The sequence below is a fragment of the Mercenaria mercenaria genome, chromosome 15 (assembly GCF_021730395.1).
Source record: "Mercenaria mercenaria strain notata chromosome 15, MADL_Memer_1, whole genome shotgun sequence".
NCBI lineage: Eukaryota > Metazoa > Mollusca > Bivalvia > Venerida > Veneridae > Mercenaria > Mercenaria mercenaria.
In genome coordinates this window covers 3,479,344-3,751,003 of record NC_069375.1, presented here as the reverse complement: position 1 = coordinate 3,751,003, position 271,660 = coordinate 3,479,344, and the positions used below count along the sequence as shown (strand labels likewise).

The 271,660-nt window shown below is 35.0% G+C and overlaps 7 protein-coding genes, 1 long non-coding RNA gene and 1 other non-coding gene across 19 annotated transcripts; 4 read left to right on the top strand and 5 right to left on the bottom strand.

Moving 5' to 3' along the window:
* The first annotated feature begins 7,574 nt into the window (after nucleotides 1–7,574).
* Nucleotides 7,575–9,274, top strand: LOC123533370 (uncharacterized). Its single transcript, XM_053525706.1, has 4 exons — nucleotides 7,575–8,019; nucleotides 8,171–8,240; nucleotides 8,398–8,748; nucleotides 8,973–9,274. The coding sequence occupies exons 1-4, from the start codon at nucleotides 7,921–7,923 to the stop codon at nucleotides 9,272–9,274; spliced, it is 822 nt and encodes a 273-aa protein (XP_053381681.1). The 5' UTR covers nucleotides 7,575–7,920.
* A 43,367-nt stretch (nucleotides 9,275–52,641) lies between these two features.
* Nucleotides 52,642–87,410, bottom strand: LOC123543471 (uncharacterized). 8 transcript variants are annotated; one of them, XM_045330044.2, is made up of 8 exons: nucleotides 86,622–87,410; nucleotides 85,348–85,796; nucleotides 79,786–79,803; nucleotides 76,634–76,657; nucleotides 75,560–75,638; nucleotides 74,000–74,149; nucleotides 61,689–61,781; nucleotides 57,607–57,745 (listed from the first exon to the last, which is right to left on the bottom strand). In XM_045330044.2, exons 1-7 carry the CDS (start codon nucleotides 87,093–87,095, stop codon nucleotides 61,710–61,712), a joined length of 1,266 nt encoding a protein of 421 aa, XP_045185979.2. In that variant the 5' UTR covers nucleotides 87,096–87,410; the 3' UTR covers nucleotides 57,607–57,745; nucleotides 61,689–61,709. The 8 variants fall into 8 exon arrangements, with proteins under 8 accessions (XP_045185505.2, XP_045185743.2, XP_045185628.2 ...); XM_045329570.2 differs by lacking the exon at nucleotides 61,689–61,781 and having other exon boundaries at nucleotides 52,642–57,745; XM_045329808.2 differs by lacking the exons at nucleotides 61,689–61,781; nucleotides 74,000–74,149 and having other exon boundaries at nucleotides 52,642–57,745.
* Nucleotides 87,411–87,546: 136 nt separating this feature from the next.
* Nucleotides 87,547–117,582, top strand: LOC123544077 (phosphatidylinositol polyphosphate 5-phosphatase type IV-like). Its single transcript, XM_053524414.1, has 13 exons — nucleotides 87,547–87,638; nucleotides 92,794–92,918; nucleotides 94,682–96,467; nucleotides 96,805–96,919; nucleotides 104,014–104,111; nucleotides 104,869–104,993; nucleotides 105,514–105,633; nucleotides 106,331–106,438; nucleotides 108,790–108,963; nucleotides 109,531–109,646; nucleotides 111,411–111,547; nucleotides 112,272–112,321; nucleotides 112,981–117,582. Exons 2-13 carry the CDS (start codon nucleotides 92,846–92,848, stop codon nucleotides 113,061–113,063), a joined length of 2,985 nt encoding a protein of 994 aa, XP_053380389.1. The 5' UTR covers nucleotides 87,547–87,638; nucleotides 92,794–92,845; the 3' UTR covers nucleotides 113,064–117,582.
* A 3,919-nt stretch (nucleotides 117,583–121,501) lies between these two features.
* Nucleotides 121,502–127,741, bottom strand: LOC123544161 (DNA-directed RNA polymerase I subunit RPA12-like). The gene is made up of 5 exons (XM_053524413.1): nucleotides 127,657–127,741; nucleotides 124,781–124,945; nucleotides 124,243–124,343; nucleotides 123,569–123,678; nucleotides 121,502–122,096 (listed from the first exon to the last, which is right to left on the bottom strand). Exons 2-5 carry the CDS (start codon nucleotides 124,923–124,925, stop codon nucleotides 122,072–122,074), a joined length of 381 nt encoding a protein of 126 aa, XP_053380388.1. The 5' UTR covers nucleotides 124,926–124,945; nucleotides 127,657–127,741; the 3' UTR covers nucleotides 121,502–122,071.
* Nucleotides 127,742–127,892: 151 nt separating this feature from the next.
* LOC123544352 (multifunctional methyltransferase subunit TRM112-like protein) lies at nucleotides 127,893–135,822 on the top strand. Its single transcript, XM_045330459.2, has 4 exons — nucleotides 127,893–128,049; nucleotides 132,651–132,752; nucleotides 133,175–133,267; nucleotides 134,238–135,822. Exons 1-4 carry the CDS (start codon nucleotides 127,972–127,974, stop codon nucleotides 134,337–134,339), a joined length of 375 nt encoding a protein of 124 aa, XP_045186394.2. The 5' UTR covers nucleotides 127,893–127,971; the 3' UTR covers nucleotides 134,340–135,822.
* Nucleotides 135,823–137,915: 2,093 nt separating this feature from the next.
* Nucleotides 137,916–162,486, bottom strand: LOC123544445 (uncharacterized). 3 transcript variants are annotated; one of them, XM_053524410.1, is made up of 11 exons: nucleotides 162,416–162,486; nucleotides 158,850–159,020; nucleotides 152,148–152,233; nucleotides 151,566–151,727; nucleotides 147,655–147,860; nucleotides 146,092–146,212; nucleotides 144,730–144,852; nucleotides 142,576–142,761; nucleotides 141,414–141,596; nucleotides 139,488–139,616; nucleotides 137,916–138,679 (listed from the first exon to the last, which is right to left on the bottom strand). In XM_053524410.1, exons 1-11 carry the CDS (start codon nucleotides 162,482–162,484, stop codon nucleotides 138,505–138,507), a joined length of 1,611 nt encoding a protein of 536 aa, XP_053380385.1. In that variant the 5' UTR covers nucleotides 162,485–162,486; the 3' UTR covers nucleotides 137,916–138,504. The 3 variants fall into 3 exon arrangements, with proteins under 3 accessions (XP_053380385.1, XP_053380387.1, XP_053380386.1); XM_053524412.1 differs by lacking the exon at nucleotides 141,414–141,596; XM_053524411.1 differs by lacking the exon at nucleotides 158,850–159,020.
* Nucleotides 162,487–176,399: 13,913 nt separating this feature from the next.
* Trnar-ucu (transfer RNA arginine (anticodon UCU)) lies at nucleotides 176,400–176,472 on the top strand. Its single transcript has one exon. It is a non-coding gene; the product is annotated as a tRNA-Arg (tRNA).
* A 19,433-nt stretch (nucleotides 176,473–195,905) lies between these two features.
* On the bottom strand, nucleotides 195,906–215,249 carry LOC123544727 (uncharacterized). 2 transcript variants are annotated; one of them, XM_053524408.1, is made up of 3 exons: nucleotides 212,354–215,249; nucleotides 203,452–207,468; nucleotides 195,906–196,552 (listed from the first exon to the last, which is right to left on the bottom strand). In XM_053524408.1, the coding sequence occupies exons 1-3, from the start codon at nucleotides 215,019–215,021 to the stop codon at nucleotides 196,347–196,349; spliced, it is 6,891 nt and encodes a 2,296-aa protein (XP_053380383.1). In that variant the 5' UTR covers nucleotides 215,022–215,249; the 3' UTR covers nucleotides 195,906–196,346. The 2 variants fall into 2 exon arrangements, with proteins under 2 accessions (XP_053380383.1, XP_053380384.1); XM_053524409.1 differs by having other exon boundaries at nucleotides 196,380–196,552; nucleotides 203,445–207,468.
* Nucleotides 215,250–246,901: 31,652 nt separating this feature from the next.
* On the bottom strand, nucleotides 246,902–250,212 carry LOC123559604 (uncharacterized). The gene is made up of 3 exons (XR_006687959.2): nucleotides 250,055–250,212; nucleotides 247,756–247,815; nucleotides 246,902–247,228 (listed from the first exon to the last, which is right to left on the bottom strand). It is a non-coding gene; the product is annotated as an uncharacterized LOC123559604 (long non-coding RNA).
* Between the last annotated feature and the right edge of the window lie 21,448 nt (nucleotides 250,213–271,660).

Sequence of the window (271,660 nt, the reverse complement as noted above, 5' to 3'; positions counted from 1 at the left end):
TCACATGTGTACACATGTGTACGCAACGTTATTTTATGACGTCATCAATATTTGTTTAGTTTTGGCTTAAATATATCAAACAAGAGGGCCATAATGGCCCTATATCGCTCAACTGTCATCATTGCACTTAAGGACAAGAAGGTCAAAAAATCATAATCAAGATCAATCAAAAGAATCATGAGAAAATATAGTTGAAATTTTCTTAAAGGTACAGATATGTCAAAATACACCTATAAATTGGAGGTACCATCCATGTTGTACAACAGGAAAGTGGTCTCAGTTTTTCCCTACAGCCAATAATAACAAGAGCACCGCCTTGCGGGTGCTGACACTCATCTGATTTTTTTGTGTAATAGAAATATTGTCCTACCCATGATTTTCTAAGTCTAAAAAGGGCCATCATTCTTGCAAAAAGCAGGATAGAGTTATGTTTCTTGATGTTCAGTGTCCACTTATGATGGTGAAAAACTGTTGCAAGTTTTAAAGCAAAAGCTTTGATAGTTTATGAGAAAAGTTGACTTAAACATAATACTCAACCAAGAAAATGATTTTCTAAGTCCAAAAGGGGCAATAATTATTGCAAAAAGCAGGATGGAGTTATGTTGCTTGCTGTACAGGGTCAGCTTATGATGGTCAACAATTGTTGCAAGTTTCAAAGCAATAGCTTTGATAGTTTAAGAGAAAAAGTTGACCTAAACATAAAACTTAACCAAAAAATCTGATATTTTCTAAGTCCAAAAGGGGCAATAAATCTTGCAAAAAGCAGGATGGAGTTATGTTTCTTGCTGTACAGGGTCAACTTATGATGGTGAACAAGTGTTGCAAGTTTTAAAGCAATAGCTTTGATAGTTTAGGATAAAAGCTGACCTAAACATAAAACTTAACCAAGAAAACTGATTTTCTAAATCCAAAAGGGGCAATAAATCTTGCAAAAAGCAAGCTGGAGTTATGTTTCTTGATGTACAGTGTCTGCTTATGATGGTGAACAAGTATGCCAAGTTTCAAAGCAATAGCTTTGATAGTTTAGGAGAAAAGTTGACCTAAACATAAAACTTAACCAATAAATCTGATATTTTCTAAGTACAAAAGGGGCCATAAATCTTGCAAAAACCAAGATGGAGTTGTGTTTCTTGCTATACAGGGTCAGCTTATGATGGTTAACAAGTATTCCAAGTTTCAAAGCAATAGCTTTGATAGTTTAGGAGAAAAGTTGACCTAAACATAAAAGTTAACCAGGCAACGCCGACGCCGACAACCGCTCAAGTGATGACAATAACTCATCATTTTTTTTCAAAATATCAGATGAGCTAAAAATGTTACTAAATAAGTTATTTATAGTAACATAAAGGAAAGTAATTAAAACAAAAATAAAGAAGAATCTGCCAAATAAAAACAAGAGCACTGCAATGCAAGGCAAATGCAGAGCAATATACACACAAAACAAAGTCATATGACCTTTGACCCCTAAGTGTGACCTTGACCTTGAAGTGAGCCATCCGAAACATGCGCTCTGCACATCGTTTTGATGAGGTGAACATTTGTGTCAGGTTTCTTTGAAATCCATCAAGGGGTTCTAGAGTCACAGAGTGGAAGGGAAATTGCTAACCAACAGACAGACAGAGAGACAGACGAACACGGAGGCGATAACATAATACATCTCTTAGGGCGTATAAAAAGGAATCCAGATCTTATGGTGATACAAGTTGTGTGCAAGTTTGGTTAAAATCAAATCATAAATAAAGCTGCTATTGTGCAGACAAGGTCAAAATAGCTCATTCTGGCCCTATCAGGGGCCATAACTCTGGAACCCACAATGGAATCTGGCCAGTTCAAAAAAGGAACCAAGATCTTGTGGTGATACAATTTGTGTGCAAATTTGGTTAAAATCAAATTATAAATGAAGCTGCTATTGAGCAGACAAGGTCAAAATAGCTAATTTTGGCCCTTTCAGGGGCCATAACACTGGAACCCATAATGGGATCTGGCCAGTTCAATAAAGGAACCAAGATCTTATGGTGACACAAGTTGTGTGCAAGTTTGGTTAAAACAAGCAAATTCGATGAATTGGAATCCCCCGCCGAAAGGGTCAGAGTTGATGAATGGCAAAAAAATATATCCAGCAAAAAGTTAAGAATGTTACCAAGAAGCAAACAATTTCATTAGTCAAAATCAAATTAAAAGAAAATGAATGGTTTGTTTGGGTGGGGCTGGGGGTGGGGGGGGGGGGGGGTGAGGATACAACAGTTTACATGTTGATTATAAATATTGATAGAAAATGAAAAATGAAAAAAAAAAAAAAAAAAAAAAAAATGGGGGGTGGGGGGGGACCAAGGTAAGGTGGTGACCAGGTGTAGGTACACAACATCACATGTTTATAATAAATGTTCATGGAAAAGAATGAAAGAAGTTTAATGAAATTCTTCCAATTGGTCGGTTTGTTATGTACAGATCTGTAGATTTTTAAACAATTAAAGGGCAATAACTATATGGAAAATTGACCAATCGAAAAAAAACTTGAAGGGCATCGTCGCAGTATCTTGGTTCATGTCTGTTTCAAGTTTGATGAAATTCTACCTGCTAGTTACTTTTTTTTTTTGTTTTTTTTTTGTTTTGGGTTTAACGTCGCACCGACACATTTTTTTGTCATATGGCGACTTTCCAGCTTTGATGGTGGAGGAAGACCCCAGGTGCCCCTCCGTGCACCTGCTAGTTACTGAGAAATGGCTGCAGACGGACATTTTTCATTAAATCAAGGGCAATAACTCTGACGGAAATTGACCTATCAAAAAAAAAACTTGACGGGCATCAGCACAGTATCTTGGTTCATGTCTATTTCAAATTTGATGAAATTCTACCTGTTAGTTACTGAGAAATGGCTGCAGACGGACATTTTTTATTAAATCAAGGGCAATAACTCTGAGGGAAATTGACCAATCAAAAAAAAAACTTGACGGGCATCAGCACAGTATCTTGGTTCATGTCTATTTCAAATTTGATGAAATTCTACCTGTTAGTTACTGAGAAATGGCTGCAGACGGACATTTTTTATTAAATCAAGGGCAATAACTCTGAGGGAAATTGACCAATCAAAAAAAAAACTTGACGGGCATCATCGCAGTATGTTGGTTCATGTTTATTTCAAGTTTCATGAAATTCTACCAAGTAGTTACTGAGAAATGGCTGCGGACGGACGGACTGACTGACGGACTGACGGACGGACAACGCCATTTCAATACCCCCCTCCCGATTTCATCGGCGGGGGATAATAAAATCATAAATGAAACCACTATCGTGCAGACAAGAAATTGTGGACGGACGACGGACGATCACAAAAAGTAACGTTCCTTAGACAACCTAGCTGAAACATTATTATTATGAAATTTATAAAAAGGAAAAATTAAATACTGTGGGTCCATTTTAGAGCATAGATCTAAATGTTCACTAACAGGCAATTGTCTTGTTGATGGGTCTCTTATTTGCTGATCATGAACTGTCCTTCTGTTTCTTAATTTATCACCTGTTTGACCAATATAAAACTCTTTGCATCCATTGCAAATCAAAACATACAGAACATTTTGAATAGTACAATCCATGTTTTCTTTTATATGAACAATTTTATTATTTAATTTTAAAGTAGAACCTTCTACAATGTGTTTACATAACCCGCAACGTGGCTCGTCACATTTTTTAACTGAATGTTATATATATATATGCAAGCTAACAATACTAGTATGTTCTTAAAAGTCTGTGTGAAGTTTCCATCAAAGGTATGGAAAGGCTTTAGAAATATTAAATGTTGATTTTTGGCCATTTTTTTTTAGTGAAAAAGGGACATAATTCTGTCAAAACAAATGCCAGAGTTACAGGGCCCAGTCACAGGACCTGATATGTGACCTTGACTTATGGTCCTTTCAACACCTATTCAAGTTCCAATGCAATACTTCCATTTGTTTCAATTTGAAAGATGTTCAAAGAAAACAATGTCATCATTTATTTCAAAATTTCTCAGTCAAAATGGGGAATAATTTTGTCAAAACTACAGGCACAGTTTTAGATCTTAGTCTGTAAACTAACATTATAATCTCATAGGTTTGTGTGAAATTTCAATCAAATACATGAATAGGTTTCAGAACTGAAATATTGAAAGAAATGTCAATTTTGGGAAACTTCCCACGTCAAAAGGGCAGATAATTTTGTCAAAACAGAAGTCAGAGTTATGGGACCTGGAATGTGAACTTGTCTTCAGATCCTACAAATATACTGTAAGTTTCAACATGAAAACTATACTGGTTCCCTAGAAGGGACAGACATGACAAAGTGATTCCTATATAGCCTACTTTGTACCTCCCAAACAAAGTTATTTGATATACCTTCACATACATCTATGATATACTGATACTTTTCCCAGAATACTGTACTAAATAAATCAATTTACACAAAACTAGATATCAGACCAACTTGAATAAAAATCACTTTTGATCCTGACAACATTTGAAAATGCAAAATAAATAAACAACAGTAACAAGACTCTCAATGGCTGAATGAAAATGTATCTAAATAGATGAGGATCTTATATGACTGCCTGTGTAAGACACGATTTTCCCAAACTCATGGGACACTGGACAGTGTGTGATGGAAAACTGAGCCCTAATGAGGTTTTTTATCTAAGCTGTCCTGAGGGTTGGGAAAACATCTGCCTTACTCAGACAGACATGTTAAGGGCTCTCGTGAGTGGGCGACTTGAGTGAAATAGGCACTTTGGAACTTAGAACTTCGCTCAAATCTAACCTCAAAGCGAAATGCAAGTCGCCCGATTTTCTCTGATATCAGCACTCACTAATTAACGCTATCCGAACTGTTGACAATTTGCATGGTGTCGAAAATGAGTGTTGAATACACGAACACACGCCGACAGCATAATTTAAGCTCCACCTACTTCAGGTACTTGCGAGAATTTCCCAAAAAATGTGAAAACGAGTCAAATCATCCGATACACTAGTACAGTCGTTCAGCCAATTAGCGCCGTGGTTACATCTTTGACACTTTGTGTTTAATTGTCAACATGATCGAGTGCAAATAACAATGTTTTATAAAGAAACTGCTGATTAACCATGTGATTTACTGGAATATTGTACACATTTTTTTTGTTATTTATGGTAAAAAAACAAGTAATGTATTAACTATGTTAAATTGACTTCCATCGATAAATTGTTTTGAATATGTATTTCTAGTTTACACAGTTTACTTTCAGTTTTATTCGAGTGGGATACTGTTCATCGATGTGGTCACTTAGTGTTAATAATAAACACTTTCATCCTGCATTCATACAAAATACTTATAACCAAAAATCGGCGGGTTAGATTTACAGCATCGGCTTGAATTTTTGAAAACAACTTTCAAAATTTTGTTATGAAATAATAACCACTGTATGGGAAATGATGTAACTAAGAAAATGAATGGTCACATCAATGCTTTTTATCTAGAAACAAGAAAATTATAGCCACCTTTCGAATCACTCAACAGCGTTGAGGTAGAAAAAATCTTCCCACTTCTCCCTAAAGTCTCCCCACTTCTCCCTAAATCAGCTTGAGGGAGAAGTGACTTCTCACAAAAAATTGGACCTAGCTAGACCCCTAATGTTAGATCATTTTTCTTGCCTACCATTAATATCACTGCAATACTTAATTAACAGGAGCTGTCACTATTGGTGACAAATGCCCACGGAGCATGCCCAAGATTAGAATGCTACAGTTGTCTGCGTAAAATATGCCAGTCAACCTGTCAAATCCAGCCCCAGCCTCAGTATCTGCGGTTGTCAACATGTAATTGCATCGCTTCTGTCCTATTTTAACTGTAGCATACAGTCTTTTTAGCTTTTATTCTCTTAACATTTTTAACATGGAAGTGGCTATTCCTACGGTCCTGTAGGAATAGCCTCGCAGGCTATTCTTACGGCTCTCCCGTACGAATTATGAAAAGACCGCAGGTGGTCATTCCTACGGCAGTTTAAAATTTGTGTTACACATCGTACTGAATTCATTTCACTGATATAATTTCAAGGAAATCCAGAGAAGACAAAAAAGACGGAAGTGATTTCCGCTAGTATAACGCATTTTATTACATTTCATTACTTCCATCTGTTACATAAACAAACACTTTAATACAACGAATTTTTTGTAAGTGTAAAATACTTATTTATACTAAAATAAATACTAAAATTTGTTTTCTAAATAAATCGGAAAACGATTGTTGGTTGTACAGATGTAGATCTGATGTAAATACCCTCTTTGTTAATACAGAAACACTAAAAATATTGACCAAGAGTTTTCAACTAAACCAGTTACAGAATTATTGATCTATGTTTCATGTATATACATGCAAATGTTTCATCATGTTTGCATCAATTGACATCTGACATTTTGTAACACAATGACCAAAATGTGATTACATGTAATTTCCGAAAACAGTTGAAAATATATCAGTTGACTGACTTCAGTACAATGTACTGTTATAAAAAACTGCCGTAGAAATAGACACCTGCGGGCTTTTCACTATTCTTATTGGAGAGTTGTAAGAATAGCCTGCGAGGCTATTCCTACTGGACCGTAAGCCACTTCCTTTTAACATATTCATTTCTTTAACAACAGTTACTGTGTCTCTGACAGCGCTGCCCAGTGATAGTCAGAAATCGCCGGTTGTGTGAAAGATGAAGACAGGTCTGAGAGATGGCCTATCTGAACCAGGCTGTCAGATGTAGAGTACTTTCACTTTGGAAAATAGTGTATAATTTCCAATCTGCACACTTTCCCGTTTTACAAATTGTAAAGAATTTAAGAAACACTCTATGCAACATAATACGCTAGGTTTAAAAAGCGAATAACTGCGTTTAAATTTTTTTTGTGGTCACATTTTTCGGAAATCCTGAACGAGGTGTTTGCAAGAGTTATCTTGAATTACAGTGGTTTCGTCAAATCACCGGTTCGTCATACTTAATTTATATAGTAAGTGAGAAGTGGTTTCGTCATAAAGACTTTATATAGTTAATAGCATATAATAGGTCAATACAATGGAAGATGATCGCACCTATTTAATGGCAGTTAATATCGATGATTGCGTTAAAGTAATTCGCACATACTTAATCGATAATGTTACTCAAATTGCAAATGAGTTATTAAAAATTATTGTGTATTAAAAACGAGTTCTTGATAAATATTACGTTTCTGAAATAGACGGCCCGATCTATACTTCATTTCATGAAAAAAAAAAAATGATTAGCGAACAATATAAAGCTGATCTTGATCTGCACTGGTCGCGAATGCAGGTACATGTATACTTGCGATTAAGATGTTGATAATTAAAGGATGCTGTAAGAAAAATGTACAATTTTGGTAATATGAATTATCGGACTTGTATTAAATTACATTAAAAATTTGGCAAACAGATATATTTAAATATCTAAAATATGAATGTTATAAATGTACCAATGGAAATAAATTGTGTCTATCTTCACATTTACTCTTATAATTTTATATTTGTAGAGTAAGTATTTGTTTGCCATAATACCTATTTTACACAACTTCAATTACGGCCTTTAATTAACGCAAACTATACGTTGTTTTTAGCTTATGAACATCGTTAGCTTGTATGTTTAATTATCCCCGCGTAAGTTTGTGAACAGATCTTCTTATCAGGGCCGCCAATCTTCATCGGCAGAATCTCCGACCAACGGACCCAACTACGCTGGACTTCGTGATCAATACCAATTTCATCGGGCCAGACTTCGTTGCAGACGACATCCGGGTAGACGACCAGAGGCACATACTTCTTGCCACAACACCTCAGCTACAGCAGCTTAAACAGGCCAGGCGGTGGTTCTTGGATGGCACCTTCAAACTGGTAAAACGCCCGTTTTACCAGTTAATGTCTGTCCACGCGTTCGTCCGAAAGGGTGAAGATGCCAAACAAGTACCACTCGTCTACGTACTGATGTCACGGAGAACAAAGCAGGATTATATTGCGGTACTTAATTCCTTTATATATTTATATATTACTTGCATAACGGATCTTTAATAGTTTAAGTACGTTTTAAAATAAAATGATAAACAGACCAAGCATTTTTGTCTATGTTTCAGTATTTTTTACCAACTAAAATATTCTTTTCTATTTTCAGGTGCTGACCAGTCTACGTAGTATGCTGGAACGCCCGCAGGTTGAATGGTTCATGCTGGACTTTGAAGCTGGTAAGTAGAAAAAATCGATTTTATATCATGTGAAATTCTATAATGGTTAAATAACTTTCATTAGACAACTATTATACAACTTTCATATAACATTTAATACATAATACAATCATTTTTCATGCAGAAATATATTAATTTCTATTTATTATATTTTCAGCTGCCTGGCAGGCATTAAGGGAAGTTTTTCCGGGGTGTGTTCTGAAGGGATGTGTGTTCCATTGGAGTCAGCGGGTTTACCGTAAAATCCAGTCCGAGGGTCTTACCACTGCCTACCTGGAAAAAGAAGATAAGTACAGGTTCTTACGGAAACTGCTGAGTCTGCCATACCTCCCTTCAGAGCAAATTCCAGCGGCTTTCCACCAGTTGAAGCAGCAAGCTTTAGAAGTCGGCGGCCCAATCCTGCACGTGACGCAGTATGTCCAGGGTACGTGGATAGAAGGAAGTATGTGGCAGCCGAACCACTGGAGTGTGTTCAGGGAGACGGTCAGGACAAACAACGACGTTGAAGGTAACCAAACTTTTCAGACTTCTGTAAATTGATGATTCCATGAGATTGACATAAATTAACATAAAGCTGTTTTGTTTTAATAAATTTACTGACACTTACCTTTAGTTGTGTTGTGGTGCTGCCATGTGTTTTGCTTGATCTGTTTGATCATAAATTGTATGCAAGTTTATGTATGCAATGTTATCAACGATAAATGTAACATTAGTATTTCTTTTTACTTTCAGGGTGGCACAGACGAATCAACACCCGGGCTGGTCGGGCTGATTTGGGGTTCTACCTGCTTGTACCTTTGCTTCGCAGAGAGGCCGAGACGGTAGATCTCCAAATCAGGCTTGTATCAGCCCATCTACTGACGAGGCTACACAGAGCAAGATACGCCAGACTCCATGGGGCATTGTTTGACGCTTGGGACAAATACGAAGACGGTGAACTGACGACGACACCACTTCTACGTAGATGCAGCAACATCGCGGGGCTCGGACCTTCCACTGGATTTACCAACAGCGCGGTACAAGAAGATGTATAAATTAAAATCAAAGAAACTGACATTGAAAATGTGTGTTTTGTAGTGTATTGTATTGTACTTTGAATGTGTATGTTCTGTTGCTTCTTTCTCTTTTTCAGGGTTGACATGATATGTGTATTATAATGTATATAATTATATTGTATTGATATTGAATGTGATATTTTATAATGTATAAAATTATATTGTATTAATATTGAATGTGCTATTGTTTCTTTTTCTTTTCAGGGTTGACATGACATGTGTATTATAATGTATATAATTATATTGTATTAATATTGAATGTGCTATTGTTTCTTTTTCTTTCAGGGTTGTCATGATATGTATAAAAATGCATTGTGTATTGACTGTGATATTAATTGCTTCTTTTTCTTTTTCTTTTTCAGAGTTTACATGGCATATGTATTATAATGTATAATATTGTAATGTGTATTGAATGTGCTATTGATTGCTTTTTTTTTCTTTTTCAGAGTTGACATGTGTATTATAATGTATAAAATTGTATTGTGTATTAAATGTGCTTCTTATTTTCATTGTTGAATGAGTGTCTTTTGTGATGATGTAAATAAATGTAAAAATATAAAACGCTTTGTTTTTCTTCTGCAAATACATTTTGATGATAAATTAATTTCTAATTAGAAACATCAATGAAATGTCGGGAATTTAATGAGCAGAATGTGCCACAATTAGCACCTCACTGACATTCTAGAAATGCAAGGAATTTAGCACATTTTAAGTATAATAATCATCGATCATCAGTTAAGCTTTGGGGACAGTTACGCTAACTTCTTAAGATAAGAATTTTAATTCTTTTACTATAAATATACATTTTGTATATCTAAATTTTACTTTTTATAGTATTTGTTTTTTTTCTTATCAAATTCTTTGTATATAATTATATTGTATTAATATTGAATAGATTTAAAATGTTTTAATTCTCAATAGAAATTCTTAATTTTTTATTAATTCAAATTTAACATTTTGAAAAATAAATTGTCTTGCGTCGAACTTAACATTTGTAACCAGTAATATATACATAAGTTTCGTCCATAATAATTAGTTTAACAAGAACTAAATCTCTATATATCTTAATCGATCGGCAATTATATCATTTATTTTTCTTTTCATTTTCTGTATAAATAATTAGCTTTAAAATTATCTTTGCAAAATTAACAACTTGTTTGCCACACGAAGTACATCAACAATAAAACGACCAACAAACAATCATTATTACACTATAACAATAAGTATGACGAAACCACTTCTCACTTACTATATAAATTAAGTATGACGAACCGGTGATTTGACGAAACCACTACCATCCGTTATCTTTCCTGTGGTTATTGCAACTACTACAGAACTAAGAAATATCTTCCCATATATGAATATACAGTTCAGCATGGAAATAAGGAACAACCTGTTGCATTTAATAAATATAAAACTGTGCATATATTCATTACATTGTACGAGAACCCACAGGACTACCTGCTTGCTGACGTAATAACTCTATCCGAAATAATTTTATCCGAAGCACACCCAGACATCAACACGTGCAGTTTCTTAGTTTATGAATTTAGGATATTTTAAAACATACCCTCTGAAAATTTGATGTCTTTTCTTTCTTTTATCGTTGGTATCCCTATCTTTTGTGCGATCAAGAACTTGAAATAATTAAAACTTTCGGATGCGTTGAGTTGAGTTGAGTCACAGCCTAAAACTTGGCCGATTGATCGCTTCGTCGGTATCGTCTACTTCCGGTAGGAGCTCTTAGTCTGTTTCACTGATCTGTCTTATCGAATACAGAGTTAATATGTAGTATCTAACTCGTGGAAGAGTCTGTAGGAGCTCTCAGGTAAAAACACTCAGGTATGTTTATGAATTATGTATATGTCTATGTTTTAAAGTGGTTACGCGAGAAAATTTCTCGGACCACGTGAACTAAACGCTTGGTGGCTTCAATGAAATCATTCAGTTCGTTGTTGAGTGCCCGTCGCCATTCTTTGTTGGGGTCATTTTCATCAATGGTTAGGAAAGGCTTCTCACTGAAGACTGATATACCTGTCAAGAGAAACATCTCTTTCTTTGCCTTTTCTCTTGCACTGTTGTATATTGGACATTCACATAAAAAGTGCTCTACTGTCTCACGATTTCCACATCCGCAGTGTGGACAGTCAGTCAAACCAACTTTATAATTGTAGTCTTTCAAGCAGTAACCACTCTGTAGTGCCATTATGCTTGATGCGGTAGGCCATCAAAGTTTACTTTGTTACGTTTGACTTTCTGTTGATACTGGAAAAGAGTTCGCCCACTTTCTGAAATTTCCCTTCTGCGTTACCACTTGTCACAGGTAGCCAGCGATGCTGCAGCACGTATTTCTGTCTGACTGGTTAGCTGATCAAACTCATCTGCCTCCATGTCTTCAGCCTCATTGGCCGCTTCTTTAGCAAGGGTGTCAGCTTTGTCATTTCCATGTATGTTAGCATGCCCTGGTGTCCACTGGAGGTCTATTTTGCAGTCAGTTTCTTCCACTTGTCTCTGTAGTTGAAAAGGATATGCATTGTTCTCCCAGCCTAGCGATAGGATTCCCACTGCCGACTGACTATCACTCAGGATCTTTTCTTTTTTGATCTGCCACTTTTTTATTTCCTCTGTGACAAGGACCAGCGTAATCTTAATTGCAACCAGTTCACCAACCAGAATTGAAGAGTGTTTGGAAACTGGCTGTTTCAGCTCTACGGTCTCCCCATATGGCAGGAAAACAAGGGCTCCAGAGCCACAGGGTCCAGGATTGCCTCTACATGAGCCATCTGTAAATGCTACCATTGACTTGTCGTCAGTATCTTCTATCACGGCGGTTATCAGTGCCTTTGCCTCGTCTTCCTGTTGTTTGCTTCTTGACTTGGAGGAGCCCATGTTGTTCCAGTACTCTGGTCTAGATCTTGTTGGTTGAAGGTACTCTAAGTATGAGAATTCTGGTTCAATTGATTTGAGGTTTATTTCTGTAAGAGACCCCATGTTATCTATCTGGACTACCATTCTACCAAGAGGGGGTGTAAACTTTTCATGGGTGAAGTTGTCCTTGATTTCCTTTAGTCTGTTGGCTGTAAGATTGTCTCTATTTTTTTGCTAGCAATTTTCCGGCTTCACGGATACTTAACTCTTCTCTACGCAAATCCAGTGGTAATGTACCTGAAAGAACATCAGCAACATCTCTGCTGGAAGTACTTGGTAGGCCCAGACACATTGACAACCCTTTCCTTTGGACTGTTTCTAGTGGTTGACAGTTACCTATTTGCCAAACAGTTGACGGATACTCAAGTTGAGGCAGAACTGTGGATTTGTAGAGTTGCAGCATATTCTTTACACTGATCTTTTCTGTTCTGGATACAATATGAAGAATAGATAAGGCTCTTGATCCTCTTTTTTCTACATCTTTAATGTGTTTCTTAAAACATAGTTCACTGTCTAGAGTGACTCCTAAAGGTTTTGGGGTTTGTGTTCCTTTGATAACTTTGGAATCAATTACTAGTTTTGTGTCTGGCAGAATGTCTTTGTATTTGGAAAAGATACAGTACTCAGACTTGTCAACATTAAGTTTCATTCTCCATCTGTAAGTCCACCTTGCAATAACCTCAAGATCAGCATTTATTGTTTCTGTCAAGTCCTGTAAATCACTTCCAGTCTGCCATAATGTGCCATCATCTGCAAATTTGACCTTGTTGCTCGATATTTTCCGGAAGACATCTACCATGAAGAGGTTGAATAGTAGGGGAGACAGCACTGAACCTTGTGGGAGACCAACCTTAGTTGAGAATTCTTCTCCTAATCTGTTCTCAATGAGACATTTTCCTTTTCTATTGGTCAAAAAATTGTCTATCCATGACTACATCTTTCCTGTTATACCTAGTCTGTGTAATTGGACTCTTAGACCGTCCCTCCACACAGTGTCAAAAGCTTTTTCCATGTCTAAGAATACTGACAGTGTCATTTGTGTCTTGTTGAAGCCATCAATACAGCACTGTACCAGTCTAAGCAAGGCATGTGTTGTGTTTCTAAACTTTCGGAAACCTTCTTGTTCTGTGTCGAAGATATTGTTGTGCTCTGAAAAGGCATATAACCGGGAATGAACAATTCTTTCCATGCATTTCCCAAGCACACTTGTAAGGCTGATTGGCCTGTATGAACTGGGTTGGAAGTATGATTCTCTTCCCTGCTTTTTTAGGAACTTGATGACTGCAGTCCACTGTTCTGGTAAAATTCCATCTTTCCAAGATTTCAGAAATAGGTAATGGATTGAAATATGTAATGTTTCGTTAGCATTGATAAGGAGGTCAGTGTATATTTCATCTGGACCAGGGGCTTTATTTGTTTTAAGAAACTGCAGTGATTCCTCAACTTCCTCATATGTTATGTCTCTGTTTAGGAATGTTTCACTTTCTTCTTCTACAACAGTCTTTTCATTATTTCTAATGTTTTGAAGTTCCCACTCTATTTCAATTCTGAAACTTTCATCAAACTGTGTCTTTTCTACATGCTGACCACTGAAAAAATTCTCCTCCAGAACTTTGGATTTTTCAGCTGTTTTAAAAACAATGTTTCCATTTTCGGTTTCTAGAGGATGAATTACGCTGGTATCATCCACCTGATAACTAGTTAGCTTCTTAAAGGTGTTCCATTCCTCTTTGAATCAGATGTGCTATTTAATTTTTCACAGAGACTTGTTACCCATTTATCTTTTGCAACTTTAATGGTTTTGTCAAAAGCTTCTTCAAATTCTTTAAGTCTCTGAAAGTTTACTGGTGTTCGTCTTTCTTTAAATACTTTCTTTGATTTGTTTAAATCTTTTTTTGGCAGCTTTCACTTCATCATCAATCCATGGTTGAACTGTTCTTCTTTTACTGACTTTAATTCTTTTCTTTGGAATGCATTCTTCCATACAGGTGTGAAATGTTTCAAGAAAGGTCATATATAGTTCATCTACAGTGTTATATTTTTTAGCTTCTTGCCTCCAGATTGAAAATTTGTTTTCTGTCACAGTGTTCCAAGAGGATCTATCAATCTTTCTGATATTGTATTTTGTTATCTCTGCCCCATTTGGTTGGTAATTATCCTCCAAGTTCATTAATACTGCCACATGGTCTGATCTGACATTTTCTTGATGGAGAGTAACACACTGCTTTACCAATCGATTGATATGAGGCTTGATCAGGAACAGGTCAATCACACTTTCACTATTTCTTCTTGTTGGGAGGCCATCATTTATACAGATAAAGTTCTCTCGTATTAAGCAGTCTTTCAGCAGCTCACCAGAACAATTTTCAACATTGTTTCCCCACAGTTTACTCTTCGCGTTAAAATCACCAGTGATTATGATATTTTTGAAACTTTGATTACATTTGCTTATCAGTGTTAGTAATTCTTTCATTTGGTCAGTGTTGCCTAGTAGAATATATGCAGTGATGAGCAGGTACTCTTCTTTCTGACTTGACCTTACTGTGAGACAAAGAGCTTCTAGGACCTCACTCTCAAGATGTGACTGTCTTTTTACATAGATTTTTTCTGAGGGCTTAACAAGTATTGCTACACCACCATGGTTGTCATTTTTTCTTGGTTTGGTGTAAGTCATCCAATTTAAACATTTCAATGGTTCTTTTGAATTTTCCCATGTTTCAGTTAAGCAGATAACGTCAAGATCAAAATTTTCAATAAGTTTATAAATATCTTGTTTTGCTATATTAAAAGACTGACAATTTAATGAAAGTGTTTTCATCTTGAGCGTTTAACATATGTTTTGGAGATTTAGTTTACGGAGTTTATTCTGATAAATTTCACACACTGCTGATGAGGCTTTGTGGTTGCCTTGGCAATTTACACAACAAGACTTGTTATTACAATCTTTCAGAATATGTTCTTTACTACCGCAGTTTTCACAGACTTTGGCAGATGTACAGTCTCATGCAATATGTCCAAATTTCGTGCAACAAAAACAACGAATGATTTTATTTTTTCTCTCCTTTTCTATGAAAGTTTTCTTGTTGTTGAATTTTATCCCAAAGTCAATCCCTATGGCTTCTAAGAGACAACTTTCACTTGTGAATTCAACTTTGGCTAATGGCATAGGCTAATCTTTGAGACTCGATCGGAAACTCTACGGAATATATATATATACAAGTAGGCTTCCTTTAAAAAAGAAACCTAGGAGAGGTCCAGTGTTGTTCCTTTTAAAGTTATATCAGAGACATAGATAACAATTATTATCTAATTGTTATCTGGTTATATGATAGGTTGTGCTATAGACGAAAAACAGTTTCCCTGTTGCAGGTCACTGTGACCTATTAGGGGTCATAGTCACTGCGACCATGACCTAATGACCTCAAAATCCATAAGTCATCTTCAGGTTATGATCAAACTCCGCCAATCCGAGGACTGTAAGCCCAAGCATTTCCTAGTTACTGAATTTCATTTAAAAAGGTTCAAAAGCTACCACCGCAATAATTGTACACTGAACTTGGTCCTGGTGAAAGCTGCCAAATTAGCATCTTACCATATTTGCGAGAACCTCACCTGACAGGCTTGGTTGTCAACGGACCCAAGAGAATAGCTTCCGAGAAGCTTTAGAAAAACTTAGAAGAAAACCCCAATCGAACGGACGTCTGCCGGAAGTAAAAAAATATTATTCTTTTTTTAAATGATTTTTTTTTTCAGATATATTTTTTTTTTTTTTGTTAATGTGCTATTTGAAATTCTAAATATTTTATTTGTTCTAGTTTATTAGTCAGTTTATCGAATTGCCGCCTTGTTTTGATCACGTGATTAACATCTCCGACTATCAGAAGCTCGGAAGAACTCTTCTTATTCCGGTAGATCTTCGAACGGGGCAAACGAACCCGCCAGTTAAACTATAAATTCATTTAATTGAACGAAATACATTTTAACGTGATTCAGTTCATATGCATATCTTTGAATACTGCGAACAAAGAATAGTAAATATATATCTATATATTTCTTGTTAATAACAGTAGTATTAAATATAGCGTTTTTGAAACATCTGACCCCACTTAACCTTTTGACCACTTCTAAAAAACCGACCAATGCCGGACAATTTAAAACCAAAAAATAAACAACTTTTCATAGTACTATATGAAAACCTGTAGTAAAATATGATAAACACTTCCACCAAATATTTGTCAAAATCCTACCACGAAAACATAGTCAGTTTAACCTGACTTAACCTCTTATCCCTATAAATTTTAACGACACCGGTGTCGTTTTCTTTAACAAGTTTATCAATCAATATCGTTTGTAAAGCTTTATTGGTATTTACTTTCATTCATAAAGTTAACCGATATGTTTACATTTGTAGTACAATTCGTTTAAACTTCCTTGTGATCGATTTACGTTTTACAGCTGATTTAATATAAGTGTCAAAGGTAAATTAAGTGCATTTTTTAAAAATGATAATGCGGGAAACCACAAATTCAACCAATCAAAAGCCTGCCATTTTTCTGCCAAGTGGCAGCAATGTGGCAGTGTCTGCCAACTTGGCAAACTTTTGGCAGAAATTTGGCAAAACTTTGGCAGATTATATTTATTAATAAAATGTAAGGTATTTGATCTTATTTTCAATTAGTAAGTATATTATTAGGGTACACATAGTAATTAAAACTTTAATTAAACTTTTAATCCAAAAGTCTGTTTCCATCATAAGATACAGGTTCATCCGATATGTAGAATCTGATGTAACTACCCATCAAAAGCATAAATGTTACTTCTGTAGATGCTGAATCGTTATAAGGATGAATATCAAACATTGTCCCTTGTTTTAGATAAATTTTATTTTTTTTCTTATACATAGATATTAACTGATCAGTGTCAAAAGCCTCAGCTACCTCAGCTGTTATATTTACATTATCAAATATATCAAAAAATAAAACATCATCCTGAGGCCTATAATTCCGCCACCTAAATATAAAATGTGATATTGGGCTTTTAGTCGGTTTATCCGGTTCACCTAAAGAGCTCGCACCCTTTAATAAAATCTTAATATCTGTTATATAAGTTCCGGTTTTTCTGACTATAAACACACCACTCAAAAGCATATCTAGTACATCTATTTTATATTTTTGGTCTATGAGTATAAAATCTTCATAATCTACGATAATTCCAGGTCTTATTTCAGATATATTTAAATAGTTCAGATCGGCCATATTTTTATATGTTGAATATATCCAGGCACCACGACAGTCAAAATACTTTTTCATTTGTATGTAATCAAAAGTATGATTATAATAGTATTCAAAGAGAAACACTTCACGTTTTACTTTTTTTAGTTTTTCTTCTATTTTCCTGTCTTTCTTTTTAAGTTTAAGAATTATTTCAGCTAAATCATCAAGTCGTTTTGTTGTAGCAACTTCAGAAGCAGATAAACTATCAACAGTATTCTTTGTTCTAGCTAATTGTGTTTCTTGTTTTAAGAAAACATTTTTTACTTTTGTAATTTCTTGGGTATTAGTGGTAATTTCTTCGACATTAGCGGTTATTGCTTTAGTATTAGCAGTAATTACTTGGGTATTAGCAGTGATTGATTCTCCTTGTTTAGCTGATATTTCAACTACAGAGTCCAAATCATTTATTATTTTTTTAATTTTATCATTAAATTCATTAATATCTTTTTGTAATAAACCTTTAAGTTTACTTAACTCTTCGTACTTTATATTGTGACGTGCATCAACATTATTAATCAGGTCTACAAGTTGTTTCTTCAAATTTTCTAGCTGATTATTAACTGTGTTAATTGCTTCAGTATTAGCAGTAATTAACTCTCCTTGTTTAACTGATTTTTCAACTACAAAGTCCAGTTCATTTTTATGTTCTTCAACTTTAGCATTAAGCTGCGTCATATCTTCTTGTAATTTTTTTGTAATATTACTTAAGTCTGCATACTTTAAATTATGACGGTTGTCAACAATACTAATCCAATTTCGAATTTGTTTTTTAAAGTCATCTATTTTAGAATTGAGCTCTTTTTTAAAGTCCTCTAATGCTGTGTCATGATCATCACCTCTTTGTGAAGCTGCCTTTTCCAATTCAGATTTATATTCTGCAAGTGTATTTGAAATAAATTCTAATAAATCTTTATGCTTTTTTCAGTTTCAGTATTTAGTTTATTTATTTCTGTTCTAATTTCTAACTGATACATATTTTGTAACTTTTTTTCAGCTTCAATAATCTTGTCTTTTAGTTCTTCATGTTTAATCATACTATCTTTTAATTCTTGAACTTGAGTGTATAACTTTTCAAAATTGGTTCTAAATACTTTTTTTATATTGTCATCTGTCAAATCAGATTTCTCTTCAAGTTCTTTAATAGAATCAGTCACAGCTTTCATTTCTTCTTCAATTTTACCTTGTAATTGATTAATTAATAATGAATTCTTTTTAAAATCTTTTGTTAATTCTTCAATATTCTTTACTTCTGCTTCTAGTGTTTGTTTTATACTTTTAATATCATCAAGATTATAGTCATCTATTACACTTTGAATTTTTTTATACAAAAACCGTCTTGGAACTACATCAGCGGATTTATCAGGATTTCCTAGGTTGATTATTTTATTACCTCCCATATCTAATGCTCTGTTCATTGTGTTATCAAGTTCCTTATTTCTGTGAAGATATGATTCCATGTCCTTTCTAAGCTTTTTATATTGTTTTTTAGTAGCATAATCACTTAAATCAATATCAAATTTAACTTTACTTATACTTTCAGGTTCACTTATTTGTTCTATATTATTAAAAACTCCCATTATATATTACCAGTAAAGTTTTTTCTTAAAAACTTCCTTGGTTTGTCAATATATAAGAAATCATATTTTTGATTTGTTGCATTAGCAAATGAATCACGATCTATATTTTGTTCATTACAAATCATATCATTTTCTCGTTTACCTGGACTTTCAAATAAAATATAATGTGAACAGTTAATTCGAATATCTTTTGGTGTTTTATAGTAAGACTGACTTAAATAAATAACACAACAGTTTTTGTGACGTCCTTGAATAAAGTATTTTGTTATTTCATTTTGAACTTTTTTATCTTCACATACAAAATCATCAAATATTACTATTTTTGGTTTTTCTGATTCAAGATCATTAACGTCAATTATTTCATTATTAGAACATTCAAGTATTTCATTTGGATCTACTTTAATTTTTTTTGCAATTTGGTTTAAGTTGTTAATTAAATCCTGATATTTAGATTGTTCTAAGTTTTTAGCATACAAGTATAATTTATCATAATATATAAGAGGTTTCCGAAGTATATGCATTAATGTATTTGTTTTTCCAGATCCAGAAGATCCACATATTAACATTCTAAAACATGAATCTGGCATAAAAGGATAAAATTGTGTAAAGTTATTAGATTTATCACTTTTTGTATCATAATTTGGAATTTCCATTTATATAATATTACATTATTTTACATTATTTTACAATATCTTACATTATTTTACAATATCTTACATTATCTTACATTATTATATAAATGCAATCAAAACTTAATGAAATAAGAATAAGAAAAAAATTAGTCGGGCAAAAGATGAGAGATCTTAGAGAAGAAATAATGAGAGAAAAAATTAAAAAAGCTACAAATCGGGACATGTATACTGAAATTTATAAACCAATTACTGAAAAAATAGAAAGTCAAAAAGAACAATTATCAAGTCAGTTAAAAGCATTACCTGGAATTAAGGAGCAATTAGCGTTACTTCCAAAAAGTTTTGCTGATAAGATACAAGAAATAGAAAATCTAAAAAGTTTGGAAGAGCTATTCCGAGAACCATCACCAATTACAGAGTCTCCTGAAGATAAAGACCTGTTGAGGGAATTTGACAAATGGGAGAAAACTATACATGAAGTAAACTTGGATGCTGGTTTGGATACTGATGTTTTAAAAGAATATGGATATTCCAAACCGTCTGAAATGTTTGACCTTTTTACTGCAGATGAATCTAATCCTGATAAAATATATGAAGACACAGTCCAAAATACAATAGGTAATGTTACTACGAATATCGTGAAGCTAAACGGTCTGATAACTAGCAAATCAAGATCAAAAGATCCAAATAAGAAAGAAGAAGCAAAAGAATTAAAACATAACCAAGGCGAACTGATAAAGTACAAAAAACGGTTGATAAATACTTTTAATTTAGCTCCTACATATGGACAAGGAATAAAACATCATAACCCATATAAAGTTTCACCAAATGGACAATATGGTAATTTAATTATTAACTTAAATAAACTTTATGGTCAAAACAAATTAATTGCTAAGGATCAAAGAACTGGAAAAGAAGTAATTAATACTGAAGTAGACAATGATTTGATTGATTTGATTAATAAAAGATATAACAATAATAAAAAATATTCAATTCATTCTATAAAAATATTTAAAGAATTAACAGAAAAGTCAGGATTACCTATCAATAAAAGATCTATGAAATTTAAAAAAGTAATTAGAGGACAAGGTTATGACGTTTGTCCGTGTAATCCAAAAGAATTGGTTAATGACTTGGAGTTAATTTGTGGTTCAATTGATGCTGGAAATAATAATGAAGAACTAAAAAATGAAGGTATTAGAATAATTGATGAACTATTAAAAATGAATTCTCTTTTACCAGAACAACATGAAATGTTATATAAAAAATATTTTTCTTGAATTTACACTTTTATTAAAAAGATATGTTTAATAATTATATAAATGGAACAAAAAATAGTATTAAGTTCTGAAACAGTTAAAGATGATAAAAATAAACCGAGTGATTTTACAATCAGATTTAGTCGTTCTTTAATTTTAGATAAAAATAAAACTTATGTTGTTGGTTTGGATAGTATTAACACTATGACCTACTCTTGGCATAATATTAGTGATGAATATGACAATAAAAGAATTCGTTACAATAATGGTAAAGAATGGAAAGATATTATATTTACAAATGGTTCTTACAGTTACACAGATATTAATAATTATATTAGGGAAACATTATTAAGTAATGATGATTTTGAATTTAATAAATCAGAAATTGCTCCAATAAGTTTGGAATTTGATTTAAGTAGTTTTAAGATTTTGATTTCAATTACAGATAATTTTATGTTGGATTTGGGGATATCAAATTTTCACACATTGCTTGGATTTGAGAAAAAAGAATTGAGAAATACTGAATGGGGAACTACAACACCAAATATAACTAACTCTGTGGATACAATTTACATTCATTGTGATCTTATTGATAATTCACTTGTTGATGGTAATTTCAGTGATATTATCTATGCTTTAAGTACTGCAGATTTAACAAGAGCTTATCCATTTACAAAAGAACCACAAAGAGTTGGATATTCTGAAATTAATAAATATATTATAAATTCAATTAGAATATATATTACAGATGTATTTGGTAGAATAATTAATTTTAATGAGGTTGAAACAAGTTTTACACTAATTTTAAAAGAAATATGAAATTATAAATTTTAGTTTTATATAATGTACAAGAAAGTTTATGACAAAAATAAAGGAATATTTATTTATGTTGATGCTCACACAGGAAAAGAAATCATACATGGAACAGGTATCTTTGACACTTTAACGAAATTGTTTTCAAGCGGAGTTGCATCTTCAATTAGCACAGCTGGAAAAAAAGCTTTGGAAACAGCAGGAAAAGCAGCACTTGAAAGTGGAACAAAAAAGGTTGGCACAGAAGTTGGAAATTTAGCTGCTGATAAAATTGTTGAAAAACTTAAAAAGAAACCTGCTCCGGCAGTTGGTAATTTAATTGCTAAGGAATTACAAGAAAATAATAACAGTAAAAATAATAAGGAGGAGGATATTCATATGAGAATAAATAGAATATTGTCAGGATCTGGAACTTCAGCTCAACAAAAACGTATTAACAGATTAATTTATAAAAAATAAAGTTTTAACTTTAATAAAAAAAATAAAATAATATATAATATATACATGTTTAGAACAAAACAATAATGTGAAAGATATGAATTAACTCCTATTCAATTAGATACAGCATTAATATCTGTCTTGGGAAATAATGTTAAGCAACAAAAAAACGGATATCACTTTACAATTAATGATAGAAGTTCATATTTTGATTGGTTTAATGGTTATTTTGAAGTAAGTTTTAAAGTAAATAAGCTTGCTGATGGTGCTAATTATGGTGGTGATGATCAAATTGCTCTAATTAATAATGCAGCTTCATTAATTGATCAGTTAGTGGTTAAACAAAATGGAAAAATTGTTTATGATTGTAATAATTTATACAAAGTAATAAATGTAAAGAATCTGGTTGAACTATCTGAAGATTATGCAAAATCAACTGGAACAAACGAATATATTTATTTAGATACTACTGCTGTTGCTGAAAGTAGGAATGATCAAGATGGATATAATAGTGGTTTTGCTATTAGAAAGAAATTAATCCAAGGTGGTGCTGAGGTAAACACTAAAATTCCATTAAATAATTATTCATTTTTTCAGGGTTTAGAAACTAATATTATACCTCCAAGTCAAATTCAAATAACACTGCAGCTGACAGATGATGATGAATTAATTTTTAGAGCTAATGCTGCTGGTGCTGGTAGAGTAATTGTAACAAAATTAATTCTATGGGTTCCACGTTTAATTTTCAATGAATTTGGGTTTGATCTAATTACTACTGAAAGATTTAAAAAAGCAAGATGGTCATACCTTCGGGAAATGGTGACACAATCAACTGATACACAACAAAATAATATAACCTTTAGAATAACAGCTGGTGTAACAAAACCACAACATGTATTTGTTTATTTACAACGACCTAATAAAAGTAATGCACAAATACATAATCCACATTTATTAGATACATTTAAAGTTAATGCAGCAAATGAAAATTGCACTTTGAGCTCCTGTCGTCTTGAAGTTGGTAATGGTGTTTTTTATCCAGAAACAGAATACACAAGTATATCAAGAATATATGATGATGTAATTAATTATTATTATAAACAAAATAATAAGACTACTGGAAGTCTGCTAAATAGATCAAATTTTTATGAATATTTTGGATTTATTCATTTTAACTTAGAATATAAAAAGGAAGTAACTACTGAAGATCCTAAGCATATTACATTAACAGCTAAATTAAATATTCCACCAGCAGCTAATATTCGTATTTACGCAATTGTATTATATGAGGAAACAGTTGAAATAAATACTATTGGAAATGAACTTGTTATTGTTTAAATGAACTTGTCATTGTTTAAATGAACTTGTCATTGTTTAAATAAAATAAATATAAATTAAATAAAATAAATATAAATTATATATAATGACATCAAATTATATTGAATATAAAGTTAACCTTACAGATGGACAAAAGAAAAATTTAGCCCGAGCCTACAACAACAAAATTCCACATACTTTTAGATTAAAACATGAACAATTACATGGAAACTTCCCTTTACTTTTAACAAAAACACAAATTAATCAAATTAAAAAAGCTGTTGCAAATAATAAGGGATTAGAAATTACAATTTCAAAAAGCCAAATGTCCAGTCAAGGTCAAAATGGTGGATTTTTAGGAGCTTTGGCTGGTTTGTTAGGAAAAACAATTCTTCCAATGGCAGCAAAAATAGCTCCAAAAATATTAGCCCCTCTAGGCATTGGAGCCCTTTCTGGACTGGCCAGTACTGGTGTTAGTAAAATACTTGGAAATGGTATGATTTCAGTAGCTAATGATAAGAGAAATATGATATCACCATATCTTACACCTAATCAAAGAAAGCAACTAGTAGGATCTGGAGTGATTAAATTAACACAAAAACAGAAACAAGACGGTGGGTTTTTAGGTATGTTGGCTGCTAGTCTAGGAATACCTTTGATTACATCTTTGTTAAGTGGTAAGGGACTACAGATTGATTCACAACGGAGACCTTACAGACGAATTCCTATAGTAAAAAAAAAATAAAATTTAGTAAAAAAAAAATAAAATTTATAAACAAACCTATTTCTAACTTTGAAATTGAACAATGGGTAAAACAATTAAAACTTAAAAACTTTAGGGGTGTGTTTAGTAGAAATAATTTATTAAAATTAAAAGTAAAGGACGAGTGTGGAATTATAAATTTAGACGACTCTGTTGGTCCTGGAACACATTGGGTTTGTTACTTTAATAATATGTATTTCGATCCATTTGGACTTCCTCCACCAAAAGAAGTAATTCAGTTCATACCAAATGTAAAATACAACAATGTTCAATATCAAAACAAAACAAGTATGCTTTGCGGATATTATTGTTTATTTTTCATTAAAATGTTACAAGACAAAATACCGTTGTATGATTTATTGTATAAAATACTAAAAATTAATAATGTAAAACAAAATGAACAAACTATTATAAATTATTTTAACCAATAAGAACATGTAAATTAACTGGAATAATTAATATAATGGGAATATTCAATAACATAAATGAAAAAGTAAATAAAATAGAAAGACAATTAATAAGAAAACCTCCATTGTTTTTAACATGTTATACCCAAGATACCGATGGTGGATTATTTCAATGGAAAACTGTAAATGCTAGTCCTGGTTTAGTTCAAAATGGTAATAATGTAAGAATTAATTTTAATTGCATTTTAATTATTCTTGTTGATGCAATTAAATTAGATAAAGGAGAAGCTAAATTACAATTAAAAAATAAAGAAAATGTAATTCTTCAAAGTTATCATGTAAAAAATAACAGAAAAAATGAATCTATTTCTATTAATTATGCAAATGAATTTAAAATAAATGATGTTGTTTATATTAATTCTTTAAATGTTATGAATATTCAGTTAACAATTTATGGTTCTATAATTTAAGTTTTAATTTAAGTTTTAATTTAAGAATTAATTTAAGTTTTAATTTAAGTTTTAATTTAAGAATAAGCTAATGTATCAATACCATTATCAAGAATATATCTTTTATCGTCATAACATGATAAAGATGTTTTATTTATAACATAACTGGAAAGATTGTGTTTATTAGAACGAAAAACTTTAAAGGTGTGATTACTTTGGGTTGAATTAAACAAAGTATCTTTGTAATTTTTATGAACTATTGTTTTCTTAACAACAAGTTTTTTAATTCCTTTACATTTTTTAACATTAACTTCATTTTCTAATAAATATGAATACATTTTACTTCTTAATCCAACAAATTCAACAATGGGAATGCCAGCAGCTTCATCTTTAAATTTTCCAATTACTTTTTTATTATTATCAAAATAAAATTTTGAATTACTATCGTAATCACTATTATCAAATAAATCTTTGTCCTTATAAAAATCCTCATATGCATCTTTGGTTTTTATTTCATAACATAATGAATCAGTGTCAGTGAATAGTAATTTACAATTACCCTCGTACTTTTCCTTAATATAATTATAATGAAAATCATACATTAAATATTTTGATAAATCTAGAATGCACATTCCAACATAACAAGGACTGTTTAATAACAAACTTTCTTTTATTCTATGAATTCCAAACAAATTCTTGTTAAACATCGTTGAACTAACAAATGAAGGTTTGGCTATGTATTTTAATAAAATATTTTTATCATGAGTTAATTTAATATTAACCCTTTTGCGTAAATTCTCCATCGTCTTACCGAATACAGAATTGTTCATTAACTTAAAAAAGTCCTTTTCAAATGAATTTTTTGCTTTAGATCTTTTTTGAGTATTAAAATCAATATATTTTTTTAACCAAGGACTTTCATTAAAAGTTAATATTTTATGTATTTTTGTTACTTTTAACCTTAATTGTGTATATAGTTCAAGATTTTTATAATGAACTACATAATTTTGTTTTTTCATTAAAGTTGGAACTAATTTTTTTACATTACTTTTTCCTATTTCAAATTCTGTTTTAATATTTTTATTATAATCAGAAAGCCATTGATCTGGTATTTTAATTTTTTCAGGAGCTAAAGGATAATCATTGTGGGTTTTATGTAATTCTTTTGGATATTCAAGATCACATTCAACTATAAAGTTAGTTTTACCTTTTGCAATTAATTTCTTAAATTGTTTTTCGGATATAAATTTAAAGTTTCCAGAGGGTAAAGGTTGAAACATAGCCCAACCGTAAAGGTTATTGGCGTCGAGGTACATAATGTATTTAGATTCTAATTCAGGATCATAATCTTTCATATATTTATTGTTTGCTTTACTATATCTGTTTGAAATATAACTTATTCCTCCTCTCAGTCCCTTTTCAATAAAAAGATACATATCAATATCAGTTATTAAATCTAACTTAATTCCAGTCATTTTTAACATTGCATCTCAAGCTAACCCAGGACTACTAAAATAATGACAAGGATCTAATTTGTAGTACTCCAAACATAGTTTTCTAAAATTTTCAAATACATCAGCTAAAAGTAATACGTCAGTTTTTAAATATAGATCATGATATTCTCCCATTGTTTTAATTTTAAATTTATTCCAAACATTTTTAGCATGTTCGTATTCATTATCAGATATGTGTGTTTCATTTAAAATTGAATAAAAATCTTCTTTAGAAGGTAATTTTGTTTTTTTGAATTTTTTAAATGAATCCATATAATCATATGGATAAACACCTTTTGTTTTTAATAATTCTATATTTTTATTTAATTCTTGAGATAAATATTTAAATTCTGGAATATTTTTTACTAGGTTATCCAATGATTGAGACATAAATTGGAATGAATCAATAAAGACCAAGTCGGAAATCATAAATGCCATATATCTTTCCATATTGTTAGGAATAACATTAATTTCTTTTTTTAAATTTCCCTATTTGTTGCATGATAAAATGACCATCATAACCTCTTAAATTATGAAAAATAACAGGAATTTTATGTGTTAGTTTAAAATTAATATTATATTCTGAGTGAGCACTTCCTCTAAATTTTCCTGTTATATGACAGTGATCCCGGACAGGATTTTCATTTTCCTTATATTCTTTTTCACAGATATGACAAAACTTTTGTTTTTTAAATTCACTTTCATCTTTTTTAGACATTCTTAGTTCTTTGTTAAAGTACTCTTTAAATATTTCTTTACAATATTCCTCTTCCTCAAGCATTTTTTCAATAAACTTATAAACTGCATTAGGGCCTCTATAAATCTGGGTTGGTTTAGTATATTTATCGTCATAGCAACAAACAACTTTATAGCCGTAACCACAATCTATATGATTTTGATATGGTTCAGTAAATGAAGATTCAGTTGATGGTAAAGCAGTTAAAACTTTTTTAGTTATTGATTCAAAATCAGCATAAATTACAAAAGGTACTGCTAAACCTTTATGATAATTTTTAAATTGTACTTTACTTCCCTCTTTTGGCATTTTTACGCCTTGGATACCATTAATAGCTAAACAATTTGGAATATGTTCATTTAATATTCTTTCTTGAGTAAAATGTTGTAAGCAACTTTTGCAAAAATATTTTCTATGTTGATATTTTGTTTTTTGAAACATTAATCTATTAAAGTCTTTTATCCAAACATAATGTTGGACTACAGTTCTTGGGGGTTTACAGTCATCATCAGTTATTTTATCATTTATTTTATCATTAGTAATTAGCAACATGTCACAGTGTTCTTTGTATTGATATTTTGATATGTACAATGGATAAATACTATTTTCTTCATAACCAAATATATTAAATGATATTTCATTTAAAACTTCTATTTTAGGTATTTGATTTAATGTAACAGGAAATTTAATTCCAGTATAATCAAGATCGTTTATATGTTTTTTGTATTTTGAAACTCTATGAGGGTTTTCTTTAACAGGAAATTTGTAAGCTAAATGACACCATCTGAAACATTCATTATCATCATTCTTTATATTTATTAATCCTTTCATTGGATGTTGTAATGGTTTTGGTAATTCTAAATAACTTGAAGCAGCCAATGGACTATACTTATATCTATTTATATAATGAGTATCAACTGACTCTATTCTCCAGCCACTTCCTTCAGAAATCCAATTACCAATTCTATTTATTATTTCATCAAAAGCTTGATGTAAAGTTCTTTTTATTTCGTTTGTGTTAATAATTTCTAAAGCCTTTGATTGAAAATAAGCTGATTTATATATTGTATCAGTTTTATCCATTTTTGCAAAAGTTATTTTTAAAACAACGTTTATTTTTATACCTTTTAAAGTTTTAAGTTCAGATTTAAGTATTTCATAAGAGTCGTTTATAGTTAAATATAATTGATTCTTTGGATCTTGTCTATATGTAATTTTAATTTCAAATTTCTTATAATATTGTTTTGTGGATCTCTCGATTTCCATATATATATTATATTTAGAAAATAAAATTCGTTAAGCAAAAAAGGATTAAAAAAATAATTAAAAAAATAATTAAAAAAAAATAATAAAATAAATAAAGTTTTAAATTATCTTTAAGAAGAATTAAAATATTTAAATTTATATCTTTTTCCATTAGTTTTTGATATTCCACTTTTTACTCTGTTTTTCCCTTCGCAGCACATTTTTATTAATCCAGAATTAATATCAAGTGCTTCTATATATTTTTTCTTCATTAGTGTCACAATCGGTTGCAATAACTCTTTTAGGGTTGTTTCGATGATTATTTGGTCTGGGACAATCACATAACCTTTCGGCATTTTCTTCTTCAGTTAATAGACAACCACAGTTCCATTCAAATAAAATATTTTTTAATAGATAAGGATCTATAACATTTTGTAATTTATCAATGACATGATTTTTATATTCATCGCTAACTATTTGATCAAGTTTTGATTTAATAACATTTCTTCTTTTAAGAACTTTCTTATATGAATTTTTGTCTGGATTCATTATTTCTCCTAAAGTGCTAGATAATTTTGGCATAATCATTCTATCTACCTTTCTATTAACCATCTATATATAATATACTTATAGAAAAAAATCTCTAAAAACGCACCTAAAGAACATTTAAAAAATAGGTAATATTATCTATATCTTTTGAATAAGATTTTAAAGTCATTTTTTCTAAATTGTTATCAACTGATAAAATTTTAATACCTTCTTGAGACATTCTGTTTAACCATTCTTCGTGTAATTTGTGTAGTTTTTCTAAATAATCTAAACCAACTTTGTTTTCTTCCGTTCTGTTTCTTTTTTGAAGCCTTTTAAAACATATTTCTGGGTCGGTTTTAACATAAACAATTCCATCAATTGGGTTTTTTCCATATGGTTTTATAATATGATCAGTTAAGAAAAGATTGTATACTGCCCACTCGGGGTCATTTATAACACCATTGTCGTGATGTTGTTTTGTAAAAACGTTACTGTTAGTTAAATAACAACGTTCAAGGACAGAAACACCATCAAACTGTTTAGCAGAAGATAACATTTTTATATGACTGTTTAAAGTTGTTAGCTGAAAAGGAAATAAATATTTGGAAGGTTCTTGAGCAGCAAGTTCAAAAAGGTTATATGAATTATAACTTGCGAAGCTGGAACCTTCGGTTGCACGTGGATCCATAACATTTTGCCATTCGTGAATTGGTTCTGGAATTATATTAAAATTAGGATTATATTCTTTAATAATATCTAAAAACGTACTTTTTCCTGATGCAATATTACCTTCAACTGATATAATTTTTCTCATTTATATAAAATACTTATAGAAAAAATCTTTAATTAAAGTTAATATAACTCTTCTTCTTTTTTACTTTTATATCCGTTAAGTTTAAATTCCTTCATATACGTTTCAAAAGGCATTGAATATTTTTTTCTTTCTGCATTTCTAATAGTATTGTAAAAATATCCTGAATAACTTGTTTCTCTTCTTCTTTATTTACTTTTCCAATCCGTGCTTTTGTTATAAGTTGTTTTATTTTGTGATGATGTGATTTTAAAATAAATTTCTTGTCGTCAAGTTTTAGTCTGTTAGTAAATATGGTAATTACTGATGGAACAGCGCCAGCAACTGCTACAAATATAGGAATAGCTGGAACATGTGCTAATGCAGCTGAACAACCAAAGACACCTGCTGTAATATATAATCCGGTACTTACTCTCCCACAAAATTTATAACTTTTTCTGTAAGCAGCAGCTAGTTTAGTTAAGTGACTGATTAACTGATCTAATGTTTCTATTACATTATTAGAAATTAAATTTTTATGGACCATTTATATAATATATATTTTAAATTAAATTTCTTTCAATTCACTAAATGGTACCCAACTATTAAATTTTTCACTATAACCTTTCCATTTTACTAAAGCTTGTTTTTTCTTATAGTCTCGTCTAATAACTTTTTCTATTCTAAAAACTTCTTGTGTAGTAGGTAAAAGTTCTTGTTCATAAAATGAACCTTGAATTATTTCATCATTTAAATCTTTAATATTGTATGTTCTGTAAGCAGCAGCTAGTTTAGTTAAGTGACTGATTAACTGATCTAATGTTTCTATTCCATTATTAGAAATTAAATTTTTATGGACCATTTATATAATATATATTTTAAATTAAATTTCTTTCAATTCACTAAATGGTACCCAACTATTAAATTTTTCACTATAACCTTTCCATTTTACTAAAGCTTGTTTTTTCTTATAGTCTCGTCTAATAACTTTTTCTATTCTAAAAACTTCTTGTGTAGTAGGTAAAAGTTCTTGTTCATAAAATGAACCTTGAATTATTTCATCATTTAAATCTTTAATAGTGTATGTTCTGGGATTTGTATTATTAATTTTATAAATTATAAATATTTCCTCTGTCCAGTTTGGTGTATATCCTTTTTCAAAATGTCTTTTAAGTTTGCTTAAACGAACTCGATCACCAATTTTAAATTTTGTTTTACTCTTTGGTATTTTTAAACCACCATATAAATTAAAGTAAACTGTACCTTTATTTAAGTTTTTACTAGCTTCGGTTGGTGTCATTTTTATACTAGAATGTTTTGTTTTGTTATATTTATCAACCATATCCTGCAAATTATCTAAATAAGTATAAGTATTATTTGCTGTAAAATATTTCCACATTATTCTTTTTAAACTTCTATTAAATCTTTCTATTACTACAGCCTTTCCTTCTTTAAATGTATGGTACATATTAATCTTATTTTTATTCAAAAATGATTCAAACTTTTTATTATAAAATTCTTTTCCTTCATCTACCCATAAATTTACTGGTAATCGTCCTTCTAAAATTATTTTTTCAAATGCTTCAGTAACAGATTCTCCAGTTTTATTCTTTAATGGAATAACCCAAGCATATTTACTAAATATATCAATAACGGTTAATAAGTACTTTACTCCTTTATTATATTTTGAAAAAGCTTGCATGTCAACTAAATCAGCTGACCAAGTATCATCAATATCATTAACAATCACTCTTCGTTTCCTAAATTTTCTTTTAATTGGTTTGTGTAATTCTTCTGCTAATTCATCGCTCCATGTGATTCCGGGGGTATACTCTACCCCCTTTTCCCGTTTTTTGACTTTTGTTTTTGTCTGGGCGTTAAGCCCATAGGGAACTGTTGTTCCTGTCCCAACCCAAGTGTGTATTTCGTTTTAATTATAGGTTTCACAACTAAATGTTTTGCAATCTTTTCTCCAAATGTTTTTGATTTAGTTTTATTTAAATTGGAAAGCATTTGCTTATCACATTCACTTTTACTTAGTCCTGAGTCGTAGCAAAAATCATGGTCCATACATACTGCATCTAGTTCGTTAACAGGGGGTCCATTTTCTAGGGGGTTCCCCGGCCCACAATAATTATATCCTGGAAGTGTTAAACCTTTCTTAGGTAATAAAGGTAACATTGCTTTGTGAATATCTAAATTACCCCCTGTACTTTTAACAAACTTTGATTTCATTTTTCCACAAGATGAACAAGTAGCCCTTATCATTTTTCTCCCGTTTTTTTTGTTATAACATAATGAGGATTTATATTATCAGTAAATCTTCTTTCTTTCAAACAATATATTTTATTCTGTAAACTCATCTATATCATATGTATTTAAAACTTTTTAGTTGGTTTTTACTGGGTTTAAAGCCTGTGGATTTTAAATTGTCCGGCATTGGTCGGTTTTTTAGAAGTGGTCAAAAGGTTAAGTGGGGTCAGATGTTTCAAAAACGCTATATTTAATACTACTAATAACTGAACCGTTTCCAACATTTGTAACAATAGTATTATACTATATTTCTTTATTTTAAACGAACAAATATTTTCGTCTTAGAAGATTTCAAAACTTACTTGTGCGCATGCGCATTGGGCCATTTTAGACTGGCTTACCGTAATTTGCGCTAGAAAGTGAAATCTGACGCCGTAAAATTAGTAGATTAGTCTAAATTCTCCTTGTTTGAAAGCCAACACTATGGAGAGGTCTTAATAGACCTCTCCAATGAAAGTCACGTGCAAGATTAAGCTTACCAAAAGGTTCCTTCTAGCGCATATAAAATATTCTTTTTAAGAGATATTGTTTTAGCATAATGTTACAAATGTTTAAAAATGCAATGAGAAAAATATGTGCTGTCATTTTTGGTGCAAACTTACTTAAGAATTAATCTTAAGTATTAACAGTTTTATCATAAAATTGTTTTTTTAATATAAGCAAGTGCAGTACATATTCTGCTATTTGGAAGCATCTGTCTTGCAGTCTGTGTTTCACTTCCGGACATTTTCATCACGCGACTACACGAGCGAGTACCTGCACACTTAACACTAAGAAATTTAATACATGCATTTACGATTCGAAAAACAAATCAGGAAGAGTAAAAAAAGTAGGCAAAAGAAAGTACTTGCAAATCTGAAACATTAAAAGCTAAACAAATCACGTGACCAGGGACAATTTCATTACGTAATTTTTTTGGCGGGAGTCTATTTTTTGATGATGCATATTCATTTCATTAATCTCGATTCTTTACTATAATATATTCAATTGTGGAGTTACATGATTTAAACTTTATTATTGTGTCTTGTTGTTCTGTTATTTTAGTAGTTGTATTGCACTATAAAGACTGAAATAAAGATTGATTATGCGTAAACACATATTGGACTAGAGGCTATTTGTATACAATGAATATGCATGAGTCCAAGATGGCGGCGCCCTACGGGAAATCGGATTCCTTTGATGATACCCTTGTATCCATTACATGCTCAGTCAAGTGTGACATGTTCACCATAAGTGTTCCTTCCCTTGAGAAGGAACAATAAAAAGCTGATTTATCAGTGTCATCTTACGGGTGCCTTTAAAGATGGAATTGCTCAGTCTGTCTTTATCGTTTCACATGTCTGGGTTTGTTTGTTTTGTTGGGGTTTTTTTTTCGCGACTAACAATGCTTTTCATTGGATCATGCACCGCTGTATTGACAGACCTGTACCAGTTACAACTTAAGAAGAACAAATGGGACACGGGAGTTGGGTTGCATTACTAACTTAGTAATCACAACAAATGCATTTTGATATGTTTAGGCCTACAGCCTGTGGGTTGCACACTAATCTTGCAAAGACACAACATATTCAAAGGATGAAAAGTGGGTTCATTATCTTCAGCTACATGTTTACATTCAAATGATAAAGAGGGTTCATTATCTTCAGCTACATGTTTGAGGATGAAGTTAAATTTATTTATAGTCACCACCATGGCAGTAATATGGCGACTCCTTCAGAAGATTGTTAGGGCGTAAAAAAATGTTTGTTTCCGGTATCCCGACCTTCCCTAAATTTTTGGCCCGACCCTAAATGTTTTTATGGCCTTGAAGAATATTTTTGCAACTTTTTAACAAAAAGTTGCAAAACTGCACTTGTTATGCTTTAAACATGGTCAATGATGTTAGAAATCAACTTACTGATGCTCTAAAGGCATAACCCCCTTATCTGTATTTATTTTTAGCATAGAAATAATTTCCGAAAAGTCTCACTTAATAAATTTAAAAAAAAACAAAACAGGTCTTGGCGATTTTTTTTCTTCAACTTTTTAACAAAAGGTCGCAAAAGTACATTTTTATGCTTTAAACATGGTCAGTGATGTTAGAAATCAACTTACTGATGCTCTAAAGGCATAATCCCCTTATCTGCGTTCATTCTTTGACACAAAAGTCTCATTTACTAAAAAAAGATCCCAAAAAATGTTTCCGACCTACACCTACCCTAATATTTTAAATAGCATGTTACCGGAAACAAATATTTTTAGGACTTAGTAGTTTTTAGTTGGAGGAGGGGGACTCAAATTCACGATTTTATATCAAGTATAATTGAATTGTGATAGCAATGATATTATACATGGTGTTTAAGGTAATAACAATATTTACAGGCCAGCTTTTAAAATAACATGAGCTTGATAGTCTAATATTTGGTTTGAGTTCCACTAAATAACAACCTTTTAAAACACATTTTCAACTAGCATATACAGATATAGTGCCTCCGTATAGATCTTTAATTACCTCTTAGAGGCTTTGTACTTTCAAAACGATACAGTTATATATCAAGTAAAATTTGGAATGAAACAATCTTACGTGTGTAGTTCGGTCAATAGCTTTAAAACGTATTTTGAGCGGTTACAAAATATGCCTTAATAACAAAAAAAAAGTTTGGTATAAAGAGCAGGAGTACACATGTGTAAAGAATCTTGAGGCACCAAGGGACGGATGAATCGATGCAATACCAGCAGTATTAAAGACACTGACCCACAGATTGTACGAAAACAATATATATATATATAATATATATATATCTAATTATTGCTAAATCTTAAGAAGGCATTGAAACTTAGTTACTGAAATATTATAACTTATGAAAATACATGAGAATTAGTTGTTTTTACTATTTAATTGTTCCATTCAAAATTGAAAATCGTTTGTAACGGGATACCGGAGGTTTAAAAATGCCTAATTATATAATTTTATATTTAACGACCGTATACATTATTCCACAGTAGCCAAGACCGCAGGAAAGTATTTATTACCGCGGCTATCAGGGTTCAATTCCCAATTCGGGAATGACTTTTTTCTTGATTTCGCATTTTAAGATTTTTTGTTTGAAAACAAAAAACACATGTTCTAATGTTCATAATATGACACAATCTGTAGATCGGTGCCTTTAATTCAAAACCAATTTACCATGTTTACAGTCATCTTGACATCACACGCCGAACTTGGCTTCTAGGACTCAGTATGGTAATTGAGCATATGATCGTGATGGAAAATAGAAGAAAAACATCCAATACGTGCGCTGTGCTGTTACAACGCGATAAACTGTGGTTGATGCGTGGACCATTAGACGCATATTACATAAACTATCACGTCAAATAGTCGCATAACGCCCGGCTTATTACTACTCGAACTGCCTTGATGATCGGATCGTGTTAGGAGTGAGCATTTGAGAATGAAAATAAACACGACTTTCATGTATTTTATCATATGAATTATCATGTTTTATCATATTTAACTATTCAAGCCAAGGCCCTCGCAGTCCAATTCCTGCGCATCTGTACTCTGAACTGTACATAGGCGTAGGAGCAGGGGGGGGGCAGCGGGGACCAGGCCCCCCCCAAAGCTAGGAGAGGGGGGGGGGGGGCAAAGTATAGTTTGGCCCCCCGAATATTTTGGAAAAGAGATATAAATTGCAGTCTAATATAACATTTACTTTATAATTCTTTTCATCCTGATTTCTGATTTGCCTTTGGCCTTGTCTTAAATTGTATTCCGACTTGTCTCTTTCCGTAGTGTGAGTACTGAAATCTGTACGCGCCACGCCAAGAATTGTTTACATTTTATAAAAATAATATATCATTGAGTGCAATCAGTACAGTTCCGGTTTGAGCGTCTGCAAAATCAATGTAGGACTAACTATTAAGCCTGTTTACGCATGTAAACGTTATGTATTTTTTTGTTTTTCATTGTCCATTCAAGGGAAATGATATTTCCACAACTTTATACCACAATTAGACAAATGCAGTGCTAATTGATTGTATGTCCAGGGCTTCAACAGAAGAATGTAAAAAATGGTACACTTAATTAGAACAATACATAATATGACTGATTAAGACAGTTCAGTGCCTAGTCGTATGTGTATCATCAGAATAACTCAATGATTGCTAGAACATAAAGGTTTGAGGGGGCCCAAGGCCCAATTAATCCCTGTAAGACTTTGTCACGAATAATGCACCGAGGATACCTTGCCGCTAACCCCCCCCCCCCCCCACCCCACCCCACCCCACACACACAAACCGCCGGTCGAAAAGGTTTGCCCCCCCCCCCCCCCCCCCCCAAAGTTAAACTCGCTCCTACGCCCATGCTGTAGTTAATCAGACGATTAATAGCACGGAAGTTTTTATTTGATAATTAGCAAATTCAAACATACGCCATCTGTAACGTTATTTTATCGATGTTGGATAAACGTGACATATCGTAATTCAAGAAAACTGATAAAAAGCTGAAAGCAATGAAATTCCCTGGCAAATATGCTTGTGTCAAACATGATCTACTTATGATATTTAATAAATGCTGATAGATAATTAATATTTGCTTATAATTATTTCCTCTGTTGAACATTTTAAGACCATATATTTCAAGGTTTACATTACTTATAGTTAACGGCATTTGCGTAAAAAATAGTTAGGATATGTATAATTAACATATTTACAACCAAGAATGGAACATGCGTGCGCCTCAAAAACGTTGCCCTTTTCATGGCACGTGCTTGTATACATAGCCTACTATTGTATATACAATGTAGTACTTAATTGTGAAATGCAGATCACTTTGAAAGCAAATACATGGCTATATTATTCTCATTCTGGTGCCTAACATAAATCGAACAGTGGGAAGGTCTTTATAAATCACCACAGTCTTGGATGATAAAGAAATTCGTCGTAGACATTTATTATCTAGGATGAACATGAAGACTTACTGTTCACATGGCACCAAGCGAAGTACTGTCCTACAGTGTTTTTTTTCAGGACAAAATTATGCTAGCATTTCAATCACTTTTATGGTGATCATTTGGAAGGTGTTTGCAAGAATTTACGGGGCATGTACATACATAAACACAAAGTCAGTAAAAAATATATGAATTGTATCCCGAAATGATCTTAAACATAAGATATAAAACACTGAACTTTACATAAACTTTCAAATAATTTGATCATAAAATATCCTGGTGGCAATTACATAAGCCAAAATTGACAATAGATTTAGACAAATTAATAAGAGTGACAACTTGTTTAAAACGGGTGAACTTTTTGATGCATGGAATATTGAGACGCAGTATGGATTGGTATCTGATCTAACTTGTACCAAAGCTGAAAACCCACTGCCTCAAGGAGAATCTAATAATTCATTGGCCGGAAAATTTGCTGACCTTTTCATGGCAAAAATCTCAAAAATACGTCAATCCCTAAGTGAATACCAAAACTTTGAACCTCAAGTAAGGGATGTACAAAATTTAGCCAAATTTACTGAATTAACTCAAGATGAAGTGAAAAAAAAACTCATCAGTGAATTGAATACTACGTCTTCATAGCTAGATATTTTGCCAACACATATTCTGAAATCACATGTAAATGAACAACTCCCTATTATAACTAAATTGGTTAATCTCTCATTGGAACAATGTGTTTTCCCTGTGAAATACAAACAAGTAGTTGTTAGACCTTTGCTAAAAAAAGCAGGTTTTGAACTAGAGCTTTCCAACTGTCGTCCTGTGAAAACTTATTGAGAAAGCTGTTCTTTACAAGTTAAACAAATACAGTCTTTTATCTAAGATTCACTCACGTGAATCTGCGCTGCTTCGGTTGGTTAGTGGTATAGACTCTTCCACGCGTTCGTATTCGCTAAGACAGATCAGTGTATTAACAGACTGTTAGTGGTATGGAGAAACAGGAAGTCACGGCCCGTATTGCTATTGACTTAAGTGTGGCAGCTGACACTGCTGACCACAACATTCTGCTAGATGTCCTAAAAGCACAGTATGGTGTATGTGAAACAGCTTTTCAATGGGTAGACTTCTACTTAAGGTCTCGTACTTTTAAGGTTAATATCAACAATTCATATACATCAGACCGCCATCTGGAAAGCAGTGTGCCCCAAGGCAGTTGCCTTGGTCCGTGGCTGTATCTCACCTATGCTGGAACTCATTTTTGATGTCATTCCCAAATCCATATAAGTCTACGGTTTTCCTGATATACATATAGAAAATAAAAGCTTTCGTCCCACATCTGCTTCCGCAGAATCACAAGCGGTCGGAGACCTCGAAAGATACGCAGTGACTGGATGAATAAATACTTCAAAAACTGAATTTATTATGTTTGGAAGTAGACCTCAATTGAACAAATGTTTTACAAATTCGATTAACATTGCTGGTGATGATATCAAACGTGAAAGCACAATTAGATATCTTGGTGCATTTTTTTGAAGAAACCTTGTGCAAAGTCACCACCAGCAGTTAAGACGTTTTTTTCAGTTCTAATGACTTGTGCTGGTACACAAACATTGAACAAACTTGGGGGACCGTCCAAGCAATATCTATGTCAAATTTCAATTTCTACTTAAGGTTTTCAGCGATGTTATAACAGCTCACTCAGAGCAAGTAGACCACAGGTGATCTAAACTTTGAAGTATGTTAGCTTTACACAATACCATGTTTTTGTTCAAAGAATCTGAGATGTACCTGAAGACATTACGACGTAATTGTCACTTGCAGAGAAAAGGTATGTTATGTAGAGTTGTTAGTTTCTTGCAGAGAGATTAGTACTTCACATGGAGAAGTTGTCAGTAACCTGTAGAGAACAAGTTAGTGCTTTACATGGAGATGTTGTGAGTTACTCGCAGAGAACAAGTTAGTACATCACATGGAGAAGTTGTCAGTTACTCGCAGAGAACAAGTTAGTACATCACATGGAGAAGTTGTCAGTTACTCGCAGAGAACAAGTTAGTACATCACATGGAGAAGTTGTCAGTTACTCGCAGAGAACAAGTTATTACATCACATGGAGAAGTTGTCAGTTACTCGCAGAGAACAAGTTAGTACTTCACATGGAGAAGTTGCCAGTTACTTGCAGAAGACAGGTTAGTACTTCATATGGAGAATTTGTCCCTTAGGGGAAAAAACTGCTCAATTTTGCAGCCTTTTTGCAGTGAAACTGCAGTTTTTCTGAAAACTGCCTTTTTGCCAGTTATTAAAACTGTTTCCAGCATGAAATGACCAGTAAAAAGCAGGTTTTTTTTAGAAAATGCATATAACTGGAGGATTGAAAACCTGGTGGTGGCCAGTTTTCTGCTTTTGTAAATGTTTTCACAAAACCCCAGTTTTATAGGAAGTTAATGCAGTTATCTTTTGAACAGTAGTATTTAAAAAAAACCCTGCTAAATACTGCTTCCTGATGTTCCATAATGCAGTGAAAAAGATGGCCGCTCACAGTGAAAACTAAAGCATGTGAAAATGTAAAAAAAAAATGGATTATAACTGCTCAAATACAATGTTTTACACAAAATGATGCACAAATAGTTAAATAATTGATAACAACTGGAGTTTACTAATAAGGCAGGATTAAAGCGTAAAACCCATGCAAAGACTGAATGGATTTATAGTCATTTGGTGGAAACTGGTGAAAATGTGCAAATTCAAAGGATTTGTGCAAATTCAAAGGATTTAAATTTTGCAAGATAAAGGACAAAACCAGTTCATAACCTGTATAAATGAATCTGAGGTTTTGTATTTAAATAGAAATTCAGCTCATTGTACATTTTATAGCTGGTTAAATCATCACAGTTTAATATTCAAAAGAAAGTAAAGAATGAATTACTCCCCTTGGACAAGTTGATGCAAGTTCAAACTTTCAAATATTTGAAATGTTTAACAGTTGTTCTGCAGTTTGTTTTTTTGTGAATGGTTAAAACAAGAATTATAGTATTTTTGCAGTATTTTGTGATGTCATTTAACTGCACAAAACTGATCCTGCAGTTTTGTTGCAGTTTTTTTGTGACATCCATGATTATACTTCTAAGCTCATTTACATATTTCGGCCAATTTAACTGCATTTTCACTGCTTTTCTATTAAATATGTAAATGCAGGCATTTGAAGACAAGTATAAAGTTCTGCTAAAAACTGCCTCATTAATCATGTTAGTGCCCTAAAAAATAATGCTGAAAAACTGTAGTTTTAATGCCTTCCTTTTTCCTAAGGGGTCAGTTACCTGCAGAGAACAAGTTAGAACTTCACATGAAGAAGTTGTCAATTACCTGCAGAGAACAAATTAGTGCTTCACATGGAGATGTTGTCAGTTCCTCGCAGAGGACAGGTTAGTATTTCACATGGAGAAGTTGTCAGTTACTTGCTGAGGACAGGTTAGTACTTCACATGGAGAAGTTTTCAGTTACCTGCAGAGAACAAGTTAGTACTTACATGGAGATGTTGTCAGTTATTTTTGTAGTCACTAGGGTCAAATTCACTGTTAGGGCAAGGTCACTGTTACAATGAACAGAAAATGTTTTTAGAAAAACCCTGTTTTGGAAGGGAATTTCCATGTCTGTTGTAGTAATGCTAAATAGTGTTAATTGTTCAGGCCAAGTTGTGGTGTTCCTAATTATCAAGGACAATGGGTACCAGCTGAAGACTTCAGTAATGTTCTCATCAGTCCGTTTGTTATCTGACCATTTTTCTGATGCAGTACAGAGAGCTATAGATTAAGCTCAATGAAAAGATTACACCCCCACATTATTGGAGCCACAATCATCTGTCATTCATGTTTGAATAATCTGTTACCTTTCATTTTATCACTTGCCATAGGCACTGAAAACTTATATATCTTCCAAATAGTGCATCGTTTTTTGAAGAGTTAAAACACTTTTAAGAAAACACTGCATACTTTATTATCATATGAGTATGATGTTTTCTAGAATGTCCACACCAACTGTAAATAATCATTTACTTTCAGTAATTACTGACGACTGTTTTTGTTTAAATCTTACAAATGTATACTTTTGATTTTGTAACTACATGTATTTTCTTGCAGTTGCCATTGTTTTGTTAATTTTCTGGGAGAGGGTTTTAATAATGTTGATATAACTTGTGCCCAATCCCATTGTATATATTAAATGCAATAAAATATTATTAAATCAAACCACTTGTAAGTATAATACTGTGAACATATAAGCTAGTCATGATATTATGCTTCAATAATGTACCCCATGACGTCTTTCACTGAAGCATGAACGAAGGTATTGGAACTTGATGATGTCTTTCACTGAAGCATGAACGAAGATATTGGAACTTGATGACGTCTTTCACTGATTGATGATGTCTTTCACTGAAGCATGAACGAAGGTATTGGAACTTGATGAGGTCTTTCACTGAAGCATGAATGAAGTCATTGGAACTTGATGGTCTTTCACTGAAGCATGAACTAAGGTATTGGACCTTGATGATGTCTTTCACTGAAGCATGAACGAAGGTATCAGATCTGGATGATCTTTCAATGAAGCATGAATGAAGGTATTGGAACTTGATGATGTCTTTCACTGAAGCATGAACGAAGGTATTGGAACTTGACGATGTCTTTCATTGAAGCATGAACGAAGGTACTGGAACTTGATGATGTCTTTCACTGAAGCATGAACGAAGGTACTGGAACTTGATGATGTCTTTCACTGAAGCATGAACGAAGGTACTGGAACTTGATGATGTCTTTCACTGAAGCATGAACGAAGGTACTGGAACTTGATGATGTCTTTCACTGAAGCATGAACGAAGGTACTGGAACTTGATGATGTCTTTCACTGAAGCATGAACAAAGGTATTGGAACTTGATGATGTCTTTCACTTAAGCACGAATGAAGGTATCGGATCTGGATGGTCTTTCACTAAAGCATGAACGAAGGTATTGGAACTTGATGATGTTTTTCACTGAAGCATGGATGAAGGTATTGGAACTTGATGATGTCTTTCACTGAAGCATGGATGAAGGTATTGGAACTTGATGATGTCTTTCACTGAAGCATGAATGTAGGTATTGGAACTTGATGATGTCTTTCACTGAAGCATGAATGAAGGCATTGGAACTTGATGATGTCTTTCACTGAAGCATGAATGAAGGTACTGGAACTTGATGGTCTTTCACTGAAGCATGAACGAAGGTATTGGAACTTGATGATGTCTTTCAATGAAGCATGAACGAAGGTATTGGAACTTGATGTCTTTCACTTAAGCATGAATGTAGGTATTGGAACTTGGTGATGTCTTTCACTGAAGCATAAATGAAGGCATTGAAACTTGATGATGTCTTTCACTGAAGCATGAATGAAGTCATTGGAACTTGATGGTCTTTCACTGAAGCATGTACTAAGGTATTGGACCTTGATGATGTCTTTCACTGAAGCATGAACGAAGGTTTCGGATCTGGATGATCTTTCAATGAAGCATGAATGAAGGTATTGGAACTTGATGATGTCTTTCACTGAAGCATGAACGAAGGTATTGGAACTTGATGATGTCTTTCACTGAAGCATGAACGAAGGAACTGGAACTTGATGATGTCTTTCACTGAAGCATGAATGAAGGTATTGGAACTTGATGATGTCTTTCACTGAAGCATGAACGAAGGTACTGGAACTTGATGATGTCTTTCACTGAAGCATGAACGAAGGTACTAGAACTTGATGATGTCTTTCACTGAAGCATGAACGAAGGTACTGGAAATTGATGATGTCTTTCACTGAAGCATGAACGAAGGTATTGGAACCTGATGATGTCTTTCAATGAAACATGAACAAAGGTATTGGAACTTGATGATGTCTTTCACTGAAGCATAAACAAAGGTATTGGAACTTGATGATGTCTTTCACTGAAGCATGAATGAAGGTATTGGAACTTGATGATGTCTTTCACTGAAGCACGAATGAAGGTATCGAATCTGGATGGTCTTTCACTAAAGCATGAACGACGGTATTGGAACTTGATGATGTTTTTCACTGAAGCATGGATGAAGGTATTGGAACTTGATGATGTCTTTCACTGAAGCATGGATGAAGGTATTGGAACTTGATTATGTCTTTCACTGAAGCATGAATGAAGGTATTGGAACTTGATGATGTCTTTCACTGCAGCATGAACGAAGGTATTGGAACTTGAGGATGTCTTTCACTGAAGCATGAACGAAGGTATTGGAACTTGATAATGTCTTTCACTGAAGCATGAACGAAGGTATTGGAACTTGATGATGTCTTTCACTGAAGCATGAACGAAGGCATTGGAAGTTGATGATGTCTTTCACTGAAGCATGAAGGAAGGTATTGGAACTTGATGATTTCTTTCAATGAAGCATGCATGAAGATATTGGAACTTGATGTTTTTCACTGAAGCATGAATGAAGGCACTGGAACTTGATGCTGTCTTTCACTGAAGCATGAACGAAGGTACTGGAACTTGATGATGTCTTTCACTGGAGCATGAACGAAGGTACTGGAACTTGATGATGTCTTTCACTGAAGCATGAACGAAGGTATTGGAACTTGATGATGTCTTTCACTGGAGCATGAACGAAGGTACTGGAACTTGATGATGTCTTTCACTGAAGCATGAACGAAGGTATTGGAACTTGATGATGTCTTTCACTGGAGCATGAACGAAGGTATTGGAACTTGATGATGTCTTTGAATGAAGCATGAATGAAGGTATTGGAACTCGATGTCTTTCACTGAAGCATGAATGTAGGTATTGGAACTTGATGATGTCTTTCACTGAAGCATGAATGAAGGCATTGGAACTTGATGATGTTTTTCACTGAAGCATGAATGAAGGCATTGGAACTTGATGTCTTTCACTGAAACATGAATGAAGGTACTGGAACTTGATGATGTCTTTCACTGAAGCATGAACGAAGGTATTGGAACTTGATGATGTCTTTCAATGAAGCATGAACGAAGGTATTGGAACTTGATGTCTTTCACTTAAGCATGAATGTAGGTATTGGAACTTGGTGATGTCTTTCACTGAAGCATAAATGAAGGCATTGAAACTTGATGATGTCTTTCACTGAAGCATGAATGAAGTCATTGGAACTTGATGGTCTTTCACTGAAGCATGTACTAAGGTATTGGACCTTGATGATGTCTTTCACTGAAGCATGAACGAAGGTATCGGATCTGGATAATCTTTCAATGAAGCATGAATGAAGGTATTGGAACTTGATGATGTCTTTCACTGAAGCATGAACGAAGGTATTGGAACTTGATGATGTCTTTCACTGAAGCATGAACGAAGGAACTGGAACTTGATGATGTCTTTCACTGAAGCATGAATGAAGGTATTGGAACTTGATGATGTCTTTCACTGAAGCATGAACGAAGATACTGGAACTTGATGATGTCTTTCACTGAAGCATGAACGAAGGTACTAGAACTTGATGATGTCTTTCACTGAAGCATGAACGAAGGTACTAGAACTTGATGATGTCTTTCACTGAAGCATGAACGAAGGTATCTGGAATTGATGATGTCTTTCACTGAAGCATGAACGAAGGTATTGGAACTGATGATGTCTTTCAATGAAACATGAACAAAGGTATTGGAACTTGATGATGTCTTTCACTGAAGCATAGACAAAGGTATTGGAACTTGATGATGTCTTTCACTGAAGCATGAATGAAGGTATTGGAACTTGATGATGTCTTTCACTGAAGCACGAATGTAGGTATGAATTGAGATGGTCTTTCACTAAAGCATGAACGACGGTATTGGAACTTGATGATGTTTTTCACTGAAGCATGGATGAAGGTACTGGAACTTGATGAGTCTTTCACTGAAGCATGATGAAGGTATTGGAACTTGATTATGTCTTTCACTGAAGCATGAATGAAGGTATTGGAACTTGATGATGTCTTTCACTGAGCATGAACGAAGGTATTGGAACTTGAGGATGTCTTTCACTGAAGCATGAACGAAGGTATTGGAACTTGATAAAGTCTTTTCGATCAATGTCTTTACTAAGCATGAACGAAGGTATTGGAACTTGATGATGTCTTTCACTGAAGCATGGAACGAAGGCATTGGAAGTTGATGATGTCTTTCACTGAAGCATGAAGGAAGGTATTGGAACTTGATGATTTCTTTCAATGAAGCATGCATGAAGATATTGGAACTTGATGTTTTTCACTGAAGCATGATGAAGGCACTGGAACTTGATGCTGTCTTTCACTGAAGCATGAACGAAGGTACTGGAACTTGATGATGTCTTTCACTGAAGCATGAACGAAGGTACTGGAACTTGATGATGTCTTTCACTGAAGCATGAACGAAGGTATTGGAACTTGATGATGTCTTTCACTGAGCATGAACGAAGGACTGGAACTTGATGATGTCTTTCACTGAAGCATGAACGAAGGTATTGGAACTTGATGATGTCTTTCACTGAGCATGAACGAAGGTATGGAACTTGATGATGTCTTTGAATGAAGCATGAAGAAGGTATAGAACTCGATGTCTTTCACTGAAGCATGAATGTAGGTATGGAACTTGATGATGTCTTTCACTGAAGCATGAATGAAGGATTGGAACTTGATGATGTCTTTCACTGAAACATGAATGAAGGATTGGAACTTGATGATGTCTTTCACTGAACATAAAGAAGGTATTGGAACTTGATGATGTCTTTCACTGAAGCATGAACGAAGGTATTGGAACTTGATGATGTCTTTCAATGAAGCAGAACGAAGGTATGGAATTGATGTCTTTCACTAAGCATGAATGAGGTATTGGAACTTGATGATGTTTTCACTGAAGCATGATGAAGGCATTGGAACTTGATGATGTCTTTCACTGAAGCATGAATGAAGTATTGGAACTTGATTACTTTCACTGAAATGTACTAAGGTATTGGAACTTGATGATGTCTTTCACTGCAGCATGAACGAAGGTATTGGACTTGAGATGATCTTTCAATGAAGCATGAATGAAGGTATTGGAACTTAATAATGTCTTTCACTGAAGCATGAACGAAGGTATTGGAACTTGATGATGTCTTTCACTGAAGCATGAACGAAGGTCTGGAATTGATGATGTCTTTTACTCGAGCATGAATGAAGGTATTGGAACTTGATGATTCTTTCATGAAGCATGAAGAAGTATGGAACTTGAATGTTTTCACTGAAGCATGAAGAAGGACTAGAACTTGATGTGTCTTTCACTGAAGCATGAACGAAGGTACTGAACTTGATGATGTCTTTCACTGAAGCATGAACGAAGGTACTGAAACTTGATGATGTCTTTATGAAGCATGAACGAAGGTATTGGAACTTGATGATGTCTTTCACTGAGCAAGAACATGAAAGGAGTATGGAACTTGATGATGTCTTTCACTGAAGCATGAACGAAGGTATTGGAACTTGATGATGTCTTTCACTGAAGCATGAACGAAGGTATTGGAACTTGATGATGTCTTTCATGAAGCATGAATGAAGGTATTGGAACTCGATGTCTTTCACTGAAGCATGAATGAAGGTATTGGAACTTGATGATGTCTTTCACTGAAGCATGAATGAAGGATTGGAACTTGATGATGTTTTCACTGAAGCATGAATGAAGGTATTGGAACTTGATGTCTTTCACTGAAGCATGAGTGAAGGCATTGGAACTTGATGATGTCTTTCACTGAAGCATGAGTGAAGGCATTGGAACTTGATGATGTCTTTCACTGAAGCATGAACGAAGGTATTGGAACTTGATGTCTTTCACTGAAGCATGAATGAAGGTATTGGAACTTGATGATGTCTTTCACTGAAGCATAAATGAAGGCATTGAACTTGATGATGTCTTTCACTGAAGCATGAATGAAGTCATTGGAACTTGATGTCTTTCACTGAAGCATGTATAAGGTATTGGAACTTGATGATGTCTTTCACTGAAGCATGAAGAAGGATCGAACTTGATGATAGTCTTTCAATGAAGCATGAATGAAGGTATTGGAACTTGATGATGTCTTTCACTGAAGCATGAACGAAGGTATTGGAACTTGATGATGTCTTTCAACTGAAGCATGAACGAAGGTACTGGAACTTGATGATGTCTTTCACTGAAGCATGAATGAAGGTATTGGAACTTGATGATGTCTTTCACTGAAGCATGAACGAAGGTATGGAACTTGATGATGTCTTTCACTGAAGCATGAATGAAGGTACTGGAACTTGATGATGTCTTTCACTGAAGCAGAACGAAGGTATTGGAACTTGATGATGTCTTTCACTGAAGCATGAATGAAGGTACTGGAACTTGATGATGTCTTTCACTGAAGCAGAACGAAGGTATTGGAACTTGATGATGTCTTTCACTGAAGCATGAATGAAGGTATTGGAACTTGATGATGTCTTTCACTGAAGCATGAACGAAGGTATTGGAACTTGATGATGTCTTTCACTGAAGCATGAATGAAGTCATTGGAACTTGATGTCTTTCACTGAAGCATGATACTAAGGATTGGAACTTGATGATGTCTTTCACTGAAGCATGAAGAAGGTATGGATCTGTGATGATCTTTCATGAAGCATGAATGAAGGTATTGGAACTTGATGATGTCTTTCACTGAAGCATGAACGAAGGTATTGGAACTTGATGATGTCTTTCACTGAAGCATGAACGAAGGTATGGAACTTGATGATGTCTTTTACTGAAGCATGAATGAAGGTATTGGAACTATGATGTCTTTCACTGAAGCATGAACGAAGGTATGGAACTTGATGATGTCTTTCACTGAAGCATGAAGAAGGTCTAGAACTTGATGATGTCTTTCACTGAAGCATGAACGAAGGTACTAGAACTTGATATGTCTTTCACTGAAGCATGAACGAAGGTACTTGAATTGATGATGTCTTTCACTGAAGCATGAACGAAGGTATTGGAACTTGATGATGTCTTTCACTAAAACATGAAATGAAGGTATTGGAACTTGATGATGTCTTTCACTGAAGCATGAACGAAGGTATTGGAACTTGATGATGTCTTTCACTGAAGCATGAACGAAGGTATTGGAACTTGATGATGTCTTTCACTGAAGACTGAATGAAGGTATCGAACTTGATGTCTTTCACTGAAGCATGAACGAAGGTATTGGAACTTGATGATGTTTTCACTGAAGCATGACGAAGGTATTGGAACTTGATGATGTCTTTCACTGAAGCATGACTGAAGGTATGGAACTTGATTATGTCTTTCACTGAAGCATGAAGAAGGTATTGGAACTTGATGATGTCTTTCACTGAAGCATGAACGAAGGTATTGGAACTTGACATATCTGGATGTCTTTCTCTAGAACATATTTAAAAGTCACTTGGAAGACTTGAATAAATTCTTTATGAACATGAACAAGGTATTGGAATTTACGTTTCTTTATCAACTGAAGCAGAAACGAACATTAAGCTTTGATGATGTCTTACAACTAAACTATGAAGGAAGGTATTGAACTTATGAGTTTCTTGGACAATGACACGTCATTTATGAAGTGTATTGGAACTTGGAACTGATGTTTTTCACTGAACTGAATGAAGGCATCGAACATATAGAGCTTTCAGCTGAAGCATAATGAAGGTATTGGAACTTGATGAATGTCTTATCACTAATGCATTGAATGAAGACATTTGAACTTGGACTTCTTTAACTGAAGCATGAACAAGGTACTGGAATATATGTCTATCAACTGGAGCATGAACAAGTATTGTGAACTGATTTGAGGGTTTTAATGAAGCCATAATAAGGTATTGCAACCGATGCTTTCACTAAGCATGAATTAAGTATTGGAAAACAGTGAAGATGTATTTCACTGAAGCATAATGAAGGCTTGAACTTGGATGATCTTTCATGAAGCATGAAGAGGTACATGGAACTTGAGTTGGTTTCAACTGAACGAAAACAGGTATTGAACTGATGATTTCTTCACTGAAGCATGAATGAAGGTATTGGAACTTGATGATATCTTTCACTGAAGCATGAACGAAGGTATTGGAACTTGATGATGTCTTTCACTGAAGCATGAGTGAAGGCATTGGAACTTGATGATGTCTTTCACTGAAGCATGAGTGAAGGCATTGGAACTTGATGATGTCTTTCACTGAAGCATGAATGAATGTATTGGAACTTGATGTCTTTCACTGAAGCATGAACGAAGGTATTGGAACTTGGTGATGTCTTTCACTGAAGCATTAAAGAAGGTACTGGAACTTGTTACTGTCTTTCACTGAAGCATGACGGAAGGTATTGGAACTTGAACCATAACTTCTGAGTATATTCTTGTCTAGTAACATATTTAAAAGAATCCCTCGGACAGTACCAGAAAAAAAATATTTAGTATGTTAAATAGAGGTTTTGGAACTTGATGATGTCTTTCACTGAAGCATGAATGAAGGCATTGGAACTTGATGATGTCTTTCACTGAAGCATGAATGAAGGTACTGGAACTTGATAATGTCTTTCACTGAAGCATGACCGAAGGTATTGGAACTTGATGATGTCTTTCACTGAAGCATGAACGAAGGTATTGGAACTTGATAATGTTTTTCCATGAAACATGAATGAAGGTATTGAAACTTGATGTCTTTCACTGAAGCATGAATGAAGGTATTGGAACTTGATGATGTCTTTCACTGAAGCATGAACGAAGGTATTGGAACTTGATGATGTCTTTCACTGAAGCATGAACGAAGGTACTGGAACTTGATGATGTCTTTCACTGAAGCATGAAAGAAGGTACTGGAACTTGTTAATGTCTTTCACTGAAGCACGACGGAAGGTATTGGAACTTGAACCATAACTTCTGAGTATATTCTTGTCTAGTAACATATTTAAAAGAATCCCTTGGACAGTACCAGAAAAAAATATTTAGTAAGTTAAATAGAGATAATTCCAGCAGCAAGCAAGGCAGTTATTGTTCTTGTACATTTCACTTTCCTTTAATGTCGTTTAACGTCATATAAAGTTTAAATAAATTCTCTTCAGCACTTTTGGAATTGTCTTCAACAACTAAATCTAATAAAGGGAGGTAATTCACAAATTAAGCAAAGGTTGAGTGTAGGGATAATACACGTTTTTTTGTGTATTAACGTCTGCAGAAGCCCGCGGGATTGTTTGTGACCGAGACCGAAGGTCGAGGTCACAAACATATCCCAAGGGCTTCTGCAGGCGTTAATACACAAAACAAACGTGTATTGTCGCTATTCTTGCATAAAAATACATTACACGACGACTAAATGCATTGTTTTCATATGTGATGACTTGACGATTCCGGTACATTTTTTATTGATCATTCTTGTTGTTCTTGGAAACGGTAAACATGTTTTAAATATCCATAACCGGGGCAGACATAACAACAACACTATTAAAAGCGTGATTTGAAGGTTTTTGAGCATCTTATTTTTATTTTTAGTTATTACAAACGTTACATTACACATAATTTTGCATATAACTTAAAAATTTGATAAACAGGAACACAATTATTTTAAGAATAACAACTTTACATTGGAAATATTTTGAGTACAAACAAACAGAGTACGGATGAGTACAAAGCTAGTGACTAGCTTTCGAGGTTTATTATATGAATTCTGCGAAAAATCAGGTAAAAACAAACCGACTGATATTAACAAAAATCATAAATATAATACCTAAAAACGGGCAATAGCACAAGTTACACGCGATACTTATTTATTCACAGTTATTTACAGTAACTGAACAGACGCTTTGTAAAGGGAGTAAACTCTAAGAGAAGCTAGTGCGTACATTGATGGGGGCAGTACGTTTGGGGTTGGAAACTGATACAGCTAAACATAATATGGATTACATTGTATCTATAATGCTACAAGAAGAGGTTATTATGGAAGAAACAAGATGCAGATGCCAAATATCAGTCTGCGCAGAAATACATACATACGTCCCTGGCAAGGCATTTCAAAAATAAAAATCATGTATTAACAGCACGTGAATTGCCTTGTTTGCACACGATTTTTCTCCCGTTTATACATGGGCGGATCCAGTGAAAAAAGTAGTTTTTATGCAAGAATAATGGTTCTTGTACACCACAGTGTCTCTCAGTTTCCTCTGCCACTGTGTGCAAATTTAACAAAATCCGAACAGACAGATCGTGCTTACTATTACTGTACAATTTCTGATGGCACTGACCATCAGATTTACCATAATGTCTGGGTATTCCATTCATACATTGTGTAAAAAATGCTCTATGAACTAATATATAATTTACCTAAATCGTAACTATATATTAACCTTGACATTGGAGGTCTTCTTTTATACATGCTGTCTGGTTCTGATAAAATATCTGATACTTGAGCAAGAGGGCCACTATAGCCTGTATTGCTCCACTGACTCAAATTGGTACATGATCCTCTACACAATGACTTATGTCAAATATCTAAGTTCTCGGACTTGTGAGATTTTAGACAAGAAGATTTTAAGTTTTTCTTATATAAGCCTATGTTAAACAAGCCCTGGGGCACGATTTGAACAAATTTTATACAGGACCACTACACAATGCTACAAACCAAAATATCAGAGCTCTGGGTCTTATAGCTTTTAGAAAGTTTCCCTGTATAAGTCTATATGCATAGTTTATACATAATTTACTTTAGGTTGATTGTGAAGGAAGTTCTACAACTTATATTAATCACTCTCGACACCTCATTCTGATGGAATCCATCGCCATGAGGGTATGAGAGAAGAGGCCTTTTTTTTTAATGCTGAGCGCCAAGCAAGGGAGCTACTGGTACAGGGGCGGGGCCAATTTTGGTCACAGGGGCATGATTTGAACAAAACTGGTAGGGTACCAGTAAAAAATGCTTTTTGAAGAAGATTTTTGAAGTTTTTCTTATACGAGTCTACATAAAACAAGTGAACCCTGAGGTGGACCCAACTTTGACCCCAGGGGCATAACAAGAACAAATTTGGTAGAGGAACACTAAACAATGCCACAAACGAATATCGAAGCTCTAGGCCTTGCAGTTTTTAGAGAAGACTGTTAAAAGTTTTTTCTATTTGTTGCCATGGCAACAAGAGTTTTGCATGGAATGGAATATTTTGAACTATTTTGGTCGAGGACCAAGCAAGGAACATACAGCAAACTTTCATCAACTTCCACCAAACTGTTTCAGAAATGTCCTTTGAAGGAATGTGTGGACAGACAGAAGACGGACAGTGAGTGATCATAATAGCTCACCTGGAGCACTTCATGCTCCTGTGAGCTAAAAAGTCACTGACCCACAAAACAACTACGAATCATAAACATATATGACCTGGAATAAACAGTCTGAAAGGTAGGTAATGGACCTGAAATCATAACGCTAATAAACTATACAAGTTTATCTCCCTTGATACAAGTAGAGTTGTATTTATTTCATAAAATATCATAAAACAATTAGTCCAATGTTAAAAATCCAACAAGAATCAACTGGCAATGATTATACAAAATAAAGTTATGCAAAAATTCAATTATCATGGTCTGGTCTATTCATCTCTCATATCAGGACAGTCTCAGCACTGGGGTTAGATGTGTGGGGTAGGTGGTAAAATGTATAAACACTATCTTATGGAACTTGACTATGAAGCTGTGGAAAAATGTAAAACAGGAAAATATTTTGGGTAACCAGAAGATAGGAATGCTTGTTTATTTGTTTCATAGAAGTAAATTGCAATTTTTTAACAGCATTTGTTTTGGAACATTGCTCAAATAACATGACCAGTGCTCCTGGTTTTGACACAAGCACTACTGTGACTTTTGAAGAATAACTGTCAACTTCACCACAAATCTGAAACAACACAAGGATTGGACAATTGATAAAGTTGTCTTGTGGTCTCCCTACGAAGTGTATAGACCTAGCAAAGTACAAGGATAAGGCAAACATATCAACAGATTTCAATTTTCTACAAACTATAGATAATACGTACATGTCGCTGTTTTATGTCTTTCAAGTTTTATTTTTCAGAAATGTTCAGAACAGCCAAAATTTTAAGTTCAACTTCAAGTAGTAAGTAGTGGTAGACAATAATAAAGGAGATTGCATGAAGGAGCTTAGGTTAACAAAGAGCTAAATAGACCAGACCTGCACTATAGATAATATGAAAAGTCATAACATGACTCCTTACATAAATCGCTGGTTCAATTTGACTGGTCCATATTCAAAACTGAATGAATGGCTTACCAGTCAATAGTCATAATTGTTTTCCATAGGTCCTTGGGACATCAGGTAATAGCTTTGACTACTGATTGGCAAGCCTTTCATTAAATGTATTATATACACTGGTCAATAGAAACGGAGGCTGAAGTATACATTACAGGACCTTCCATAAATAAACTAGGACTCTTTTTTTTAAACCATTCAGCACAGAATTACATAAAAAGAAATAAAATAATAATATTATTTATAATTTCAGTCAAAATTTTGCTGATAAAAACGCATCTTCAAACACTTGTACTTAAACTGATATTAAATAATATTTGATTGTAAATCACGTATTGAATATCACAGTATATCATATCACAAATATTTAAAATCAATGTGAACAACAAATTAAGAGCCTTTTATCATTAAAAATACTACAGTTAAAGTGCAGTTAAAATTCTTCTATTCAAGATGATTATTGTAAATTCATTTAATTTCGTGGGCATGAAATTTAGTGGTTTTGGTCAAAACGACAATTTCGTGGGGATATAAATTTGTGGATTCAACTTTTGAACATAAAATGAATAGGAATTTTACTTGTTCGTTGGGATTAAATTTCGTGGATTGGCTCGACCACGAAAATTAGTCCCCCACAAATATTAATGATTTCACAGTATTTTCCTGCATACCCGACAGGAGTTTCCAATGTGTTCATTGGTGCTGGAAAGACTTGTTCTACACCGTTTGGTCATTTAAGACGTACTTTTTGCTTTACACATTCTTATTCTCAAAAGTGCACTGGCATTCCTTATATTTAAAGTTCTTAATAAAAACTGAGCTTTGAATTTCAAAATCAAACAATCAGTTTATCCTTTTAATTTTCAATTATGTGAATACTGAGCAAGATGAAAAGGTTGTTGAAATGGCTTAAACATAAAAGAAAAATGGCGTTAAAACAGTTCATGTCATCCAACATGTCATACATACATGCATAAACTTAGCCAACCTTGAAAGTCTATTAATAAAGTTTGCTGAATATACTGGTAATGACAGGTTAAGTGGGTACTTTTTTCACTATGAAACTGGCAGTTATAAACATTTATTAGCATGTAATATATGTGTGAGATATTTGAAATATGGTACTGAAATTTTATAAATACAGTAATAAACAAATGCAAAAAAGAACTGTTTAGTGTCCAAATGCATACCTACTGACGAATTGTATTACTATAATACATTTGTAAATTAACTAAATTTGACTTATTAATACAACAAATCAAGGTTTCAGCTATAATTATTAAATGCACATTATCAAGGTGTAATGTATGAATCTGACATTAACCCTTACTTGCTATATTTCTAGAATGAACTTGTCCATCTTCCAATTTGGACAGTACCATTAACTGTTAAATGGGGTGCTTACCAAAAAGATACCGACTGAAAAGCAAACAGTGCAGATCAGCAATTGTGTCCAGCATGATAAGGGCTAATATTCAGTGAAACAGGGCTTGAATCACTCTGGACCCAGGATAACTTTGAGCACTCAACCCATTCCCTTGTGACCTAGCAGCTTGTGTTTACTGTCATAAGTCAAGGGTGCGATGTACATTTTTCACCTATTAAGGATAACATGGTGTAATAGGCTTCAATTTCACCAAAAGCGTACATACAACTTGATAATGTAAGCTTTAACAAGAGCTGTCCGTAAGACAGCCAAGCTCGACTATTCGAAATATTGACCCAGAAGCAGGAAAATATTACCCAAAAAAGTTAAATATCAAAAGAGTTTTAAGTTCAAAAGGGGGAATAATTTGACCAAAATGCATATCAGTTATGGGACTTGCTGCTATCAACTAGTTTTATAACCCCGAAGGCACATGAGAAGTTTCAATTCAATATCTGCATTAGTTTTGGAGATAGTAACTTGCATGTAAAACTTTAACCAGAATTTTCAAAGTCCAAAAGGGGGCATAATTTGCCCAAAATACATGCCAGAGTTTTGGGACTTGATCCAGTGAGGTTAGTAATTGATCTAGAAAAAGAAAAAATAAGTTTCAAATCTATATGCCTTTTAGTAATAGCTGTATGTACTTGCACGCAAAACTTCAACCAGAATTTTCTAAGTCCAAAAGGGGGCATAATTTGGCCAAAATGAAAGTCAGAGTTATGGGACTTGATCCTATCAACTAGTTTTATAACCCCGAAGACACATGTGAAGTTTCAAATCAATATCTGCATTATTTTTGGAGATAATAACTTGCATGTAAAACTTTAACCAAAATTTTCTAAGTCTAAAAGGGGCATAATTTGCTCAAAAAACATGTCAGAGTTATGGGACTTGACCCAGTGAGGTTGGTAATTGATCTAGAAAAAGAAAAAATAAGTTTTAAATCTATATGCCTTTTAGAAATAGTTGTATGTACTTGCACGCAAAACTTTAACCAGAATTTTCTAAGTCCAAAAGGGGGCATAATTTGGCCAAAATGAAAGTCAGAGTTATGGGACTTGCTGCTATCAACTAGTTTTATAACCCCGAAGACACATGTGAAGTTTCAAATCAATATCTGCATTAGTTTTGGAGATAGTAACTTGCATGTAAAACTTTAACCAAAATTTTCTAAGTCTAAAAGGGGGCATAATTTGCTCAAATAACATGTCAGAGTTATGGGACTTGACCCAGTGAGGTTGGTAATTGATCTAGAAAAAGAAAAAATAAGTTTTAAATCTATATGCCTTTTAGAAATAGTTGTATGTACTTGCACGCAAAACTTTAACCAGAATTTTCTAAGTCCAAAAGGGGGCATAATTTGGCCAAAATGAAAGTCAGAGTTATGGGACTTGCTGCTATCAACTAGTTTTATAACCCGAAGACACATGTGAAGTTTCAAATCAATATCTGCATTAGTTTTGGAGATAGTAACTTGCATGTAAAACTTTAACCAAAATTTTCTAAGTCCAAAAGGGGGCATAATTTGCTCAAAATACATGTCAGAGTTATGGGACTTGACCCAGAGAGGTTGGTAATTGACCTAGAAAAAGAAGAAATAAGTTTCAAAGCTATATGCCTTTCACTGATGGCTGTATGTACTTGCATGCAAAAACTTAACCAAGGTGTGACGCCGACGCCGACGCCGACGCCAGGGTGAGTAGAATAGCTAGACTATTCTTCGAATAGTCGAGCTAAAAATGTCAAAGGATAGAAATAAGGTGCATATTGACAAGTTATATAGTGACAGAAGTTCTCAAAAATTTCCTTTAGATTACCTCCCCTGATAATTTTGGTTTTTCATGAGTTATCTCCCCTGAAAACTAGAAGAAAATTATTTTCTCCTTTTCCCTATTGGGAATTTTAGATTTTGTTTGATATTTGTATCAGAATCATATAATGCAGCTTTCTACCGCAAAATTTTCTCGAATCTCAAGTTCAGATTCTCATAATCAAAGAAATTATATATTTCCCATAGGCATCAATGTTAACTTCAATACCGATTATCTACCCCAAAAATGATAAAATTTGAAAAATCTCTTGGTGAAAAGTTTTTAATTTTGAATGTCTTTAAAGTGACCAAATTTCATTTAAATATTACCATCCAGTTACAAGATATGAAATATGGCTATTACACCATGTTATCATGAAAGCAATATAATGAACCTGACACAGCAATACACAGTAAAACCTGTATATAAAGCCCATATATAAAGTGGCCTATATTTGCGGTCTGTATTCACAGGTAAAAAAATCTAACTGCAGATGATAAAGTCCTGTATAAAACTAGTGTTCTTTATATATTAGATGGTCTCAATTCACATGACAGGACTGACTGCACCAGATTAAGGGGCAATATATGTGTTTGACCTATTGACACCATGCATATTAAAAAGTCTCTGTTTAACACCTTTAGGAGGTACACATATACCATATTTTCCCAGGTTTTTATCCCCTGCTGCCCCCTCATCGTCACTAGAATCCCCACTAACTGCAGCTTCTTGCTCTTTATCTTTTCCTGTGTCCCAGTCTATTTCTCTAGAATTGATCTGAGCTTCATAAACCCAGTCAAACTGCTTGCCTCCCTTGATTCGAGCTTGTTCCACCAGGTGCTTGATCCTACGCTGTTCATACAACTGATCATGCTCGAAAGACCACACGTACACTGGGTCCTTTGGATCGGCCTTGACAAATTTCAGTTTTTGCTGTTTGTTCTTGGGTTTATCGCGTGGCTTGTTAACAGAACGTAAAACCTCCAATTTCTCGGCCCAGGTCAGTCCTTCAAGTTCTGGACGACTTCTTAAACATTTCTGTCAAAAGAAGAATACAACTATAAATATATATATGTATACAGACTGAAGCAAGTTTTTGATGTAACATCAAAATAATCCTGAAACTTGAAGACATGAAAAACTATTTAAACTATATAAATGGGATATAATTGCTTTACTTCCCTGCAAAATTTTAATAAAATTTCAAAGTAGCTCAATCTCATGTAGAGGACTGGCAAAAGAAATCAAGTAAGTGTAGAAACTGACTTTTTTAAGGAACATACAAAAGTATAATTATATTATTGTCTATTATTTGAACAGTAACTTCTGTAAATATCTTGATGGGTGATATTTCATCAGTTTCAAAATATACTTGAAATCAGTTCATCAATACACTAAGGCATCAAATGGACAACAAAAAGGATGCTTCTATTAATATTTTCTCTAAAGGAAGAGGTAAGTTTCCTATATATACTCACAATGACTTCCCAGAGGAAACTAGGGTGTGAAATTGTCAGTATGACCACAAACAACCATGCTATCAAGTCTAGTGGCTTCAGTCTTAAGACTTAGGTATTCACCAGCTATTGATCAGGAACAGTTTAGTCTCAATACCACTGTAAACCTTGACCTTTACAAATTGGGTTAATTTTCTAACCACATGCAATCATCATATGAAATTTAGTAGTCCAAAGCCCGAGTCTTCTCCAGTTATTGATCAGAAACAATTTCCAGTCTCAAGGTTACTGTGCCCTTGACCTTGGACAAACTGATCCCTGATGTACTATGCCTTGTGTACTGACCACAACCAATCACCCTACATTGTTCCACCAAAGTAGGCAGGTATTCTCTAGTTATTGACCGTAAGCAAAAATGTCTATTGGTTGAGAGACAGACCAACCAAAAGACATAAACAAAACAGTAAAATCCCTCTTCTTTGAAGTGGGGCATAATAAAATGCAATATGCTAAATTATACTACACTATTAAATTTTAATAGCTTTACAATTTATATGAAAAATGCAGGACCATGCCTGTGCCTGCTAAGTTAAACTTATCAGCAGCTATAAAATGTTGAAATATAAGTCTCAAAGCTCCAGTATTTGACTGGTTAAAGTGATTTTTTAAATAAACCAGTAACTGACCAGTGGCAAGATTGCTATCTCAGACTGGTCTGCTTGAGTTTTGTAGCCTTGTGGCAATGTCATTGGAATGATAAAATAACAGAAAAACCTTATTGCACCTAAAATCTGGTTCCAAGATTATGAAACTGACATTGGAGACAACAGTCACAAAATTCTAGCACCTGATTGGTTGATTTTAAAACCAGTTTCTAGCATCTGATTGGTTAATTTTAAAATAAGTTTCTGGCATCTGATTGGTTGATTTTAAAATCAGTTTTGAAACTGACCAATAGAAAAGCTAAATTCTGAAACTGGTTTCCAAACTCATTTTCATACCTTAGATCTAGGATTTTATGCTACTAAAACTCATTAGCCTTTACAAAATGCTTTTTCTCCTGCAAACAACTGCTTCATTGTAAGTGACACTTACTGGCTAGGTACAAGTAATCGGGTACATGCAATAGAAGAACATGCTGAGGTAAAAAAAGAATGACATACGTGCCTGTTTGTTCTGAGAGATGCAGGCAACAATCCAGGCAAATAACTAATATACATTTCAACATTTATTGCATGTATGCTTTTTATAATTAAACAAACCTAAGTATACACTGTAATTCAAGCAAAATTTCAGGTATAGTCATTACATGTATATATGAAAGTAACTGACACTGATTCAAACTTTACTGAGTAGACTAATATCTCATTAAGAGTCAGCATTTGATATTTTTGAACAATCTTCCTCTTTCATTACATAAGAGACAATTTTAATTCTTATGTCATTTTTAAAAATCCCAAACAGCCTTGGATGACAACAAAAGCTTGCAGTCAATAACATTTCTGTGTTATAATCCTTTTAGCAGTTAAATAAAATATATTGATTTGAATGACATGGGAAAATTTCTACCTATTATGTCATTATTTCAAATGTTAAAATCAATTAATCGGTTTTTTCTGAATTATAAATTATTTATGTCTGGTATTAAGTAAATATCAAAAACTGTTACCAAACATAATGGACTGGAAATGACTTGTTTAAAGTACAAAGTAAATCACATCTTGTACAAAGTCTGATTCTAATATCTAAGAAATGAATTAGGCATAAAAAAAAATTGTTTGTTTCTGGTATACCGACCTACCCTAAATTTTTGGCCCGACCCTAAGTTTTTATGGCCTTGGAGAAAAAAAATTCAAATTTTGACAAAAAGTTGCCAAACTGCACTTTTTATCCTTTAAACATGGTCTGTGGTGTAAGAAATAAACTTCCTGGTGCTAAAGGCATAACCCCCTTATTTGAATTCATTTTTTGACACAAAAATAATTTCAGGAAAGTCTCCCTTAATAAAAAAAAATCCCCCCCAAAAAATTCCAACTTACCTACCCTAATTTTTTTCAGCATGTTACCGGAAACAAAGAATTTTTTTTAGGCCTTAGTATGCACAAACTTGTAATAATGTATATCTTGTTAAAAGAATGAATCTAATATTCTACAAAGTAAACTATATCTAATAATAATGAATTTTTTGTTAGACACATGTCCTTAGGACAGAAATACACTTGCTATTTGATGTCGAGCACAGAAATGTGTGTGTGGAACACACCCTCCCCCTTTCCTGAGTGTATAATTCATGTCGCCCTGGGTTGATGCCCTTGTTGTTGGTTACAATATGGCACTTGGCAATAAAACATTCCGACTGAACCCCAACTTGACTTTGGAACCAGAGGTCTACATTTTACAAGGGATACACATTATAACTCTTGTCATAACCAATGTTTAATTATGCCCAGTTATTTGAATGTCTGCCTATGTTTCAAGAAGTTACAGACAGGCCAAGAAAAATGACCTTAAATCATTGATCTCTAAGTGTGACTTTGATCTTTGACCTAGTAGTCTAAGTCTTATATGCAACACATTATCGGGTTAAGATGAAAGTTTGTGCATTGTGGTAAATGCTTACAAAAGATATAAATGATGTAAAATCTTTGACACATAAAGGGTTGTCTTTGATCTCTGAGTTAGATGTAATTGCCTCCTCACAATCATGGTCTTGTTTTGGTGAATGTTTGTACCAAGTTATTTCAATATCAATTTATGCACGTTGGATAAGAACAATGACCTCGAATCTTTGACTTTGACTTTTAAGATAGGAGTTTTGGTTTTGCATGTGACATGTTATCTTGTTCGAATGGCCATTTATTCCATGTTTTTCTGAACACCAAACATATAAATACACCCACCCACCACCCACACACAATGTAACACAGAATAACTCACAGTTTTAATCCTGTGGGTATAAAATGGTAATCAGAATCTTAAACCAGTGAAAATATAAACTAGATCAGTGAAATCTGAAAGGAGCAAAATAACATTGAAATACCTGTGAAAATAACTGAAGAAAATAGTGCTGAATCTTTGAAACTGCATAAAGAGACAGGAGCAAAATAATACTGAACCTGTCAAACTTCACTGCAGAAAGAGGAGCAAAAATTTTGTGAAATTACACAGTGCTCTCCCCAAAATCTCTGTGACATTCTACCTGTGAAGTAAGAAATCTGATAAAGAAGGAATGCAGTGTATAGAAGCCAGTCTGAAAGACAGTCTTAGATACTGGTTAACATGACGCTGACATGCATGCATGCAGAAACGAGAAAACTACAGTGACTATGTTAGAGCAAGACTTATTGTGTTATTGTAGCGGCATATAAATCATTCTACACTGAGATTAGTAGGCAAGTCATTGAAACAAGAACTAGTTAAGGTGTTAGTAAGTAGTAAAAACACTAATGCGATTAATATGGGATTAGTATTAGATCTGAAGGCTATGTGAATATATCAAACTCCAGCATTCCATGTTCATGTACCTTTCGTAAACATAAAATGTTTCAGTATTTTCTAACAGGGTCGTAGCGCGTTGCGAGGCTCACATATGCACGTCCGCTAGCATCAAACCACATCTGCAAGGTACCCAGGAAATTAAGTTTAAATTAACTATCAATTAGCTCTAAGTACAAGTTCTATATTTAAACCAGACGTATTCAGATTACCAACATTGTTTAATGTATACAAATACAACTGTGAGACATGTTAATATATTTACAACAACAATGACATTTTGTTACAAGAAATGATACAATACAGGAAATCTATAATAATCTAATAATTAACATTTCGTGGAACGGTTCATACTGTAACTGGTAAAAACATAATCATCTTGTATAAAAGTGAGAATGTTAGCAAAAACAGACCAGTGTGAAGAAAGAACAACAAAGTGTGTGGTATTGTGTCACACTCTATAACACCTTTCACTACTGGTGATACTGACAAACACATGTATTGTTGCAACTTATTCAGACTACATGGTCTTTTATAGCAGGAACCTGACGGTTTATTTTAGGAGGGTGGGGCGAAATTAGACAATTATCCTATCATAATGTCTTTTACAATTTAATCTATTTATGCCGTTCCACCACTTGACTACAGAATGTTCATGTCCAGTATCAAGAATGGTTGGGTCAACTAATTCCAATTTTTGAATCCATCCAAGGGCAACAAATAAGACATTGTACATTAGTTTAGCAAAAGTCAAGGAAAAGTTTAATTACAGCCAAAATAAATTGCAACAGAGTGAAGTATGGTGCTGATATTTAACAAGTGTCATGCATGTGTTGCACACTGAAAGATGAATGAAAATTCAAGATCTGAAAAAAGCTACATGTACTACATTCTAGTCAACTTTGAGAAAAATACCCATTTCAAGGTAACCTTCAAGTTTTACGTTAAACTAAACACAATCAAGCTCAATGTTGTCATTTAAAAAGAGATAGTAAAAAAGATGTAAAACACACAAAAATCTTATAAACTAACAGTTTTATAATAAACTGCAATTTATATTAAAAAAAACTAGTTTTGTAATATACTGTGATAAAAACTATGTTATTATTACATTCTTAGTGTCTGATTGAATCTTTTCGTATAGTTTAATTACTTTTAAACTTTCTTACTGTCTAACACAGATGTTTGTACCAATTTCTTCTGTTCCTATTAATTTAAAACTTAACAGCATCATGTTGGCAGCCATATCAAATCTTTTGCTGCAAGTTTGTTTTAAATGTAACAGAAGCAAAAATCCAACTGTCGTGACGTGACTGAAGCATTTCAGCTTGCCATTCTGTTGAAGATTATATGATGAACTTTGACTGATAAAGTATATTTGTTTACCAAAACAATGAACATAATAAAACAAAACTAGAAGATGCTTTTGTAGAAAAGCACATGTCTCCCCAAATGCATAGTCATAATAGGCATGAAGTCGATAGGGAACAGGGGCCAAAGTCAAAAAGACACTGATGGTTGGCTGCAATAGGGATCACCAACTTGGCATGTTCAATCATCCTATTAAGTTTCACCATTCTGGATCAAGTGGTTCTCAAGTTATTGATTGTAAACCGTTTTCCATGTTTAGGCCCTTGTGACCTTGACCTTTGATTGAGTTACCCCAAAAACAATAAGGGTCATCTTTTCTGCATGTCCAATCATGCTATGAAGTTTCAACAGTCTGGGTCAAGTTGTTCTCAAATTATTGATAGGAAACCATTTTCCATGTTCAGTCCTCTGTGACCTTGACCTTAGCTAAAGTGACTCCAAAAACAATAAGGGTCATCTACTCTTGTAAGTCCTATCATCCTATGAAGTTTTAAGGTTTTAGGTTTAATGGCTTTCAAGTTATTGATCGGAAACCGTTTTGCATATTCTGGTCCCTATTACCTTGACCTTTGATCAAGTGACCCTAAAATCAGTAAGGGTCATCCAACCTATATATGTCCAATCATCGTATGAGTTTTCAACATCGTATGGTGGTTCTTAAGTTATTGATCAGAAATGGTTTTCCATGTTCAGGCCCCTGTTACCTTGACCTTTGATCTAGTAACCCAAAAATTTTACAGGTCATTTACTCTGAAAGCCTTATCACCCTATGAAATTTTAAGGTTCTAGGTCAAACGGTTCTCCAGTTATTGATAAAAAATTTAGTGACAGAGAGATGGTCCCTGTGACCTTGACCTTTGACTGAGTGACCCCAAAAACTATAGGGGTCATTTACACTGTAATCCCTATCAACCTATGAAGTTTGAAGGCTCTATCTAGGTCAAATGGTTCTCAAATTACTGACAGGAAATGGATTTCCATACCCTGGCTGCTGTGACCTTGACCTTTAATAAAGTGACCCCAAAATCAATAGGGGTCATCTACTTTGCATGTCCAATCATGCTATGAAATTTCAACATTCTGGGTCAAGTAATACTCAAATTATTGATTGGAAATGGTTTTCCATGTTCAGGCCCCTGTGACTTTGACCTTTAACAGAGTGGCTTCAACATCTGCTATTAAGTTTCAACATTCTGGGTCAAGTGGTTCTCAAGTTATTGATCGGAAATGGTTTTCCATGTACAGGCACCTGTGACTTTGACCTTTGATAAAGTGACCCCAAAAAACAATAGGATTCATCTGCTCTATAAGCCCTACCATCCCATAAAGTTTGAAGGTTCTAGGTCAAATGATTTTCCAGTTATTGGTCGGAAATGAAGTGTGACAGACAGACAGGCAGGGCAAAAACAATATGTGTCTCCAAGAGGGGGGAAACATAATGACTGTTAAACAACCATGTTTGTAATGAAGTGAGAATGAACAGAAAAAAGTATATATCTGTGATCTCTGTGTTTGTTAAGTTTACCTATAGATTTACTCTGAGGAAATTCAAATTATTCTGGGGTTTTCCAGCTAACAACGCAAAAGAATATTTCTACATGTTAAACATGAGTCCAGTATTTCTAAAAATCTTACTTTTCTGACAATACCTGTATATGTACACAGAGTACACTCCTACTGGCAAAATATCAACTGTTGCTTAATTAAAAGTTTTGTAAAGTACATGTACGGATGTACCAATACCTGATATGTCCCAAGGCTAAAGCTGGACAAGATTTGTGTCTCTAATTATAGAGATACCCAGAGAGAAAATTTCCCAGTGAAATCTATTCATTAACAACATTTTGAGAACTTTACAGCATCTGCTGATCTTAAACAGTAGTCAACAGAATGGCTAGCAGAACTGTTCCAAAGTTTCTCTGGTACCAGTCCAACACACTGTAGACTGTCATTTATCTGAAAGTTAGATGGAATAGGACCAGTCAATATCAGATCATTCCTAGACTGACGTGATTTGGCAAAAAAAGTTTAGTCTATGAGCAATCCATTAGTCAAAACAGACAGTCAGAAATTTTTACCATGTTCAGACTAGAACTAGTCCATTAGTTCACACAGACTGGAACCATTCTTATTAGTTCACACAAACTGTAACTGTGTTTTGGGTTATGGAATGCTGGGAAATAACAAAACATCTCTCCTACCCCACTGGCAACAGAAGGTTTCTTTAACAGTTTCTTTGCCGATACTTTTGCAGCACTGTTCTCAAATTTCTCCAATTTTTCAGTTTTCTTATTATCTATATTCATTTTTGTACCCGTCAACCCTTCAATCCCCTCTTTATTAACATTGTTTTCCTTGGAATTGTCTTTTGCTGTCTCTTTGATCTTACTTTCAGCTTCAACAACTTTGTCTTTCACTTTTTCTGAATGAAGCTCATTCACCTTTCCAATTTTATCCGTGTTTATACACTCTCCTTTCAGCTCATTATCTAAAGATGGTTCAGCTACACCTACTGTCTCTTTAGTGAACTGATTTAACTTATTCTGATGATTTCCTTCGTTGGCTGAATTATCTAACTGAGACTGATTATTTGTAGGTGTAGTAGAAATATGAGTAATGGAAGTAGCAGACTGATGGTTGTTTAACATCCCCTGCTTGTGACCTGTAGATGACCTTGGTGAAGATTGTGATGGAACATGGCATGGTGTGCCTACTCCACTACTCTTCAGTATCTTATCTACTGGAATACTTTCTAAAATTTTTACCGGAGGTACGGGCATGTTAAACTTTTGTTCAAATTTTGTCGGCTTTGTCAATTTCCCTACAAATGGATCAAATATTGGAGGCTTCATTTTTAACGAAACTTGCTCACCAATATTCTCTCCCTTGCCATTTTGAGTTGTGGCAGAGTTAGTTGCCCTTGACACAGACCTTTTTACAGTTGAGTCTTTCTTTAGATTTCGTACCTGAGTTCTACAAAAGCTGACAGCATTGTCTAGCCTAGTGATACTTAACTGTACCTTTTTCAAGGGGTTAAAGTAATCTACTTTTTCCTGGTATGATGTTTTCAACTCATTTTCCAAAGAACTATGTGATTTTACACGGTCATCAACCATACGAAATGGTAACTGGGTCATAAGACTCTTATAATGTTGACTTGCTAAATCTCTCCGAGGTCCATTTGGAGCCATTGACAATATTGGATTCCACATATTTACCCTTAACATGGCATCAACATCATTTTTAGGGATTAGGAACGAATCACTATTAAAAAGCTGAGTAGCTGTGCTAAGATTCTGTCTCTCCGAAGTACCTGGTCGCAGTTCTGGTTTCTGATTCAGGGAGCTTAGCATAGGGTCTTCTTTCAGAAACCTCTGCAGATGTTGCGACTGGGAGTTGAGCTTTCTAGATCTTGGATCTGCGCTAAGTGGGCAAGTGGACAGTTGATCGAGACTTATTAAATCATCAGTGTCTGAATCAGTAAACTCTGAACCTTCCCCCTGTTGATGAACATTATCAAAACAAAAAAGTATATTCATTGTACAACTTGTGTATAACTACCTATAACTGCTACACAATGAATGGTTAGCGATAATTATCTGCCCCTGTACCTGTTAAGGAATAGGACTGGTGTTCATTGGATTTATAACTGATTTTCAAAAATTAAAAAAATTATATTATGTGTTTTCTGCAAGAGAGTGACAATAGTCAGACATGGAACTAAAACTGATTTATGAATTAAGTATGAAACATTTCATGGCTTCAGAAACAATTAAATAATTATGTCCAACTTTGTTTTGTCTGTTTAAGCCAATATGTGTAGATTATGTGACAGCTCTTCTAGTTTCACACAGGCAGAACCTATAACCTGATCAATTAACTTGACAATGTTCTAAGTCTATTCACCATAACAAGAGCTGTCGGATGACAGCGTGCTCGACTATTCAAGAATTGATTTAAGAATGGGATCAAAATATTTCCATAGATTTTCAGACAAAACAAAAAAATGTTCCTGTATTAGTGGATTTCGATTAGTCTTGCACTAAATGGCAATGTGTGACCATGATGGCAAATATGTTAAGATATATGTTAGGCAAAATATAGACTTGTATGAAAAATTTAACTAATTTCCAAGTCCAAAAAGGGCCATAATTCAGTCAAAATAGTTGACAGAGTTATGTACTCTTGCCTACAGATGGAAATCATGTTGATAAACTAGTGTTTTTGTTTCAAAGCCACAGTTCAAATAGTTTTGGCAAAAGGCTGACTTGTAAGAATAACTGAACAAATTTCAAAGTCCAAAAAGGGTCATAATTCAGCCAAAATAGTTGTCAGAGCTATGTACTCTTGCCTACTGATGGAAATCATAATGATAAACAAGTGTTTAAAGACTAAAGGCCATATGTCAAATAGTCTTGACAAAACATGGACAGATACAAAACAGAACCAATTTCCAAGTTCAAAAAGGGCCATAATTCAGCCAAAAAAGATGACAGAGTTATGTACTCTTGCCTATTGATAGAGACTATTATACTGAACAAGTTAAAAAAGTTTCAAAGCCATACGTCAAACACTTTACACAAAATATAAACTGGTACGAAAAACTTAACCAAGGTTTCTAAGTCAAAAGGGGTCATAATTCAGCCAAAATGCTTGATGAAGTTATGTACTCTTGCCTACAACTGGACATGGTGATGGTAAACAAGTGTTGAAAGTTTGCAAGCTATTATCTCAAAAGACTTTGTCAAAATGTAGACTGGTACGAAAAACTAACCAAGATTTCTAAGTCAAAAGGGGCCATAATTCAGCCAAAATGCTTGATGGAGTTATGTACTCTTGCCTACAACTGGACATGGTGATGGTAAACAAGTGTTGAAAGTTTCAAAGCTTTATTTCAAAAGACTTTGTCAAAATATGAACTGGTATGAAAAACTTAACCAAGATTTCTAAGTCAAAAGGGGCCATAATTCAGTCAAAATGCTTGACAGAGTTATGTATTCTTGTGTATAACTGGACATGGTGATAGTAAACAAGTGTTGAAAGTTTCAAAGCTTTATCTCAAAAGACTTTGTCAAAATGTGGACTGGTACGAAAAACTTAACCAGGGTGTGACGCTGACGCCGACATCGATGCCGGCGCTGTGGTGAGTAGGATAGCTCTACTTATTTTTCGAATAGTCGAGCTAAAAACTAAAAGATGATCAAAATATATGTTACTACTAAAACCAACAATCACCTTTATTACAAAATGTGAACATAAAAACCCATTTTCCACATAACGTATACTAGTGTGCATTCGCGGCAGAACAGCAATCATAAACCTTATCTTGCCTTTTACATGTTTCCAGCATTTCTACTGGCTGAGAGTTGTCACATGACACAATTTTTTTCCATAGCAGGTTCGTATATTCATATAAGTTATCTGATATTCTTATATGGATTTTGTAAAAGATATTGGTTATATTCAAATTTACCACATATGAAAGCTAGTAAAGGGTAGTCAGCAAGATAAAATCGTTACATGCTTTGTTGGTAGCTGAAAATGGGATACACACTGTCTGTATTAGACTCAAATTTTGCTCTCGCCTGATACGGATTTTCTTGGCAGCGTATATCCAGTTACCAGCGTATATCCAGTTACCAGCATATATCCAGTTACCAGCATATATCCAGTTACCAACAATGTAACTATTAACATTCTACTGTATGTTTACAGTGGTGTATTTTGCTGTATGACAGCAATGTGTGGAATCCACTTACCAAACCTGAATAATATTTTATAGACACGGCCTTGTAACATCTAAAATGTTATCAAAACACCGTCAGTGAAAATGACTTGCATCTTACTCTATATAATATACTATAAACATATCTAATATTAATAATTAACAAGTATTCTATATGTTTACTTACTCCTTTAACTTCATATTTTTGTTAAAAAGTTTAACATTATTTCACACAAAATATGAATCAAATAAGTATTGCAACTATACAAAAAGGGACAAAAGAAATGTTTTATTATCATTGTATAATACTGTCTCCCCACCAATTCTTCCCCAAACATACTCTGGTTCCTAATTATCCCACAAATAATAAAACTATTCATTACACCAAAATATATAGTAACATTCTGAAACTGAAGATTTTAACAATTCAGACTTTTGAATAAACATGCTGGAAGAAAAAGGACATACAACGTATGTTTCAGTGGTGACCAGAAGCGTTGTGAAACAAATGTACTGAAGCCCAACATAAAGTTCCTGTAAAAATGCAGGTTTTCAAAATATTTTTCATGTTTGATGTCTTGTAGAACAAGCACTTGTGTCCTTGTTCACATAAATTAACAAGAGGGCCATGAAGGCCCTGTATCGCTCACCTGACCTATTGACCTAAAGATCATCAAGATTAACATTCTGACCAAGTTTCATAAAGATATGGTCATAAATGTGATCTTAAAGTGTTAACTAGCTTTTCCTTTTATTTGACCCGGTGCCCTAGTTTTTGACCCCACAAGACCCAGAATCAAACTCGACCTAAAGATCATCAAGATTAACATTCTGACCAAGTTTCATGAAGATACAGTCATAAATGTGGCATTTAGAGTGTTAACAAGCTTTTCCTTTGATTTGACCTAGTGACCTAGTTTTTGACCCCACCTGACCCAGATTTAGACTTGACCTATAGATCATCAAGATCAACATTCTGACCAAGTTTCATTAAGATATGTTCATAAATGTGGCCTCTACAGTGTTGACAAGCTTTTCCTTTGATTTGACCTGGTGACCTAGTTTTTGAACCTACATGACCCAGATTCAAACTGGACCTTGAGACAATCAAGATTAACATTCTGACCAAGATTCATGAAGATACAGTCATAAATGTGGCCTCTACAGTGTTAAAAAGCTTTTCCTTTGATTTGACCTGGTGACCTAGTTTTTGATCCCAGATAACCCAATATTGAACTCGTCCAAGATTTTATTGTGAGTAATATTCTGACCAAGTTTCATTAAGATTGGGCCAAAATTGTGACCTCTACTGTTAACAAGCTTTTCCTTTGATTTGACCTGGTGACCTAGTTTTTGACCCCAGATGACCCAATATCGAATTTGTCCAAGATTTTATTGAGAGTAATATTCTGACCAAGTTTCATTAAGATTGGGCCAAAATTATGACCTCTAGAATGTTAACAAGCTTTTCCTTTGATTTGACCTGATGACCTAGTTTTTGATCCCAGATGACCCAATATCGAATTCATCCAAGATTTTATTGAGGATAACATTCTGACCAATTTTCATTAAGATTGGGCCAAAATTGTGACCTCTAGAGTGTAAACAAGCTTTTCCTTTATTTTGACCTGGTGACCTAGTTTTTTACCCCAGATGATCCAATATCAAATTCGTCCAAGATTTTATTGAGATTAACATTCTGACCAAGTTTAATTAAGATTGGGCCAAAATTGTGACCTCTAGAGTATTAACAAGCTTTTCCTTTGATTTGACCTGGTGACCTAGTTTTTGACCCCAGATGACCCAATATCGAACTCATCCAAGATTTTATTGAGAGTAACATTCTGACAAAGTTTCATTACGATTGGATCAAAATTGTGACCTCTAGAGTGTTAACAAGCTTTTTCTTTGATCTGACCTGGTGACCTAGTTATTGACCCCAGATAACCCAATATCAATTTCATCTAGGATTTTATTAAGGGTAACATTCTGACCAAGTTTCATTAAGATTGGGCCAAAATTGTGACCTCTAGAATGTTAACAAGCTTTTCCTTTGATTTGACCTGGTGACCTAGTTTTTGACCCCAGATGATCCAATATCAAATTCGTCCAAGATTTTATTGAGATTAACATTCTGACTAAGTTTCATTAAGATTGGGCCAAAATTGTGACCTCTAGAGTGTTAACAAGCTTTTCCTTTGATTTGACCTGGTGACCTAGTTTTTGACCCCAGATGACCCAATATCAAACTCATCCAAGATTTTATTGAGAGTAACATTCTGACAAAGTTTCATTAAGGTTGGACCAAAATTGTGACCTCTAGAATGTTAACAAGCTTTTCCTTTGATTTGACCTGGTGACCTAGTTTTTGACCCCAGATGACCCAATATCAAACTCATCTAAGATTTTATTAAGGGTAACATTCTGACCAAGTTTCATTAAGATTGGGCCAAAATTGTGACCTCTAGAATGTAAACAAGCTTTTCCTTTGATTTGACCTGGTGGCCTAGTTTTTGACCTCAGATGACCCAATATCGAACTCTTCCAAGATTTTATTGAGGATAACATTCTGACCAAGTTTCATTAAGATTGGGCCAAAATTGTGACCTCTAGAGTGTTAACAGTCAAATTGTTGATGACGGACGGACGGACGAACGACGACGGACACAGGGCGATCACAAAAGCTCACCTTTGAACACTTCGAGCTCAGGTGAGCTAAAAATATTGAGGGTAAGATCTATATTTATACCAGACACAATCAGGTAAAGCTGAACATTCATTAGCAGCCACCTGTATGAAGCAGCCACCTGTTTTAAGGTACCTGATCCACAATTAGGTAACATTTCAATCCCTGGTGACCCCATGTCTTTTTTGGTATCATTTGAAAGTGTTGTGTCTGTTGAACAAGAATTAGTAAGTAAGATGACCATAAATAATATGCAAGAATCTTTACAGTCCAGGATTTTGACTCCTGGGTTTCTATCGAATTATCATTGAAGACATTAAAGTAAAACAAAATAAATTCTTTAACATATTTTTGTCATGTAATTTATATTTTCTTTTTCAATAGGCAATACACTTTCAAATGATACTAAAATTACATGAGCTTACCAGGCATCAATTTTTATATATTTCAAAAACAGTTACATAGAACTTGCTTATTTGTGGATCGGATACATTAAGCAGCCTATCACCTAACCTCCAAAGCTCATTACTTGTTCTATTTTCAACCTGTCTTAAGCAGTCACCTGCCTCAATTAGCCAGATTGTGTTGCTCCTTTGGCAGGTTACTTAACACACGTTTGACTGTATTTTTAGCAACTTTACATTGGGCCTCAGTAAAACAACTGCAGATAGATCTGTCATAATTTTCTTCTTTTACAAGATTCATGAAAATATGACCAAATTGTTGCAGTATAATAATAAAAAATAATAATAATGATAATTCAGCAAAATATTCTCATAATATTACTAGTATAACATTTTTTCCCCCTGAAAAACTAAACTGCTCACCTTAGTATAAAAATCAAAGTCCATGAAACTTCAAAGAGCTGACCACATTTGTTATTTGAAATTCAAACAATGACAAACCATTTAATTCTTTTAGAAAATTTCCTCGTGATTTTTTCACTTAAATATTTTCCTAAACAATTTTTTTGTTTTAGTTATTAAAAAATAAACAGACATTCTGAGGACATACACTGCACATGTATAAAAAGAAAACTATGTTAGTTCCATCTGCTAATCTACTTGCTGCTGAAAGTATAATTTGTGTGAATTAGGCTCAAGCTGTAAATAATTTTGCCATGTTACTATGTTTCTTTAAATTGCCTTTGAAATGACACTGACTGTGCATACTGCACTCAGTAATGAACTAGAAGATGCTTTTGTAGAAAAGCGCATGTCTCCCCCAATGCATAGTCATATAGGCAAGAAGTCGGGGGACAGGAGCAAAAGTCAAAGAGACACTGATAGTTGGCTGCAATAAGGATTATCTTCTTGGCATGCCCAGTCATCCCACTAAGTTTCATTTCAACATCCTGGGCCTAGTGGTTCTAAGGTTATGACCTTGAAACAGTTTTCCATGTTCCGGCCCCTGTGTCATTGACCTTTAACAGAGTGACCCCAAAAACGATAGGGGTCATCTACTCTGCATGACCAAGCATCCTATGAAGATTCAACATTCTGGGTGAAGTGGTTCTCAAGTTACTGACCAGAAACAGTTTTCCATGTTCAGGCTTCTGTGACCTTGACCTTTGGTCAAGTGAACCCAAAATCAATATGGATCATCTACTTTGCATGTCCAATAATCCTATGAAGTTTCAACATTCTGGGTCAAGTGGTTCTCAAGTTACTGACCGGAAAAGATTTTACATGATCAGGCCACTGTTACCTTGACCTTTAATAGAGTGACTCAAAATCAATAGGGGTTATCTACTCTATATGTCCAATCATCCTATGAAACTTCAACATTCTGGGTCAAGTGGTTCTCAAGTTACTGACCAGAAACAGTTTTCCAAGTTCTGGCCCCTCTGACCAGGACCTTTAATAGAGTGACCCCAAAATCAATTGGGGGCATCTACTCTGCATGTCCAATCATCCTATTAAGTTTTAACATTCTGGGTCAAATGATTCTCAAGTTATAGATCGGAAATGGCTTTCAATGTTCAGGCCCCTGTGAACTTGACCTTTAACAGAGTGACCCCAAAATCAATAGGGGTCATCTACTCTGAATGACCAATCCTCCTATGAAGTTCCAACATTCTGGGTCAAGTGGTTCTCAAGTTTTTGATCAAAAATGGTTTTCCATGTTCAGGCCCCTGTGATCTTGACCTTTGATGGAGTGATCCTTAAACAATAAGGGTCGTCTACTCCAGCAGCCCTACCATCCTATAAGGTTTGAAGGTTCTAGGTCAAATGGTTTTCCAGTAACTGATCAGAAATGAAGTGTGACAGACAGAAGGACGGACGGACAGGGTAAAAAACAATGACATAATAAAATATCTCTTAATCCAATAGAAAAGAGTTCTTTTTTTGAAAGGTACCTTTTGCACCAACCGCTTAAATAATTTACGAAAATAATCCATGTTGGTCCTAGTGAATTAATCTGTTTGCATGTACAGCTTCTGGGGAACAACTAAATCATTCAAGCACAGTGCATGAAAAGCAAGATCATTTACAGCTTTACCAGGAGAAACTGGATACATCTACACATGCAATAATCATGAACAATATCTATCTTACGTTATTGGGATTGGGGTTTGGGGGCATACTTTTTGGTAAAGCATAACCCCTGAGCGGAGCCTCATTGGTGGTAAGTAGATCATTCAGGCTGTGTACCCGCAATGCTAGCTCTAAATTCCGATCAACATTCTTTCTATCTACGACTGTCGGCTGTAAGTTTCATATTTGATCAAATCATAGAAATATTTTTCACAAGTTCTAAGGTGGAAATGCAGAAGGAAAATGCAATTTCAACTGCTTAATACTGTAAAAGCAGAAATTTTCACGAGGGTTTAAGTTTTGCAAAATTTGCAAGACGCTAAATTGAGAGAAAATTAATCCTCGCATAAAATAGTCACCATTAGAATAATTCAAATTCAGGTATGATACCATTTTTACAATTATGCGAATACGAAATATCGCGAACATACTCAAAAATAATTTCAATTTCACAAAATTTTGACCCAGCAAAAATATGTGCTTTTACCGTAGAAGACTGTTGTAATTTGGTCCTTAAGTTCTGTGACTAAAATACAGTTTTAAATTCAAACTTCAGTATACCGGTTATATATTTTGTTATATCATAAAAATATACTGATAAAATGGTAAATGATGGAATGCAAGGCATATGCAGCAACTAAATCAGCTAAAAACCCAACCTCCCAGTATCAAAACTGTTCAGTCACTTGGACTGATGTGTGTGGTAAAGACAAGGTTTATATACTTAGCACTGTATCAACAAGTTTTAAGGGGTAGGGTGAAGGTTTTGTAAAAACTGACTGACTGAGAAGTTGAGAATTGAAAATTAGCATTATCATTAAATAATAAATACACATGCTGCATTATGACACTTCCATAAAAAATACTCTTTGTGATACTAAATTACTGAGGTGTGTCTCATTGCACATAACATGTAACCCATTCTTGAAATTTCTGATTTTATGTACCAAGTTTTTCATGCTCTTTTTACATAGAATGTAAACAAAGAAACACTTCAGATTTATAGGTTATTATAGCTTTGTATCGGGAATTATGCACAAGTTTTGTGCTACTTTAGGAGCGCAATATTCTTCTGCTAAAGAACGAGTGCATATTTCCATATGCAAACATAATAACCATTTTATTACATACGTACACGTAAAAAATGTAATGTAAATATAATTAATTTCTTCAATTGCCTGAATAAGATTGACAATACTGAACTAAATAGAAGAATTAATGCAACGACACACATTAAATTACGTCAAGTGCCCGATATGAAATTCAGGCGTATGGAAAAATATTGACGTCTCCAGTACCACTGTAACTTAATGGGGAAAGGAAACGAATATGTAATAAAATTTTATTCCAACAAAAGAAAGCCTCAGCATATTGAATTAGATGATTGTTCAACCTATTACTATGACTGGCCATTCATTAAAAAATAATTCTAACAATGCAAATAAAATATTATAAGCATCAATTTCATTGAAATGTTAACCCAATCAAGTCACACCATTAGCTAGCTCAATTCTAAAATCATACCTCAAATAAATTAATCTTTTCACATGCATATGCATTCAAAATGAAAAGGAGATATACCTGTTTTTCAGGAGCAACACAGTTGAGGTTATCCAGGGGTTTAGGTGAGGGACATACATCTGCTTTACCATTCTGCTGTCTGAAATAAAATTTAATATACTGGTATTTAATAGATATATATACACCTGAATACTGTAAAATCATTAAATGATTTCACAGTGTAATCTGTCATAAGAAGCTTTTGTAAATCAATATATACTATAAAATAATGGCACAAGAATTCACAAAACAACAGACTCACCACTAACAACAAAGAGTACATTAAAAGCAAACTTTAACATCCACTGATGACAAGAAGATTTTCAAATGGCACAGAGTGGCCAAGGTATTTGTTAATTTAAGTATTCTCTTTGCCATAATTTTGATCTTGGGGAAACTCTACAGTTATATATATCTTGCAAGCGGAATTATCATCAGTTCTTCCGGGTACATTAATTTGACCTTGACATCTTTTGTAATTTAGTAAACATTATTGTTAATAGTTCTGTGTAAACTAAATTGTTTGGAAGTATAACTGCAATAAAACTGCTCTATAAAGAGTCAAGAGTCTAGAGAAAGTGAAAATCCAAACAGAGAAAAAGAGACTATATTCTAAATGTAGAATATACGCAGAAAGCAGAATTGAACCATAAATGTTGAATAAGGACTCTAGACAGCAACATAATTTTGTCATGAAAAGAGAATCATTAACTAATTAATTAATTGACTAAATAATTACCAATGTCTAATAGTGTCACTGATATTACTGTTTAAAATGTAGCCTCTGTCAAAGAAAAGGATCTGCAAAAATTATTCATTGTTCTAACATGCAATCTATCCATTTTATTTACTTCAGCTTAAGAAAAGCAAAAACAGAAAAGCTACATTCCACAGAGTTATCAATTATTTTGTACAGGGATTAGGAAAGACAAGAAAAACAAACAGGAGGGCCATGTTAGCCCGAAGTAGCTCACTGTCTACAGGAGGGACTGGCAGGTGTACCTACAAGAAGAGTGAAAGAAGTATAATCTATTCCAATATAAGTAATGGAGCTAAAAAGTGAAAGTAAAGAATTATGGCTAAATGAAATATTACCTCTGGTATCCAGCCTTTAATGCACTGTCATATCAAGGTATAATAGATTATAGTCTAAATATATGCATTCCATAGACGTATCATGATTTAATCCTTAGATACTAAAAGATTTACCTTTTTATTTAAAAGATATCAAATTAATCAATTCAAAAAGACAACCAACTGATCCGGTTATTAATAATTATGTTAGAATTGAGAACATGGTCTTCCGTACGTGAAGACGTGCAAAAATCTTACGTTTTCTAGTTTAACCTTTAGCCTGCTGGCTGATTTTGCCTTTGCAACCAGTGCAGACCAAGATCTTGGTCTGCACTGTTTGCTATTCAATCTGTAAATTTTCAGTGATCACCCCTTCAAATAATGAATGGTACTCCCCACATTGAAAGATAGACCAGTCCATTTAAGAAATTTAGCAGGGTAAAGGTTAAAACAAGAGGACCATGATGGTCCTGAATCGCTCACCTGTCCCCACATGACCCAGTTTTGTACCGAGTATGACGTCGTTTTTTCTATCATTTGACATAGTAACCTAGTTTTTGAGCTCATGTGACCCAGTTTTGAACTTGACCTAGATATCATCAAGATAAAAATTCTGACCAATTTTCATGAAGATCCATTGAAAAATATGGCCTCCAGAGAGGTCACAAGGTTTTTCTATTATTTGAGCTAATGACCTAGTTCTTTAAGGCCGGTGACCCAGTTCTGAACTTGACTAGATATCATCAAGGTGAACATTCTCACCAATTTTCATCAAGATCTTGTGAAAAATATGGCCTCTAGAGAGGTCACAAGGTTTTTCTATTTTTATACCTACTGACCTAGTTTTTGACCGCATGTGACCCAGTTTCGAACTTTATCTAGATATCATCAAGGTGAACATTCAGACCAATTTTCATGAAGATCCATTGAAAAGTATGACCTCTAGAGAGGTCACAAGGTTTTTCTATTTCTAGACCTACTGACCTAGCTTTTGACTGCAGTTGACCCAGTTTCGAACTTGACCTTGATATCATCAAAATGAACATTCAGACTAACTTTCATACAGATCCCATGAAAAATATGGCCTCTAGAGAGGTCACAAGGTTTTCTTTTATTTGACCTACTGACCTAGTTTTTGAAGGCACGTGACGCAGTTTTGAACTTGACCTAGATATCATCAAGGTGAACATTCTGACCAATTTTCATGAAGATCCATTGAAAAGTAAGGCCTCTAAAGAGGTCACAAGGTTTTTCTTTTTTTAGACCTACTGACCTAGTTTTTGACCGCAGTTGATTCAGTTTCGAACTTGACCTAGATATCATCAAGATGAACATTCAAACCAACTTTCATACAGATCGTATAAAAAAGCTGTAATACCCGGTAGTCTATAATTTATAGTATAAAGCATTGCAAACAGAATCTCAAAATTGTCCAGACTACTTAAAGAATAAATTCAAATATGTTAATAATAAACTCAGGTCATCACAGCAACAACTTCTTTATATTCCAAAGCCAAATTTAGAATTTTTCAGGAAATCATTAAATTATTCAGGACCGAAACTGTGGAATGACATTCCTTTACATGTAAGATCTTCTGCATCTAGTACAGAATTCAAAAGAAGATATATCCAATGGAAGTTTCCTGGTTGGACAAACTGACAATTAAAATATATTGTTTTTATTCTGTGCTATTGATTATGTAAAATCTATCTGTTTTGTTCTTTGTTCATGTTGTTAATATGTAAAATATATTATGTTATTATGTTTAGGTCCTTATGGAAATTTTTCTGTACTTCTGGTTTTGTAAAATGTATCTGTTTTGTTCTTTATTTATGTTGTCGTACCATGTTGTAAATATGTAAAATGTATCATGTTATTACGTTGAGGCCCATACGGAAGGTTGTTTCAGCAAGTATGCTGCCTCATTAAATAAAGTCTTTATTATTATTATTATTATTATTATCCCATGAAAAATATGGCCTCTAGAGAGGTCACAAGGTTTTTTAATTATTTGACCTACTGACCTAGTTTTTGAAGACACGTGACCCAGTTTCAAACGACCTAGATATCACCAAGGTGAACATTCTGATTAACTTTCATGAAGATCCATTGAAAAGTATGGCCTCTAGACAGGTCACAAGGTTTTTCTATTTTTAGACCTACTGACCTAGTTTTTGAAGGCACGTGACCCAGTTTCGAACTTGACCTAGATATCATCAAGATGAACATTCAGACCAACTTTCATAAAGATCCCATGAAAAATGTGACCTCTAGAGTGGTCACAAGCAAAAGTTTATGGACGGATGGACGGACGGATGACGGACGCTGCGCGATCACAAAAGCTCACCTTGTCACTTTGTGACATGTGAGCTAAAAAATCATATTAGAAATAAAAGAAGCAAGAGAACAGTCGCCACTGAAAAGTTAAGTGTAGTAACATCAGGAGTCCATGTTTGTGATTGATATTCTAACTAGTTTCATTGCTTGGTGAATACTAATTGGAACTGTTTCTAGCAGTAATAACCTAGACTGGATGTCAGTGAGGTGAATATTACAACTGTCATGAGCTCGGCTGGAAATAAGTTGTTTGGAAAGCATCCATGTCATTTAGGTTATTTTGTCACTTTCTCAGTTCAAATATTTGAGCAGCGCCATGAGAAAACCAACATAGTGGTTTTGCAACCAGCATGGATCCGTACAGTCTGGTCAGGATCCATGCTGTTTGCTTTCAAAGCCTATTACAATTAGAGAAACCATTAGCTAACAGCATGGATCCTGACCACACTGTGCGGATACGCAGGCTTGTCTGGATCCATGCTGGTCGCAAAGCCACTATGTTGGTTTTCATTTGGCGCAGCTCATTTTACAAAATAAGAAGCCTTGAACTTTGCAAATATGATTATACAAGTTGATAAGATATTTAGTTGGCTACAGATGGTAAAATTATTATTCCAATCACATCTAAAATAATTTAGTAAAGTTTGAAAACTTTTAGTATTTAAAAAACTGAAGAAGCTAAGATAAACAGAATCTTTGACAAACATTCCATTTCATTTTTTCTGTTTATATTAAAATATATTTTGATATTGTATTTTATATTAATGAATGTGCACTTGTCTAACTACTAGATATATAAGTACTGTATAAATAAAGTGTTACTTAGGTTTCTTACCGTTGGAGGCGCCATGCACTAGAAAACAATTTTACAATGTGAGAGAAAAATATCAGACTCTACAGTATTTTATCAATTCTAAAAAGCTTCAATTGAATTGAATAAACTGGTAAGCTACCATAATGATTTTGTAGTTAGAGGCACAAATCACATATTTATCACAGATTTTTTATGTATATATATGCAGTTTCACAATATTTTTCTATTTTGGGAAAATGATGGTCCTCAATACATCAAATTTTCTTGCATTTCACTGCTAAATGATACTTTTGGTCAGACTTCTGGCACTTTGTGGTGGAAGTTTATGTGGTAAGCCATTTTGATGTTGCTCATTGCAGAGCTGGAGTGGTCTTCTGCGCATGTCCAGAAGTGATTATCAATTGATGTGCAAATTACTGCGTGTCCACATGCATTTAGAGAATAATATGTATAATAAACTGATTAAAAGTTTGGGTTAGTATTATCATGGTTACAAAACATAAACATTTAAGATACTTTTCATTCAAATTGCTTGAATCTGGTATATACCGGAGTCTGTAATTTATACAGGCGCTCCAGGTCTGCATTGAGTCACAGCCAAGTTGTCTAGATCTTCGCATGGACTAGACATTAAAAAGTCAAGAAGTAGGTAAGAGAAAGAAAACAATGATTATTTAACAAACATAGATCAGTGGAAAGTCTTTAAACAAATAAGAGTGCAAAACATACCTACAACATATCAGATTTAAATACTTTAAGCTACTAAAGTAGAAGGAGCATATATCTCTACAATCAGATTTATGTATCAACATTTATTAACCTTAAGTCAATAATGAAAACATTCTTCAAAACTGGATTTGTTTAATTAACCCCCAACAGGTAGATTGAAAGTAAAACTGTATTTAGAAACGTTTGACAGTTGTATGCCTCAAAGTTATTTACATTTTCCTCTATTGAACTTATTGTAACAAATATCAAATCCAATTTGCTATATTAAACCCTGCAGACAGGGAAAGGTGTCTTTTTAAAGTTAGAAGAGCTCTATAAAGTCAGGCAATTTATGCCTGAAGTTTTAGATCACAGGAGGAAGTTAAACATTTCAAAATTTTTTTTGGGGGGGGGGGGAGTTGGATTCTTGAACTTTACCTCATCATCATCTACCTATATTCCAAGTTTCATGTCAATACTTGATAGCTTTTAAGTTTAATTCTCCAGACATGAAAAATGAAGGACAGATTTGACACATAAGCTCAACCTTTGAGCCTGCCCTTTGACCTACCAACATGATTCATACGCTCTCAAATCAATTTGTCACCATCTGCCTATATGCCAAGCTTGCAGCCAATACCTTGAATAGTTATGAATAATAAAATCTGTAAAAAGATCCTTTGGAAGCAAAGAATGCAACCAAGAAGAATAAAACAGACTTGCTTTGACCATGTTGATTAAGTCTGTTCATGAGAGGTAATGAAATATGCGACATCTCTCAGTTATGCTCAGGACGGGACATATGACCAATGGTTTTGACCAGCTCTTTTTGTAACCTTGATCGCTGACTTATTGACCCAGTTCATGCACTCTGCACATACTCTAATCCTTACCTACCTATATGTCAAGGTTGAATACAATACCTTGAATAGATATAAGGCTGTATTTGAGGGACACATTTGACCTATGAGCTCCATTTGTGACCTTGAACTTTCACATACCAACACAGTTTATGCGCTGTGCATATTGTCTAACACCACCTACCTATATGCCAAGTTTGAAATCAATACCTATATTGATTATTAAGTTACACAAAATATCACAGATGAACAGAATGCATGCCCCTCCATCACATAATAATTCTGTTGTTCTAGGACAGGCATATAAAAAATTCTGTGATTAGCATGTTGGAATATATGAAATTCAAAAAGTATTTTTCAAAAATTCTGAAAGTTACAAAAAATGCATCCCGTACACATAAAGAAAAACAAGCTATTAAACAAACTGCAACAGAATGGAAATTATTTGTGCACAATATACTTGAAGTTTGTACAAATCTAAACGATAAATCAAAATATTTCATGCAAAATGTTCATCACATAATACCTGAATTTTTGACATTAATGTCTATAAAATATCTGATCGTGCAAAAACATTTTTTTTTTACAATTCAATATTATATAGAAGGAGCATATCAATTTCATTTAATGCCTCCACATTATACCAATACTGAAAAAGTTCAATTAAAACTGGTAAATCTAGGATAAAGTTCTACAGCTCCTGTTACTGCATTATTTACACCATCTGGTTTCAAACATATAATTAATTTTTCAATTATTGGGGCTTTCACTTACCATAAAGGCCTGACAGACGTTCTAAAAGGTAAATTATCAAAGACGCTTGAAGTAACTATTGTATCTAACATTTCAGGTACATACGCCTTTACAACATTTTACCACCTGAACCAAGATTTCTATGTCATTATTTAGAAACTGCCATTAAGATAAATTTGATGTCTAACAGGCATTTGAAACGATCAGTTAAGTAGAAAATACCTACGTCAATCAATGCACATTAAAATTCATGATAAAATGCTCCTTATCTAAACCAAAGATTTTCCAATCAACTTCTTTTCTACTGATAGTAGATATACAACACCAAAGTCAATGAAATAAATATGGTAAAAATGTGATTGCAAAAACAGGGACAGTTCAGAAAAAACTACACAAAACAATGTTTAAAAATTTTATTAAATAATTTCTCAAAAAGAGCTTTGACAGAATTTTTAGAAAGAACAGAACAATAGCTTTCAGTATAATAATAACAGAATTTTTAGAAAGAACAGAACAATACTGTAGCTTTCAGTATAATAATAAACTATCAATAATTTTTATTTACAGAGGCTACACATTTGGGTTATTTGTCTTATTTATTATTTAGTATTTGGGTATTTGTCTGTTAACTGGATAAATACACAATGACTATGCACTCTTTGTGGGCAAATTATTACCTCCAACCCCCTACTACATTTCTATACTAAATCCTGTGCAAAGTTAATAGTAATACACACGCTATTTATTCAATTCAACATTTGTATTTGATCCAACAGTTCAAACCCCCTTCAAAGAGATTAATTTCATTCAATGACTTATTTAGTTCAGTTTATAAGATTTGATATTATAGTAAGCTATAATAAACTGTTTATGATTGACCAGATGCAGATCTAAGATAACCCAATTTATACTGCATTCCTTCAGTCTATTGTTTAAGTCTAAATATAAAGACTTACGGAGACAACATAGTCCGATGTTATAACAATTTTATTAAGTTAAAAGATACAATCATGGATGTGTCACATGTAATGGATAAGTGACATATATCCTCCACCCCTACCTTTCCCACCAACTCTTGAACACCCCCACTCCCACGACACACCCACCCAAAGACAGGCATTGTGTATATCATCAAAATGTGTTAAGACAAAGTGCCATGATTTCTAAAGGAAAACATTGACTGTTACAAACACATCTACATTCCATGAATTTCACTTTGATGAACAAACTGTTTCACATTATGGTTGCCACATTAAATATTTCATAGTTGTGTCTGTTTTAAAAAGGAGATATCATACAGCGGGAAATAATAAGAGTATGTAACTTTAATAGTACATTATTTACTGAAGATAGTAAAAATATCACTGCCTCATTGACACTTATTATTAGAATGCTAAGTCTTTTGTTTGAAAAGACAACATTCCACAACCTTTTACACAACATTATTGAGGGAACATTTAACTCTTTGAACTAATCAGACACTCTGGACACTCCCAACATGCATCAGTTGATGACATACTTTCAAAAATAATATTAAAGTGTATAAGGGATATTTCATAAGATCAGAGAGTAGAAAACGTGACAAAACAGAGTATTAATTAGTAGAAGATATCACATTAATTTTGAGAAATCATATCTATGTCATGCTAAGACAGTATCATGGAACATTGGAAAGAAATCTAATATGTATATTAAGCTTGAGGTCAAGAGTGTATAAATTCCATGATTAACCCTGAAATAAACAAAATGCCAGATCATGTTATCTGAAATTACCATTTAAATGCATTGTAAGGTCAACTAAATGCAGACATACAGATGGACAAAATTTTTGTCTTATGTTAATTAAGTCAAACAACATGCTGAAGCTTTCAAAATCCACTTGAACAAATGTAGCAGCTCCATATAAATTTCTCCTCATCTGTTCAATCTGACAAGCAAATCCTGGACAGTAATAAAGTTATTTACAAACTGTCTAAACTTTTATTTTATGTTAGTTTTTCACTTTAAAACATTATCTTATTCAAATACCCGCTATCTTTATATGTGCTTGTCTTTTGTTACCACCGTTTACACTTGTATACTGTTTCGAGGTCTGTGGGGGCCACTTATTGTAGGTAAACAGAAATAAAATGACACGTAGAAAGCTCTTGAAGATTAAAAATGGTTATATACTGTAGCAAAGTTTGATTGTGAAGATGATTATAAACTATTATGATTTTAAGAAAAAAAACTCAATCTTAATCAATGTAAAGCATGATCTAACACAGTTTTTCGTATATAATTTAAAACTTTTTTTTGTTAGGCTTAACATCGCACCAACACAATTATAGGTCGAGCGGGCACCTGGGTAGAACAACCCACCTTCTGTAAGCCATCTGGATGGCTTCTTTCCATGAAGAAAGAACTCTCTTGAAACTATACTATTAAGTTCGCATGTTGTAGTGAACAGTGTCATTTCATTAATATATTTCCTAGTATGTACGTGATGAGCGAAACTATACAAGACGATCTTTTTTTGTCCATAAACAAATAAAATATTGATGACTGCTCTAAGGTTTCCACCTCTCAAAGATAAAGATTGATTTCAGAGAAAAACAGATTATTTATCGCTTCAGTTTAAAATGCCAGGCTAATTGTGATTTGCAGAACCTTGTATTGATGCAGAAGCTATTCCGATACCAATAAACACCACAATGAGCCTTCAATGAACTAAATTGATTATTGGATACACTGGAAGATTGAACAGTCCTAGTGTAATTAACTGTGTGTTAGCAATTCACGGTTAATAAAATGGCCAGTTGATTTGTACAATTAGGTAAAATTAGTTGTGTCTATAGGACCTTTAGTTCAATATTAAATTGGTTGCAGAAATGAGACTTGAAATAATTCCACAAAAACCAAAAGCAGTGCATTGCATTAATGATTGTAAGGAAAAATTCAAAACTTACAAAATGAATGGTAAATTATTTTCAAAGCTTCATTTATTCAATACTTTAATACATGAAGCCTTCCTGTTTGATGAGCTGATTGAATCTGATTGCATTGCAAGTCTTTCTTGTTAATTTATTGCAAATATCTTATTTTTGTTTCTTTCTAACAAGTACAATTACACAGGAAAGCATAATTCATCACCTCAGACAAAAAATGCATATATTTTCTTCTTATATCAATTTTATGCACTGAGGTAATGATACACATACATTTTATGATTTTACATGTTCATACGGCATTAACATTTATAAGCTCCACTGTAAATACTTACATAGTTAGTGCTTGAACTGGATAGGCACGAGTATTAGGGTTGGCAGGCACAGTAATTTTGGTTGGTGTCTTCCCAGTGACAGTTCTACTCCGTGTTGATGAGGCAGAATTAGTTCTTCGGCTAGGAGTTCTGTAACGCAAATCCCCACATTCACTTGAATTATCAGAATCAGTGTGTCTGAGATCATAGCTCGTATGTGTTCGTGTAAATTGTCCTGGAATCACTTTATACTTTTGAGACTGACTAGATGAATCTGTACTATTTGTCTTGGCATTACAAGAACAGTTTGAAGATGGAGCAACTAATGTTCCAAGCTGCTCTTTCCTGTTAGTGTAAGATATGTTGGAATAATGATTACCATTACAGAATGAAGGCGGAGCAGAGTTGGCAAATCCAGACTGATGTAATTGCTGAACTGTCACTGAAGTCTGCTGTGGTGGCGCTGAATTCTGTTGTAAATGAAAATACTGTGTTAGTTAATTATTGTAAAGAGGAGAAGCATACCCCTGTAATTTTGGGGGAAAATAACTTGGGTGTCTGATCAAAGGGGAATGCATGTTCATTTAATAAAGCCAACTTTAAGGGATCTAAGCTGCATTATTCTTCTGTGAGACAAAACTTTCCAAGCTATTGAAGGAAAAAGTCCCTTTGGATATTTGTAATGGTTGGTAAATAGGTTAATCTATGAACCTAAGCAGGGTCTATACATATACTGAAAGCACTTATGTTTACTGTAAAGTACATTTTCATTATTAAATCATAATTATATTAAACTTCTCAATAGTTTTCAAGAAAATTTCATTTTCTTGCTTGTACACTTATACAGAATTAAGTACACTATAACTTTGCCACTTGATTTTTTCTTCAGACTTGTAACCCATGGTTAAATTCTCGAGATCAAATAAAGTGAATGATTTCATGTAAGAATAAATGGAGCCCTGAAATAAGAAACTAAATATACCACAGACCAAGTTATATGGTATTAAGTGCTAAGATTTTACATGTAGTTAACACTGCATTTGCATTTAATGCCAAAATTGTTTAAACTGTAATGTACAAATAACGTGTTTATGCAGAATTTAAGTTTAGCACTTTCACAGAAACATTTATTGCCAGGCAAAATTTTTTAACATCATGTGAAAAGAGCTTGACAATGTGATAGCACTGTCATGGAGTATACAAACCTGGCTGATTTGGAAACAGTTTCTTTAACATCCATAGGCTATATTACACACATTGATTTATATATAATTTCTAGTTTGAAAAATAACTACCTGGAATGCTGTTCTGCGCATTTCACCAAATTGATTTCCTGAAGGAAACCTATTAATATGACAGCCATGCTGATTTCTGTATTGCTCTATATATTTTCTAAATTCTGTATAATGTTTGAATACAAAACTATCATCCTTTTTCATCCGGTAATCCTTCCAAGGATGAATAAAATTATTAACTGGCTTTGGGTCATTCTTTGTTATCTCATTCCTACGTCCAACAAATCTGGCACTAGGAAACCATCCATTTATATCCTCAATTCTTGTGTCAGATTTTGATTTTCCAACTAACTTCATGTTACTCCAGGATTTAGACAATTTACTTTCATACCCCTCATTATCTGATTCTTCATCAACTTGCAATAATTTATTTTGCAATTGCCTGTCAAAATATAAATTAGATTCATGACTAGATTCATTTTTGTGATTATTTTCTTCACTATTCATACCAGTTTCATCTGCTAACACGGCCATTTACGCCCGTGATAAACCGTTATCAAACTGTCAATAATCCATGAATGAAACGTTCTGGTACTTCCATTTGTAAACAATTGGGTAGCGAAGTCTGGCTGTTCCATTCATAAAAAAAAAACTAGTAAAATTGGGTACCACAAAAAACACTACATGAACAATTTTTCTATTACACTAAACAAAGCATAGAAATACACTTTTTCTGAAGTGTATTAACGCGTGTATGGGGTTTGTGTCGGCAGGGTAAACAATGCGTTTTTACGACAATTTATGTGTGGAAAAGAAAAATCATGTACATCATAAATTAAGTTTTTATGAGCACGCAACCGAAAACATTAGCATTGAACATTAAATCTTTATATATAGAGAATTTAGAAAGTTATAATACGTTATTATAACAATAAAACTACGTTGCTTCGTTGTTTACGACATCAACAATTTGCCCGCTTTGTGGCTTCGAGCATGCGCACCTGTCAAAAAATTCCAAAATGGAGTGTAAACAAAAATTCTGACAGAAACATGAACACTTTCTTTGAATTTACCCATGTAAGTTCGGTTTGCAAAACAAACTCAGCCTAAGATTATTGAGTCTTTATTGAGATTAGGTGTTAGATTTAATACAGCCGAAATTTTGATCGTTGAACCCGATTAATTTTTGACAGTTTTGCAATTTCAGACTTGTTGTTGTCAATGTTGTCAAAACAGTTTCACATGATATGATAAAATATATTCAATTTGGTCTAATCAGTTTTTCGTTATTTATTATAGGAACAGGTATGATGCATGCACAATTTCATGTGTGTGTGTGTAGATCGTTTCCGCTTTTGTTGTAGCATTGACCACTATGTGCATTATCGTTGTCATCACAGGTTGCTTACACAATGTGCTTTTTGCACATTGCTTCTTTATTAATATGAAAATATTGTATTAAATTTGAGGGAAGTTGTTTCAATGTCATTTAATAAAATCTGCCTGATGATTCTATAAATGCTGCAAAAGCTTTGACAAGTTCTTCTTTTGCAGTGACTGTCACATCCTCTATTTCTCCTGCCAGTTTAGACATGGAAATGGTGCTGCAGTCTATGCTATTCCTGTACAGTATGTCCTCAACCATCCTTTCAAGTGTATCTCTTTGTGAAGAGAATCTTAAACATTTGAAAATGAAGTGATCAACTGTTTCTGGAATTTGGCATTGTTCACAATACTGGGATAACTCTTATCAATTTTAGACCAATGATTTCTTAATTTACTGTGACTACACAGCAGTTGGTTTATTATTGAAAAGTTCTTTCTGTCTTCTTCTCCTGTACAGATTCTTGATCCTGCCCTGCTGAAAATTTCTTGTATGGTGTCAGTTTTATCTGATAACGAGTATTTGTTGTTCCATTTTTTAACAGCCTTACTTTTCATAGCAGTCACAGCTTCTCTAGCATCTAACATCCCTGTCTCTTCTGTTTCTGCCATGCTCATTTCTGTTGCAGCCAATTTTGCTTGTTTGTCAGCCAGCTCATTACCAGTCGTGTCCAGGAATCCATTGAACCTCTGTATGATTTTGTCTCTCTTCAATTGCAGCTAAATATTTCTTGATGTTAGAGGTGGCCTCAATTTTATTGGTGGGGATTTCCTTGCAAAAAGCAGACATGATTGCAGCTTGGCAGTCTGTAAATATATGGATCCTTCTACCAGTGATTGTATTTATATCAGCCAGAAATTCCAGTGCTATCTCTATTCCCACTTTTTCCCCTGAGTAGTTGTTACTATATTTGCTTACTCCCCTGTTGAGCAGGATGGGTATAGAAGAGTAGCCTTCCAAGTAAACTGCAGCGCACGCTCCAGTGAGACCTGGGTTGCCAAGTGCTGAACCATCTGTAAATACTAAAACCGTGTTGTCATCACAAGAATCTATTATCTCTCTGATATTTTCTACTTGCATATCTTTGTCTACTTTGAAATTATCTGTATGCACATGTTCCCTCCTTCTTGACAAACCATAATGTTTTCTGCTATATTCAAATTCTCTTTCTATATTTTCAAGCTTCAAAGTGCCCCTCAGTTCATTAAATATTGTCATGAGCAGTTGGAAGGTAGTTGGTTTCCCTCTGTAACTATTAGTGTCAGATAGCCAATTGTTAAATTCCTCCTTTAAAGGGTCTGTCTCTCTCTTTTCTGCAATTCTGATGACCTCTTGTGCCTGTATCAATTTTATCTGCAGGTCCAATGGTATACAGTTTGTGAGGATCTCTAGTGCCTCTGTAATTTCATTTCACAGGGATCCTATTCCTTGGTAGATACATATATGGCCGAAAAACAGCACCTCAATCTGCACAAAGCTCTGTATTTGTTACCACACTATGTCTTTGGTAACTTTTGGTAACCCATATCTAGGTAGATATGGCATAAGTGTCGATTATCCCCACAACTTGCGTTTTCGATGGACCAATAATTTCGACGATGTTGGTGTTTCCGGTTAATTTGCTTATCCAGCGCATGTCAAGCGGTGATCACGTAGTATTTTGGTAGAATAAACAAAGTTCTACACGTGTCCTCATTTCATGACCTCATTTTATAAAAATTGAAAGTAATTTCAATAAATTAATATCAACATATCGTTGTTGTGAAATTGGTCCTTTTCGCGATTTACATACGTTTCATTTAATTAATCAGGTACTCTTCAAATGAATTGTTTACAACTATAGTTGCAAAACACCGAGGGTCTTTAACAGTTTATATAAAGAAAATGTAAGTTTGTTGTTTAATGTTTGAATATGATCAGAAATTAGTAATCTTACCTCGATGTAAATGACAAGGTCCAGAATAAGTATATACATATATGTCATCCTGGGTATATGAATACATGTCCTGGTACATTTTTATGCCCCCGGCATCTACTGATGCGGGAGGCATATAGTGATTGTCCTGTCCGTCCGTCCGTCGGTACGAGGTTAACCAAATGGGACCGTTTCGTCTAGCATCAATACCCCTTACTAGAATGACTTGATACTAATGCAGATGTAACCTGTGAACATTCCTCATCTTCAGACATCACCTAGCCTCAGTTTGACCTTGACCTCATTTTGGACTTAGGTTGCTTTATATGGGCCATCTCTTGGTTAACCAAATGGGACCATTTCGTCTAGCATCAATACTGCTTACAAGAATGACTTGATACTAATACAGGTGTAACCTGTGACCATTCCTCATCTTCAAACATAACCTGACCTCAGTTTGACCTTGATGTTGACCTCATTTTTGACTTACGTTGCTTTATATGGGCCATCTCTTGGTTAACCAAATGGGACCGTTTCATCTAGCATTAATACCGCTTACAAGAATGAATTGATACTAGTACAGATAAAACCTGTGACCATTCCTCATCTTCAAACATCACCTGACCTCAGTTTGACCTTGACCTCGTTTTGGACTTAGGTTGCTTTGTATCGACAAGGATGCCACCGGGGGCATCAAGCGTTTATTGAACGCAGCTCCTTGTTTTTCTGCAGTTATTGGTATTTTAAGTTAGTAATGATTCTTAATTGTCTTTCAATATGTTTTAATTTCAAGTCATTGTATATGTGATATTTGAAAGTTGTTTTAATTTGTGTTGTACCATTCCATGTGTTTTATATACTGAAATAAATAAATCAATCAATCAATCAATCAACCAGTAAGTGAACAATAAGGACCACAATTTGAATTTTTTATCTGCTTGATTTTAGTTGATTTATGTTTCAAGCAATTAATTACAAATATTTGGTTGAAACTAACAGAAGCAAGGCAGCTTAAGGAAGCAGACAGCTTGAGAAAAGTTATATATATTCCTTTTACAAAGTAACGCTCGGTACACGTGGCACTGTTTTATGCATCTTTTATTTAATCCCAAAACTGGTACTTCAGTGACACTCTCATTTCATCACTTAGAAGCATGGAAATAATTTAGAAGTTCATGTGCAGACACGGCCATCTTTGTTGTTGTTGGTCAGGTTTTTAAAAACCTATACCAAAGTCCATGCAGTAAAAATACCGCGATCTGATTTATATGACCCCCTTGCAGAATGAATTAAGAATTTTAAAGACATTCTTTGATATGTACTTACATTGCACATTGCACATGAATTCAGGCAGATATTGATAAAAAAATATCCCATATACATTGTTAAATGGGTGTTCCTTGATAAATGTCATGGTTGGGTGCAAAGGTCAACATGAGTTGCACCGAGCAGGGCCAATTTATGTCAGGTGCCAAAGTTTAACAATCAATGATATTCAATAAACAGAAGTTTGAATAGGACTTACTAATAACTCTCTGAAAATATATTAAATAGTTTTGAATATGGTTAAAAGTTTAAAACGTTGATAAAATGCAAAACAATATCTGTTTCACATGATGGGTGATGATTTGTACTACATTCAATGTACAGTATAGATTTTAAGCGTGATTGGCAGGAACCGTAGAATAAATAAGTCGTAAAGTGCAAGCAGGTGCTTTCAGCTAACTTCCGTTTTTATCCGAAATGAACTTGCAAAACTCAGATAATAACCACATGCAAAGAGAAGGTCTTGTATTGTTTTGTCGCTTGACAAGTAAGCAATTTAATAGTTCTCCTTGCCTATTTTTGGCAATCATTTGATTCCTTACGTTGTCTCACGGGGATATGTGAAATGGGTCAAAGCCTTGAAGTTCGAACAGGGTTTCGTCTGGGTCAGTTTCACTTTGCGCCAACAAATTTACAAATGACCTTGTTAGCTTCTTGGGCGAAAGTTTTTAATCCATGATATCAGTGTGAAAGAAAACTTGCGATAGTGTACAGCTTGATTTTTGAGCTCGCTATAACAGAGAAACTATTCTCAGCACTAAAGAAATGGAAAATTCGCTAGAATCTATTCACTTGAAGGAAGTTTATATTTAGTGTTCTGTGTAAAGACTTCACATTTACATCATAACATGTTCATTTAATAATTTCAGCACGTGTAGTAACCAAAGTAAGTTGAGCATCTTTTGAAGATGAAAAGTGGGATGCATGGATTTGGAATGCACTTCAGTTTTATTAACAGTCACATTTTTCTCTTGGTTCTCACATACAAAAATCTGCTAAACAGTCTTTTAAAATACATTAAAATTGTTGAAACTGAATGTTGGTGCACTAGTTTTGAATGTGACCCACAACTCAGACTGATTGTTTCTAAGGTCAAGGAAAAAGTATGTTAATGGAACAGATTCAGAATGGTTGCCTAGCAACTGTGGGAGAACTTAAATATCTGCATATAAATTTGATCTGTCATAAGATTACATTATATATGTCAAGATTAAAGATTTTGTAAACTGTGTTTTACAGCTTCAGAATTGAGCCATAGATTCGAAAACATTTTAACATGTTTAAGTGGCATAGATGTGAAAAATGTAAGACATGGTGTTTATTAGTGAAAGATATTTGATGCTGCATGTGAAAAAAAAACAGAAGTGGTTTTAAGCTAAATTTTATGTCTTTGATATTTTTCACAAATGAAAACTTTTTGATGTTTTTTCTTTACTGTGAAGTTGTATGTGTCATAGAAAAAAAAACTTATGATAATACATGCTAATCTTGAGACATACTGCCATTTGAATACTTTGAGACATACTGCCATTTGAATACTTTGAGACATACTGCCATTTGAATACATTGACTGCCATTTGAATACATGTTCTAACTCTGTGTTTCAGGTCTATGTGACATGAGGATGTTTATTGGTGTTACAGTAATCATGGATTCAGGATGGACATAGAACATGAAACTATTCACAACACGGGTAGTATAGTAAGCTTAACGCACAAGCCTCCACATAAAGGTAAATATTCAAAGTTAGAACACTAGCCTCCATGAAATGGTTGGTGTCAAGGGTTTTCCAAGGAAAGTTAAAATACATAACAAAGCCTCCATCTAATGGCGAATGTCTAATGTTAAAACTAAATATATCAAACTTGCTTATCTCATAATCCTGGCTATCTCGAAGACATCTCCAAGTCCCATCCCTAAAATATGTGCACAAATTATCATTTACATTTATACATGTGGATATGTATGTAATAAAAAGGTTATTAATCCCCCGCCGTGGCGGAGGGATTATAGGAATGGTCTGCGTCCGTCCTTCCGTCCATAACAAAATCGTGTCCGGTCCATATCTCCTAAACCCCTTGAAGGATTTTCATGAAACTTGGGTCAAATGATCACCTTATCAAGACGATGTGCAGAACCCATGAGTCAGCCTTGTCGGTTCAAGGTCAAGGTCACAACTCAAGGTCAAAGGTTTGAGCCTGCCATTTTGTGTCCGCTCTATACCTCCTAAACCCCTTGAAGGAATTTTATAAAACTTGGGTCAAATGATCACATCATCAAGATGATGTGCAGAACCCATGAGTCAGCCATGCCAGCTCAAGGTCAAGGTCACAACTCAAGGTCAAAGGTTTGAGCCTTCCATTTTGTGTCCGCTCTATATCTCTTAAACCCCTTGAAGGAATTTTATAAAACTTGGGTCAAATGATCACCTCATCAAGACGATGTGCAGAACCCATGAGTCAGTCATGCCGGCTCAAGGTCAAGGTCACAACTTAGGGTCAAAGGTTTGAGCCTTCCATTTTGTGTCCGCTCTATATCTCCTAAACCCCTTGAAGGATTTTCATCAAACTTGGGTCAAATGATCACCTCATCAAAGCAATGTGCAGAACTTATGAGTCAGCCATGTGGGCTCAAGGTCAAGGTCACAACTGAAGGTCAAAGGTTTGAGCCTTCCATTTCGTGTCTGCTCTATATCTCCTAAACCCCTTGAAGGAATTTTATAAAACTTGGGTCAAATGATTACCTCATCAAAACGATGTGCAGAAATTTTGAGTCAACCATGCCAGCTCAAGGTCAAGGTCACAACTAAGGGTCGAAGGTTTGAGCCTTCCATTTGGTGTCCACTCTGTATCTCCTTAACCCCTTCAAGGATTTTCATCAAACTTGGGTCAAATGATCACCTCATCAAGAACTCATGAGTCAGCCATGTCAACTTAAGGTCAAGGTCACAACTGAAGGTCAAAGGTTTCAGCTCTGTATCTCCTAAACCCCTTGAAGGATTTTCATGAAACTTTGGTCAAATGATCACCTCATCAAGACGTTGTGCAGAATTCATGAGTCGGCCATGTCAGTTCAAGGTCAAGGTCACAGCTAAAATCAAAGGTTTACCCTTTCACTATCCATAGCAGTGACGGGGGATTTAGCTGTCTTTCGGACTGCCTTGTTACCTTTGCATCAGGATTTATGCACTCGTTCTTAAGCGGAAGAATATCGGCTCCTAAAGTTGCACAGTATTTCTGCTGCAGAACTCCTGCATATTTCCCGATACAAAGCTAATAACCTATAATTATTGTATACACTTTTATGGCTATAACTGTATATATGAGTTCATGTGTACTATTGAAAGTATTGCTTTTCTAATAAGACAGCTGATTTTTCTGCCTTTAACATGAAATAAAAAGCATAATGTGCCTTGAGACGCAAGTTGTATAAACAACAGAAAAATGCCACAAACTATTTAAGTTATTATTTAAAATATCTGTATTCTTGTTTAAGGCCGGAAAAAGAAGAGTGCAGTTGCAAAATTAGCAGAGAAAAAACGTTTGGGATCTGAATGTGGAAGTGAATATGGATCTGTAGTGTCCCTACAGAAAGACGAAACTGAGAAAACAGACTCGAAGGATAACAGTGACCAGAAAGTACAGCAAAATGTTAAAAATAGTCTTACAGATATTGGCAAAGACAATACTGTAAACGATACCGACAAAGTTGCAGCTCTGAATGAAAAGAACAGGAATAATAGCAATGTAAAGTCTGCAGGAAAATCAGACAACCTGCTGGAAGAATTCGCTAATAAAGAGAAAAATACTCCTCCAAAACCTGTTCCAAGGAAACTGAATCGGAAAAAACTTGAAGATAACAACATAGGACTTGAAGGTGGAACTGTTGTTAGTATATATGATAAACGTGAACAAACACCTCCAAGGAAAGCAAAGCATGAATCTTCACCAGCAACCAGAAATAATGTTGATAAAGAAAAATCAAAGTTAAAGAAAGAATTATTTCCTAAAAGTACGGAAACAGAAAAATCAGATGGTACATTTTCTTTATTGGGTCCTGGAAAACCTAGGTCAGGATTAACTCCCTTAGGTGATTTACCTCCCTTAGATTGCGGTCCTCAAAAAATAGAAAATGTTCAGTTATCTCCCCCATTGCCTATGGACTTAGATCATGATTCTGACCATGAAGAGAATGAAAACAAACATAAAGATGATCTGTCAATAAGTAACAATGCCCCATCAGATGCAACAGTGCATAGATTTCGTGCTATGCGAATGACCCCTGATAGATCAAGATCAGAAGAGTCCTTAAAGAATGCTCAGTTTGCCCCTAAACCACCCTCTACTCCAAGATCTGCAAGAAAAACTCCACCGAAGGGAGAAAAGAGAAACAGGGAATCGAATTCTTCTGGTGAAGAAGCTGATATGGAGAAGAAGAAACAAAACTCAGATAGTGCTAAAATTAGTGAAAATATATTAAATACTAGTTTATCAAACTTACAGACTATTGAAAGTGATAAGATGGATATAGATATTGGTATGGATTTTGCTCATGAACCTGTTAGAAAAGGTTTGAGCATTCATCCAAATGTTAAGGAAGTAAAGGATTTTGATGATCATTCAAACATTAACCAGAATATGAATGATGACTCACCAGAAGTAGAACAAATAAGAGAAACATCTGATGTTACAGAAGCATTTCAAGTCCATGATACCAGTATAGCTGGAACAGATAATAAAGATAAGAGTGAATCACCACATGACAATGTGCCTTATGAGAAGGAGAGAAACGGTGGTAAAAAATCAGGCAAGAAAAGGATAATAAGAAAACCAAGAGTTAGTCCTAGTACAGACAGGAAAGTGTTAGCTCCCTTGGATGGTAGCGATGTACAAAGTCCAGGTAAAGGTTCCATAGACACCATAGGGTCAGCTTCGGATCTAAAAGCTATAAGTGAACAATACCAGGAGGTTCTTAAAAATGACAGTCCTCGTAGTGTTCATTCTGAAAAGGAATCTGTGATACCAGAACCAAAATTAAATAGTGGAAAATTGTCACCTATACAACCAAAATCATTGCCACCTCCTTTACCACATGATATGAAGTCAACGTCACTGAGGACAACATATAAAACTGATCCAAAATATTCCATGTCCAAATTCTTTGGGCGCTCCTTTTCTGGGTCAAATGCACAGGACAAGACTAAATTTGAGACAATGTCACACAGATCACTGTCAGCTACAACAACAATACATGCTGTACCAACTCGAGAAGCCAGAGATAGGTAAGCAAACTTTGTCATTGTCTACTGTAAGTTGTAACATCTTCAGTGGCTGAAATATATTATTAAACATTAATTCTTTCAGTCGTTATTCCAGCATAGTTGTTTTGAAAAAATATTCAGTTGGGAAATCTTTTTCATTATTTGTCAGATTTTAAAAATTGTTTTAGTGCAGAAATTATTAGAAGAGGCCATTCATTTTATGTAACAAACTATACTGGACACATTTTGTTTCTTTCAATATTTAAAAAAAAAGTTTGATGCAGGCTTATGTGAAGTTACTGGAAGTTAAAATATTTTACACCTTTTATAATTTATTCAAAACTTACGGATATTTAAGGATGAAGCATGGGACACTTGGATCAACGTTACTGTCATCATCAGAACTTGACAAGTATTTCCCTGACAGGAAAGTAGGATTGTGGGTAGGGTGCTGGAACATGGCAGAAATCAAGGTAAATACAGTATAAGAACGTACGTAGAGATACGCTGTTAGACTAAGTGCAGTCTTTACAAATTGTCTACCTCTAGCGGCAAAGATAACTCTTTAAACTTCATGTAGTTGTGAAAGCTTAGCTCCCCTGAACCATGTGTTCAGTGTGAGCCATTTTGGTGGTACTGTGTTCGACATTACTTTTTACAATGAACCACTTGATTGATCATCATCAAACTTTGTGTGTAGTATTCACATAAGGTTGTCTCAGTTTATCCAGATAGTTCGCTTTAGCCCCTTTAAGGTGCAATCAAAGATAGAAATATAAGAACATTTATTGTATGACTATTGGTCTTTGGCTTCATTGTAGGGTTCTCTCTCAAGTTTGTCTAGCTGGTTTTGCTTGGTTCCTTTTAGGGGCCACTAGAACAAAAAGTAGGAAAACTTTTAAAAAACATCATCTCTTGAAACGCTTGATTGCTGCTTACCAAACTTGGTTTGTGGCATCCTTCAAGATTGCTAAATAGTTCTGCTTGGCTCCTTTTAGGGGTAGTCAGAGCAAAAACAGAAAAAAAACGTGTGAACCACTGAATGGATCTCCACAGACTTGGGGTGTAAAATATTTGTAAGGTCCTCTCTCAAGTTTATTCAAATTGTTCCACTTGGCCCCTTGTAGAGGCTGGCAGTGCTGAAAATAGAATATCCTTCAAGCACTTCTTCTCATAAACCACGGAATGGATAGTATTTTTGTCCCTATTACAGCCTGTAAGAGAAAAAAAAATTGAACAGCTTCTTCTCATCAAACACTTCATTTTTAGCTCGACTATTTGAAGAATACGGGAGCTGTCCTACTCGCACTGGCGTCGGCGTGAGCATTAGCGTGAGCGTCACACAAATTTGTGTACCACCCCAAATATATATCAAAGTCCATTGAGATATTGCTTTCATATTTTGCATACTTGTTAACCATCATGACCCCAGTCTGTAAAAAGGAGGAGGCAACTTTATCAAACATTTTTACTGAATTATGGCCCCTTTTCGACTTAGAATATGCTTATTGTAATGTTGAAGTTTTACTCATAGCTTATATAATATCAAGCACAGAGAATGGTCGAGCACGCTGTCAACTGACAGCTCTTGTTCATTACCAAATTTTTCTGTAGTAAGGTCTTTCAAGTTTATAGATATTTTAGCTTGACCCCTTTTTAAGGGCAGGCAAAGGTATGATACAGTGTTTTATGACATATATTCAAGATCAGTAGTCAGGTGAGCAATTCGGGGCCGCATGACCCTCTTTATGATAGCCCTCTTTTATAATGTAAAGGTGATTGTTCTGGAGAAATAGTTTGAAAAAAAAGGAATTAGGTTCTGTTAAAAGCAGTACTTTGGTTATACGTATGAGTTAGCTTTTTAAAATAATAGTAGAGTTAAAATGCATTTTATGAAAAAATTAATATTTGTGGGGTTCACATTTTCCCTTGACAGTTGATAGGTAGAGCTATTGGACTTACTTGTAGGAATGTATTGAAACTTCACACTCTTATTCACTGTGATAAATTGACTTACATTGCACAGGTTCAATAATTCTAGTTTGCTTTTTTCTACAAAATTATGCCCCTTTTTCAACTTAGCAATTTTTGTTTAAGTTTTTGTGTGTAAGCTGGTAACTCAATACCCATTAATGGGATTGGATTGAAACTTCACACCCATGTTCACTATGATGACCTGACATGCATTGACTATTCATAGAATAGTAGAGCTATTGGACTCGCCCATGTGTCAGCGTCGGCGTCCGCGTCCGCGTCCCGATTTTGGTTAAGGTTTTGTATGTAAGCTGGTATCTCAGTAACCACTTGTGGGAATGGATTGAAACTTCACACACTTATTCACTGTGACAAACTGACTTAAATTGCACAGGTTCCATAACTCTATTTTGCTTTTTTACAAAATTATGCCCCTTTTTCGACTTAGAAATTTTTGGTTAAGGTTTTGTATGTAAGCTGGTAACTCAGTAACTACTTGTGGGAATGGATTGAAACTTCACACACTTATTCACTGTGATGAACTGACCTACATTGCACAGGTCCATAACTCTATTTTGCTTTTTTACAAAATTATGCCCCTTTTTCGACTTAGAAATTTTTGGTTAAGGTTTTGTATGTAAGCTGGTATCTCAGTAACCACTTGTGGGAATGGATTGAAACTTCACACACTTGTTCACTGTCATGATCTAACATGCACTGTGAAGGTACCATAACTCTACTTCGCATTTTTACAAAATTATGCCCCTTTGACTTAGCAGTTTTTGGTTAAGTTTTTGTATGTAAGCTGATATCTCAGTATCCACAAATTGGAAAGGATTGAAACTTCACACACTTGTTCACTGTCATGATATGACATGCAGTACAGAGGTTCAATACCTCTACTTTGCATTTTACAAAATTATGCCCCTTTTTCAACTTTTGTATTCATTCAATTGACAAGGCTGTTGAATAGTCGAGCGTTGCTGTCCTCCGACAGCTCTTGTTACAAAATTATGCCCCTTTTTTGACTTAGTAATTTTATTAAGTTTTTGTCGGTAGGCTAAAATCTCAGTACCCACTGATAGGAATAGGTTGAAACTTTGCACACTTGTTCACTGTGATGATCTGACAGGCGTCATAACTCTACTTTGCATTTTTACAAAATTGTGCCTCTTATTTGACGTATATATTCATTCAAATGACAAGGCTGTTGAATAGTCAAGGGTTGCTGTCCTCCGACAACTCTTATTTTACTTGAATTTGATAAGCAGTGTTTGTCAGCTCTTTCCATTCATGTAAGCTGTAAATGATATTTTGGTTATATACCAGTGACAAAATTAAAATGAATATAGTTTGCATCTGAATGCAACAAGAAAAAATATAAAATTAAAACTGTTTGTTTAACTTTTATCTTTTACAAAGGTTTTGATAGAACAAAATGTAATTCTATTGAGAATGTAATATATATTTTTTGTCTTAATGCAGATACGAAAGGTACAGACAGTGTAAAACAATTTATTGTGATATACCCACTTCAAAATGTTCAGTTCAAAAGTTTTATTTTTACCAGCAATGACACCTTTTTGTTTCTGCATATCCCACTCCAGCCTTCATATGTCATCCACACCAACATTCATTTCTCATTTATGCCAACCTTCATATGACATCCACACCAGTTTCCTTTGTCATCCAGCTAAACTTCCATTTGTTGTCTACCAAAGCTTCATATGTCGTCCACACCAGATTTCATTCGTCTTCCAAAACTTTAATTTTGTCGTCCACCCAAATTTTCATTTTTCACCCAGAGCTTCATTTGTCTTCCATCCAGACCTTCATTTGTCATTCATCCAGACCATAATTTTTCATTCATCCAGACCTTAATTTGTCATTCATCCTTATCTTCATTTGCACCCACGCAAACTTTTATTAGTTATCAACCCAAGCTTCCTTTGTCATCATTCCTCAGCCTTTATTTTCCAGCCAAATATCCATTTGTCATCAACTCCAACCTCCATTTGTCATCAACTCCAACCTCCATTTGTCATCAACTCCAACCCTCCATTTGTCATCAACCTAAACCTCCAGATGTTATCAACTCCAACCACCATTTTGTCCTCAACAAGCCTCCATAAATTTTGTCATCAACTCCAACCACAATTTGTCATCAGCTCCAACCACCATTTGTCATCAACCCCAACCACCATTTGTCATCAACTCCAACCTCTATTTGTCATCAACTCCAACCTCCGTTTGTCATCAACTCCAACCGCCATTTTGTCATCAACTTCAACAACCATTTGTCATCAACTCCAACCTCCATTTGTCATCAACTCCAACCGACATTTGTCATCAACTCAAACCGACATTTGTCATCAACTCCAACTGACATTTGTCATCAACCCCAACCTCTAATTGCCATCAACTCCAGCCTCCATTTTTCATCATTCCCAACCTCCATTTGTCATCAGTCCCAACCTTTATTTTTCATCAACTCCAACCACCATTTGTCATCAACCCCAACCTCTGTTTGTCATCAACTCCAACCACCATTTTGTCATCAACTTCAACCACCATTTGTCATCAACTCCAACCTCCATTTGTCATCAACTCCAACCGCCATTTGTCATCAACTCCAACCTCTATTTGTCATCAACCCCAACCTCTAATTGCCATCAACTCCAGCCTCCATTTTTCTTCATTCCCAACCTCCATTTGTCATTAATCCCAACCTCTATTTTTCATCATCTCCAACCTCCATTTGACCAACCCCTCCCATTTGACATCAACCCCAACCTTTATTTGTCATCAACCCCAACCTCCATTTGTCATCAACCCCAACCACCATTTGTCATCAGCCTCAACCTCCATTTGTCATAAACCCCAACCTTCATTTGTCATTATTCCCAATCTCCATTTGTTATCCACACAAACCTCTATTTGTCATTCACACAAACCTCCATTTGTCATCCACACACACCTCCATTTGTCATCAACCCCACCTCCATTTGTCATAAACCCCAGCCTCCATTGTCATAAACCCCAGCCTCCATTTGTCATCCACCCCAACCTCCATTTGTCATCAACCCCAACCTCCATTTGTCAACCACCAAACCTTTTTTGTCATTGACTCCAGCATTCATTTGCTATCTTCAACAAAGTTGTCATCCAACCAGCTTTTATTTGTGATACAACTTAACTTTTATATGCAATCTACACAAACTTTCTTTTGTTATCAATCCCAACCTTCATTTTTCAATTGACCAATAATTCTATTCTATATACCCATCCAGCTATATCTTCATTTTTCATCATTGTGCCATTTCTTGTCTTTCCAACATTAATTTGTCATTCAGCTGTTCGGAATTACCTTGTATATCAAAGCATGCTTTACAGCTATTGCTGTTTTCACTATGAAGATTTATTTGTCAAGTCATTTTGAATTATGATTAAGCATTAATGTAATGTTAGGCTTATCAGTATGAGCCAAGCCATGAGAAAACCAACATAGTGGCTTTGCGAGCAGCATGGATCCAGACAAGACTGCGCATCCGCGCAGTCTGGTCAGGATCCATGCTGTTCGCTTTCAAAGCCTATTGCAATTAGAGAAACCGGTAGCGAACAGCATGGTAAGTGTTAAATTGCACTGGATTTCCAAAGACAAAAAACACACTAGGACCGTCCCTTTAAAAGATATAAAAGACTGTCAGAACCTGCTTTTAGCAGAATGTTTCATTAGTATGGTTATCAGTTGCTGAATGATCGATGTAGTTGGCTTAAAATGTCTTGATTTTAACCAGTGACTGTTTCTAGGGACATGAAATTTTGAAATTTTAAATTAATGGAGTATTTGTCCTTTGGAATTTAATAAAGTATATTTATGAAACCCTGATTCTGCAGAAATAAGTCCTCATTAAAGAATACAGTCACATCATTCATTATTGTTCATAAGAAATCTATAAGAAGTATGGTTAATGAAAGTTTATGAATTTGAAGATAGTATCGATTGAAAAGCCAAAATTTTTTTACCAATCTTGCATGTTTTTCACTTGCTTACATTGCTTGCATATGGCTATAAAAATGATGTGAGTGATCGGTAAATTTAATATAATGAGTTAGTTTAAATTGTATGTATTGAAATGTGCTTTCATTTTCACCTACCCTTTCACATGATATTGATTTTAATACACCATATTTACATTCATTATGTTCATTCTAAGAGCATTGAATTTTTTCTTGTATCAGTTGTTTGACATCAGCTTTTGAATGTAAGTTGTTGATTTCATAAAATTATGTTCAAATAGCAGATAATGTTTGTCAGAGTAATTGAATTAATTTATTACACAATTTTTTGTGAAACAATGAATTTACCAGAGAAAGCATTGCATTGTTAGGTAAAATTCTCTGGTTAGCTCCTGTTGCAACACTTGTTCACCATCAGTGTCTGCACCCAGAGGTAAACTGCATATTGATAGGTATCTGTAGAGTTACATACATCATCTTTCTGGTATAGAAGAACAGCATATTTTGTTGTTCCTGTGATACATCCATTTAACTCAGAAAGAATGTTCAGGTCACATGTTATCCTTGATGATTTGATATACAACAGTGTGTTTGCAGTTATTCTTCCTCAACCTTTGATTCCTGTGGGAGAAGTTGTCAGTACTTTGGGGGAGTTGTCAATACTTTGGGGGAGTTGTCAGTACTTTGGAGAAGTTGTCAATACTTTGGGGGAGTTAGTCAGTGCTGTCAATACTTTGGGGGAGTTAGTCAGTGCTTTGGGGAAGTTGTCAGTACTTTGGGGAAGATGTCAGTACTTTGGGGGAGTTAGTCAGTACTTTGGGGAAGTTGTCAGTACTTTGGAGAAGTTGTCAGTACTTTGGGGAAGTTAGTCTGTACTTTGGGGAAGTTGTCAGTACTTTGGAGAAGTTGTCAGTACTTCGGGGAAGATGTCAGTACTTTTGGGGAGTTAGTTTGTACTGGTACAGAAATCAGGAACACAGGTTAGGTTACTGGTCTCTACGATATAACAGAAATACTGTTGATAAACAGCATTACACCCAATCAAATAAACAAGACATTAGTGTTGCAGATTACTCTTAAAAGATCTTTCAAGGCAGGCAACAAGGTCAGCAGTAGTTAGTTTATTGTATATTCCTGACATTTTACAAGACCCTCTAGTAACTTTTCTCTGCAAAATAAACTTGAAAAAATATCTTTCAGGATAGAAACACAAAAAGCATGATGTAGAACGTTATTTCCTGGTGTATAAGACTCTTAGAGTGTTTTGACCTATGTGATATAGAACATTGTTTCTTGGTGTATAAGACTCTTAGAGTGTTTTGACCTATGTGATATAGAACATTATTTCCTGGTGTATAAGACTCTTAGAGTGTTTTGACCTATGTGATATAGAACATTGTTTCTTGGTGTATAAGACTCTTAGAGTGTTTTGACCTATGTGATATAGAACATTGTTTCTTGGTATATAAGACTCTAGGGTGTTTTGACCTATGTGATATAGAACATTATTTCCTGGTGTATGAGACTCTTAGAGTGTTTTGACCTATGTGATATAGAACATTGTTTATTCTAGGACTGTAGGGAACCATTAGATGACTTTTTGCTGCCTGAAGTGAGTGAATATGTGCAGGACATCTATGCCATTGGTACTCAGGAAAATGCCATGAACAAGTTTGTATCTGATATTTATCTTTGTCAGTTATCTTTATCAATTTAGTAATGTTTATGTATTTCAAAACTGTATGACATGATGTACTTTGTCAGTTATGAAGAACTGAGTCAGGAATTCTATTGCCTTAAGCAGGCTTACAGTAAATTGTGGCTGCAGTAAAATTCTAAGCCTGTGCATGCTTTAACTTGCTGTTTTTATTGCTTAAATGTTTGTGTTCAGTATTTAGAAAATTAATATCATATAAAAGAAGTTAAAAAGGGTTTTCCTTCTAGCTTTTGTAATGGGGACAATCATAACTGAGTAAACAAGACAACAGGGTAGTCTATACCTGTGAATTAGTTCTTGAAGCATGGTTTACCTTTAGCCAGCTGGCAACAAGTGGTTCTGCCTTTGCGACCAATGCAGACTAAGATCAGCCTGCACTTCCATACAGGCCGATCTTGGTATGCACATTTTGCTATTCAGTCAGTAAATTGTCAGTGACCACCCCTTTGAAAAAAATGGTACTGCCCAAATTGAATGATGGACCAGTCCATTTTAGAAATTTAGCAGGCTAAAGGTTAAAGAAAATGAGTCATTAATACACTACAGTCATTCTAAAACAGTGTAAGATATTTGCCATAACAGTCTGATATATAGATATATCTGTCATATGTTTACATTATTTGTAAGAACTGGCAAAGTTGTCAAAGTTGATGGTACATGACTGAAGTGTCTTTGATATATAACTTTAACAAATGCACATGGTTTACTCAGGAAAGAGTGGGAGATTCTACTGCAGGAGACTATTGGACCATCTCATGTTTTGTTTCACTCAGCAGCTCATGGGGCATTACATCTAGCAGTGTTTGTCAAGAGAGATCTGATATGGTTCTGTACAGGTAGGTCCAAGCTATGGCTATACAATGTGTAATAATGGTATATCAATAAGATGAGCACAAACTGTACACAGCAGCAAATTTAGTGTTGCTTAGATAGGATGTTTCAGGGAAGAAAGTGCATTATATGATAACATTGTACAAAATATTGGAGCAACATATGAAGTTTTGTTATTTATTTTGCTAAATATGAAGTTCAAGACTTTTAGTGATTGAAAAAGAAAGAAAAATGCTGTGTCAGGACTTGGGAGGGATTGACAATTGGTAGAAGTTTTTAAATCATTTAATGTGATTATTGTAATGCATATATTTAAATTGTCAAATCATGTTTTAAAGTTCTGCAGTGAACTTAACTGGTATATTGCTCAAAGTATTTTATGGACCACTTGTCTTTTGAAGAGTAGTGCAAAAGTAATGGAACATGTGAACTACACTGTAAACATTATTCTAAGCATATTGTAATTGATTACTAGTATATTGTAATAGCTGAACAAAATAATTTGAATTTACCGGTATGTTGTAGTGCCAGAAGATGACCTTGTACAAACGAGAGCGGTTACCATGGTGAAAACAAAAGGTGCTATAGCAGTCAGCTTTCAGTTCTTCGGAACTTCATTTATCTTCATTAATTGTCATTTTGCACGTAAGTGATTAAACTTGAATATTTTTATCGATATATATTTAAATTAAGTTAAAGACTGTTAAACTGTAAATTTAAACACATAGTCATGAACGGATCTGCCACGCTTCTTTCCTTGATGTTACAGGTTCAAGTCAAATGTCTGTCTGTACTTTCCCCTTGCGTACAATTGAGGTTGTTTTCCTACTGATGACAAAACTCTACCTTAGCCTTGCTCAGTGAAATGTACCGTCTTGTTTCAGTTACAGTTAAGAAAAAACTAGCCTGTTTCAACTTTAATGAAATTTGGACTAACCTTGTTGAGAGTTTTAATCTAAATTTGGTTCCTTCCTGATAATGTTACTCCCATTGGTGAAAATGCAAATGAGGCTGTAAGATACATGTTTGTATAGAAAGGACACATTAAAATGAAATACTGTTTCTAAAATGCAAATGGAAGTTCCTCAGCCATTCATTGCCAAGTATAATAAAGACCTAAGTATCACTGTTAATTCTTATAAAATCTGTAAGAAGATCCTTGGTAGCACCGAGTACAACCAAGAAAAATAATGCAAACTTGGTTTGATTGAGTCTGTTTATGATGGGTAATAAAATGTACACCACTCCTCATGCCCAACAGCATCTGCATAAGTGGAATTCTGTAAAATATTTATGTAATCCTAAGTCTGCAAGTTAGCTTCGTTTGTTTTCACTATTACAGCTGGTGATGGCAAGAAGAGGGAGCGGTTAGAAGACTTCACAAAAATCACCAAGAACTTGAACTTACCTAAACAGGGAAATGTGGGCTCACCTAACAGCAGTTCCTCAGGTATGTAGATAATGTTTGCATAGGATCTAAAAATTCAGTTTAGTTAAGACAGCACTTGAGTATGTTGGAAGGTGATATACAAATAAAAGAAGTCTTTCTTGTTTCATAAAAAAAATTCAGTCACTTCAGATCTGTATCTGTATACTTTCTAAATTTCACTCAATAGATCTCGTTTACGCAAGACATTCATACATTTACTTAAAATTAATATTATGAAGTGAAATGCAAGTCAGCTGAAGTCACGTACCCACATATTGTCACATTTGAGGGATCAGTGTGCAGAATAAACACCCAATTTTTGTTTTTATCTCACCTGTCACATAGTGACAAGGTGAGCTTTTGTGATCACGCAGCGTCCGTAAACTTTTCCTTGTGACATCTCTAGAAGTCACATTTTTTGTGGGATCTTTATGGAAGTTGGTCAGAATGTTCATCTTGATGATATCTAGGTCAAGTTCGAAACTGGGTCACGTGCCATCAAAAACTAGGTCAGTAGGTCTAAAAATAGAAAAACCTTGTGACCTCTCTAGAGGCCATATATTTCACAAGATCTTCATGAAAAATGGTCAGAATGTTCACCTTGATGATATCTAGGTCAAGTTCGAAACTGGGCCACGTGGGGTCAAAAACTAGGTCAGTAGGTCTAAAAATAGAAAAACCTTGTGACCTCTCTAGAGGCCATATTTTTCATGAGATCTTCATGAATATTGGTCAGAATGTTCGCCTTGATGATATCTAGGACAAGTTCGAAACTGGGTCACGTGGGTCAAAAAATAGGTCATTAGGTCTAAAAATAGAAAAACCTTGTGACCTCTCTAGAGGCCATATTTCTCAATGGATCTTCATGAAAATTGGTCAGAATGTTCACCTTGATGATATCTAGGTCAAGTTCGAAACTGGGTCACACGGGATTAAAAACTAGGTCAGTAGATCTAAAAATAGAAAAACCTTTTGACCTCTCTAGAGGCCATATTTTTCATGAGATCTTCATGAATATTGGTCAGAATGTTCACCTTGATGACATCTAGGTCAAGTTCGAAACTGGGTCATGTGGGGTCAAAAACTAGGTCAGTAGGTCTAAAAATAGAAAAACCTTGTGACCTCTCTAGAGGCCATATTTCTCAATGGATCTTCATGAAAATTGGTCAGAATGTTCATCTTGATGATATCTAGGTCAAGTTCGAAACTGGGTCACGTGGGGTTAAAAGCTAGGTCAGTAGATCTAAAAATAGAAAAACCTTGTGACCTCTCTAGAGGCCATATTTTTCATGAGATCTTCATGAATATTGGTCAGAATGTTCACCTTGATGATATCTAGGTCAAGTTCGAAACTGGGTCACCTAGGGTCAAAAACTAGGTCAGTAGGTCTAAAAATAGAAAAACCTTGTGACCTCTCTAGAGGCCATATTTCTCAATGGATCTTCACGAAAATTGGTGAGAATGTTCAGCTTGATGATATCTAGGTCAGGTTCATAACTGGGTCATGTGCATTCAAAAACTAGGTCAGTAGGTCGAAAAATAGAAAAACCTTGTGACCTCTCTAGAGGCCATATTTTTCACGAGATCTTCATGAAAATTGGTGAGAATGTTCACCTTGATGATATCTAGGTCAAGTTTAAAAGTGGGTCACGTGCCTTCAAAAACTAGGCCATTAGGTCAAATAATAGAAAAACCTTTTGACCTCTCTAGAGGCCATATTTTTCAATGGATCTTCATGAAAATTGGTCAGAATTTTTTATCTTGATGATATCTAGGTCACATGTGCTCAAAAACTAGGTCACTATGTCAAATAATAGAAATAACGACGTCATACTCAGTTCAACACTGGGTCATGTGGGGATAGGTGAGCGATTCAGGACCATCATGGTCCTCTTGTTAAGTAAGCAGTTTGAAAACATGCCAATATAAGAATGAAAAGTGTCTTATTGTATGTAAAATACATTCCACAAATGAAAAATGATGTCATCTAGTTGCTACCCGGTTTGTGCACAAATGTGCTAAAAATTGTAAAATTAGGATCTGTTAGGGACTTAATTCCACTACACCACTGAAACATAATTTTGAACAAATTACTGTTATTACACTAGAAGCCTGTAATATGATGGTAAAGGAAGAAACATGCTTGTTATACAGTCAAAACTGTGCTTTACCTTTAGCCTGCTGGCAGCAAGTGGTTCTGCCTTTGTGACCAGTGCAGACCAAGATCAGCCTGCACACCCATGCAGTCTGATCATGGTCTGCACTGTTTGCTATTCAGTCAGTAAATGCACTATGTTGGTTTTCTCATGGTGTGGCTCATATGTCAAATTTCTAGGGAAATTTTTATAATTTTGTATGTGTGTTCTATTAAGATGTAACAACAAGATTTGACAGTGTGTTTTGGATGGGAGACCTCAACTTCCGTATAGAGGCTTATAAAGGCAAGCAGGCCGTGGAAGATATAGTGAAATATATAGAACAACAGGAACACACAAACTTTGAGGACCTTCTAGCTGGTGACCAACTCTCGAAACTCATTGTAGAAGGTAATCTAAACTTTAAGCCTGCTGGCGGCAAGTCATTTTGCCTTTACAGCCAGTGCAGACCAAGATTAGTCTGCACAACCATGCACTGTTTGCCTGCACATCCATACAGGCTGATTTTGGTCCCCACTGTTTGCTGTTCAGTCAGTAAGTTTTTAGTGAACTTCCCTTAGAATAATTAAGTGGTACAGCCCAGATTGAATGATGGACCGGTCCATTTTAGAAATTTAGCAAGGTAAAGACTTGCAGAAATAGGGAATTATTTATTGTTGTTGAAAAATGATGTAAAGGTATGACAGAATGTAAGTTTTACTGTTTTAATAGTTTTGTTGGGAGGCTAATTTTGACAACTGTCTGTATGCTGAAGATCAAGCTTAAGCATCTAACTAGGTAATTTCTTGAACAAGTCAGATTTAGTTTGACCAGTGGCATGCATATATTCTGACGTAGTTTTATAATGTTGGGGCTTGATCCAGTGTGATGTTCTCCTAGGGGGATGTTTTCATGGGAATATATTTCCAGTAACACTGGCGTGAAACAATCTAAAGAACATTATAATTATATTTTCAGGAAGTATATTTCAAGGATTCCAGGAGGGCAGGATAAACTTTAGACCTACGTATAAATATGATATAGGGCAAGACACATTTGATACATCATCCAAAAATAGAGTTCCATCATATACTGTAAGTTTTCTGGAGTTAATGATTCCTTTTTAGCACAACTATACGAAGTATAAGGAGAGCTATCCTACTTAACCTGGCGTCGGCGTCTTTCCGCGTCCCCGCCTTGGTTAAAGTTTTTTACACTTTCTCTTTTTTCTACTTTTCCCTGTAATTACTTGATGGATTTGATTCAAACTTAAATTAGGTATTCCTCATCATCTCCAACATCATCTGACATAAGGGCCATAACTCTGGCACCAGTATTTCATGATTTATCCCCCATTTTCACTTAGATTTTCAAGATAAAATTTTGATGCACTTTCACTCTATCTCTGTTATTACTGAATGGATTTGATTCAAACTTAAAATAATTGTTCAACATCATCACACACATCATATGACACAAGGCGCATAACTCTGGCACAAATTTTTCATGAATTATTCCCCCTTTTTACTTAGAATTTCAGGTTAAAGTTTTGTTGCACTTTTACTCTATCTCTGTTATTACTGAATGGATCTGATTCAAACTTGAAATACTTGTTCAGCATCATCACTCACATAATATGACACAAGGGCCATATCTCTGGCACCAATTTTTCATGAATTATACCCCTATTACTTAAAATTTAAGGTTAATTTTGATGCATATGCATTTTCACTATATCTCAGTAATTATGAAATGCATTTGATTCAAACTTCAAGTTGTTGTTCCACAGCATCACCCACATCATATGACACAAGGTGCATAACTCTTGCACCAATATTTAATGAATTATGCTCCTTTCTGCTTAGAATATACTTATATAGTGTTGCGATACACTTTTTCTTTACCTCTCTTATGACTTAATATTCCTGACACAGACTCAGGCTTTTGTGCAATATATTCATCCACCATTGGAGTCATTAAACACTCCAGTGACAGCTCCAATTTCCTCAGATGTGCCCAGTTTCAGTATCCAGCATCGAAATAGTCGAGCGCGCTCTCTCCTGTGACAGCTCTTGTCTTAAATCTATCATTCAGTATATACGACTCATTCAAGAAAGGATGTTTTTTTGTTTTCTGTTCATTTTATTTTGCTGCAGATCATAAGATTTTGAGGATTTAAAGTCTGTTTTTTGGGTTAAGGTGTATTTATAAATTTTGATGGTTTTATATTTCCTTTTCATTCATGTTAGAACCCAAATAGAGTTATATCAGAAGTGAACAGTAGAGAATACTTACCAAAATAGAACAGTCTTGAAACATGTGTTTGTCCTTTCATGCCAAGGTTCACACAAACCTGAAAAGTCCTTGAATTTAATGCAAGTCCTTGAAAACACCTTAAGAATGACCAATAGAAAATTGAAAAAGTGCTTCGGTTTAAAAAAAAAAAAGACTGCTTGAATTTTTACCAGAACTCAGAATTAAAAACAAAACTCCTTGAAAAATGGTTTGTCGTCACTTTTTTTTTTAAGAGGAAATTTAAGAAAGAAATAGGAAAAGATGAAGATAATTCAACTAAAATGGTCACTTACCGATCGGCAGGCATAAATGTCAGCATTTTATCATAGTTTACTTAGAGTGTAGTGTCTGCTATAATATTGATTTGGAAATAGTTGATGGAAGTTGTTGGGACTAAGATTTCAAGACATCTGTCTGAGAAATAGTCCTTGAAAAAGTAAAAAGAGTCCTTGAAAAGTACTTACATTTTGTCTTGGATGTTCTGTTGACCTGTGCTGAATGTTCTGTTGAGCTTAGGAATGTTCTGTTGACCTGCACTTAGTATGAAATGTTTTATGTTGCAGGATCGTGTTTTATTCCGTGCCAAGAAAAAGAATTCCATCATATGTACGCATTATAATTCACCATCCAATGTTAGATTATCAGACCACCACCCTGTGTATGGGATATTTGAGGTGGCCATTCAGCCTGCTAGAGACTGGTAAGATATGGAAAAAAGCAGTTTATATTGTAATTCTTGATAGCTGAAGACTTCTCATCAGAAAATTTGTCTGACAGTACAAGATTTTTTCCAGCATGCAGTATTTTGTGTAAAAATAGTTCAGGCAAACATAACTCTTGCTAGTTTGTATATGGTCACATCCATCAGGATTACATAACATATCCCTGTGCTAAATAATATTTATCTAGTGGTCAAGATAACTGATACTCTAAAAATCTTCTAACAGATATATTTAAATTGGTTAAAAGTATAAACAATATTTTTGGTAAAAGGAACTTTGAATGTTAAACAAACTTTCTACCTAGGAAGCAGACATATTTTTTGGGGTATTTCTGGGGTATTTAAATGAAAGAAGCTGCTGTACTGATGGCATTTTCAGTTTTCAAGTGGTAACACTGTCTGATTATGAAACCAGGGGTTGCAAGTTCAGTTCCCCACTCTTGCAACTAAACTAACATTTGGATAAGTGTCCGATGTAGGGGTGCTTAGAACCTGGCATACTAAAGAACCAGGGAGGCTCCTTGAAATGGAGGGTCTTGGGTACCTTGAATTATCATCCCACTGAAATTACTTACAAAGAAAGATGTTATTATTGTAAAAATGCAGGTTCAGGTTTGACCCACAACACCCTGCAACTCATTGTTTCAAGAAATATAAAATTTGAAAGATGACACAGGCTGATGTTGTATATTTATGATTTCAGTACATTACCTCTGGCAGCGGGACAGTTTGATAGGGCAGTGTATGCAGAAGGTAATATTTTAATTTCTTGTTATTATGGTATCCATCCACAAGTCAAAAAATAAAATCAATATCAAATCATTTTTTGAAGAGTTTCAATTTTGAAGAGTTCCATGTCCAATTACTTGCCTTAAATGTCTTAGAATAGTGTGTAATATATATGAGCCACGCCATGAGAAAACCAACATAGTGGCTTTGCGACCAGCATGGATCCAGACCAGCCTGCACATCCGCGCAGTCTGGTCAGGATCCATGCTGTTCGCTTTCAAAGCCTGTTGCAATTAGAGAAACCGTTAGCGAACAGCATGGATCCTGACCAGACTGCGCGGATCCATGCTGGTCGCAAAGCCACTATGTTGGTTTTCCCATGGCGTGGCTGATATGGTATTGTCTCATTGTTAAAGAGAAATGAAGAAAAACACCTTACATTAAACGTTTGTACAACTGTAAGTTTTACATATAATGAATTTACGTATGTGTCAGAATAAAACATACTATTTATACAGGCATTCTTTATAGTTGCTGCAATTATAAAGCAAGCAAGGTAACTCAGTATGTTAATGCTGAATAATTTTATGCTGTTGTAAAGTGGCTTCTAAACTTCTGCTAATGATATTTAAGCTTGATGAATAAGATTGCCTTCACTGTAGTATGGAAACTTTAAATTTCAGCTAATAAACGCAGGACGTTGAAGGTGGAGGTGATTGATGCATTCCAGAAAGAGAAATCCAGCAAAGTGTGTTCTATACAGTAACATTGGTTACCCCGGCAACAGAGATAGAAACACATTGTGTATATGTGAAACTTGTCTATACAGCTTATTAATTACAGATCTGAAATAGTGGTATACAGTAAGCTGCTGTTATAAATTTTCTAAAAACAGTTTGTGGAGACAAGTGGAGAAGTAAAAATAGATAAATATGTTAGAAGAAAGCTTCTTTACACTTGAATCATGATATGATCAGTAAATGTGCATTTAAGAAGATAGTTTGCTGTTACCTTGTGAAAAGGTACCTGTTACCTTATGACAGGGTTACTGTTACCCTGTTACATGTAACTGTTACCTTGTGGTTACTGTCTTACTGGCAGCTGTTATTACTGTTTTTAGCTCACCTGTCACATAGTGACAAGTTGAGCTTTTGTGATCACGCAGCGTCCGTCGTCCGTGCGTAAACTTTTGCTTGTGACCACTCTAGAGGTCACATTTTTCATGGGATCTTTATGAAAGTTGGTCAGAATGTTCATCTTGATGATATCTAGGTCAAGTTCGAAACTGGGTCATGTGCGGTCCAAAACTAGGTCAGTAGGTCTAAAAATAGAAAAACCTTGTGACCTCTCTAGAGGCCATACTTTTCAATGGATCTTCATGAAAATTAGTCAGAGTGTTCATCTTAATTATATCTAGGTCAAGTTCGAAACTGGGTTACGTGCCATCAAAATCTAGGTCAGTAGGTCAAATAATAACAAAACCTTGTGACCTCTCTAGAGGTCACATTTTTCCTGGGATCTTTATGAAAAATGGTCAGAATGTTCATGTTGATGATATCTAGGTCAAGTTTGAAACTGGGTTACATGCGGTCCAAAACTAGGTCAGTAGGTCTAAAAATAGAAAAACCTTGTGACCTCTCTAGAGGCCATACTTTTCAATGGATCTTCATGAAAAGTAGTCAGAATGTTCAACTTGATGATATCTAGGTCAAGTTTGAAACTGGGTCACGTGCCTTCAAAAACTAGGTCAGTAGGTCAAATAATAAAACATTGTGACCTCTCTAGAGGCCATATTTTTCAGGGATTTGTATGAAAGTTGGTCTGAATGTTTATCTTGATGATATCTAGGTCAAGTTTGAAACTGGGTCAACTGCAATTAAAAACTAGGTCAGTAGGTCTAAAAATAGAAAAACCTTGTGACCTCTCTAGAGGCCATACTTTTCAATGGATCTTCATGAAAATTGGTCAGAATGTTCACCTTGATGATATCTAGGTCAAGGTTGAAACTGGGTCACGTGCCATCAAAAACTAGGTCAGTAGGTCAAATAATAAAAAAACCTTGTGACCTCTCTAGAGGCCATATTTTTCATGGGGTCTTTATGAAAGTTGGTCTGAATGTATCTTGTTGATATCTAGGTCAAATTCGAAACTGGGTCAACTGCGGTCAAAAACTAGGTCAGTAGGTCTAAAAATAGAAAAACCTTTTGACCTCTCTAGAGGCCATATTTTTCAATGGATCTTCATGAAAATTGGTCTGAATGTTCACCTTGATGATATCTAGGTAAAGTTTGAAACTGGGTCATGTGCGGTCACAAACTAGGTCAGTAGGTATAAAAATAGAAAAACCTTGTGAACTCTCTAGAGGCCATATTTTTCAATAGATCTTCATGAAAATTGGTGAGAATGTTCACCTTGATGATTTCTAGGTCAAGTTCGAAACTGGGTCACGTGCCTTCAAAACTAGGTCATTAGGTCAAATAATAGAAAAACCTTTTGACCTCTCTAGAGGCCATATTTTTCAATGGATCTTCATGAAAATTGGTCAGAATTTTTATCTTGATCTAGGTCAAGTTCAAAACTGGGTCACATGAGCTCAAGAACTAGGTCACTATGTCAAATAATAGAAAAAACGACGTCATACTCGGTTCAAAACTGGGTCATGTGGGGACAGGTGAGCGATTCAGGACCATCATGGTCCTCTTGTTAGTTATCCTCCTTTATTTGATTTACTAATTACACTTTTTTCCTGAGCAGAACTCCAAAACTTTTAAAGGGATTTGGTAATACCATCGCCCATTGACAGAGGTCATTTACAGAAAATGCCAAGTACAATAACCTTGCAAGTTAATTTTTTGAATTATCCGAGTTAATTGACTTTGCTTGTCTTGAGCATTATTCTAAGTGCTGAAGTAATACCTTTTTTCGTACTGTACATGTATACAAATATGGAGGACATAAAGGGGAAGTGCAGCTAACAAGAACCATTACTGTACATTGCTTAATTTGTGAATTATCTTCCTTTATTTCATGAACTCAAAATGCATTTGTCCAGAGCATAACTCCCATAACTGTTGAAGGGATTTTGTGAATATTGCATTGTAAAAGAACCATAAATCTACTACATGTACTTTTTGAATTATATCCCTTCATAACTTTAGAAAGAAAAATCTACTTAATCTTCTGTTTTTCAAAATATCTCTTCTCTCATTGGCCAACATTTAGACAAAATATTAACTTTGGTATACTAGCGCCCCATGTGGTTCTGGGACGATCTGTGTATGAAAAGAATTGGAACCACTGCCTTACCCTTGCATGATCGTAAGAGGCGACTAATAGGGTCTTAACACTTGGTTTTGCTGTAACTCTGTGATTCCAGCAGGTGTGCAAGTTTTGATTCCATACCTCCTGTTTTTATTTCGATGTAAATGGGATGTGAAACCAAAATTTGTAGTCCTGTTTGGTGCCATATAACCTATACTGTGTTGGTGCGCCGTAAAACCCAAATAAATAAATAAATTGGTATACTAGCAATGGCCATATTCAACATATCTCTTGTTCGTTCTTCTCTCTTCATTCAGAAAAAGTCCCAAATGTCAGTAGATATTGTTTTGCCAGCAAAGATAAGTGTATGTGTATTTCTTTGAAATATTTTAATATGAAATGTATTGTTAATGTATTAGAAGTAAGTTACGTATCACATAGTCGCAATTTTTTCAAGATGTGCTTTAGTTATTATTTATTTATTTGTTAAATTTATTTCATATATTTTCAAATTTAACTTTTTTAATTCATTATAAACTGATGTACAACAGATCCATAGTCCCTGTGTTATTCTTTTAAACATTGATGAAAATGTTTAGTTGTACAGTGAAGTCATTAAATATATGGAATCTGCAAATTGAACTATTTCTTTGAGACATGAATTTTTAGGAATCTGCCAAAAGGACTATTTTGGGGAAACGAATTTCATGGTTTTCAAACTTTTATGATGAATTTAGTAGAGGTTTAGGTTGTCTGATTTTTACGAGGTGTTGTCATCATTTGTTCAGGTTCAATTTTTTCTCAAAAACTGTAACAGCTATAGCTTTGAAACTTTGCTCTAGGCCAAGAATGATAACTCTAACATGCATTCTTGATGAAAATTTTCTTGGGATTTTCATCAGATATTTTCTTTCCTTATTGTGAATATGGGACCAGTTTATGTTACTTGTTTTGTTGTGCCAAATAGTACAGATATTTAAGTGAAGTAATGCTCAAAAAGTTACTAGTTGATTGCTGAAGAGTTAAAATCAAAATTAACTGGCTGTCTGTCCAAAATAAATGTTTTTGAATTACATAAGTTATTTCAGGTCTATTGTTAGACTCTCTGTTCTTTAACTCTGTCACAAGATGGCTTCATTTTAATATACCAGGTAGCAACTGGCATTTGTGGACTGCACAGTTACAAGGTGTAGTTTTCTTATAAACAGGATTTAATTTTGAATTTTAATAAAAGTACATTTTGATATAATTTTAAACATTTAGTCAACAGAATTAACCAAAAATTATTCAAACACTAGTAAAACCTCTCTTGAACAATATAGCAGTTTTCAGCTTTGAATATTGTTAAGTTTAGAAGTTACTGTATTATAATTTAGAATGGTTAAAAGATATTTATCACATGTTTGGCGTCTCGGGAGTGTAATAAAACCATTAAATAAAAATAATACACTAGTGTCATAAAACTTTGACGTCAACGTCGTTTATAGTATAGAAGATGTTGGTCAAATTGACTTGTTTATAGAATAAAAGGAAGTAGAATTTTTTATGTTTCGACAGGAAAGGCTAACATGAAATAAAAAGAATATTACATTTGTGACTTTCCACATTGAATTTATTAAACTCGTTGAATAGAATTGATAAAATGCTCTGCAGATCCTCGCATTTTATTCCACTCGTTCAATAAATTCAATAAGAAGACACTCATGTAATATCCTCTATTTCTTAATTAGCTTTCTTTTATGTAATTTCATTGTGTTAGACTGGATATTGGCCTTTGATACTGTACTTGCTTATTTTCTTACTTTTAACTTACAGAGATAAAAATGAATAAGAAAATGCAAACATTTTTCAAAAATTAATCAGATGAATTTTTACATACCAATTGTATGGTGTTTTCAGAACAGTTGTTTATGTTGTTTGTTTATGTGATTTATTTTCATTCCGTCCTAGATTTTGGCATTTTTAGTTAGTATTTTAAATATACATGTCTGTATAGTGAGAGAAATAAATTATTTATTGCTTAATGTGTATTTTAGTTATAACTATGTCAGGGCAGGATCAAAAGCTGGTCACAAGAATTTGTAGAGTTACATAATTACTTGACACACCGGGTTGTTAAGTATGGCCAGCACTAGTAGTGTAGAATGACATCAGATTGTTAAGCATGGCCCGCACAAGTCCCATTACATGGAATACCAAATGTTAAATTCTTTCATAAACATATATCCACAAGTTGTCACTTAACTGAGAGAACACATCCATACCAAATTCAAAGTTAGTGTCAATGAGTAGATAATGAAATCTAACAATCAGTTCTTATAATTCAGCTTCTTTACTCGACAAAATAAATAGAGTCGGAGACAGGAATGGAGTAAAAGGGGGCCTCCAAGGCCCGAGTGGTTAATGTCGCTTACTCCTAATTACTTGCTCCTCCCCCCAAACACACACACACCAAAAAAAAAGCTTGCTTGAGGTGAAGAATTCTTCATGTAAGGAAGCCATTCAACTGGTTTACTGGAGGTCAGTGGTTCTACCTAGGTGCCTGTCTATTACAGAAATAACCCCTGTAGGATCACCTAGTGGTTCTACCTAGGTGCCTGCCTATTACAGGAATAACCCCTGTAGGATCACCTAGGGTCCTCCTCCACCATTAACAACTTGAAAAGTCACCATTGACATAGTATTGGTGTGACTCAACCCAACAAAACTGGAAAAGTCACCATTGACATAGTATTGGTGTGACTCAACCCAACAAAACTGGAAAAGTCACCATTGACATAGTATTGGTGTGACTCAACCCAACAAGACTGGAAAAGTCACCATTGACATACATGTAGTATTGGTATGACTCAACCCAACAAAACTGGAAAAGTCACCATTGACATAGTGTTGGTGTGACTCAACCCAACAAAACTGGAAAAGTCACCATTGACATACATGTAGTACAGTGTAACTTCCGAAAAACGAACGACCTCAGGACCAGCCTTAAAGTTCGGTATTTGGAAGTTTCCGGAATTCAGAAGTTTCAAAATTTGTAGGCAAAGTGGACGTGTGCACAAGAGTTATGTTTCCTTACATGTAGGATGAAGGAGATTATTTTCCTCTATAATTATACAAGGTTATATCAAGTAATTAATTAATTGATTAATTAAAAATACAAACATTAAGGATAATAAATACATTATTAACAAATATAAAACATATCTTTAATGATAGCATTTACGCGAACATTTTCCACTTACATTTCACCACCCTTGGAGTTCCGAGTTTGTCAATTTTTAATTAACGATGATAATGCATAGTTTAATCGATGTAACTACATCAATTAAAACACTGATCTCTTTTTCATTCAAATATTAAGAAAGATTTTCACACTTAAGATATTTTTCTTCATGTAAGGAAGCCATTCAACTGGTTTACCGGAGGTCAGTGGTTCTACCTAGGTGCCTGTCTATTACAGAAATAACCCCTGTAGGATCACCTAGTGGTTCTACCTAGGTGCCTGCCTATTACAGGAATAACCCCTGTAGGATCACCTAGGGTCCTCTACCATTAACAGCTGAAAGTCAACATTGACATAGTATTGGTGTGACTCAACCCAACAAAACTGGAAAAGTCACCATTGACATAGTATTGGTGTGACTCAACCCAACAAAACTGGAAAAGTCACCATTGACATACATGTAGTATTGGTATGACTCAACCCAACAAAACTGGAAAAGTCACCATTGATGTAGTATTGGTGTGACTCAACCCAACAAAACTGGAAAAGTCACCATTGACATAGTATTGGTGTGACTCAACCCAACAAAACCCCAAATCAACCCAACAAAACCCCAAACTGTTCATCTATTTTATAGTTTCAGTATACAAATTAACATCAGCATCTTTTTACTATACAAGTGATAAATTATTTTTGAATTTCATCAGTAAGTCATAAAATAAGCAAAGTATTTGGTGCCTCTCACCATCCAGCTGTAGTAAAAAATATTTTGAAAATGAATTGATACTCTTATACCCAGAGGTTCATTGTCGTTATCTAGTGCAAACACAGATGGACACACAAAGCTGCTAAACCACTGTTAATGTAATATGAACTCCTAATTTTAATTTGTGACCAAAAGGAAATCCCTGTATGAAGTTCTTTTGGTATGTCTTGTGGTCCCTCTGCTATTGGCTTATCTTGTTAGTGTCTAAGTGAGACAGATTCATCAAATTTGGAGCTGCCAACAAAGTTTATTCACTATTTTCCAGTATACCTGGAACATGACTGTTATGCAGAAAGTGGCAAATGATAGTCTGAATGGCACCGAGTACTATTTTTTATTAAGAAAGATTTTAATGACTGCTTCTACAGGTCATGAGAAGAAACAGTTTTAAAGTTTATTCTGTTTTAAACTCTGGGAGCTCTGCAACGCATTCAAGTAGAACTATTTGTAGGATCTTTAGAAAGATTCATCCCTCAATCACTAGTGTATTTTCTTTAATCTCTAACATACATATCGAGGGTTGAACGCAATACTGTCGTAAGTCCTTCTTTATTTAATAGGAGTTACTACAGTATTGCGTTCAGCCCTCGATATTATATATTATGTGTATCTCTATAAACTCAATTTATAGAGATACACATAACATAGTCAAGTGCGGTAACCGTCCAATAAGAAGGCTATTTCAAAATTCAGAATTAAATTTCTGTGCTGGTATATATTCCGACAGGTTTGCACTATAATTGCTTTTTATGCCCCCCTTCGGAGAAGGAGGGATATATTGTTTTGCAGATGTCGGTTGGTCGGTCTGTCTGTCGGTAGGAATGTAGACCAATCCGTTTCCAGATGATAACTCAAGATTGCTTGGGCCTAGGATCATGAAAGTTGATAGGGAGGTTGGTTATCACAGCAGATGACCCTATTGATTTTGAGGTCAGTCAAAGTTCAAGTTCACATTGGCCAGAAACAGTTGAACAACTTCTGGAGGATAACTTCAGAATGCTTGGGCCAAGGCTCATGAAAGATGATAGAGAGGTTCATCTTGAACCAGAATATTTAAAGCGTTTCCAGACAATTACTGGAGAACACTTGGGCCTATAATTACTAAACTTAACAGGAAGGTTGATCATGACCAGCAGATGACCCCTGTTGATTTTGAGGTTAATAGATATAAGGTCAAGGTCACACTGAACCAGAACAGTAGAACTTTTGTTTACAGTGAGCATATAATTTCTGTTCCTGGTGCAATTAATGAATTCATCAAGGAGGGAGGGCGCATTTCGTGTTTGACGAGCTCTTGTTATTTATAGCTGTAATGCAGTCAACAGACCCACTTGAAGACGCTAGTTCATCTAAGAAGGTTATAGACCCAGTTTTGATATTATTTTGACCATTAGATTCAATGAAGATGATATTTAAGTAATATTTTTGGATGATGGACCCAGGGACCATCCGCCTATACTATCAGCATACCCTTTATTCAGGTGAGCTAAGATATTTATTATGTCTCCCACCACACAGTGGTGTGGGAGACAGATTGATTTACTCCAGTCTGTGTGTCTGTCCGTCTGTCACAAAGCTTGTCCGCACTCTAAATCGAACATTTCTCATCCGATCTTCACCAAACTTCAACAAAATGTGTCTGCCAATAAGTGCTCAGCCAAATTCGATAACTAGCCAAATTGGCCTAGGCACTTCAGAATTATGGCCCTTGAATTACTCTTAGATTTCTTGCGCAGTTTTACCCCTAAACTGGCGCCTATATAGGCGTCCTTTTGGTGTCAGGAAAGTACATGCACATGTGGATTAAATAAACAGTATATAAAGTCTGACTTACTATTTAGATGATTAGGCAGTTGTGGGAGACATGCGCTTTTCTCAAAAGCAGCTCTAGTTAATGATGAGAAGATACACATTCCTCATGTTAAAAGTAACAGGTCAGAACGATAACTGCATAAAGAGTAGTTTTCAATTTATTACAGATGTGTAACAACAACATAACATTGTATACATTTTCATATAACAAAGAACAATTCTTCAATGCTATTTTTGTCTAAGAGTCCTTAAAGTTAAGTTGTTATAATGAACACAGTTTAGTGGCAACAATGGACATACTCTTCTTTAATGGTAACAATAGACAGACTCAGTTCAGTGGTTATAATGAGAATCTGAACTGTTTTCATTGTTATTCAGTCAGTCATTCTAAACAAAAATTTGCTTTTTCATATAAAATATACCAAATCCCTACAAAAAGGAACAGTAAGCATATGAACGTGTTTTGAGCTGGATTAACAGAAACAGAAAGGAAAATCATTTCAACTGCCTTTTTTCTCATTGTTTTGTATAAAATTAATATTAAAGCAGGCACAAACTCAAAATCTATATGTACATCGTCAATGTAATAATTATAATGAATGTTCATTTTCAGCTAACCATCTGCAGGGTAAATAGTCCATGTTGTACATGATTACACACTATTATTTCCAGTCAGAACAACAGCAAAAGCTCTGTAACAAAATTCTGTGTATCAAGAATACTCAATCTCTTGAAATCTGAAAAAAAAAGCATAAAAAAATACATCATGAGCAAATTGACAGTCCAACACTTCAGTTCCTTGATTAAGCCACATTTTAACAAAGGCATTATGGCCCTTTAAATTATCGACCTACATATAAACATGTTAATTTAAAGGCTCGTAATTCTTTTGTTGATAATGTGCCTGCCACAATTTTTTTATGAGCAGGCAATATATATTAATTACATGTTAAATCATATTTTTGATAGTTGTTTTCTGCAGTATATGCCGAAGGTTTGAATATTTTTTATTATCTCCCTTTATGGCTCTTACACCATTTGTTCATATGTAGTAATGAAAGTAGTGTTTTTCTAACAACATAATTATGCATAACATCTATGTAGACACATGGTTTGTCAGTTTTTAACATAAAATTTAAAGCCTTATAGAATTTTAACATGTATAATCATGATAATTTTATTTCTCAAACTAGAGCTGCTTTTGAGAAAAGCACATGTCTCCCACAACTGCCTAATAATCTAAATAGTAAGTCAGTCTTTACATATTGTTTACTGGTTACAATTATACCTTTGAAGAGTAAAAAGGCTGATATTGGGTAATTCAAGGGCCATAATTCCAAAGTGCCTGGACCAATTTGGCTAGTTATCGAACTTGACCGAGGACTTCTTGGCAAACATATTTTGTTTAACTTTGGTAAGGATCAGATGAGAAATGTTCGACTGAAAGATTGTGGACAAGATTTGTGACAGACAGACACACAGACAGGAGTAAATTAATATGTCTCCCACACCACTGTGTGGTGGGAGACATAATAAGATATGCATGTTTATAATTCACACAGTGATGAAAGAGAAATATCTTGCCATAACATAGAAACTATGTAGAAAACCTGTTCAAGCACCACACACCCAGTATGCCATGTCATTGAAAATAGTATACCTATGTCAGAAGCTGACACATTTATCTGTTTACCCGTACTAAGGACAAATAAAGATCACAGTATCCCTTGACTGCTATTCTGAATTCAAGTCAAGTTAGCCTTGTCTGCTTATCTAATCTGATAAAAGTAACGAACCCAACACAGTGTGCCCTACTCTGCTTACCTTATTTGGGTGAACACAATGTGCCCGTCTGCCTACTCTGGTTAACTACTTTATGACAAGTAAAGAACAAATCATGTCACTATCTGCTTACCCTGCTAACCCAATTTGACACAAGTAAAGATCTGTGTGATTTGTTAGCTTACATAATTTTGGACCAGACTAGTAAAGAACTGAACACAGTGTTCCACTGTTTGTTTAACTAGAACAAGTAAAGAACAGTGTTTGTCCTTGTTCACTTACCTGAACTGAGAACAAGTAAAGAATCAATGCTATACTTCCCTGTTTATCTACACTGAAAGATAAAAGACAAATAAAGAACAGTGTGCTCATTTACCTGCAATGAATATAAAAGTCAACAAAACAGTATGTCCATGTTTTTGCTTACCTGCATTGAGGACAAGTAAAGAACACCGTCTGCCCTTCATCAGCTGACCGAGTCTGTCTCGTTGTATAAATCATTTCCTCATTACCACACTTGGCACATTTTCTGTCAACCTGTCAGAAAAGTAGAACAGATGAATATAATCAATTTTAACTGGTTTACCTTACAGTAACGAGGCACGAAAAAGAGGAACTTCTTTGATTTCTCCAAAACCAAAAATTAAAAAAAAAATCTGCCATTTTTTACATATTTTACTGTATAGTGAATCACCTTAAAAATAATGTATACAACTTCACAGAAACCGAATCAACCATTAGGCCAAAGAATTTAAAGTTTAAAACCAAAAAGACAATAATTTAATTCTCTATCAAAATTTTGTTGCTAATAAATTTTACTTCAAATGTTACACTTTCACTGGAATTTCTAGATTTTAGTTCAGTCACTAACTTCAAACAGGTCCAAAAGACTTCTGGATTATTTGTGATTTTCCAAAGATAAACTCACTTAGAGGGTAAAATTCAATACCAGATGTATGTCCAACATTGTTTCATCTTTAATGTAATGAAATCAATGCCTTCAAGGAAAAGTAACCCTCCATTGTAAAAAGAAACTCAAAATATAAAATCATTCAAAATCCACTTAAATCCACTTAAATAAATAAAACTGCAGAACAGTACCGTCGGTCCCTTTAGTTCTGATTCTGCATCTTCTGTTTTCTTTAGGAATGTGTCTGGATTGTTGAACTCTGCCTTCGTGTGTATCTCTATACCATCAAAGTCTAAAATAGCATGCACACTGGTCAACAATTATCAAAAACATTGCTGCTTTCCCTACTTTTCTTGCACTCTACCATTTCAAGAATTTAAAAATGTTGTTAAAATCTTTCGATCAAGAATACTGATGAAAAGTATACAGAGCTATACAGAAGATAGAAAATTTTAACTTCTTTTTTTTAAATGAATCATTGAGAAAGTTCTTACAACTTATATTACTTATCCTTGCTGACTGCTTCCAACCATGAACTTTTCCTTTAGTAAGGAATTGCAGAGATCATGGTCAAATCCGGCTCTCACAGGATTCCAACCCGCAACCTCCAGGTTAGGAGACATTCTATCCCTAAAATCTCTACGCCTCTACCATCACACCAATGTGCCTCCACCAGATGGTAGAAATAACTCTCATTCAAAGAATGTTTGATGGAAAATAGTCACTTACCTCTAACATCAATCTTAAAGTTGCACTGTCTACACGTGACAACATCCGCAGTACCAGGTAGTGGCAGGACTGTTCCACATCTCGGACAGAAATCTAGGTCTGTTATAAACATCTCGTGCTTCGATACAGATGTTGTCTTTGCCATGGTCTGTCAATATAAGGTATCTGGAAAATTGTCAAACCTAATGTTTAATACTTGAATGCACTCTACATGTAGAAAACGTCATTTTGCACTGGACAATAGATTTTGTTTCTGAACCTATTTCATATCTGTTTAACCATTAAAAAAAACAATTAAAACAGACTAGCTGTGGTCAGAAGAGTGTTCTTTTTTTCTCAATTCAATCTGTTACACACTATGCATAACTGAATTATTATATTGTAATTCTAATATTGGTTGGGCACAGGCAGGTCCAGTCAGGGCCTGAAATCTGCCTGGCATACACTATTGAGTGGCATCAATATGAACATGTAAATCATTTTTTACAAGTTTCTTGTCTCATTTCCCCAAACTTCAAAATGCTAATAATATAGTAATAGGTAGGTACTAACTAAGACACTCAGTCTCCCATGATTATATTATAATTTTCAAAATGGGACAGCTGCTAGACTTAACAGTCCTGCTCAGACCTACATTAATTAGCGTCACTATTTCACATAACAAAACCTGCTATCTCTAGCCCCAAATCTTGGATGAGCTCCAATCATCATCTTGTGACGATAACTTAGATGAAAACTACAGAAATATGCCACACTGATAAGCCAAATTACTATACTGTTAATTGATCTTAGAACAATCACTTGTAAATGGGTGAATTAAAAATCTCGAGAATACAGCAGTCATCAAAATGGTAAAGACAGACTTGTGCAAGTACAAGGGAAAACCTAGTTTGTAATGTCCTCTGGGTTATCATTTATATGATGCAGTTCTTTACTGCTATGCACAGAGTTGTATCAACCAGGGATATCCAATCAATACACAACAAACTCTCTATTGTGAAACCCTCACAAATGAGATAAAAGCAAACACCTTTCATGACACACAGCGATGACCTGAAGCAGAAGATAACTTACTTAAAGATCTTAACAAACAACACTGCTGGTAAGGGATACTGCATAATTACAGACCTTAATCGTAAGTTTAAAGCAGACACCTACACTACTATTGTCAGACCCTCCCTTGAGTATGCAACAAGTAATAGCCAAAGAATCTTATACCCTACAATGGACTTCAGCAGCTAACTATCAGACTCTTATTATTGAAAATACTCCTCACTAACCACTAACCAAGAAGATCTTTGCTGGAAGTTTTAACAACTCTGCTACATAGCCAGAATCACAATTTAATATTTGCAGTTGTTGAGGTGCCAGTAGGGTGACGGAATCAAGAGGAATGGCAATACTGGAGTTAATAATAACATACAATAACTTCGCTATTTTACTGGGCAACACAGTTTTATATAGTTACAGCCTTAGAGATAGCCTTAATTACTAATTCAGCTTATTTGGATAGCTCATTTCACTACATATACATCTCATATGTCAGAATACCATCCCTCTAATGCAGTTCAAAACTTCAGAAAATGAAGATTTATATAATCTAATCTCAGTGACTGTCCTGTTGTATACATATATAAATTCTTGACAAAATATAGAAGTTGATTTAATTTTGCCATTTCATTAATTTACTTCATTCTGTCGCAGTGACACAATGACAAATGTTGTTATTGCGCCCCTGCTTAACAACATCCCAGAGAAGTTCACCATGCTCCTTGATCTACCAAATGTCATTATGGTGCCCCAGTAAACATTGCCCTGTTGAATGTCACTGTGACAAATGTAGCTTTGCCGAACACCGCCCTGACAAATTTCGCATGGCCATATGTTGCCCTGCCTAACATTGCTTATACATGTCAAGCAGGCTGACATTAAATGGCATATATCTTCCACATATTGCCCTAGTCCCAAGTTTCATAAAAAACATATCTTGTACTTTTGAATATACATATTGACGATTCTCTCCCCCCGCCCCCCAACCCCTCCCCCCTTTAAATCTACGTAGAGATATCCAGACTGGGCACATCTCCCAATCGGGGTAAATTATCTCGTTCGGGGTAATATACCCCGATCGGGGTAAAACAAGAACAACAGAAAAGTACAAAATGTTTGATAACTTTTTTATTAAGGGAGTGCTAATGCTCATATTCTTGAGTCAACTTCGTATGATATAAACAGTTGACAATATGATAATTTTTTAACAGATTTTTGTTGTAAAAATTTCAGATTTTCACCATTTTTTAACATATGCAAAATTGATAAAATGGTACATAGGCATATTTGTAATGATGATATAAAGCTTTAGTTTATCATTCCATCTTCAAGAACACAATATCATATGAACTCCTTTTTCCCCCGCACGATCAGATACTGGAACGCCTTGCCTTATAACATCAAGGACAGTGTGAACCTTCAGTGCTTCACATCTGACCTAGACTCGCATATGTACTAATGTCATCATCCTGTTTTTATTTTTAACAAAGCTGTACATATTACTGCTTTTACTCTCTTAACACATGCATATCATGTATCATGTAACATAGCAACATGTTTTTAATAACTGCCCCGACCTCCCAGTTATGATCAGAAATTGATTGTTGGGAGTAACCCCGTAGATGTAGATGTAAAAATATTTATGTTAGCACTTTAAAGAACAAAAAAAATCAAATGTTTTGTACTTTTCTATTGTTCTAGTTGTACCCCGATCGGGGTATATTACCCCGAACGAGGTAATTTACCCCGATTGGGAGATGTGCCCAGCCTGATATCATCTAATCAATGTGTTCCATGTGGTTTTAAACTTATCAACTTCAACATACTTTAGTTTGGTTATAGTTTCTAAATCACATGTTCATGGGGGCTGACATATTGGTTATATACAGTTTTGTGTATCTTTGAACGAACCAGATTTTAAATAAAATAAGTCATAGGTTAAACACTGAGAATGACATCGAAAATATTTATAGAAAAAATAATTACAGCTGTCAGAACTAAAGTCTTAAAAACTTTTTTCAAAAATGGTGCTGAATTGGAAGTAATCAATCTCAAAATTTTCGTTGAAAATACATTTTATTGGTTGCTGAAGTAAACAACTCGCTGGGAGAACTGGGAGAAGCAGTAAAATAAACAGAAATATGAAACTTTTAACACATAATATGCTGACATCGAATATAATTAAAGGCGTAACGAAAGGATTTCCATTAGGCATTCAGGTAAAACTGCTGTATCAACTTAATCAAGTTAAAATTTTCAGTTGTCTGAAAGGAGGTGAAATTTGATGCCCTATTAAAAGACTAAACTTTTAAAAGTAAAAGGTACAGGTTTTGGGTCACACACGCCTAAATAATATTCCATATTCTATACAAAAAAGTGACAATTTTCACACAGCTGCGACACATAGCTAAAGTAAACCCTGGGAGAGAAAATACCAAGTCCCTACTGGGGTAAAAAGGTAATTTAAGTTTTATTTACCGTTGCTTGGTGAAACAATTAACATAAGCTCTGTAGAGCTTTTCTGCGACCCTATATTAAGAACAGTTAAAACCAATTATACCTCACCCCTAGCAATTTGCTGGTACCCATTTACAGCTGGGTCAACTGAGGCAATCTCTATCTTTTATGGTAATGGCCTCATTCAATACTGATACATTTTGGCCATGTTTGGTGGGGGGGTAAAAAAGTCACTATCAGGTTTCCCAAGTTACTCGGTCGTAGTACTCCCTGTCGGTGATAAAAAACGTACTATAACCATGTTGCTAGAGTTAACCTAGACCAAAGAAGTATAAAATACACAGAATGGCAACTGGCAGTAATCTCGCATGATCTTGTGTCAGAGCGTGAATCGGCGTTATCTTAGTAAAAACAAACATCGGCGAGCATGGAGTTACAATTTGTGACTTTAAAACTACATTTAAAATACATGTTGGCTTCTAAAACAATATTAGTTTAATGTAAAATAGTCTTTAACTCTTAAGACACAAAGTACACGTTTCTTACCATCAAAAGAAACGTGGTCAAACGGTGATAATAGATTTATCGATGAATAATTGCTTTTGCATACAAAATGGCGCGTGGAGAACGCGTCACTTCCGGTAAACGAGATCTCATTCAGTTGTCACAGTTTTTTTTGGCGAGATTTGCTCTGTATGCCTTTCAAGTTGCCAATCTATTTATTTTTATAGCTCTTTGCCGTGACAAGCTTACTGTCGCTGAGTGGCTGCTTTTTAATTTCTGACTTTTGCAGCCACCAGTTGCAGTATAAAAGTTTGACCATCACAATATAAAACAAACTGTTTACGTCGGATTAGTTTGACTAGAGTTAACCCAACAGCAAGTGGGAAAATGGAAGTGGCCTGTAAACCTACTATCACTACATAGCTAAACCCATTTCAGAAAACAAGGCCTTACGTAACCTCATTTGAAAGAATAATTTATGATATATAAACAGTAGGAGTTGTGTATCTTCTAAGAGAGATTTCTTTTGTCACATTTGCTTACTGTAATATCACACCAGAATCACACTGCTGTGACCTGGTAGTGCTTCTCATACTAAAATTTATTTTCACTTGAGCATATACAACATTCTTTCCCATGTTACCAAAATGTCAAAAATACACGTCCACATTTTAAGCGAAAACCGGCTTTGATTAAGACCTCTTTGGCCGCACCAAGTGAAAGATAAATATTCAATTACCTGTCCCCAATTATGCGCCTAGTAGACCAGATTGATTCTGTGCCGGTTCCTTTGGTATAGTCGGGCAATAACATAGGAGCTTATAATTAAGGCTAGCTAATCGGAAGACCCACTTGTCTGAAAATAAAATTTTGTAGCAGCTCCTCCTAGTTTTTCAAATGCGGAAAATATGAAGGCCTTCTTATTTGAAGTCCAAATAATTTATAAAAAACACAGGAAAAAAATCTTAGACATAACTTAAGAGTGAAGTATCCTCTTATGACAGTGCGCAAGAGGTTATCATTGAGATTCTAATGGTCAAAAGTTTTTGATTGGAATAATTTGAACTGATAAAACTGGATATTATTTGATTATCACAGGTTTAAAGCAAAGCTGAGGATATTTGTTGTTGGTACGTGTGGAACTGCCTGTTTTAATGGTAGTAAGACCAGAACAAGATTATAATGTACATGATTTATATGAATTTTTTACATACAGTATTAAGTTTATAGAATATGAAACAAATAACCATTATGTGCACCTGACTCAAATATCAAGAATTTAACAATTTTTATTCACTTGGCCTCCTTTTATGTTTTCTACACACTCATTCCCAAAGTAATTGAGATTTTGGACAGAAAACAATAAGACAGGTTTTAATAAGGTACAATAATACAGTGAAACACCGCTCGCTCGAGCATCGATGACTCGAGCACCCGGGCTCGCTCGAGCAATTCATGTGGTCCCGGCCGATTTCCTTCTATTTTCTATGTGATATTACCATGGCTGGGTCGAGCATCGATAACTCGATCGCTCGAGCATGAAACCTGGTCCCTGTATATTAATTTACTATTTGTTACTTCTGGCTAACTCGAGCAGAGGTGTCAAACTTTTTCACACCCTCGGCGGTCAGAATGTGTCGGTTAATTAAACATTTTCACACACCGTTAAAATTGCGTAGTCTATTCCCAGACTATCTTAAATGTTTGTTTGTCGGTATAGTTGATCTTATGATGAGAATAATTATTGATAAAATCTTAAAGAAAAGTTTTATTGATCAAATATCGATCAATTACTGATTACTTAAAGCATCTTGTCTGCGGGATCGAGAAGATAGTTATGAGATCTTAGTATTTTAATCAGCAATTGTTTGCATGCAAATGAAGGAAATAATATAGCCGTTTCATAAAATTCAGACGATAATTATGATATGCACTTGTTGATGAATAAAAGAAAATCTTAGTTGTTTCTTCACATGTGCCATTTACAAATTATATATTGAAACGTCTATCAATAGATAACGTTTTTAATACGTATGTTTTTGAAAAATGTCACAAGTATGTTATTATTACGCATCACCGTTTACTCTGCAAACGGTCCCAATGACAGTTGGTAAAACAAGCTTTAGATTTCTTCGTATGTTGGTCAATGTTTGGGTCGCTCGAAACCATGGATAACTCGAGCATTTTGCTCATCCCCTTGCGACCTCGAGCGAGCGGTGTTTTACTGTAGTTTAATTTTATTCCTTAGTTTAGTTTATAGACCTTAGTTTTAAGTTCTAAAACATTTTATCAGCTATGATAACATTTTGTGAAATCGCTTAAAGTTGCATTGTGTAATGTGCAAGATTTAAGAAATAATGTGTTACAGTAGAAAAACCTTGTTTTAACATTATTAATACACAGAAAGAGGTTATACGTCCGTGGGATTATTCAGGCGACATATAACTGATTTTGAGTGTATCAAGGTAAAACATGATTTTGCTATACATTATTTTGATTATAATATGCCCTTAAACAGTAGATGAAATAAAGAAGCGCTCTTTCTTGGTCACTACAAAAACATTGACGTCATCGCACGTTAACTTGCCGTCATTTTAGCGTAAGCGTGTTTTAACAGAAACAAGCATATAAGAATTTGTCATCTTGCTAGATATATTATCAATAACAATGTCATTTTCAACGTAGCGCATTTATTTCTTTTCATAAGCAGTGAAAACACTTAGTAGTGCTAAAATTTTTACTTTTTCATTGTATTTTGATTCAGTTTATGGTAGGTACACAAGTTATAGGTCTATTTACCGGTAGCAGTTCTCTTTTTTTGACATCAAAACTGTTCAAATGAAAGTCTGTTTTTGCTGTTTTATAGTTTAAAGTCAGCATCACTGAATAAAAATATGTTTTTGTTTTTAGCTCACTGAACTCTGTTTAGGGTGAGCTATTAGTGTAGGTGCATGGTCTGGCATCTGTCCACATCGTCTATCTTCCTACATCAACATTTTTACTTTTAACATCTTCTCTCAAACTACTAGTCAGAATTATTTTATGCTAACTAATGAAATACTGTATTCTATCAGTTAAATATTTTCATATTTCATCACTCACACTGTGAAAACATTGAAATCTATATTTTTTACACTGTGAGAGATATAGCTCCGCCCCGCTTACATTGTGTATGAATTTTTAATTATTTGCTTAAAACAGGATGAAAATTGTAGTCGCACTTTGCTCTTTATAGTATATTTCTCAATTAAAATTATTTTATTTAATGATAATTTCATAACGTTACGCAGCAAGAAATAATATAAAATGGAACTTTTATGTTGTGTGCGTCTTTATAACGTCACAACACGTCTGATGTCATGCCTGTTTACGCGCGCCCGTTTCCCGCGTTGAGATTAAAAACTGTTGCAGAATGCACATCTCAGGGTAATTGAGCATAAAATAAAAAGAAAATTTGTTTGTTTTTCGTGAATATGGAATATATCTCACCTCGAAGTGAGAAAATGTTAACATTTTCACTCGCGCTGCGCGCTCGTGAAAATATTTGAAATTTTCTCACTTCTTAGTGAGATATATTCCATATTCACTCAAAACAAACAAATATCCTCTATTTACACCAAATGTTTTACACTATATTTTAATTCATTTGAAAATAGGTAAATCTTCATCTATGAAATGTTTCATTGAAAGCTACATGTGGATTTTTTTTCTATACAGGTATGTGAAATTGTTATCTTAAGTGCAATTTTCTCACAGAAGCCTTTTGTAAAAATTTACTGTAAGACCTTTACGTGTAAAGACAAAGGGATGTACAATATGTACATGCATGCAGTACAAATTTTATTCTATATATTTTCAGGCATCAAAGGTTGAAGTGAAGTCAGTGGACTTCAATCCAGAATTTGTAGCAAGAATGATCCCAAAAATAGACTGGCCAGCCCTGAGACAGGCTGCCACTGATGTAAGTTAAGACCATCTCTCAAAATATATTTACCTTGATAATGAGTCTTAGTATGTACATTTTAGTGTATTTAATACATATATAGTATCTGGACCAACTGAAAATGTTAGATTTGTTAACTGAAATGTGATGTATTTAGTTGCTTTTTGCTGGATGCCCCTGAACTGCAGTTTGAAACAGAAGGAGCTACTGTTGTTATGACAACTGTTATTTGAAGTTGTGTCAGGTATACTTTCATATATATATAATAGTTACCTACTCTCAAGCTGAATAATATCATTTGCACTTAAAGGGCCCTGACAGCCAGTGTACTAGTATATTACATAGTCCAGTTTCTTTTTCTTATTTTTCAAAAGTGGAGAAATTTAATCATTTAGCTACAGGTCTTCAAAATCAAAATCTTTGACGTTTATTGTTGACAGGTTGGAAAGTGTGAGGGTTTGCCACAAGATGTTGTTCCACAATACGAGGAAAATGAAGATTTCTTAAAGAAAACTCATCATGTGCTCTTAGAGGTGAGATTTTTTATAAGTTTCTGGTACTGGAATACTAAAGTTGCAACCTTAAAGCACCTAATAGTTGTCTGTTACATCAAGTAGACACGGTATAACGACATATTACCGACTGCCCGCCCGCTTAGCTCAATAGGAAGAGCGCAGATCTGTGGATCGTGAGGTTGCGAGTCCGATCCATAGGCAAGGTGTGTTCAGCTGACAATTTGATAAAAGACACTGTGTCTGAAATCATGTCCTCCACCTGATTCATGTGGAGAAGTTAGTAGTTACTTGCAAAGAACAGGTTTGTACACTGGTTAGGTTAACTACCCATGGTTACATAACTGAAATACTGCGGAAAATCAGCGCTTTGCCTAAAACAAAAATCTAAACTCAAGGTCACTGTAAACCATTGACAGACTGACACCTTAAACAGTAGGCATTATCTGTTTACAATGGGCAGTCATTTTATGAAGTTTGTTGGCTAGAGGGTTCATTGGTTGACCTTTACCCTGCTAAATTTCTGAAATGGATTGGTCCATCATTCAATTTGGGCAGTATCACAAGTTATTCAAAGGGGTGTTCACTGAAAATTTACAGACTGAAAAGCGAACAATGCAGACCATGATCAGCCTGCACCTAGCTGATCTTGGTCTGCCCTGGTCTCAAAGGCAGAATCTGTTGCCACTAGCACGCTAAAGGTTAATGATTGAGAACCGTTTAGTTTGTTCAGTCTTCTGACAGACCAACTTACCATCCAAACAGATTGATGAGATTTTAGCTTTGTTTGAATAGCTTTCACTTCTGGACACTGTAATAAATAAATCAGTAATTCTGAGTGCTGTGTTGCCATAATGCTGTGTTGCCATATCTGATTTAGTATCAAAACTTTGTTGATCAGCTGTCCTTCAATTATAAGGAAATATATGTGCTGTTAACAATGTTTTTGGATAGGAACGGTTTTCATTCTCTGACATGTATATTTGTGTAGGTTGAAGTGATAGAAGGTGACCTGGTGTGTCCAGAGAGTGGAAGAAAGTTCCCTGTAAACAACGGAATACCAAACATGCTCCTCAATGAAGATGAAGTATGACGGAAACTGTGAACATTGTGTGACTGGTACAAATAATACAACTCTATAGACAACTGTTAACAGATCTGGATTCTGAGAGATCAGGAAATAATGTTAAACGGAAAATTTGTAAACCGTCAATTTTTATGAAAGAAATTATGGTCAGGTTTGAAGATAGTTAAACCAGTATCTGTTACAGTGTTTTAGAGAGAGCATCATTATCTGACTCTAGGAAACAAGTGAATCAGTGAACAGTTAAGTAAGAAAATGCCTATACATTCTCAGTGTGACTCACATTTTCATTTATTAAGATATAATGTTAGTATTGACTGAATGTTTGTGGATAATCTTTTGCGATTGGTGGAGATTGAGTACCTAAATTTTTTAACTAGCAAATATGTGAAGGTCCAATTGAAGAACACCAGACATTTTCCTGTATTTGTTTAAATTTTGTGTATAGAGAAATTGCAGAATATTAAGACAGTGGTCCACTTTGTAGATTCAGCTTTTGATATCATGTATGTTACTGTTTAGAAGTCATTTCTCATATAATGCTTTCCACATCAGTGTGCTATTCTGTATTGTTAACTTATCTTGTTTATGTTAATTAGATACAAATCTGTTCTTCATTTAACAGCCATCTTTCAGGACATGTTCATATTAACACACTAGGTAATTGGATATGTTCGTCATCGTCACAGGATGCTATGCTAGGTGCAGGATCGGTACATTGATTTAAATACTTTAGAGGGGCTAGTATGCTCTTCATTTCGAGGGGCTAGTTTGCACTTCTATTTCAGTCTAAAAATGTAATTGGTAAAGATTTTGTTAATGTCCACTTTTTCCTTGAAACTTACATGTAAGATCATAATATCTCACGAACACCATATTTTATATTTTCACTTGTTGCTTTGCCTCTCTTGAAAATATTGTGTGTGGTGCTCACTCGTGAAAAATATAGCAATCTTACATACCCTTTCTATAGCTTTGGAGCTTTGTACACTTTTTATATGATCATTAGAAGAGCAAGTAGATCAAGAATCAAAACTCCTTCTTTCATTTTGTCAGAACTATGGCCGTTTTTCAACTTAGAAAATTGGTATTTCTTTGTATTTTTTCCCTTCATGTCCATATTTTTGAAAACTAGACAAGTTATAGGTTTAAATCTTTATACATTTCTTTTTCATCAGTAGGTGAGCGAAAAGGCCAAGAATCAAAACTCTTGTATTCTGCCACATGTTAGTGCGTAGATGAGCATTGGCATTGTCAGGCAGTTATTTCATGGCATTATCTGCACAATTTTTTCATGTTCCTGTGCTTACATGTTTTAGTACAGAATTCATATTAGAAAACATGGTACCATTGTAAACGAACACTTCACGCCAGTATAGAGATGATTTACAAGTTTTTTTCCATTTTCATGTCAATGAAATTTCTTTTAAGGGATTTTTCAAGTAAATGTATTATTGTATGATTTTAATGAAAATACACATAATGTACTTGTTGTCTGTTTCGTTGTTTCTTTTGTACATATCTTGTATTTGATTCACGTTTAGTGTAGCGCAGAGGGGAAAGGGATACAAGAGGGCCATGATGGCCCTATATCGCTCACCCGTTATCATTGCACTTGAGGACAAGAAGGTCCTCAGAAAAAATATCTAAGTCCAAAGGACCGTAACAACAAAGGGAAGAAATTTAACCAAAAAGAAAAAAAAATTCTTAAAAGGTACAGATATGTCAAAATACACCTAAAAATTGGAGGTACCATCCATGTTGTACCACAGAAAAGTGGTCTCGGTTTTTCTCTACGGCCAATAATAAAAAAGTTACTAAATATAAGCTATTTATAGTAACGTAAAAGGAAAGTAATTAAAAAAAAATTATTGTAAGTGAACAAAAGAAGGATCTGCCAAATAAATCTGTTGACATAAATGAAATTTCAGATCAGTATCTTCATTAGTTACGGAGGTATACCTATTTTAATTTGAAATAAAAGGAGGTAATTTGAAATAAAATCAGTCCATAGTTATTTACCCTGATTGGTGAGGCCAACTAATGACAATAATGAAATTTCAAATAAGTCCTATAAGAACTAACTGAAATAAATCCATTTTGATTACAATCAGGGGAGGTAATCAGATATAAAATAACTCTGAACCTACGCTTGGATCTGATTTGTCATAGAATCCAAGAATTATTGTTGCTGAAGTTATTTTGGAAGTTTGTGTCAAATAAAACCATAAATGAAGTCTCTATAAGGCTGCAAAAGCCAAAATAGCCAATTTTGGACCTTTAAGGGGCTATAACTCGGGAACCCATGATGAAATCTGGCCACTTCAAGAAAGAAACCAAGATCTTGTGGTGATACAAGTTGTGTGCAAGTTTGGTTAAAATCGAATCATAAATGAAGCTGCCATTGTGCAGACAAGGTCAAAATAGCTGATTTTGGCCCTTTCAGGGGCCGTAACTCTGGAACCCATTAAGGGATCTGGCCGGTTCAACTAAGGAATCAAGATCTTATGGTGACACAAGTTTTGTGCAAGTTTGATTAAATTCAAATCATAAATGAAGCTGCTATTGTGCAGACAAGGTCAAAATAGCTAATTCTGGCCCTTTCAGGGGCCATAACTCTGGAACCCATAATGGAATCTCGCCAGTTCAAGAAAGGAACCAAGATCTTATTGTGATACAAGTTTTGTGCAAGTTTGGTTACAATCAAATCATAAATGAAGATGCTATTGTGCAGACAAGGTCAAAATAGCTAATTCTGGCCCTTTCAAGGGCCATAACTCTGGAACCCGCAATGGGATCTAGCCAGTTCAAGAAAGGAACCAAGATCTTATGGTGATACAAGTTGTGTGCCAGTTTGGTTAAAATAAAATCATAAATAAAGCTGCTATTGTGTAGACAAGGTCAAAATAGCTTATTTTGGCCCTTTCAGGGGCCATAACTCTGGAACCCATAATGGGATCTGGCCAGTTCAAGAAAGGAAGCGAGATCTTATGGTGATACAAGTTGTATGCAAGTTTGGTTAAAATAAAATCATAAATGAAACCACTATCATGCAGACAAGAAATTGTTGACGTACGGACGGACTGACGACGGACGAAGGGTGATCACAAAAGCTCACCTTGTCACTATGTGACAGGTGAGCTAAAAAAGCATGGATGAATATTCAACAGCAAAAGCCTTGCTCCAGAAATGCAATCTCCCTACATCACAAACCACAGCAAGATTTCAAGGATGAGCATCAAGCTCAAGGCCTTAATGTCGCTGCATAACCTGCTGAACCAGTTGACAGGAAGACACATGATTATCAAAATGTTTAGCACAAACACTCCCAAGACTGTAACGTTAATGCTAACAAATTTACTAGGATTAAGTAAATAATCCTGTTCTATGGGTTGGTATCGCAACACTGGTATTTTTTAGTGCTAAATAATGAGGCAAGACTTGCATATCTTTAAACAAATTTATTGATAATGTAAAAACAACATTACAGATTAATATAAATACAAAAAATACATATAAATATCATAGAATGATTGATCTATATTAAAAAGTAATTGGAGAAATACATAACACAACAATACTGGAAAAGGCTAAAAATCATTTAATGTCATCCAATTTTAAAAAGAAATTCACAGTCTATCAATAAAATTGCAGTTGCCCTGTATGTCGTCAATGTATAGGAATTACTGTTTTTGACTCGCACTTCTAGAAATTTGTCACAATTTTAAGAACAGGGAGTAAGCATAAAATCATTAGAAATTTTGAGAAATCATTAACTATTTCTGGAATTTAAAAACACATATACAATATATAAACTGTTACAAAATCAGAAAATACATGGAACCAGTAAAATGCAGTTATTGCACAAAATCTACATTCAAGACGTAATTTACATGTATATAAGTTGTCACTAAACATGAATAAAATTTATGGATTTTCCTGCCTAACAGCCATTCACAGCATTTCTATTTTCCTTTCTTAAGCTTTACCTTGTTTTCCATTATAAAACATCCTTCAAATAATTATTCACCTCTTAACCTTTTCAAAATGTCCCAAGCACCAGATTCGTATAACTTGTCCGACATTAAAATATATTCTTATTTTCAAATGATGCAGACGAAAGCTTGAAAATAAAGTTACAAATTCAAAATTGTCTTGAAACATTCTGATCAAGTTATATAGCTGTAACAAGGAGATTCTCACTACTCGGACCATTTCTAAGATTGAGTTGAGGTCCACAGTGTAGGGACCTGTCAGGCCCCATAGCTCCCTGAGATCCCTGGACACGACTTGGATCTGGTCCCTGTCTGAGTTCAGGGTTAGGACCTTTAGCTGATGTGTACTCAGATCTGTAAAGAGAAAACATTTACCATAATCGTACCTGTATACATAGAAATTTTAACTGGAAATATAAAACAAGGTGACAATGACAAACTATTCATATATAATAAGATTAGAAAAGCTATTGTACAAAAGCTTGCTTCTAAAACATTCAAATCACAAGAAAGTACACTAAAACACAAGAATCTACAGTAAAACATCAATTGCTTGAAGTTGCAAGGGGATGAGAAAAATCAAAAGATCCAAAAATAGAAAAGATAACAAAACCAAGGGGAATCATTAATTACTCATTAAGCCCAGGTGCTTGAGCAGTTGATGTTCAGGTGAGCAGTGTTGTACTGTAAATCCTATGACATTTGAAGTTGACACAAGAACTTAGAACAATTTATTTTATTTCAAATAACATCTCAAGAATACATCATCTGTTGCCACAATGTGTTGTTGGGTAAACATAAACAAATGACAAGCTATCTATTAAAAATATTCACAGCAAGACGTTCTTGGTACCAAGTGCACACTGCTGCATACCGGTAAATCACTCTAGGAATTGTATTTGGCAAAAGAATGCATTATATTCCCGTGTTGTTATGATCTGGTTTACAGTTTAATCATGGAGTTGTGATTTCAGTAAGTGTAGTAAAACATACAGAAAATAAGGAAACCATTCACATTCTCACATATATATGAAACTGCAACTTCTTGAATATACTGGCCTTGTAAGTCATGTGTGACTAGAAGGAAGATTTTATGTAGAAGTGTAAATCACGTCTGACTGAAAAGTAGGTTTGGCGTAGAATAAGTCATATTCATACTTACAGGAGTAGACCTTTGTTAGGACCAACACGAAGAGATGGGTCTGGACCCTTTGCCTCTGTCCTGTACTGTGACACATAAACTGGCCTAGCTTGTGGTTGCCTGGATACTACCGACTGGCTTTGACCTCCACTGTAAATAGAATGCATGAAGAAGTGAAACTTTATCATAACTCTATAGTGTTACCATCTGGTATTACTGTACCCATAAAGCTACATGTATATAACAATAGATGTTACCTAACAATATACTGTTTACTCACACCATTCATTGATATAATTCATTCAGCAATGGTAATGTACAAAGTAAATGAAAAGTCTCAGCTTGAAAAAAAACAACTCTTTTTATTCTTCAGATCTGATAAAATCTGTTTTCTGTAGCTGTTTAGGTCAGTCTAAAAACTCGTATCTGACTTCAATTTTTGGTTTCTTATTGCTGAAGAGTTCATCCTATACATAAACAGAAATCGAAATTGGCTAGTAAAAAAATTAAACTTGCATGTGATTTCAAATCCCAACTTCTATGACTGCATAAACTTCATTGTCTTATGCATGTGTTAAGCAAGTAAACTATGTGGAAGTATTGACAATAATATAGATAATCACATATTATGTACATGCATAACTAATAAACAGTTACATACACGTTTTACACAGTTACATCTAACGTACAGTGCAAATTAAAGTTGCTGATCTGAATCACTTTTCCCCTCATTACTATCCAACTGGCTTACTGAAAGAAGGTGGTTCTGCCAAGGTGCCCTCTTGTGCTTTAAACAGTGCTGAAAGAGACAGCTTGGACCTTCCTCCACTATCATAAGTTTGAAAGTCGCTGTATGACATAACTGTCTTCGTGCAACGTTCAAACCTGACATACAAACAAACACAATAAGCATAGTACATTATAAAATACAGTGCAAAGGCTGGTATTGCAGATCCCACATTCTATATTCAGTGAACACATGATTTCCCCAGTCTTCTCATGCATACACACAAGTTAACAATGCCTGTGTCATTGTCCTATCTAAATAAAACAATTTCAGCTGAATTTTTATTTTGTAATCTGTCATGCAACAGAGTTTTAAACCGAAGATTGGAGACCAATCTAACAAGAGTTGTCCGTAAGACAGCATGCTAAACTTTTCACAGCACTTGACTCTGAATTACAGCTTTGCCAGTAAAAACTTAACCTGGTGTAGACTTTGATAGTAAATAACTATTTTAAGTTTCAAGTCAAAAGCTTTGATAGTAACAGAGATATCTGACTTTATCAAAAACTTTAACCAATGGAGACGCCATGGCGAGTGCAATAGCTCTAAGTCAATCTGATATCCAAACTTTGATTTATAACTGTCACATACTTTGTTTCTGCTATGACAAAACTATGATAAGCCTAAGAATGTTTACACATGCAAGATGTCTCTTTTATTTTTATTTTCTTGAACATTTGTGCAGCTCTTCTTCAAGATAATGCATTTATGTCTTAGTGCTTGTCAATATATGTCCCAATATCTGATAATATATGAATACAAAAAAATTAATGAAGCTCAAAATGTATGTGACTGACTAATACTTGAAAGGTACGTTGGAACTGTACTACATCTGTATAACTTCTGTTTTGTAAGTTTGCTGTATCAGTTGAAAAGGAAAATATTTTCGATCTTTAGGAGATATCTTGTCCCATAATTCCCATTTTGATGGCACAACAAAATACACCTTTTTATCTGCCAATATGCTTATATTTTTTTTCCCACTGTATGATTGTTTTCTTTACTCTTGCATGTGTGAACTTTCAGTACTTTCACATGTACATGTAACAAACAAAGCAGATTCAAGCACCAGGCATCCATCAATGGCAGCAACTAAAAATAACTTTTCTGCAACAAAAAAGACATTTATATTTCTACAGGACACTTTCATGCAGAAAGACCTGCTCTCATTGGCTGTGCCTTCATCATGTGATTGAAACGCATCTGCTGATTGATTGTCAACAGCTGTCTCCTGATTAGCTGATTCACCTTCCTGTGGTAATTCAGGCTGCTTGCAGCAGTTCACATTGTTTGTGATACGATTCAGCGTAGCTATTGTAGAACTCAACACATCCTTACTCATTCTATACAAATAATTTAATCATCACATGAATTGAAGCAGATTTTTTTTTTGAATACCAGTCTCACCATTTTAAGTCTTTCCTAAATATATGAATATTTACCATTTTGTATGTTTTTTGTCTACAGATCAGTATTATGTCACTGAGAACAGAACATACATGACCAAGCATAATGAACTAAATCCAACAAGGAAGTCTATTGTTATAGAGATGGTATCAAAGGTCTACATACTTAAAGCTTTTACTGTGTAAGCCTGTAAATAAGTCTCACCAATATTCCATTTAAAGCTATAAATAACACTGGATATACTCTGATTACTGTAATGAATGCCATTTCTACTCCATATGGTCAAAATCCCAAACTCCAGTTTCAAAAGGATATAACTCAATCAAAACACCAAATCTACTACTAAAGCTAGATAGTTGATTCCATAGAGCCGCAATGCTAATGTTCTATGTGCATGTATAACAACTTAAAACTAGAGCTGCTTTTCAGAAAAGCGCATGTCTCCCACAACTGCCTAATCACCTGAATAATACTGAAGTGCCTTGGCCGATTTGGCTAGTAATCAAACTTGGCTGAGAACTTATTGGCAACACATTCTGTTCAAGTTTGGTGAAGATTGGATGAGAAATGTTCAATTTATAGCACAGAAAAGTGTGTAAAGAGTGATTTTCGGTAGTTCAAGGGCCATAATTCTAAAGTACCTGGGCCGATTTGGCTAGCTATTGAATTTGGTTGAGGACTTATTGGCAAACACATTTTGTTAAAGTTTGGTGAAGATCGGATGAGAAATGTTTGACTTAGAGCGCAAACAAAATTTGTGACAGACAGACAGACAGGAGTAAATCAACATGTCTCCCACACCACTGTGTGGCGGGAGACATAATGAGCTGTAGTTTCTGAGGCTCTGTCCTACTTTAGGTGTCTGAAACTAATGAAAAACATTCTGAAGAAAAGAGTAAGAGCAAAATATCTTACTGAGTGACTTGTTTTGCTCTATGTTGTTGTCTCTGATGTGTGGTTGTTGTTGTTGTTGATTTCTTGGGTGAAGGAGTTCTAGATGAGGACTTCCCTGTCGATGGTCTGGAGGCCGAGTCCGAGCTCTTCTTCACAGCTGGTGTTGAACCCCTGGACGGGCTGCTCTTCCCCGCACTGCTGGTAGTACTGTTGTAATAATTATCAATACAATTTGAACATAAATATCTCAAAATCTAATTTATCACTAGCGTATGCTGAACACCGCAGTTATACTTCAAACTGTAAGCAGACCTGTGGTTACACATGCATTTTGAAATACATCAAACTCAAGATAATTTTCATATTCTGAAAACCATGACTGATAAACTAAAATAAATCAAAACACTTTATCCAATTATCAAACAAATTAATGAAAATTAAAATCTGAATAATTAAGAACACAAAGTGTTCTAGTTCAATGAATCCTTGAGCATTTAGACAAGTACACCCTGACAGGACTATGACCATAAGACAGACACCCTGACAGGACAATGACCATAAGACAGACACCCTGACAGGACTATGACCATAAGGCAGACACCCTGACAGGACAATGACCATAAGACAGACACCCTGACAGGACTATGACCATAAGACAGACACCCTGACAGGGCTATGACCATAAGACAGACACCCTGACAGGACTATGACCATAAGACAGACACCCTGACAGGACTATGACCATAAGACAGACACCCTGACAGGACTATGACCATAAGGCAGCCACCCTGACAGGACAATGACCATAAGACAGCCACCCTGACAGGACTATGACCATAAGCAGACACCCTGACAGGACTATGACCATAAGACAGACATCCTGACAGGACTATGACCATAAGACAGACATCCTGACAGGACTATGACCATAAGACAGACACCCCGACAGGACTATGACCATAAGGCAGACACCCCGACAGGACTATGACCATAAGGCAGACACCCCGACAGGACTATGACCATAAGACAGACACCCCGACAGGACTATGACCATAAGACAGACACCCCGACAGGACTATGACCATAAGGCAGACACCCTGACAGGACTGACAGGACTATGACCATAAGGCAGACACCCTGACAGGACTATGACCATAAGGCAGACACCCTGACAGGACTATGACCATAAGACAGACACCCTGACAGGACTATGACCATAAGGCAGACACCGTGACAGGACTATGACCATAAGGCAGGCACCCTGACAGGACTACGCTCCATAAGGCAGACACTGTGACAGGACTACGACCGTAAGGCAGACACCGTGACAGGACTACGACCGTAAGGCAGACACCCTGACAGGACTACGACCGTAAGGCAGACACCCTGACAGGACTACGACCGTAAGGCAGCCACCCTGACAGGACTACGACCGTAAGGCAGACACCCTGACAGGACTACGACCGTAAGGCAGCCACCGTGACAGGACTACGACCGTAAGGCAGACACCCTGACAGGACTACGACCGTAAGGCAGACACCGTGACAGGACTACGACCGTAAGGCAGACACCGTGACAGGACTACGACCATAAGGCAGACACCCTGACAGGACTACGACCATAAGGCAGACACCCTGACAGGACTACGACCATAAGGCAGACACCCTGACAGGACTACGACCATAAGGCAGACACCCTGACAGGACTACGACACCCTGACAGGACTACGACCATAAGGCAGCCACCCTGACAGGACTATGACCATAAGGCAGACACCCTGACAGGACTATGACCATAAGGCAGACAGTGTCAACAGTGAAATACAATAATAAGATCACAACTAACACTCACTTTGATACCCTGGGTGTTTTACAGTTATATCTAAATGTGCTGTTTTGACTTTTGGGTGCCTGTTGTGCTACTCGAACACTATCAATGTTGCTTTTGAAATAGGTATTCTTTTTTAAGACTTTTGATACTTATGTTTTCTAGTAGTTAGGTGTTGATTCAACATGAATAAAACATCTTTTAGTCATATCCATCTTAAATATAACAGGTTCGGCAACTGCTCAATGAGTTACAATTTACCATCAATATCTTCACTTCCTCTGTACAACATCTAATACTTCTGTATTGTACAAAACCTGCGATTTTAACTGCATCTCATATATTTACCTTGGTCTATCATCAAACAATGTAACTGGTTCAAGACTTGCAGGTCCTATAGGAGTTGGAGATGGTGAACGTGGCCTGCTAGAACCTGGTCTGCTTCCAGAGGGTGGTGGACTGCTATCACCTCTACAATTTACAATCACAATAACAAATGACTGCTCAAAACATATTTGCAGTGTTTACTGTAAAATATCGACAATATGGAAGACTAGCCTTAGTTCTACAAACTCACTATGAAGTTTATTTGCAATCTCACTAACAGTTTCAGAGGAATAGTCCAAAGAAACTATTGTGATACAATGATGAACAGATAGACATAACGGGAGATATATTGTAAAGGCAGAAATTTTCGCAAGGGTTTCATTTTCACTGCATTCATGAGCCAAAATTAATCCTAGCATAAATGTTCACTATTAGTACAATTGAAATCCAAGTAGAATAGCAGTTTTACCTTTTCACAAATATTTAACCTCGTGAACACACTCAAAATTTCAAATTCGAGAAATTTTGATCCAGCGAAAATATGTGCTTTTACAGTACTGACAAAGACTGACGCTCACAATGGGTCGCTCACAATGGGTAGCTCACAATGGGTAACTCACAATGGGACGCTCACAATGGGTAGCTCACAATGGGTAGCTCACAATGGGTAACTCACAATGGGTAACTCACAATGGGTAACTCATAATGGGTAGCTCACAATGGGTAGCTCACAATGGGTAACTCACAATGGGACGCTCACAATGGGACGCTCACAATGGGTAACTCACAATGGGTAACTCACAATGGGTAACTCACAATGGGTAGCTCACAATGGGTAACTCACAATGGGTAACTCACAATGGGTACTTTGTGCTAAGGTGAGCTGATACAGTACATTTGAAAATAATAAAATGTATCTTCATGAGTACCTGTAAGGTACTCTGTAGGATAAATTTTTCCATCACAGCCATGAAGGATCAGAATGATCTAGATTTGCTGTGTTCAGCACTGTTTACATCAGATATGCTTTATGCTTCCAAGAAATATACAATTTACCTTTACTTTCTATATTGTAAATGAACTTTTCCATTCTAATGTATCAGATCTACCTATCTCCCAGTGACTATGTATAGCCTCTAACAAAAATGAATGAAACTTTAAAGGCAATCCTCATAACACTAATTTTTACATTTGTTCCAAATATGCACAGGTAAGCTGACCTTAAAAATGGCTGCTACAATTCAAAATAAAGCAATAGTAGAATTATTTAAGTATTTATATAAAAGCCATGTAATGGCAGCCACCTTGACTATTTCCCACTTAAAAAATTTCAAATAGTGACAGCTATAGTGAAGGTTATTGGACAAATAGCATGTGCATTACCCAGTGTTCATCCTCTCCAGGACTTTTTTTGCCCTATCTTCATCATAGTCACACACCTGTAACGCCATCTCAACCACAGAATGCTCCGCTGTCTTAAACTGATTCTTCAGCTTACGAGTCACTGAAACAAAATAAACAGGATGTTGTATTACTACTTCGACTGCCGCTATGCTACCTAACATATTATCATGAATATGGCAGTGAATAGACAGAATATGGTTAACACGAGTTTGTAAGAGTGCATAATGACAACTTTAAATCACTAAACACATTCATATACCAAATTTAAAAGCCCAAATTAATATAACTAGATATATATAGTTTCCAATTAAGAACTGTATCCTGCTTTTCTAGTCTTGATTTGGGTATAAAGTACATCTACATGATTAAAATGCATAATTAGAATATAACCATGACTGTCTTCCATACTCAAATGGAACTCACCTTAACCATGACTCATATCAGATATCATGTACAAGGTATATCTGTATGTTTTAAACTTACACATAACTATATATTTTATACTCAAACGACAAAACAACTTAGACACAGATTTCTGTTAGAATCTTGTACAACTCTTATCACAATTGCAATGTTTAAATTTATCAAGTTCTGCAAGATTTTTAAGCTCAATGTAAGAAAATGCAAAAGAACTGTAATTATCAAAACATGTTGTAATGCATTTCTAATCTACTCTACTAGTACTACAACTGAGATAAAATAAACTTTCTAACATGGCTCGATTTGATTTCCAGTTAAACAAAGAAGGAGTTCAAGCTCTGTATATTCTGGGAAAAACAACAGCTGACGCACAGACCGGTAAGAGAGCATTATGATGTCAAATTTCCGCATGACATACGTTTCATAACTCCTCAGGAAAATGAAGTCCAGCATTAATTTTATCAAAACGTTTAAATGAGCATGTCAGAATAAAAACAAACACGACCTTCTTGTGATTTATCGTCTAATTTACCACAGTTCTTTGTTCAGATGCTCAGGCTGAGCTAACGCCCTCGTGGTTCAATTCCTACGCATCTGAACTCTGAATCGTAGTTTATTACATACACTTTTCTATTCCCCGTTAAGTTACACTAGTACCGGAAATGTCAATATTTTTCCATACACTGACGCCTGAATTTCATATCGGGTGCGTGACGTAATTCAGTGTTTGTTCTTGCACTATTTTTTCTATTTAGTCCAGTATTGTCAATGCTATTCAGGCTATTAAACAAATTTATAATATTTACGTTATATTTATACATGTAGATGTGTATGTAATAAAAAGGTTATTATCTTTGCATCGGGAAATATGCATTCGTTCTTCAGCGGAAGAATATTGCGCTCCTAAAGTCGCGCAATATTTCCGCTGAGAACTCGTGCATATTTCCCGATACAAAGCTAATAACCTATAAAAATTAGATGACAAACCACTCAAAGGCCTTGATTATTTGTTAAATATAAGAAAAGCAGTTTAGATACTAGCCAGTTTACCCATATTCATTTAACCAACTAGTATATATGAAATTACAGCCTTGGCCTCAGTGCAGACAGAATATATCTTACAGCTTTGTTTTTCAGATTCCGACATTTTAGGTTTAGCTGGAGAAGGTGAACGTTTCGGTGACGGCGCTCGTTTCGGTGATGGTGCTCGTGCAGGACTTGTGGTCCTCCCTCCATGTGCAGAGGCGTTCCTGTGGGTAGCTGGAAACTTAGCAGAATAACCCATAGATTCTAGCTGTTCCCTAGTCCTCTTCTCATCATTGTCACATCTGTAACAAATAAAGGTAAAGGTAAATTTTATTTACTGTTGCTTTTTTGAAACACTGAACACTCTGTAGAGCTTTTAAGCGACCCAATTTTAAGAACAGTTAAAGTCTTAACCCTCTCCACCAATGGGTCAACAATGTTGAACAAATGACACTACCATTATGTAACCAATCAAATAACCCAAACTATTTACATATCAACTAAATAATAACTAGGGTAAAAAACAAAATACATTTGTAGTCCTAATTTACATTTATGACTAAACAACAAGACTCAAAAGAATAACTATAAACATATCACCTGCACAAGGCAGTCCCATAAAAAGAACAATCTGTCTGTATTCAGAGTTTTATAGAGTTTATTGTGTGAAATTAATAAAGGGTCTGTATCTCATGGAATTTTAGTCTAATCTAAAAAGCATTACTTTACATAAATCTTCTGATCAAATCCGACCGAACTCATCCTTCCATGTTATGCACTAATGAACATTTACATTTGCCTTATTCTTTTCCATTGAAAATTATGAGGTTCATTTCGTATGAACAGCAAAAGGAAAAGCGCGAAAGTTATGTCATCGCTGCCTAGTGATAACCAACCGCTGTTTTGATGACGTCCGCATATAGTCAGGGAGAACGTTCCTTATATGACGTTGCAGTTGTTCTGCTTGGTGAACAGAATGGCCAGGAAGCTGATTTTAATGTTAAATGCCGCAACATAATTATATGCAATTTATAATATTATCTTGTTTACAAATGGAAAGGAAATATAATGTAAATATAAGAAATGAAGCTATTTTTTTTCGGTGTTCATGCGAAATGAACGACAGAATAGGGTTGGCAAATTAAACATGAATCACGATTCATAGATTTGCTGATCCTATTCTGTCGTCCATTTCGCATGAACACTGAAAAAAAATCATTTCATTTCTTAAAAAGAGACAAGTCTTTTACAACATTATGTACGCCATACAAACAAAGGGAAATCTATTTATTTCATCATTTGAGAGATAAAAAAATTGTATCTCCCGCATATTTCCTCTAACTTATGAAGACAAGAGGACCATGATGGTCCTGAATCGCTCACCTCTTCCCACATGACCCAGTTTTGAGTATGACGTCGTTTTTTCTATTATTTGACACAGTGACCTAGTTTTTGAGCTCATGTGACCCAGTTCTGAACTTGACCTAGATATTATCAAGATAAAAATTCTGACCAATTTTCAAGAAGATCCATTGAAAAATATGGTCTCTAGAGATGTCACAAGGTTTTTCTATTATTTGACCTATTGGCCTAGTTTTCGAAGGTACGTGACCCTGTTTTGAATTTTACTAGATATCATCAAGGTGAACATTCTCACTAATTTTCATGAAGATCTCATGAAAAATATGGCCTCTAGAGAGGTCACAAGGTTTTTCTATTTTTATACCTACTGGCCTAGTTTTTGAACGCACGTGACCCAGTTTCGAAAATGACCTAGATATCATCAAGGTGAACATTCAGATCAATTTTCATGAAGATCCATTGAAAAATATGGCCTCTAGAGAGGTCAAAAGATTTTAATAATTTTAGACCTACTGACCTAGTTTTTGACCCAGTTTCAAATTTGACCTAGATATCATCAAGATGAACATTCAGACCAACTTTCATATAGATCCCATGAAAAGTATGGCCTCTAGAGAGGTCACAAGGTTTTTTTATTATTTGACCTACTGACCTAGTTTTTTAAGGCACGTGACCCAGTTTCAAACTTGACCTAGATATCATCAAGGTGAACATTCTGACCAATTTTTATGGAGATCCATTCACAAGTATGGCCTCTAGAGAGGTCACAAGGTTTTTCTATTTTTAGACCAACTGACCTAGTTCTTGACCGCACATGACCCTGTTTCGAACTTGACCTAGATATCATCAAGATGAACATTCAGACCAACTTTCATACAGATCCCATGAAAAATATGGCCTTTAGAGAGGTCACAAGGTTTTTCTATTATTTGATCTACTGACCTAATTTTTGATGGCACGTGACCCACTTTCGAAACTGACCTAGATATCATCAAGATGAACATTCAGACCAACTTTCAGACAGATCCCATGAAATATATGGCCTCTAGAGAGGTCACAAGGTTTTTCTATTATTTGACCTACTGACCTAGTTATTGAAGGCACGTGACCCAGTTTCGAACCTGACCTAGATATCATCAAGGTGAACATTCTGACCAATTTTCATGAAGATCTCATGAAATATATGGCCTCTAGAGAGGTCACAAGGTTTTTCTATTTTTCGAACCTACTGACCTAGTTTTTGACCGCACGTGACCCAGTTTCGAACTTGACCTAGATATCATCAAGATGAACATTCAGACCAACTTTCATACAGATCCCATGAAAAATGTGGCCTTTAGAGAGGTCACAAGGTTTTTCTATTATTTGACCTACTGACCTAGTTTTTGATGGCACGTGACCCGGTTTCTAAACTGACCTAAATATCATCAAGATGAACGTTCTGACTAATTTTCTTGAAGATCTTGTGAAATATATGGCCTCTAGAGAGGTCACAAGGTTTTTCTATTTTTAGACCTACTGACCTAGTTTTTGAAGGCACGTGACCCAGTTTCAAACTTGACCTAGATATCACCAAGGTAAACATTCTGACCACTTTTCATGAAGATCTTGTGAAATATATGGCCTCTAGAGAGGTCACAAGGTTTTTCTATTTTTAGACCTACTGACCTAGTTTTTGAAGGCACGTGACCCAGTTTCGAATTTGACCTAGATATCATCAAGATGAACATTCTGACCAACTTTCATAAAGATCCCATGAAAAATGTGACCTCTAGAGTGGTCACAAGCAAAAGTTTACAGACGCACGGACGGACGACGGACACTGCGCGATCACAAAAGCTCACCTTGTCACTTTGTGACAGGTGAGCTAATAACATGTCCTCAGCCTCTCTAACTTTTCCACCATTCTAGGGGGTGGACTGAATACTTACGAAGATAACATGTCCTCAACGAGTCCAGCATCTACTGTAGGAAACATGGCCTTCAGCCTCTCTAACATGTCCACCATTCTAGGGGGTGGACTGAATACTTACGAAGATAACATGTCCTCAACGAGTCCAGCATCTACTGTAGGAAACATGGCCTTCAGCCTCTCTAACTTGTCCACCATTCTAGGGGGTGGACTGAATACTTACGAAGATAACATGTCCTCAACTAGTCCAGCATCTACTGTAGGAAACATGGCCTTCAGCCTCTCTAACTTGTCCACCATTCTAGGGGGTGGACTGAATACTTACGAAGATAACATGTCCTCAACGAGTCCAGCATCTACTGTAGGAAACATGGCCTTCAGCCTCTCTAACATGTCCACCATTCTAGGGGGTGGACTGAATACTTACGAAGATAACATGTCCTCAACGAGTCCAGCATCTACTGTAGGAAACATGGCCTTCAGCCTCTCTAACTTGTCCACCATTCTAGGGGGTGGACTGAATACTTACGAAGATAACATGTCCTCAACGAGTCCAGCATCTACTGTAGGAAACATGGCCTTCAGCCTCTCTAACTTGTCCACCATTCTAGGGGGTGGACTGAATACTTACGAAGATAACATGTCCTCAACGAGTCCAGCATCTACTGTAGGAAACATGGCCTTCAGCCTCTCTAACTTGTCCACCATTCTAGGGGGTGGACTGAATACTTACGAAGATAACATGTCCTCAACGAGTCCAGCATCTACTGTAGGAAACATGGCCTTCAGCCTCTCTAACATGTCCACCTTTCTAGGGGGTGGATGGGATACTGCCTGCCTCTTGTATCCCTTGTTAAACAATTCATTAGTTGTTTTCACTACATTGTTGCTGTGTCTGAAAAGACAAAATGAAAATTACAAATACAATCTTGGCCTACTTACAGGTTCTAAGCATCTATTTTTATTAGTTTCTTCTTTTATATGCTTAACCTGACAGTAAAAATTAGAAACAGCCAGTGTCTTTCAAATTCAACATGAATTTAAGCCAGTATCATGGATCTAATCCTAGTGTTACAGATTTCAGCCCATATTTTAGATTTCAGCCAGTATCATGGACTTCAGTCCAATTTTTAGATTTCAGCCAGTATTACTGATTTTAGCTAGTATTATTGTACATGCGTGTTGTGTTTTTTTGGCCTTGGATATATACCACACCCATGTAAAAAGGGAACACATTTGTTCTTAAAAGTAAACAGACCATGTTCAGAAAACAAAATGACAGTACTACTAACAAGCTTAATGAGAGGCAGCTTACTTTTCTAGCAGAGATTTGATCATGTCCTCTGGTGCAGAGGGAAAGGACTGTTTGATTTCATGAAGTTTCATCAAGTCAACCTTGTGCTGAAATATGAAAACATTATGTTAATATCACAATATTATCAGAAATGTTAAGGCACAAACTTGGTTTGTATATAACATATAAGGCTTAAGGTAGTTCTGCACGTTTGAAAAACCGGAAGTGATGGCGTAACGTCACTTATCCGGAAAACGTAGAATAATGCCTGGATTCGGAGTACGGAAACAAAAATCAGTTTATGAATTAAGGGCAACCTGTGAATAAATGTATTAAAATGGCACTGTTACTATCTTTCTAAAGTTAAAATATGATATTAAAACATCTTACACATTAAATAATTCAAAATAATGTCTTAAAATTAGCTTGAAATAGGCGGCTCACTTTAATCGTAGCCAAATATCTCAAAAATAAGCACACGAACCTGTACATTTTATTTCAACATATTATAGGCCATATGTCTATTTATGACTGTGAGAAGTTTCATTAAAATCTACATTGTAGAAATATTTCTATTCGCGAAAATGTTTTGAAAATTGCGTTTTTCCCATAGACTCCCATTATGAAAACTTGCGTGAGGTCGAAATTTTTCAAATCAGTCTAGCAAAAAATCAATCACACGACCCTATCTTTTTTATTTGCTGAATTTTCTGAGAATATTCCGAAGTTTTGAAAAATCAGAGTTTAATAAAATTCTACATTGTAGAAAAAATTTCGATCCTAAAGTGCAGAACTACCTTAAAGGGAATAATTCAATTATGTTAATTCCATCTGCTAGGATTTTTTTAATCATTTAAAGAAACGAAAGAATTTTCAAAATCGGCTTAAAAATGAAAAATTTATCAGCATCTAAATATTTGATCAAAATGGCCACCATTTTGTTACCATGACAACAGAAAACAAAATGGCAGATCCATTACATTTCTATATACATATTTGAACTGTATTTACTTATTTCTATAAAACTATCTCTCTATTTTTTCCAGCTATAATGAAAGAAATTACCATGTTTTACATCTTACACTCCAGAAACATATAAATCAACCTATCTAAAAGCTTATTTGCTAAAAAAGAATTTATCAGTGTGTAAATGATGTCATAAACACACTAAAATGGCTGCCTCCATGACAGGCCATTTTCTTAAATTTCAAACTGCCATATCTTTTTCAATAGTGGTCCAATTTTAAAAAACCTATTAGCGTTACAAAAGGCTTGAGGATGGCTTTCATATGAAATTAACTTATTGTAAGGCATCCCTTGCCCTTTAGGAATGACACAGACACTAACCAGATTTGATTAGATCTGTCATTACACAAACCCATTTTAAGATGTTAAGGTAGTTTTGTATGTTTAATAAATTGAAAGTGATGGCTTATAACCTAGAATAAAAGCTGGGTCTGGAATCCTGAACATAAATCATGCCTTAACAAAATGGCAACCTGTGTGATAAATGATAAAATGTGTGATGTTACTATCTTTCTGTTGATCTGAAATACTAACAAAAACACTGCAACACAGAGCAATATATGTCCATAAGTATGACCTTTGACCCCTAAGTGTGACCTTGACCTTGAAATGAACAATCCAGAACATGCGCTCTGCATGTTGTCTTGATGTGGTGAACATTTTTGTCAAGTTTCTTCGAAATCCTCCAAGGGTTCAGGTATGACCTTTGACCCATACATGTGACCCTGACCTTGAAGCGATCCATTCAAAACATGTGCTCTGCAAATCAACTTGGTGTGGTGAAAATTTGAGTCAAGTTTCTTTAAAATCCTTCCAGCAGTGACCTTTGACCCGTAAGTGTGACCTTGACCTAAAAGCAAGCCATCCAGAACATGCACTCTGCATGTTGTCTCACTATGGTGTAATTTTTTGTTGTTTCTTCGAAATCCTTTAAGGGGTTCAACAGTCACAGAGCAGACACAAAATTGCCAACAGAATGACAGGCCGATGGAAGGACACTGGCGTCATAACATAATACGTCCTTTCGAGTGTATAATAAAAATTAATTTCAAATATTGTCATAAAATCAGCTTGAAATTTGTGATAGTAAATTAGTTCAAAATTAAGCACACAAACCTGTAGCAGTAAGCAAAATTATGAGACAATAAATAATCTATTTAACAGAAAGACTCAGCTCTGTCATGCCATAGAAACAAAAGGCACATGTAAAAGCAAGCAAACACAATTATATGTAGACAGAATTTAATGCACATACATATAAGTTCCAATACACATTAGTTCAAAGTGCATCTTTCATTAAAATATTTTATCATTAGACACTAGTTACTTTAAATAAAATAAAGGAAATATTTAACTAAATTTGGCTAAATATAAAACTAAACTGTGCATCCTTTCACTATTAAATGTCATGTGAACGCAGTGAGTTTTGAGTCGCTCGCATTAATATTCATGTGAAATTTCCTGTAATACTTCAAAATTAGACAGCAAACTCCAATGCTGACAAGAAATTACAATGGGAGACTGCTGTTGAAAATATAAATTTGCCATTTATTTGGATATTTGGCAAAGCAGAAAAAAATTGTTAAATTTCTCGAGGGTGACTTTATATTAGTTTATTAAGGACTATGCTATTTCGACAATGCAAAATTCGTATGTAAAACTGAGATTGTCGTAACAACGCGAGAAATGCACGGGGATCAAAAAGAAACTAATAATTATAAGAAAATGTATCTCCGAATAAATTATAAAGTATCAATTACACTCAAAAACATGTCCCAACAGTGCACTAGAAGAAAATGCATAGAAATTTTCGGTGTAAGTATTTGGTACCGTAAGTCTCTCATATATATACAATATATATATTCTTCAATCAAGGATATGTCAGTGTAAATGAGCTGAGCGTTAGCTTTCTAAGAAAACGCCGTTAAACTATGTTACACGAATCACACGTGCACCGCTCTTTACAAAACTGTGTCCGCCATGTTTTCTTCAGTGAAACGAAATAAAGGAGTAATTTACCTTAGATTTCCTTATTGTAGAGTACGATTGACTTTCTAATCTAAATAAAACATCACTTTTTAATAACATCCCACTGTCCGATCTTTCTGATCACTTAACGATCACTCACAATTACAAAATAAAACCAACGTGTCATCAAAATTATCACTTACACGGCTTCATGGGACATCACGGCCTACTAACATTAAATTTGTAATCATGCGCCAACCAAACAAATGATGAAAGATCGGTACTTTTTTCAAAGACATGTTTTATTTCCGTAATTTTCTGATATTTTAACCTTCAAACAACCGAATTGTATGCACAGAAATAACGAAACATTTATGCAATATAGCTTTTAGTATAAATTTTGGATCTATCTTTTTCCAGCCCAACAACAGACATGTATATGTCACAACCCGTCTGTCCTCGAAATCAGTGTCAAAGGTTACTAGAACATAAATACAATAAATAAACAACCGCTACTATGTTCTTGTAAGTCCATGTAAGATGAAACGGCTCGTGTTTATACATTCATATATATTCCGTATCGGGAACATTGACAATCACAAGTCGATCCTTACCACGAACATGAAAACAGTTATTTATATGCCTTTGTTTACATTTCAAAAGTAACTATTTACATATACGTTCAAGAACGAAATTTCGTGCTTCCGACCCACATGGTGTGTAAACTTCTGTATTTAAAAGTATGGTGTATTCGCAAACCATTTGTAACTTCCGACTGGTAAATGTCATTGTCATTATGTTTACGAAATTTAATTGAATATTTATGTTTTATACTTGCAAAAGAAAAACTTGATGGTCATGGTCGCTGGCTTCGAATTCCTCGCCCATCACCGACGTGGGATCAAAAACCCACTTGAGGTGTGAAACTTTTCACGTAAGGAAGCCATCCAACTGAGGTTAGGTCTCGATCTAGGTACTAGTCTGAGCCTCAAAAAATGTCTGGAGGGACCCCTGGAGCCTTTCACCACCAACAAAACCTGGGAAAAAGTTCATTGTGTCGTTTCGGTGTTAGTCACAATTAAACAAAATAAACATTGTTCCCGTTTTTGTTTGTTGTTTTATATAAATGAATATGCAAAAAGGGTTTTGTTTGTTTCAGTGTAAACGTCAAAATATAATATTACAATTATATATCAACAGTGAACGCCACATGCATTATTTGTTCACGAGGGGTTATGCTTTAATCTTACAGGTAAAACAAATATATTCCTATTGTATAAAGGTAAAGGTAAATATATATGTATATGTGTGTGTACTCGTGGAATTAAATGTTAAGTGTAAAAAGTATATATTCACAGTTCAAATCATCCATGCTAAATAATACGTACGATATGTTTGCTTTCTCACTGTCTAACATGTTCGAAATGATTTATTCGATTTTTATCATAGAGTTCTAGTTTATTTTTCACCTTAAATTAAAGCAAACGTGTTCAATATAATTTTAAAACAAACTCTGAAGTTTAGTAGGTTGTAGCATTCTCTAGGTCAATGGTATTTTTATTACCTCTGAGTCAGTCATTATCTATTGTAAAAAAAAAATCTTTTTAACCAAAGTGGAAAAATTCAGGTACTTGAAAATGCAGCTTTCTAAAGTTAGAATTCTCGATGTCATTTGTCAGGCATACCTTGTAAATAAATAATATTATTACAAAAATTAATACTGCATTTCTTTTGTTGCACTTTGCGGACTTATGATAAAGTATTTATGTGCATCTGTTCACAACGAAGCACTGACCCTGAGGACTATGTATGGGAAAATATAAGAGTGAACTAAGTGTTGACTGAAAAAGGGCAATATTTATTTTGCCGAGCAATACCTTAAAAATATATATTTCACATATCTGGCGAAAAATACCGCTTAACAAATATATATTTTCACATATCTGTGCGAAAAATACCGCCATTGCAAAACAATACATTAAAAAAAATATATATTTTCACATGTCGGGCAGAAAATACCGCGAAAAATACCTTAAACAATTATATATTTTCACATATCTGGGCGAAACATACCGTCCTAGCAAATAGATATGTTCTCAATATCTGAATGGAGTTACAGTCCAATACCATAACAAATATATATATTCACATATTAGGGCGGATATAACCGCCGAAAGTATATCAAGAAATGTAGATGAATTTGCATATAAGAGCAATCTTTCAAAATTAGAAAACTGTCACTTGAAAGAGGAGGCGGAATGGCATGTGGTGGTAAGATAAAACCAGAAATTAGCCAAAATAAAATTAAAGAAAGAAGCGTGCTATTCACTCTTGAATGCTGACGAAGAAGGAAGATGCCGTTTCACGATTGGTTCAACGGTATAAAAGGAATACATTGATTGGCTTTTACCGTAGTATATAAATTAACATATTTCAGAATAGGACCGATTTGCTCCAAATGTACAACAATGACATAAAAATTTTTATCTACCTATAAAATTCATATATATATGAGCAGTACAATTCCTGTAAATGAGCACTACGTAAGCGCTCAGGCCCCTCTCGCACACCATACCTATAGTTCGGACTTCTTTAATGTGTAAAGGGCATGTGCACAAAAATGACAAATTTTGCCAACACCTGGTAAATTGTAATGTGTTTTTTAGAAAAGTAATAAACGGAAATAGAAAAATAGCTCTCAGCTCATTTACACGGATAGTTTAGCTTTATTATGTATGTTATAGTTTTTCGCAGTTATGCACGATGTTATAGAATACTTACCTCGAAAATTGTGACACGAACATACTGATAACTTTTCCCACTTTACTTTTTAAATTAAAGTAAGAGTTCAGCACTTCATTGTTTTGATGTATTGTCACATTGGAATAACGTTTGTTTTACAGTAACTTCGAAATTAATCAGAAATAATATCATGTACCCCACCCACCTAATTCATAATTTCAAAATAGCATAGGCCTTAAACCATGTTTCTTTTGCCGATATGTGTCGTAGTTTAGTCATATGACACCGAGGTTGGGGTATACCTTTGGAATGGAACAGATTTTAGTAACATTTGTTCAAAAAATAACCTGTCAGTTCTTTAGTGATAGAACAAATTCATACTGTGGTTAGTTAAACCTTATACTGGACACGATGGATTCTGCTTCTGCGACCAGTGCAGACCAAGATCAACCTGCACATCCGTCCAGTCTGATCATGATCTGCACTGTTCACTATTTAGTCACTATCTTTTTGGTATGTGCCCATTTTAACAGTTAATAGTACTGTCCAAATTGAAAGATGGACAAGTTAATTAAAGAACTTCTAAGCAAGGTAAGGGTTCACTATTTATACAGACAAATCTGTTCATTTCAGGTTTACATAGATGCAGTATAATAATTGCTGACTGTCTTTTTTCAAATAGAATATTTGGGTACAAGATATTTCTCTTAATAAACTTTAATAAGTAAGGCAGTTTAAGATCTAAACTGAAGGAAAATATTATTTGCCGATACTGTTACTAAATACCATCAGGTGTAAAATATTCTGTTAGTACAAAATGCAACAAAGCAAAAAAGAGACCTAGGTAGTTAGAACCACAATGTTGCTTCAGACTTGTGTTGAATCATCACACCACGAAAACCTGTTACTTGAGGTTACCGTATTTCAGGAACTGTGTCTATAAAGGTGCATGTGAAAGGTCAAAGTGCAAGGCTGAGTGATACATACATCAGAAGAGGAGGCGAAAAGTTTATCAAAATCTTCGGGATTTTCCCACTCATCATCGTCGCTGCTTCCACTATCACGTGTTGTTGTTGATCCGAACTGCTTCAACATGGTTGTCATGGCAACGTTTTGACCTTGACCTCCAGCTGTGTTCATAGTTTGAGGGTTCAGAAACTGAGGAGTGTAAATGAATACTATGAAATCAATTTTCAGCCACAAACAGCAGCACATAGGCATAATATATCTAACACCTGTAGCAGAATCCAGACAAAATCCCCCCTGGACAAAATCCCTCCTACCCAAATTGATCTCTCCCCTTACATATCTTCATTTTCAATTGACTGGGTTAAAAAAACTGATAATTAACATCACTTTCAAAACTGTTTTTTTCCCAAATCAAAGGTTGGTGGCAGGGGGAGCCTTGGCCAAACCGAGTGGAAGGAATTTTGTCCACAGATGGATTGTATTCTACATGCCTCCCTTTCAACACATGTACAAAAACTGGTTAGTATTTCAAAAGCAAAAAGGAAAGCCATTCATGCCAAATACATTCATGAATGAATGACATCTCTCTCTTACCAATATTGTGAAATGGCATCTTCTACATTTATGACAACTGATCATATCTTCGTCTCAATACAAAAATTAATGTGGCTAACTGCTTTGTTATGTCAATGTATTTAACCACAGTTTGCAATGAGGTGACAACTATTTGAACTGCGTCATGCTAAAACCAGCCTTATGGCGACTGCGACCAGTACGGATCCAGATCAGCCTGCACATCTGTGCACTGATCAGGATCCATTTGTTCGCTATTCAGTCAGTATAGGTACTACGAGGTGGTCAGTGAACAATATGGATCTTCGTCAGACTGCACAGATATGCAGGCTGATCTGGATCCAAAATGGTCGCAATCGCCATAAGGCTGGTGTTCACATGACGTGGCTCATTTCATTCCGTATAATCTACACTTTTATACTTGTGAATTTATGAAAACTGATTTCATAGTATTTTGGTATATATCTGTATACAGGTAGCATGTATAGTAAATGGATTGATAGTCTACTGGATTATACATGTAGTAAGGAACTGCTAAATAACATTTGTACAAGAAGATCAAGATTTCAAAATGGTTTCCTGTGAGCTGCAAATTAATATTGGTAATTTCAATTAAAGACAACAAGTGCTACACTTTTATGCAAGAAAAAATGTCTAATGAGAAGAAATTGTATTAGAAAAACCAAAATCCTAATATATAAAGTCCCATGCACATAACATAAATTATAAATTTTAAATTCCACTGACAGATGATGACATGTAGTTTTATCAGGTTTTTTTAGCCTATGCATGTCACCTTAAGAAAAATTACCGCACTATTTTGGGAAAGGGGAATAAAATTCCTGACATAAAGTAAAATTTAGGGAGAGACGACATGATCTGCAATAGCTTTTCTGAGAAAAGATGCCTCTTCTAGAAGGTTAAAAAAGCCCTACTTGGAACATTAATGTCAAAGTAATATTAAATGTTAAAATCCCTTGGATAGCAGTTCTGGACAGGATATAAAACCACACTTGACCTTTGAAAATTTCAGCCCTGGGACAAAAACACAGATGTTTTTACATGCAAAATATACCGGTACAATAGATCAACATAGAGTAAAGAACTTGCATAACAGTAAAAACATAAAAGCATATCATTAAGTTAGCTAAACTGAAAAACACAGAACTTTATCTTCTAAAATTGACAAGAAATGCAAACATTTTGCTATAATATCATCAATTACTACTAAATAATACATTGCAGGACAACGCTTCTTTCAATATCACCGGCACGTTAGCAAGAAAAGAAACAATTGAGCCACGCTATAAGAAAACCAACATAGTGCATATGCGACCAGCATGGATCCAGACCAGGTTGCACATCTGCACAGTCTGGTCAGGATCCATGATGTTCACTTTCAAAGCCTATTGCAATTACAGAAACCATAAGCGAACAGCATGAATCCTGACCAGACTGCGGATGCGCAGGCTGGTCTGGATCCATGCTTGTCACAAACGCATTATGTTGGTTTTCTCATGGCGCATCTCAATTATTTATTTCTAAGTAAGCATCAGCTAAAGCAAAAATTATGTTATAGCAAGCTGAGCCATTTATACTTGTTTTCTTACAGAAAAAGTGAAAATGACAGAAAACAGTTGATAATTTTATGATTATAAATTTGTTACAATTATCTTTAGTTGTATTGACACAACAACAAAATTCACAAAAACTTGAGTAATTGAACATAATGATTTCCAAGTTTATGACTATATAAACAACACCTGGCCTTAATTGACGTAGTGCTTGAGTATCTGATACTCCTTCCACATAGAACCAGCTTGCTTACAAAAGCTATACCCAAAATGTCTTAGTTGACATAAGGGGCCCTGGCCCGAGGGAGTAGACATCTCAGATGCAGAAAAACATTAATGAAGGCTTTGAAAACACTCAGTTTCTGAGAAACCAGCTTACATGTATAATTCTGCTAAAATTTCCAACTTATAAAAGGGCTTTATTTTGCCAATGTAAGCAGTGATAATAAACTGCCTTACTTGTTCTATCTTGTGATGCAGATAAGATACGTGTGGTGTTCAAAGTGTTTGAAAAGCTCTGAAAGCTTTCTATCAGCCTAGAAGTGTCTGAGAATCAGTTTACAAAAAGTTCTATGTTTACCCTAAAGGGCATTACTTTGACAAAATGTCTCCAAGAGTTATGAAACATGCTATATGAGGTCATCTTAATATGATATAAATGGTGTTTGTAAAGTTTGAAAGTATTCAACCTAGTCTGCTTATATACAAAACTTTAACCAAATTTCTAAATTAAAAAGGCATAACTTAGCTATATGTTACTTGTACTATGAAGTAACTTCAAGATGCTGAAGACATTAACATTTGGTGTAGAAGTGCTAAAGAAACCTGCTTATAAGCAAAACTTCCTTTATGTGGACACAGACATGGACAAAGGACGACAACAGAGGTCTACTTTTTGAAACATTCCAGTCAAGCAAGAAGTCAGGAAAAAAACAAAAATCTTTGCGGATGGATGAAGGTGTTACCACAGAGTTCTGTCTAACGGGAAAGGACAGGTGTGCATGGTTTAGAAACAATCATACCCGGAACAGAAGATATTTATTAATAAAGATGTTAAGAGGAAAGTGAAATTTACCTTTTCAAGTTTTGGGTTGTTTGGGTGTTGTGTTAGGGTTAATGTGTGTTGTATGTGGACAGAACATGGGGATAGCTTGGTCTGGAACTAGAAACACATGGAGATAATAAAAATTGGATGTGGCATATAAACATTTTGTATTGGGGTGAAACTGTGGAGCAAATATTAAAAGGGTAGGGTTAGGGGACAGTCTGTTACATCTTTAAGAGGAGAACAAATTATTTATAAAACTTCGTACTCTGGAGGAGGGGGAAGGGTGTGTAATGGAATGTAAAGGAATAGAATGTGTTGTTTCTTATACTAATGAAATGTTTTGTGTTGTTATTGTTTATTAACAATATTACATTAAGTCAGAAAGATACCTGTGCAGCAGCAGCATGATGTGTTGTTTTGGCTTCTGAACTCCAGGTGTGAATCTTGGATCTTGCCATGATGTTGAACTTGTGCTAAATGGGTTTATGAAGAAACTTGAAAAACAGGCCACAGTAATTTAATTACAGTTTAATTGAACGATACTTTTTATGTTTTCCCTTATTTTTTCTATAACTGTTATTTAAATAAACATTCTTCTTTAAAGTTGAAAGGCAATGTGTCCTTTGTGTTAATTCCATTGGTAGATTTTCTTGAATTTAAGTGAAAGAATTTTCAAAATCAACTTAAAAATGAGAAGGTTTTGAGCATTTAAATATTTTATCAAATTGGTGGCAATTTTGTTTCCATGGCAACAAAAAAGAGAATGGCAGATTTATTAAAGTTCTAGACACATATCTGGACTGTATTTACTTATTTTTGTAAAACAATTTTTCTAGGGTTATAATGAAAGAAATTAACATGTTTTACATTTGACACTCAAGAAACATATATGAAGTTAATCTATTTAAAAGGTTATTTGTTAAATAAAGAATTCAGCAGCGAGTAAATGATGTCAGATAACTCACTAAATGGTCTAACCTCCTGATCATCCATTTTCTTAATTTTTAAACTACAATATCTTATTTTCAGTAATTATCTGATTTTGACCAAGAGCTGTCAGTGGGAAGCGTGCTTTGTCTATGCTCAGTGCTTGATAGTATAAGCTATGAGTAAAACTTATAATCATTACAATAAGCTTTATTCTAAGTCGAAATGGAGGCCATTAATTTCAGTCAAAATGCTTGATAGAGTTGCTCCTCCTTTTTACAGACTGGGGTCATGACGGTTAACAAGTATGCAAAATATCAAAGCAATACCTCAATGGACTTTGAAAATATTTGGGGTGGTACACAAACTTTAACATTTGTGTGACGCTCACGCTAAGCCGACGCTTGGGCGAGTAGAATAGCTCCCCTATTCTTCGAATAGTCAAGCTAAAAATTCTTTCAGTGTTATGAATGGCTTAAAGATTGCTTTCATATAAAATTAACTTATTGTCAGGATTTCCTTGCCCTTTAAACCAAGGTTCTAGCTAGGGCTGTCATTGATTGGGTCTAAGGCATATCCAGATACCGATATATCAGAAAGTACAATTATCGATTGGATACATCGATATATCGATGAGTAAGTTAGATTAACAACCTATTTGTTCAATGCATATATATCCCTTCCTGTAAATGTCTTTTTTTAATTTTATTGGCCTACTTTTCATATTAATGTTTGATTGTGTTGGTATTTTGTATTTATGAAAATATAAAGAAACAAATAAAAATTAATAAAATCTTCATTTTTTTCTGCCTTCACTTCTCTTTTGCATTTATCTAAATTACAACTTTGTAAGCATATTTGTTTTTGAGGGTCTGAGTGTTTATTGGATAGTTTTCTCTCTGTAAAATATCGATTTTTGAAAAATGGGATAATCGATATACGGATCGACCAAAAAAATATAACGTGATACATCGATATCGTTTCTATTAGTTGGAAATTGTTTGAGTAAATGCTATTACTGTTTTATATACAAAAAAAGGAAATTTATTTTATGTAATTGATTATCCTTAATGTTTGTAACATATTAATTCAATAATAAATTAATAAATCACTTTATACAAATTTGTATTATTAAAAAGGATCTAATCTCCATTCATCCAACATGTAAGGAAGACATTAACTCTAGTGCCATAATGTCTACTTTGCCGGCAAACTTCCAAAAATTCATGAATTCTGAACTTCCAATACCGAACTTTTAGGCCTGGTCTGGAAGGTCGTTCGGTTTTCGGAAGTTACACTGATATATGATTATGACAAGTGTCCTCAAAGAAACCATGAACTGCCAATCTGGGCCTTTTTCCCCTGGTACAAGGAGGCAGTCCAAAAGCAAACAAATATGTTTTCCCCAATACTGACCTAACAAGAAGTGTCACAGAAGACAGCATGCCAGGTTTTTTTTCAGGCCGTTTTTATAGCGTTATTCGGCTATATTCCAATGCAAAAGTATGTATTTTTTCCCAAAATGAGTGCAAAAAATTCCCAGTCTACATTTGAAAAAAATATCTAAAATTGCCACCAAAAATTGACAAACTATGGACAATTTTGTAATGGCAGTATGTTAAAAGAGGTTGGACTATGTGATGTAAGTGTATGAGAAATGTGCTTAAACGCATCCTCACTATATCCTATGGGACTAAATATTTTCCTAATCGGAACATTTACGTGTCAAAATTCCCAATACTGGGGGTATAGGCTATGTTCCCAAATCAGAAAGAAAAAACCCTGCATGCTCAACTACTTTGATGCTGGAAAATGGAATTGGGCACATCTTAGGAATCTGGAGCTATCACTGGACTGTTTAATGACTTCAATGAGGATGAAGATATTGGACAATAGTTTAAGTTGTGTCAAATGTTTAAGGTAACATAGTTTAATTTTATGGGTATTAAAGAAACAACAATTTCAGCCTGGCCATGGAGAAAAACCAAAATAGTGCATATGCGACCAGCATGGATCCAGACCAGCCTAGTGCATCACGCAGTCTGGTCTGGATCCTGCTGTTTGCTAATGGTTTCTATTAAATTGCAATAGGTCTTTGTAATTCGGACAGCTTGGATTCCTGACAGACTGCGAGGATGCGCGGTTGGTCTGGATCCATGCTGGTCGCAAACGCACTATGTTGGTTTTCTCATGGTCCGGAGGTCATTCGGTTTTCGGAAGTTACACTGTAAATGATTATGACGAGTGTCCTCAAAGAAACCATGAATGCCAATCTGGGGCCTTTTTTCTTATAGGCTACCCCTGTACAAGGAGGCCAGCCCCCACATGTAAACCAAATTGTTTTCCCTAATTCTGACCCTAAAAAGAAGGTGTCACAGGAAGACGCATGCTCAATTACTTTGTGGCTGGGATAATGGGCACTTGGGCACATCTTTGGATTCTGGAGCTATCATGGATGTTTAATACTTCAATGAGGTTGTAACAATGAAGCTCGAAGGTCAGTTTTCCTTTAATTCATCATTGTGGTTTCTTTTATTCTTTTTTGATTTTGGTAGATATTCCTGATATATTCTTACAATTGATAGCATTCTGTTTACATGCGTAGGTCATTTGTTGGTATTTATAACTCAAGCAAAATTTCGTATCATCGGAGTGTTATTACCCATTAGTTTTGGCCTAAATGACTGTGTTCTTTACTAATTATTAGATCAGATATTGCGAAATTTCTCAAATGAAATTGATTTGGTCTGCTTAATTATGTTAATTTTGTTTTCGATGGAATTTTCATATATTGGCCCAGAAATGTTTACTTCTTTGTTACCGTTCAGCATAATTTTGTTGTTGTTACAATTTATACAAAATGAATCACCGTTGAATGTTGTATCTATTTGATTTGATCCCATAATCATTTTGTTTGTTTCAGTAACTGTCATTATTTTTTTTTCACGAAAATACACTTGGTGATTGATTCCAATCTGTTGTTTACTATGATATGAGTATAATGGACGTTTTGTTTGAAATGTGTTTTGAAATTGTTTGAATATGTTTGAAATATCTTGTACAACATGTTATTGCGTTGTAGTTCGATAATAGCAGGTTATAAATATCAGAGAATTAAAAGAAAGATAGGAGAATGGGAAGAGGTGGACTGATGTCAAGAAAGAGAGGACTGAGTTAAGAATCAGGAGTTAGAAATGTTTTACAAAAAATGGGATCGGATAATTGGCAGTTGGACGGTTCAGATCAGCTCGGTTATAGTTCGATTTTTGGGCTCGGCGTTTAAGAGGGGTGTTAAAAATAATGTGGAAGTTTTAGATGATATTATGTTATAGGAACTTTTGGACTTAAGAATAATATATTAATTAAAGTTTGGACGCGGAAAATACTATTTAATAGCTGACGTATTTTATACCTGAATTGACTGTTAGTATAGTTGACGTCTGTTAACCTTTGTAAATAAAACCGTGTGTGAAAAAAAATGCTGCTCTTTCTCATTCTATGCAACCACGTGGTGTGTGTTACCATAGATGAAGATATTTGGACAATAGTTTAAGTTGTGTCAAATGTTTAAGGTAACAGAGATAAATTTTATGGGTATAAAAGAAACATAATTTGAGCCGTGCCGTGAGAAAACCAACATAGTGCATTTGCGACCAGCATGGATCCAGACCAGCCTATGCATCCACGCAGTCTGGTCAGGTCCATGCTGTTCGCTAATGTTTCTCTAATTGCAATGGTCTGTTGAAAAGCGGAAAAAGCACAGATCCTGACCAGGACTGTGCAGATGCGCAGGTCTGGTCTGGGATCCATGCTGGTCGCAAAACGCCCTATGTTGGTTTTCTCATGCTCGCGGCTCTTTCATGGATAATTTGCTGCAATGGCATAAGATAATATACTGTGTGTCCACATCATGTGGCTATTATTTTGGTAGAACTATTTTTAAATTGGACTCAAATCTATTCAGTAATAACTTAGAGGCAGAGCAAATGGTCAAAACAACTTGAACCTGAATTGGGGGTATAATTACTTTTAAAAACTGCCAACAGCATGCTGTTTACTAAATAAAACTCAGCCAAGTCACTAATACATGAGAATTTTTAATGATATTTTGATAAATCCTTTGTTGGCATCTTACATTGTGTAGACATTGTATAGTTTCTAATATATTACAGGATTAAATGGCTAATTATGTCCGGTCTTTCGGCTGCTTGTTGGTGACTGATTGAATTTGCATTTTTTAGATGATTATTTATCGGATTATCCAAAAAAGTCAATATTATCACTTATTACATATCTTACTGTAAACAGTAACAAAACTGCAGAACAGGACAGAATTCTGTTATCAAGGCTAAATAACCAGAAGCAGTCATTACAACCAGAGGCAGTCATTATTGACCTGCCTGGGATGAATTAAGTTATTTTACCCTCTTTTAATTTGGTAAAGGCAATATTTTATATAATTTATTGATTCAAGCAATGAAGTAATCGTTGTTGTGTTTAGGTATATAATAAATAACTCATTAAACAGAAATGACATTCCTTATGTTGGTTTTAGCACTCCTAAATGAAGTAACGAAATCCCGAAAGGTCAAAATAATGCTTATAAATTTGTTGTGTGTTTGACTTTTGAAGCATATACACAAAGTAACATTTGTTACTCACATTAAAGGCGTCGATGGGTATTTTGTGCATGCCTGCAGGAGGGCGTATACACGAAAGGACGAAACTGCACATTTGTCAGTGTTCATGTCAGCAGGTCGAAAACATGAAAACATAAAAACTGCTTATTTGTCGTGTGTTCGCCTTTCCGCTTTCGAGGCAATTACACGAAGACACGACAAAAGAAGGGCGACAACTCAAAGTTTAAAATTAATACCCACCGACACGAAAATGAAAGATATCCTTGTCTGGTCAAAGTTTGTGGACACAAAGAACAACCATTTCATATTCGAATAAAATTAGCAAACAGCAACTAGTGTTTACAATTAAACATTTAATCCATATCCTTTTAAAAGACATGCAAGAAGTGTGAAAAATACCATAAACCTTCAAGAAATATGAAAAAAAAACATGCATGTCTGTTAGTTAACCTATTTTCATGTTTACAAGTTCATGGATGATGTCATCACTTATGTGCTCACGAGAATTGTCAAAACAAAAACCGAGGCTATCACGTTAAAATGTAAACAAAGCAGACGAGTTGATATTTCAGAAATAAAATTGTCATTCTACTGCATTTAAGTGGATTATGAGTAAGGGGCCATTTGGGACTAGTTAGTAAATATAAGGTATTTCTGCATGCTTGGGCTTTTATTGGTTTTCTTACCTGTTTAAACCTCATATTTTGACATTTTTTGGTGGCTGACAAAAGTTAAATGTGTTTACTTCCGGATTTTCTGATATGGCAAATGCGCGCATAGGCCAAAGCTGAAGTGTAAAGTCATATGTGATGGGGAATCAACGAACTTACACTATCCACGAACTTAGGCTAGACAACGATATATTAAAGTTCGTGTGTTCGCCCTTGAATTTTTGTTATTTTGCCTTCAATGTTTCCTGTCGTTGTGTGTGTTCGCCCTGAAAGTAGAAAGGCAAACACACAACAAAATATAAACAGTTTCCGATCTTTCCTGTTGTAGTGAATTGTGGCCTGTGATCAGCGATGGAAGGGGTCGCCGTACCTGCAGAAGTGACGTCACGATAAGCAGCAGCGGGGATTCAGTCAACCAGCGTCAGTGGTCCAAGCATTAATATTTGTGTCGACGTGTTTGCATCGCTCTTATATATCTGCTGCAGCCTCGATATATAATGGGTGTAAGTAGTCGTTTTTATGTTTGTACAGTTCATCTTGTTGTTGTTATGCGAAGCAGCCAGGATAACATTGTTTTTCTTGCAATTCAGATCCTTGTATAGTGAAAAAATCACTTTTTGGTGTCAGAGTGGTTTTCGGGCCCACGTCCCAGTAAAGTCTAACGTTTTTGGAGGAGGGAGTAGGGGGTTATGCGGCCGAAACATCAGCAAATATATCCGAAAGTGTCCCCCTATTTCCCAAGGAATTGTCGTGTAGTCTGTGAGTTTTTGTCCACTCATAGTTACATTACCGGACCTTACGGGCCGGGGCATTGGGCACTAGCAGCTATAATAACTTATAGCGTACCGGGGGCTATCCCGGTGTGGGGAATTCCATAGGGGAGGTCTATATAAGTTTATTATTTCTGGCCTATTTTGATAATTAGTGAATAAATTTCTGCGAGGGAACCGCTGCGCAGAACAGCTGCGCGCGGGACGCGATGTGATCCCGGCTTCCGGTTTCCTTGCGCAACCATATTGCGCATAGCTACTGTTCGTATTCCGCAATATTATATTGTACGCTGTTTGATTTTGTAATAAATTGTGTAAATCATTGCTTTGTGACCTGTATTGTCTATTTTGTATTTAGTATGGACCCTGAAAATAATAACCAGAACATCCCCGACCGAATCGTCTTAAATTTCATTGTAATATTTGATTTGCGGGTCCGGTCAAAATCCGGGTCTATCCCGGGTGGGGGCAAAGGGGACAATCGTCATGCACAGAATTAATGTACTGGCAAAATAGAGTATGATATGTTCATTGGCAATTGCCTAACATCTGCATTGGGGAGGATTATTATAAGGAGGATACTGTTACTGACAAGTATGATTTGGTGGTTCTTTGAGTGGGAGAAGAGGGAGGAATTTGATATGAGGGGGAAGAGGTTAAAGGTTTGAAATTTTAGACTGTGGTGAAGACACTACAATAGAAGACAAATACTTACCAAAATTTCTTCCATCGTAATTAGGGTTACACCCTTCCCAGGAGCAAACAAAAAAGAAACACCCATTTTGAAACGCCAGGGGAGTTGGGGGGGAGGCTCAATGTCCTCTTGTCAGATTAATTGTTTTTAATCATGAAATCCCGGTCGACCTGGGTATTGGGATCTAGGGAAACAATACTCAAGGAGTTTATGGTACTAAAGCGTCCAATATTCAGGGGCTTCGTCAAAGCAGAGTTGGCCAGGATGCCCCACCTACACAAGGGAAGGGCACTTGGGCTTGCCAACCCTTGTTCACTAAATCTGGTATCATACCCAGGTTACCCTTGGGACACATGCGGTCAGTCCTGTCTGGTGTAGCACCTGTATATCAGTTGGTGGGTACAACACCTACTTCACATCCCACTTGGATATCCGGACCGGGGCACCGCCCACGGGGTCAACTGAATACTATTTCCCAGGGGTACCCATCATCGGCGACACACAGTTTCCGCGCACCTTGGCGGCCATTTCCCGCCAAACCCAGCCTATAAGGGACCAAAGACAAGCTTCCAGACCCTGGAAACCTTAGGTCATGCCATCGTGGGGGGGGTCCACCGGGGACTACTCAAAATGCATGGTGTTTATCTGCAGTGGACAGCCGTGCGTGGAGGCTTACCCTCTGCCACTGCTACCTCCTTGGCACTCCACCTGCAGTACAAAACTGTGGGGAGCCCCCCACACTACCCCCGCACATGGTGATCCTGTCCTTGGAATCAGCTGTTAGTGGTTTATCAATCCAGTTTGGGGATACCCCCGGGCGATGCTGGCGGACCCGCCCATGTAGATACCAATACCACCCACGACCTCATACACCATGTCAATTAGGTCCTGTTTGCGGTCCTACAGGTGGTATATGCACTTGGGTGTGGGGATAACCCTCATAAACAGCGTCTCTTTGTTCTTATGGGGATCCTCCACCCAGGGACTCTGCCCCCGAGGTCGGTGGGAAACTCCAATACACAAACCTTATAAGCCAAATGGACAGTTTAATGTGGACTATGTCACCCAGAAATGGGGATAAACGACCTTTCACAAAGTTACGTAGTCCAAGATCAGGAATCTAGCATGTGTGATATTGCAGGCAGAGTGGGGGAAACCACCAATTGCAAAGTAATTCGATTAATATATTACACCATGCGTTGATAACGCCATGGTCTTATTTCGTCACAGGCTTTTGCAGACAGTGACTGGGTCTAGGGAACTAATTTGGGCTCCGGAGGAGTAGCTAATTTTGGGGACCCCCAAATCCATCTCATAGTTTGTATGGTCCCCAACACCAAGGCCAGCCAGTTTGTTTTACAAGCCACCCAACATCAGGCTCTCTTGAGAAATGCTTATTCCCAGCAAAGCCCTATGACCTCAACCCATATAAAATCGACGATAATCAGTCCTTTAAGCACGGCGGCTAAGCTATTAAGCTCTGTAAAACAAAGAAATGGATTGTGTAAAGGCTATATGATAATTTAACAAGGTATTACCGAACCTGATCAGCATGATATACTAGGCCTTATTAAAAATCAATCCCCAGATAAATCTGACGATTCCTTTTGGAAGGCATTGGTGGAAAGTGCTGTACATACTGAATGTTCAAACGCAAAAGGTAGAGGCGAGAGCAAATCCGCTGTACCGAAGTCGAGGGAATTAATGCTAAAACATTCCCTTTATATTGAAGAAAAGGGTGTCCCGGCCCAGATCCGCCAGAGTCCGTGACCCGTGTCTAATGCTAAAGTTGAAGGTCAGACCTAACATTAAACGAGGCTAAGGGTCAGTTCCTAAATACAATGTCGAGGGTCAGTCTTGTACTAAGGTAAAGGACAGGACTACCTATACAGAGGAAAGGATCAGCTGTGTTTTGTTGGGGGCTCAGTTCATTAAAGTGAGAAAGAGACCTTGTATAACGCGTGGGTCAGATCATTAAAACTTAGGTTAAGCCCTTGTATAATACATGCGCGGGCCAGTATGATAAAAATGGAAGGTGGAATCCTTTTATACTGTTGAGGGTCAGTCAATTATTACTGAGGGCTGAGGGCAGTCTGATAAAAACTGTGGTCAGTGGCTGTCCCATAGTTTGGTCAAAGATCTGTCCAAGAGACTGAGGGCAAGAGGGACAGTGTCAGATAGGAATGGTTACCGGCTTGAATAAACCTATTCTTTCAAATGATGGACCTAGAACAGTTTTTTCAGTATCTGGTGAGAAAATCTGGAACTCTCTCAAGAGGCTAATAATGCATCACGAACTGTTCACCCTGTGGAACGTGACCACCCAGGAGGATATACCCTACCATGTAAATGGGGGAAGGGGAGTTAGGACCAAATTAATGTACACAGGGTACCGGCCTACCACCTCCTACGAAAGACGACATGCTCAGATATTCTGTCTTAATCAAGGTGTAGAAAGTTTTGTCAAATGATGGTAAGGGTACGAGGATAGTGCTTGTTATAATGGCGGATTGTCAAGGTGACCTTGCTTATTGACGAACACACTGTGAAACTGTGACAATGGGATGGGGATATTTGCTGACAGATCATCCCCTGTGGAAACTGTGCCCCACAGGGTGCGGAATATTCTGTTGACGGAATCACCCTGTAGATATGTGACACACAAGGAGGGGACGGATCCCTTATTGTCTGAATCACACTGTGAAACTGTGACCAATAGGATGGGGAAATCTGTCTGACAGAATCACACCGGTGGGGAACTGTGACCCACAGGGTGGGGAATATTCTTTTGACCAGGAACTCACCTGCAGAAACGGTGACCCAGAGGGAGTGGGAATGCCCCATGCCCCCGATTCACCCTGTTATAACGTGACCCGCAGGGAGAGATATGGTCTGGGCCCATTTCCTCCAGCAGGCGTTATGGGGTCTCTACAGCCACCTTGTGGTACTGTGAACCAACAGGGAGAGGAATGCCAATTAACAGGAATACCCTATGGAAATGTGACCACAGGGAGGACAATATTCTATTGGACAGAACACCCTGTGAATCAATAAACCACGGGAGGGATGGCCCTACTGAGAGAATCACCCTCGGGGAACTGTGACCCACTAGAGAGGGGAATATTCCATCACCAGAATCACCCTGTGAATCAATGACACGCAGGCAGGGAATGGCCTATTGACAGGATGTCGAGACATGTACTTTATAAGAAGTGGTCCTGCAGGGAGGGAAATGTTTTCACCATTTTCTTTAGAGATGTTTATGAAAACACTTACATCATGGGCAGTGTTTCTAGCAGGGAATACTGGGCAATTGACTTGTGGATGTAGCAGTCACTTTAGAACTGCCCTGGGGGAGGTTGACCCTCAGGGAGGGGAGTATTCCAATCATTTCCTTAGAAAATGTTACTGGGATGCATCAGCTTCGGGAATATGCTGATAGGGAGGAAACATACTGGCAAAACATTTGGCAGAGGTAGTGGGGCCATATGTGGATTACTCTGTGGAACTGTGACCACAGGAGAAGGGAATTTATTGATAATACCTTCGGGCAGCTTTGGTGGAATCTGGGGAATATCTTCAAAGTATAGGGGGGGGGGCCATTTTTGCCAGTTTCCCAAAGCGGGGTCATTGGTCTTGTGAGACATGCCTAGGGCTGTTGTGGGGAGTACGAGCCAAGGGTGACTGTGACACTGAAAGCCAAGTGATACGACAGCGCTCGTTTCAAGTCAGTTGCGGGCCATTTTATCTTAGGTTTCTAGAAACAGTTTCAACCAGGTTTGGTCGCAAGGGTGACCTACCTGGTTACAAAGTAAACCTCGATCACTTGTTCTCACCCATGCCCAATATCATTTAGGGTCAAACCTACGGTTGTCTAGGTTAGTGGCCTTTCACAGCTGCGAGACCTCCGCTGTTGAGGCTATATTGGATGTTCTGTAGGATGGGCCTGGTACAGACACAAGTTGGATCAGTACCAGGTACCAGAACACTGCAATACCAGTCCGTCGTGCTTGGTAAGTAGGGCCGGGGTTGGTACCAGCTTCAGTGGGTGGGGGGAAGTCGGGGATCACCCCCGATATAAATGTATGTGGTCAAAATTGGGGGGGGGGGGGGGAAAACATACTAAATGCAGTCTGTTTAAGATGTAATCGGGGATCACCCTGATACATATATATAAATGGTTACCGTTGGTATCTTGGATCTCCTGATATAAATCAGGGATCAACCCTTGTACATATAAAATGGGTACTCTGGTTGTCCCAATGGATTTGTTTACAATTTATATGCAGTCTATCGAAAAGGGGTACTCAGTGTGTCAATGCCTATTATTTCTTACTCTGGCATTAGACGTACAGGGATGTACTTTAGTATAGAAGTTGAAAACCTGTCCATATGAGGGGAGGTTCAGTGAACCGGTTTTGTCCCCAAGGTTAGTATTTGCCCTGTAGAACACTGGGACTTCATCTCCATTGGTAAATATGAGTCTTAGGTCTTTGGCCTGTATATTTTGGGCTAATGATTTCCCTTTACTTAGTGCCAGACCTTGGCCCATGCATTCTCCAATGATGCAGTGTACATTGCTTCCGACAGCTCGCCGATAATATTTCCAGGGGAGGATTGGATGGTACCTCCTAGGGAATTAAGGGTCTGGTATGCCCGGGGTGCCCCCGGGACAATTTACATATGAAATACAGATTAAAATACTATGGCAAATATGCTGAAGAGCTAGTATTTCCATACCCTAAATATTTATTCTGTTGCACTGCTTTCAGGGACCCACTGATTCGCGTTAGCCATGCAGTAGCTGCATACTGACCCTAACACTCTTTCCAGCCGTAAACAATGAGGCAGGAAATTACGACACAGACCTGTTAGACTGGTTGGTCTTTGAGGTATTCCCGGGTTGTTACTGTGTGAATCATAACGTTCACATTTGCCCTTCGTGGAATTCTAGTACTTGTTTATTGTCTCATCCCTATGGCATCATTGTTGTTGATGCCACATCTCCTGGGGTTCCCCCCAGGATCACTAATGACCAGCCTATTGGGTATTCTATGGTTTGTTCACTGTGTGAAACCAGACCTTTCATGTTTGCCCGTGTGGAATACTTGTTTAAATGTCCCTCATTTGGCATCATTGGTGTTGATGAACTCCTCCTGGGGTTCGCCCCCAGGATCCCTATAACCAGAAGCTGTAGGAACTGTCATACAGGCTGTTTTCCTGAAATGTAACAATGCCAATCAAGAGTTGCTTATACTATTCAGTATTTAATTATTTTGTCACCCATTTATTTAGTGTTGTTCATGAAGTCATTACACTTCTGGGGGGTTGCTTTATCTCATTCTCGTATGCAGGCTGGGCCAAACACTTAAAATATGCAAGAATTATGATGTATTCTAGAAACCTAACGCCGTTTAACACCGTTTGATTGTTAAAGATTAACTACAGAGTTGTCCCTGTTGTTTTATTTGATTTCTACCCAATGTTTTCTTTGGGACTCTGGTTACTTTATGTATAAACTTCTTTCACACCGGGGGCAATAGTACCCTGGGGGTTACTCTTAATGAGCAGTTCATGCCATTTCTCGCCTGGAGGCCAAACTGGCATGATTGAATTGTTGGTTAGCAGCTCCCTTGCCTACACTGAGGTTAGCAGGTCACAGTGCTTCACTGTACCAAACTATTAAGCCAGGGTTAGTCCCTGACATCAGCCTTACCCCCAGGAAGTCACTAATATTTTACCCCGAGAACCTGGTTTATAAGAAAGGGAGTGTAGTGAATTGTGGCCTGTGATCAGCGATGGAGATGAAGGGACGCCGACCTACCTGCAGTGGGACGTCAACGATAGCAGCACGCAGGGATTCCAGCCAACCAGCGTCAGTCGAGTCCCAGCATCCGTATTGATCACACGTGTTTCTGCATTGCTCTTCATCGATCTGCTCCAGCCTCGAAATACATCGGCTGTAAGTGGTGGTTTCTGTGTATGTACTGTCCATCCTTGTTATCTGTTAAGCTAAGCAGCCAGATAACATTGTATTTCCTGTAATTTGGCTCCTGTATAGTGAAAAATCACTACATTGTTTTCGACATTTCGACCCGCCGACACGAAAAAATATGCATTATTCAAACCTTTCATGTTTTCGTTACTTTGACATTTTGTATCACCGACACAAACACACAAAATGGCAGAAATCAGCCACCATAGTATCTGGTCAATCTTGATGTTTTGCAAGATAATTTTTGTGGCCAACTAACTTTGTAGAAAAAAATTTGATCTGAACATGACAAACTATTTTAAAGGGATGAATCTGTCAAAGTCTGACTGGAATCGCTAAATACACATTATATTTTATGAAATTATTTCGAAATAGCTGTGACTTTCAATCGTACCCCACCCACTCTAGTAACAGCGGTAAACTCGTCCAGTGACAAGCACTTGCATATCAATTAACTCCGTGGTTCTCTTTCAAACTGATAACGTGGTCTGATATTGTTTACTTACTACGCCCTTTGATTTGGGTCCCATCTGGCTTCATACCCCGCTGGCAAAGGAGGAACCCACTGTCCTGGAGTAGCCATCTTTTCTGTTTACATGGGCAATAGCGCGTGACGAAATGTAAGATTTGTGTAATTGGTTTTTGTACAACATTGAGTTCAAATTATATCAGCGAAGTCCCCGTAGCGCAGTGGATAGCGCGCTGGACTTCTAATCCAGAGGTCGCGGGTTCGAATCCCGCCGGGGATGCTACTTTTTAATTTTTTAAAGACAATTGTGTTTAAAGTGCCTTGCCCAAGGCACACCGCAATGGGGGGAGACAGGCATAACACGGGAGGGGATCCAACTATGTATTCCCAAATGGCACCGCTTAAATATATGTTGTGCTTCCGGTAGTACATATGTGGTAAAACAGTTCACAGAAAAATACGTGAGATTTTTATTTGTGATTGAATATTGTGAACATGACATTGTTTTAGCAAAAAAATCGCGATGCATGTGCAACCGAGTATTACTTTACCTAGCATGTAATGTGCATTTACCTTACTGTATTTGTAGAAATGACGGAGAAAACGTATTCTCCGTGAAACGGTATAACTGTAAAATAGCATCATTTATCAACTGGTGGAACATATGTTGTTTTGTTGCCCTGCGCCTGGTTAAATTTTTCCCTTCGAAACCTTCCGTGCTAACCCCATCCAAGAAAAAATATTTGGCCCCCCCCACGATACCCCTTGCTAGGAAAATATGTTCGGGGCGAAAAACCGAATGGGTATTCATATGTTGTGCATGGGATACATATTGTGGTGATTAGATTTTTAAGAACTCCACAGGAGCTGAGCTTTAAATGGTACCAGGATAAGAAAAACGGAACAGCGAATTACGTATTGATCAAACTATATGTCACATCAGTCCAAAAATTATATACATTTGTATGAAAGGATAACTTATAAACGAGCACAGCTTTAAGCTTTACATTAGATGTTATAGAACATTTTCCCTTAGGAGTCAAGCATCTCCTAAATCCGAAGCGTTACTGTGTGCTTATGTTGTGTTGACATGTGAATTCCGGATATATGCATGTATGATTTTATGTGTAGTTTATCGGCATAGTGCGGCAATTTTCCTTTGTTCTTTGCGATGGTTACATAGTAACACCACATTATTACTATAAATCTGTGCTGATATCCCCCCCCCCCCCTTACAAAAATTTCTCGATATTTATCGCGAACACTTTTTCTCTAGAGTTTCATAATGAAAAAAAAAAGTGTTCCGATTATATCAGCAGAGTAAACTGTTTTGATATATATCGGAACACTTTTTCTCTATTGAGGTACTCTATCAAGGGAGTATAATTTTTTCCTTTTCAAAGAAAAAGATGATTTTAGCTCCATTTACGTTCCAGAGAATGAATTTATATATCGCAAACACATTTTTTGCTGTACAATGGCAAGGTCCTATGGAGGGTGTATTATTTTTTTATGTCTATTGATTACATGATTTTATTTCAAATTTATTGTTCACGGAGATAGAGTGATCACAAATTCTGATCTATAAAGTAAAAGATTAATAATAAACTAGAATATTTCGAAGATTCGATATTTATCATTATCTCTAAAATGGAACATCAGACAATACATGATGTCATGAAATATGAAATTCTAAGTTTTCTTAAAATGTTTCTTTAAAATTGAAATAGCGCTAAGAATGTATCGATATGTGGTATTTTGCTAAAATGTATCTGTACGGGGCACTATATATGGTATGTGCGAGGGTTAGGTCAATTATATATGCATTATGAACACAATTCCAAACACACTGTTACAAAAGTTCTCGTACGATATTAAACTGAAAAAGTGAATCAGGAATGAGGATTCCAGAAAATAATAACCTTAGATACTTGGATCACTGCGTTTTTTATCCACTGACTCGTCGTTTCCTTTAGATACACTTTCAGCATTTTTAGCAATTTGACCGTTCAACACTGGCCTTGATTGTCGTCTGCGGTGGATTTAGTGTGGTTGGAAAAATTTCTTTCAAATTGCGGGAAGTCGGTTTTGTATTCCTAACCCGGTAGAGGATCTGTGGCCAGTTCGTTTCATAATCTCTTCCTCGGGAATTCCTCCTTGTTGAGTGTTGTTGGCACACGTTTTTTCTTACCACCTATGTTTGTGTTTCTACTTCTTAAACTGTGACGAAAAAATGTCTTTCATGAAAGGTTTTTACTTATGAATTCCCCCAAATCAAAAAAACCCCCCCCCCACCCAAAAATAAACTTGTTCCCGTTACGCAAGTGTCCTCGGATTTGTTTAAAGGCCGCCGATAAAATGGACCGAAAGCCAATGCATTCAGATACTGCTCATTAAAGTCAACAATTCCACTATTTTCATCATAATGTCTTTAATTTTGGTTCAATACGCCTGTGTTTTAATCTCCATTGTACGTTTTACTGTTTGTACCTTTTTAAATTCTATTTCCAGTTCGATTCTTTATCCAGGTTACCATTTAAGCTTCAAACCTGTGGAGGTTCTAAAAGGTCTAATGCACCAATATGTAGACATGCACCAACATATTGATCTATTCGGTTATTCGCAAAAAAATTTTTCTAGTATAAAGGACCCACCATAATTTTCTTTTTCTGGGTGGGGTTATGCATAAGGAAGGTTCCGAGGGCTAATTAGCAAAGCAAAATGGCGCAGGGCAATTATAACCATATTTCATCTGTTGATAAAAATGTTGCTATTTTCAGTCATACCGCTTCACGGAGGATAAAGTTTTTACTCTGTCGTTTCTCCAAAGACAGGTAAGGTGTAATGCCCGTACGTGCTGGGTATTGTATACTCGGTATTGACACTGCATCGCGATTTTTTTTTTTGGCAAACAATGTCATTTCCGGCAAAATTCAATACAAATAAAAATCTCACCTGTTTTTTGCGAAATGTTTACCCCAACATATGTACTACCGGAAGCACAACATATGAATTTTAAGCGGTTCTGCCCCCATCCCCCTGGAATAATATGTTGGATCCCCTCACGTGGATAAGATAGACTAAATAAAGGTGATGAACCTAGTTTTAACGATTACACAAACCGTGATTCGAACCAGGGGCCTTCACCTCCATAGTACCGATGATAAACTCGAACAGAATATGAGTTATTTTACCTGTACTTTTTTATATTGTGAAAAATTGTTATCAACGGGGTTTGTATCAAATATAAGTTTAGCTCTTACTAAATAACATGACATAATTTATAATTGAATTTAGCAAACAAAACTGCAAGAAGTGAGGCCCTGAAAAGGGTATGTAAAAGGGGACGATACGAAGTTGGACTGACGTTAAATTCGACCACTTTGTCATTTAAAAAACATTCTCCATAGTATTATATTGAAACTCCCAAAAATGATGCAACAGTCATTGAAAAGTGACCCAATGTTTCTCTTCAGTACCAGTATACTTAACTGGCATTAACTTTCTTGTTTCTGTGATAGGGACAAACAAGGTAACCCAAGAATGAACAGGAGCTGTCACCAATACTCCCAAAAATGATCCAACAGTCACTGAAAAGTGACCCAAGACCCAACTGACAGCGCCGCCCAGTGATAGTCGGAAATCGACGGTTGGGTGAAAGATGTAGATGTTGATGAGAACGGATACTTGCAGTATTTTACAGTCTATGTTATTTACCATGTAGTCCTGTCATACACACATGGAGAAATTTCGACATTCATGGTTCGAACATATACACCAAATACGAAGCCTATACACCAAATCAGTTAGACTACTTACCTTCCGCTTGTAGTTCAATGTTAAAACGCCTCTATCTGGTTGATTTTCGCGGACATCTGTTATCGCGTCCACTACATACTATTTCAAATCCCACAAAATATTCCAGAAAAAAGCGCTATGCCTTACAAGATCCGACGTGCTGCCGTTGTTTATGTGAACACAGTACGTGACTGGATTTGGCGGGAGACTGTGACCAATGGGTGCGTTACCGTATCTACTGTAATTACACTTCGTGCGACCATCACGTGAACAATTTACTTGTAAAGCAAATAGTGTACTAACATTTTATTTACTTGCTGAGCATTTTAGGAACGATATGCTCAGTTTAACTGCCACAATACAACATTAGCAAAAACATTGTAAGGTTATTTACACCCGGCTATAAGTAAAAATCAATGCAGACTACATATTCAGAAAGTTAGATACTTACCCGGATTTTGTAACCCCGGGGGGTGTGGAGTGTGGGTGGGGGGGGAGCTCAGAGTTCATTTTTCATGTAATTGTACCATTCAACGCGGTGAGGGATCCGACCCCTGACCGACATTCATCGATCGAGTGTTGATGGTAGGTATGATATAACAGTTTAGCACACCATATAATTTGTCAAAGAAAGAAATGTGAACTATAATATGTGTGAGAATGAGATATTGGGACGCTATTCTAGTATCTATATATAGGTCGTGAGTTCGAGCTTCCACTCCTCCGACTAACATTGGGAAAAGAGTCCGATATATGGGTGCACCTGGCACGCTAAAGAACCAGGGAAGCTTCTGGAAATGGAGTGTCTTCTAGCTGTATCTTGCACTATTAACATTACGAACAGTCGCCTGGAGGAGTCGCACATACGGGTTACCGGTGGCGGCTATAAATAAGCTTATATATAATATATATATATAAACAAACAAAGGTGTGTGGACGGCGCGAGAATCTATTTAACACTCCTTAAAAACGACAAAAAACAGCAGTTTTAAGCTAGAAAAAAGTATTAAAATTTCGCTTTAACGGAAAACGAAAGTGATGCGGCCATTCCCTTCTACCTACTCATTCTGTCTGATCTATATAATGCTGAACTTTACGTTCTCCAACTGTCCGTCAAATGACCACCGTCAGAATTCGTAAATGTTTACTCAGTCCTTTATCCTTTATCCTTTGTCCTTTATGTTTATGGCGACCTTTAGAATAATGCATAACTTAAATATAATTTCTTTTTGATGAATTAGACAGAAAATAGTTTTGAACAGTGAAATAATATCACAATTTAGAATAAAGTTGGTAATGTCTGCTCAAGTGTTATATGGGTCAGCACGATTACGCAATATTGCCAGTGTAGGTTATATCTTGACCGGTATGTTCTATACTGATTCTGATATGCGTGTCCGTGCTCCTTCAGCATCATTTGAATAGAGCCCAATTGTGTATTGTATAGTATGTATTACGAGTAGATAATAGATTTACAATGTTAGTTTCTTACGCGTTTTTCTTGCAGGAACAGACCATGTTAGAGTTTGAATCAAACCAGTATTAAACAATGGAATCGGGAGGCACTCAAAAATTGATAATTAAATCATTTTTCTAAGATCCTGAAGGAATGTATGTAATATTTTGATACACACACTATTAGCAACACTGTAGTAAATATGAATGAAGAAAACTTTAGTTCCAGCACAAATACATGATCACTGTTAGACTAGCCACTATACTGATAATACAGCTAATTCCACATTTTCCCCCTTTTTTGTCTGGTTCCATTCCGTAGAGACATAAGCCAGTCTAATTTAGATATTTTCACAGAGGAAGTTTGACGTGGCTGTGTAGTCATAGCGATATTGCATGGTGCTGTGGTTCGTTAAGAGGGTGCCAATGGCCCGCACCTCTGTCTTCAACTTTCTAGGTTTCTTCGGGGTTACTTCACCCTTATTTCCGAGGTTAAAACCTTCGTGGGAACACAGGAGCTATTTGTCTAGCTGGGGGTCTGTTCATAGGCATCAGGGCGTGTTCCACACACGTGTGGGCTGGCATGCACTTGTCTGGGGGAAGACATCCTCCGAGCCCCCTGCAGTTCTGCTGAGGCCGTAGAGTTAGTTGGCTACGACTAGATATTTTTTTTTTTTTTAGAAAATAAATATGTAAATTAATTTGACTTCATCAGTCCTGGCTCTGATTATCTAATGTTTGGAGGAAGAATAGGGACAGTATTTTACAAAATTTGAATAGTCTCAAGAGTTCTCTCCTATGAACAAAACATAAGGTCTGAACACAGACTACCGCAAGGTGCTCAGTTACCGTGTGGCGCCAACTCGGAGGCACTGCAAAAGGGCTTGTCTGCTGAGAGGCTATGTACTTGCAGGGAAGACTACGCACTCGGCTCCTTTTTCTCCAGAAGTCTAGCCAGCGGGAGGTCTGAAGCGGAAGGTGACAAGCACACAACACAACAGCACACCACACTTGACGCCGCATGATCAGCAGATCAATGCCACACGAAATTTGATGTTATATGATATTAGGACATAGGATATAGACTGGCTCAGTTCAATACATTAAACTAGAAAAATGTAAAAAGATACATCATAATCTAGGAGCTAGTCTAGATCATTGTTGAGAATTCTTTGGATTACGTAACTAGTCATATGACCGCTTCGTCCAGATTATTGATCGGATATAAGCGGGTTGCCTCCCTTACACCGCACAGTATTAAATTATTACAAAACACGTGCATTATGGTAAACTGGTTGTAAATTAATTAAAGAAAATCACATCGATGATCAGTGCACGAGGCGAAGTGAATGCTCATACACCATACAACAATAAATTCATATTACGCCAATTTTCTGGACAGGTATATAAATATATAACCTGCCTTATTTGTTAAGAATCAGACAGTAACTTGTCTCAATTCTTTAGTTTCAAAACGGCGGGAAATTTGGGGGGAAAAAAACATCATAGGTACTACTCTCGCACGGTATTTGTAACGATAACATATCAAATATTACTATTGACAAAAGGGGAATCGGGTAGTGAAAACATTATCCGTGACAAAATAGTTGTACTACTTTAGAATCGTATTGACTACAAAGAAAACCCTGATTTACCATGAAGTAAACCCTGAATTACCAATATTTTCCGATAATGTTTTCATTATCGTTCTCTATTTATAAGTTTCTTTTGACCTAAATGTTTACTATATAGTAAACAAATACAAGTATGAAAGACAACCGCATCACGCAAACTTGTGTCGCTTGAAAGAACAGAGCATGCTCACTCATTTTTTATGGCAAAATCTCCGCGTACTTTGATCCAGTATTGTTTTATTTTCGGGTCCTATCAGATCATAGAGTCCATTCAATATCTATGCTATAGAATTCCACGTAAGCCGGTGCTAGTGGGCGTGAGGGGTGTTGCACATTCAGTTACCCCTCAAATACGGACTCAGTCTTCCATTAGTTTGCTTGGTTGTATTCCAAAAGATCTACTTAAGGTTTCGATGGAGGCCTTGAGAAACAAAATTCAAACAACACCAAATCATAGAAAGAAAGAGTTGTTTGACATGAAAATTGAACAGCATGTAAAATATGTGTATTACTTTACGAAACAAGTGTCAGTATACTGATATAAACATTGAATTCCGGAAAAGGGCTGCCTAAAGGGGCTCCACTTCCGGACAGTTAAACGCCTTTAAAAACTCACCATTTTCAAAGAACTGTTACACATGTTTGTTTTGATGCATTTGCAATAGCGTGCGAGTGGTGAAATTTCACGTAACCAGGTGGAACATATTTTTCAGCAATTGTTTATCTTTATTTCTTTACAAATGGCATTCATTTTCAAAGGGAGACAACTTTTTCTCAAAGATTACTTAAAATAATCGGAAAAAGTTGTTTCCCTTTGAAAACGAATGCCATTTGTACTTAAAATAATCGGGAACAGTTGTCTCCCTTTGAAAATGAATGCCATTTGTAAAGAAATAAAGATAAACAATTGCTGAAAGCTGTGTTCCACGTTGTTATGCGAAATTTCACCACTCGTACGCTATTGCAAATGCATCAAAACGAACATGTGTAACTGTTCTTTGAAAATGGTGAGTTTTTAAAGGCGTTTAACTGTCCGGAAGTGGAGCCCCTTTAGGCAGCCCTTTTCCGGCGTAATTCAATTGTTTATATATCTCAGGTATCCAAGTGAACAGCTTAGTTCTAGTAATAGTAATATACATAAATTTTAGACATGATGTTCAATTTTCCATTGTCAAAACACAACTTGCTTTCAGTTTCTATGTGGAATTTCTGCGTGTTTTTGAATTTTTGTTCTTCATAGGCTCTCACCTGATCGATTAACCTTAAAGATTTTATTGCATTTTATATGCTATTTAGTTTAAATTAGTAAAAATAGATTTACGCAAGTAATTTTATTTTGTTTCCTCATCTTTTTCAAAGGTTGTAATATTCCTCAGTCGAACTTTTTATATATATCAATAGAAGTTCTATTTTAAAATATCAACCTGAAATGGTATCCAACTGGCTGTATTCTCGCGTGAGCTCGTGTCAGAGCGTGATTCGGCGTTATCTTACTAAAAACAAACATCGGCGAGCATGGAGTTACAATTTGTACCTTTAAAACTACATTTTAAATACATGTTAGCTTCTAAAGCAAAATTAGTTTAATTTGAAATGGTCTTAAGAAACGAAGTACACGTTTTTTTTGCCATCGAAAGAAGCATGGTCATACGGTGGTAATTATTTTACCGATGAATAATTGCTTTCGCATACAAAATGGCGCATAGAGAAAGCGCCACTTCCGGTAAACGAGATCTCGTTTTTTTGTCACGGGAGGTTGGCGAGATTTGCTCTATATGCCTTTCAAGTTGCCAATCTATTTATTTTTATAGCTCTTTGGATATATTGAAAAAAAATCTGCTGTAACTAATTATCTAGTATCTAACATGTGAAAGAAACTGTTAAATAAGTAAGTCAGCTATAATTTGCCAAGGAAAATATAAACACAAAACTCGTCTAAACACGTTAATAATATACGACATTAAGTTAAAAACACTTAGGCCAAATCGTCCTCCAGTTGTTGATCAGAAACCATTTTCAGTCTCAAGTAGGCTTGCGACAGTTGACCCAAAAAGCAATATGGATCATCTACTGGCCAAACAGTTTGACACATTTTGCTAAAATATGGACTGGAAATCCCTTTCAGTTTTATGATCACCATGACTTTTCCCTTTGCAACACGTAACCCCAAATCAGAAGGGTTCATCTACTGCCTACTGGTAACTGTCATTCATTCCACAAAGTTTTAACGTAATTTGCCAAAGCGTTTTTAGTTGTTGATAGGAAGCCGTCTTCTTTTTCCAGATAACTGTGACCTTGACCTTTGACCTACTTACCTTAGTTGGACCTTTTTTGTATTTATTGGGTTTAATGTTACACCTATTCAAGTTTTAGTAATATGGCAACTTTCCAGATTTTAATGGTGGAGGAAGATCCCAGGTGTTCCTCTGTGCATATCACCACGGACCGGCACCTGTGTATAACCTCCCTTAAGCCTAATGACCAAAAGTAATTATCCTAGATGAAGTTTGATAATGTAGGCCAAAACTTGTCTCAGTTTTTAAGGGGAAACCAGTTCCAGTCAGTGACCCCCAAAACAAATAGGGTCATCGCAAGTTTCAACTCACTATCTGCTTTGACTCTGAGCAATTCGTGTATGTATACACCCCCCTCCCCCCGCCACCTGGTGCATATATAATTCTAGAAATACTGCAGATAAGAGTTACATAACTTGTTACGCTAATGAACACTGTCAGTATGAGCAAATACAAAAAGTTTCATATGGATATCTTAAGTATCAAAGAACATATTGGACTTTACAAAAACTTTAATTGTAGAAGGCTTTGAACAGTTGTGATAAAAACTGACATACCTTAACCTTTATCATGCTAAATGTTTATAATGAACTTGTCCATTAACTGTTAAAAGGGGTGCATACAAAAAAGATATACAGACTAAAATGGCGAACAGTGCAGATCATCATCAGACTGCAAGGACTTGCAGGCTGATGATGATCTGCATTTGTCGCAAAGACAGAATTAATCATGTCCAGCATGATCAGGAGTGACCCCAGGGGTCATGATTTGAACAATGTTTGTAGAAGTCTACTAGGCAATATTACATATCAAATATCTAAGATCTAGGCCTTCTGGTTTATTTTAAGCAAATTTATGAAGATTTCTCTATGTACAATCAAGTGACCCCTGGGCTGGGTCAATTTGACCCTGGGGGATCAAGATTTGAAAATTTTTTGTAGAGGTCCACTAGGCAATGCAACATGTCAAATATCTAAGCTCTAGGCCTTCCGGTTTATTTTTAATAAATTTTGAAGATTTTCTATGTACAATCAAGAAACCCCATGGGGTGGGGTCATGATTTGAACAAATTTTGTAGAAGTCTACTAGGCAATGCTACAGGTCAAATATGTAAGATCTAGGCCTTCTGGTTTATTTTTAGATTTTTTTTTAAAGATTTTCCTTAGTAAAATCAAGTGACCCCTGGGGCGGGGTCAATTTTGACCCCGGGGGATATGATTTGAACAAATTTTGTAGAGGTCCACTAGGCAATGCTACAAGTAAAATATCTAAACTCTAGGCCTTCTGGTTTATTTTTAGAAATTTTTTGAAGATTTTCCTAAATAAAATCAAGTGACCACTGGGGAGGAGTCAATTTTGACCCCGGGGGTCATGATTTGAACAAATGTTGTAGAGGTCCACTAGGCAATGATACATGTGAAATATCTAAGCTCTAGGCTTTCTGGTTTATTTTTAGAAAATTTTCGAAGATTTTCCTATGTAAAATCAAGTGACCCCTGGGGCGGGGTCAATTTTGACCCCGGGGACATGACTTGAACAAACTTGGTAGAGGTTCACTAGGCAATGCTTCACACCAAATATCTAAGCTCTAGGTCTTCTGGTTTTTGAGAAGATTTTTGAAGATTTTCCTATGTAAAAGCAAGTGACCCCTGGGGCGGGGTCAATTTTGACCCTGGGGTCATGATTTGAACAAATTTGGTAGAGGTCCACTAGGCAATGCTTCACACCAAATATTTAAGCTCTAGGCTTCTGGTTTTTGAGGAGAAGATTTTTAAAGTTTTTCCTTTCGGTTGCCATGGCAACCAGAGTTCTGCATGGAATTCAATTCTTTGAACAATTTTGAATGGGGGCCACCCAAAGATCATTCCTGTAAAGTTTGGTGAAATTCTGCCCAGTGGTTTTCAAGAAGAAGATTTTTTTACAAATTGTTGACGCACGACGGACATCAAGCGGTCACAATAGCTCACCTTGTCACTTCGTGACAGGTGAGCTAACAAAAGAAAGTGAATACAACTGGAAAGTGGATATTGCAAATCAAAGCAAAGGGAAATGCTTCACATGAAAGGTTCATCTGAAAATAACCTTAAATTCAAAACACAATAAAAAGTATAAATAGTTTTGTAACTTTAACTTTATTCACTTTCTGTGAAAAGAGAACAACTTTAACAAGAAATGTACATGAAGTATCCAACATAATTATACATGTTCCAACATAAAACACTTAAATTTACAGATACTGACTGGAGAGTAAATCTAGTAGAACAAGTACAAGATTTCGGTTTGATTCACTAATTCTGTTACAAAGTTTTCCTGTTTTCTCCCAAATTTTGCAAGAACCAAAGGGAAGATCTAAGATTACTTTGCTGAACTCAGGTCGTAACAGTAGCTTTAAAAATTCTCAGTAGGTATGCATCTAGTCATTTGGACATTACTGACTAAATGTATTTTTTCCTGGTAAACTTGATTTCAAGAAATTAGTTCATAACCATTTGTAGAAATGTTAATTTGCTTTGATTCTAAGTAACATGCTTTGAATGTTTTATAAGATCCTGAGCTCAGAACATGTCTGTTACAAATAAAGGACCCAAATGAACTTTGCAAGTCTTGTCCTGACACAAGTGGTGCCTGTGGTAAAAATGTATTAAAATCACATTGAACTGACAAATTTAACAAATGAATGCCAATGTTTTGTAATAGATTAAAATCATTGTTTGGTGTTTGGATGCAAAGGAATTAAATCACAAGGGTGCAGCCTGAGTGATATAATAATATGCATTTGAACAACAGACAAATGATTTTATTAAAGAGAATCAGTTTCAAATATATCATTCTAACTCATTATCAAGGATTTTAATCTACATCATTGAAGATGATCACCAAATATTTGCCCATTTTATGTGGTTTTCTTCTCAAGCATGCTCCTAACATAAACAGGGAGGCACACAGTTTCAGTCTTCTTTGTTTATTAAGGAAACAAATTTGGTCAGAATTATCAATTATTGCTGAAAATTAATTAACAAATGATTCTTTTTTACCAATGACCTGGACAAAATAATAGATGCAACAAAAACTAAACACAAAATTTACAACACTAGATTCTCTATGGACTAATATACATAGATACCATCTATATTTTCTAACATCTCAAAAGGATTTCTAACTGGATCTAACACATTCAAGTTGAAACACACAAGTAAATATAATTTGTGGTATACAAAAGTCGTCCTTATAGATGATGGAGAAGTAAATAAATTCAAGATCTAACAATATTCTAATAATTATATTATGTTCCATCTTAAAATGAAAATGGAGTTAGCCTTGTAATTCTCCTGTTATCTTAAAATGTCCAAACAAATCCATAAAATGTCAAAAATGATTGGCATGGCAGCTGTATAGCAAGAAGTCTAAAAAGTTATATTAAAATGCTTATTAAGGGTTTTAGAAGATTGTACAACATTTTTGTAGAGTCCAAAATCAAGCCAAAGAGCAATAAATTAAACTACACTGAACCAAGTATATAATGTATCACTAATAATAAAACAACATAATTTTTTTTTTCACCATTTAAACCTGTTAATAGGACTTGGCTACGCTCAAATCAAACATGTATCTCTGACATGCTGAAATCTTATACAATGAAAATTAATAAAACTAGAAAAGTGTCCATAGGACATAAATGTCCCCTCTGTAAGATATCAGGACAGACACAAGTGTGAGTTCTTTAATGGCACTCAGACAACAGAATATGTATACTGAACTTCTGGACTTGAAAATTACTATCAGCATTAATTCCACCTTTAAATGACTGTGTGAAACATCACCCTGTTATTGTTACAGTATGTACATCCTGCAATATATACAAAAGTCAATGACCAGTTTCTTTGATACAGGGCAAGCTGAATGTTGTGATCACGACCTTTTACCTTCAGGCATACCTTGACCTTTGACCTAGATTGTGCACTCTGCATGTTGTCTGCATGAGGTTAACTGATGCTAATTTAATCAAATGCATTCTAGAGGTATAGAAAATATGGAGTGGAGTTTAAGCTACTAGTTTTTGAACCCCAAATATGATCGTTACCTTGCAAATAGTGGCATTCTGTTATGATGAGATAAATAATTGATGCAAGTTTAGCAATCTGACTTTTGACCAAGTATGACCTTGACCTTGAACGTTTTTGATATCACCCTGATAAGGTAAATATCCGGAGCCTGTGTTACGAAAATCTTCCGAGCTGTTAAGAAAATAAGAACTCCATTTCCATACTGTTTTCCTTCATTTTTCACTGAAAGATGTAATGCTTGTTACTCAAGTCCAATAATTTTCTATGTATTTTTCAGTGGAAAACAGAGACAGATTCACCCAAGAGTGACACAAAGTTAAACATTTTGACCTTTGAACTACAAGTGTGACCATGACCTTGGACCTAGTAATCTGCATTGTGTATAGACAGACAGAGAGATGCTTAACTCTTCAAACAGTCTCCTATAAACTTTGTTTCGGGGTATACTACAACCTCCAAGTGTAGTACAAACCCTCTGAGATAACGTCCCAAGTCATGCATTTAACACTTCTTATCATGGTGAATGTTTGTGCCAAAACATTTCAGTATCCATTTATGTATATAATAATACATAGTTACAGATGGGTCAAGAAAAAATAAGTAAAATATTTGACCTTTAAGTGTGACCTTAACCTCTGAGCTAGTAGGTCTAGGCCTTACATGTGTCATCTAATAATGGAGAGTGTTTTTGCCAAGTTAAATAAATTTTCATCCATTATGTAAACACTAATTTCTAAGGATGACACTGACCTTTCAGTGCAGGGTCTAAATCTTGCATGTGACACATTCATCTAGTTAAGCTGAATGTTTGTGCAACACTACTTGACTATCAATCCATTCATATATGTAGCAGACATGAAGAGACGTAAAAACATTTTTACCAGTGTGATCTTTAATGTTCGGGTTATGTCTTGAATATAACTAACATTCTTATAATGGTGAATGTTTGTGCCCAGTTTGATTTCTTTGAAGTCAAAGTGATGACCATGAACTTTAAGGTAGGATATTGAAGTGACACACTGTCTTTTTATGGTAGGAAAACATTTGTGCAGTCACTGTCCATACATGCAAAAAGTTAAGAGTGGCCAAAAAATGACTTTTAATCTTTGATCTATAAGTATGACCATAACCTCTAAGCCAGGGATCTGGATTTTGCACGTGACACATTCTCTCCTTATTGTGATAATTTGTGTAACATTATTCAAAACTTAATTGCACAACAAAGATATCAGTCGGATGCAATTTTGTGCACACAAAAACATACACAGAGAACCTGTCCTACATACACCCAAACTTCTTAAATGTTGTCAGAAAACCAAATTAGGTCTATGAAAGCAGACTGCCTTAACATAATGGTGTCTTAGAACTTTGGTATTTTACTTAAAACACACACAAAATGAGGAACAGGAAATGAAACAAACTACTATATAACTATATATTGCTGCCACAATTACAAGCAATACAAAGTAACATCTAAATCAAACATGTCACCTGAGCTTCTGGGCACCTGAGCATTTCAAATTAACAAGGATGAATGAAACAAAAAAAGACTATGAAATAAAAAAATAATACACTCCTTTAAAAATTGAGTAGAGAAAGTACTAACATTTACATATATTTACAAATCTGCTCCTTGCAGCATATTCTAGTCAGCCATGCTTTTTAATAACAAGTGTTACAAATGAATGATAAAATGTGAAATGTTACAACTGCACAAGTCTGCAGGACAACAGATGATGATTCTTTCAATTAATCCAAACAAGAAAACATGGAAATTACTAAAATTAATTGACAAAATAATCTTTGATAAAGTGTAAGTTTGAGGTCCTATCCCGAGTTTGAGTTATCACTTGAGTTGATTAATGCCCCAAGATGTTGTTTTACAAGAAAGGAAAGGGATCTGCACGCCTTCTTGATGTAGGAAATGAATGAAGCTTGGTCTATGAAAAACCTTGACCCTAAATTTGACTTGAGGTCCTTGTAGTCTCTTAACGACATCTAAAGCTTGCTTTATGAATATTTTTCCTGCCAATTAGGAGATATGCATTGGAAATTAAATATTGACCTTAGACCTTAACCCTGGTAACATGGGTCCTCATAGTCTCTTGATAACAACTGATGTTTGCTTTACGAAATTCTTTCATGCAAATGAAAAGATATTAAAGCAATGGTGATGAAATAAAGCTATTTGACCTTTGTTCTCCAAGTCTGACCTTGGCATTAGTTACGTTAATCAAGAGCATTTTATGTGCAATTATTTGAAAACAAAAACAACACTAAATTATTCAGATATATGTTTGTTTGTTTTGGGTTTAATGCCATTTTTCAACAATATTTCAGTCATGTAACAGCGAGCAGTTAATCTAACCAGTGTTCCTGGATTCTGTACCAGTACAAACCTGTTCTCCGCAAGTAACCGCCAATTTCCCCACATGAATCAGAGGTGGATGGGATATATATGCCTCCATGAAGAAAAGATGAAGCAGCTGAATGAACGGCAGACATGTATGACTTCTAAGACCCAGCATACTTTGCATTTGTTACTATAAAAACAAATTTGTGCAATATAAACAAGTCTGCTTCAAAATTTCACAATGTAATTTGAAAACGTAATAAACAATAATTCATATGCTAACAGAGTTTATATATTCTAAAACCAAGCACACTTAAACATGAAGAAAAGAAACTAAAGTTATGAAATATAACATGTAACTTTCTTTTGTTCAATTTTTACCATAAAACTATTACACACCAACAACAACAATGTAAACAAATACAGATCTTTCAAACTGTTATTAAAGATATTTAATTGCAATATAACTCCATTCAACAACTAAAATCTGTAACATATTTCAGTACTGTAACAGGTGAACAAAAAAATGCAACCACATATTGTAAACAGGATGCCCCAATTTTTTTAGGAGATATAGACGATGCCAAATAAGTGTTCATTTGATATAGAGACACATGATGCCTCAAAAATGTTCAAGGGAAATACATGATGTTACGTAAGTGTTCACAGGATATACATGATGCCACACAAGAGCTCAATGCATAAACATGCTGGAAACAATGCCTCATAATATATATAATGCTATATAAGTGTTCAATGTATATATATACATGATGCCACACAAGAGCTCAATGCATAAACACGCTGGAAACAATGCCTCATAATATATATAATTCTATATAAGTGTTCAATGTATATATACATGATGCCACACAAGAGCTCAATGCATAAACACGCTGGAAACAATGCCTCATAATATATATAATTCTATATAAGTGTTCAATGTATATATACATGATGCCACACAAGAGCTCAATGCATAAACACGCTGGAAACAATGCCTCATAATATATATAATTCTATATAAGTGTTCAATGTATATATACATGATGCCACACAAGAGCTCAATGCATAAACACGCTGGAAACAATGCCTCATACCGTATTTTGGTGTGTATAGGTCGCGGTAATGTACAGTCCGCATCTAATTTTTGCTCTGGAAATGGTCGGAAAATTTAACTTCTAGCGTATTAGTCGCAGTTAAATTTCGGATTTTTTCCCCAGCAATATTTAATATTTACCGGCAAAAAAGTTATGGTGGCGGCCATATTGATGCCGCGGACTGAATTATTATCAGAACCTGATTGGTGGAAATCGGACTGTGTTATTTTCGTTCCCAACCGTTTCGTACCAACAGTAGTATCGGTAACAGACTACATCAAAGAAAAGCGGCTTTTTGACACTAATTGGCAGCAGACGTCTGTTATCATGCAAGTTTAAGTGTGAATTGTTTGCACAGCAATTATAACACCTTTCCGTGTCATGTAATTAACCGCGTTCTTTTGATTCTGAGTAAAAAGATTAACAAAATATCTCTTTTTGGATTTTTTTCTTTTATTTAAAATCAAAAGTAAAAAATAATCATTCAAGCTTTTTAATACACTAAGAATTAGTATAAACAATGTTTGGAATGGAGGACGGATCTGTCCGGATTTTATCCAACCCGGAGTACATGTCAATGGCGTCCAGTAAAACGAAAGTAGAAACAAACGTAATTCAGACTGCAAAAACATCTTTGAATTAAAGTCATTCGTAATTTTAATAGTCTGTATGGGTTATTTACGATATATTTTATTGAAAGTAACCGCTATTGGTTGAAAAGCCGCCGATATTGATATTTTTTATCCATTTTGTTCGTTCGTAACAGATGCACGTAATTTTGCGAGAGCTACGGTCAGAAAATTGGCCCGAAAAAAAAAAACTGCTGGCAATGTTCTGTCGTATAGGTCGCAGGAACTTTTTCAGGCAGCAAAATGGGTAGAAAAAGTGCGACCTATACACACTAAAATACGGTAATATATATAATGCTATGTAAGTGTTCAATGGATATATACATGATGCCACACAAGTGCTCCAGGCATCAACATTCTGGTGACATGACGCCTCAAGATTGTTAAATGAATATACATGATGTTACAGAAGTGTTCAAGGTAAATACATGATGCTACACATGTGCTCAAGGCACAAATGGTATGGACACAGGATGCCTCAAGAATGTTTGATGAAAATAAATGGTGCTATGTAAGTGTTCAGAGGATACACATTATGTCTACAGCCATAAACACTTTGGACATAGTTATGATGGATCAAAAATGTTAAACGAATACACATGGTAAACATAACATGTTCATGGGATATACATAATGCCACTAAAGTGCTCAAGGCATAAACAGTTTGGACACAGGATGCCTAATAAATGTTCAAGGGATATATACATGATACCTCATAGATATCTATACCTCGGGAGTCTTCAAGATAATACATACCTCTGCATAAGTGTTCACAGAATACGCAGTTTGGAAACATGACACCTTAAAATGTCCTTGGGATAGACATGATACCTACTAAGTGTTCAAGATGCCTCATGTGTTTTCATGGGATATACAATTTCGAAACATGATACTTTACTAATGATTTGGAAATATGATACTTTACTTATATTCAAGGTATATACAGTTTGGAAACATCCCTGGTACGAAACAAGATGTAACTGATATACAAGTGGAAACAAGATGATTCGTAAGTGTTCAAGAGATATACAGGTGGAAACATGATGCCTCAGTGTTCAAGGAATATACATTATACCTTGGATATACAGATGGAATAATAGATGAAAAGTTAAAATTCCATTATCACAGGAACAGCATTTTTTGCCAAGTTTTACAACTTTATAAACTTAAATATTTTTTTTTTACTTTGATCATGCCTGTGTGCAGTTTTGCAATTGTCGTTACCAAAGTTACATTATGTTACGTTATGAAAAACCCTCAAAATTGCTAAAACTGGTTTAGAGATCACCTTGACATCATCTGTTTAACAGCTGACACTATCTTATTACATAATCTTCTAATTACCAGTGGTCCATAACCACCCATGCTAAAATGCTTGTATTTGGCAAACTGTATGTTCTTGTATGTTAAGCGAACTGTATAAATAACATGAACTGTGTTTGGAAAAAGTAATAGATATACAACAATAAAAATGTGTGTCATTAGACTGTGTACTTAATGCCAAATTCTAAACACCCTACAATGTATATTTACAAGAAACTTCTCACAATCATAAAGTTACATACATTTGAAACTCGTTATCTCAAATTCTAAAAGATCGAGCACTTTGCTTCAAGAACCAAAATCTGACTTAAAATGATACTTTGTGCACGTGTTTTCTGGATGGGACCTGAAAAACTCTCCGAGATAGCCAGCATTTCGAGATTTATAAGCGAGTTCGAGATACAGAGTTTCACCTGTATATCGTCTACCATATAAAAATGTATAGACCTTTGTGCTAAATTATGAGGTACTATACTCAAGAAATTTAGAAACACCAGTACTCATTTAATCAGTGGTAGAACAAGTTACCAAAATAATTTTAAAAAACATTTTTGAAAAGTCTAACAATTTACAGCTATGGTGGTTCTCGAGTTTGAAATCAATAGCATTTGATTTTTGTGCACGCTAGTTGTAGCATTTGTGTTGCATGTTTCTATGTTTATGCTCCATGAATCACAAAATAAAATTTTCTATGTTTATGCTCCATGAATCACAAAATAAAACTTTCTATGTTTATGCTCCATGAATCACAAAAGAAACCACTACATTAGATAATGATTAAATATCAAAATTTTTGCATATGAGTTGAGGAATTACTCTGAAATCATTAATACTTGTGGGGGACTAATATTCGTTGATTTTGTTGTTGAGTCAATCCTCGAAATTTAATCGCAACAAACAAGTAAAATTCCCATTCATTTTATGTTCACGGAATTGCCGTTTTGACCAAAACCACGAAATTTCATGCCCCCGAAATTAAATGATTTTACAGTAATTGCCACAAATACATGTTGCATTTCAAATCTCTGGTTATTCCCCCCCCCCCCCCCCCCCCCCCCGAAATTAAGGAGAATCTCAAACTGAAAGCTAATTTTCGAACATTTGAAACTTTTCACACACAAACATTTTTACAGAATAATCATTAAATTGTCTTCTCTTTAACTGCCACAAGACACTCACATTTAACCTATGTTCACAACTAAATATTCAAGCTACACCAATGGAAGCAAACCAACTGTTTTTCATCACATCACAATTCAATGCTAAAAATCTCTCCAAAATTAACAGATTCAACAATGAAATAAAACACAAGGTCAAAAGCCTTTGAACGACAGTATGGTAGTTCATGCAGCCCATACAGAAAATTAAGTCAACAACAACTTTCAGTAGCATCATCTCCAAGTCTCCTTTTTTATACAATTTATATCTCCACAATCTGCACACAAGTAAAATCAATTGTTTCTAAGGACATTTCCAAAACATCATTCCCTCAGATTCTCTAAGCCTACAAGTTATCGTTCACTATGTAATATACTGAGTTTTGTGAAGGGGTATCTTCACGTAGCTTGCCCAGGACGGCTGCTGGTACAGGTGTGAGGCATATGAAATCCAGTTCTTTTTCTTGATGTAGCATGTAATGGTGGCGGACAGCTGTACCCCAGTGAACAGAAACGAACCTGCACCAGCTACACCGATACTTTACACTCGCATCTGAAATAACAAACATATGCAGAACAACCAAAAGGGAAAATCTGGTCAATCAGTGTCAAAATTTGAAACAATCTATTTATTATAATTACTTAAACATGTCATTTCACAATGTACTGACAGAGTAAAGGCAAATATTAAGTTGGAAAGTGGTCATAACTATGTATAACAAGAGGGTCATAATGACCCTATATCGCTCAACTGTTAAACGTGGCCTTGGATTCATCAACATAAACATTTTGACCAAGTTTCATGAAGACAGGATCATAAATGTGGCCTCTACAGTGTTAACAAGCTTTTCTTTTGATTGAGTGGTAACCTAGTTTTTGACCCCATATGACCTAGTTTCTAACTTGGCCTAGAAATCATCAAGATAAACATTCTGACCAAGTTTCATGAAGATAGGGTCATAAATGTGGCCTCAAAGGTGTTGACAAGCTGTTCCTTTCATTTGACTGAGTGACCTAGTTTTTGACTCCACATGACCCAGTTTCAAACTTGGCATAGGAATCAAGATAAACATTCTGACCAAGTTTCATGAAGACAGGGTCATAAATGTGGCCTCCAGGGTGTTAAGGAGCTTTTCCTTTGATCTGACCTGGTGACCAAGTTTTTGACCCACATGACCTAGTTTTCATCCAGGCCTAGAGATCATCTAGATAAACATTCTGTGCAAGTTTGTATCAAATCAAAGCATAAATGAAGACTCTATATGGCTGAAAGGGCCAATATAGAAAATTTTGCCCCTTTCAGGGGCAGTAACTCTAGAAACCATAACCAACTCTAGTTGGTTTTTAAAAGGAGCCAAGATATTTTTGTGACTTAAGTTTTGTGTAAGTTTGGCTAAACTCGAATGTAAAATGTCACTTCTATTGTGTTCACAAGGTAAAATTAACTAATTCTGGCTCTTTCAAGAGCTGTAAATCTGAAACCTATAATTGTATCTGCCGGATTCATCAAGGAATCCAAGATCTATTGTTGCTAAAGATATTTTGCAAGTCTGTTTCAAATCAAATCATAAATGAAGTGTCTGTATGGCTGCAAAATGAAGAATAGCAAATTTTGTTTTTTTAAGGGGCCATAACTCTGGAACTCATGATGGGATCTGGCCAGTTTTCGAAAGGAACCAGGATTTTATGCCAATGCAAGTTGTGTGCAAGTTTAATTAAAATTGACTGCAAAATTTGGTTTCTATCGTGTTCACAAGCCAAAAATAGCAAATTTTGGCCCTTTAAGGGGTAGTAACTCTAGAACCCATGATGGGATCTGGCCAGTTTTCGAAAGGAACTGAGATGTTATGCCAATACAAGTTGTTTGCAAGTTTGATTAAAACTGATTGTAAAATGTGGTCTCTATTGTGTTCACAAGCCAAACTAGCAAATTTTGGCCCTTTAAGGGCCATAACTCTGGAACCCATGATAGGATCTGGCCAGTTTTTTAAAGGAACCGAGATTTTATGCCAATGCAAATTGTGTGCATGTTTAAATAAAATTGATAGCAAAATGTGGTTTCTATCGTGTCCACAAGCCAAAAAGTAGCAAATTTTAGCCCTTCAAGGGGCCATTACTCTGGAACCCATGGTGGGATCTGGCCAGTTTTCGAAAGGAATTTAGGTGTTATGCCAATGCAAGTTGTGTGCAATTTAAACTAGAGATGCTTTTGAGAAAAGCGCATGTCTCCCACAACTGCCTAATCATCTAAATAGTACGTCAGTCTTTATATACTGTTTACTTAATCAACATGCGCATGCGCTTTCTTGACACCAAAAGGACGTCTATACTACTAGTAGTATAGGTGCCGGTTTAGGGGTAAAACTGCGCAAGAAATCTGAGTGTTTTTGGTAAATCAAGGGCCATAATTCCGAAGTGCCTAAGCCGATTTGGCTAGTTATCGAACATGGCCGAGCACTTATTGGCAGACACATTTTGTTGAAGTTTGATGAAAATCGGATTAGAAATGTTCAATTTAGAGTGCGGACAAGCTTTGTGACAGACAGACAGTCAGACAGAATGGAGTAAATCAATATGTCTACTGTGTGGTGGGAGACACAATAATAAATTGATAGCAAAATGTGGTCACAAGCCAAATTAGCAAATTTTGGCCCTTTAAGGGGCCATAACTCTGGAACCCATGATGGGATCTGGCCAGTTTTCGAAAGGAACCAAGATATTATGCCAATACAAGTTGTGTGCAAGTTTAATCAAATGTGAATGCAAAATGTTGTCTCTATCGTGTTCACAAGAAATTGTGGACAGACGGCGATGGGCGATCACAAAAGCTCACCTTGTCACTACGTGTCAGGTGAGCTAAAAATTGGTTGTTTATAGCCAAAGTCAAACTTGACCAGTATTTTGTGATGTTACACCTGTGTACAAAAAGTTATTCACATCTGTTTGTAGCATCGTGTGGGACATGCACAGACCAAAATCTAATTTGATTTCTGAAATAGTGTGATACTTATTTCTAAAGTCACTGTAGATTCATTGTAAAATATTTTGTATTACCCAAGTGGAAACTGGCAAGTAATTGCAGCTCTCTGATTGGTCAGTTAGAATGAGTTATGAGTATGATTTATCATCCCTGTAAACCAACAGCTGATTAAGAACCATATAAAGTGCCATGTACATGAAAGAGATTTGTTCTCATTAAAAACATTTTTAGGTAGCTGACAACAATCACCTTAAAAGGAAACTTAACCTTCACAAAATTCTTGAACTAGAATGTGTCTGTAGGACACACAATGTGCCCCCACTGGTATATTTGTCACAAATAAGGGGAAATAATTCAGATGTTTGCAGTCGGGGGCACAAAAAAAAACAACAAGTGCTGCAGATTTAACAGCAAGGCAATAGTCATTGACAACAGACATCAACCTAAATTTAAATTTTGTAATTAAATTTTGGAAAAAGTAATTCAAATCTCCAGTATAATTTGTTTTTCTTTATCAGTCAGGGGAGTAACTGTTTTAAGTTATGTAACCTATTTCAGTTACCTTTTCAAGCATTTTATTACCTGCATTAGTTATAAAATATAGTTAACTCAGGTAAGCCATTCAAACAAGAGGACCATGATGGTCCTGAATCGCTCACCTCTTCCCACATGACCCAGTTTTGAGTATGACGTCGTTTTTTCTATTATTTGACATAGTGACCTAGTTTTTGTGCTCATGTGACCCAGTTTTGAACTTGACCTAGACATTATCAAGATAAAAATTCTGACCAAAGTTCATGAAGATCCATTGAAAAATATGGTCTCTAGAGAGGTCACAAGGTTTTCTATTATTTGACCTATTGACCTAGTTTTCGAAGGTACGTGACCCTGTTTTGAACTTTATCTAGATATCATCAAGGTGAACATTCTCACTAATTTTCATGAAGATCTCATGAAAAATATGGCCTCTAGAGAGGTCACAAGGTTTTTCTATTTTTATATCTACTGGCCTAGTTTTTGACCGCACATGACCCAGTTTCGAAACTGACCTAGATATCATCAAGGTGAACATTCAGATCAATTTTCATGAAGACCCATTGAAAAATATGGCCTCTAGAGAGGTCAAAAAATTTTAATAATTTTAGACCTACTGACCTAGTTTTTGACCGCAGTTGACCCAGTTTCAAACTTGACCTAGATATCATCAAGATGAACATTCAGACCAACTTTCATACAGATCCCATGAAAAGTATGACCTGTAGAGAGGTCACAAGTTTTTTTATTTGACCTACTGACCTAGTTTTATAAGGCATGTGACCCAGTTTCAATCTTGACCTAGATATCATCAAGGTGAACATTCTGACCAATTTTTATGGAGATCCATTCACAAGTATGGCCTCTAGAGAGGTCACAAGGTTTTTCTATTTTGAGACCTACTGACCTAGTTTTTGACCGCACGTGACCCAGTTTCAAACTTGATCTAGATATCATCAAGATGAACATTCAGACCAACTTTCATACAGATCCCATGAAAAATTTGGCCTTTAGAGAGGTCACAAGGTTTTTCTATTATTTGACCTACTGACCTAGTTTTTGAAGGCATGTGACCCAGTTTCAAACTTGACCTAGATATCATCAAGGTGAATGTTCTGACCAATTTTCATGAAGATTTTGTGAAATAAATGGCCTCTAGAGAGGTCACAAGGTTTTTCTATTTTTAGACCTACTGACCTAGTTTTTGATGGCACGTGACCCAGTTTCGAACTTGACCTAGATATCATCAAGATGAACATTCTGACCAACTTTCATAAAGATCCCATGAAAACTGTGACCTCTAGATCACAAAAGCTCACCTTGTCACTTCGTGACAGGTGAGCTAAAAAGTGACCTTTAAAGTGAAATTAGTAGCAAACTGTGGTTAATCAAATTCGCTTTTAGCCTGATCATGACCTGATAAGCATAATGAAATGTTATATGAGTTTTATAGCTTTAAAACTTTTGGGTAAAACTTTATCAGCCTTGCATAAATTTTTTTTACTGCATAGCTGGAAAGATAAAAGTTCAAGGATTCTGGAAATAATTGCATTAGTCTCATTCGAAACGAGGAATTGGCACAGGAGAGCTTTGTAATATTTTATGATATCTGAAACAAGTTATGAAAGTATAAGCAACAAGAGCTGTCCATAAGACAGCCAAGCTCGACTATTCGAAATATTGTCCCAGAAGCAGGAAAATATTACCCAAAAAGGTTAAATATCAAAAGAGTTTTAAGTTCAAAAGGGGGAATAATTTGACCAAAACGCATATCAGTTATGGGACTTGCTGCTATCAACTAGTTTTATAACCCCTAAGGCACATGTGAAGTTTCAATTCAGTATCTGCATTAGTTTTGGAGATAGAAACTTGCATGTAAAACTTTAACCAGAATTTTCAAAGTCCAAAAGGGGGCATAATTTGCCCAAAATACATGCCAGAGTTATGGGACTTGATCCAGTGAGGTTAGTAATTGATCTAGAAAAAAAACAAGAGCTGTCTCCATAGGATGACACATGCCCCCGATGGCACTTTGAATGAATAGTTATGGCCGATATTAGAGTTTAGGACCTTTGAGCTACGGACCTGGGTCTTGCGCGCGACACGTCGTCTTACTGTGGTACACATTCATGCCAAGTTATTTGAAAATCCATCCATGGATGACAAAGATATGGACCGAACACGCCCATCAATGCACTATCCTTTAACGTCTAAGTGTGACCTTGACCTTTGAGCTACGGACCTGGGTCATGCGCGCGACACGTCGTCTTACTGTGGTACACATTCATGCCAAGTTATTTGAAAATTCATCCATGGATGACAAAGATATGGACCGGACACGCCCATCAATGCACTATCCTTTAACGTCTAAGTGTGACCTTGACCTTTAAGCTACGGACCTGGGTCTTGCGCGCGACACGTCGTCTTACTGTGGTACACATTCATGCCAAGTTATTTGAAAATCCATCCATCGATGACAAAGATATGGACCGGACACGCCCATCAATGCACTATCCTTTAACGTCTAAGTGTGACCTTGAACTTTGAGCTACGGACCTGGGTCTTGCGCGCGACACGTCGTCTTACTGTGGTACACATTCATGCCAAGTTATTTGAAAATCCATCCATCGATGACAAAGATATGGACCCGACACGAAAATTACGGACAGACTGACAGACCGACAGACGGTTCAAAAACTATATGCCTCCCTTCGGGGGCATAAAAATAAGTTTCAAATCTATATGCCTTTTAGTAATAGCTGTATGTACTTGCACGCAAAACTTTAACCAGAATTTGCTAAGTCCAAAAGGGGACATAATTTGGCCAAAATGAAGGTCAGAGTTATGGGACTTGCTACTATCAACTAGTTTTATAACCCCGAAGACACATGTGAAGTTTCAAATCAATATCTGCATTAGTTTTGGAGATAATAACTTGCATGTAAAACTTTAACCAAAATTTTCTAAGTCTAAAAGGGGGCATAATTTGCTCATAAAACATGTCAGAGTTATGGGACTTGACCCAGTGAGGTTGGTAACCGATCTAGAAAAAGAAAAAATAAGTTTCAAATCTATATGCCTTTTAGAAATAGCTGTATGTACTTGCACGCAAAACTTTAACCAGAATTTTCTAAGTCCAAAAGGGGGCATAATTTGGCCAAAATGAAGGTCAGAGTTATGGGACTTGCTGCTATCAACTAGTTTTATAACCCGAAGACACATGTGAAGTTTCAAATCAATATCTGCATTAATTTTGGAGATAGTAACTTGCATGTAAAACTTTAACCAAAATTTTCTAAGTCTAAAAGGGGGCATAATTTGCTCAAAATACATGTCAGAGTTATGGGTCTTGACCCAGTGAGGTTGGTAATTGATCTAGAAAAAGAAAAAATAACTTTCAAATCTATATGCCTTTTAGAAATAGCTGTATGTACTTGCACGCAAAACTTTAACCAGAATTTTCTAAGTCCAAAAGGGGGCATAATTTGGCCAAAATGAAAGTCAGAGTTATGGGACTTGCTGCTATCAACCAGTTTTATAACCCCGAAGACACATGTGAAGTTTCAAATCAATATCTGCATTAGTTTTGGAGATAGTAACTTGCATGTAAAACTTCAAAATTTTCTAAGTCCAAAAGGGGGCATAATTTGCTCAAAATACATGTCAGAGTTATGGGACTTGACCCAGAGAGGTTGGTAATTGACCTAGAAAAAGAAAAAAATAAGTTTCAAAGCTATATGCCTTTAATTGATGGCTGTATGTACTTGCATGCAAAAACTTTACCAAGGTGTGACGCCGACGCCAGGGTGAGTAGAATAGCTAGACTATTCTTCGAATAGTCGAGCTAAAAACTCAAATGGGTTATAAACTGTGATATCTTGAAACAGTTTCACCCCTGACTGTTTATAAAGCAAACTAAATTGTATCTTACATTTTACCTGGCTTTTTCTGCAATGAAGCTGTCGGCACAAGAACCCATTGTTTTTTAGCATGTGCGATTTTCTGGTGAGTGTATAAATATGGTCTCTTGTATCGTCGTCTACAAATCTTGCAAGGATATCTCCCCTCTACGTCTGGCTCAAATCTTCTCTTTCTCTTCCCATTTCCAGGCTTTTTACACTGAGAGTTGATTTCAGATTTAGTTAACCTCTTTTCTCCCTCTGCTAATGACTGGGACTGTAAACTAGAAATTTGTTTTTGATTCTTATTTAAACAATGCTTTTTGAGAGTTAACTTTACACCTGATCCACGATTTGTTGTGTATTCCTGTTTGGACTGTACAGAATCTTTACTACCAGAATGGTCTGACTTACAGTCACTTTTAAATTCAAAGTTTGACACGGTCCACATGTCCTGAGATGTATTATTGTTGAGATCTGGTTGAACACAGCCATCATCATTTACTTTTTCAGACAGAGTATTATTGTTTCTCTCGCGTACAGATTTAGTTCTTAAGTCCAGAACTTCATCAATGTCTGATAACTTCTGGGAAGTAGGCAGTCGCTCGTATCTTTTTGTATGTTCTGTTTCACTGAATGACTTTCTCCTAGACCTTTTGGACAGACTGACTGCCGTTTCAAAATATTTATCATATAACCTCTCACTGTATGTGACAACATTTTCTTTACACTTTCTGACTTTTGACGTCCTTCCATGTGATGCATCACTGTCTTCAGACATACTCATATTGTTGTTGATATCTGTTACTTTTGCTCTTAGCCTCATACCTGTATTTTCATTATTTCTTAGGTTTTCAGCTGTAGATGTTTTCAGACATCTTCTCTTTCCCTTTTGAGAACTCGACATATATTCTAGAAACGTATCGTCCAAACAATGTCTCTTCCGACACTTTGAGCGATGGTTACAGAGCATTTCCTGGGAAGCAAAACGTTTACCACAGATACACTTTGCCATTTCATTTGGCTCACCAACAGTGTCATAAATATTGCATTTAAATTTCTTTAAATGAGATGAGAGCATTTTGTTATCTATGAGCATAGCTCCACACACACATTTTACCATATCCTCTGGATGATCTCTTACTTTATGGTTTCTCAGGGACACTGGATTTGCAAATCTTCGAATTTTACCTTCATCAAAGTAACAAATTTGACACATGTTTGTTAGTCTGTGAATTTTTGATAAATGTCTTAACAATTCTATTTTATTATTGAATGTTTCTTGACAAACAAGACATGGGAACAACTCTACATTATGATTTTCATCTCTATTACTTTCACCATTGTTATTGTCGTTATTTTCCTTCTCATCTCCATTATCATCTCCCTCACCTCCACCACTGTTCCTTCTACCTTCATCATCTCCAGTATTTCTATCACCATCTTCACCTGTACTGTTTATTTTTCTGTCTGTCATCTTATTGTTTCCTCCCTGTGATCTGTTGTTATTCTCATCTGTTTCACCTGTGTCACATACAGAGGTCTCTCCTGTATCTGCACCCATATCATCTAATTGATCATCACTCTCACTATCTAGATCAAGTGCATATTCATCAATGCATGGCTTTTCCTGCAATTTAGAAGCATAATAATATACATCATCATCTTCATCTTCTGTGAATGTTACATCCCTGTTATAAGAGTTCACATTTAGCTTATCATTGTAACTGTTTTCAGTACGAACAGCTATCTCTTCCTTTCTCTTGCAGATATTTGTATCTTTTGGGCATACCTTTTTATCATTATCTGTGTTCTCTGCACCTTTATTGGTTTTATTACAGTTATCATTGTCTTTTGCTTGAATATTTTCCATAACATTTAAATTTCGTAAGATCACCTTCGCAGTTATAGAATTAGTGTTATGCTTCAGGCTTTCGCCACTACCGTAAATCCCTGAATTGTGGATCTGTTGTGTTAATGGACTACAAGTTGCAACACCTTTCCTTTCCAAATCAATCTGAATTTCAAACATTATACTAACATTTCTGTTGTCTTCCAAAGACTCGTTTTCCACTTCAGTTCTTTTAACCGACAAGTCTACAGGTTCGCCTGAAATCACTTCATTTATTTCATTCCTACAAAACAGTTGACTTTCCAAACTACTATCTATTCCATACTCATTATCTTCAGTTGTCAGTGATTTGGTTTCTTGTGGTACAATACTCTCTAGTACTACATCTGGTTTCTCTAAGCACCCTGCTGTGTCAATGTCTAATACTTTTATCTTTCGATAATTTTCATTAATATCAGACTCTTTCTCAAACACTTCGATCTCATTATTTACAGGACTAAAGATCATTTCACCATCTCTCAAACTTAACTTCTTCACTAAGGGATATACTGGCAACTCTTTACAGCCCATTGTATTTTCACAATTACCCTCTGTACAGAACACTCCCAATCTTTTATTTTCAACAGTGTGTGAGTTATCACTATGTAAAAACCTATCCCTACTTAAATTTTCTGTATCAACTGCAGTTTCCCAAGAACATTGAGCAATAGTTTTGCTTCCATCTACTGTAATCTCTTTCAACGTTTCAATACTATGACTCCATGGTTTGTCTTCTTTATAAACTGAAAGCTTCTTAGTTAATTCTTTGAGACTATTGTTAATGCTTTCTCTGACATTGCAGGTTAGATTTTTCATGTCAGAATTACAGGCAGCATTATATTTTGAAGCATCACAGGAGTTCACAGTTATATTACTCCCATTACTAACTGTCACAGATGGTGTACCTGGTTCTGATTCTTCTACTGTTTCAGATTCTGGGGAATATGCATCACATATAGTTCCATCTAGTTTCTCATTTAGTTTTGTTTCGTTCTTGATACTGTTCATGCCTGATGCAGCATGATTCTTTGCTCCTTGTATTTCTAGTGCTTCTGAACCAATCTGTTCTGTTCGATTATCACCTGGGTCACATAAAGATGAATGATTTTTATTCTTTTCAATTACTTCAACCTTTATTTTCTTATCTGTTTGTCTCTTATGGTGGTGAATTCCATGTCGATAATGCCAACAGGCCAATGAAAATCTGGTTTTCATTGTAATCGAACACACTTCACATGTAGAACCACTATTGGTTTCATGTAGTTTTTCATGAGCTAACCAACGTGCACGATTACTAAACCTGTAATTACAGTTTCCACATTTTTTTCTTTCACGTTTGTGTGCAAACCTTTTAAATGACTTTAGTATCTTATTGTCAACTTTATCTAGTTTCCTCCAATGATTCTTAACCTTACTTCCAGATTGTTTTCTTTTACCGACAATCTTCTCACGAACATGATCTCCTTGGTAGCAAATGTTGTTCTTTTTATGCCATCGGCCCAAGGTTGATCTACTTCGAAACATTATTCCACATTTACAAGTGACAATTCTCTTTGAAATACTTTTATGTATACTCAAGTGTCTTTTAAGAATATTTTTGTAAGAACATGTGTACGAACACTCAGTACAGGAGTATGTTTTAGTGCACAGTTCTTCAAGTTTTTCTTCTTTTAACTGGACTAATGGATTTCCATTCTTATCAAGATGTTTTAACTCCTTCTTTACTTTGATTGCATTTTCATTTATAGAAGATTCCTCTGTATTAGCATCATCAACCTTTTTATCAGAGGTGACCTGGAGTTGTGAAGTGCTCTCATTCACAATATTTGCATACTGTTTTGTGACAAGTTTCTTTCCTTGTAGAGACCTGGTTTTACATTTCTTCTTAAATGTATCCTTTGGTGCCTTTTTCTTTTTATCCTTCAAATTTGTCATTACATGGTCACACTCAGGTGTTTTGAAACCCTTTTTCACATCAATGTCAATTTTTTCCGAGTACCCTTCTTTTGTTTCAAAGCAGAGAGTTTTACCATCCTTCCGGCAGTGAGCGTCTATATTATGTTTTGCTGGATCACCAGTGTTGGAGTCAACTGAGGATATCTGTTCTTGTGTCACAGCTGTCAAACTGTAATTCCTTGTTGGAAATACAGGGGACATATCATCAACTGGAATAAACAGAATTAAGGTATTAGACACCTAATAGATTAGTAATGTTTAAACAAGAGCTGTCCGTAAGACAGCGCGCTCCACTATTCAGGGATTTGACAGTAAAAAAAATATATGTCTGAATAAGAGACCTCTACTTCAAAAGGAAGATTTACCAAGGGGCATAATTCCATCAAATACACAAATTTGAGTTATTAGGATTGTTACAACACATGCAGATGATGATGATAAAGATATATTTTGAGTTTCAAGTCATTCTCTTATATAGTACCAAAGTTATGTTCAGAAAACGAAGTTTGTAAAAAAACTAAGTATAAAAGGGGCATAATTCAGTCAAAAATACAAATCAGAGTTATGGGGATTGATACCACACATGCAGATGATGATGATAAAGATACATTTTAAGTTTCAAGTCTTTATCTTATACTGCATTAAAGTAGTATCCAGAAAGCGAAGATTGCAAAAAAGTTTAAGTACAAAAGGGGCATAGTTCTGTCAATAACACAAGGAGAGTTATGGAGTATGTAGCCACACATGCAGATGATTATAAACAAATACTTTTAATTTCAAGTCATTATCTTTTAAAGTACCAAAGATATGTCTATAAACGAAGCTCTCAAAACAGTTTAACATGAAAATAATTCAAAGTATAACTTCTTGGTGATCTAGACCTTGGGTATAATGGGCCCAGCCCCTGCACATAATTTGATTGTATGCTGGACAATGTTTATGTGAAGTTACAGTAAGATATAAGCAAAAGTAACAAAGATATGACAGAAAAACAAAGGTTGCCGAAAAACTTTAACCTTAAAAATAACCTAAGTACAACAGCCTTGTGACCTTGACCTTGGGTATAATGGGCTCAGCCCCTACATATATATTGTTTGTATACTGGACAATGTTTATGTGAAGTTACAGTAAGATATAAGCAATAGTAACAAAGATATGACAGAAAAACAAAGGTTGCCGAAAAACTTTAACCAAGAAGGGTCACGCCAACACCGAGGCGAGTAGTATAGCCCCCCTATTCTCCAAATAGTGGAGCGAAAAATGGCATTTGCTTGATAAATTCTTAAGATTGACTGTGTTTTGCACTGTCTTGCAATTTTTAAACAACTGTTACCGTGCCGGTTTTTATAAATTTTGTATAATTTATAGTATTTCCTCAAAGTCATGGCCACTATCCAAAACGTTTGCAGAGAATTCATTATATGATTAATTTTGATAAAAGAAACATCAAAGTATTGGTTAACAATTATAAAACACAAAATAAAACTGTCAATATCTTTTTTTTTCTAGGGTACCTCAAGAAAACAGATTTAATAGACAGAATTCTAACTCCAACATTGAACAAGAGGGCCATGATGGCCCTATATATCGTTCACTAGAGTTGATCTGGCCTACTGACCTAGTTTTTTACCCCATATGAACCGTTTCAACCTAGAGATCATCAAGACAAACATTCTGACCAAGTTTCATAAAGATTGAGTCACAACTGTAGTCTTTAGAGTGTTCACAAACTTTTCCTTTGATCTGACCATGTGACCTTGTTTTTTGACAATAAATGACCCAGATTAAAGCTTGACCTAGAGATCATTAAGACAAACATTCTTACCAAGTTTCATTAAGATTGGGTCACAAATGTGGCATCTGGAGTGTTCACAAGCTTTTCCTTTGATCTGGCCTACTGACCTAGTTTTTGACGCGACATGTCCCAGTTTCGAATTCGACCTAGAAATCATCAGGACAAATATTCTAACAAATTTTCATACAGATAGTCACAAATGTGGCCTCTAGAGTGTTCACAAGCTTTTCCTTTTATCTGGCTTACTGGCCAAGTTTTTGACCCAATATAACCCAGTTTCAAACTTGACCTAGAGATCATCAAGAAAAACATTCTGACCAAGTTTAATTAAGATTGGGTCACAAATGTGACCTCTCGAGTGTTCACAAGCTTTTCCTTTGATCTGGCCTATTGGCCTAGTTTTTGATCCCACATGACCCAGTCTTAAACTTGACCTAGAGATCATCAAGACAAACATTCTGACCAAGTTTAATTAAGATTGGGTCACAAATGTGGCCTCTAGAATGTTCACAAGCTTTTCCTTTTATCTGGCCTACTGACCTAGTTTTTGACCCAACACAACCCAGTTTCAAACTTGACCTAAAAATCATTAAGACAAACATTCTGACCAAGTTTCATTAAGATTGGGTCACAAATGTGGCCTCAAGAGTGTTCACAAGCTTTTCCTTTGATCTGGCCTACTGACCTAGTTCTTGGCCTAGAGATCATCAAGAATAACATTCTGACCAAGTTTTATAAAGATTAGGCCACAAAATTAATGTGGCCTCTAGAGTGTTTACAAGGCAAATGTTGACACATGACACACGCCGGACGCGGAACAATGTCCAGTCACAATAGCTCACCTTGAGCACTTTGTGCTCTGGTGAGCTAAAAATTAAAATCGAATCCTGCGGGTCTGTTTTGAATTTTGCTCACTTCATTCAAAAATAACCTTGGGGCAGAAGTAAAACCTACCTACATTTCTTCCCAAATATGTAGTCTATAGAGTGAAGGCAAAAAAGGAGAACTTTTACCGCATGTTACTCAGTATTTTTAAAGATGTCTAATTCTACCCCTTCTGTTTCAGAGGTAAATTTACTTTGTACAGCAAGAAATCGCTTATCAAATGAAAATATTCCACTTTTGTACAATACATCCATAATAAGTCTTGAAGGAAGTAAAATGTACTAGAAAACAGGGGTGTGGAATTCCTATGTCCGGCTTGTCCGACTCGGGACTTTTTGACTGCGGACAAGTGAGTTTTCGCATTCCGTTTGTCCGCGGACAAGCACCAATTTTCTGGTTTGAAATGAAAAAAAGGAAAGAATACTTTAGGAACGCTGAACAGTACTTAAACTTTATGGAGTTTATAAAAGAATTTGATGTACGAAACGGATGTTTCACCCGCCAAGGGCCTCTCGATTTCTCCAGTTTTGGGAAAACCATACTGTGTCTAAATTTAGCAGCTCTTTCTCTGCGTTCTGATTGGTCATGATATCATGATCTCGCGTGATTTTTGCACACGGTAACTTGTCGAATAGAAACCGGAAACGTAAACAATTATCACAATGTTTTGGACAAAATTTAATTTGTTCAACAGTTACAACTTCGTCTGCCAACAAAAATTAAAGTAAATAGTCAAAACACAATTAAAGAGCTCGCTAGTACGAGTCAAGAAGTTTCATGTTTGTTTTTCTAACAGTCAGAAAGTGCCATGCTTTCTCACATGGGTTCACGTGGCATGATGAGCAGTCTTTGAATGTTCGACGTCGCGGACGAACACAAGCTAAAGTATCGAAAGCTTATTTTTTGAAACAGCTACAGTACAGGTTTACACCTTGTTATGTTCGCTTTTGTTACTACTTGTAGATTGTCCAAAATAAAGAATTATTTGCATGCTAAAATGCTGAAAATCCGGACAAGTAAGTTTTGACTGCGGACAAGTAGATTTTTAAGTTTCATTTGTCCGTGGACAAGTGAAAAATATTGGGATTTCCACACCCCTGGTGCTATAGCGGAATTCTGCAATTATGACTTCAAAATATAGATATTTATCAACACAGTTTACCTGGAGTAAAGCGTTATAAACGCTTTTTGATTTTCATCGTAAAAAGTAGTAACAAGAGCTGGCGGATGACAGCGCGCTCAACTGTTCGAAGAATCGATGGAAGAATGGGGTCAAAATATTACTACAGATTTACAGACAACAGAAAAATAGATTAGACAAACAATGTTCCTGTATTTGTGGATTTGGGCAAGTCTTGCACTAAATGGTGATGTCACCAATGTGTGACCTGATAATGGTAATGAAGTTTTCAAAGTCGTATATCAAACCATTCAGACAAAATATGGAATGGTATGCGAAACTTAACTTATTTCTATGTCACAAACGGGCTAAACCGAGTTAAAGTCCTTGGCCTAGTTATGAAGTCTTGCCTACATAATGTAGACTGTGATGGTAAACAAATGGTCAAAGTTTTAAGGTCAAAATGACAAACAGGTTAGGCAAAATATGAACAGGTATGAAAAATTTAACTGACTTCCAAGTCCAAAAAGGACCATAATTCAGCCAAAATAGTTGTCAGAGTTACATACTCTTGCCTACAGATGGAAATCATGATGATAAGCAAGAGTTCAACGTTTAAAAGCCATATGTCAAATAGTTTCGACAAAACATGGACTTGTACGAAAACAGAACCAATTTTCAAGTACAAAAGCCTCAGGGGTCAATGATTAAGAACGATCAAGCATTAAAATTTAATCGAGAAAAAAAAACTGTCTTGAAGAAAAAAAAGAAAACTAATGAAAAATGGGCTGAAACTAACAACAGTTTGAACCAAATTACAAATATAACTTGTACATGTTACAATTCATTGATTCAAAAGTACCTCAGACTGGTTATCACTTGAAGAAGTACAAAAAAAGAGTAGTTAACCCTTACCATGCTTGACACAATTTTTTCTGCCTTTGCAACCAGTGTAGATCATGATCAGCCTGCACATCCATGCAGTCTGATAATGATCTGCACTGTTTGCCATTCAGTCAACATCTTTTTAGTTAAGCATCCCTTTCAAACAGTTTGTTGGACTGTCCAAATTGAAAGATGGACATAGTAGGGTAAGAGTAGTTAAACTGCCCCTGATTTTTCACTGCTGTACGATTTTGTTTGGGATTCTCCTACTGGATCTTTGCCTTGTTCTAGTTCAATGCAGATCTTCATTACACCAGAGGAACAAAAATCAACTTTCGAAACAGGAATCACATTGGCATTTATATATATAAACATAAAATGTCCTGCTTCTTCAAACAAAAGTATTTACCTTTCATTTTTTCATCATCTGCTCTTTCATCACTGGTTCTTCTACGGTATACCTTCTTCTGCCCTTCTATCCCATGTTTTCTTTCATGTAATCTCACATAGGCACTTGAAAACAGCTCGCCACAGTATCTACATGGGTATCGAAATGCAATCTTTCTGACACCATTCCTTATACTAAAAACTTTAACTGGTTTTCGTCTAATTCGTTTTCTTTTCAACTTTACTGTATCTTTTTCAAATGTCTTCCCACTACAACCTGTGAGAGGCTCTGAATCTATAGCTTTATCTCCTGCCATTGTGTTATTATTTACCTCACTAGCATTAGGGCAATCATTACTCATTTGCCCACTGCTTTCAAATGTCTTTATATTATCCTGACATATTTCATTATGTTCATTTCTCATGTCCTGATTTTCATGAACTTTTCTGTCAATCTTTTCAGTACTTCCTCTTTCATTATCTTTCATTTCACTGTAAGAAATTCCGGTCTGCTTTTCAAGTTCTTCTTCTTTTCTACTCGTCAAAACTCTTTCATTATTTACCTTTCTTTTGTACAGTCTTGTTTTGTCATTCTTCATCACATCAATATTTTCAATTTCATATACATCTTTCAAGTCTTGTGCAACAGCACTGACTTCTGCTTTTGGCAGTTTCAAAGACTCAGTTTTCACTTGCTTCGATAGTTTTAATTTCCCTTCCAACAGTTTACCAGTTGTAGGTGTTGGCATGAATCTCATCCAATTTTCACTCTTTGACACAGGTTTTGACTGCATCTTCTTCAGCTGTAGATTTTTCTTGTCCCTGTACTTTTCATCATTCTTCATTTGATTTGATTTGACTGTATCTGTATTTTCACTTTTCTCTTTTGTTTCATCAAATATATCTGACTGTTTTGCTTTAACATTACACTCGTCTAACATTGGTTTGCTGCATTCTGAATTTTCATTTTCCGAAGCCTTCTCATCCATAGCTATGCAATGACCCTTTGTTTCTGTAACACAGATCTTTTTTAAACCATACAATGCTTCATTTTTTCTGATCCAAAATTCCTCTTTAGCATTGTCATTTCTGATCCAAAAACCTTTCTCACTGGCAATCAATTCTCCTTTAGTATTTTCTGACAATCCTTCTTTTGCCTTTTCAGTTAACCCTTCTTTAGCAACATTTGTCAAGCTATCACCAAATAACGAGTCAGACTCAGTTGTAGTACCTATTAACGCACATCTATCAAAGGCAGGACAGAGCTCAGATGTGATACAGACATCTTGTTCAGGTTTAACTTTTCTCTTCTTCTTTGAACTTGTAACTAAATCTTTATACTTATTCAATTCAGGCAATTTACCATCAGCTTGATATTTGTCCTTTGAATTTGATTTAACAGCAGTTTCAAGTTTTCTTGTACAATGTTTATTTTTCTTCCCATTATGTAGGTATTTCAGTATCTTTGCATTGGTAATATTGACCATACCTTTATGCCATCTTCCTGGAGTTCTGATATTTTTCTTCTTGCTCCTGTTTTCAATAGTATCAAGTAGTAAATCACATTTCCTATTTGTCAACAAAAGATTATCTTTATCAACTTCTGAAGGCTTTTCATCTAACAAAATTGTGTTGTCTTTAACTGTACAATCAGCTAGGTTATTGTCTACTACAACTGCCTCCATTTTATGATTTGTCTCTCCACAGTTATTATCAGCCTTGTTGCTTTCAGAGCTTCTTCTTTCCTGAACTGTAACAATATCAACTGCAGTGTCTTTTTGAATGCTATTGCTTTCATGATCATGTACAATACCTTCTACTTCAACTAGCTCATCACTTCTTAAAGCTGTGTCACTAATATTTTCTATTAGAGATTTATCACTAGCTGGGTTACTAACTTTTCTTGTCAAAGTCTGATTTATGCTAACAGTTCTGGTCAAAGTCTGATCACAAATATTTCCTGACAAAACAGAATCTCTTACATTTCTCGTTAAAGCCTCATCACTAACAATTCCAGATGCATCTGAACCTGTAAAGTTTCTTGTCAAAGTAATATCACTTTTTGTCAAATCTGGATCACCAAGTTTTCTTGTCAAAATTGCATCACTAGAATTTCTCCTAGAGGAGGAGCCACTAACTAGCTTTTTACCTAAAGCTTCGTCACTTACATCCTCTCTTGGAGTGAATGCACTACTATTCTCATCTAAAGTCATGTCTGTATTTCTCTCTGTATTTTGATGTTTCTCAGGCAAATCTGAATGCAAACAATCATCCTTAACAGTATCTAACCATTCATTTGCCTGACCTTCACATTTTATATTCTTACTTCTAGGTCCAGTCACTTCAATACTGTTCTCTCCCTCACTTACATCTTTGTGTTCTTCAGCTCCAACTTGCCCATTTTTAAGAATGTTACCTTCCTGTCCGGATTTATTGTCAGCAGCATTTGCTTTTGGTATTGTACTATCTTTTGTTTCTGATATAATTTCATCATCAGAGAGCCATATGTACTCATAGTTCTTATCCTCCTGGCCATCATTTACAATACTGACATCCTTTTTGTTATCTGTATCAATAAAACTATACAACGGATTTGCACTTTCCTCTGCAGAATCTGTGGACTCATCAGACTGTAACAAAACATAGTTATACTTGTATTCATGTCCCTCTGCCATAGTGATATGTATCATGTTTCACCTCTTCTAGCATTAATATAGTTTCTTTTCATTAACAAAACTGTTCAATCTGACCATCTTATTGTTTAATTGTCTTCATGATTCTCTGCTCATCACATAGATGTTAACATGTGCCACATCTGCCAATGTACTTCTATACAGTGCCTCTTACGGTACTGCAACAGTTGTCATGCAAATCTGTCGCTTGCCAAATACTGGATCTATATTGCTTTTTTCTCCTCTCTACCTGAAATGAAGACAAAAGATGCTGATTAAGGTAGTTTTGCATGTTTGATTAACTAGAAGCAATGACTTAAAGTCATTTATCTGGAAAACATTGAACAATGCCTGGTTACCATTATACAGGTAGAATAAATGTTGCATGGAATCCATTATATTCCATGTATTCAGTATTAAACAATCAGCCTTACTGTCTTCCAAGGTTTTTAACAATAGACAGGTGTTGAAGTAAAACTAGAGTTGTCACAGGAGTGACAAATTATACCCCCATATGGCCTTGTCACAGTTCTAACTAAGCCAATGTCAAAGCCGAACTTGCTTGACCTTTGTCCTAATGACCTCAAAATCAATAGGAGGTCATCTGCTGGTCATGATCAACCACCCCGTGTAGTTTCATGATCCTCGGCTCTAGCATTCTCAAGTTATTGTCCAGAAAAGGTATAAATGTTCCGGGTCACTCTGACCTTTGACCTTTGGAACTCTAAATCAAAAGGGGTTATCTGCTGGTCATGACCAACCTCCCTATTAAGTTGGTCCCAAGTATTCTGAAGTTATTGCCCGAAAACTATTTAAATGTTTCGGGTCACTGTGACCTTGACCTGTAAACTACTGACCTCAAAATCACTACAGGTCATCTGCTGGTCATAACCAACCTCCCTATCAATTTTCATGATCCTAGGCCGAAGCATTCTCAAGTTATTGTCTCGAAACTGTTTTAACGGTTTAACTGTTTCGTGTCATTGTGACCATGATCTTTGACCTACTAACCTCAAAGTCGAACTTAGCATATTTTTCCACATCCTGATTGGCTCTTGGCCTCAGTCTTGTGTGATTTTGCACTGAGTAACTTTATGCATAGAAACCGGAAACGTTAACAGTTCTCGCAAACCTTTTGACAAATTTGCTAACAGAACGTTGGTCGCCGATAGTCAGTTAACTACAAAAATCAAAAGCACGGAGAGATTGTGAGTACGTTTTAAAAAAAAAGTCAGATCATTTCAGTTTCAGTTGGCTTTGCACAGGCAATGTTTCTGCAATGCATTTTTGTTTTACTGAACCTGTTGAAGGTTCCCAAGCCTTGCGGATGCAACTTCAGCCTTGTAGTCAAGCAAAAGGTTGTCACAGTTACAGTAACACTCTGTATTAAGTTTTGTTTTTGTTTCTACCTGTAGATCATAAAAACAATTTAATGTTGAAAATCCGGACAAGTGAATTTTGTCTGTGGGCAAGTGGATTTTTTTTGTCTCACTTGTCCGTGGACAACTGAAAAAGATCTGAATTTCCACACCCCTAACCATTGACCTACTGACCTCAAACTCAAACTTGACCTGCATTTCATGACGTTACACCTGTGTACCAAAATTTATGATCCTAGGCCCAAGCGTTCTCAAGTTATTATTCGGAAACCGTTGAACTGTTCAAGGTCACAGTGACCTTGACTTTCGACCTACTGACCCCAAAGTCGAACTTGACCTGTATTTTCTGATATTACACCTGTGTTAGTGTGTACCAAAAATTATTTAAATAGGTTAATTATTAAATATTTTAATTATTTTAATTATTTAAATAATTATTTAAATTATTTAGACCTTTCATAAGTAACCATCCAGAAACCATGAAAATCAATGGACCGACAGACCGACCGACAAGCTCACTCCTGTATGTTTCCCAAGCTTCGTTTTGTGGGGGTATAATAATTCAAAATAGTAAATTAATACAAGTGGGCCATAATGGCCCTATATAGCTCACCTGTTATCATTGCACTTAAGGACAAGAAGCTATTTATAGTAACTTAAAAAGGAAGTAACTGAAAAAATTTATTGTAAGTGAACAAAAGAAGGATCTGCCAAATAAAAACAAGAGGGCCATGAAGGCCCTGTATCGCTCACTCAGGGGTTTTTTTCGGCCGTTTTTATAGCCATTATTCGGCTATATTCCCAATGCCAAAAGGTATGTATTTTTCCCAAAATTAATGCAAAAATTCCCAGTCTACATTCTTAAAAAAATTTCATCAAAATTGCACAAAAATTGACCAAGTTATGGACAATTTTGTAATGGAAGTATGTTAAAGATGTTCTACAATGTGAAACAAGTGTATGAGAAAGTGCTTACACACATCCTTACTATATCCTATGGGACTAAATATTTCCCAATTTGGAACATTTACGTGTCAAAATTCCCAATTCTGGGGGTATAGGCTATGTTCTCAAATTAGCTAGAAACAAGAGCTGTCTCCGTAGGATGACACATGCCCCCGATGGCACTTTGAATGAATAGTTATGGCCGATGTTAGAGTTTAGGACCTTTGACCTACGGAGCTGGGTCTTGCGCGCGACACATCGTCTTACTGTGTCACACATTCATGCATAGTTATTTTAAAATCCATGCATGAATGACAAAGATATGGACCGGACATGCCCATCAATGCACTATCATGAAAAATGATCTTTAACGTCTAAGTGTGACCTTGACCTTTGAGCTATGGACCTGGGTCTTGCGTGTGACACGTCGTCTTACTGTGGTACACATTCATGCCAAGTTATTTGAAAATCCATCCATCGATGACAAAGATATGGACCGGACACACCCATCAATGCACTATCCTTTAACATCTAAGTGTGACCTTGACCTTTGAACTACGGACCTGGGTCTTGCGCACTGCACGTCGTCTTACTGTGGTACACATTCATGCCAAGTTATTTGAAAATCCATCCATCGATGACAAAGATATGGACCGGACACGCCCATCAATGCACTATCCTTTAACGTCTAAGTGTGACCTTGACCTTTGAGCTACGGACCTGGGTCTTGCGCACTGCACGTCGTCTTACTGTGGTACACATTCATGCCAAGTTATTTGAAAATCCATCCATCGATGACAAAGATATGGACCGGACACGAAAATTGCGGACAGACCGACAGACTGACAGACGGTTCAAAAACTATATGCCTCCCTTCGGGGGCATAAAAACCCTGGCTCACCTGACCTATTGACCTAAAGATCATCAAGATTAACATTCTGACCAAATTTCATTAAGATATGGTCATAAATGTGGCCTCTAAAGTGTCAACTAGCTTTTCCTTTAATTTGACCCTGTGACCTAGTTTTTAACCCGACATGACCCTGATTCGAATTTCACCTAAAGATCATCAAGTTTAACATTCTGAATAAGTTTCATGAAGATACAGTCATAAATGTTGCCTCTACAGTATTAACAAGCTTTTCTTTTGATTTGACAGAGTGACCTAGTTTTTCACCCCATCTACCCCAGATTTGACTTATAGACCATCAAGATGAACACTCTGACCAAGTTTCATTAATACATGGTCATAAATGTGTCCTCTAAAGTGTTATCTAGCTTTTTCTTTTGATTTGACCCAGTGACCTAATTTTTGACCCGACATGACACAGATTCAAACTTAACCTAAAGATCATCAAGATTAACATTCTGACTAAGTTTCATGAAGATACAGTCATAAATGTGGCCTCTAGAGTGTTCTCAATCTTTTCTTTTGATTTGACCTTGTGACCTAGCTTTTGACCACTCCTAAACCAGATTTAAACTTGACCTATAGATCATCAAGATTAACATTCTGACAAGGTTTCATAAAGATATGGTCAAAATTGTGGCATCTACAGTGTAAACTAGCTTTTCCTTTGATTTGACATGGTGACCTGGTTTTTGATCCCAGATAACCCTGTATCAAACACGTCCAATATTTTATTAAGGGTAACATTCTGACCAAGTTTCATTAAGATTGGGCCAAAAATGTGACCTCTAGAGTGTTAACAAGCTTTTTCTTTGATATGACCTGGTGACCTAGTTTTTGGCCCCAGATGATTCAATATTGAACTCGTCCAAGATTTTATTAAGGGTAACATCCTGACCAAGTTTCATTAAGATTGGGCCAAAAATGTGACCTCTAGAGTTTTAACAGTCAAATTGTTGACATAGACGACAGAGGGACGATGGACAACGACGGACAAAGGGTGATCGCAAAAGCTCACCTTTGAGCACTTTGTGCTCAGGTGAACTAACAAGGGCACTGCAATGCAACGCAAATGCAGAGCAATATACACACAAAACAAAGTCATATGATCTTTGACACCTAAGTGTGACCTTGAAGTGAGCCATCCGAAACATGTGCTCTGCACGTCGTTTCAATGAGGTGAACATTTGTGTCAAGTTTCTTTGAAATCCTTCAAGGGGTTCAAGAGTTACAATAGGAAATCGCTAACCAACAGACAGAAAGACAGACGGACACCAAGGCAATAACATAATACGTTCCTTCCGGTGTATAACAAGAGCTGTCCGTAAGACAGTGCGCTCGACTTTTCTCAGTACTTGACTCTGAATTAGAGCTTTGCCAGTAAAAAAAAATCCAAGTTAGAAATAGGGCATATCTCTGTCAAAATTCAAATCAGATTTATGGGAATTGTGTCTCCTGGTGTAGGCTTTGATAGTAAATAACTATTTTGAGTTTCATGTCAAAAGCTTTATAGTAACAGAGATATTTGACTGTATCAAAAATTTTAACAAAAAATTCTAAGTTAAAATGGGACATAATTCTGTCAAAATTCAAATCAGAGTTATGGGGATTGTTTCTCCTGGTGTAGACTTTGATGGTAAACAAGTATTTTAAGTTTCAAGTCAAAAGCTTTGATAGTAACAGAGATATTTGACTTTATCAAAAACTCTTAACCAAAAATTTTAAGTAAACTAAAAATACATGTGTCAATGGGACACAGATGCCCCCACTATATGACAAAGGACACAAATTTTGTCCTAGGTCAAGGGCCGTAACTCCTAGACAATACTGAATGAATCAGGATGCAAAACCCCAGGTGCACAACTACACATGCTGACCAACATTCCTGTAAGTTTTGTGACTCTACCTCAAATACTTTTGGAGCTAGGTGCAACTCAACACTAAAATGACCAATTTTTACAAAGTCAGGGCCCATAACTCATACACGACTGAATGAATCCAGATGCAAAACCCCAGGTGCACAACTACACATGCTGACCAACATTCCTGTAAAGTTTTGTGACACTACATCAAATACTTTTGGAGCTAGGCGCAACACAACATTCTCGGAAGGACGGACGGAAGGAGGACGGAGGGAAGGACAAGGGCAAATCTATATGCCCCCCCCCCTCCAAAGTGGGGGCATAAAAAGGGGCACAATTCTGTCAAATTTCAAATCAGAGTTATTGGAATTGTGTCTCCTGGTGTAGATTTTGATAGTAAATAACTATTTTGAGTTTCAAGTCAATAGCTTTGATAGTAATAGAGATATTTGACTTTATCAAAACTTTAACCAAAAATTCAAAGTTAAAAAATGGCATAATTCTGTCAAAATTCAAACAGAGTTATGGGGATTGTTTCTCCTGGTGTAGACTTTGACAGTAAATAACTATTTTAAGTTTCAAGTCAATAGCTTTGATAGTAACAGAGATATTTGACTTTATCAAAAACTTTAACCAACGGCGACGCCAACGCCGGGGTTAGTACAATACCTCTACTTTTTCTTTGAAAAGTAGAGCAAACTAGAGCTATCACTAAAGGTGATGAATGTACCCCCCCGCATGCACTGACACAGTACATTGCAATTTGACGCACACAAAATTGCATAATTATGTGGACTGTATGTATATATAGACTGTATGTATACAGTATAGTAACAAAAAACAAAGTCCCATAACTATGCAGAATATTTATCTAAAAGAATGTAACATGCACCATGCACAACTAGGGTTGGTACTGATCACTTGTGTGAAGTTTCATTAAATTGTGTGCAAGGGTTTGGTAGATTAGGCACGCACAAGATTGCATATGCAGACTGTATGTACATAGTATGTTAACAAGAAACAAAGTCCCATAACTCTGCAATTTTTTTCGCTGAAAGAACCTAAAATGCCCCATGCACAACTACTGTTGGTATTGATCACTTGTGTGAAGTTTCATTAAAGTGTGTCAAGGGGATGAGGAGAGACGGTGCGCACAAGATTGTGTCTATGTATATAGTATAGTAACAAAAAAAACAAAGTCCCATAACTTTGCAATTTTTTTTTCTGAAAGAACCTAACATACCCCATGCACAACTACTGTTGTTACTGATCACTTGTGTGAAGTTTCATTAAATTGTGTCAAGGGGATGAGGAGAGATGGTGCGCACAAGATTGTGTCTATGTATATAGTATAGTAACAAAAAAAAAAACAAAGTCCCATAACTCTGCAATTTTTTTTTCTAAAAGAACCTAACATGCCCCATGCACAACTACTGTTGGTACTGATCACTTGTGTGAAGTTTCATTAAATTGTGTCAAGGGGATGAGGAGAGATGGTGTGCACAAGATTGTGTCTATGTATATAGTATAGTAACAAAAAAAAACAAAGTCCCATAACTCTGCAAATTTTTTTTCTAAAAGAACCTAACATGCCCCATGCACAACTACTGTTGGTACTGATCACTTGTGTGAAGTTTCATTAAATTGTGTCAAGGGGATAAGGAGAGATGGTGCGCACAAGATTGCGTCTACGGACAGACGGACAGACAGCCAGACGGACAGACAGACAGACAACCTGAAACCAGTATACCCCCCCTTACAACTTTGTTGTCGGGGGGTACAAAAAGGAATCGAGATCTTATGGTGATACAAGTTTTGTGCATGTTTGATAAAATTCAAATCATAAATGAAGCTGCTATTGTGCAGACAAGGTCAAAATAGCTAATTCTGGCCCTTTCAGGGGCCATAACTCTGGAACCCATAATGGAATCTGGCCAGGTCAAGAAAGGAAACAACATCTTATGATGATACAAATTGTGTGCAAGTTTGGTAAAAATCAAATCATAAATGAAACCACTATCATGCAGACAAGAACCTGTCGACGCACGCACATAAGCAATCCGGATCTCTTAGGGGCAATAACTCTAGAACCCATGATGGGATCTGGATGGGATTTGGAAAAGAATTGAGATATCATGCCAATACAAGTTTTGTACAAGTTTGATCAAAATTGCTTGCAAAATGTGGTCTCTATTGTGTTCACAAGAAATTGTGGACGGACGATGGCCAATCACAAAAGCTCACCCTGTCACATAGTGACAGATGAGCTAACAAAACTAGAGGCGCTTTTGAGAAAAGCGTATGTCTCCCACAACTGCCTAATCATCTGCATATTAAGTCTGTCTCAAAGATGGGAATCATGACGATAAACAAGTGTTTAAAGTTTCAAAGCCACATGTCCAATAGTTTTGACAAAACATGGACTTGTATGAAATTTGAACCAATTTCCAAGTCTAAAAAGGGTCATAATTCAACCAAAATCCTTGACAGAGTTACGTACTCTTGTCTACAGATAGAAATCATGATGATAAACATTACAACTGTTCAAACTTTCAAAGCTGCATGTTAAATAGTTTTGGCAAAACATGGACTTGTACAAAATTAGTACCTAATTTAAAGTCCAAAAAAGGCCATAATTCTGCCACAAGAGTTGATAGAGATATGAATCTACAGATAGAGATTGTTATAATAAACAAGTGATAAAAGCTTCAAAGCTATAAGTCAAACACTTTACACAAAATGTGAACTGTAATACAGCCAAAATCCTTGATGGAGTCATGTCCTCTTGTCTAAAACAGGACATAAAGATGGTACTTAAGTGCTGAAAGTTTCAAAGCTTTATCTCAAAAGACTTTTTGTCAAAATGTAGACTGGTACGAAAATCTTAACCAAGGTGTGACGCAGATGCTGACACCAACGCCAAGAAGAATAAGATAGCTCTACTTGTTCTTCAAACAGTCAAGCTAAAAACGATAGCCAGTCCAAAATTTATCCGAGTCACAAAGACACTTACTAAAATGCACTGTAAATGTACTAGGGTTTTCCTTACGTCAAAAGCGCGGGATTACGCGATTTTTTTGCAGCCATGTCCCCAAAAATCTGCAGGAGTGCAATCAAAATAGTCCTTTCAGATTAGTTCTTTTTCGTTAGTTTAAAAGCAAGACACTTCAATTGAAGAAATACAGTTTTAATGTCATCAGAAGATTGAATTTAACTGTTAAGTGCAATAAACAGGATTAATGAGTTAGGCTATATTTGAAGAGGGAATTCTGCAGTTTTGTTTTCTACAGACGTGTACGCAATGCAGATATTTTTTTTGCAGTTCAGTGATTATTATGGAAACCTTATTTTTAAATGAACTACACTTGTACTGTCTTGTACATCCAAATACGCAAAATTAATCATCCCCGAAAGCCATGTAATTGTCCTAAATTTGCAACAAATAATACATGTAGATCCTGTGTTTTCAGCATGTTCAGAGTGTTTCATCTTAGTATTTATTATTAAACAAGAGGGTCATCAGGGCCCACACTGGGCTGAAAAAAGTTGGAGCCACCTTTTTTCTCGGGAACGGTAGGGAGGGTGCTGGAGAGGTTTCCCTTCCCGCGGCGCGTTGAAAATTTTTGTTACTTCCCATAAGCAAATGGTGATATTCTAGCTATATAGGGGGACTTTTGAATGAAAGTGGGTATACCTCTAAAGCAAGTTTTGTATTTTAAAATGTTGTTGGATGTTTGAAGCAACCTATCTGAAATATTTTTTCATTACAGCTTCTTATTGTTGTGGGCCTACTATGTAAATGCATGGCCCGGGGGCTGTGTTTTTGGTGCTCTGTGCTTCCGAGAAATCTACCCTGATATAGGATTACATTTCAGATCCATTCCTAACTTTTAAAGACATTCAAAAAACTTGGCAAACACCTTTACTAATTACTTACTAAGATCACAGACATGGGTCCAGTGTATTTTTTTTTTATTAATATAAAAAAAACAACCTTTTTTCACACAAATTTGCTTTCTATATGTTAGTCAAATGAAAAAAAAATGATGACAAAAATCCGGTCACAGTGTCGTGTATGATATTGTGACCGAATTTTTTGTCATCATTTTTTTTTTCATTTGACTAACATATAAAAAGTATATTTGTGTGAAAAAAAAGGATTTTAATATTAAACAAAAAATACACTGGACCCGTGCCTGTGACTAAGATACTGTCTGACGGTGGCGACAACGTTAAAAAATTCATCAAACCATTCAATTTTTTGCCGATTTATTTATTAATTATTTAATCAATGGAAATCAAAGGCATCAATCATTTAATCTGCCGTAATGACAACAAAACAAAAAGATTATTTTAACCCGTAATCGGTTGCTAATTGATTGCAAATTGCATCTTTTCGCGTGTCAAAATGTTTATTACACATTGTTATATGTAAAGTAAACGCAAACTGGGTAGTACTATCCCGAAATAAGTTAATTTTATAAGGTACAATTATCGGAACCAGTCAACTGTTTTTTTACATAATTTCTCGGAGGTTACGATTTAGAACGTCTGAAACAAAATGGCAGTCCAAATTACGAACATTTTTTCATTTTCGCCACTCGCGATTTTTCTTCGCCGGTTTCATCGCAGATTCGCCAAATGGCTCGAGTGGCGAATGACTGCGTGGGCCCTGGGTCATGATGACCCTGAATCGCTCACCTGAGTAATATGAGGCACATGTTTAAAATGTCAAACGGATGCTAAAATATTAGAAAGAAGGTCAGTAGGTCACATTCATGGTAACTGAGAGTAAGTTTTAAAATTGGTGTGCAAAACTATACATGTCATCAAAACTTCAAGGCTGCAGCTTAAAAAACAAGAAAGTAGGTCAGTAGGTCAAGGTCACAGTCAAGTGACCCCTAATCACTTGGGGTCATCAGGTAATCACAATTAAGCAGTCTAGGAAATATGATCTGATAATTTTCGAAGTATTTGTTCCTATATAACTCATATAACAAGTGACCACCAGGGTGGGGCTTCCTTTCACCCCAGGGGCATAATTTGAACAATCCTGTTAGAGATCCACTAGGCAATGCTACATACCAAATATCAAAGGCCTAGGCTCTGAACTTTCAGACAAGAAGATTTTTTCCCTATAGATGTGTCTAAGTTAAATTTAGGACCCCTAGGGCTGGGCCACTTTTCACCCCAGGGGCATAATTTGAACAAGTTCTAGTAGAGGAACACTAGGCAAGGCAACATCTAAAGATCAAAAGCCTATGCCTTGCAGTTTCAGGCAAGAAGATTTTTAAAGTTTTTTCCTATATAGGTCTAAGTAAAATTTGAGACCCAAAAGGGCAGGGCCACTTTTTAAGCTAGGGGCATAATTTGAATAATTTTGGTAGAGGAACACTAGTCAAGGCAATATACCAAATATCAAAAGCCTAGGCCTTGCAGTGTCAGACAAAGGATTTTTCAAGTTTTTTCCTACATAAGTCTAATAAACTTGAGACCCTCGCACCCTTGGGCAGGGCCTCATTTCACCCTTGGGTCATAATTTGAACAATTTTGGTAGAGGACCACAAGGCAATGCTACATACAAAATATCAAAGACCTAGGTCTTGTGGTTTTAGACAAGAAGATTTTTAAAGTTTTTTCCTATATATAAGTCTATGTTAAACTTGTGACCCCCAAGGCAAGGCCATTTTTCACCCCAGGGGCACTGCAATCTGAACAATCTTAAAGGACCATTACATGATGTTACACGCCAAATATCAAGGCTCCATACCTTGTGTTTTGGACAAGAAGATTTTTAAAGATTTTCCTTTAGGTTGCCATGGCAACCAGAGTTCTGCTAAATTCTTTGAACAATTTTGAAAGGGGGGCACCCTGTAAAGTTAAGTGTAATTCTGCCCAGTGGTTGTCAAGAAGAAAATTGATGGACACATGATGACAGACGACTGACGATGGAGCCTGAGCGGTCACAAAAGCTCACCTTGAGCCTTTGGCTCAGGTGAGCTAAAAACAACCAAGTTTAATATATAATGAATTACTGGTATAATTTATGTTGTATAATTAGTATAGAGCGGATGCTTATATTACCAACCACTTGAGCCTGTGATGTAACACTGTTCGGAAAAAGATTCACTTTTCATTGTTATTTTGATTGTATTTAGTAAAACTGTTATACAGCAATGCTTTAATGTATTTACGAACTACAGGGCCCTTTTAGTTACACAAATATAGCAATAAATATCACAGGTTTTAATGTATGTTATTCTAACAGTGGTTTAGATTCCGAACAAATGTGTTTCAAATATTTTTTAAAGAATGAATAACATGGAGATATGATTATCCTTTACCTCCTGAAAGTAATTAGCTCATGAATTTTCTTTTGTATGTTGCCCGTACTTCAAGCCTTTGATAGCTTTTGGCTGAAATATCTAGTGTTGTTTTTCACACGAATTCGCAGAACGGCGATTCTTTGCCAGACTTTACAACAGAAGTTTTTGAACTCACTGCATGTGATACCATATCATATAAAGTGGATGCTAATTCCAAACTAGGTTGTAGTAAAATACCACAGACTCTAACAAGGATCAAACCCCTGACGTTATGATCTGAAGGCGGACACTCTAACCACGTCGCTAAAGGGTTAACCCAACAGCAAGGCTGCTGGAAGTGGCCTTATATACCTACAACCACTACACTCCTCTCCTGGACCTCTCTAATATTGAAGGACCAGGCATCAACTGAACCTCCTATCAATTTCTAGCCCCGAGGCATCAACTGAACCTCCTATCAGTTTCTAGCCAAAGCATCAACTGAACCTCTTATCAGTTTCTAGCCGAGACATCAACTGAACCTCCCATCAGTTTCTAGCCTGAGACATCAACTGACCCTCCCATCAGTTTCTAGCCTGAGACATCAACTGAACCTCTTATCATGTTTCTAGCCAAAGGCATCAACTGAACCTCCTATCAGTTTCTAGCCCGAGGCATCAAATGAACCTAACATCAGTTTCTCGCTTCAGGGGGGTTTTTTTTGGCCGTTTTTATAGCCGTTATTCGGCTATATTCCCAATGCCAAAAAGTATGTATTTTTCCCAAAATGAGTGCAAAAATTCCCAATCTACATTCTGAAAAAAAAATCAACAAAATTGCACAAAAACTGACCAAACTAGAGCTATCACTAAAGGTGATGAATGTACCCCCTGCATGCACTGACATAGTACATTGCAATTTGACGCACACAAGATTGCATAATTATGTGGACTGTATGTATATAGACTGTATGTATACAGTATAGTAACAAAAAAACAAAGACCCATAACTATGCAGAATATTTATCTAAAAGAATGTAACATGCACAATGCACAACTAGGGTTGGTACTGATCACTTGTGTGAAGTTTCATTAAATTGTGTGTAAGGGTTTGGTAGATTAGGCATGCACAAGATTGCATAATGCAGACTGTATGTACATAGTATGTTAACAAGAAACAAAGTCCCATAACTCTGCAATTTTTGTCGCTGAAAGAACCTAACATGCCCAATGCACAACTACTGTTGTTACTGATCACTTGTGTGAAGTTTCATTAAGTTGTGTCAAGGGGATGAGGAGAGATGGTGCGCACAAGATTGTGTCTATGTATATAGTATAGTAACAAAAAAACAAAGTCCCATAACCCTGCAAATTTTTTTTCTAAAAGAACCTAACATGCCCTATGCACAACTACTGTTGGTACTGATCACTTGTGTGATGTTTCATTAAATTGTGTCAAGGGGATGAGGAGAGATGGTGCGCACAAGATTGTGTCTATGTATATAGTATAGCAACAAAAAAACAAAGTCCCATAACTCTGCAATTTTTTTTTCTAAAAGAACCTAACATGTCCCATGCACAACTACTGTTGGTACTGATCACTTGTGTGAAGTTTCATTAAATTCTGTCAAGGGGATAAGGAGAGATGGTGCGCACAAGACTGCGTCTATGGACAGACTGGGGGGGGGGGGGGGGGGGGGGTACAATTATGGACAATTTTGTAATGGAAGTATGTTAAAGAGGTTGTACAGTTTGAAACAAGTGTATGAGAAAGTGCATGCTTAAACACATCCTTACCATATCCTATGGGACTAAATATTTCCCAATTTGGAACATTTACACGTCAAAAAAAATCCCAATTTTGGGGGTATAGGCTATGTTCCCAAATTAGCTAGAAAAAAAATCTGAGCCTCATCCAAATGCGTGAATCCATTAAGGTATTTCCGCAAATTGAAATTAGAAATCCATGTGAAAAATCAGAACCCTCGAAACAGCTTTCGAAATGCAAGGACACAAAAAATATATGATAAAAATTGAAAAGATATATCTGTAGGTAAACTTGCGAGCATGAAAGCTACGCTTAACCCTATCTCCACAGTGCTTTGGAAGAAAATGAGTGAACATTTTTGGTGCAAAATTTCGTTATCGTATGCAATCTAAATTGCTATAAAACATTTATTTTCAAATCAAAGAAATGCCAAAATAGTGCACACGAGCGTTACTTTTTCAAGAAAATGTCGTTAAACATTCTAATGCGCAAAATACGTGCACAGTTTTTCTAAAATATTTCGCCGCCATATTTATTTCAAGGAATAAGATATATGATTGTTCTTTTACCTGAGATTTCCTTACTGAAATATGTATGTCTCCTTATTCATGGTTAGAGATATCCATTTAGTATAGTTTTTCACTGTCCGATCTCCTTAATCTGTTACCGATCTTTCACATTTAAAGAATAAACGCATTGTGTAATGATAGTTTTTCGCTTTACACACCTCCCTTGGACAAGAAAGCCGTTTCACTTAAAATTTGTAAGCATCCGCTGACAAAATAAAGTTGAATTTCAATCATTTTACTGGAAATATTACACACTGTGTTGAATTTATAAATAAAACAAAAATCCCCAAAATAAACCATTTTAGATCTTTTCCGGGAACTTTACGTTTCACCCGAACAACGCATTTCAAGATGACACAAAACTGATTTCTCTTCGTAAACAATGTCAAAGTTCACCTGTGGAACATTGCTGAAAAAGTAAAAGTGCTTACTTGTTTCAGTTTTACGTCCTGTAAAAAACAATCAACTTTCAACTTTAAATGCATAGATGTTCTATAATTATTCCAATATAAACAAGAGTGCCAGAATGTCACAATATACGCCCGTCACAGCAAATTTCTTTACTCTAGCTGCTGTATTGCAAATGAATTTTAATTTTGTGGTTGTTTAGTAATCATTGTAAGTCTTTTGTTTTCCTAAGTCCACAAAAAAATTCCTTACCAGGTAGAGAGACCTTAAAATACACCTAAAATTTAAAAGTAACATCTATGTTGTACCACAGAAAAGTGGTCTTGGTTTTTCCCTATGGTCAATTATAAAAAAGTTACAATATAAGTTATTTATAGTAACAACTAAGGGAAGTTAATCTTAAAAAAAAAAAAAAAATCCAAAAAAAATTTTTTAAGTCCACACAAAAATCTTTACCAGGTAGAGATTGGTCAAAATACACCTCAAAATTGGATGTAGCATGCATGTTGTACTACAGAAAAGTGGTCTCAATTTTTCACTACGACTAGTAATGAAGAAGTTACAATATAAGCTATTTATAGTAACAACAAAGGGAAGTAATTCTAAAGAAAGGAACTGTGCATGACACTTCCTCTCATGATGGTGTATAATTGTGCCAAGTTACACCAAAATCCCTCCATGCATGAAGAAGAAATGCTTCGGACAAAGTCATTCTTGTATTTGACCTTTGGCTTCTAAGTGTCACCTTGACCTTAGACCTAGGGACCTGGTTCTTGCGCATGACACTTCGTCTCGTGGTGGTGAACATTTGTGCCAAGTTATATCAAAATCCCACTATGCATGAAGAAGACATGCTCCGGACAAGGTTTTCATTCTTGTATCCTTTGACCTCTAAGTGTGACCTTGACCTTAGACCTAGGGACCTGGTTCTTGCACATGACACTCCGCCTCATGGTGGTGAACATTTGTGACAAGTTATATCAAAATCCCTCTATGCATGAAGAAGAAATGCTCCGGACAAAGTTTTCATTCTTGTATCCTTTGACCTCTAAGTGTGACCTTGACCTTAGACATAGGGACCTGGTTCTTGCGCATGGCACTCCGTCTCATGATGGTGAACAACTGTGCCAAGTTTCATCAAAATCCCTCCATGTATGTAGAAGATATGCCCCGGACAAGGTCTGTGGACGCCGCCCGCCCGCCCACCCACCAGGGGCGTTCCCATAATACGTCCCGTTTTTCAAACGGGCGTATAAAAACCGTCCGATATTTTCCGTGAGAAATAAAACGAAGCAAATTTACTATTTGTTACACTTCAACCATGTGAAATTAAAGGCATGTATTATCACGAGACTCCCGTGCATTTTGAACCTCGTGGTGAATAAACTGAATTTACTTTAAAGTATGGTGTCTCAGTTGAGCCAGTTATTTGTTCATTTCAGAGAGCATACATTAAAGAAGTGTTTATGAGATTATGCATGTGTATGAATATTTACTAGTCTACTTTTTTTCACTATATTTTCACACTTCAAATGAAGGTCACACTAAATTCAAGATGGCGGAAGTACCTTAAGGTATTTCCGCAAATTGAAATTAGAAATCCATGTGAAAAATCAGAACCCTCGTAACAGCTTTCGAAATGCAAGGACACAAAAAATATATGATAAAAATTGAAAAGATATATCTGTAGGTAAACTTGCGAGCATGAAAGCTACGCTGAACCCTATCTCCACAGTGCTTTGGAAGAAAATAAGTGAACATTTTTGGTGCAAAATTTCGGTATCGTATGCAACCTAAATTGCTATAAAACATTTATTTTCAAATCAAAGAAATGCCAAAATAGTGCACACGAGCGTTACTTTTTCAAGAAAATGTCGTTAAACATTCTAACGCGCAAAACACGTGCACAGTTTTTCTAAAATATTTTGCCGCCATGTTTATTTCAAGGAATAAAATATATGATTGTTCTTTTACCTGTTAAAACGAAGCAAATTTAACTATTTGTTTACACTTCAACCATATGAAATTAAAGGCATGTATTATCACGAGACTCCCGTGCATTTTGAACCTCGTGGTGAATAAACTGAATTTACTTTTAAGTATGGTGTCTCAGTTGAGCCAGTTATTTGTTCATTTCAGAGAACATACATTAAAGAAGTGTTTATGATTATGCATGTGTACGAATATTTACTAGTCTAATTTACATTAACGACGATAGAAAACAAGTGTGCACTCCGCAAATAGCAAGTCTATCATTTTCAGGTGTATACTGAACACTGATCCCAATGTTCGTAATTTTCAGATAAAGAACTCGTTATCCTTGGTTTCCTAGACAGTCTTAGTACTGGACCGCTGTTTCTGCTGTCAACACCGCAGTAATGTAAAGTCAATGTCCATTTCTATGCCGGAATTTCAATGCACATTTATTATCAGTTTAAATCTATGAAAGTGTGAAAAAATATCATTGTTTAACGAAGAACCAAGATGCAGAAATGTTACTTTTGAGATATTGCTGATTTTAATCATCAGGTTTTTGCGTGAGAAGTTCAACTCATATTGTAAAATGTTTCGTAGTTATCTACAACTGTATACAAATTGTATTACCTCCTAACATATTTGGCTGTACATTTTTTCTGCGATTTATTCTCACTGTGTTTTCAAAAACATGCTGCATTATTCTCATCTTGTTTAAAAAGTCGATAGATCAAAATTGGTAAGTTTACGACGCATGTAATCACTATACACATCGAACTTGTCCCGGACCAGTATGCAGAAATACTGTGGCCTATTGTTTCAAGATTGTCTAAAAATATTTGCATATATCGTGATAAAGCAAATATTTCGATTGTTTTTATAATTTATAAATATACAATCACGTATGAGTGAGAAAGTTATGTTAAGTAATTTCGGTAGTTACCGCAGGAAGTGCCGAAAATTCCATTTCCACCAAATTTTCCATGAGATAAGCAGCGCGTAAGTACATAAATTCCACTATAATAAATTAAACCTTTCTTATACTTGCACAATCCTTGAAAAGAATTTTGAATCGTTGCTAAATCTTGTTCACATTAAGTCTGAGACTTGTCTTACAATTTTAGGCAGTTTGGTACACCATACGTACAAAAATCATTGTCCGCACATTGCACTACTTTTATGTATGCTGAAAATAGCAATATGTACAGATTTATTTTCGTTTTAATACATGAGATGGCCAGGTTTGAAAACAGATTTTGTAATAAGTTTAGTTCTATTCAGTAAGACAATTCTCCTATGCACTAATTGAAACTTTGAACTAACTTTTGCCATTCATGAATTTTTAATAAAGTATTTTGAAAGGATTTATAAATCTAACCAAAAATTTGGAAAAATACAGGTAAAATATCTTCTTTGTTCATTTCCAAATTTTAGTTTTACTTTTTATACAGCTACTTTTAGTTCAGGTCTTGCAAACTGAGCTGTTTTTGTATTCTGGAACAGCTGCATTCATACATGTGATAAGTTCAGAATCCCAAAACTGGAGGTTTACCATTTTTCAGCTGGAGTTGGGGTCTCAAAACTGGAGGTTTTTTATCGACATAAATTAAGCGCGCGGACATATAACTTAGAGACAAAATCCAACATTTTTGGCCACAAAATAATGTATATAAGTCTACACCAGAAGAAACAATCCTCATAACTCTTGATTCGAATTTTGACAGAGTTATGCCACTTTTTAACTTCATTTTTTTTTTGTTAAAGTTTTATATAATGTCTAACATCTCTGTTACATTCAAAGCTATTGACTATTATGCCCCTTTTACTGGCAAAGCTTTAATTGCCCCTTTTACTGGCAAAGCGTTAATTCAGAGTCAATCACTGAGAAAAGTCGAGCATGCTATCTTATAATTACAGAAGCTCCCTCTTGTTCTAACTTTAAACTTTCTTAACAGATTAAATTTGTAGAAACAAAGTCTCAATTTAGGTCTGAAATGGTGGTGAACATGCATTAACATTATTCTACTCGAGGACTTTAAAAAAAAAACGAAGTTCTAAATTGGTCTGAACACAACTCATAAATTATGTAAATTCCTTACCCCACCCACTTTCGTATAAAAATACTGATGATTTTGACATGAAAAATAGAAAACAGAAATGCATCAACATGTATTTACCCTTACCAAAATAATGTAGATTGATGTTATCAAATAAATGAGTGTGTGTTTTCATCCAATTTTCAATGAAATATGTCCGATTTAGTAGCAAATTAATTTGGTAAACATTGGAAGAAAATGGCGTAACTCCATAAGGGGAAATAACACTCCTGTTCTAAAAATAGTAATGGGTTGGTTTTTCCAACAATTATTTATGTGATTTTATTACCGAGCAAAATTTTTCTTTGAATAATCAAAATTCATTTCAGTTGGGAATTATTTCTTATGACTGGGAGTTTTTTGCTTCAAATCAATTGGTAAAAAATGGAGCTTAATTGGCATGAGAATGGGCAGATATTCGGCCCCGTGAGACAGGTGGAAAATGCCCTGCTTGTCTAATCCCTTATCAAAACAAACAATTAATAATTCACCTGTGAAAAACAACTCTTTCCTCCAGCTACATGTGTGTCAAACATGTATAATACACAACAGTCGGTGACACTTTGATTTACTGTGCAAACATGTTTGGCACTCCTCGGTAATTATCAACCCAGTCATAATACTGATTTTTTTTTTGAAAAGCGGGAGAAATATGGTTTTGGTCGGGAGACGGGAGGCAAGGTGAAAAAATCGGGATTTTGACCCTCCCGCGCGGGAGATCACATGTATGTGCATTTGAAAGCTTTTGTTCACTATATTTTCACACTTCAAATGAAGGTCACTCTAAATTCAAGATGGCGGAAGTACCTTAATTATCCTCATCGCCATTGTAGTAAAATACCACAGATTCTACCGAGAATCAAACCCCGGATCTTGTGACCTGAAGGCAGACACTCTAACCATGTTGCTAAAGGGTTAACCAAGGGTGTTGGAAGTGGCCTTATTATATATCCTGTTTTCTCATATTCTCGGGGGCCTAAGGGGTTGTTTTTATTCCCAGTAACAGATTAACCATTTCATAAACAGCATTTGGGTGTTATTTTGTAGAAAATTCACTTGTCTTTTAGATGGAGTCATAAAATGTTACAGGAATTATCCCATTTAATTATTTTGCTACTGTATTTGACACCACCCTCACCCGCAGAAATGGACCAAGAGTTTCTCGTATTCCCGTGGATTTAGATTTGACTTTTCATCACAAATAAGTTGTAGAATTTAAAACATTAAAATTACCATTGTGTTATAAAAAGATATATTCTGTAGTAAATACATTAAGAAATATTACAATTAATTGCATAATCAATAATTTATGGCAAATTTGCTAACACCACCAGAAAAAAATAAGGATTTTTACGAAAACTGAGTACAATGCTGATAGTTTCGATAATATGCATTCAAATCACTTGAAATTTTCAGTTTGTCAGTTTTGTACTATTCCTGTCTAGAAAATAACAAACATTAAATTATTTGACAACTTGAAGGCAAAAAATGAGAATATGAGAAACAGGGATACCTACATTGTAGGCTACAACCACTACAAGGTGGAGGCAATGCGCTAACAGTAACACAGATGAGCTGACAATTACGTCGGACTTCAGTCTTTGACTAGCAAGTTGTAATGAAGCAAACTGCAGCATGTCAGCACATGCGATCAGCTGTTTAGACGCAATAGAAGCTACGACTACACAAAACCATGAAATTTTGAAAATGAAGTTTAAAAAACTGGTCAGATGACTAGTAGGGCTCCCAAGCTTTTTAGGTTAGGTAGGCATGAAGTAGCATTTAGCTTTAAACTTCTACATCTACATCTACATGATACTTCCAACAATCATTAACGATTATGACTGGAAGGTAAATATACTTAAGGGACATCCAATGTTGTATTTCTATATGCCATACTATATATTACCTAAATAATCAGCTGGAAATCCGGACATCAGAAACTACTTTTCACGTGCAACATACGATTATGTCTGCGTCATCATTATTTGTGTTCTAAATAATTTGCGCATGAAAATTTGATAACAGATTTTAATAATCGAATCCGGGCCTATATAGAGGGAGAGGGTATTAGAGGGAGAGAAGTTCTGGTCATCCCTATATGAAATACCTAAAACAGCATTTTATGGATACTGAGTGATTTAAATCTCCCAAATATAAATTGGGTTCTCAGCCCCTGAATTTCAAATGCAAGCTCAAATAACTAGATTACAGTGTGGTCACACTGATATGAAATAACCCTTCAACAAGCGACAAATTGTCAATATCCGCACTAGAAATTAGAACATAAAATTCTGGATCTGGATGGGTACGGTCGCAGGGACTTTCAACATCGACTGTTCTGAAGCTACTGTACTGTGTCTATGCACACAACACTATCTTCCAGTTTGTTCCAGTCTTAGGGAAAAACAGTTTTTCACGGTAAAGCATTGATCTGCAATTTACTGGTATAAAACATTTGGTATTATTTATAGCCTGTTTTTCAATAATTGTAATTATTAAAATTTTCTACCACACTACAACTCTCCCAAGCCTAGACATGTACTTCTGATCATGATCTTCAATGCAATTTAAATTGAAACAGGCAGGCTCTTCCATACCAAACTGCTTTTCCAGAGATCTAACAAAGAAAATTGGCTCAACGTCAAGCAGGACTTGTCCGAGTTTTGGATAAAATTCACAAACTTTAGTCTACGCCACCGGATGATCCCATTTGGAATGTATTCAAAGAAGAACTTAGTTCTCTGCATATTCGTATCAAAATCACTAAGTCACAAACAGTTATATGGGCTTGGTTAGCCCATATAATCTTTAGACAAATACCTACCTTCTAGTACACAATTTAGAATTAGGGGGCCTAAGATATCCCAACATACTATATATATCGTCACCTTAGCGAATAAGTCCTCTTTAAGTCAATGCAGTTATCCACTTCCTGCGTCGAGGTGATGATATAATCCCACTCTGTAAAAAATTCAAGGCCTATTTAAATTGGGGCCCATGCGCCACTTTTCGTGAAATTGCACACAGTAAAGCATTGAAGGTTTTATGTACACCTCCAGATGAACGCTTCTGCGAATGCCTCTAAATGGGTTTTCTGTGGCACTTCTGAAAGACAAGATCCTCACCTATACTAACCCTGTCGACAAAGGAAACATACTAAACAAGCATTTTGAATCGGTATTTTCTAACCCAAACCGCCATGTTTAAAACAGTTGTTGTTTGTCCCACATCAATATTTAAGATGCCTGAGATTTCAATATCCGCCGATCTTGATAAAATATCGCCAAAAATAATACACCTGTCCTCATTTAAGTTTTCATTTAAGTTTTCAACCTTTCCCTTCGAAACTGAATTGTTTTGTTTCCCGAGAATGTAAAAGTGCAATGGTTGCTCCATTTATAAGAAAGTTCAAAGTCCAAGGCTAGTTTCTCTCGTGAACATGCACAGCTTCCAAACTTACAGAACGTATTCTAGTTTCAAACCTTAGTACAATAAATTATGATGATAATAACTCGCTTGGCCAGTACCAAGATGGCTTTGGATCGAACAGTGAAACTCAACATACCAACTTTGCAGAACAGTTCTTTGACAACCTGGAAAATGGTTACAGCAACAAAGGTTGTTGCAATCGACTTTACTTCCTCCGTAGTTGGATTCAGTGATGTTATATTTTCTGGTCCTCTGGGATTCAATCACATGGATCTACCTAATAGAATTACTCATAAGCCGATGCTAGAGACTTGAGAGGTGTTGCACTTCCCATTAGCTCTCATGAAGAGACACATTCAAATCGAATCTGCTGTTATTTTGCTTGGTTATATTCTATGCCTCCAACTGCTCTTGTTTTAGATTTTATTAACTATCACAACAGCAATCTTTAAGTGCCATGTAGCGGTCGTAAAAAGTCTCCACGTATTAGGTTTCAATGTTGATATATTTTTTTGTCCCGATGGGACCATGGAGTCAAGTCAATGTCTATATAATAGAATTTCGCTTAAGCTGGTACTAGGGGACGTGAGGGTGAACGGACCCGATGAAACCGAGTCTGATATTAATTTTCACGGTTGCATTCTATGCATCCGAAGGCTCCGCTTACAAATTTTATTATTTGTTAAAACATTTCACAATAAATTAATACACAATCTTGAACAGCTAGGAGTGCACCTTCTGGCATTACGGCACGATGAATAAAGTCATTCCTAAAGGACCGCACTCAATGAGTTGTAGAAGACGATTGTACTTCAGATACTCTACTCGTACCTGTCCAATCTCGTATACCCAAAGACTCGGTTGTCGGCCATTCTCTCTTTCTTTCCAACATAAATGATTTTCCTGACTAAAAAAGGCTGTCTTCTTATTGTATATCTGTCTGTTAAATCTTCAAACTTCCCAACAAGACAAAATCATCTGCAGGCTCATAAACAGTGGGAATAGGACTGCATGGTTCATAGAATTCAACCGTGATAAGTGTGAGATGTTTCGAATAATTAGGAAAACAAACCATTATATTTTCCCCTACATCATACATCACACTATGTTACCGGATAAACTTAACTCTGTTCAGCGACCCTATCTCAGTGCCAACATGGCGGATGTAAAGCCGATACAGCTTTAATTGTTTTCTGTGTAATTTCGATGTATAAAGGAATGTTTCGGTTGTTATATCTGTCTCCACTCATCAAGTGTATATTTATTACAAAATGTATCATGTTAAATATATCAACCCTTGTGTTTTCAGGTTGAATACCGACGAACAAGGCAAACTTTTCAATGAAACATTTTACAAAAAATCTTAAAAAGTACTTATATGCTTTTGATGCCTCTACTATTTTGTTCTTTGAAAGCAAAATCATACTGCTTTATAGACACGTTTACACTATGTTGTTAACCCACTTCATGTTGACACAATCCATGTTCAAATGTACTGACAGCGAGAAAAGGGATAAAAACCTAACTTCGAGTTGATAAAAACCGAACTCAGTTTACATGAGGAATGGATAAAAACCTAACTTACACGAAATCGCGGGAAGGATAAACACCTAACTTACTGTTATTTTATAGAAATAAATGAGTTGACATGTACGTGGTCTGATTATTGTAAACATTATTTTACTTTATAAGCGGTATTGTGTTCAAACTTTGTCATTAATTTTACAAGATGTTATATGTATGCCCACTACATTCAAATATTTTTTTTCATGATTTTAATATTATGCAAATAGCAATGTTTGCAAAAACCTGGATAAACTCTCGAAAATAATTCAATATAGAAGTCAAAATTATTATATAAGAAATTATTTAATACCACCGATGTTTGATGTTCTGTAACCCGCAACCTTCTCTCCCTCCATATCTCTCTCTCACACACTGTTTTAGAAGAATTGCGTTTGTTTCAAATCTTGTATATCTTATAGTGTAAGAGATTTTATAGAGGTGCTAATGGAATATTTTGATATTGTTTAACTGGGATTAGATTTATAATTAATTATTAAATATGATATATTTCAGACGGTAAGTAGGGAAGAAAAGTGTGTGTGTTGGGGGGTGGAGGGGAGGGGGGTGATCATGGACTGACAGGGCAGGGGTGTGGAAATCCACACATTTTTCACTTGTCCACGGACACTTAAAAATCCATTTTATCATAGTCAAATTTCACTTGCTCGGATTTGTAATATTAAGCCTTCATGAAACTGCAAATAGACTGGAGAGTTCTTTATTTAGGACAATGCAAAGAAAAGCATATCACAGTAACTGTGGTAAAAAATAAGCTGTTCAAATATTTGCCTATTAAAGTTTATAAAAGTCTGAAATCGCGCAAGCAGGGTTCGGGATCTTTTGATGCCATGCCCAGAACACTGTCCACGCAATGGTACAAAGCCAGAATAATTCAAAAAAAAAAAAAAAAAAAAGACTCTTAAAACGTTCCGACTTGTTTTTAGTAATACTTGCGATCTCTGTGTGCTTTTGATTTTCATTTGGCTGACTACTAGCTCCCATATTTCCTTTGACAGTGACTTATTGTCTCAGCAGTTGGAATTCTACTAATAAACTTGTCGAAATACTTTTTTAAGTTGTTTACGTTTCTGATTTTTTATCATAGTCACCGAGTTACAGATGCGCAAGACCTAGCCAAAGAACCAATCAGATCATGGAAAGTGATGCTTAAAGACACAGATGCATGTTTTTTTCTTTCTAAAACTGCAGCAATCCAGAGACTCTCAGCAAGTAAATCACGGATTTCATACATTAAATAACCTTTATCACCTCCATACACTTGAAGCAGCACACAATCTAAATGATATTTTTTGTCTTCTCATTTTATACCTGAAAAATTCTGCTTGTCCGCGGACACACAGAATGAAAAATGCACTTTGTCTACCGGCAAAAGTTGGGACAAGTTGGATATTGGAATCCCACATCCCTGCAGGCATGGGTGGGTCAAAGAACTTCGAGCATTTATAATTCATACATAAAGCACAGACGAACGGCTATGTTTTCGTTCGGTTAGGTATTTATCCATTCTAAGTTCGTATTTATCAAACACTGTTTCCTATACCAGTCAGGAATTATCCGCTTATCTAAACCCACCTCATAATCAATACAGTTTTTAAGCTATAAAAATGAATTTCAACTTTGATGCTGTTAAACATTGTCTAAGAGATGTTTATTGAACTAATACAGTTGATAAGTAAGGTCTTATTGCAATTTCTGGTACTTTAAAACAGTTAGAAACATAAAACATGTTCATTTTGAAGACTTCTTTGAGTACATTTTAATGAATTCCAGCCACATAATGTGACTTATCGATTGAATATTTAGTACACAAAACATGTTATCAATACAGGATATTATGGCTATCAAAAGTTTTACGCTAACATTGCATACTAACATAAAAACATGAAAAAAGACAAAGAAATTAACTACATACATCGTCTATCTGTCAGCCATGTTGGCACTGAGTTAGGGTTGCTGAACAGAGTTAGGATTATCCGGGTACATAGTGTGTACATGGCACAGATTAAAAGCACCAATGCCACTAAATACCTTGAAGCGACAATCTCTAAATATCTGAACTGATCAGCCCATATCAACAATATTACAACAAAAGCAAATAACTCTCTCTCCCTCTCCCCCCCCCCCCCCCCCCCCCTCTCTCTCTCTCTCTCTCTCTCTGTGTTTCATTGGAAAATATCAAGGCAAACATTAAGGAAATTAAAATAAAGGCTTATCACACAAAATTGCTTCCTTTTATTCAGTTACTCAAACTTACCATAAATTTGCTTTCAATGTATTAAAGGCGTAAGCTAGAATTCCCTGTATATAAGATGGGCGAAAATTTTCCCAATAACAGAATTTCTTTAAACTTTGGATATTGAAGGACAATCATCTAAGAAACAAAAATATGCAATAAAAATCATAGGTCACCGGTATCGAAAAAGAGTTATCTGCCCTTGAAAACGCCATTTTTGGGGGAAATGCGGTTTTCAAGGGCAGATAATTCTTTTTCGATACCGGTGACCTATGATTTTTATTGCATATTTTTGTTTCTTAGATGGTTGTCCTTCAATATCCAAAGTTTGAAGAAATTCTGTTACTGGGAAAATTGTCGCACCAAATTCTAGCATACGTCCTTAAATATTGTCATTGAGGTCTTCATCACCAAGTACTAATTTTATGATTTTGTATAAAATTTCTTAACTGATTAATAAACATGCTCCTGTCCGCACACAGTAATCGTACCTTGAGACAGCTGCCCCTGGTTTTTGGACAATGTTATACGGCCAAACATCTAACATGTAAGCCTGAGCGTAAATGGTGTAAAACCAATTATCAATGTACAGAGATAGGTCTTATCAGGCTTAGACTGATTATTAATCTGATTATCATGCTCACGTCCCTCGATTATCCGGTTCAAAGGCTCTATAAATGGCAAGAACAGAATCCAGATAAATTCAAACTTCATGAAGGAATGCGATCCAGTTCTAATTAATGTCCAGATTGATCTAACGGAGTTTCATGTATGTTACGGTTCTCGTGCTGCTGGAATCATAAACGGCTCTTGATACCATTGACCATCAGACACTGTCTTGAGCAAAATATCGAAGTCATAGGCAAAGCGTTATACCCAGACATCGTCTATGTAAGCAACCACTGTAAAATAGCACGAGTTGATGGGAATGTATCATCGCCTGTGCGGAAATGATGTACTTGTACCTAGGGATGAATACTGGTTCCCAAAAGTTACACGAAGCACACTAAATTCGTTGATATGCAGGTGCTGTGAAGTGTTTTGTCATTACCACACCAAGCCTCTCAGTAATACCTGTCCTTTAAGCCAGCAGAAGCTGAAACTAGAGGGGAAACGTAATCTCGCATCGAGGGTCATACCTTGTAATTATTAATTCTAAACTTATCCAGGATTTCGCCAGAATATTTTACAGACCAAAATAATTTTTTACCCCAGTTGTCGTATACTTTGTCGCAATATCTTTTCACGTGGGCTTACTTTTACAACAGTAAGGCACTATGTTAATAACTTGGAAATAGATTCTATTTGTTGTAGTGCAAGAGCTTGAATTGGCGATATTTTTAACTAGCTTTATGTAGTTGTTATGGAATCCAGTACATGGTCGGAAGTTTAATTTGCTGGTCATCAATACCAACTTTCAAATTTGAAACATCTGTGATGTGATCAGTGCATTGCTGGCCGCATTTCGTTATAGAAGTTAACATTTCTACCATGCTTTGTTGAAATCCATCAAACCATATCTGAGATATAATTCCGGGCGGACAGAAATTGGAATTAAAAGTCAAAAACAATATATATGTTATTTATTTACATGTACAAAGGGTCATAAATCCTGTCTTACTCAGGAAATCTGAACCAAAATTTGCAGGATGGCATTTCCCTACAGCAATTAACATTTCTACCTTGTTTAACTTAAATACTCTACGCCATGGCATAGATATGGCTTAGCACGGGCGGGCGTGCTAACGAACAGACCTTTCGTTAATTGATGTTTACTTCTTGTGTTAAAAAGTACCCAAATAAGTGAGAAAGAGTACCCAACAATCAGTACGAAACGAATAGAATTTACTGTGACCTGACAAACTATGTTATATTTCGATCTTCTCAGATTGTTCGAAACGACTTTTATGTCGCGTTATTGGTACTGTTCAGTTTCTCAACATGACCATTTCGGCCTGGGTGGTTCCAATACTCCCGCTATCATAGCCTTGGGTATTGTATAATCACCCCTTGGATATGGTGCCTGCTTTTTAATTTTGTCTTCTGACAGTTCCTGTGATACGCAGGCTCCATAACCTCAGATCCCCTTTCTAAATTTCAGTTTGTTTAGTTCTGCCCATTGTTTTCTCGTTTGGGCCAAACTCTTTACTTTATATGGGGACCAAACGCCGCTCTTCATGGAATTACACGCCTCAACACGTGTATCATTGAAGGTTCCATGTTCACCGCCGTTTGAATACATCTGCGGATGTCTCTAAATGCTTTTTGTACTTTTAACATGTGTAAATGTTGAGTTCTGCTCAACCCGGGGCTAGAGGGCGTGGGCGGTAGCATGCATTTCCACTACCGTCCATGAACAGGCTCAATCAAACCGAGCCTGCAACATTTTCGTTTTTGTCGTGTTGGGCGACCTGTGAAGTTTCCACTTTTTTCTATCTTATTTACTTTTTACCTTTGAAACTAAACTTGATCATAGCAGTTTAAGTTGTTGATTTACAGTTCAAGTTGATAACCACCACTTTTCAGATTATATTTACTTCACAACAGCGGGTGTTAAGTGCTGTGTGGCGGCCGTAAAAAAACGCCCCAACTTCATCTCAGTGTTGTTACATTTTCTGGTCCTTCGCGATCATTGATTTCAACTCATTTAGATTTGAAGATTGAATACTGCTTAAGCCGGCGCTAGGGGGCGTGGGCAGTGTTGCATTTTCCATTACTGCTCATGAACAGACTCAATCAAACCGAGTCTGCAATTTTCACTGTTTGCATTGTTCTCGGTGCTTCCAGGGATCTACTTTTCAGATTATATTTACTTCACAACAGCGAGTGTTAAGTGCTGTGTGGCGGCCGTAAAAAGTCGCCCCAACTTCATCTCAGTGTTGTTATATTTTCTGGTCCTTCGCGATCATTGATTTCAACTCATTTAGATTTGAAGATTGAATACTGCTTAAGCCGGTGCTAGGGGGCGTGGGCAGTGTTGCATTTTCCATTACTGCTCATGAACAGACTCAATCAAATCGAGTCTGCAATTTTCACTGTTTGCATTGTTCTCGGTGCTTCCGAGGGATCTACTTTTCAGATTATATTCAATCGATCATTGAAAACACACTTTTTCTTCAAGGTCTATTGAAAGTCACTTTGCACCGCAAAACAAGCTTTGCAATGGAAATTATTTCCTATTGTTTATTGTTCTTTAAAATATCTGGTACAATCTGTAGAATAAAACCTGATTCAGGCTAAATACTTTTTATTGTTGATATATTTTTGCATTGTATTGTATGTCCATATCATTGTGATATGAAGTTTGTACAGTGCTTTTGAACGTTTACTTTATAGATGAAAAGAGCGCTATAAAAATCTGGTAAATAATAATAATAATAATAATAATAATAATAATTTTGAAGGGTGGATAGGAACGCACATGGTGGAGGGATTGCAGCCTATCTCATCTGACCTGGCAGGTGGTAGAAAGAAACATTTAGAATTTAATATAAATGATTCAGCCTACATCATAGAATGGTCAAAGTGGTTAAACGCTTGACTATATCGACCACTGGCACCAGGTCAGAAAGAAAATGCGTCTATTTATGTTATACCCTACCCATATGTATAATTTAAAAACCGTGGTTCTTATAGTATACCTAGGAACAGAGTATAACATGTACTGGTCTGGTGCCAGTGATATCGACCAACAGAATTGTTGAACCTTGTGACAATTATCTATCCGTAGAAGATTTGAACAACGACTGTCTCTCGTAAATGATAGATATGGCATTTGTCCAGTCTTGCCTATTGCTTCTTGCATATTATGAACCGAGGTTACTGGGTGTCATCTCACAAACAAATCAGAAAAATGTTCCTATACAATGTACATAACTGTGGAATTAATGACTGTCACAGTTTCTCGGCTTTCTCTTTAAGACTGGTTAATTTTTTTGCCGTAAAAGTAACTCGTTTAGTATAAACTTATTTATGATAAATTAATATATTTTTTTTACAACTTGTTTACTGGTATTAAACTTTTTGTTAGCGTTAAATGCCTAGAAAGGCATTATGAATGAGACTGTTTAAATTCAATGTGTTACCACAAATGTAAAATTTAAATCTTTCATTGTTACTTAAAACATTCAAAGTCTCACTAAAACCACAACTATCCTAAACATTTTTTATTCGAAATGTATGGTGTATGCAAATATTTGAGCTGCACCATGAGAGAACCAACATTGTGCGTTTGCGACCAACATGTATGTAGACAAGCCTGCGCATCCGCGCAGTCTGGTCAGGATCCACGCTGTTCGCTTTCAAAGCCTATTGCAATTAGAGAAACCGTTAGCGAACAGCATGGATCCTGACCAGACTGCGCGGATGCGCAGGCTGGTCTGGATCCTTGTTGATCGCAATGTACTATGTGGGTTTTCTCATGGCGCGGTTCATTTATATTTATGTAAATGTTGTACCTTTTACTCCAGCTATCATTGTTACATGCAACATGCTACTTTAATAATGCCTACAGACAATTACTGTAACGACATTTTGCTAATGTTTTAAAGTTTGGACCAATTAATAAGTGTTATCTTAAAAACAAATATAAGCACATTATTTCTACATGTATTACTAACGACGACCGAATGTTCGAAACATGCAGGATTTCTGGTAAAAGTGGCCATCCTTTTCGACAATATTTTCTATTAAGGGTTAGTTGGGAAGATTTAAATTTCAATACTAGCTCTGTAACCACTTTTTATGACCCACGTATACGTGGGGAACATATAGCGTTGCTGCTGTTCGTACGTCCGTCCGTACGTCCGTCCAAAATTATTGTGTGTCCAACTCCTCACACATTATTATCTTGATTTGCTTTAAACTTTCACAGATAAACAAGCTTGATGTGAAGATGACCATAAATGAAGGAACTTTTGCTGCGACTATTTGCCCTTTGATAGTTTTGCTGTAGAATATAGTGAAAAAACTCGAGTGTCCAACTTCTCAAAACACTATTGAAAGGATATGCTTGAACGTTTCACAAACGAAGAACCTTGATGTGAAGATGGCGATAAATATTGACTTTTTTCTGTGACTATTTTTTTCTAGCATTTTTGCTCTTTCTTAAGCTCACAAAATAGACCATAGTGAAGGAATTTGGTATGTTCAACTCCTCATACACCGTTTAAAGGAATGAATTCAAAGCTGCTTGGATGCACAACCTTATCTGAATATGACCATTAAAGGATGGACAGTGACCATTTTGACTAGTGTTTGGCTCTTTGTTAATTTCACTATATATGGTATAGTGAAGGAATTTTGTGTGTTCGGCTCCTAATACCCTTTGAACTCAACTATATTTGACTTTACTACCACTTCTATTTTGCAGTATGATTTTGTTTTCATCATAATGATCTAGTCAATCAGTTCCCGCGAGTTCTGGGTCATATGTACGCATAATATTATCTTTTTACCACTGATTGTCTAAAACATGCTGTCGTAGCATCCTGATCGACAATATGTAAATCATCAACGATTTAAGTAGCGTTAGTTGTGAGTGCTTCCAATTATAAAGAGGGTGTACATCATAAAGCAGGTTTTCGGCCAAAAGTGGAAGTCACTAAAACAGATGTGATTTTAAACACATTCAGCCAACAGTATTAATTGGCGCTAAGTTTTTAAAATGAAGAAACTTTGAAAACGCATTTCTTACTGTTCATAAAAAATTGACAAAACGGCAATGTCGAAAAAGAGGTTGCGATTTTATACTTTTACTGGTTGGACTTCGTTGCATCTGTGGCGCCACAGTTCAAAATGTTGCAAATTATTCGCAACGTGTAGCTGTTTACGTTCAAAGTATTTTTCAAGGACCAGCAACTGAAGTTTTAAAGACCATCTTGACAAATACTATCACATGCCATCGGACCTTGGCCAATAGCTTTTACTATTCACCGGCAAGCCAATCAGTAAGCGTATTCCATTGCCCTTATTTCATAAAAGATGCTTTGTTTTCCATTTACAGTCAAATAAAGCATTTGTATTATGTGTTTATCTAAGATTTGCAATATACAGTCCGTGTCTGATAACTACGAAGTGACGTATTTGGACGAGTCCTAGTCAGGAGGGTAATCGATAATCATCATTTTTCTAAGTAAACACTTTTATATTATACTACTAACCGAAACGCTTACTTTGAAGTATTGTCCAATTTATTTGACCTGTCAAAAAATGGACCCGGCTTTCATTATCTTCTGTTCGAGCCTATATGAAGGTTAACATGAAAGCCGGGAACATTTTTGACAGGTCAATTAAATTGGACAATAGAAGATTAGTGCATGTCGTAATCATATACTGCATTTGTGCAGTCATATGTTTATCTAAGATTTGCAATGTACATAGAACACTTTGAGACACCAATTGTAATTGTAAGGTATATACAAGCAGAACTCTTTTGTGCAAAGCATTCTTTTTATTTTAAGTCTAATATCGCAATTTATTTGTTTCATTGAAATAGAATATTAACATTCAGAAACCAACTGTTTAGATCACTGAAAAAAGAGCATAACATTAGAAGGTCGACAGTTCATTTAAACAGAAAATTAGCTTTCGAAAATCAACTGTTCAGATCATTGATATTGTCAAAAAACAACAACAACAAAACAAGTTAGTGATCTTCTGACGGTGTTATTAATTGTCGCTTTAGTCTGAGTATGAGCAATCGCTGCTTCCACAGCCCCCTCTCTTCTTCCTCATTGGAACGTCTTCAATTTCTTTATCTGAATAATACGTAAAATATATACATTTACATCGGGTTAACGTTTGATCAGTTGCTTTGAAAGGACTCATACACAGTATATAAAAGTCATATAAGAACTCATATACAGAAGATAAAATAATAAGTACACCACTTTAAGTAATTATTCGTACACAGTAGATAAAATAGTAACTACACCAATCTTTATTAGTTGCTTAATACTATACATTTACTTTAAACATATTAAAAAACTGGAATAAAAGATTAAATATAGTAAAAGTAATTAGTCCTGTTATATTTTCTGGTCCTTAGGGATCGTTGAGTCTGCTCAACATTGTGTACAACAGAATTCCGCTCAAGTCGGGGGTGTTGCAAATTTAATAACCGCTCATTAACTCAGTAAAAATTACTGTATACAGTAATTATTTTTCTTGATTGAGCTATGCTACCAAAGGATATTCTTTATTTTCATTATAGTTTTAAGAACATCTGTATGATTTTAAAATGAATTTTCACTATGATTTAATGTAAAACAAAGTTTAAAGTTACCTGCACGCTCATTCAGGAGTCCACCACCACTCTTCAATGCAGAGAGCAAGTCCGCTTTCGCTGCAAGTAAATAATGAAACAATCTTGATATATTTTACTCCAATATTAAAACGACAGTTACTCTGAACAAAATGCGTAAAATCTGCAAAAACAGTTTAAACAGAGAGTGATTAAGGGACCTTAAAGTATAAATAGCAATTATTATGATTATACAGTGTATTTGTGTACTTCTGGAAACACTCGAAAGTAGTTTCTCACATTTTTTACATTGTCACGGACACATCGCATTCATAATTGTTAAATTTTGCTAAATATGGAAACCATTTTACGTATGTTGTGCTGCATTTACCATTAAATGTCATATACTATCAAACGTGTGATTTAAAAAGCTATTAATGCAGATTCATTCTATGACTAGATATGCAATAAATTACGCATGTACTGTCTTAAAAGTCATTCATATTCATCAGTACATATATGCTGAGATGCAAACGTTCAAGCTGTATTTATGTTAATTGGCCAAAGGCATTTATTTGCTGATTTGCAAGAAAACAAAGTATTTTTTTTCAAATAAAATTCGAACTTTGAAAATTTTGCAATAATTTAAAATGCACACGTTTTGGTAAGAACACGTGACATCCTATCGAAAATTGCAATGCAATACAATGAAGTTGTCTACAAGAAATTGTTGTACTTGTAGATATAGCTTTTGTCTGCATAAAAGGTGTCACATTACACAAGGGAATTTAGACTGAGGCTCTTTACGATTTGCATTCTTTTGCCTGTTTCCCAGGCTCAGGACTAATTGTGTTTTCTTATTTTTCTGTTGTTTTTTACAGGCTTTGAGTACATGCATACTTGGTCATTTAGTTTTCATTCTGAATATTATGTACGTGACCATGTTTGTGTTCCTGGTTATCTATACAGGAAACACACAATGATGTCAAACATTGTTAAAATATTTCTGACAAGTATGTTTTACTGTCTCTACAACATACTCAGTAGTTTTGTTCAGCTGAAAATTGTGAAATAAATAGGAAATACTTCAAGCTCAATTGCACAGTTTCGCAAATCTCAATTAACTGAGCACGTGAATCAGTTAAATGATATTGCTGGAAATTACAATCTTATATAGTTATTTATTTATTTTTATTTTGTTGGGTTTAACGTCGCACCGACACAATTTTAGGTCATATGGCGACTTTCCAGCTTTAATGGTGGAGGAAGACCCCAGGTGCCCCTCCATGTACAACTTCATCACGAGCGGGCACCTGGGTAGAACCACCGACCTTCCGTAAGCCAGCTGGATGGCTTCCTCACATGAAGAATTCTACGCCCCAAATGAGGTTTCGAACCCACATCGATGAGGGGCAAATGGTTTGAAGTCAACGACTCTAACCACTCGGCCACGGAGGCCCCCAATCTTATATAGCTTCTAAACATTTCGGGGTTGACTATTTTAATGTAAATGTAAAGGCATATAACTGACATAGAAAATTTTAGAAAGACATTCAATATATAAGTAAGTAAGTAAGTAAGTAAGTAAATTGTTTATTAAGGATAACAGTGTAATAACCATATTTCATAACTTGTAGCGGGATGGTAATATTTTTAAAAGAAATTGGTCAGTCTAAAGACAATCAAAATAAAAAAAATTGTTTTTCCCAGAGATTTTTTGAATTTTATTATTTTTGGGGAGATAAACGGTATTGAAGTTACATCGATATTGTACAGAACAATTCTAATAATTTATTCATTCTAAGGAAAAATGTTAAGCTTTTAGACGGACACGATTTCTTCTGTAAATTATATTCTACCGCAAGAAAATAACGTTAAGATTTTATATTTGTTTTTTTTCGCCCAACAAGATCTGACACCGGAAGAAATAGTTAAAATTTACAAAATTCCAGTTTTTCGCTATCTTGTTTACAATTTTACGTTTACATTACAACTGCCGTATGAAAAAGTTCACGAGAGCATATCGTTTAAACTTCGGTCTTATTTGCTAAAATCAATATTGTTTAAGCTCAGTCATTCAGATAATTTTACTTATCACTAAATAACTATTTACAATATATCAAGCAGAAGTAATTTTGTATTTATTGAAATCAGACTAAATCGTGAGGCGATGTTCAGTCGTAAGGAAGATAGAAAACTACAATAATGAAAACAACATAATATGAAGTAATCCGAAAGTTTCATGTAAAATGAAATAAATAACATAAATAACAAATAAATTAAAGTAAGAGAACATGAATGGAAAACAAAGTATGAAGTAAAAATAATTAATATGTCTTACCTGTTTTTCCGCTCACACCTACAGCAAGCAGTGCGCAAACTGTCAAACAAATCAACACTTTTGTATCCATTGCAGCTTTTGAACAGAGTTTTTGATCTGTTTAGAGAAGATGTGAAACGTACAGATTTTCCGAGTTTATATAGTAAATGTATCGTTTAAAAAATGATTACGTTAGTGATTTTGCAGTCTGATAGCCGTAATTAAATGGGTAACCACGTCGTCATCAACGAAACGATTTCCCAGAGGGTGTCAAAAACTTTGGCGTAAGCAAGTGATTTGGGCACTGATATGCAATTCAATTGCAAATGTGAATATATTGTTTTTGTTGTGAATGCATCAGTTTTGATCGCTTCTTAAAAAATTCAAAGGCATACTAAAAACTTTGTTGTGAATGCGTATTAAAATTGCAAATCAGCAACTTTAATTCTTAGTTTGCTTTATGCAGTTGATCGACAAAATGAACAAATGAGTTTCAACAATTTTAAGAGACTTATTCATCGCTCTCTATTTATATTTTGTTCATGAATGGAATGTGCTGTGAGACATAACTATTACATTTGATTTTCCTCTCACACACACGTACGTACGCACGTACATGATTAGAAACATCTTTTAAGGTATTAGGACCGTAATAGAGTACCTCCTTTCTGAAGAGTATTCAATTTCTACCTTAAACCTACTTTTACTGTAATTCTCAGGGGGGGAGGGGGTAGGTTCAAGCCCTACAGAGACCAAACTTTTTCCCCTTATTTTCCTTTTTTTCTAGTAAGTTTTTACATCTTTCAAGACTTTTAATTGATTCATTGTACAAAAGTGGAAAAAATGACTTGATAAGCGATTTCTTGCTGTTCAAAGTGAATTTACCTCTGAAATGGAAGGGGTAGAGTTAGACATCTTTAAAAATATTGAGTTACATGCGGTAAAAAAGTTCTCTATTTTGCCTTCACTCTTTAGATTACATATTACGGACGAAATTTAGGTAGGCCTTACGTCTGCCCCAAGGTTATTTTTGAATGAAGTAAGAAAAATTCAAAACAGAACCACAGGATACGACCTTAATTTTTCAATGTTGGAGTTAGAATTTTGTCTCATTAAATCCGTTTACTTGGGGCACCCTAGAAAAAATCAAAGCCTTGAGTCGTCTGATGGTTGCGGGTTTTGGTAGATTTATTTGCTGTTTAAATGCTAATAAATAAGAAACAAATACAAATGGATACAGGTTGAATCAGTACTGCTTGATCATTGATAATTCATCGGCATTGTTCATGAATGGGACTATTTTGTGTAGCACATTAACATTTTTTTGGCTGTGATTTGGAATAAAATAAAAATGCTATATGATTGTCAGAAATACACTTGTAACTTTGGTAGCGGGGTAAACCCAGCAACCAATGATATTGACCTTTTTATTTTGAGTTTTATAACTGTTTACCAATAGTTTGATGTTTCTTTTATCAAATTTAATGGTGGCCATCACATTGTCTCTACTTGAGCTTGAGGAAATACCATAAGTTATACAAAATTTATAAAAAAACTACACGGTAAAAGTTGTTCAAAAATTGCAACAAAGTGCGAAACACGATCATCTTTAGGAATAAACCAAGCAAATGCCATTTTGTAAACATTACTGTTAGGGGTCTAATACCTTGAATGTCAGTTCGTTTAAATAACATTCTATGTCAGACAATATGTAAGGACATAAATGCATTAATTAAATTGATCACTTTTAAAATATTTCATATCACATTTGAAAAGTAAAGTCAGTCATGAGCAGAATAAGAACATCATAGATCTCGACCCATACCTTACTCTGCTAAATTTCTATAATGAAAGTGTCCATTTTTCAATTTGTACGGTACCATTAATTGTTAAATAGGATTGCTTACCTAAACTATACTGACTGAACGGCGAACAGTGCAGGCCATAATCAGACTGCACGGGTGTGCAGACTGATCTTGGACTGCACTATAGTCGCAGAGGCAGAATCACTTGCCGCCAGCATGCTAAATGTTAAGGCTTTAGTGTCGTTTGCTGAACATATCTTTATTTCAAGTTGTTGCATTGTTCATGAATGGGGCTATTTTGTGTAGCACATGAACATCCTTTGGCTGTGATTTGGAATAAAATAAAAATGCTATATGATTGTCAGAAATACACTTGTAACTTTGGTAGAGGGGTAAACCCAGCAACCAATGATATTGACCTTTTTATTTTGTGTTTTATAACTGTTTACCAATAGTTTGATGTTTCTTTTATCAAATTTAATGGTAAAATAAATTCTCTGCAAACGTTTTGGATAGCTAAACTATACTGACTGAACGGCGAACAGTGCAGGCCATAATCAGACTGCACGGGTGTGCAGACTGATCTTGGACTGCACTATAGTCGCAGAGGCAGAATCACTTGCCGCCAGCATACTAAATGTTAAGGCTTTAGTGTCGTTTGCTGAACATATCTTTAGTTCAAGTTGTTGCACATGGTTGTAATTAAAGTCAATCATTTACTGTAAATGGTCATAATTCTTCAGCTTCAAGACCATTTGCCTCCTTCTATGAAATCTTTAGTATCTGTGGTTTCATATACCAGTACAAACTTAAAAATACCAGGGAAAATGAAAGACTTTATATATGCTCAACCCGAAAGACGTTTCAGCGGAAAAGACGTTATTTAATGCCACCGAGATGAAGTAATGTGAAAGACTACAGAGGATATAAATGCTTCAAGCCTTGGTCAGTTATCTTCAGCTCGATGTCTCATACCTCACATATGATTCAATTATAATCGGCTTACGAGCTATTTGCTAACAGATGGACCTGTTTTCGGGTAATATAATGAGACCTGTGATTTTTTTCCTGTAACTGAAATATATTTCAACGACTACTAAAAAGGGGGCTATTTTACATGTATGTAGATTTTGCAGGACAAAGTTGATCAAAGTGTTTTAATATAATACAGTATTACAGTGCTTGTTGTTACAGCTGACACGCTTCGAGTGTTGCATAAAGTATGCCAAAAGATACAAAATATTACAATCAGCATTCATCTTCCATTTAGTAAAGTGTTTATCTCACAATTTGAACATACCATCAGTTGATCGTCAATAAGGCAATTCTTTGCTACATACATTACGTAAAACCTGCGTCTCAGCATATTGTTCTTTTTGCCTTGCTTGATACATTAAACGTTTATCATGTCTTTTCAAATGTCCCTACATGGTGTTTGCTACAACCAGATATTGCGGCTTGATTTTCAAATGTATCAATTTAAGTGTATTTGTTGAGAGCTACTAGATTAATCTACCATGGTTTTAAAGCGGCTGTCTTAGATGATGCACATCTTGAAAAGACGTTATGCATTCGGCAGCGTCACTGCGTGTCTCGATGCCGCTAAAAGTCTGACGTCCATTGTATTATGGGACTCTGCAGGACTAGTGTATATGGTCTGATGGTAGGTATATACTTAAATGACATTTACTACAGGAGACATTAAAATATATCAGAGTTAACAATCGTCACTGCAAGAAATCTTCAAGTGTAAAGCTTCCTTCCCCGTTTGCTAAAGGATTCTTGTTTAAATCTTAGCTGTAAAAATGCTGATATATGGGCAAGTCAATGGTATCAATGAGTAGTTTCTATTTTATTTTCATTTTAATCCAGGCTTCTAAAGGATATTTGTTAATACTTGAGACTGAAATAATAGTATTGCGTTACAAAACATTCAAATTTGAATAATAAGCTTCGAGGTTTTAGATTGTAAACGTGATTTAACTTCCATAATAACATTCAATGGCGCACCTGTGCACTGATTTTAGCAGTATTCAAATTTATATTCATCCTATGATCCTATGTCTGATTTGACGTGAGACGTGAACATGTACAAGCTTAAGGCAAAAGTATGTTTTAACACTTCGCAACTTTAGACCTCTTATAGTTTATATTAAATAGACAAAGTATGCTCTCATGCTGCAAACCATAGTTACACTTTATGTTATAGGGGTAGTGATTCTAGGAGGCTGATATACAGGGTGAATGGTTGCATCGGTGTAAATAATTATCGCATCCAACAACCCTATGAATTAACAGTTTTGTAATAAATGTGCAAGGATTCTGTAATTTACAGCTGGTCAAATACAACATATTGATCAATTAATGTTATAACTAGTAATTGTATTTGAAACACATTAATATACACAGACAATTTTGTTTCTTAAAGTAACACGATGCCACTAGCTGCATAGAAATTTGGTAACATAGCTATCTTTTTACTACCTCACTCCAGTAGAATGAAGGTTCCATAAGAAAAGGGTACAATGACGAAACATAGATTACTAAAACTTTAGCTAATTTACATTTAGATATTAAAGCAGCACACGATTTTTGTAAGCAACACATACACACACACACACATATATATTACACAGTAGATTCATTAATTTTACTGAGCATAATGAGGACAGGCCATACACTATCTAGTTCATAGCTGGAAATAGGGACAGGCCATACACTGTCTAGTCAGTAGTATAGTAATTGTTTGTTCTGGCGTTATTTGACCCCATTTAACCTTTTGATCACATCTAAAAAGAATAAAATCAAACAATTAAAAAAAAATAAACAAGTTTTCGTAGTACTATATGAAAACCTATAGTAAAATATTGTAGTGCCCCCACCCCAGTCACTGTACTTTAATTGGGTTAGGGTAAAAAAATGTAAAAAAGTAAACAGACCAGGGGCAAGGGGACTACAGTCAGGGGACTGAGTCCACCAATTTAAATACTACAAGGTTATTCATTGTTCAGGGATAAGCAATATGTTGACTAAACTAGGGTCTGGTCGCGACCCTATAGGCTGGTAGCGCCCAAGACAAGGCTGGTAGCGCCCAAGTTAAAAGGCTGGTAACGCCCGTGTTCAAAGGCTGGTAGCGCCCGAGTTCAAATTTATTTCAAAGTTTAAAATAAACTACTGACAACGTTCCTTTCGGCTTCAAACAACTTTTATTTATGGGAAGCCTGAACAATAACTATTAATTATAACTGAATAAAATAATCAGTAATGAAATATAAAGCATGAAAATATCAGGCAAAAGTCGTGTAGCAGGCGGACCGAGAACCAACTCTAAAATTACAGAGTTTTCTAAGAGAAAAACAGCCAAATACTGCTAATAAAATAACTGTATAATTTAATGATAATAAGTACCGTGCAGTTTCAAAGTTTGAATAATTCGTATAGGTTTTAGAAGCGTAAATAAAAAAAAATGTCTAAGAACAAACTGACAAACAGCCTTTCTATACGAGATACGGAGGCAAAGTGATGATTCTAGCGTTCTAATAATTAACCTTTGTGGTATGCATGGTATGCAAATGAGAATGAATACCAGAATCTAAATTAGTCTGAATAAGGTCAAAGTCGGAAATACCCGGACAGGTCCGTAACCGAGTTGATGCTACGAACTTACTTCGGCCGACCATGACGTCATTCGGGATACGAACGTTTCCTTATATGCAAATAAGGCGGAGCTTAACCTCTAAACTAGTGTAAACAAACAAAGTCGGACAGAAATAAATAATAAAACAATATAGAACGCTACGAATCAACACTACATGCCAAGTATTAAATATCAAATACTTGACAATAAAAGTTAACTATTTCTGCAGAATATGAAGCGATTTCAGTCCGCTTGTACGAGATTTTAGTCACCCGGTGCATACGTACAAAAATCCACGATGGTTGACAACTGTCAAAATTTCAACTGACATAAACTTTTATGAAGTTTTACAAAGTCAACAATGGACATTACATGAAAACCTCGATTTAATTTAATACAGCAGGTGATTGTTGATTGAACAGTTGAATAACTCAGGCTGACATCGCGTACTTTTATAGAGAATCCCTGTGAAAGCTAGAATTACAGTTTCACTAACTGACACAACGGCATGACATAGAGTTCTAACATTTTGAAATGTAATTTAGTAAGCAACAATTTAACAATGCGAATGGTTATCAGTCAATGTCTGGAAATGTTACAGAACAATGAACTATGATTAAAAAGTAGCTGACAGATAGCCTGACAACTTTAACATGAAAAATAAAAAAACTACTGATAGACCGTAAAAACAATGCAAAACAATTGCCTGAAACGAGGTCGTGAAGCATCATGCCTCACAATACCCTCCCTACTAACAAAATTTCGTCCTTGAAATTGAAAAAATACAACCTATGACATGAAGTACAACAATAATAATTACTTTGCGGCAATAATGACGTGCCAAATACCACCGGCTGACTGCCAGCTGGTACCAAGTTGTCTTCGTACAAATCACCACCGTCCATTGACTGTAACCTCGACCTTGAAGTTGCCTCCGTCTCCCGGGCGATCGACAGTGTACTGGCGGTGGTAGAAGTCTGGGTAGATAAGGTATATCTGGTTAGGTTTTAAACGTAGGTACTGGGTTGGTAATCTTGGTCTATGTCATGCTGTGCTTAATTTGAATGGTAATCAGCTGGGTCCATGGAAACTTTCCTAGTGGTCTCCATCAAGGACTGTAATAAATTTGTTTATTTAAAAAACATCAACACACACACACACCAAAACACACACACACACAAAATATGTTATTTACCTTACTAGTCCAGTAAATATGAAAAATTTACAAAATTTAAAATATTCAAGGTTTTGGCACTGAATTACATCTATAATTAATATGTACAAAATGTTTTGTATGAATTAATCAATTTTTAACCAGTGTTCTTAAAGCTAATTGGAAACAGTCGCAATTACTGGCTGTAAGGAACTGGTTTTCCACAGCCTGGAAACAGCTGTTCCACATCTGGGGTCAAGAATGGTACAGTTACTAGTATTCAATGAAATTATTTGTTCCCTAAGCCTGGAAGCGGCTTTAGCGCTATAACCCTGACCTGGTACCGGTCCCCATACTAGCCTGGGCCCGGCTACAATATTCAATAAAATTGGTGTCTAGTATTTAATTAGCGGCAGGGAACGGCTCTATGAAATGTACCAAGAACAAAGTACACCAAGCTCAACGCGCCAACAAACAACTTTTAGATAACAAAAAAAATTCTTACCAAAGTCTGGTAACGACTTTACCAAGGAAAGGGTTGGTAATGACCCTTACAAAGTCTGGGGGGCGACTTTCACAACAAACAAGTCAGGTGGTTATACTAGATTTGTACTAAAAGTTTTTTTTAAACAAAGTCTAAACTACTCCTGATCTACTGACTTTTTTACTCACCCAGGTTGGGAAAACACCCTTTAAAGTTGATCTATTACATTAAACCTGGACTGAAATCTAAATTTTTTTTTAAATTAGATTAAACATGTATAATATTTTTTAAAATAAAATAATAGGCTGCAGTCACTGCTAAAAAAAAACGACTCTGACTTCTGTTAAATCAAGTCCTCGACTCCTCAGTATACTGGGGTGGCTTAACAATTGATACACTGTAGTAATTCACAAATGTCTCGCTTATCGATTGATACTGGCATTAAATAAGGTCATTGGTTATGCTGATGTGTGGTTCTGTATCCTGCTAAGCTGCATCTTTCTGATTGAAAAATATTATGTGCTCGCTGTCAACAACTTCTAAATAATCTTTTGTTCATGGTAGCGTTTTCAACAAATTTATGCAGTGTAGAGTTCATATCACTGGATCCGAAATGAAAAACGGATCCCACCGTGCTTACCAAATTCTGAAGTGCCCCAACCCATCACTGAAATTTTAATTTGGGGTTTTGGGTAAAAAAATGAAAAAAGTAAAACAGACCAGGGGCAGGGACTACAGTCAGGGGATTGAGTCCAAAAAATTTTAAAAATACTAAAAGGGTATTCATTGTTCAGGGATAAGCAATAGTTGACTAAACTAGGGTCTGGTCGCGACCCTATAGACTGGTAGGCCCAAGACAAGCTGGTAGCGCCCAAGTTAAAGGCTGTAACGCCCGAGTTCAAAGGCTGGTCGCGCCGAGTTAAAATATTTCAAAGTTTAAATAAACTACTGACACGTTCCTTTCGCTTCAAAAAAACCTTTTATTATGGGAACCCTGAACAATAACTATTATTATAATGAATAAAATAACAGTAATGGAATATAAAGCATGAAAATATCGGGCAAAAGTCGTGTAGCAGGCGGCCCCGGAGAACCAACTTTTAAAATTACAGAGTTTTCTAAGAGAAAAACAGCCAAATACTGCTAATAAAATAACTTTTATAATTTAATGATAATAAGACCGTGCAGTTTCAAATTTTTAATAATTCGTTATAGGTTTTAGAAGCGTAATAAAAAAAAATGTCTAAGAAAAAACTGACAAACACCCTTTTCTATACGAGAGACGGAGGCAAAGTGATGTTTCCCTAGCGTTCTAATAATTAACCTTGGGGTTTATGCATGGTATGCAAATGAGGATGAATATCAGAATCTAAATTAGTCTGAATAAGGTCAAAGTCAGAAATATCCGGACAGGTCCGTAACCGAGTTGATGCTACAAACTTACTTCGGCCGACCATGACGTCATTCGGGAATACGAACGTTTCCTTATATGCAAATAAGGCGGAGCTTAACCTCTAAACTATGTAAACAAACAAAGTGGGACAGAAATAAAAAATAAACAATATAGAACGCTACGAATCAACACTACATGCCAAGTATTAAATATCAATACTTGACAATAAAGTTAACTACTTCTCAGAATATGAAGCGATTTCAGTCCGCTTGTACGAGATTTTAGTCACCCGGTGCATACGTAAAAAAAACCCCACGATGGTTAAACTGTCAAATTTCAACTGACATAAACTTTTATGAAGTTTTAAAAAGTCAACAATGGACATTACATGAAACCTCGATTTAATTTAAACACAGGTGATTGTTGTTGACAGTTGAAAAACTCAGCTGACATCGCGTACTTTTATAGAGATCCCTGTGAAAGCTAGAATTACAGTTTAAACTAACGGGACACAACGGCATGAATAGAGTTCTAACATTTTGAAAATTGTAATTTAGTAAGCAACATTTAACAATGCGAATGTTACAGTAAATGTCTGGAATGTTACAGAACAATGAACTATGATTAAAAAGTAGCTGAAGATAGCCTGACAATTTTAACATGAAAAAAAAAAAAAACAAATGAAAAGGACGTAAAAACAATGCAAAACAATTGCCTGAAACAGGTCGTGAAGCATCATGCCTCACAATATGATTAAACACTTCTGCCAAACTTCTACCAAAATCCTGCCACGAAGACGACAATGTGGCAGTGTCTGCCAACTTGGCAAACTTTTGGCAGATTATTTTAATTGATAAAATGTAAAGTATTTAAACTTATATTGAAAAGTAACTTATAATTGTTTGTTCATTTTGTTTTACATTATTAATTTTTAGTATTTTATACAGTAAATTATACAACGGTACTTTGTCTTGTAACATTTTAATGAAAAAAAAAAAATTTAATATCCACAGAGTGTACTTGTTTTTTTCTTGATATTAAACCTTGTTGTATTTTACATTTGGTATTATACTTAATTACTTCTTTCGGCGGAGGAAGCCCAAAAGGATCAAAGTAAAAAGTATTCAAGTAAAAACCAATGTGTTCCAGGTCCAACGTATCGTTCAAATTTAAAATTCCACACTCGTCCTTTGCTTTTGTTTTTGGTAATAATTTCTACTAAATACACCCCTAAAGTTTATTATAACCGAGTTGTTTTACCCATTGTTCAATTTCAAAGTTAAAAAAGGGTTTTGTTTATAAATTTTATTTTTTTTTACTATAGAATTCGTCTGTAAGGTCTTCTTGAAAACCCAACCTGTTACCCGACCATGTCCTTTTCCACTTTAAACAAAGATGTAAATCAAAGGTATCCCTAGACTAGCACCAAATACTAAAAACCCACCATTTTGTTTCTGTTTTTGTGTTAATTTAATCACTCCAGATCCTACTAGTGCTTTCTTTAAATTAGGTGAAAGATATGGCGATATAATATTTCTCTTATCATTAGCTACCGAAATCATACCTTTCCAAGTATTTTACTAAAAACCAGTACTGGCCAGCCCAGAAAGGGTACCGATGCCTAGAGGGGCTAATATTTTTGGCGCTATTTTTTGCTACCATTGAAGAATTGTTTTTCCTAACAAACCAGCCAAAGCTCCTAAAAATCCCCATTTTGACCTTGACTGACATTTGTTTTTTCGAAATTGTAATTTCTAATCCCTTGTTATTTCTAATAGATTTTTTCAGTTTGATTAATTTGTGTTTTTGTTAAAAGAAAAGGGGAAAATTTTCCCACGAAATTGTTCATGTTTTAATCTAAAAGTATGAGAAATTTTATTATTATAAGCTTGGGGCTAAATTTTTCTTTTGTCCTCTGAAAGGTTAACTTTAAAATTCAATATAATTTGATACCATTATATTTAAAATTTATTTTATTTAAACAATAAAAGTTCATTTCCAAAAGTATTTTTTTAACTGTTTCTTCATACAATACAATTGCGTAAACACAATATTAGCTGCTGGTGGAATATTTAATTTAACTGTTAATGTAATTGTTTTGGATCTACTGTTTTTACTTCCTTTTATTTTCCCCAATTTAAATGAACAAATCCAAATAAACTAAAAAAGTTTGATCTATTTAGCAGACTCGGTAGTCTTATTATTTTGTTTAAAATAATAATTAATTACATTCATCATATATTTCTTGATATACTTGTGTTTTCTGTTTCTGGATAAAAAACACCATTACCAATTAAAGACGACAAGAGCTCAAAGTGCAATTTTTATTTGCTGCATTAATTTTAATGTATCTATAAATGCGGGTTATGTTCTTGTAAATTATTTTTAAATCAGGTCGTTGTAATAAACAAATACATTTTGTGGTTTTGTTAACCAGCTGTTATTCAAAGTTATATTATTTTGGGGGGTTTTATCGTTTTGTGTCACCATTTTCCGAAGGTATGACCATCTTGCTTTTGAAAATCTTTAAGCAATTAGATTAAGTCCAAATTCATTGAAAATTTAAACGTGGAACCCCATAGAATTAATTTTATTACAATTACTCAAAACCCAGAAATCAGCACTTTAGCTCTAAAAATTAATTCATCATAAACTGTCAACTGCAGTGTTATTGAATTTGACTTGGAGGTATAATATTAGTTTCTAAACCCAAAAAAAATGAAAAATTTATTTAATGGAATTTTAGCATTTATCTCATTACCACCTTGGATTAATCCCTTTCTAATAGCAAACCCCGAATTATATTCATCTTGGCCAGGCCTGATTTCAGTGCTAGCGTTAGTATCTAAATAAATAAATTCGTTTGTTCCAGTTGTTTTTGCATAATCATTAGATAATTCAACTAAATTTTTTACATTTATTACTTTGTATAAATTATTACAATCATAAACAATTTTTCCATTTTGTTTAAACCACTAACTGATCAATAATGAAGCTGCATTATTAATTAGAGCAATTTGATCTCCTCAGCATAATTATTACCGTTAGCAAGCTTTTTAAACTTAAAACTTACTTCAAAATAGCCATTAAACCAATCAAAATATGAGCTTCTATCATTAATTGAAAAGTGATATCCGTTTTTTTGTTGCTTAACATTATTTCCCAAGACAGATTTTAAAGCTGTATCTATTGAATAGGAGTTAGTTCGTACCCTTTCACATATTGTTTTGTTCTAAACAGTATAATAAAAATATTATTTTATTTTTTAAAAATTAATTGTTAATACGTTTACGCTGAGCTAAAGTCCCAGATCCTGAAAATATTCTATTATTCTCATATTAATATCTCCTCCTCATTATTTTACTGTTATTCTTTTTTTGTAATTCCTTAGCAATTAAATTACCAACTGTCGGAGCAGGTTTCTTTTAAATTTTTCAACAGTTTTATCAGCAGCTAAATTCCAACTTCCCGTTCCAATCTTTTTGTTCCACTTTCAAGTGCTGTTTTTCCCTGCTGTTTCAAAAGCTTTTTTTTCCAGCTGTGCTAATTGAAGATGCAACTCTATTTAAAAAACCCAATTTCGTTAAAGTGTCAAAGATACCTGTACCAGAGATGGAATTGCGGAGACCTCAGGTCTACCGGTATAATTTCTTCTCCTGTGTGAAAATCAACATAAATAAATATTCCTTTATTTTGTCATAAATTTTTTTGTACATTATATAAAACTAAAATTTATATTTCTTTTAATATTAGTGTCAAACTTGTTTCAACCTCATTAAAATTAATTATTCTACCAAATACATCTGTAATATATATTCTAATTGAATTTATAATATATTTATTAATTTCAGAATATCCAATTTTTGTGGTCTTTGTAAATGGATAAGCTCTTGTTAAATCTGCAGTACTTAAAGATAGATAATATCATGAAATTCCCAAACAACAAGTAAATTTATCAATAAGATCACAATGATTAAATTGTACCCCACAGAGTTGTTATATTTGGTGTTTTTAGTTCCCCATTCAGTTTTTCTCAATGCTTTATCCTAAACCCAAAGCAATGTATGAAAATTTGGCATTTTTAAAATCCAATAAAAAATTTATCATGAATTGAAATCAAAATCTTAAAACTACTTAAATCAAATTCCAACTTTTGGAGCAATGTCTAATTTATCAAATTCATAATCACCATTACTTTATTAATGTTTCTCTGATATAATTATTAATATCTGTGTAACTGTAAGAACCATTTAAATATAATACTTTCCATTCTTTACCATTATTATAACGAATTCTTTATTATTATATTCATCACTAATTTATGCCAAGAGTAGGTCATAGTGTTAATCTATCCAAACCAACAACATAAGTTTTATTTTTATCTAAAATTAAAGAACGACTAATCTGATTGTAAATCACTCGGAGTATTTTTGTTATTTTTTAACTGTTTCAGAACTTAATACTATTTTTGTTCCATTTATATATTCAAGAAAAATATTTTTTTTTATAACATTTCATGTTGTTCTGGTAAGTGAATTCATTTTTAAAAATTGGTGTAAAAACCCTATACCTTCATTTTTAGTTCTTCATTTTATTTCCAGCATCAATCGAACCACAAATTAACTCCAAGTCATAAACCATTCTTCTGGATTACATGGACAAACATTATAACCCCCTGTCCTCAAATTACTTTTTAATTTCATAGATCTTTTTATTGAGGGTTTAATCCTGATTTTCTGTTAATTTTTTAAATATTTTTCTTGAACGAATTGAATGTTTTTTTATTATTGTTATATTTTTTATTAATCGATCAATCAAATCATTATCTACTTTAGTGTTAATTACTTCTTTTCCAGTTATTCTATCCTTAGCAATTAATTTGTTTTGATATAAAGTTTATTTAAGTTAATAATTAATTACCATAATGTCCATTTGGTGAAACTTTATATGGGTTATAATATTTTATTCCTTTTCCCATATACTTTCTTCTTGGTTACGAATATCTATAATCGTTTCCTATATTTTTTTTAAATTATCCGACTTAGCTATAAGTGCTTCCTTTTGTTTTAGATCAAGATCTGTGGGGTTTTTCTTTCTATTTATTGAAAACCAGATTCATTACCCAATTTTTTTATATCCTCTGATGCATTTTTTATACCTCATCTTCTTCTTTTCAGTCATTCTTTTATCAGGATCTTTATATTTGCTGTGAAAATTTTCAAAACACTTCTTGCGGTGTATTATATTTTTCTGTATCTAAAAGTTTTAAATCAATGTCTTTATTAAAATTAACTGTAAATTCTTTTGGTCTTGCTCTCAATTCTTCAATATATTCTTAAATTTCTTTCATAATATTTTTTAATGGATCTAATAATCTGTTATAGATTCTTTAGATAAAATTTTAACAGATCCGTCTTCCATTTCATCCATTAGAGTATAGTTTTTTTTTTAATTCAATCAATTTCTTCTTTTGATAATTTTATAAGATCTACTTTTGTTATTTTAACTCTGACGGTAACTTTTTCTGCAGTTATTCCCATCTTTTTTCTTCCATAATATTCTAATTTCGAAATTCATCTTGAGGAACCCTTTCCAGCAGGTTCATCTCCCCAATCTATTGATGTATAGGAATTTGGTTTTAAAGCTTGTTGCTTTTTAGATTTTCTTGTATTCCTTTAGTTAATTCAGCAATACCTTGTGTCAGATCTTCTGATATACTTTTGGAAGTAGCGCTAATTGCTCCTTTAAATTTAAACAGGTAATGCTTTTAACTGACTTGACAATTCTTCTTTTTGACTTTTTATTCCTTCATAATTGGTTTATAAATTTCAGTGTACATATCCCGATTATAGCTTTTTTAATTTTTTCTCTCATTAATTTTCTCTAGAAGCTCTCATCTTTTGCCCGACTAAGTTTTTTCCTTTTTCTCATTTCTTTAAAGTTTTGTTTGGGATTTATATAATAATGTTAGATAATGTAAAATAGTGTAAGATAATGTAAATAATGTAAAATAATGTATTATTATATATAAATGGAAATTCCAAATTATGATAAAAAAAGCAAAAAATCCAAATAACTTTAAACAACATTATCCCTTTATGCCAGATTAATGTTTTAGAAGTTAATATGTGGATTTTTCTGGATCTGGAAAAAACAAATACTTAATGCAAATACTTCGAAACCTCTTATATAATTTAGGGATAAATTATACTTATATGCTAAAAACCAGATCGATCTAAATACAAATTTAATTTACCACTTAAGTCAAATTGCAAAAAGAATTAAAGTAGACCCAAATGAAATACTTGAATGTTCTAATAATGAAATAATTGTGTTAATGATCTTGAATCAGAAAAACAAAAAGTAGTATATTTGAGTTTTTGTATGTGAAGATAAAAAGGTTCAAATGAATAACAAAAAACTTTATTAAAGGACGTCACAAAAACTGTTGTGTTATTTATTTAAGTCAGTCTTACTATAAAACACCAAAAGATATTCGAATGAATGTTCACATTATATTTTATTTGAAAGTCCAGGTAAACGAGAAATGAAATGATTTGTAATGAACAAATATTAACCCTAAATCTTTTCTAATGCAACAAATCAAAAATATGATTTTCTTATATATTGACAACCAAGGAAGTTTTTAAGAAAAAACTTTACTGGTAACATATAAAATTATATAATGGGAGTTTTTAATAATATAGAACAAATAAGTGAACCTGACAGTATAAGTAAAGTTTAATTTTGATATTTATTTAAGTGATTATGCTACTAAAAAACAATACAAAAGCTTAAAAGGACATGGAATCATATCTTCACAGAAAAAAGGAACTTGATAACACAATAAACAGGCATTAGATATGGGAGGTAATAACCTTAAAAACCTAGGAAATCCAATAAACCCAACGATGCATTCAAGACGGTTTAATGTATAAAAAAGTTCAAAGTGTAATAGATGACTATATTTTTGAGATATTAAAAGTATAAAACAGACACTAGAAGCAGAAGTAAAGAATATGAAGAATTAACAAAAGATTTAAAAAGAATTCATTATAATAGTTGAATTACAAGACAAAATTGAAAAAAAAAAGAAAGCTATGGTTGATTCTATTAAAGAACTTGAAGAGAAATCTGATTTGACAGATGACAACATAAAGAAAGTATTTAGAACCAATTTTGAAAGGGTTATACAATCAAGTTCAAGAATTAAAAGATTGTATGATTAACAATGAAGAACTAAAAGACAAGATTATTGAAGCTGAAAAAAAGTTACAAATATGTATCAGTTAGAAATCAAAACAGAATAAAAACTAAATACTGAAACTGAAAAAAACACCCAAGATTGTTAGAATTTATTTCAAATAAACTTCAAATATAAATCTGAATTGGAAAAGGCAGCTTCACAAAGAGGTGAGACCATGACACAGCATTAAAACCTTTAAAAAAAAAACTTAATTTCTAAAATAGAAGACTTTTGAAAGAAATTCGAATTTGGATTAGTACTGTTGACACACGTCCCCAATTTAAAATACGCAGACTTAAATAATATTACAAAAAATTACAAGAAGATACAAGGCAGCTTAATGCTAAAGTTTAAGAACATAAAAATGATCTGGACTTTGAGTTGAAAAATCAGTTAAACAAGGAGAAACAATTACTACTAATACTGAAGCAATTAACACAATTAAAGATCGCTAAATATTTAAAGAAACCTTCGAACCTTAATTAGTACTGTTGACCCCCGTCCAATTTAAAGTTTCCGGAATTAAGTACACTTACAGGTTTATTTCAAAAAGATATTAATGAATTTAATGAAAATTAATGATAAAAAATTAAAAAATAATAAATGAATTTGGACTCTGTAGTTGAAATATCAGCTATGCAAAGGGGAATCAATCATGCTAAAACCCAAGTAATTACTGCTAATACTAAAGCAATAACCACTTTAAAGTCGGAGAAATTACCACTAATGCTGAGAAATTTCTACTAATGCTGAAGAAATTACAAAAGTAAAAAAGATTTTCTTAAACAAGAAACACAATTAGCTAGAACAAAAAATACAGTTGATAATTTGTTGCTTTTGAAGTTGCACAACAAAACGAGTTGTGATTTAGCTGAAGTAATTCTTAAAATTAAAAAAAAAACAAAAAAATAAAGAAAAATTGGAAAAAGAAAAAGAAAAAGTAAAACGGGGAAGTGTTTTCTTTTGAATATAACAGTTTTTTGAAACAGATCAAGGTTTAAATATGGTTTTTTTATGAATACGTAAAAATGAAAAAGTATTTTGACCTCGGGGGGCCTGGATATATTCAACATATGAAAATTGGCCGGTTGAACTATTAAATGCATTGAATTAGGATCTGGAATTATCGTAGATTATAAAGATTTTATAAACACAAACAAAGAATTAAAAAGTTGTACCAGATGTACTTTAAAGGTGTGTTTAGTTCGAAAAAACAAGAATTACATAATAGATATTAAGATTTTTTTAGGGGGGCCGGTTTTAAAGCGGAACCGAGTAAAAACCATAAAAGCCCAATATACATTTTATATTTAGGTGGTGGAATGATAATGTGATCCATTTCTAGTATATTTATCGATTTTTAAATATAGTAGCCGAGGACTTTGACATTGGATCGGACAAAAAAAATATCTATGTATAAAAAAAAATTAAAGTTTATCTAAAACAAGGGACAGTGTTTGACATTCATCCTTATGACAGTTCTCATCTACAGAAATAAATTTTTACGCTTTTGACGGATAGTTACATCAGATTCTACATATCGGATAATATGTATCTTATGATGATGACAGACTTTGAGTTAATCTTTAGTTTTTATGAAAGTTAAAACTTTAAATTTTTATTTAACTGGAATAATTAATATAATGGAATATTCAATAATATAAATGAAAAAGTAAATAAAATAGAAAGACTAATAGAAAAAACAATTAATAAGAAAACCTCCATTGTTCTTAACATGTTATACCGAAGATACCGATAGTGGATTATTTTAATGGAAAACTGTAAATGCTAGTCTGGTTAGTTCAAAATGGTAATAATATAACAATTAAACAAAATTGCATTTTAATTATTCTTGTTGATGCAATTAAAATAGCCTAAAGGAGAAGCTAAATTACAGCTAAAAAATAAAGAAAATGTAATTCTTCAAAGTTACAAAGTAAAAAAATAACAGAAAAATGAATCTATTTCTATTAATTATGCAATGAATTTAAAATAAATGATGTTATTTATATTTAAAAACTTTAAACGTTTTAAAAAAATTCAGTTAACAATTTATGGGTTTTATTATTTAAGTTTTTTAATTTAAGTTTTAATTTAAGTTTTAATTAATTTAAGAATAAGCTAATGATCAACACCATTAAACAAGAATATATCTTTTATCACATAACATGATAAAGATGTTTTATTTATAACAAGCTGGAAAGATTATTGCTTACGAACGAATAACTTTAAAGGTGTGATTACTTTGGGTTGAAATTAAACAAAGTATCTTTGTAATTTTTATGAACTATTGTTTTTTTAACAACAAGTTTTTTAATTCCTTTACATTTTTTAACATTAAATTCATTTTCTAAAAAATATGAATACATTTTTCTTCTTAATCCAACAAATTCAACAATGGAATGCCGGCAGCTTCATCTTTAAATTTTCCAATTACTTTTTATTATTGTCGAAATAAATTTTGATTTGTTATCGTAATCATATTATCAATAATTCTTTATCTTTTTAAAAGTCTTTATACGCATTTTTCATTTTAATTTCATAACTAATGAATCAGTGTCAGTGAATAGTAATTTACAATTACCCTCGTACTTTTCCTTGATGTAATTATAATGAAAATCATACCTAAATATTTTGATAAATCTAGAATGCACATTCCAACATAACAAGGGCTGTTTAATAACAAACTTCTTTTATTCTGTGAATACCAAACAAATTCTTGTTTAAACATCTTGAACTAACAAATGAAGGGTTTTGGGTGTATATTTTAATAAAAAGGTTTCCTGAGTTAATTTAATATTAACTCTCTTGCGTATATTCTCCATCGTCTTACCGAATACAGAGTTGTTCATTTAACTTAAAAAAGTCCCTTTTTAAATGAATTTTTTGCTTTTGATCTTTTTTGAGTATTAAAATCAATATACTTTTTTAAAACCCAAGGACTTTTTGTCAAAAGTTTATATTCTATGTATTTTTGTTACTTTTAACCCTAATTGTGTATATAGTTCAAGATTTTTAAAATGAACAACATAAAATTTTTTTTTTTCATTAAAGTTCGAACTAATTTTTTTACATTACTTTTTCCTATTTCAAATTCTGTTTTTAATATTTTTACAATAATTGGAAAGCCATTGATCTGGTATTTTTAATTTTTTCAGGAGCTAAAGGATAATCATTATGTATAAAATGTAATTCTTTTGGATATTCAAGATCACATTCAGCTATAAAGTTAGTTTTTACCTTTTGCAATTATTTTTTTGAATTGTTTTTTTGAATATTAATTTAAAAATTTCCAGAGGGGAAAGGTTGACACATGGCCCAACCGTAAAGGTTATTGGCGTCGAGGTACTAATGTTTTGCTTTTCAAGTTTAGGATTATAATCTTTTATATATTTATTGTTTGCTTTACTGTATCTGTTTGAAATATAACTTATTCCTCCTCTCAGTCCCTTTTCAAAAAAGATACATATCAATATCAGTTATTAAATCTAATTTAATTCCAGTCATTTTTTAAAATTGCATCCCAAGCTAACCAGGACTACTAAAATAATGACAAGGGTCTAATTTGTAGTACTCTTTAAAATAATTTTCTAAAATTTTCGAATACATCAGCTAAAATGTAACACGTCAGTTTTTAAATATAGATCATGATATTCTCCCATTGTTTTAATTTTATAATTTCTTCCAAAAATTTTAGCATGTTCATATTTGTTGTCAGATATGTGTGTTTCATTTAAAAAATTTAATAAAACTCATTTTTAGGAGGTAATTTTGTTTCTTGAATTTTTTAAATGAATCCATGTAATCATATGGATAAAACCTTTTGTTTTTAATAAATTAATGTTTTCACAATTAAATTCTTGAGATAAATATTTTTAAAATTTTGGATATTTTTTACTAAGTTATCCAATGATTGAGACATAAATTGGAAGAATCAATAAAATTAAATCACTTATCATAAATGCCATATATCTTTCCATATTGTTAGGAATAACATTAAATTTTTTTTTGAATTTCCCTATTTGTTGCATAATAAAATGACTGTCATAACCTCTTAAGTTATGAAAAATAACAGGAATTTTGTGTGTTAGTCTAAAATTAATATTACATTTGAGTGAGCACTTCCCCTGAATTTTCCTGTTATATGACAAGGTCTCGAACAGGATTTTCAATTTTCCTTATATTCTTTTTCACAGCTATGACAAAAAATTTTGTTTTTAATTCACTTTTATTTTTTTAGACATTCTTAGTTTTTTGTTAAAGTTAACACTAAATATTTCTTTACATATTCCTCTTCCCAAGCATTTTTTCAATAAATTTATAAACTGCATTAGGGCCTCTATAAATCTGGTTGGTTTAGTATAACTGTTACCATAAACAACAAACAACTTTATAACGTAACCACAATCTATATGATTTTGATATGGTTCAGTAAATGAAGATTCAGTTGATGGGTTAAAGCAGTTAAAACTTTTTTTGTTATTGATTCAAAATCAGCATAAATTACAAAAGGGTACTGCTAAACCTTTATGATAATTTTTAATTGTACTTTACTTTTCCCCCTTTTGGCCCTTTTTACACCTGGGTACCATTAATAGCTAAAAAATTTCAATATGTTCTTTTAATATTCTTTCTTGGGTAAAGTGTTGCAGGCAAGATCTACAAAAATGTTTCTTGTTTGTATTTTTTGATTTGTTATTCATTAAACTATTAAAGTCTTTATCCAAAAATAATGTTGGACTACAGTGGCTTTAGCCCTCTTACGTCATCATCGTTATTTTATCATTAGTAATTAGCAACCTGTCACAGTGTTCTTCGTATTGATATTTTGATATGTACAATGGAAAAAATTCCCGTAGGTTCTTCATAACCAATATATTAAATTAAATATCATTTAAAACTTCTATTTTAGGTATTTTTATTTAATGTAACAGAAAATTTAATTCCAGTATAATCAAGATCGTTTATTTGTTTTTATATTTTGAATTTTTGAGGTTCTTTTTCAACAGAAAATTTATAAGCTAATGACACCATCTAAAGCTTCGTTATCATCATTCTTTATATTTGTTAATCCTTTCATTGGGTGTTGTAATGGTTTTGGTAACTCTAAATAACTTGAAGCAGCCAATGGACTATACTTAATCATTTATATATGAGCATCACTGACTCTATTCTCCAGCCACTTCCTTCTGAAATCCAAATTACCAAATTTTATTTTAAATTTTTTCATCAAAAGTTGGCGTAAAGTGCTTTTTATTTCATTTGTGTTAATAATTTCTAAAGCCTTTGATTGAAAATAAGCTGATTTATACATTTTTATCAAATTTTTCCATTTTTGCAAAAATTTTTTTTTAAAACAACGTTTATTTTTATAAAGTTTTAAAATTTTAAGTTCAGATTTAAGTATTTCATAAGGTCGTTTATAGTTAAATATATTGATTCTTTGGATTCGTCTATATGTAATTTTATTTTCAAATTTCTTTTAATATTGTTTTGTAGATCTCTCAATTTTTCCCTCTATTAAATTTAAATTTTGAAAAAAAAAATCACTAAGGAAAAAAGGGTTAAAAAATAATAAAATAAATAAAGTTTAAGAAAAAAATAAATATTTAAATTTATAACTTTTTTCCATAGTTTTTGATAATTCCACTTTTAACTTGTTTTTTTTTTCCTTTGCAGCACATTGTTATTAACCCAGAATTAAAAATCGAGATCTTTGGATGCTGCTAAGTGCTTTTATATGTTTTTTTTTCATTAGTATCACAATCGGTTGCAATAACATTTTTTGGATTGTTTCGAATATTATTTGGTTTGGGACAATCACAAAAACCTTTCGGCATTTTCTTCTTCAGTTAATAGACACCACAGTCCCATTTATAATTAATTTTTTTTAAAAGATAAGGATCTAT

What these genes read in the sequence shown, in the direction of transcription:
- LOC123544727 (XM_053524408.1), bottom strand. Translation starts at nt 215,021, where the DNA reads ATGATACATATCACTATGGCAGAGGGACATGAATACAAGTATAACTAT. An exon ending in AGATGATGAAAAAATGAAAG is followed by an intron (nt 207,469 to 212,353) that starts GTAAATACTTTT and finishes TGTTTATTCCAG; the next exon opens with TTGATGATATGTCCCCTGTA. An exon ending in TTCATTGCAGAAAAAGCCAG is followed by an intron (nt 196,553 to 203,451) that starts GTAAAATGTAAG and finishes TTGTTATTTCAG; the next exon opens with ATGCGAGTGTAAAGTATCGG.
- LOC123533370 (XM_053525706.1), top strand. Translation starts at nt 7,921, where the DNA reads ATGTCTGTCCACGCGTTCGTCCGAAAGGGTGAAGATGCCAAACAAGTA. An exon ending in CATGCTGGACTTTGAAGCTG is followed by an intron (nt 8,241 to 8,397) that starts GTAAGTAGAAAA and finishes TTATATTTTCAG; the next exon opens with CTGCCTGGCAGGCATTAAGG. An exon ending in GACAAACAACGACGTTGAAG is followed by an intron (nt 8,749 to 8,972) that starts GTAACCAAACTT and finishes TTTTACTTTCAG; the next exon opens with GGTGGCACAGACGAATCAAC.
- LOC123544161 (XM_053524413.1), bottom strand. Translation starts at nt 124,925, where the DNA reads ATGGCAAAGACAACATCTGTATCGAAGCACGAGATGTTTATAACAGAC. An exon ending in CTTTAAGATTGATGTTAGAG is followed by an intron (nt 124,344 to 124,780) that starts GTAAGTGACTAT and finishes ATGCTATTTTAG; the next exon opens with ACTTTGATGGTATAGAGATA. An exon ending in TTTACTTGTCCTCAATGCAG is followed by an intron (nt 122,097 to 123,568) that starts GTAAGCAAAAAC and finishes TTTTTTTTTCAG; the next exon opens with ATTTCAAGAGATTGAGTATT.
- LOC123544445 (XM_053524410.1), bottom strand. Translation starts at nt 162,484, where the DNA reads ATGGCAAGATCCAAGATTCACACCTGGAGTTCAGAAGCCAAAACAACA. An exon ending in CTGGAGAGGATGAACACTGG is followed by an intron (nt 144,853 to 146,091) that starts GTAATGCACATG and finishes TGTAAATTGTAG; the next exon opens with AGGTGATAGCAGTCCACCAC. An exon ending in CCTAACAAAGGTCTACTCCT is followed by an intron (nt 138,680 to 139,487) that starts GTAAGTATGAAT and finishes TTCTCTTTACAG; the next exon opens with ATCTGAGTACACATCAGCTA.
- LOC123544352 (XM_045330459.2), top strand. Translation starts at nt 127,972, where the DNA reads ATGAAACTTTTAACACATAATATGCTGACATCGAATATAATTAAAGGC. An exon ending in GATTTCCATTAGGCATTCAG is followed by an intron (nt 128,050 to 132,650) that starts GTAAAACTGCTG and finishes ATATATTTTCAG; the next exon opens with GCATCAAAGGTTGAAGTGAA. An exon ending in TGAGACAGGCTGCCACTGAT is followed by an intron (nt 132,753 to 133,174) that starts GTAAGTTAAGAC and finishes TATTGTTGACAG; the next exon opens with GTTGGAAAGTGTGAGGGTTT.
- LOC123544077 (XM_053524414.1), top strand. Translation starts at nt 92,846, where the DNA reads ATGGACATAGAACATGAAACTATTCACAACACGGGTAGTATAGTAAGC. An exon ending in CATTAATTGTCATTTTGCAC is followed by an intron (nt 105,634 to 106,330) that starts GTAAGTGATTAA and finishes TCACTATTACAG; the next exon opens with CTGGTGATGGCAAGAAGAGG. An exon ending in CTCGAAACTCATTGTAGAAG is followed by an intron (nt 108,964 to 109,530) that starts GTAATCTAAACT and finishes TTATATTTTCAG; the next exon opens with GAAGTATATTTCAAGGATTC.
- LOC123543471 (XM_045329570.2), bottom strand. Translation starts at nt 87,095, where the DNA reads ATGGCCGTGTTAGCAGATGAAACTGGTATGAATAGTGAAGAAAATAAT. An exon ending in TTAAAGGCTGGATACCAGAG is followed by an intron (nt 75,639 to 76,633) that starts GTAATATTTCAT and finishes ATTTTATTTCAG; the next exon opens with ACAGCAGAATGGTAAAGCAG. An exon ending in GTGTTGCTCCTGAAAAACAG is followed by an intron (nt 74,150 to 75,559) that starts GTATATCTCCTT and finishes TGAAACTTACAG; the next exon opens with CCGACAGTCGTAGATAGAAA.